This window comes from Hydractinia symbiolongicarpus, chromosome 8, assembly GCF_029227915.1.
Source record: "Hydractinia symbiolongicarpus strain clone_291-10 chromosome 8, HSymV2.1, whole genome shotgun sequence".
NCBI classification, from domain to species: domain Eukaryota; kingdom Metazoa; phylum Cnidaria; class Hydrozoa; order Anthoathecata; family Hydractiniidae; genus Hydractinia; species Hydractinia symbiolongicarpus.
Window position 1 is genome coordinate 2,965,688 of NC_079882.1, and position 288,358 is coordinate 3,254,045.

Below are 288,358 nucleotides of genomic sequence, written 5' to 3' on the forward strand. Positions count from 1 at the left end.
TCCCTCCAATAGTTTTTCTAACAGCTACGAACAAAAAAAGTCCATATACATTTTTATCATTTTTGTCATAAGGTTTTAGTTTTAAAAATATTGAAAGTTCAAAATCACATTAAACTGCTTCCTATGAACAGCAAAAAAAACATATGATACACACAAGTATTTTTCTGAAATATCGTTTTTATTTGTGTATGGATAGTTATTCAACTCTACTGCTTGTTTCAATATCTCTCTTTTGATAGATGTATGGATAGGTGTCCCACATTCCTTCATTTTTACTGCGTCGAATAAAGTATTCCGTGAATTGAGCTGTTAGAACATCTAAGGTTGGCGTGCTAAATATTTTAATTCGCGCGAAGGGTAAGATCAAAAAATGCGTTTTTTAAATGATGCATGTATATTGATAAAATCTCTATTTTTATAAGGTATGGATGGATCTCTCATTTGATTGGTTGTTTACTGAGTAGAACTAATTTTGTATACACAGGTCTGCTAGGACATGCTTGTTTTTCCGCCTGAAGGTATTTTGCAAAATATCCTTTTAATATTGTATGGTGGTATGGATCGGTCTCCCTTGTTCCTGCTTCTTACTGAGTGCAATAAAGTCTTCCCGTAAATTTACATGCTAGGACATCTGATATTATCGCGCGTGATTGTTATCGGAGTGGAATGAAGTGTTTTTAGACATATCTGGTAGGGTCTTCTTCTTGATTGCTTCTTTGTGGTGTAGAATAAAGTTTCGCTTTTGATTCGCTCACTAGCTAAATCTCCTTTTTAGTAGTGTATGGATGGATATCTAACATTATATTCAGCGTGAAAGGCAACTTCCAAAATTCTCATTTCAAATGATGTATGGATAGGTCTAACACTCGCCTGTTTTCTGAGTGGAATAAAGTCTTTTCTCGAATTGGCCGACCAAGAGATTTAATACTTCACCTTTCGCGATAGCGTTTTTATCAGATATCTTTTAGATTGTATGTCAGGATCTTTTGCTCCCTTGCCTGTTTACAAAGTAGAAGAAAGGCTTTTTTATTCGCTTGCTAGAACATTGAACATTTCATTTGGTGCGAGCTTCTTCCTACAAGGTGCGAGAGAGCTTTAACAAAATCTTTGATGTATGCACATGCAATGATATACGCACGCGCGTGCTACTCGCCCTTTCGATTTTTGAGTAGAAAAAAGTGATCGTTGGACCGTTTTTTATTCTGTTCTTTTTTTTATATTGCGTAAGATTATTCCCCAAAATACTTTTTTAATGATGAATTGATAGGTTTCGCTACTTGTCTAATTGTTTTTTAATCAGAATAAGATTTGCCTTGTTTAGCTTCACAAAACATTCAATATCGTATATATTGCGGGAATGGTTTCCTAAATTTTGTTTTCAGTATTGTATGTGTAGGTGTGGATGTGCCAGGCTAATTGCCTAAATATTTACCCTAATAGGACATCTTTCCCAATTACTTAATTCAATTCGCTTGCTTGTGTACTGACTAGAATAAAGTTCCCCTTGCTTTTTTGTTTCCGAACAAACTCGTTAAAATTTAGAACAGTTGTACACATTTCATGTGATAAAAAAAGACCTTAAATGTTAATCGAGATATTTAGTAGGCCTTTGCGTTTTAATTCTTAGTATTTAACCAGAATTTTAAAATTTGTTTAACGATGAATTTCACGTTGCAAAAATTAAATGCGTACGGTACGGTATGGATGGATGCGTTGTTTTATGAATGACGAGCATATGCCATAACCCATTGGGTAATTAATTACTCTGCAAGTAATAAAAGAGACACAGTTACATTAATACATGCAGCCATGCTGCCGAGCATGGTGATACATACTAACTTTCTGCAGCCCTTCCCTGGCCTCTTCCCAGCTGAACTTGTGTTATGTTATATAAGTACAACGTCGTCCGTAGCGAGGTTATAATAATACAACCTCGTCCCTGGCTATAATCGCTGTTGCGATGTCAGAAAAATACAACTAGTAGCTTTTTAAACGTCCTGGCTATTTACGTTACACTTTAATAAGGGACATTAAATTAACGTGAATTTTTAAAAAAATCTGGCTAAAAAGCGAAAATAGCCGAAAACCAGTTGGCTGCAACAAAGTTTTCAGATAGGTGGCTACACCCTTTACTTTAAAAAAAAATTTGGCGAAAGTCTAAAGTTTGTTAATTCAAGGAGACAACAGTTTCAACAAACCTGTAATACTTAGCTACGGTTTTTAACTCACAATTAATTTTGTAACAACAAGCTTTATGATGTGTTTTTATTTGAAGTGACATTGAATTTCGTGAATTCCAAGTAAATTAAGTCTATTGTTGCAAGACTATGAAAGTTATTGGTTCGAATCCAATCCATCTTTAAAAGGTGGTAGTTCAAATTAAAGAACAACAGGGTGTGCAGTAATTAGTTTCATACTGCAACAATAATCCAAATCAATTCAAAATTTGTAATTCATTCAGTAATACACTTATTCTATCTTTTTGTGTGCAAAATTGCGGTGTAATAGAATAAACTACATTAATCTCCGGTATTTTAATTATTTTTAATTGCCATTGATCATAAGAACCGCCGTACGCTTTGTTACCCAGTCTTTTGTAACCACATCATCAAGTTCTATCCAAGCCAGTACCGGTAAGTAACGATATGGAAGAGATTCTTATTTATCTTTTGCTGCTTTTTTAAAATGGAAACAAATCAGAAATTTAAGCTCTTCGAATTTTTCTACCGTGATTAATCAAAAGTTAAGGCTCTTTACATTGCTTTTTAATGGTTCGACAACGAAGATTTGAGCAGCCAGATTTGAATAGTAAAGTTGTTGGGTTTTGACAAGGTTTAAAATGTTCTCCTTATGACATTTTTGACTTCTAAGGGCTTTGTTTTTACAACATACTCACTATAAAAAACGGACAATATATCGATAATGTAGAATTGATATTATGTCCATATGCACTGCAATGAACGGGCTTCTAAATATTGACATATTGACCATATGTATGAAAAATGGATATATTGATGATTTTTTCAGGAAATCTGAGAATCCATATAATATAGAGACCTGGTGACTATGTCAGGACGGAGTGCATCGCTGCTGCGTCTATCCGCTGCACTGCAGGGCGCTCCGCGGTTTACGGACTACTGCATCCTTGTTCCCCATCCTCTTCCCTGTTTCAAACAAGGAAATATAACACTAAGATTTATTTATTAACGTCATCATCAGGTATCTACAAACTTGAGAAGCCGCCACTTACACTAGGCTGAGTCTGTAGCCAGGATACCCAGCTCAACCTTCCATAACATTTCATATCATACTTTATGACTAGCCTAGTTATTTAAGCTTTCTTTGATAGAGAAAGAAAAAATTGATCGTAAAGGCGGTTTGAAGGGAAAACGCTGGGTCTCCTGGCTAAATTTGTGGCTAGACAGACTCGTTTTTTCACAGAACTGTGCGTTTCTCTGCACAATAGTCGTTTAGGGGACGTAGGTAATGTTTATTTACAGGTAATCAAGATTCTAATATGAGAGTGGAAAACAATAAACTGCCGTCATTAGCTAGGAGGGGGAGAGGTGGGGGTGGCTTTTGGAGATGGCCAGTCAGTTAGGCGCGTACAAGAGTTATCTTACCTTCTTTCTTGCCTCCAGCGGTGAGTTAGGGGGCCACCAATCCATACTGTGTATTTTACCGTGGTCACTCACAAACAGAGTTGTTTGCCATGGTATAGACAACCGCAAAAAACTAAATTGTTTAAAAAGGATAACTACCATAACACAAGAACTCACAGTATAGTACTAAATTTGCACAAAGTAAAAGGCTAAGAGTATAAAATATCAATTGTTTAATAACATTCTATGAAGTATTCTATAATGGAAAATCATTTGAGACTTACGTAATCAGCATGAGATAGTTTGTTGGGAAAGGTTGCTGAATATTGTTCCATTATTTAAAAAAATGACCGCTGAGCGAATGTAAATTGGAGGTGGTTGTTTATCTACACTAGGTACACTAGGTAACTTGTGAGTGAAGTGCAGAGCAAGTATATTTCGAGCTAAAAATGGTTCCTTCCTGATCAATATAGTAAATTTCAAAAGGAATAATTGAAACAAGAACGTATTGAAATTTCAATAAACACATTGAAAATGTGTATGTACTCTTCAAAAAACAATCACACAATGGTTCCATGGCGAAAATCTATTTCATGAAATTTAAATTCACTTTTCGAAAGTGTTCTTCAATTCAATTCAATCAAAGTTTCTATGATTAAAGTAGGTAAGATATATTCAACATCTGAATATATCTTCTTGTTTCATGCAAAAGATCTAGAGTGGATCTCAACAAAGAATTATCCTGCTAGCAAAATGGAAAAGTTGCTCCGTGAAAAACTTGAAAATAACAACAGCAAGCGAAAAGGACAACGACACCTTATTTCATGGGCAGAAGCAATGCATATAAGGACAAACAAGAAACAAAGAAGGCAGATAATAAAAGAAGGATTGAATTACATAGTATGTAAATCTGTGGAGACGTTGATAAAGACTTCATGAAATGTTATAACACCATTGCGGGGACATTGGTGTACCTCGTGTTGAGGAGAAGTCTGGCGAAGACAGTGATTTTGATTTCCCGTGGATGGAAAATACAGAGATTGATGGTAAGTAGAATTGTTGTTACATTTCTTGACACTTCATATATCATGATTTTACACTCATTGTGAAAACATTCGGGTTGAGGTACTGTAGGGTTTAAAAAATAGTGGCGACAACGAAAATGAGTTGTTGAAAAGATGCGAAGAAGAAGTCGGCATACTCAAAAAAGAAATGTCTAGCTACTGGCTTTTTTACAGTATAATTGGAAAATGAGATAGATGTCAATAGCTTCAACTTTTATGCGAATGAGGTATGCTGAATGCTTCTTTTGCCTAATTGTGCTAGTTTATATTTATATTTTTTTTTTTTTGGTTTTGTCAAATGTTCAGGATTCTTCTTTATTGTGTGCTTCTGATTGGGATATCTTAACAACAGCGCTTGCAGTTTTAAAACTTAGGATTAGATATGGTTTCTCAAATGCTTTTCTATGACATTTTTTTATATTTCAGTGCTTACCAATGGCGAAAAGGTTAATCCTGAAGAGAGGCATGTTTCCCTGTCCGGCTCAGACAGTGACCCGGAATAATGTAGCTGTTATCGTCTGTATTTATTATTTGAACTACCATAGCTCTTTTCCGGGATTACATATTTTTTCAAGATTTCGTATCGTATCCGAAATCTTGTTTAAACGGGCTTTTTCCTCCTTCGTTTTCCTTCTTATCCTTCTCACTCATTTCACACAGTATGTTCTATTGTTTGTAATCTCTTTAATAATAGCCGTCGTCTGTCTGTCTGTGTGTCCGCGAAAGCCGTGTCCCGTAACGGAAACACGAATTTTTAAAATGCGCATCAATACCAAATGCGATATATTTCTGTCCACTTTGTTGCAACGGGTTAATTTGAAGGACGGACGACCCCGTGGATTTTTCCACGGGCTAACGACTAGTCTCTATAATAATAGCCGTCGTCTGTCTGTCTCTGCGCGGACCCCCCGCTGAGTTAGAAAATGATGTTGCGGAAACACGAATATCAAATGCGATATATTTTTATCCACTTTGCTGCGACAGGTAAATATAAAGGACGGGCGACAAATGAACGACTAGTCAATTTATATTATTAACTTGTGTCAAGTCATTAAAGTATGTTTCTGAACTATAAAGGGAATGAAATAAATTGAATTTGTTCCGAAATCTTTTAGCCTGCAAGGACTTTTTATTCTACTTTAATCAAGAAGAGAAAAACTAATAGCTCTATACTATATTTCAACTATTTGTAGAATATATATTTTTCCCTTTTTAACAAGTAGTTAATTGCTTCTTAGAATAATACAAGACGTATAATATACGTAAAACTAGCACACCTCATACGTGACACTGTATTATACATACTCATTTGTGGAAATAAATTGAAATCAATCACAATGGGCTATCAAACGGAAAGTGAATGTCTCAATATCATTCCCTATGTAATATATTAAAAAGGATGACCACAAGCTTGATCATATTATTTTTGAAGTAATCATATAAAAAACTTCCTATATTAACAAAAAGCAATTCATAAAGAAGTATCTTTTTGTGAAACATTCTGTGATGCCACGGATGCTAATTGTTTTGACTTTCGTAGTGCATGAGCATATTTTTAGAAAGTAGCTTTTAGTCTGTGAAATACACAAACACCACTAGATTTCATCAAGACTTTACAACTATAAACTACAATCGTTCAATATATATTAACAATTGTTTCACAAAAAACGGATTCTTCTATATTCGAAAGCATAACAGATTAATCCTTAGCAAAGACGGCGTGATACATATTTGCCGAAAACTTTGTTCCGGTATACGTTAACAAGTTTTAATGTTGTGAAATAAAAAAAGGTTTCTTTCAACCAAGAGATAATCGGCATATACAAAAGTATTCAGGTCTTAATTCATCGAAACAAGACAAGTAGAGTTCGTATATGTGACAATACCTTAGACACATTTCATTTTCCGGCCAAAATTAAGCGAAACGAGAGAAACATGGAGCGCTTAATTGATAATGGCATAGACAAGTGCCGACTTCGGTGATTTTTGGTCTAAAATTTCGTTTTATATTGTCAAAATTGAACGAAACAAGAGAAACATGGAGCGTTTAACTGATATTATCATAGACAAGCGCCAAATTCGGTAACTTTTGTTCTGAAATTTTATATTCCGGCCAAAATTGAATGTCAAAAAGTATTATCTAAAAGGTTATGAAAGGCCCAATTCACCAAAACAACTGAACCTGTTATGTATAGATTGCTTCTAGAAACATGACCATTTTCCTGAATTTTTATCAATGGCCTAGCTCACCAAAACAAGTAATTCTATTATGTACGGATTGCTTCTAGAAACAGGATCTTTTTCCTGAATGTTTATCAATGGCTCAATTTACCGAAATAACCGCATCTGTGATATATGGATTGCTTCTAGAAATAGGAGCTTTTTCCTGAATGCTTAACAATGGCCCAATCCACCGAAACAACTGAATCTGAGATGTATGGATTGCTTCTAAAACAGGAGCTTTTTTCTAAATTTTTATCAAGGAAACGGAAACAATAATACTGATCACTCGCCTTTACTAATGGTATTTGGAACATACATTGCTTGTGATGTATTCTGTTAGACTCAAACAAACTGATCATGTCTCGTTGGGTAAGCGCAGTAAAACACAAGATGTGAAATTGAAAATGAATATTTAGGCGTGTCTGCTAAATTTGTTTCTTTGTCTCTGATATTATGATGACCACTGGCAAATCGGCCATCATGGCTTGTTTATCTACCAACTACAATTGATGTACTGATAAGAATCTTTTGTGGGAAGATGTCCAGATAATTTTTCGTTTGTATATAGTGCGAGACCATCATGGCGATGGTAGTCACTTGAACGCCGTTTTCCCCAGTTCAATTTAACTGAAAAGTTAGAATATTTTTTGAAACTATTTGTATGAAGCTTAACTGCTGTAAACCCCTGCGCTTCTTAACAGGCTACTACACTCTACTACAAGCTACTACACTCTACTACAACCTACTACACTCTACTACAAGCTACTACGCTCTACTACAGGCTACTACACTCTACTACAGAGAAATACGCTATACTACAGAGAAATACGCTCTATTACAGAGAAATACGCTCTACTACACTCTACTACAAGCTACTACACTCTACTACAAGCTACTACACGCTACTACACTCTACTACAAGCTACTACAGGCTACTACACTCTACTACAGAGAAATACGCTTTACTACAGAGAAATACATTCTACTACATTCTACTACAGAGAAATACGCTCTACTACGCTCTACTACACGCTACTACACTCTACTACAGAGAAATACGCTTTACTACAGAGAAATACATTCTACTACGCTCTACTACGCGCTACTACACTCTACTACAGGCTACTACAGGCTACTACACTCTACTACAGAGAAATACGCTTTACTACAGAGAAATACATTCTACTACGCTCTAATACACGCTACTACGCTCTACTACACGCTACTACACTCTACTACAGAGAAATACGCTATACTACAGAGAAATACGCTCTATTACAGAGAAATACGCTCTACTACACTCTACTACAAGCTACTACACTCTACTACAAGCTACTACACGCTACTACACTCTACTACAAGCTACTACAGGCTACTACACTCTACTACAGAGAAATACGCTTTACTACAGAGAAATACATTCTACTACGCTCTACTACGCGCTACTACACTCTACTACAGGCTACTACAGGCTACTACACTCTACTACAAGCTACTACATGCTACTACACTCTACTACAGAGAAATACGCTTTACTACAGAGAAATACATTCTACTACGCTCTACTACAAGCTACTACACTCTACTACAAGCTACTACACGCTACTACACTCTACTACAAGCTACTACAGGCTACTACACTCTACTACAGAGAAATACGCTTTACTACAGAGAAATACATTCTACTACGCTCTAATACACGCTACTACGCTCTACTACACGCTACTACACTCTACTACAGAGAAATACGCTTTACTACAGAGAAATACATTCTACTACGCTCTACTACACGCTACTACACTCTACTACAGGCTACTACACGCTACTACACTCTACTACAAGCTACTACATGCTACTACACTCTACTACAGAGAAATACGCTTTACTACAGAGAAATACATTCTACTACGCTCTACTACACGCTACTACACTCTACTACAGAGAAATACGCTTTACTACAGAGAAATACATTCTACTACGCTCTACTACGCGCTACTACACTCTACTACAGGCTACTACAGGCTACTACACTCTACTACAGAGAAATACGCTTTACTACAGAGAAATACATTCTACTACGCTCTAATACACGCTACTACGCTCTACTACACGCTACTACACGCTACTACACTCTACTACAAGCTACTACACGCTACTACACTCTACTACAAGCTACTACATGCTACTACACTCTACTACAGAGAAATACGCTTTACTACAGAGAAATACATTCTACTACGCTCTACTACACGCTACTACACTCTACTACAAGCTACTACATGCTACTACACTCTACTACAGAGAAATACGCTTTACTACAGAGAAATACATTCTACTACGCTCTACTACACGCTACTACACTCTACTACAGAGAAATACGCTTTACTACAGAGAAATACATTCTACTACGCTCTACTACAGGCTACTACACTCTACTACAAGCTACTACAGGCTACTACACTCTACTACAGAGAAATACGCTTTACTACAGAGAAATACATTCTACTACGCTCTACTACACGCTACTACGCTCTACTACACACTACTACACTCTACTACAGAGAAATACGCTTTACTACAGAGAAATACATTCTACTACGCTCTACTACACGCTACTACACTCTACTACAAGCTACTACAGGCTACTACACTCTACTACAGAGAAATACGTTTTACTACAGAGAAATACATTCTACTACGCTCTACTACACGCTACTACGCTCTACTACACACTACTACACTCTACTACAGAGAAATACGCTTTACTACAGAGAAATACATTCTACTACGCTCTACTACACGCTACTACACTCTACTACAAGCTACTACAGGCTACTACACTCTACTACAGAGAAATACGCTTTACTACAGAGAAATACATTCTACTACGCTCTACTACACGCTACTACACTCTACTACAAGCTACTACAGGCTTACTACACTCTACTACAGAGAAATACGCTTTACTACAGAGAAATACATTCTACTACGCTCTACTACACGCTACTACACTCTACTACAAGCTACTACAGGCTACTACACTCTACTACAGAGAAATACGCTTTACTACAGAGAAATACATTCTACTACGCTCTACTACACGCTACTACGCTCTACTACACGCTACTACACTCTACTACAGAGAAATACGCTTTACTACAGAGAAATACATTCTACTACGCTCTACTACACGCTACTACACTCTACTACAAGCTACTACAGGCTACTACACTCTACTACAGAGAAATACGCTTTGCTACAGAGAAATACATTCTACTACGCTCTACTACACGCTACTACGCTCTACTACACGCTACTACACTCTACTACAGAGAAATACGCTTTACTACAGAGAAATACATTCTACTACGCTCTACTACGCGCTACTACACTCTACTACAGGCTACTACAGGCTACTACACTCTACTACAAGCTACTACATGCTACTACACTCTACTACAGAGAAATACGCTTTACTACAGAGAAATACATTCTACTACGCTATACTACACGCTACTACACTCTACTACAAGCTACTACATGCTACTACACTCTACTACAGAGAAATACGCTTTACTACAGAGAAATACATTCTACTACGCTCTACTACAGGCTACTACACTCTACTACAAGCTACTACAGGCTACTACACTCTACTACAGAGAAATACGCTTTACTACAGAGAAATACATTCTACTACGTTCTACTACACGCTACTACGCTCTACTACACGCTACTACACTCTACTACAGAGAAATACGCTTTACTACAGAGAAATACATTCTACTACGCTCTACTACACGCTACTACACTCTACTACAGGCTACTACAGGCTACTACACTCTACTACAGAGAAATACGCTTTACTACAGAGAAATACATTCTACTACGCTCTACTACACGCTACTACGCTCTACTACACGCTACTACACTCTACTACAGAGAAATACGCTTTACTACAGAGAAATACATTCTACTACGCTCTACTACACGCTACTAAACTCTACTACAAGCTACTACAGGCTACTACACTCTACTACAGAGAAATACGCTTTACTACAGAGAAATACATTCTACTACGCTCTACTACACGCTACTACGCTCTACTACACGCTACTACACTCTACTACAGAGAAATACGCTTTACCACAGAGAAATACATTCTACTACGCGCTACTACACGCTACTACACTCTACTACAGGCTACTACAGGCTACTACACTCTACTACAGATAAATACGCTTTACTACAGAGAAATACATTCTACAACGCTCTACTACAGGCTACTACACTTGTGCTTTATGGAGAATAGCACATCATTATCTCCACAAGGCTTGGGAAGGTACATAGGTCTAACACATGTTGAATACTATATCTCCTTTATATTCAGGAAGTAATACGTGGACGACTTACCGTAAACATGCAGAATAAAATGGTGTGTTTTTTACATGGGACGATGCGCACATGCAACAGACTAGATAGATAGATAGATAGTCCTTGACCTCCTGCCAAGTCTTTCTCGGTCTACTTCTGGGTTTTGCCCCAGGAACTATCAAATCTCGACACTTTCTTACCCAATTATACTCCTCCATTCTTCCAAGTGTCCAAACAGACGCAGATCTAGCGATTTTTTTCGATGTCAGAGCGTTAAAAATATGAAAAACCCAAAAAACAATACTTGGGATCTGGGCATGTTCTGCGCCATCTTAAGAAGCTTTTATATACTACTAAAGCCAGTTTTACTTACACTAATCTAATTTGTTTTCCCCATCACAAGGTCAAGACACAAGGGAAAATATCAAGCCATATCAAGGTTAAGTTTTATTCAAGTCTTGGTAATACTTCTTTCTCCTAAAAAATTTTCTAGAACATTTTGATTGGCAGAGTTAAGTTTATTCGGCATCTTTCTCTTAGTTGTAGCTAAAAGTATAAAACATATTTTCGAATGTTTCAAGCGTTTGCTGCATTTTCTGTACAGAAATACAAAATCAGCAATCAAAAAACAGGAAAAATGATAATAAAAAATATTAAATAAGATATTTGATATTAGAAAAATGATATTACATTAGTCCCGGTAATCCGCTATTACATTGTTTTTTAAACCAATCACTTTGATTTCGCGAAAATTTGAACCAATGAAGATATTTTAAAATCATAAATTTTTTTAATCGACATGTGAGGCAAATGTAAACATTTTTTGATAACTAAAGTCTTAAAAAAGCTTATAAAGGTAACAAAAACAATATGGACTATGGAATTTTTTTTTAGCTTGATGCCTACTTAATATAAACATTTTGCAACTTTTTGCTAACAAAATATTATAAATTTTGGGGTTATAAGGTTATAGTTTATAAGTATATACAGCACCGGAAAAAGGTTGTTTATCATATCGAGCGTGCAACGTGCGCGGACTACCTCGATACGCAATGTACTGCGTTTATAATAATAAGAAACAATTAAAATAAATTGTCTAACTAACGAAGCTCTTCTATCGCCGTTCTTAGTTCTTAAATTTTTAAAATGTGATCTAAAAAAGAAAAATTAACGCTACTTGTATACCCTAGATTGTTATGCATAAGTTAAAAAAATATAACACAAAGGAATTATAATTATATTTAAACATCCGTGATCATTGTTGAATACACTCTTATTTTTAAGATAGTTCTATTATAAAAAAGTGTTAATGGCCTCGATAGCTTCGAGAATGATATCGAGACAGATGCATCGTGAAGCCCTCTCGATACAATTTGAAAGTAAAAAAACCGTCTATCACGGATCGAGAATACCGTTGCAATACGCGAAGCGCAATGTTAAACAACCTTTTTCCAGTACTGTATTTATACCTATCGCTCTTTCCTGATCTCATCAAAAATTTTAAAAAGGGAAAAATGATGAGTTTAGTATACTAGACTATAGTTATAAGATAAACAAAAAATGTAGCAAACCTGAAACCACATATATAGCTACATTCGCCGCAAAATTGACTGAAAACTGCTCTTCTCAGTCCAATATTTAGCACGTATTGGTTAGCTAAGATTATAAACAAAACATTCTAGCCATAGCAACAAATAAGGAGAAATCTATTATAACAACAAAAAAAGATTAACAAAAACAACTCACCTTAAGCAATCCTTGTTTGTTTTTATAAGGACATGGAAATACAGTACAGTCTGAATGTAATCTACCACGGACGCGAAACTCGCATGAATAGTTACACAGAACAATAACATTGTGATAGCTTTTGTTTTTTTAAGAAAATAATTGCCTCCTTGATAAACAATGACCCCACGCAATCAATTGTTTAATCACTATAGGTTGCAAGATCAATTTTAGCGATCTATTTTGCACGAACTCTTTTGAAATTTTTAATTGCAGTAATTAAGCGTTTTTTTTTAAATTGCATTTTAAAAGTTTAGAAACGAAAAGCGGCGATAGAAATGTTTTTTTAAATTGCATTTTAAAAGTTTAAAAACAAAAAGCGGCAATAGAAATGTTTTTTTAGATCGCATTTTAAAAGTTTAAAATCGAAAAGCGGCGATGGAAATGTTTTTTTAGATCGCTTTTTAAAAGTTTAAAATCGAAAAGCGGCGATAGAAATGTTTTTTTAATCGCATTTTAAAAGTTTAAGAACGAATAGCGGCGATAGAAATGTTTTTTTAGATCGCATTTTAAAAGTTTAAAATCGAAAAGGGGCGATAGAAATGTTTTTTTTTTAATCGCATTTTAAAAGTTTAAAAACGAATAGCGGCGATAGAAATGTTTTTTAGATCGCATTTTAAAAGTTTAAAATGAAAAGCAGCATTTAATAGTTGTGAACAATGTTTCTCATATGTTTCTTAAATTAAACGCGCTGGAATCTTTTTAAGTAATTAACAATACACTAACAATACATTCTCGCGCAATGTATTATAAAACTTCGCGAAAGATTTTTATTATTTAATTACTTCACGCTAATACTTAAGGGAATAGCCTATAAGTACATCAACATCCATTTCTTCGCGAGCGCATTGTTTTTTAACATGCAAATATAAACTCGCATAACCCTCAAGGGATTTAATTATAACAAAAGACAAACGACTGACGTCCTCCACACGAAGGTGTGATATTAGCGTGTACGCACTAGATTACATTCAGACTGTACTGTAGTACTCTGCAGGTTATTTACTTTGGATTAAACAAAAATCAACTTGGTTTTGTAGCATGTTAGCAGATGGTAACATAGCTTTAGATCTAGCAACTCAGCATATATTTCATATATCTCAGGGTTCGAATTATAAAATTAAAGTTGGTCGCAAAAATTTTAGCGCTCTATAACGAAGTAAACCATCTAGATGTGGCCTGGGAACACTGTAGATAAATTACCATTAGCTTGTTCATTAGTAGCTGCTTGTTTTTCGATGAGAATATGTTTTTTTTTGGACCTGTGAGCTTTACTTTTTCCTGCATTATTATTTTTTATGTTGGAGACAAGTAGAGGACGTTTAAACTTGTGAACTCCAAACACGAGGACTGAGCGTCTGAGCTACAGACTCTCAGTTTTAACTTTCTTGTCTCTAATAGCCGGAATAATGTTGCAAAAAGGAAGTAAGTTTATATTTATGGCATGATGTAAGAAAATATTCAAAATGTAATTATTGTTTCAGAGTTTCTTGCCAGTTTTTGTAAACATTACAACGCAATATATGTATATATGATATATGTACTGATTAAAGTTGTTTTCACAAAAAATATGTTTGTTTTAAATATGAGTATTTTAGTAAAATGATCAGCGATATTTTAAATCTTCCTTTAAGATAAAAATTAAGATAGTACAGTAAAGTTTATTTTTATGTTTTTAATTGCTTTTGTTTACAAATTCTATAGACTTCGCGCCGAAAGTGTTCTCAACATTGTCACACGTAGGTTATTGTTATTTATACAATAACTTTCCCTGATCTTTTCAATTTCTCACAGTGTAATTATTTTCTCTAAAACACAATAGTCTATTATGGAAGTAATTTCAATTTTTTCCCCTTCTTCGCTAACTCTCAGACTCTAAAATCTGTTCTGACTAGATTCATCGTTCGAGTTTTGCATTAGAAAAGGGAGTTATTAAAAGCAACTCAATGATATGCAAATATATCTTTACACTTAATTTTTAGGTTGGAATTGGTCAAAACTTTAGCCCACACATCCAAATATTTTCCTTCGCTTGAAGGTTTTACTCGATTTTTAATGATATCCAACAAAAAATGTTTTTAACCCTGCAACCATACTTTTTCAGCAAGTTTTCCCAAAAAACACTTAGTTGGTGCACTGCTTCAACTGGAGAAATAAAATACCACCGACTAAATAAAGTACCACCGACTTAGGCAGGTTTTAGAATAGATTTTTTAAAGACTTCACAAACTCTTGCAATTCACGTAAACGCTTCAAGCTTTTTAATAAAGATAATATAGTTTAACAAGAAATTTTCGTCAATAATGTACGTTGAAATAAATCTGTTATTGCCAGGTCAAATATATGGTTAAAGCAATGGACAATAAGAAGCCATGGAGATTGTTCCCATAAAAGAACACAGAGAACCCTGTGTAAACTCATGTTTACGGATGCACCATCTACATTGAACCCATACAATTTATTGTAAAAATGTTCGACTCCAATCCTGTTAAAAGAGATTTAAATGATTTCTTTAAGGCCAACTGCTGTTGTATGTTTTGGAGTTTTAATGCTCAAGAATTTAACTTTTGGGTGACCATCAATATCCGGAAATAATATGTATTCTAACTCCTCTTCTATAACTGCTATATATCTGTGCTACCATTTGTTAACAAGCTAAAATAATTAGCTTTAGAAAGTCTTTCAACAAAGTCTTGTTTCATCAAGTCTCCTACAACATCCACAAAATTTGTTGCTGCACGGTCATTAAGGTAAGTTTAAAACTCCTTCACCCCATTCTTAAATTGTAAGTTTAGAAGGTATTTATAATCGATGAACAGTTTTACTAAAAAGTAGGCTGTGTCGAAACATATTTTCAAAACCTCTTTTTCTTTGTCTGCCATTTTCAATAGACCCTGGCCAATAGGAGTTTCGTTAAGAAATTGCTCATTATAACTGGTTGCTCTCAATTCGGCATTTTTTCCACTGCTTTCAGATGTAAGTCACTAGATAAATGCTTTTTAACAGAATCTTTTTTCACTAACGTAGAGCCTATTAAAAGAACACCTAAATCTACAAAAAGCATTTAACATGACTATACATAAGAAAATGATCAAATAAATAAGTTATTTTAAACTACAGCCAACACTATAAAGCTATAATTTACCTTCTACCCAGGTTGCTGTGAAACTTCGCAATTTTTTTTACACAGAACACAACATTTTTTTCACTTTACCTCCACTAAAATCTCTTTCTAAAAAGCAATTTAATTCAGTCTGCGATTTATTTACTGTTTTTAACGAGGCTGTAAATTCAGACATTTTTCTGAGCTAAAAATAAGAACACTGGTTTTCTGTTAAAAACACTTTCGACTACCTGTTCTATTCTAATTTTATTTTTTTCTTTGTGCATGCAATTTTGACTTTATAATTTTGTCTAAACAACGGTTTTATGATAAATTAACATGTAAATATTTGATGCAATCATTCATAGTGAGCTTCGCTTGATAAATAAGGATTTAATAACAATTTCTTATAACAAAAACGGCTTTTCCGAAGTAACTGTTATGAAACTTGGTCAATTCCTCACCGAAGAACATATTACAGTAATACCTAGAAACAACCTGGACAGGGTTTGTGTGCTATAAAGTATAGTCTTACGGTCAAACCCTTATGGAGAAACATTACATGGTTATACCTAGAAATAACATTGACAGGGTTTGTGTGTTACGGAGTATATGGTTACAGCCTGACATCGGTTGATTAAATTAGCGTTGTGAGGTATGTAGATAAGGCGAAGCAACCTAAGAAGTACATTTTCGTTCCCAGGTTTCTATGTATAATTTGAAAGCACTGGGATTTATTTCTGAAATTAATTCTCGTGCGCCACAACGTAATATTTGGCTTATTTTTTTACTATGTCGCATAATAGGATTGACATAGTCCAGATCCGCGCCTGACCAACTACATTTTCTTATCTGGATAACATCTGTAATGCTAGGGATACCTAGCCATTTTCTTAGCACACCTGAACTCTTTCTCTCAGACTGGCGTTACACGTTTCCCTAACCATTGTTATTTATTTTTCTCTAAACAATCAAGATCTTCCTGCTTTACTGTCCACGTCTCACTACTACTGTACAACATAACACTTTTTACACAACCCTCATATGACCTTTTTTAACACAATTGACAAGACTCTGCTGGTCAATAAAGGGAGTAACTCTCTAAACTTTTTACAAGCAGAACCTATGCTGCAATTAACACTTCTTTCAGCACCCCCTTCACTACCCTTCACTAACATATCACCTAAGTAACAGAAGTTCTCAACTATCTCTAACAAGCCACTGTGCATGCAGCTCTTAACCTATACCCAATAGTATAGCCAATGCTTTCAAGTTTGTCAAAAAATTGATATACTACTAACCCCCTTTTCTGCAAACTCCACAAGGCCACTTTCCAACTACAAGGTAACATTTAGCTTCAATGCTACTTCATCATTAGACTTTGATGCATTCACTTTTAACCTTTTCTCCTCTAGTCCTTTCTTCCACTTCTCAAACTTTTCAACTAATTTGTTTATCAACTCCCCTATGAGAACCAAATCATCTGCATACAATACTCTCATGGACAACCTGTTCTGAACTCTATCGACAGCACTTCTAAGGCTAAAACAAACAATAAAGGACTAAGTACAGAACCCTAATATACACCAACATTTACACTAAGTGAATCGGTAATCCTTGATAATTATTAAAACCACTAACCTTTTATCTTTGATAAGTCTTTCTAAAATTCTTTCTTTCTCAGTAATCTTTTGTTTCGATCCACTATGATAACTAACAGCTTCTTTTGCTTTCTAATATTCTTCCTTGCTCAACTTTTCTACCAATACTCATATATGATCTTTCTGATGTAAACCAACACCTTTTCTGCTATATTTACGGGGTCAGTGATTTGTCTTGCTCCTTGTTCTATATGACATTAAATCATGTTAACATTTAATATACCCCATCCTGTTAATTCATGCTTTATATATTTTTGTGTATATATATATATATATATATATATATATATATATATATATATATATATATATATATATATATATATATATATATATATATATATATATATATATATATATATATATATATATAATAGATGGTGGGCTTGGCTAGAAAGTTTTTAATGAACTGAGAATAGATGACTTACAAACAGACACTGGTCCTAATATATTGTTAATGTTTTGTGATGCAAAGCCTAAAAAATGATAGTGTGAAATCAATGGTACATGAAGATGCTAACATAGTTTTGGTACCAAAGGAAGATCACAACAATGCTAATTGTCTTGCTGCAAAGCAAGAAGAGTTGCTTAAACTTGAATCCTTTAAAAATAAAGTATGTACCAGACAAAAACCAGGAAACAATATTGACAACATGGGTTATTTTGATAAAAGGTGATGCAGTATGAGCTCAATTTGTTGGCAGAGGATATGAAGTAAATTGTTAAGAAACAGACTCCAACTGTTAGCAAGGGTGGTTTGCAAAACTTCTCAGTCATGGAAGATACAGGCAACTGACATAAAATCACTATTTTTTCAAGGGAAGAAAGTTAGCTAGAATAATCTATGTGAAGCCACCAGCAGAAGCTGAGGCTGCTAATGGTTTTGTCTGAAAACTTTGTATGGTTCAAATGATGCTGAAGGCGGTTTTACAACAGTGTATGTAAAGAATTGTTACAATCTCACTGCGATTAATCCAATTTTTTTGATGGTGAATTACATTGTATTTTTGCTTGCTAACTCGATGATTTTTGCATGCTAATTCTATTGTTTTTCAAGGGTGTATAATGGTCTGTTTAAAGGAATAATTCAATGGTTGAAAATTCAAAGAAAATGTCTTTACTGACATTCATTTTGAAATAGATCAAATTTAGTGTGAAGTAATGTTACCGCAAAATCAATTATGTGGATAACAATAAAAATGTATGTATCCTTAGGGATTGCTGCAAAAGAAAGAAGAACTACCTGACACCAAATATACCCAAATATGTTTCATTGTTGGATGTCTCAACTGGAATGCCCAAGGAACACCACCTAATGCCACCTATGCTAATATCCACCACCATATGGTGTGGTGGATTTTAGCAAAGAATTTACATGTTCAAGATCTTATTCAAAAACATAAAACATATGCAAACTGACACAAGGACCATGCACAATATTTTGCCAATGTCTGCAATGTATGTTTGCTTATGCAAACAATCATTGCTGGGTATTGTCATGGCAAGCTAATAAAATCAAACATATTGTTCCATCAGCAGCTAAAGGCATTGGAAGATGTTGCTTGAAATATTTGGACAACAGACCAGGGTGACCACTCCTCCTTAAATTCCTTAAATAACCTTAGAAAAAGAAAATCTCCTTAAAAGTACTTGAATATACTTAGAAAAATTGAAATTTTAGCTATTCTCCTTAATGTCCTTACTTTTGTTCTCATTTTATTAGTGGTCACCCTGCAGACAGCATTGATGTATTGTAAAGATAAAGGCTTTTTATCTTATGTTTTGGACTTTCATATCCTTTGTTTCGTTGATTTACACCACAACAGTTCACAAGAATGCCTTATTTAAAAAAACATTAAAAACACCTGCCTTTAACAATTTCAATTTCTAATTTTTTTTTAAATCTGTAGAAAATATAAAATGCCATCTTCAAGAAGAAAACCTGTAGATGAAGCAAGAAATCGACTAAATGAAAAGCTGACAGATATACGTAACAAAACTCAGCAGTTACATGATGTGATCAATAACATTTCAAAAGATGTAAGTATCATTTTACTTCCTGTGAGTTTAAGTTGAGTCTTTTGGTGTTAAGGTTTTATTTGCTTGTTTTTGCTTATTAACAATCTGGGACAGAAATACTGAGACAAAGGCAGTCTTTGTTAACAATTTTCCTCTTTTTTTTAATACAATCTTTTTTATAGCATTGAAGTTACAGTTTGTGTAATTTAAAAATTAGAAATATCTTTATTGCCATGTTTGTTGTAAAATCACCAAAACACGATTGTATGGAACCATGCTTTATATTGTTTCAAACTCATGAAAACAAGGCTTGTTTAAAACCATCAAAATAAATCGTATTATTGTATCGTATACAGGCCTCAATAGTTCAATCAATCAATAGTTTTTACAGTATAAAATGAGAAGATTAGTACAACTGCGAACATTATCACATAGGCACGCAACCTTACTTCACCTTTGCAGTCTCCATGCTCTCTATAATACAATCTTACAGAACATTGAACAGCTAAATGACAACACTAAATGATTTTTAAATTTTGAAATGGTACTTAATATCCTTTTTATTTATTTTGTTAAGGCTATAGTCAATGCTGAGAGAGTTTTAAAAGAATCCAGTAAAAGCAAATTTTTGCACAAGTATGCAAAAGTCAGCCAAGAATTGGAATCATGTTTGAATCACTTACTTCTTCTTTCGGATGCTGCAGCCTCCATCGAGGAAGAATCTGATAATGAAGATGGTATCATTATTTGTTTGATGTTTGTATATAATCAACTTCAATCTGCAGCCTTTTTATATCTTTTTTTTTATTATTTTTTAAAAAGTTGCCAATGTAATATTGCCAATGTAATATGTTATTTGCCTGTCTGCTTTGCTTTGTTAAAACATTGGCCCTGATGTCAGCAGTTGCCATTGTGTATATAACTGAGTCAAAAATACTTATATTCAAAAATGCCTAATTGTCATTATGTCATGTTATACCTTTAGTTAGATAAGATTAATAGCAGATTGTGTCCTAGCATTTCTAAACTTTTTGATATTGATTTTGTAGCCCCAGCATAAAGCCTACCTTGCGATTTTTGTTGTTATTAATCATATTTTACCATATTTAGAATCTGGCAATGATGATAAAGAAACAGACAAAGATTTAGATTCTGAAAGTAGGTTTTACTTAAGTAAATTTTCATTAATATTAGTTTAAAATTGATTATTTTAATCAACTTGAGCGTCTACGGTGGTAGATGTATAGTATTTTAAGAAATAATCAACAACATTAAATTAATCTGTCATTATGTCATCTTTAATAAGGTTGTGTCAGTGCAGCACTCAGTGTATCAACTGTACATGAAACCGAACCGTGCAAAAGTAAAGAGTCAACTATCATTGAAGGTAACTTGCCTGAGTCATCAAGTATAATCATTTGTTTTATGTTCTATGAGCTCAAGAAATAATATTAAAAATACCATATTGTTACAAGAAGGGCTAAATGGTTTGTAACTGTGAAAATTATGACCATTAAAAAAAGAAAGAAAAAAACATACAATTCTCATTGCGGGAAACCAGAAAACTGGAGATGCCTTATAACAATGTACCTACTATTAATTTTTTTAAACCTTATCAACATTATTTAAGAATATATCTACGATCTTGTGGGTTAATTGAAAACATGGAGTACCCCAATTAGGGTAGTATTTGGGGTATTGGTTGGAGTAGCTTATTTTGATATTCAAAGGATATATTTTATTAATATACATTATTTTATTACATATACATTAATATACAATATGTATTCAATTTTACTCCAAACAACGACTCTTAGTTCACTTAACATACCTAATTTAGAGTTTCACTTTTACCTTCAGTGTACAACGCGTAGCTCTGCCATATATAAAATTTACATAATAATTTGCAGACCAGGTATCTTTGAAAAACTGAACCACTGTGTGAAGTTGACCACTTTATAGGTGAGTTCAAACTTATTCCTTGTAGTTGCACAAATAACCCCCCATTTATTTTAGCAAGCATTCGTCGCATTTGATTATTGTAAAGACAATTTCATAAGAAGAAAAATTGACATTAGAACCTTGACAGGAAAAAGCCTTCTTTCCAAGTTATTCACATTTGAAAATTTTAATCATTGACAAGAGAACATTATAACCGGAAGATTTGCTGTGAGAACCTTGCATGGGGGAAGCCTTTTTTTGTTTACATATGAAATTATCGTTAATAGAAACCATTCAGTCCGAATCTACTGGGTTGGTTTCCATCAGCGGCAAAGGTGAGCACATAATTATCTAGTCTGTAAAATAAAACTACCACCCCAAGCACACATTTTGGGTACCCCATGTTTTCAATTGACCCCAAATTTTGTTTGATTATTAACTGAAATAAAAATAGAGTTTGCAAAAATAACTTTTGATAGTTTAATAAAATAATGCACCCTCTACATGCATTTTCTTTTTTTACATCAGGACAATTATTTTTCCTATTGCAGCAAAAGAAAACAGGGCATAACTATTCCAGTTAAATATAATTTGGTTTTTTGTCTTTGCCTAACTTGGTTTTTAAAATAAAATGTTAAATTGGCAAGTTAATTTATGCAGTTTTTTATTGAAATCATTTTTTATTTTTTTTTGCTGTAAAGTGATCATCTTTAATGATTTTTTAGGCTCTCCTTTAATACAACGCCAGGAATCACAAGAAAGTCTTTTTTCTTCAGGTCAGATTTTTAAATATTATTTCCATATCCATTTTCGTTCAGCGGAATATACATACCAAAATACTAATTAACATGGAAATGAGAAGTTATTACTTGCAATTTTTGCAAAATTAATTTGCAGTAATATGGGATAACAGCATGTATCTACTAAATATTGGCCATTGTAATGGTTTGTTTATTGTTCATGTTAAATAAGCTAGGTATTAGCTAGCTTTAAATATGATGATATGAGTAGCTAGCTGGCTGGCTGACTGACTGACTTGTTTCAAACAAACAATAAATTTCAAGCTGTTTACCAAAATTGGTGACGTTGCTGATGTATATCCTGTTTCCCCAGTTATTGAGTGTATTTTATTTTTTGAACAACTTCTCTAAAAATAACATTAGCCAGGCTTAAGGGTAGTTTACTGCTTCAATATATTGTATGCAATGTTATACAATTAATTGTAGTAACTAGTGTACAATTGTGTACAGTTATACACAAGAAGGATTATGACTAGTGATTATGACTATATACAAGAAGGATATAAATAATTCACACATTTACCAATAACTTGTTTGGTAAAAATTTATTTAAAATTCCATAATACAAGAAATATGATATCCTTATTCTTAAATTTTGTATTCAGAGATTTACCATCTTGATATTTTTTCAGACAAATAAAATTTTACAGTGATTTTGCTTGGTCAAAATTATGTTTTTCCTTGGGAGGATCACTTCACATAGCAATTTAAGAATTGTTCCTTGAAAAAAAAAGGGTTACGGAGTTCTAACATACTCTAAGATAAATTAATTTCTGTAAAAGTTTGTCCACAAAATGTTTGTCATGTCGAACTTCAACATTAATCAGAGAAAACAATGTTAAGTTTTTTCGAGGTCAAAACATTTTGGTTTTATATTTTCATGAGTCGGCACTATGAAAGAATTCAATGGAGATTATTTTCTGTGAAAAAAACAATTTGAACAATTCTGCAAGACGATATTGTAAGCAACTAATGTTGAAAATGCTTTGTTATTTACTCATGCTGTGAAGCTCTAGCTACATGTGAAAATGTGATAAGAAAATTTAGCTTTTTCTTTATTCTTGAGGTTAAAATCTCTTTACTGTCTCTTCCCCTTTTCCCTAAAGTTAATGTTACTTATTTCTAGTAATCCAGGCTTTTGGAGAACTTCTGTTAGCATCAGCCAAGTATATTCAATATTCCACGTTGATTTTGGGGAAAGGGAGAGTTCAAAATGAAAATCAATATGTTTTTCCAGCTGGCTACTTGCTGTTTTGCTTAGTAGTTATGCTGGCTGGCTACCAGCTAGCTTATTTTATTTTTTCAAACTGATCAGAGTAATATCAAGTGCCACTGAGCGTTTGTACACTCTACATTAAATTTTATATCTAAATTTACTAGAAAAACATTATTCTAAAAACATGGTTAGGTTTTAGGTTTAGCTGACTAACTAATACTAAATGAATAACTCCTAAAATCTGCAATATTTTAACTTCCACTACCAATACACTCTGTATAACTTCTATTTTGTTAAACTGCCAGTTAAAATCTGTAAAATTTGCTCATAACTAATCTTGTTTTTATGTTATTATGCATTTTTGCATGCATATTTCGCTGAACAAAATGGACATGGAAATAAGGTCTATTGGATGAATGTATGCTTGAAGTTAAGAATTTTTATTTTTGAATTAAACACTGCTTTACCACAACAAAGAGGAAATATGTAATGCAAATCTTCTCTAGTTTCGATGACAACAACTCCAGAAAATTCCACTCCCTTTGAGTATCCTATCCTGTCAAAAGGTATAAGAAACTTTTAAGATTTTCTGTGGTAGTACAACAAGCATGCACTTAATTCTTGTATCACTTTTTCTGTTCATCAGATGTTATTGTTCAATCGTTTAAATGGGAATCAGATTTTGTTTATCCTGTGCTTGTAACAAATTTTCAATCACCTTGGGAGTTCTATGTTCAACTAGTTGACTCAGAAAATGATATTATGGAGCAGCTCTGGTAAGTCAGTGGCCAATTTCTCCATGATTATTAGTGTAATGGAATATGAAAAAACATATTTACAAGTTTTGTAACTTGAGCATACAATCTTTTGTTTAAAAGTATGAAGGGTAAATAAATAAACGTAAAACTCAAACACTTTATACATCAGATAACATAAGCAGGGTTCATTTTATAAACCTGTCTTCAGTGTCGCCTTTCAGCCATTAAAACCTTACAATATAAGTATTAAGATTTAAAGTAGGATTTTTTAAGGTTTTTGCGTTCCCATACAATTTTGGACGAGATTAAAGATAACCCTGCAGCCATAATCAACTATTTAAAACAAATAAATCTCATTAGCCAAAAACGATTTTAACCCTTATTAAAATTCAAAGTTCAACCAAAAATACACATAATTTCACCTCCCTATAACAGCTGGCCGTCCAGGGGCTTAGAGGGATTGGGGTCACTGGTAGCCCCCTCCTATGTAATCATAAACATGAACACATTTATTTTATGATAATCTTTTATGATGACACCTTTGCAGGTCATTTTAATTTTAATATACTAATAAAATATATGTTAATTAAAAGAATTAAAAGGGGAATGCACTACAGTAGACCCACATTTAAAGGTTAGGTTAATATATATTCTGTCTATAATTTTGCCACATTTCTGACCGTATATATGAGCTGTATATTTAGCATGAAGTTTATGAAGGAAGCTACCAAAGGCTATAAAGGTGGTATTGGTGAAATACCTTCAGTTGGTTTGTTTTGTTGTGCTAAGTCACCTGTTGATGAAGCGTGGTATAGAGCAAAGATTGTAGAAGTTTTACATGATCTAAGTAAGTTGCTTGTATATTAGACAAAGTGTTGTATAACTTTGGTTTAGAAGATTTTACAACCTGTTTGTTGGTCAGTTCTCTTTGTTTCCATAACATTTATCATTCAATTATTATTATTTTTACCTTTTTTTAGGTACACGCAATACCAGCAATTTTATCAAGGTGCATTTCATCGATGAAGGTTATGACACATTTGTTAGTTTGTCTGCGATAAGACCATTGGAAAAAAAGTATTCAAATTTGCCTAGTCAGTCTGTTAAATGTATCCTGGGTGGACTACAGCCTTTGTCAGCATTAGGAGAGACAAAGTCTTTAAGCTTCAGTAAGTGTTTTAGTTATGTCAATAGTCTGTTTATTATATGGTTTGCATTATTTGTTTTCTCTTTTTTATTTTTACGTTTTTGACATTTCTATATGACAATAAATACATAGCACTTTTTTCTACCATCTAACAAGAGCTTAAAAAACGATACCTCATTCTCATTATACACTTCGATTTTCCAACTTTTTTATTACTTTTTTGTTTGTTTTGTCCTGTGATACATGATATTTATCTAATACTTAACCATTTTGATAAATTTCTTTTGTGGAAATCTATTACATTTATTTGTGCACAAAAGCATGTATTTCTTTCCATTTCTTTCTATCATCTTTTGTTTTGTTTTCTGAATAGGTGAATGTAACAAAATGTGGTTAGCAGAAACCAACAATTGGTTTAAACATATTATTTCCACGAACAGTATATTTGCAGCATACTTCTACTATCCACCCAAAGCTTCATACGATCCTCCACACAATCTTTCAAAAGATGTACTGGTATGCGATTTATACATACACAATGCTGACGCTAATTTAAAATGGCGGAATCTTAGTTACAATCGACCGCCGATAGAACTTCATGTAGGATTTAAAATGATTTTAAATTTTTTGGCTGCTTATTGTCCATTTTTCAACTCAGAATTAACCAGAAAAAAATCTCAACGTGCTTTACAACTGGCTAGAGATGAAAAAGGTATGTTTCTGTTTTTAAACGTACCTATACAATGTTACAACTTATTTGTTCGTTTAAATATATATGTCATTTTTGTTCTTTTATTTTAAAATATTCCTACATATTTGCTTTGTTTTTTCATAGAGAACAAATTTGTCTCAGAAAAAGAGCCACTTGAATTGGCAAAAGTTGCCAATGCACCAATTATTAAAAAAGAACCTATGTCACCTTTACAACAAGCAGTTTCTTCAAATGGACCGGATGTAAGAATGAAGACTGCAAACAAAACTACAGTAAAAACTAAAGGACTGCTTTTTAAGGACACACAAAAGAAAGAGGAAAGACCATGTAAAAAAGAAACAGCCTTATTAGAAGAAAGACCCCCTAAGGAAGAAAAATCACCGAAGAAAGAAAGGCCACCCAGAGGAAAAACATCACCCAGAGATAAAAGTTTACCTAAAGAAAAAAGACTACTCAAAAAAGAAAGATCGCCTAGAGAGAAAACACCACCCAAGGAAAAAGAAAAGCCACCAGGAGTTTCACCTAAAAATGGAGAAAAACTATTTAGAGAGGAAACTTCATTAAGAAATTTGCCTGTAAAATCTGAAAATTATTCATCAGGAGAAGTAAAAACCAAAACAAACGAAGTTAAATGTTTACACAGTGAAAATCAAGCAACTGGAAGTGACACTAGAGATAATTATGACGCAAATACAAAATTTACTGATCCAATAAACCAAAAGAAAGATGATGCTATTAAAAAGACCTATGATTTTGGTGTTTCATTTCAAGAAACAGAGTTCGTTATCAATGATCCAGAAGGTTTTGCTAAAATTTTGATATCTGAGGTGGTGGATCCTGGTCTATTTTACATTCATCTCATCCAACCAGAAGTTGTTTTACTGGATAAAATGATGAACGAATTAAATATGTTCTATGACAAGAAAGGTAAGCAGCATTTGTAGCTGCGCAACAACTCTACCATTATGTGTTCCTATGATATTTATAGGTGTAGTTCCACTCACAATCTAATATAAATGGCCTCAAGGTAATCTGAGTGTTCTCACTACCCTTAAAAAAAATTTGGCAAAAAAATTAGTCAGCAAAAATAAAAAGTTGGCAAAAATATGAGTCAATTGAATTTAATAATTTTTTCCAACTAAATTTTTGAATTTAGTCACAAATAAAGAATAATTGCATAAAACTGATGTAAATTAGCAACAAGGAAGAAAAAACGCAAAAAGGTGATCGGAAGAAAAGTTAGGTCGGAAAGAAAATGTCGGCAAAATAGTTTGGTTGGTAATAAAAAAGTCGGCAAAAATTTTAGTTGGAAAAAAATATTAGTCACCTAGTCAAAATTTAGTCACTTTTTACTGACTTTTTTTTACCGATAAGGTATACAACAACTCTACCATTATGTGTGCTCATGGTTTTTAAAGGTGTAGTTACTACTCAGGATGTAATTTGAGTGTTCTCAAGTTAGGCATTCTGGGTTTTATGAGTAACAAGGTAAAAGGATTTGACCGTTTTTCTTTAAATGTGCCTTAATCACTTAATATCTGTCATATGACATAACTATTAGTACAAAATATAGTGCTTTAACAGCCAGCGTGTAAACATTTTTGCAATAAAGATTTCACGCAGAGAATGATTTTGAATTGGTGAAATAGTTTTATTGTTTTTCTTTAGTGAGAGGTACTTTATTATGATGTACAACTTATGATATAGGTTGTAGACCCTAGCTTCATTAGGAAAGACTGGCTACACACATATATAGCTGGTATTTTATATTTGTTTTTCAAGGGCTTTTTTACTGACATTGCAAAGTTAAGATTATAGTATTTCCAGCTTTAATGATGTACAACAGTGGCTCGTTAGAAATAGTTGAGAACTTCTGTTACTTAAGTGATATGTTGGGTATTAAATGGGGTGTTGGAAAAAGTGTTACTTGCAGAATAGGTGCAGCTTGAAAAAAGTTCAGAGATTTAGTTACTTTGCTGACTAGCAGAGTCTTGTCAATTAAGGTGAAAGGTAGGTTGTATGAGGCATGTGTAAGAAGTGTTAAGTTGTACGGTATTGAGACATAGGCAGTGAAGCAGGAAGATCTTGATAATATAAGAATGGTTAATGAATGTGTAACGCTAGGCTGAGAGGCAGGAGTTCAGATGAGAAGAAGCAGACTAAATATCCGTAGCATTGAAGATGTTATCCGGATAAGAAGATTAAGTTGGTTGGGACACTTGGTAAGAATGAAGGAGGATAATTGGGTAAGAAAGTGTAAAGGCTTGATAAATCCCAGAGGGATACTGACAAAGGTTATTAGTATACTCCGTTCAACCCATGCTAGCATAGAAAACGGACGCTAAGCCAAGAATGATGATGATGACTGCTTTTAAAATTTTCACAAGTTAATGTTACACATTTTTGCAAGAAATTTGATGATGTTTCTAAATTTTTAAAATGTAAAGAGTGGTTAAAGTTCCACACAAATCTTTTCTATTTTTACACCATCATAAGAATTCACTTCAGTTTTTAGTTTCATGGCAGATCTTGCCCCTGTCCATTTTTTCATAACAATTCTTTTTTAATTTTTTTTTTTGTGGTTATGCATTGTATTGTGCATAACCATGGTAATTAACGAATTTTTACAATCCATACCTGCTAGAGACTTGGATACTCGACTACATCCCTTAAATCTCTGATTATCTGTCACAACTTGTATTAACTTGCATGACAACTTTATATTATCAAGTGAATAATCCTACAAAGTTTTAGCATGTGGCTACCGCTATTTTTTTTAGCCATAATTTGCAAATTTAGGAAAATTATTTAGGGTTCTATTTCAGCCGCAATCTTGAATGCAATTGTTGTCTGGTTTGAGAAAGATTAAGACACGTGTGTGTCATACAATGTTTTTACTCATAACTAACTATGTACAGGTTGGTTCACGTATATATATATATATACAAGTTGTCTCGCTTACCCAATATACAATAATACAACACAATGCTTTTCACAATTTCCTACAATGTTTAAACACATGATGTATTTCTCACAATTTTATTAGCTGGAAAAAGTTATTTTTCAGGAAAATTCTAAATTCATTAAAAATTTCCAGATAATGCTGTTATTTTAATGCGTATGTCCATGTTGGGAAATTTTTCTTGTCGGGGAACTGTTTCAACAAGTAAAGATTAGCCTTAACGTAGTTGTTGCTATGCGGTAAACGAAGTGCAAATTTGGGCATGAAAATTTTGGTCATCAGGTCTATTCCCCTAAAATTGTAACAAATTTGAACTATTCTGAACCTGATATTGCCAAAATACTCAAAGCTTCAGTAAAAAATGAGGCAAAAAATATGTTGCTATCTTTCAGACTACTATAGGAGTTGATGTATACATCTTTTTAGAAGCATCATTAAGAGAAGCATGCAGTGATGTCACTTACAGTGTGGGTATGTGTGTTGTGGCGAGGTTTTCGGTAGACAACCGATGGTATAGAGGGATCATTGTTTCAACAAATCCTGACAAACACATTGAATATAACGTGTTGCATGTTGATTTTGGAAGTAGCGAGTGGGTAACCGTTGAGAAACTGTTACCAGTTTACAAAGTATTTTGTGAATTGCCCATGGAAACAATACCATGCTGTTTGGCAGATGTTGAGCCTCTTTTAGGTAAGTAAAAGAGAGCTTGTTTGTATACAAAACTATCATTATTGCAATGATAATACACACGAGCTAAAATGTGTTATGAATATTCCACAAAGCATATAGAAAGATTCTAAAGAAACAAAATGCAAGAAGAAAAAGATCAATTTATATTCCTTCTGAGCTGGTTTTCAATTCACTGTCACACAAATTACCACCCTAACTTTTTTTGTCATTTTCACAAATAAAAGTAAGCTCTGAAAATAAGCTTTTTATAGTCCACCCAAATAAAATTTCTTTAAAAATGTTTCTATTTTAAAACAATTTTACAAATTTAGGTGGGATAATGATAGATGGTGGGTGGGCTATTAGAAAGAAACAGATGTGGGGACAAACCCAGATGAGCACTCGGGTTTAAAAGCGAGAGACTCAAAAGTTACCTGTGCACCATTAAGAATATAAATTACTCTGACAGGGTGACATTAGATTCAGATAATCTAATTAAAAAAAGACAACTTTTTCTGTTGTAGACACAATGTTTGATTAAAACCCAAAATCTACTTGATATTCTTTAAAATAGCAATAACCTTTTATTAGGCATCACCCGCACCCTGACTGTCAACGCACCAAGGATACACCTAGGAGGAATTATTTTTAAACTTTGAAAGGTATTTCCAGGCAAATATTTGTGGGAGTAAAAACTGAGTAATTGCCATGCTAAATTATGAGAAATGTTTCGAAAAGGTAGCAGTGGAAAAATAAAAATAATTCGCGTACAAGATTATAGATGTAATAAGAAACACTCGCCACGTAAAAATGACTCAATTACTGTATGATTTTACTCTGCACAAGTGTTTTGGTTTTTCCTCAATTGGATCTAGAGGATTGGTCTGTTTATTATTTAGTTACTACGCAACAACCTATCGTTCGCGCAGCTGGTGATGAAAGCGAGGATGACATGCTTCTCGATGACGTCAAGCCTTTACATTCAAAATGGAGTGAACGTTCCATAGGCAAACTGAAGATTCTTGCGCAAAACCAGCTTCCTTTAATGGCTTCACTGAAGACTGAGTGTAAAAACTCTGATGGTTTGTACGAGATTTACTTGTACGACACAATGTTTGATAAAGATGAGTTTATAAACCAGGCATTGGTTGATGAAGGCCTTGTTTATTCAAAGGAATTCGACAAGACAGGTGTGTAAAAGTTAGTATTTTCATTATCAGTAATTTACGCTATGTGTTATTATTATATGACATGACTTGCACCTAAACAGATATAGTCAGGAAGATATAAGCAGTCAACAGGCATTTGTATGAATTCTATATCTTTTGATAGTTTTTTGATGGATGTTATAAGTAAGCTTTGATATTTATGAATTAATTTTTGGTGGAGATAAAGATCATTAAACTTATTATTGTGTAAAGTAAATCGATTGTTAAAACTGGTTTCCATTAAAATCAGTTATCGTTGTGCAAGAGTTGTAGAGTATTTATTGAGTATTTGTTGTGCAGTATCTCTTGTGCGGTTTTGTTGTACAACATGTGTTTCCAACTGTTGCTCAACAATGTTAATTGTGTGTTTGATGTGTGATCCAGTAGGAGAGTTACAGCCACCTTTCATAACAAATCAGACGGTGCTCATTTTTAGAAAAAGAGCATGCATGCTTTAAGTCTGTTACAAATACCCAAATCTTTAGAGAGATTCCTTGCTGTATAAAATATGGTGCTAATAATTTAACATTTTACTCAAGACAAGAAAATTTCTACATAGCTGTAATATCGTCTTTATTATAATAATTTACACACTTTTTTAAAATCATATTCAGTTCCGTCCGTACGACTATCCGAACTAGAGCTAGAGAATGAAGCGACAGAAATTGGTGAGTAATTTTTTTAATTGTTTTATTTTGTTTACATTTGTTTTATGTTTGAAAAATTAACGTGTTACAAAAAAGGTAATAAACTTTACAACAATCAAAAAAATATTTCATTTTTTATATGGTTAGGTGAATGTCGATATCATTTATTCTTTTAAGATGCGCTGTCACAATGGGATCCGATGAAAGAACAGTACCTGTCAAAGAGAAATGCTTACTCAGTAAACATTGATGATCCTAGTGTCGCCATGTTGGGATACGGTACTAATTTTTCTTTTAACCTCCATGTTGTAAGATTGAAATAAATAGTTTGAGTAAGTAGTAAGGATACCAAGTTTTTTTCATCAGATACTCTGAAATTTGACTTTAATAAATCTCGTGATGGATGGTAACTTTATACTCTCAGTCTTGTTGTGCATTTCACTTTTTATTGCGTCCAGTGCTTAAAAAATTGATTATTAGTATAAAGAGATCAATGTCAAAATGGTAATCTTCTCTACTAGCGTTCTAATAAAACATATTTAAAAAAAATAATTTTCTGAGGAAACTACTTCAGGAAACCTCTTATTTACACTTTTCATTTGATACTTGACTTTGAAGAGCTTAATTCTTGGTTATTGAAATGGAAATAAGAACTGGTCAATTTCTGGTCCAATATCTTTCGCTTGACTGATTTTTAGTTTGAATTAGCCTTACCTCATGTAATCAGTGACATTTTTACACGCTTTTTTTAGTAGAATTTACAGCTTCTGTTTTTATCTTTGTTTTCTTATTTAGTTGATAATCGAAAGGAGAGATGTTTTACCTTTTTCCGTCGAGGATATTGTTATCGTGGAGAAGATTGTCGCTACTTGCATGTTGATCCAAGTAAGAATGTTTTTTCAAACAACTTAAAATATTCCTTACTATGATGATATTATAACATGTTAAATACAGAAAATAAGGTCATTGCGCTTTAGTAAGCTCTCTCTGGTTAAAAATCCTCACAGAAATCATGTACCCGTTGGGCGATATGGCGATTTAAAATTTCTGATCAAACTGAATTTATTCTATAGTGCTGTATCTTACAAATTTTTGCTAAGCGAATAAAACGTTTCCGGTTAAAATGCCCTTGGAGATAAACTCATAAAGAAGTTAAAATTTATTATTAAAAAAAAACACGAACATGCGTCAAACAAAATTTGGTTGTTATTTTCCAGACGACCCAGTAGCGAACAGAGTCGAAGTATACTGTGATGACAGTGTAACAGAACTTCCAGAAATTGGAGACTGGGTTCCAATCACTGTAACAGCGTTATTTGACCCAACTCACTTTTGGGTAAATTTTCCCTACGGATTGAGCGTATTTTCACTTGGAGCCTGTAAGTTTTTCTCTTAGTAATTATGCTTCCTTGTCGTACCCAGTGTACAGTAATTAAAATTCTCCTTGTTTTTCAGCATAAAATCTCAAACCTATAATTTATAAAAGAGTACGAACCCTTTTTAACAAGTGGATTTGGTGGAGTCTACTGACAATAGTTAACCTCACCCCAATATATTTTACAATTATGTATTATTTTAAAAAATATTGATACTCACACTTTCTTTTTTTGTTGTTGTTATTTTGTTGTCATATTTGTTTCAGCTGCGAGGACGCGCCATAACACTGATGATGACAATGATTTGGAAAGGCTGGTAGACAAAATGAAGTAAGAATGCATTCCTGTACATTACTTTATAAGCTCCCTCAAGAATAAAGACACCTGTTAAAAAGAGAGATTGATGGCAGTGCTAATAGAATAATAATGACAATAATAATAACAACAACAACAGCAGCAGCAGCAGCAGCAAAGTATCCTAGCTAAGTCAGCCACATGTAGCGCATTTACGTTTGACCATTTTATTTAAATAGGAGTATAAAAGTCTTCATAAAAAGCAGTTCTCACAAGTTCTTTCACCCTTCTACTTTTTCCAGATTTGTGTGTTTGTTTTCAGTGACCACTATTCACGCACAAGTAAAGACCATACAACAGATTTAACAATACTCGCTGAGGGAGAATTGGTAGCTGCCAGGTATCAGGATGATAACAGATGGTACAGAGCTCGAGTTATCAGTACAGCTGAGGATCTTACCCAGGTAAATCAACTTCGGATAGTTTTTTTTTCTTTCATGGTGAAGTGGGATTAACTGCAGCCTTTCTATTTTAATTTACTTTGCGTCGGCAAAAAATTAACTACTGTGTCGGCAAACTTAAACTAGGCTGTGCCTGAGGGCTCCACCGATAAAAACGGACTGAAACAAGATATAAACCCTTACCACCAATCTTACTATCTTAGTTTTAAGTTTTAAGTTATTTGTTGCACTTTTTATCAAGAGTTGAAATTGGATTTCTCTTTTCAAATATTTGTGCAGAAATAAGGTTTAAAAACAAGTGTATTTCTGTAGCCACTCAGCACGTTATCGGTGTTCAAGCACCCATTTAAAGTCATTTTATTTACAGTTACGCTCCAAAAATGAAAAAAATATGCTACGTTGAATGAATAAGTACATTGGCGCATATTAAATAATGGTGAATAAACTCTCCGTTGTTTTCAATCGGTAGCGATTCTTCTCTCCTACGCTGGACATCGGATTTCTTCTTTGTATCGAAAGCAATCAGATAAGAAAGTAGTCCTGTAAACATCGTAAGGTAGCAACTCTTGAAAATATATTTGAACAGTTTTTACTCCCAGTGTTTCGCGGGGACCAATTTAAGGAAATGTGGAAATTGTTTCGGGTCTCGCGATTTTACTGAACATGCTGTTTATGGAACAGGAAACGCGATTACCTTGTCCCGTAAAACTGAAAAGAAAAAAGGTTTTAGCTCTTGTTTGCCATTGCGACAGTCGTTTTTTAGTATCATGCTACATTAAAGCTACAAAGTAATATCGAATAGTTGATCTTCCATTAATGTTTTGATTTGTGTCTGCAGGTGATACGTCTTTTTTTGATAGCTTTCTGGCCTCTGCATGCTAGAATCTTTTTTCCATATTGTTTTTACATTAAAAAACAAACAGGTAGCATTTTAATAGCACATTGGTATCGCAAGATGTTGGATTTATTTTTAAGCTTTTCTTTTCGCCCATCTTAACGCCGGCACTTATTTCCCCAAGGCGAAATTTTGCCTTACCGCCATTAAGGGCCTTATTTAACGCGTTCGTTCGTTCGTTCGTTCGTTCGTTCGTTCGTTCGTTCGTTCGTTCGTTCGTTCGTTCGTTCGTTCGTTCGTTCGTTCGTTCGTTCGTTCTACTATTATGTGTACATTTTCTCAGGTGTTCTACATCGATTATGGTAACACTGATGTAGTATCAGAAGAGAACGTGAGGAAACTACTGCCGGACTTTCTTCATCTTCCACAGCAGGCTGTGGAGTGTTTTCTTAATGCAACGGAATTCGAGCCACTCGTGAAAGAAGACCAACTCAAATATGACAATTTGAGGTGAGTAGATAAACTTGAATTTGTAGATTTTTTTGTTCAAGAAAAAAATAATTGGGTAACAGCTTTATTAGTCACGTGGTTTAGACGCTTGAGAGATCCAAATACCGTTAAATATGTTTCCTATTATTGGTAACTTTAAGCCAATAGTCTGGTTTTTATTCTAGAAATAAATTTCGTGACCTTACAGCAGATAAAGTTTTGGTGGCGCATGTTATCAACAGGTCTGTTTGTTTGTTTTGTTTGTTTGTTTGTTTATTTCTTAGTATCAAAAAAAATTCTATCTTATATGATTTGGCTCCATGTAATGTGGTCGCATAAGTAACTAATTTATTTATATTACTGTCATTTGATGTGCTTTTATGTCAGATGTAGTTGAAGAGAGTCTTGACTGCCAACATATTGGTTTATGCCTACAACACGACTAACATATTAACAAGAGAAAGATGTTAGCCAATTTGTATGATCATGCTCAAAATAATTGGCCGAAATTGTTTGTGTTTGATCATCTCTTGACCATGTTGACCAATTTATCAACTTTACTTCAAACAATAAGCATTTATAAAGTAGTTTACTGTGATTTTCTTGCCTGTAATATTATTGGTTGATGATGGCGGCAAACTTCACCAACATGTTGGTGTAATTTTGGCTAAAATATAGGCCAATATCTTAATCACATGACCTATCACTAGTCCTTTAAAGGTTAGCGTAGTGTATGGTTTGTTATTACTGACGTCTTATATATACGAATATGTGTTGAATAAAGATTGTCGCTTAACATATTGTGACGTTTAAAATCCATATATTAATTTAGATTCATGTTCTATTTTTAGAACGATAAGTAAAAGCATGCTGATCGAACTGTACGACACATCTATTGAACCAAATGCACACATCAATAGTATTGTTCGAGATTGGGATGGTATTATACATAAAAAAGAAACGAAACATGAATATAATCAAACTGGAAAGATAGTAAAGAAAAACTTGATGCAGTACATTCCTGGATAGAACGACTCGTCGTTTGCATGTATTAGTCAGAACTTACTAAAACAAGTCATAATGTATTTTTGTGTTTTGTTGAGTTGTATTTGGATTATATAGGCCATTTTTTTAAGTGAGAGACGGATAGTACATATATATATTTTTGTATAATAGTCTTTTTATAAATAGAGTTGTATTTAGTTTTACAAAAACGATATTACAAAGACGGAATATTTTTTATTTGCTGGATTTGTCTTGAATTTGCATGTCTTGAAAAATGTTCTGTTGTTGAAATTTATCATTTGATGGTATTCAGTCATGCTCAAAAAGTTTGAAATGCTGTCGCTGTAATATATATGGCATATATGGGCTTGCTGCCAAAATAATCCAAATTCGTCTGCCTGACCATGCTATAAGAAAAAGTCCAGGTTACACAAAACTTCATGTATTTATCAAAGAAAATGGAAGACGTTCGTTTATGGGCTAGCTTTGATGGGAAATGATTTGGTTGTTAGTTGCTTGATTAATCTTTGAATTTGAAAATTAAAAGCAAGCTCTTGGTTTTAATATCAATACTCTTTCCCAATGAATTGTTGTCTACACCGCCTGGCGTCAGACGCGATAACGCTTGCATCTTCCGTGTGCCAGATTGCTGGTGCTATTATTGAAGAGCTAAGTGTAGAACTTTTCTCACATGTTACTGAAGGGATGTATGGTTAAAAACACAGTAACACACAAGCTTAGCAAAGTCAGGACGTCAAGTATGAACTTATAAATTTCCAGGGGCAAAACCTGCAAAAGGTGCAATATTGACCAGTAGTTCCTAAGGATTTTCACTTCTGTTTCCTCATAGTTGGTAAGCTGCAAAATCCATAGGGTTTATAAACATAAGGTGCTCAATCGACCGAGCTCTCAATCTTCGAATAGATGGAAGTACTTTTTTAGTTTTATGACTAAGCTCTCTTCCTTTTTTGTGACAAGATGTTGACCTGGATGCAATAAAATGTAAAACCCGGAAAAGGGGCCGCTGTTCTCGACCCCTGTACCTAGCAGAGTACTTTTTACTCCCGCGGCAGAAATTGTCACATGGCTTTGTTTTGAGTTTATGTATTTTTCGTTGTAGCTGACTAGCTAGCTAGCTGGTCTAGAAACGTTTTTTCTTCTATCCAAACGAAGAGATATTTATCTGATTTATGTTACATTGTCGTAGTTTTTATGAAAGTCAAAAGGGAAATATCCTTAGCTATCTTCTATCTCTAAAAAAAGCTTATTCGTTGGCGTTGGTTTGGCTGCTGAGCAGATATTCGTAAGAAAATTTGATTTTTTCTGTTGTTATTATTTCCGGCCGAGCAGACCTCACAAATAGCTACTTGATTTATTCTTTCATTTTTAATTTCAATGTCATATACGTGTAGGAAAAAAATTGGTTTCTAGTAACATTATACTTAACAAATTATGTTATATATTGTCTAATCAAACAGCTCTGAATGATAACTGGTTATGTTCTGTCCTGATTGTAAGCGCCATCTCATTTCAAAATGCGCTGAACAGCCTGCTTGCAAACAGGATAGACCATCTGTGTAAGTAGTTCAATGGAGAAAACCCATCCAGCTGTACATCCTGTTTAAAACGCTCTTCAGTGATGTTTGTTTAGCAGTACATTTAGGCACAGTGCTCTGCCATCCTGGTTATAATGTTTTAAACATTTAAACAGTCACAGAATTTCTTTTAAAATTGTTGTCTTGTATATACATGAATAATTATCAAGTTAAAAAACACTGGTTGGGAACTGTACCAGATCGTTGCTCAACAATATACAAGCTCCTTGCATGATCAATATTAAGGAAGATAAAGTTTTTATGTTTGCCCATAAGAAGATGAAAAAATCCTTATATACTAAAAAACTTTTTAGCAAGTTTCCACCTCTTTCATTTCCTTTCATTTCATTTGACTTTCATTCAAAATTTTTAGACATTGCAAATTCAGAAATAACTCTTGTTGTTTTTTCACCAATCAGCAAGACTGTTGGTTGCCATTTTGCTGTTTATTTACCAAAGCATCAGATCATGAAAACATCATTATATAAACTTTTTCAAAAAAAAAATGTTCGCAAAGTAAACCTAAATATTTAATGTAAACACCTTAAAAAATCTTTACGATAGAACAAAAAAATCTTTATATACTCTATTTTCAGTGCCGCTCTGTCTACGACAATTAAAAACTTGCCCGATTTTTAGGCAAGTTTGTAATTGTAAGTAATAGCAATATTGGGAGTTTTCCTGATAAATTATTATATATATAAATATTTAAAATTACTGTGATGCCATTTTATTTTTATTTTTGTGTATTTTACAGACCAAACAGATTGAAACAGTAAATAGGCTGATTGTTTTGTAACTCTTTAGTGTGTGTCTTTCATAATTTTAGTCACTTATCAGTCATATCATCATCATTCTTAGCTTAACATCCGTTTTCCATGCTCAGTGTTATTAAATTAATGTGATTTTATGTGCTGTAAATTTAGTTAGAATAGTCAAGATGTAAGTTCATTGGTACTTTGCCAGAAGGTGAAATTTTGTCCTGTATTTTTTTAAATTATTAGTGCAGGCATAATTGTAGTGAATGGCCACATTAAGATTTCGGATGCAGTGTTGTATTTTGCAGACCAAAATATGCAAAAACCAACTTCATGTCCATGAACCCTGTGCATATGCCATAAATATTTTTTTTTCAATCTGATATTACCAAAAATGTCTATTTTTACATTTAAAAGATTATTAATGTTAGAAGTCCTCTCTTAATGATTTATCAGTGATACAAGTTTTTTTAATAAAGTGAAAATCGTAGTTGTGAGGAGGGTGAGTGCATGGAGTTGGTTTTTCCATTTTCTAGTCTCAAAATTCAACATTACCACCTAACTAAGCTCTTAACTATTGCACATCTTTTTAGAAGGGTCTACAAACAATATATATGATGTAAATTATCTTGTAAGGTGATCATTTCCTATATTTACTTCCTATATGAATTTCAAACCATGTAAAAATATAACGTACCGATTTTTACTTTTTTTTCCAATAAAGAACTACTTTGTATGAAAATTAATGAACATTGAAAGTGGCCATGGTTTGACTCGCCTGTTTATGCTGCCTACCTCTGTAAATATTAATTTTCATACAAGTGAACAGAGTGAAGGCAAATATAAAGTAAATTGGGATGGTATACACTGGATAAATTTTAAGTAAGCTTCAGTGTTGCCAAGCAATTTTCTAGGTGTTAGTTTAACTAACTGAATGACAATGTGTTTTTTTTCTTTAACAGCTTCCATACTTTTCCACACTTCAGCCAGCATATCAACATATATGCATATTACAAAATATTTGTGATTTTGACTTAAATATTCAATAAGAACTTAGGATATATATGTACCAGCCTCCTATATAGAAAAAGAGGAATTTTAGGAATTTTTGCAGAAAAATACCTGGAAATTAGGGAGTTAATGTTGAGTGGGCACTCTCTTATCAGCTTTGCATACTTTTAAATGTCTGCTGAATAGATTTAAACTATTTAAAGCACAGGTTTATTACAGTACTCTAGAAAGACTGACACACAGGTTTACCTTTCTAAACTGCTATGCAGACTTCTATTTTATTTTATTATATATACACTAAAAAATGTTTAACCAAGCCCTACACATATTTTTTTTATAAGAAACTAGTGAAAGGCCCTCAGTAATCAATGTTTCCTATTTTTTTATGTTTTCAATACTGAAAGTTTTTTTATTGGGTTTCTAATACTTAATTTTAATTAATTTTAAATTAATTCAAATCGAACTTCGATTGTTCGAAATGACATTTATCACGTTAAAAGAACAGCAAAAAATGTTTTTTAAAAAGTTTGCAATAATATCCGTATATTTCTTAATTTTTTATAGCTAAAAAAGTTCAGTACTGAAAGTTTCTTACTTATTTTGATGCTTCAGCATCTGATTTCTTATAATAAAAAAAACGTGTAAAAGTCTTGCATCCTAATAATAAAATCCTTTTACTGTAGTAACTTTAAGGTTGAATTATTAACACAGAAAATCAAAGTAATTTGGTCATTTTGTCGTTAACTTTTATACTGGGATTAATTTTGCTACTTTAAAGAGATATAGAAATCTATAAAAATCAAAAAATTGAATAAAAAAACCCAAAACATACCCCTCTTTTTGGCTACATCCCTGTCACTCTTGACCATTCTATTTTATCTTGAAATAGTTTCTTAGGAGTGTGGCAATATTTTACTACGTTTAATCGGTGTTGATGTGTTCTTGGAGGACTTCGTTGTTGCTTCACTATAGCAGAGAAGTTAAAGTTTTACCTTTTTTCTTGCTCTTTGATATCTATAGATAAGTTACTATGTATCTGATTTGTTTTTTCACTTCAAGAAAGGATTCAACAAACCGTGAACGCTGTAAAAAAAATAGTTTATCTGTCTTATATTTTTTAGTTTCATTGGTATAGAAACCGTCATGGCGAGTATGAATTCTTCTAGTAGCCAGTCGCAGTCGCAATCTCAATCACAACAGTCATCAAGTTCTTCAAGTGGACATAGTGCGGACAGTCTTTCTACAGTTCCTATTGATCACGATGACACTGATTATCAAAATTTGGATGACGACCTTGATATAGTTGAAGGTTCTAGTTGGGGTATCCTTACTGCTGTTAACGGTCTTTATCAAACAATGGAACTAAAAGAGGATATACCGTATAAGGTAGGTCGAGCCCCTAGCTGTCAATACTGTATTTTAGAAGAACAAGGTTTCGACAAAGAGGATGAGCTTAAAGAGTTGTATAAAAAAATTTCGAAAGTCCATTTCATAATATATAAAGAAAAAGATGACCAGTCTGAAGTTGGCTTCACTGTGTATATTAAAGATACGAGCACTAATGGTATCTTCGTTAATGGCGAACATGTGAAAGGGGCTTCGAGACCTTTGTTAAATTGTTCGAAAATAGCCATAGCAATGCCGGATAACGAGGCTTTTATTTTTATAAATGTGCAGGTTCAAAATCAGGAGTTCCGCCAGTTACCGCGCGATTTTAACAAGAAATATGTGTTAGAAAACGTGAGGCTGGGCGAGGGTGCGACCGGTGTAGTAAAACGAGGCCACGTAAAAACAAGGGATCAGACAAAAGTTGCTGTTAAAATTATCAGAAAGGGAAAATCCTTAAGCGTTGTCAGAGACTTGACGTACGAGGCAAGTCTAATGCAACAAATAAATCACCCCAATGTCGTTAAAGTAAAGGACGTATTCGACACCGACCACGCTGTGTATATTGTGCTTGAGTGCGTGAATGGAGGAGAGTTATTTGATTACGTAAAGCAAAATGGTGCAGTCCCGGAAGACAAATCCAGAATTTGGTTTTTGGAATTACTGGAAGCCGTAGATTATTTGCACAGTAAAAACATTATACATCGAGATTTGAAACCTGAAAATGTTCTTTTGACATCAAAGGATTCCGATGCAAAATTAAAAATAACAGATTTTGGGTTGAGTCGAATGGTGGCTGAGCAATCCTTGCTAAAAACACTTGTTGGAACTTCGTTTTATCTTGCTCCTGAAATTGTTGCACCTACTTCTAGGGGATACACCAGTGCTGTAGATTTATGGTCACTGGGCTGCATTTTGTTTATCATGTTAGCAGGCTATCCTCCGTTCAGTGATGAGGGTGAAATTCCCCTTAATGATCTCATACGCACAGGTAACTACACCTTTCACGAAGAAAAATGGCGTGGAATTTCTGAAAACGCCAAGAAACTTGTTAAGTCTTTGTTAACAGTGAATGTTGCAGACAGAATTACGTTAAGTGCCGCCCTGAGCCACCCTTGGTTTACTGCTCGTAGCGAGCCCTTGCCAGCTGCAAAGCGAATGAAGAAAAGCGAGGAATGAGTACTGAGTGTGCGTTGTGCGATACGGCGTGTTTTTATATCTATATTATACGCTTAATATTTTCATATTTTGACTTTAAACGTTTTTTTAAAGACCTTAAACGAGTGCGCAATGTTCTACGGTGAAAATTATGACCGTAAAAAATATTAGCTCCATTCATTTGCAGTGCATTTATACTTTAATTAGATTTTATTGTATTTATTGACATAGTTATATGATAGTATCACTTTTCTTTCTGTAATTGGAAAAATTTAGACCATTTGGCTAAATTTGTTAGTGTTGTCGGACTGCAGCCTACCTAACTCAATTTATTTCACGTCGGCAAAAAATTACCGACATGACACGTCGTTTGCCTGTTTTACGTCAGCAAACATGTGTTTCACGCCGGCGATTTCCATTTTTGTAATCGCACGCTTTCATACACAGCCAACAGTTAAAGTAAGGTAGAAAATGAGAGCAAAACCTTTGGAAAATCAAATTACATCCAATAAAAGAAAAAGCATGCGTACAAAAATTTGCCGACGCGAATCAAAATTTTTTTTTAACACGTCAACAATTGCCTGCGAATTAGAAAGGCTGGATTTTAAACTTTTTTGTTACTCCAAGTACAGTCGACGTTCGATATTTGAACTCTCGGGACATACCAAATAGTTATCGTGCGTCGAAGGCTTTTAAAGTTCGGGATAGCGAAATACCCGTACTTTTTAACGTTCTTGATTAAATTGTTTAGCCGAAAACGGAGAAAGACAATGTTTTTTTCAGCCAATGTTTTTACCACGAGCTTGCGCTTGGTAGCAATTTTTGAAATAAGGAGGATTCCAAATATCCCAAATTGTAAACGTTCGAAAGTCTTTTTTACGCATCAATCGAACCTTTTATGTTTTCGTTCGAAAAATAAGAGAAAAGTTCGAAATAAACTGAGAGGAGCGGAAAAATAGTTCGACAAAGCGAAAATTTGAGAGAACAGAGTTGGTGATATTGAACGTAATTTTGCCTACAACAGACTTTTGAAGATATCGAGCGTCGACTGTATTCGTTTTCTTCAAAAATAATTGGCAATGATATCTGTACACGTTCACAGATTCTTCAATAAAAAAAACATGACAGGATGATCGCTCCTCTTTAAAATCCCTAGTCAAAAATCCTCAAAATATTTTAGTGAAGGAAAAAAAAATATAAAAATAAGATCGAAATATGAAAAAATATTTTTTACTTCTTTATCATCATTTATTTTTGCGGAAAGAAATTTATGGATTTTCCATCAGTTATGAATTGTCACGATAATCTCTTGTTGGCTAAATTCTATGTCATAATTATGTTTTGACACCTCGTTTTGCAGGTGAAACACCTTTAAAATGAGGCTCATTTTGTCACAGTTTATGTGCATAAATAGTACATGTCAAACACAAACTTCCCGGCTTTGCTTTTTGAGTTCCCCAATTTTACGAGATGACTTTTTTCACTGATTTAGGATAAGTCACACCACAACATGACTATCGAAGAATGTAGTAAATTTGTAGCGATATTTTTTTGCGTTTATTTCATATTTAAGACTATTGCACATTTACAAATTTTGCATATTACGCCTTCTATATAAACCGGTATTGTACATTTACGGCTTGTATTTATACGATTATCGTATACTTACGGCTTGTATTACATCGTTATTGTATATTTACGGCTTGTATTACACCGTTATAGTATACTTTGCATATTTTCGGTTAATGCATATTTTAGCACATTTCTCAAACATTTTGTATTTTTCTCTCGGATAAATGCACTTTATACTTTCAATTATTTTTTTTGTTTAAGATAAGATAAAATCCTACCATTTTTTAAAATAATTTTTTTATTCTTTTTTAAACGATTACATTTTTTAATGAAAACCCCTGGCAGGCTAAAAGATTTCGGATTCTTGTTCGCGTGTAATTTTGTTCCCTATACCTTTCAAGTTCGCCAGTAGCCTGTTATGTACTGAACTTCTACAATTTTTCTACACAGGACTTATATTAAGAGCAGTTTTTAAGAACTGAATTATATCAGTCCTGTATAAACATTAATAATACTAATAATAATAATAATAATTTTGATTTTGCGTCGATTGATGTATAATACATTGTTAAATATATGAATTTTAAAAAGGGCTGCCCCTATAAAGTCATCAATATCTAATTTAGAGTTTTTTAGGCCCGGTAAGCACTTTTTCCCTAGCCGATCAAGTGCTATTGTAAATAACGTTATTTTGATATTGTTGATTGTTTGCCCACTTTATTGCCAACTTCAAAGTGCCCAGTCTTCCTTAACTGCGAAACATCATACATAGAAACAAAATGCTTGATCGGTTTGCGCCGCGCTTTAGATAGATAACTTGAGATAATTTCTATGGCAGAATCACTAAAATTAAAAGACAGTGCCGTAACCGCCGGAGGGGCAGAGGGGCACAGCCCCCCGCCAATAATTTTTCTACTAAAAAAAAGAGAAAGAAAGAAAGATTTAGTGCCATTTCTCCAAAAGTTAGATAACCCAAGAAAACTACTTTTGTTTGAAGTTACAACAGTGGAAAAACTGTCAGTTATGCCTGCTTTAAATGCTGTTAGCGAACAATGTTTTTCATCTTTAAACCGCATAAAAACTTACCTTCGAGCTGCAACCACTGATACACGGATGAATAATCATATGGTGTTACATTTTTACAAATCATACAGTGATAATATGAAGTAGCAAACAAATTTATTAGAAAGAGAGAAAGTCGTTAAGGCATATGTGGATCCTTCCCATAGATCATTATTTTAAAAATCACTTGTTTGTTTTTTAAGGGGACTGGCAGCACATTTTAAAAAGTCCAATTGCGATGAAAATTTTCTAAGAATTGCCAGCACCCTTAAAAAACAAGTAGTCAACATTACTTGTTTGGCACTCGTCCTCTTGATTGCTGACGACGACAAAAAAGGAATTGGAATTACTGGCTGAAGACAAAAAGTTGATGAGAATGACCTATGAATCTTGCTTTCATCGAACCATACATAACACCAAAAGAATCAGGTGTAATGGAACTCATCAAACAATCTTAGCGGCTCAAAGATTAGTGCTCACCATTCGGTTCCTTGCGACAGGAGAAACTTATAAGTCTTTAAGTTTCCAATTCAGAGTATCTGAAAGAACATTATCTTAAATTGTTGATGAGGTTACTAAAGCGATCACAGAGTGCATTGGAAAAGAGTATATCAAGATACCTTCAAGTGTAGATGATTGGAAGAAGATATCTGAGAAGTTTGCATCAAGGTGGAACTTTCCCAATTGCATTAAAAATTTAATAAATGTTGGCCATCATTTTTTGAGATTTTTTTTCTTCTTGCATGTTGGCGCCTAACGCAAACCGGACAACATTGATGGCCAACATGTTGGTGAGTCGATGTTGGTCAAAATGTTGGCCGGTTTATTTTAATGGAATTTTTATCTAAATTTTGATGCCAATTAAACAATGCAGCTTTTCTAAATTACAAAAATATGGAAACATTTATCGTGATTTTTACCATTGAAGCATGAGATCGTTGACGTCTGAAAGGGCATTTTCCGTCAATCTAGCAATGTGAAATTTAGCCACTCTACAAAGCGAAATTCATATATGTAATTTTTCTATGAGGCCCTTCCAATATTAAAATTGTGGTTGCGGCACTGAAAGAAACGATTTTTTTCAGGAACGTTTGATGGTCAACAGTGTCAAAGAATTTGATTAGTCAATAAGAACTTATCTCGTTACTATTTAAAACTTTTTGTATCTAACTTTTAACAGCATTGTAGTTGTAGAACGAACATTGCGGAAACCAGACTGTGTGAAGAAAATCGCTTAAAGTAAAAAAAATAACTTATGTATCAGCTTGATCAGGATGATAGAGAAGGCATTTAGCTTTTCTATACCTATATATGTTTGTTTGTTCCTTTTTTCTGTCATTAAATCATTGACGTCATGGAACTTGCGCAGCATCATGAACGAGCCTCTTGTACGCGGAAATAGTACTCGATCGTCCGTACGGTTTGGATGTTACGTTGAACTTGTGTAAATTTATTCAGAACACCTTTAATTTTAAGAGTATGTTCGATGTTTTAATTTTAATTTTTTTATTTTTGCCGCGTTTTATTTTCACCCTAAGCGCTTGTGCCTGAAAAAATGACCGTACAACAAGACTTATAAGCCTGCGTATAGCGTACACGTCAAGAACAAGATATGGAGAAAGGAAGTTAAACAGGATGGTTATTTCCAAACCAATTCGCTATTCCCAAGGGAAAAGATGCCGTCATCCGTCAAATTTTGCGCAAATTTTCATTACTACTTCGATCATGTTGCATGCTCCTAAAAATGTAGAACAATTAACGCGCAAGTATGGACACCCAAAAAACTGTCCCAACGCGAAATACAAATGAACATGATAAGCAATTAATAAACCACATCAAATTCCTTAAGTAATATGTTAAACATACATAAAAAACGGTTAAAAATATATCATATTTGTCATTCGTGAATATTACTAATATATGTAAAAACATTTGACGATGACACAAAAAACTGTATCGTGCATTAAAAAAACTCAGTAAAAACTGTTGTTGAAACAAGCTATACAAAAATAAACGAATCATCGTCAAAATATACGCCAATGGGATAAACGTATTCAATCATATAGTACATATGTCGAACACAAAAAATGTATAGTTTAAAATATTTTTGTGAGTAATTTGATCCAGTTTCAGTGTGAATGAAAAAAAACGGAAAAAAAATGAGAAAAAAAAACACTAAGAAAAATCTGCGGCACACACAAGACACTCGTAAATATATTAAGCATTCGAATGGTAGCAATGAAACTATTATCATTTTTTTACTAATATCGTATAATTTTACAATTTTCTTTCCCAAGATAACTACCTATTAACACCACTCAAAGAAACATTAATTATAACCCACTGTTGACTATTTATATATTTTCATTTTTCTTCAACACTCTACGCCAAAACATAATTTGCCCACGTCAGCAAGAAAATATAACTTCAAAATGGCCAAGCTGATTATCGAAATTGATCGAGATGATATAATCGTCTTCGTCAGCAAACCGTTCGATTAGTTGATCGTCCATGTTGACTAATATACTAAAAGAAAATTGGTTTTTAAATATGTAAGATTTGTGAGAAATGTAAGATTTGTGTATTTTTTCGAATACGGTGTTCTATGTGTTTTTGGATTGAAATTTACTGAATAACATCGGGAACACAAGAAATCGCGATTTTGCGACAAGCACTTGCTGTAGTTTCCAAACGAAATCATCATGCAAGAACGAGTGTTAAATCGTTTACCCTTTTTTCGTTTTTTTAAAAACATGTTTTATCATATCAACTGGTAAGCCATATTTTGTAGATACCTAAACAGATAAGCGCAGCATAAAGTTACAATCTATCAAATCGCTATCAAAATACTTGTTTGTCGATGGGACTATTACGGATATTAATTTCTCGAGCATTAAATAATTCGCATTAACCAACAGATTTTCAATACAACACTCACCGACTCCTTAAGTTCTTCTAAAGTTAGATTATCTAACATAAGAGCATTATAAGCTTTTTCTTCCTCCTTCCTTACGTATATCGTCACAGCTGAAAAAAATGTGATTATTTTATTACAGACGTATTAAACACTTCCCTTCTCCATGCCATTCTGTTTTAAGTTATATGAAAGTCGGCGCATCCCACGCATTACCTGGTTCTATTCTTTGTAGTACTCTAGCTGTTTTATATTTCGGATAGACATCTAAATGTTCCAAATCTTCCTACAAATACATCAGTAAATAACATTTACACACACAAAAAAGAAGCGGCAGTTCTCTCTTAGAAATATAAAACATTCTAAAATGTCGATCGTCGTACACTCAATTGTCTACACTTTGTTTTGAAATCGCCAAGAAGAACAGAGAAATAAAGGTTTTAACCTTTGCATTGGACAAAGCTGTGTTAAATCCTCGCTTGTTTTCTCTTTCCCTAAAAAGAATCACCAATCGGAAGCTATAAAAATCACGTTTTGAAACACTTCGTATTAATTGTATCATTCACACACATATGTTATAGAAAACTTTACAAAAAAGATGAGTTTCGGTAATTCCTTTATAGCATTTCAGTATTGACTGAAACATCAAAAAAATTGGCGCCCAAACTTAAGACGTATACATTTTCTACCGTAATTAATCTAATTTAACGCTGCTTCTAATTAACGCGGACGGACAAAAATGGCCAAAAGTTTGTAATTTATTGCTACTAATTATTAACGCGGGTCGAAAATTTGGCGTGTTTTATTTTCCTCTAATTTAACACGATCGTATTTTTTTTTTTAAAAAAAACAAGCAGTGGTTTAGATTAAATGAACATATATATTTCGATATATTATGATACTGAGATCAAGCAAAGGGATCATCATTTTCGTCTTCGTCCATGTCAAGCTCGTCCTGTGCTTTTTCCATACATTTTTGGTAAAATGCTCCATTGCGAATCAGGCTTTAACATGTTTGATACAAAAAGAAGCCAAAATAATCATAAACACAGGAAAAGAGTTTCTTACCTCCTGCACAAATAACATCATCCATTTCGCTTTCATCCACAGGTTTCAGAAAACTTGAAATCTTCACTTGTTTGAGTGACACACTTGTAGCAGGCCGTTTATTAAAATAATTTTGAATCTTAGTTTGTGAAGCCATTTTCACGTGTCTCTTGCTTTGAAAAGCTGATGAGAATGAATAGCGAGAAAAAAAAAAAAATTACAACATTCGAAACATGTGAAAAATCCAGACATTCGAAACAGAAAAACATTTGAATCGAAGCATAAAAATTCATTTACATTCGAAACACAACATTCATCGTTACACAACATGGAAAGCTTGTCAAAGATTTGCTTCATAGAACTTCTGCTAAATGCAAACGATCTATCCATTATGATAGAAAAAGAATTCTCTACGGAGTGTTGTGTGAGAGGCCATCATGTATACCAGAGTGAATGGGAAGCGAAAGTGGACAGCGAGCTAACAGTCTGCCATAAAACACGACCTGGTGCACTTGTCGAAGATAGGTACGCAATGGCGTTGAAATACAGCGGTGTAACTGTGGGGCACGTACCAAAGTTCTTGTTAAAAATTACGTACATTTACATAATAATGGTGGTAAGCTTTTAGTGAGAATAACTGGGAAAACGAAATTTTCAAAAGACCTTCCTCAAGGAGGAATGGAGCTCCCAGCCTTGTACATATTCAAGTCGACGAATTCAGGATGCATTCAAAATTAACAGGCCTTGTTGAGAAAGCTCTTAATGAGTACAAAGATGCCAGGGAACGTGCAACGAAGGGAAACAAGAACAACAAGAAATAGCTTTGTAAAAAAATTATTTTGAAAAAAAAAAAATGAACGAAAATTTTCAAAAAAATGTTTCTTATTTTGAGCGGATTAGTTTATTTGCCTCTAATTATTAACGCAGGTTGACCGTGCTCAAAAGTTTGTAATTTATCGCTTCTAATTTTTTTCGCAGGGGCGGTTAAAATAATTATTTTTACCGGCGCGTTAAATTAGAATAATTACGGTAAGTGACGCATACATTTTCTACGTGACGAATACATTTTCTATGTGACGCATACATTTTCTAACTGGTGTATACATTTTTTAAGTAACGTATACATTTTCTAAGTAACGTATACATTTTTCTAACTAACGTATACTTTTCTAACTAACGTATACTTTTCTAACTAGCGTATGCACTTTCTAACTAGCGTATACACTTTCTAACTGACGTATACATTTTCTAAGTAACGTATACATTTTCTAAGTAACGTATACAATTTCTACGTAACGTATACATTTTCTAACTAGCGTATACACTTTCTAACTGACGTATTCATTTTCTAACTAACGTACACATTTTATGCAGTATTGATAGAAGACTTCGAATCCTAATTAAATGAGTTACCTCAAAAGGTAAACCTTATAAGGGCTTTTAGAATAAGACCCATCAAGAAAAGAAGATATAAATAAATAAAATAGTTCCTACTTCATTTGAACTAACAAGTTCGTGGAGCCTGGTGAAGAAGAGGCTGAAGAGCTTTCATTTGACTTCTAGACGATAACAATCACGTGCTAACGTTTACGTGTATATTGGTCGCAGTCGTCAAAAATGTTACATCACTCATTAGTAGACACCATCATCAACAAAATGTTACCTGTTTTTCTTTACTGGGCACAAATATAACAGGTTTAGCGTCCATGGGAGGTGTTGAGTAAAGCACAGTGACTTTGTTAGCCATTTGAAATGTTGTGTTCCCATCTTGCCCATTCTCTGTGTAGTAGGAAGATAAAGTTAATGTATACAGAAACAAATTCTGCGTAGGAAGGCGAGAAAGTTTATCTATGCAGAAACGGCATATGAGCAAGCCGAGGCCTAAGACCCTTTGGTGAGACCAGGAACTAACAGTTGTTTTTACAAATTAATTTTAATTTTTTTTATTTCACAATTATTATATAAGAGCATGCAACAGGCACTTGGAAAATAGTTTTAGCACTCAGGTGTTAAAAAAGTTGTGAAAGAGTAGTAATTATTGACAGAGGCTTCTTAATTATGCTAAAGTATGCAGCAGACTGGAGGGAAAAACTTGTAGCCGTTATCACGAAAGATAAAGTGGTCAACACTCTTTTGAAGACACAAATTGAAAATTGCACGCCTAATATTTGTGAAAAACATTCCTCTTATAGGAAAAAATTGTTTAAAGTTAGAGCGACCAATTTTAGATGAAAAAGGAATAAGCATAAAAATGATAACTTTTCTTCTCTTTTTCTATAGATGAAAAGAGAAAAAGAATGGTACCTAGTTCGATACCACACCTCAATTTAACACACAAAAGTTCGCCTGCAACTAGGTAAAACATAGTTAATATGTACGTATATCACAGTCTCAATTTGTGAGCTGAGTTGTAACCTGAAAGGTGTTGGAGCAACTTGTGATAAAGCATCGCCACATCGTAAGTTGTTTAGAATGCATTCCGCAATGACGAGTGATAAAGACGAAACCCGAACGTTAATAACACATGTAGAACTGCACAGGTTTAGAGCTCAACAGTCAGCAATGTTCTCACTAATTTTGTTCCACCAGAGGCAGCTGGAACAGCTAAATTCTGTCAAATGGCAGATGTTTTTTCGACATCGAATATAAGAAACACAGAAGAGCTTGATAAAAAACGAAAACAATTTCTACTTCCTTTCTCGACAGCTAATGATGATAGACTTATCTGCTTACGTAAAATGTTTCTCCAATATTTTTAAAACTGGGTCTAGTCAATTGAGAATCACCAAGAAAATTTTACTAGAAATGCAAAAGTATGTTTATACTATGGCAGACGTATGAGGGCATCAAGATCACCGTCAACTCTGCCATTGAATTAATTCTTTTTTGCTTTAAAACAACATGTCTTATGTGCTCACAGAACGATTCTGTCAAGACCCATTGAAGAATATTGGACGTCAGTGATTAATGGGAGCAAGAAAGCACAACCCGACCATGCACGATTTTGAATAACACTGTTAGATATCAGAAAGTGTTTCGTCCAATAATTCGTGGTAACGTTGCTAACAATTCTCTGGTTGAATTCAGTGATGAACCCCTACTATGTAGAAAAAACAGAAGGCTCGTGATTAAGCAACAAAATGACATTAACCCGGCTATTTTATAGCCACATTTAGCCACATTATTTTGAAAAAATCTATGCACAATTCTGTTTTTTATGGGCCCATCGATTTTTTTTGCATCACCATCAAAAAACTTTTAAAACATCTTTCATAAAACTAAAAGGATTTTTGACATCAGGAAGGTTGTTAATCTTAAAGGCTTTATATTGGTTCAACACTACCTCAGAGTAACACTCGTCTTTGATTTATGTAGCTAGGGATTTAAGATACGTTTTGAAATACTGTGGATGCAATATCTCCTCTGCCGTACACTTCTGTGGTTTCTTTATTTGTTGTATCGGCAACTACATCTATGTTGTGTTTGGCTCGTGTGTCTGGACAATCTTCTTTGGGGGAATACACAAACTTAATCACAAAATTCAAAACTGAAACCAGTATTTTGAACTTCAGGTGCATCATCATCATCACCAACATGATCATAACCCACTCGAATATTGTCGAAATTCTGTAACACATCAACAATAATTGCCGCTAATAAACCATTAATGTCATCTTCGAAGAGAAAATACCCTTGCGCCATTTTAAAAATTTCCGTGCATGTTTAACGCTTATATCATCACTTCGAACCAACTATAACTAACTCATACAACAACCAAACTGATTCATAACTTAACAACTTGTTTACTACACCTCAAAAGTGACACAACTGCATTCGGCACGATCATTAATACAGACACAGGAAAGGATAAAGGTGTGGCCTAATGTTATCATCTCTGTGAATAATTTTTATTACACTTTTTTTCGACATCAAGATAATACATTTTGGTCTGTTACTATCAAAGTGAAAATAATATATGTAGGGTCTCGGGTCTTACCTCCAGGTTCCCAGGTCCTGGGTCTTGGGTCTCCACTCTCGTGTCTCACCACAGGGTTTCGGTTCTCGGTTTGCTCATATGCCATGCAGAAACATATTAACATAATTATAACATAAAGAAAGAATTTTTTAACACACACCTGAGTTTTTCATTTGTTTTTCCATTCTTTTTCCAACTAATTTAGATTCATCCTTGTTTTTTCTTTCTGCTCCCTGAGGAAAATAATTGCAAAATGTAACAGCACTTAGCTAGCCTTAATATGTAAGCTACCACAACAAAATTTGACAAGGTAATTCACACAATCTTTCTGTTACTATCAAGATTCAATGTTATATGCATTTTATTACCACCAATCCTTCAATGGGCTGAGCATTGTATAGGATAGTCTTCGTTGCTGCTTCAGTTAAACAGACCGTGCCTAATTGGCAATATGAAATTTTTAAATCTCTTCTAAGTTCAATGCACGCCTTCATGCGGCTTATTACTCTCGTTTAATGTAATTTGTATGTAACATCTATGTTTCCTTATGAATGAGAAAATTTTAATAGGGCCAATAACTAGATAGAAATCATTTTGAACGTAACTCGATTTACAAATTAGAAATAAGCAACTTTGTAGATAAAACCTTAGTTAGAATTTTGCAGTGATTTAATTTTTTGATATTAAAGTAGATGGAATACAGTGGATGATGCAGATTTGTGAAACTTTAAGGTAATTCGTATGAATTATCAGCAGTCGGTACATTTTGTTTCCTCTTGATCAGATAATTAAAAACAGATTTTAAAAAAGTTCACCTTGTGTTACGCTACTCTATGTTGTGAAAACTTATTTCGTATGTTATTATGCTCGTGTTGTGGAAAGTTATTTTGTCCTTTATGATGCTCTATGTTATGAAAAGTTATTTCGTCTGTTATAATGCTCATGCTGTGAAAACTTATTTCTTCTGTTATAATGCTGATGCTGTGAAAACTTATTTTGTCCTTTATGATGCTCATGTTGTGAAAACTTATTTCGTCTGTTATGATGCTCTATGTTTTGAAAATTTATTTCGTCTGTTATAATGCTGATGCTGTGAAAAGTTATTTCGTCTGTTATGATGCTCATGCTGTGAAAATTTATTTTGTCCTTTATGATGGTCATGTTGTGAAAAGTTATTTCGTCTGTTATAATGCTCATGCTGTGAAAATTTATTTCATCTGTTATAATGCTGATGCTGTGAAAATTTATTTCGTCTGTTATGATGCTGATGCTGTGAAAAGTTATTTTGTCCTTTATGATGCTCATGCTGTGAAAATTTATTTCGTCTGTTATGATGCTGATGCTGTGAAAAGTTATTTCGTCTGTTATGATGCTCATGCTGTGAAAATTTATTTCGTCTGTTATAATGCTCATGTTGTGAAAAGTTTTTTCGTATGTTATTATGCTCGTGCTGTGAAAATTTATTTCGTCTGTTATGATGCTGATGCTGTGAAAATTTATTTTGTCCTTTATGATGCTCATGCTGTGAAAATTTATTTCGTCTGTTATAATGCTCATGTTGTGAAAAGTTTTTCGTATGTTATTATGCTCGTGCTGTGAAAATTTATTTTGTCCTTTATGATGCTCTATGTTGTGAAAATTTATTTCGTCTGTTATAATGCTCATGCTGTGAAAATTTATTTCATCTGTTATAATGCTCATGCTGTGAAAATCTACTTTGTCCTTTATGATGCTCATGTTGTGAAAAGTTATTTTGTCTGTTATAATGCTGATGCTGTGAAAATTTATTTCGTATGTTATGATGCTGATGCTGTGAAAAGTTATTTCGTCTGTTATGATGCTCATACTGTGAAAATTTATTTCATCCGTTATGATGCTCTATGTTGTGAAAATTTATTTCGTCTGTTATGATGCTGATGCTGTGAAAAGTTATTTTGTCCATTATGATGCTCTATGTTGTGAAAATTTATTTCGTCTGTTATGATGCTGATGCTGTGAAAAGTTATTTCGTCTGTTATGATGCTCATGCTGTGAAAAGTTATTTTGTCCATTATGATGCTCTATGTTATGAAAAGTTATTTTTTCTGTCATAATGCTCATGTTGTGAAAATTTATTTCATCTGTTATAATGCTCATGCTGTGAAAATCTACTTTGTCCTTTATGATGCTCATGTTGTGAAAAGTTATTTTGTCTGTTATAATGCTGATGCTGTGAAAATTTATTTCGTATGTTATGATGCTGATGCTGTGAAAAGTTATTTCGTCTGTTATGATGCTCATACTGTGAAAATTTATTTCATCCGTTATGATGCTCATGTTGTGAAAATTTATTTCGTCTGTTATGATGCTGATGCTGTGAAAAGTAATTTTGTCCATTATGATGCTCTATGTTGTGAAAATTTATTTCGTCTGTTATGATGCTGATGCTGTGAAAAGTTATTTCGTCTGTTATGATGCTCATGCTGTGAAAAGTTATTTTGTCCATTATGATGCTCTATGTTATGAAAAGTTATTTTTTCTGTCATAATGCTCATGTTGTGAAAATTTATTTCGTCCGTTATAATGCTCATGCTGTGAAAATTTATTTTGTCCTTTTTGATGCTCATGCTGTGAAAAGTTATTTTGTCTGTTATAATGCTCATGCTGTGAAAAGTTATTTTGTCCTTTATTTTTTCTTTTATGATGCTCATGGTGTGGAAAGTTTTTAAATACCACAGGCACTAATGCTTCTGTTCGTTACACGTTTATTATCGCAACTTTGCTTCAGCAAAAGTGCCATAATTGCACAAATTATGCAAATAACAAATTTACCGTCACAGTTTTGTGAAAGTCTAGAAGTAGATTGTTGAATGAGGACCGGCATTAAACCATTTGGTGAAACGAAAATAATAATGTGATTGTTTTGGGTATGTTGGATATGTTGCAAGATTGTTGTGCAATTTTATCTGTTATTTTCCAGTTTTCAACTCTTAAAACCTTATCCAAGGTTCATTTAGATAATTTAATTATACTTTTCTTTATAGTCAGTGATTATATTTTAAATAAATATAACATTGGTATCACGGCTAAATATATTGCCATAGTAACTGAGTTGCCTTGCAATTTGATGAGATATATTATCTCTGGATTATAGAATCAGATAACGCCTAAGTTTTCAAATTCAATGCAGGTGTATAAAAAAATCTTATGGATCATAACAATGTGTGCTGAATGCGAAAAAATAATATCTACAAATCCTCCATTGTTAATTTCATCTTCCTGTGCAAATTAATGAACAGTTGTACCTAGTTTTTTTCTATGGTAAACCTTCCTATGATAAACTTTTAAAGCAGATCTAGATTACTTTTTTTAAACTTTATAGAGGATAGCTAAAATAGAAAGTTTCCTCGTTGCAAAGCAAGTTTTAGCTTTTACGATACAACTGCTAAGCAGGTAAATCTTGCTGCAATTACCCGTTAAACAATGTTATTCAGATCGATAATATTACCTTATCCCGAAATACTTTAATCTGACAAAAGCCTCGATGGACGGGATCAGCGTTCCTATCTAAGTCTTCATATGTGTCGACTTGAAGGTGTAAGGGAATGCCCTGCAAGAATCAAATGACTAACGTTAGTTTACAAGTTTGATAAATTACTTCTGAAGGTTATTTTTTTAAAGTAGAGAGAAAAAAAATCAAAAGATTACCTTTACGCCTTTTTGTGCAGAAAAATCTGTACTTAAGCAATTTATACGAAACGACACCTAGTAAGAAATAATCAAATAAAAAACACATATATAAATAACTTATGATAGTTCGTTACAGAGTCAATTTTAATTCAGGTGTCATCTGGCCATAGCAGGATAACTTCAAGCGTTTTAAAAGTTCTTACAAAACTAACAACACCTACCTTTGCTCTGACATTTGGATTCCATGTGAAAGCAAGAGCGTTGCAGCCAACTTCTTCAATTCTTTCATCAACACTTTGACAGGCTTTTACGTCGATATCGAAAGCTCTTTGATTGGGATTAGGCTGTTGGTTATACCAATACCTCCAGTGTGCCAGTTCTGTACTGGGATCCTTCTGATGGCCAAACACCAAGTGCATAATCGACTACAACATAAAAACAGCTTCTTTTGCATGAAACAGTAAATAAGAATACAAAATTTAGCAAGCGACTTCTAACACTTTTGTTATTGTTTTTCATTAGATAAAGATGTTAGTACAAAAGAAAAAAGGATACCTTTACTTTCTGTAATTTGTTATAAGGTTTTCCTTCAAAACTTAAAAAATAAAATTGACCTAAAAAACAAGAAATCAGAAATAAAATAATTTTAAATAATCAACTTCCAACATCACCATCAGACTAACGTCATTGACAAATTTCTGCCAACCTTTATTGACATATGTAAGTGAGTCTTCTCCCTTCTTTTGTACAACAGATGTTTGTGCTTCCAGTATAAACACGTACCTAGTGTGAAAACATAAATTCAGACTCCTTGTATATCCTTCAGATACAAATTTAAGAATAATGTCAATAGAGCTTACTTTTCGTTGTCAAAAACTGGGCGTTGAAAAGGTGTAAACACAGAGCTCTTTTGGTCTCTCTAAAATTGCAAAAATTCTAAATTTAGGCTTTTATTCCAATCATATTACAAATTTTATGTACAGAATTTGAAAGGTCAAACGGCCGACATACATCTTACCAAGCATGTAAATATATTAATTGTAAATTATGACAATGTAGCAGTAATGTTATTATGTCAATATACCGTACCTGTGATTCGTAAGTCGATGTATTGCATGATTGACAAGAAAGTCTAAAAAATAAGAATGATAAACAAAATATAAAGTATTTGGATAATTATCAACTTCATAATTACTGTAAAATTTAAAACTTAATGAAGATAACTTTGTTTTTGTACGGATAAAATTTTTGCGCAGATTATTATTTTATGCACACGCATAATTAAGCTAATACTGATGCGCATTCCTTAGATTTTCGCACATATGCAAAAAAACATTACTAAAGGTAGAGAACAAAATTGCTGATAATGCATTTTCAACTTATATAAATCACATGGGTGCAAAATCTGAGCAGAAAAAAGAGGGCATGTAAAAATGTGCTATACTGCACACCACGCTTATAAGAGGAACACATAACCAACCCGATGTTAACATGTGTTAGAAAACTATTAAATGCATTTAACTACAGAAGAAAAATAGATGTGCAGTTACAGGCAGGTAATACAATACATCCTTAGTTATCCTTAGCTATTGACCTAAAATTATCCTTAGTTTTTGACCTAAAAATGAAACTCAATGGAAAAAATAGAAAGAAATGCTGAGTATTGGTGAATCATGTCAAAAGCTGACCTGTATTTCAGCAAAGTGGAGACCGTGTAGTGACATAACACTTAAAAATTGTCTTTGACGATTATTCTGGTCACCATTACACATCCTTTGAATAAAGGACGCCGCATAGAAGTTGTGCAGTAACTGGCTAATTTTACAATTTAGAAAATACAGTCTGAAAGCAATTTGCACAATATAGTTTCTATCTTTTTATTAACGAAATGAACTGAATTAACAAAGGAAAAGCAGAACTCACAATTTATCACCTCTGTTAACCAATGGAATGGACGCTGAGTGAGGTCTTTTCGCCAGATTTGTTGCCTGCAAAAGACAAGCAAGGATTAAACCAAAACATAAGTAATTACTTTTAGTAAAAAACGAAAAAAACTCAATTCTAATACTGAAAAAAAAGTAAATGAAATTTCTTTTACCTCATTTGCTTGACCAATAAAAAATGAAAATGACGTTTTTCCACTTTCAGGAAAACTAAATAAATATTTTGTTGGATTATATGCATTTAAAAACAACAAGTTTTGGCTACTTTTCAGTTTTCTGTACATGTAATTGTACAAAACAGATTCAATAATTTTGGACAGTCCTCATTGTCCCCTGCATTTGCTCTAGTATTTCATTTGTAGCAACGATGTTAAAAATAATATAAAAGACCTTTAAACACTTCCACATTAACTTTTCGCAAAGGCAAATGACTCTTAGTTCAAAACATTTTTAGGTTACTGTATTTCCTTCAATGATAAGACGCCAGGATAACACTTAATTGAGGAGAGGGGTAATTTGAGAAAGTATTTATCAAATAATAAAAATATGAAGGTACTGTTACCCGAATTACACACAGAGAAAAAACACTACTACCTGAAACTTCAATCTTAAAAAAAATAGAAAGTTTTTAAATTGACCCAGGCATAATATCGGCTTTAAACTTTCATTCAGGGTAGCCATTATATTCTACAACCAAATCCGAGGTTTTTCTAACAGGTTTTTTATTATCCTAGGCGATTTTTGTGAGTAAAGCCAAAAAAAAAACAAAAAAATAAAACAAGTGGTTTAAATGTTAACCTTCTCCCCTAAGTAAGGTCTGATAACTTATTACAGCATATTTACAGGTTCGTTTGTGCAAGCTATAGGTGAAAATATTAGCCTAGATATATTCCAAATATTTTTGGCTAATCCTGAGGCTAATTCAGTAAAAAATGTACAAATTTCTAATTCTCAGTGATGCGAAACTGTATAACTAATAGACACTTCCCATACTTAATTTATGCTAAACATTTCACAGCATGAAAAAGGAGACTTATAAGAGAAGGACTTTACAAACAAAAGTTAAAGTTTTATCGGATAAAAAACTGAAAAATATTGGGACAAGAATAAGCAAAAAACGACAACACAAAAATGCATATACATACGTAAGCATTTTTTTATTCATATTTGTTATTCAACTACTATTTAACTACATTATACACATTTTTGTGTCTATTAGGCTAGGGTTAGTATGTAGTAATAGTATATAATGTTAAGTAAGTCTGCAATCACGAGTGACATGAAGAATAAATTTTCTTTAGTAATTTTTTTTCTTAGCAACATTTTTTCAATCTTTATTCTGCAATCATACATTCCAAACGCATGACCTTCACTTACTTAAAGTCAGTACAAAATGATTCCTCAGCTCATTTTCAGTAGACATGTTAAAAGAAGAGCTCTCCAAAGTTGGTTGAACCCATCAAACTGACTGGGTACTGTGAAGAAATAATACGTTGCAATAATGCATTGAGTTGCTTTTAGACCAATTACTAGCTTTGAGATACACAGGATTTTCACATTGGCAAATATTCTATAGGCAAGCGCCAAGTGGCCAAAGTCTATATCCGTCCCTGCATAGGTGTCTTTCATGTGCATAATTTTTATATACAATCAAAAAATGGGTCACTTTTCTTCTTAATAAATCAAAGCACTTTTCTTCCAAAGTGAGAAACACTTCTTTTCTTCAAAAAATTCCCAGACCAAATTCTGCTCTGGAATATTGATTAAGCTGGGTTTTGATAACTCCCGTTTTTGAATAAATGACTGACGACCTTGTGCGCATTTTTTTTGCTTTTTAATGTAGAGATGACAGCGAATATCCCTGGAGATGAGGGTGAAAGATATACCGGTTCCGGGCCATGTAAAAAAATCAAGTGTTCATAGTAATTAAGAACTCTCCAAAAATGTGATGGGTAGTGGACCATAAACCTTAGATAAAAATACATTGTGGTATTCTGGTAAAAGCATTCCTTTATCTTTTTAAATACACACTTTCTTAATAAGAATACAAAATTCTAACCTGCCTGGTCAATATCCTTATTTTTCTATTTTTCTAAACAAAAGACCTTATTGTCTTAAGCTAAAATCTCAGCCTGATATTTTATAAAGCACATTCTTTATAAAAATAAAGCATGTTGTAGTTTGCTTGATGGACACTACCATTTTGAGAAGTCTGACCATAATTTTGAGGACTCCGGAAAGCCATTTTTTTAACATTTATTGTCTATTGATAAATAAAATTGACTAATCTGCTACTGATTAATTTGATTGAATTGATTTGTGATATTATTTTATTCATGCACATGCACTGGAACCTGCTACAATATAAAGCTGTTGGTGAGTTGAGCACATGTTAGCCAAGTATACTTCTTGCAAAAAGTGAAGAAAAAAAAACAGAGACCATGGGTGTAAAATTGCAGACTAGATTTTTAAACTTAGTTGTGAAAAGAAAGTTTTGGACCATGTGCAGAAAAGAAGTGTCAAAATGCAGAAGAGAATTGTGAGAATACACAAGAAAATTGTTTTAGTCATAGAAAAGATGTGCTTTTAAAGTAAAAGAGAACTAAGCCATACAGAATATGGTGCCACTATTTATAAGTTCTGCTGTGGCATCATCTGATTTTTTTTACCAATTTCATGGTTTTCAAGTTTTTATACTATAATTTGTGAATTTTCTCAGGAAGATATTTGAACTCATATTTTCCTTGCAATTAAAAAAGCTTTTTTCAAACTGCTGGATCGAAAATAAACTTAATATAATATATAATATTAATGCTAAACTTGACACAGAATGGTCTTACTACATATGTAATCATCATCATCATCACTCTCGGCGTAACATCCCTTTTCCATGCTAGCATGGGTTGGACAGGGTATATTAATGATAATATAAAGTATAATATGAAGTATAGTATTATATGAAGTAAAAATAATTATTATCCCATGTTAAGTGCTCAATTGAGATAATCCAAAGTAGAAAAACTTAAATATATACCTGTGTCTCATTTCCATAACTGGACTCTCATTGCTCTAGATAACAAAATTTAGAAACGTGAACAAAAATTTGCAAGTATGTATTTTTCCTTAGACTTATAAGAAAATAAAAATATTAAAAGTAAACAGAATTTATGTTACCTCCTGATTGGGAATATCAATACTATCACTTTGAATGTAATCTTTATCTTCATTGCTGAAAAAGCACAGGAAACATAATTATATAAAATACATGTACTGCATTAACGATTCTGGTATACCAGTATATCTAACCTTGTAGATGATAGTATAGGCGATGGTGGATCTTGTCTTGTTTCTTCAGTCATGCCGTAGTAGTCATACAGGAAACTGACTGGGTTGTGAGAGGAATCTTCTGTGTTATTCATGTGGCTGAACAATGTGGATGCGCTCATTAATTCTGAATTTGAAAAATATGCTTTCCATCCTTTTTCATCTCTATCACGAATGAAAGAAGGTGTTAAATATAAAGTGTTTTCTTCTGGTGATGAATCTGTGCTTGATAAGGAGCCTGACTTCACGGACATAATAGCAATGCCCCAATAGTACCTGACTTCAAGCCACCCCCATCATTCTTTATACTACAAAATAAGAAAAATCTGTGAGAACCAAAATACTTTTTAAAAACTACACAAACATCTCATTCCAACATTTCTTAAAAACAACATAAACAATATATAAACATGATTTTATTAAGTTCGTATAATAACAAAATATTTTCCATTCAAAATTATTATTATTTTAATAAATAACAATTTCACATATAAAATTTTCACACCAATGAGCAAAAATTATATTTCTTTTTAGTCACTAATGCATGCTTAAATTATTTAAATGTTATCATAGTAAAAATTAAAACATCAAATTTCTAAAAATAATACAATGCTTCATTCATAAAATAGAGTGACAGCAAAAACTTTTGCATCAGTATTGCAAACAAACTGCTTAGGAATATAATTTTATTTCTCTAAAAACCTACATAAACTATGTGGTAAATTGCTGACATATAAAAAGAGCAATATTTGTACGATTCTTAAGGGTAGAGCAAATTTTATCTCCTGAATATGACTTATACTTTTCATTACTAACAATTGATAGGTTTAAACATTTTTTTTGCGTGGTTTCAATACACTATTACATCATTTTCAGACACTTTTTAGGAATTGACAATACTTTATTATTTACAATGACCTCCAATTCTTACACGTCTAGAGATCGAATTTGTAGGAAACAAAATAATTTTTACATTATTAAAGGATCCTGAAATGCTAAATGATGTTGCATTTATAGAGCTAAAAATCTGTTTAAGAGGACTTTAAAAGCTCTATATATTCTCTAGATATTCACTTTTCAAGATGTTCAGCTTTATTTTATGCTACATAAACTACAACAGCATATTAATGGAATATGTCAGTAATCAGTAATTGAACTCTATAATTATGTTCTTGATGTTTTTTATGAAATTTTATTAGGAAAGATATAAAATAGATTTAAATTAGGATATCAATGGTCACACTCAAAAAAGAAAATCTGCAAAAAATACACTTTGCAAAAAATGGATTCGAAGTAGTGTAAAGAAACGTAATCATTTTAGAGTGGAAAAAATTTTAAAAATGGTAATTTTCGACATAAAAATATTGATACTTAAATGTTCTTTTAATTTGTCTGCTCAATTCTTCTATGATATACACAATCAAATTTGAATTTATTTTAATCAAAAGCTCTAACGTTGCTATATTTCATTCTAAAATGACGAGAAAAAGTCCCTGCGAAGCTCCAAAGTTGGCGTATTTCATTCTAAAATGACGAGAAAACGTCCCTTCGAAGCTTCAAAGTTGCCGTATTTCATTCTAACATGACGAGAAAATGTCCCTGCGAAACTTCAAAGTTCCCATATTTCATTCTAAAATGACGAGAAAAACGTCCCTTCGAAGCTTCAAAGTTGCCGTATTTCATTCTAATATGACGAGAAAATGTCCCTGCAAAGCTTCAAAGTTGCCGTATTTCTTTCTAAAATGACGAGAAAAACGTCCCTGCGAAGCTTCAAAGTTGCCGATTTCTTTCTAAGATGACGAGAAAACGTACCTATGAAATCATTGAGCCAATTAAAAACCTATTAAAAACAAACTTCTAAAATTGATTAATTGTTCTATTCAATTTATTCAACCACTCACTTGATACACATAACATTTCTAAAAATACGAAATTCTATTTTTAAAATTAGAATTTCGTATATATGTTCTATCTTTAAAAATAGAATTTCGTATTTTTTATTTTCAAAAAATACGAAATTCGTATTTTGTATTTTAAAAAATAGAATTTCGTATTTTCAAAAATACGAAAATTCATATTTTTCAAAAATATAAAATATGAATTTCGTATTTTTAAAAATACGCGTATTTTAAATTATACGAAATTTTTAAATACGGAAAGATAAGTGGTCAATTTTTTTACAGAGCATCACATTTTACTGATCACTTTTCTACCATATTTAGATTTCACTTTGTTACTAACTTCTGTGGTGTATCTATTAGTGGTGTTTAAAGTTACAAAGCTGGTTCTCATCAATACATGTAATGTTTCCTAACTTCTATTTAGCTTAATTATTATTTCTAGAAAATCTTTTTTGGAAAAACATGCTCAAGTGTGGCAACCAATTTTTCAAATTAAGTGAAATTTATAGATTTTTTTTGTTTTTAGGGCTTTGTACCCCTATTAGTCTATTTTTATACTGAAATAATTGTGTTAGTATAGGTGTGTTCAGTAAGTGTCTATGCGAGCATTAGTTTCTATGTTATGATGCCTCATTGTATTGTTATATTGTGTTACTTTTCAATTGTTTATTAGATTATCCATTCTGTTTTATATGTTTGTAAGGAGCGTAGTTGTTTAGTTACTGTTTGTAGTGTGTAGTGTGTAGATGTATGTTAGCAAGCAACTTTTTAAGCATGATGTGAATAGGTAAGTTTTAATTTTATATTTATATGTCATTTTATTTTATGTTCCTTGGGGCACTTGGAAAGAATGGAGGGGGATAATTGGGTAAGAAAGTGTACAGACTTGATAGATCCTGGGGCAAAGCCCAGAGGCAGACCGAGAAAGACTTGGCAGGAGGTTATAAGGACAAACTTGATACAAAGGAAGTTGAGTTTAGATCTAACACAGTCTAGATCAGATTGGAAGATGGTTATTAATATACCACGTCCAACCCATGCTAGCATGGACGTTAAGTCGATGATGATGATGATGATGATGATGATGATGATGATGATGATGATGATGATGATGATGATGATGATGATGATGATGATGATGATGATGATGATGATGATGATGATGATGATGATGATGATGATGATGATGATGATGATGATGATGATGATGATGATGATGATGATGATGATGATGATGATGATGATGATGATGATGATGATGATGATGATGATGATGATGATGATGATGATGATGATGATGATGATGATGATGATGATGATGATGATGATGATGATGATGATGATGATGATGATGATGATGATGATGATGATGATGATGATGATGATGATGATGATGATGATGATGATGATGATGATGATGATGATGATGATGATGATGATGATGATGATGATGATGATGATGATGATGATGATGATGATGATGATGATGATGATGATGACCTAACTGTGGTACAAATCACGATTTAAAAGATTGTACAGATTATTTTAATATTAGATACAAGAAGGCTGTTTCTTCAGAAACATCATCTATGATCCTGTTGCTATGAAGAAACAACTAAAAATCATTCAGCTAAAACAAGATGGATTTGTAAAAATGTACAACATGTGTGGAGAAACCCATCCTACCAGTCTCTATGGCTATAAAAAAAGATCAAGAAAAAGGATGATGCAAAAGTTATCAGTCTTTGTGTAACTCCTATTAATTTATAGCATCAATTAGTTGTAGAAGGAACAAAAAATGTCTTTAAAAACTATGTATAAAAGAAAAATGAGGAAAGTCTGTTTGTTGAAAAACTTGTAGTTTCATCAGTGCACAGTAAAAATTGTTCAGTGTGTAGACTTGTATGATGGAAGGTTAAAAGAAGATGAAAATATATCATTTGGCTTATTAATAGGAGGTATTGTCTAACAGCATTAGAGCCTGTGAAAGCCACGAGTCAATCCGACCTTCATCGTCACAGAGAATATTGCGAGAAGAGTACCCACCCATGCAAGTTAATTATAACCAGAACATGGGAGAGGTTAGGTGTCCTGTACCTTAATACAGCTTTCGGACGAATGTTCTCTTGATGTAATACCAAAGGAAAAACATGTTGAATAAAGTTTAAAAAATCTTTTTAAAAGGGGAAAGAGAAATCAAAAATGTCTAGAAATAATGCTAAAAACATATAGCGAATCTGCCAACACATTATCGCGTTCACCGTTGTTTCAACTATACAGCTTAAATAACATATAACGTTTAAACGAATAACGTTTATAACGAATATTTGCAAGTGTGAATCACACTTGCAAATAGTGTGAATCACACTTCAAATAGTGTGAATCACACTTGCAAATATTCACATCGCACTTGTAAATTTTGTTTACAAGTGCGATTTTTTGCACACCATAGCACTTTTAATTTTTTTAGCGGGTGCTTTTTGTATAGCTCTGGCATAGTTTTATTCAAGAAATGGCCTGCTATACTAGAATTTGCACAGGGTCTGTGCTCAAACAAAAAATAAGAAAAAAATAATATTCAAAAGAATATCTGTTATAATCAAAACTTGTTTCAGCTTGTTGTTCTTACCTGTTTGGATAAAAAGGAATGCTTTCTATTATTCTTATTGCAAAAAGGTAAAGCACGAGGGGATTTTATAATTAAAAATTAAAATTAGTTGTTATAATTTACTCTTGTTATTTTGCTTCAGAATTTTTTTAATGGGTTTAGTGTCAACATGTTTAAGGTGCCTTTTCTGCCATCCATGAGATGATATCAAACTGGGTTTAATCCACAAAAATAACACAAAATGGCAGCTTTCAATAAAAACACAACTAAATGTTGCTTTATAGTTGCTTTATCATTTTAAATTTTATTTAATTAATGTTAAACTACTAATTCTCAACATTGTATAAACAGGATAAGATGAACTGTTTTTAACGTGGGAGGTAAGCTTTAGCGTTATCTATACCATCATAACAATAACAATATAGCCATTCTCTCAGTTAAGGTTAAGCAAGGCCTTTACAGAGTCAGAAAGTTTATTAATAAAATAGAATCCAAAATAGAACCAGTTGATGGGCAACCATTTTCTGATTAAAACGTTAAAATGGAAAAAAATCATCAGCAACCTGTTTAAAGAAACGTGCATTTAAAAAGAAAGCCGGAGAGAGAGAAAATTATGTACACATATTAAGCAGACTTCATGAAAAATCTGACTGGCGAAAGATATGCTGTGGAAGTAGACGATTTAAACAAGGAGGGTCATATCTTCCACATCATGGCTTCGTTTCCCAAACAAACTTTGTGTTGTGTTCCATTGTGGTGCAACTTATCATGGTATATCATTAAAATGAAAGTTTTTTTTAGGGTCCTGGCCTGACAAATTAATTAGTTAACCAGTGTTTTGACAGGATTTCGACAGGAGAAAATAGCAATCATTGGACATAATGAAGCCATGTTTTAAAAAGTGAAAGTTCCTGTGTTAAGCATCAGAACTTTTTAAAATATCTATGGTGGTCCAATAGAGGTCTATCCTTTCCCTTAAAAGAATTTAGTAGGAGAGTTGATTTGTTTAGTGGTAAGTCAAATTGTTCTAATTATGCTCTATATACTTGAAACTGCTATCGATTTTGAGAGTGAATATGGAGTGAATATAGTCCAGTCCTGATGTTGTCACCACATTAAAGTTGCTAATAAATGTTGTTAGTATTTGTGCAACTGGTGGATTTGGACTTACCAAATTGTTTTCTAATTCAAAAGGCTTTTTTTATACTGATCCTGTGGTTAAAAAGTGTTTTCTCCTAAACCTATTGTATCATTCTGCAGTGTGAGAAATATTTATACTTGTCTTGTTTAGAGTTAAATGTACCATTTGGAGAGAGAGAAGGGCTATAAAAGCTGTGGAGAATCTCCTGTTATAAAATTTGTAACAACATGTTTTTTACTGATTTCTTTTGCTGATAATAGAACAGGTGATATATTTTATATCAACCACTCATTTGATTGTAATTCTAAATGTGTTGTTTATGTTATCACTTGTAGAATTTGTAAAAGTCAGTACACAGGACAAACCACAGAGTGGTGTCGCTTCAGATGGAATAACTATATGGCTTGTATGTCTGAAAGATGTCTGTGGTGGAGCATCTCCAAGCGTATCTCTGCACACACATTTTTTAAGTGGAGGTAATTCAGGTATTAAAGCAATGAATTGGTGAAATTATATAGGTTGATTACTAAAACTGATGGAGCTTCAACATTGGGAAAAAAGCAGTTTTGGATGTCTAAACTTAAGACTCTTCATCTGAACGGACTTAACAGAAGGATTGTGTTTAATTTAAGATAATTTGTTGTTACAGTGATTTATTTTTATTATAAGTTATTTTGTATCCTTTTAATTTAAAAATTTTTAAAATTTTAAGAGACAATAAGTGTACATATATAGCTAGCCATATTTAAGACTTATATGCAAACTTACATACGAATCATTTCGCACAATGCAGGAATTTGCCAATTGCTTAGTAAAAAAGGGTGCAATAATATAGATGTGTGTATGCTTTCTTGGGCAAATTTACCCCAGCAGTGCAGCAGAAAACAAGAATTTGAGCATCATCTAGCTAGCCCTATCTACATCTTTTCTTTCATCCAGCTAGCCATAAACAAAACAACAACAAAATACTGTATTTAAAACCATTAACAGCACTAATTGGTATATAGAACGATATTCACTTACACTATAAGCTAGTTATATCTTATAAACCACCTCGAACCAGCAAATCAAGGTCAGCAACAATCAAACATTCTGGGAAACAAAGTAGCCATTATGGTCAGTGCGAACGGAACCGAGATGAAAAAGGAATTCTTGGAGGTGTGAAGCGCACTCTAGGTCAAACCCTGAAAGATTAAACTTTCTCCCACAAAAATAAATTACTCAAAAAAAACACAATAAAGCAAAAATATTAGTGAGTATTAGTGAGGTGTACCTTTTTTCACATGCAACTAAACCAATAGTAATAATGAAGAGGGTTGTGTACTAAATTGCCCAGCTGTCGACCTAGTCAGAAAAACTATATGGACAAAATTTGAATGCGTTGAGAATCACAACAAAAGCTGAGAGGAATTCTTTTGCTTATTGATATTGTTTTCAGAAAAAAAGTCTGTTTAATCACGTGTGCATACAGGAGTCAAACTTGGAAGAAATTTCGCTTATAGTTAAAAAATTCGCGCATTTCGGATTTGTTCGCTGTTTTCTGCTATCAGATTGTACTACTAGGAAGGATAAAATATCATTTTTTATGCGCAGCAAAGTCACTCTTCTGTCACTACGGATAACGAAACGATGTTTGCCCCGCCTTCCTCCTCCAGAATCGTAAGCTGTTACAACATCAAGTTTATAAAGAAACACAAAGCATGTCTTTTTTAACTAACAATCTCTTTAATTGCCGTTTTGTATTTTATAAGCATATATACATGATACCATTGATTATAGTACTAAAACGATAAAAATCCTGAAAATCCGTTTTCACGTTGAAGACATTGTGTGCTGTAGTGCAAAACAAGAGCACTTTGTACTTAACTGCTGATTGTAAATCACTAATTTAAAGGTATAATCAGTGCTTGGAGGAAAGAAAGGTACACTTCTTTTCCTTTCCTCCAAACTCAGAGTTTATTGGAGGTTGGGAACAGTAGAGCACATGCTTTTATAAGAAGATGCAATCAGAAAAAAAAAGTTAAGAATATGCTCATCTTGAAATTTTGCTTCAATAACTATGAACGTTTGATTCTTCTTTTTGTTGAACTAATCAAAAACCCGTAAAAAAATTCACTTAGCAGGTCTGTCTTTGAATTTTGAAGACGCCAGCAGCGTTTTTTCCTTAAATATTTGTTTACTCGATGTATCTATTGTGTACAGAAAATGTGTAGAGGATGTTGTGCTTTTGACTAATTGTTACTACAGAACTATATTGGGGTTTAAAGGCTTTTTAATAACGTCATCAACCCGTTTATTCCGAAAAGGATTAAGGCACCCAGGTTTGGAAAAATTACCCAATTTGGTCCCAGGTTGTCCCTAGTTAACCACGCGATAAAAAACGACTGACGTCACCACGTTTTCAATCTATTTTGGCTCAATGTTATAACTGCTACTGCTATGCAATGGCTTTACCTATCTTTTTGAACGCATTAACGCTGTCTGTCTGTCTGTCTGTCTGTCTGTCTGTCTGTCTGTCTGCCTGTCTGTCTGTCTGTCTGTCTGTCTGCTTAAAGTACAACACCTTTGGGTGATTTTTACACCAGTTTGCATTCTCAGTTCTTTCAATCGTAACTGTACTAAGAATATATCAGTATGATTTTTCCCAAAAGTTAAAATTATTTATGTTGAAACGAAAAAACACTGTTTTTATAAAAAAAACGTGAATCAAAGCAGCAGCAGATCAAATAGTTGGTTAGTATTACTTTCTCCAAATATTTTTTTCGGGCAGGGTATAAACAGAAAAAAAGAAAATATATTATTAATAGTTAAAATTATTAGGAACAGCATTTAAAAAATCAAATCAATACAGAAATTGGATAAAATCATCTTCGAATCTACTTAAGTAAATATTTATTTAAAAAAATATTACGCAATACATTAAAAACATACCCCATAACAAAAATAGTGCAAAATGGCATGCCAGTCCCCCCCCCCCCCCCCCCTCCGAAAACCCCTGAAAAGATGGTTAGAAAAGACATTAAACAAGATTACGTCAGAAGAACAGCATGAAACTTAAACTTTAATAGCCAACGTGACATTGCATCACAATGTATGCTGTACGTGTCGAGAGACTGACTGGCCTGACTTGACTTGAGAACTTCGAACAATCCTTTCTCAAAAACTTGTATACAAAAACAATTTACAAAATACATTGACGTTGTTACTAGTCAAAAACATTTACTATGTATGATGTCATATAAATTACAATACTGCACACGTACACACTTAGTAGAAAAATGAAAGAAAAAAGCGAATAAAATAAATAATCTTAACAAAAAATATATGTATAGAAGTAATAACAATGTAAATAATAAAACTATAAATTTTTTCTGCACATTTCTTTAAAAAAATGTTTACGCATGCGCTGCATAAAACGCTGGGTTGATGATAAAATTAGGACGGTTAAAAATAGATTTGATGTGCACAGTGCAAAATAATCTCACATGCTTCAAAACAAAACAACCTACGTTATGAAGTTACTATACAAAAATCAGTGAAATTCGAATACACCACTGTATTGTGTGTTTATATATCATGACGTCATTTCCAATCTTTTAGGCCTCAAACACACTTCAAAAAAATTTACGCAGAACGGCTACTGCATAGCAACAAACATATCATTTGGCACACATACATTTGTCAACAGAAAAGCATAATGTCAACAAAATTTACACACAAAAAAAAAATAAAAAAATATCCAACAATAAAAAAGTAAGTTTCATTTTAAACATGAACAACAATCATTTAAATGTTTTAATTCCAATACGGAATAAGATATAAAATATATTCACTTTACTCGTCTTCTTCCGTACGTTTTTGTAAATCTTTGATTAGCTTTTTGATGTCACGTTCGAGCTGTCTTGTATTTTCGGGATCCAGTGGGTCAGCTTCTGTTGCACAGTCATCATCCGAGTTGAATGACGTTTCCGTCAAGCCGTCCAATCGATCATCAAAATCACTCGCATCGTCTTCGTAATTATTACCAGCGTACGGTTTTTTGTATGGACGAGTGACGTTCGTAATGTCTGACACCGTCTCCCCTTCGAGCATGTCGTGAAAGTAGGAAGTGTTCGGTTCGTTCTCGTCAGACAATAACGAATATCTATTATTGAATTCCCTTGAAGAAAGATCTGGAGGTAGACGAGGCAATGTAGATGGAGACTGGTTTCCATATTTTAAGGATTGCCTTGATAACCTCAACGCAGGAAGCTCGGGCATGTCGTTTTCACATTCAGAGAAGCCAGGTAAAGAGGATCGTCTGCTGGCAGGTCGTTCTGGTATTTGAGGAATGTCAACATATTCATATTCGCCTTCTGGATAATAATGGTCGTTTTTTGTCAGGCCGATACGACTTCCTTCTCTTGACATTTTACTGTTTATCACATCTTCAGGAACCTAAAAAAGATATAGAACCTAGTAAAGTGGAATCGAATTAATAACAATTATTAAATCATTATCTATCTCTAGTACTAGTATCAACAAATTTTATCCCCATAGCTCATCCCTCATGAGTACGTGACTTGAGATTTGTTTTTTGTTACAACTTGCATGTCGTATCATTTTTGCGGTATACACGTGACAAAGTGTCATCATGTTTACATCACGTTACAGTTAAGCATCACAAAAAAGAGAGAAACCACTTCACATTGTTTAAAACAATCAAGTAGGGGTGGTTGGGGTTGCCTGGCCAGAAGGCATCGAGTCCTATAGGTGCAAGTACCTCTGAGTAGTCCCAGTGATATCGCATATCTTCCTCTTCCTCATCATCTGAGTTATACTCCACGCTCCTCCTAGCCAGATTAAATTTCATCTTTATCATACCATCGTTTGGGGATGAAGTACCAGAGAATGTCACTGAAGGGTCGTACATAGCAGCAGATGCTTGATCATTATCATTTTCTTCATAGTATGCGGGAGGTGCAGGAAAGCCTCTAGGTGGAGGGTTGGGCGGAAAAAGTTCTGCCAGCTCATAATCTTCCCTTTGGTAGCGATTAAGCGGATACTTCCTTTCCGGCGCCCCTTCTCTCGGTGTAGCATATGATCGCTTGCGTTTTTTGCAGCAACAGATCATGATGGCAATAACAATAATCAAAATTAGCACTCCTGCTACGCCTACAATGATAAAAATCAAGGGAAGTTCTTCTTTGTTTTTGCGCACAGCATTCGCACAGTCTGCGTCAGAACTACCAGTTGTGCAGTTACAGTAATGTGACCCCCACGTATTGATGCAAGTGCCACCGTTTTTGCAGGTATCAGGGCGTAAACATTCGTTGTTATCTTGTTCGCAATTGGATCCACCAAACCCTTTCTTGCAAATACATCGGGAACCATCCCTTAGCTCGTAACACTTTCCATTATTTTCACACTTGACGTGGCTGCAGTAATCCCCGGCGGAACATCTTAAGCCCTTTTTACCAGGGGGACATTCGCATTTGTAATTGTTATACATTTTGATGCATTTTCCTCCGTTATAACAAGGATTCGGCGAGCATGGATTGTTATTAATGTCACAGTTTTCCCCAGAAAATCCTGATTTACAGTCACATTTGTAGGTGTTCGAATTTACGACGATGCAACGGCCATTGTTTAAACACGGCTTTGATGAGCAGGACTGCAAGTCGATATGACATTGTGCACCTGTGAAACCTTGCTTACACGTGCACTTATAGGAAATTTGGCCGTCAACTTCTTCATATGTGCAGATACCATTGTTTTTGCACGGTCGGTCGGCACACGTCAATTTCGATTTGCATGTCGAACCTAGAAAATCAGTGAATTCTAATTTTACGATTTACCAACACATTTTTTGTCTATTTTAAAGGAAAACAAGGAAATTAAAACGTACCAAAGTGGCCGGGTAAACAGACGCATTTATAAGATGTGAAGGTGTTGATACAGTCACTAAATGTTGGACAATTGCTAAGTGAACACTTGCCGGAATCTTTACATCCATATTTGACATTTCGCGTCTCAATCGTTTCCGCAATGTCATTACTACCACTGAACGCCAGCAATTTTTTATTCAATTTTAATTCTTTCATACAACCCTTAAATCCAGAGAAGGGGGTTCCTGAAAAAATAAGAGATAAGATGAATAAAACCTTAAGGAACAATCACACTGGAAGAAGACAAGATTCGTTTAGCAGTGGACAAACTCACCATCTTTCGAAACACCTGCGCCGAACACAACTGAATTACCATTGATGTTAATTTTCGCACTGTTTCCAGGAGCACGACCACTAGCCATGTACATGTTTTGATCTAAGGTTACCGCGACGTAATTTCCCGACCGTTCCACTTTCACGACATGCCAGTTTCCGTCACTCACTTCCTTCTCTGTGATACCTATCGAGCCAACTCCACTTCCAAAATCGAAACGTGCTTGGAGGTAACCCAGTTCAATCTAAGAGTTTTTAAACACGTTGATACAAGTTCATTAGACATATATTTTCTTCTCAAAAGCGACACAGCGTAAAGCATTATATATTATTTTCCTATAAATTATTACAAAATTTTCGTTCGTAAACAGAGCTAAAGAATTCAACGCAAACGTAAGAGAAAGCTAGAACAAAAAACCCTAGAAATAGAAGGCTTTACTTGATTTTTAATCACAACAAACTATTATATCAAACCTAAGTTGTTAGCCAGTGAAAGGTTCTCAACCGTCAGACACAACTCGTGTATCGTTATTTTCTGCATTCTTAGCATGATTTGGCAACCGTTCCAAGCAAAAAGTGACTAATTTTATACAGAAAGAATAAGCAACCAAACAACGTTGCCAAACAATTTTAAGGAAAAGTTACTGAAGGGATCCTGAAACGATATTGAGCGCGGTTTAGAAAGAATCAATTCTTTCTTAAAAAAGGAAAGTGATCCAAAAATTACCTCCACAATGAAGAAGTCTCTTCCATAAGCGTAAAATAAGATGTTTGTTTTACTTTCCGTTCGAAAACTCATTGAGAGTGAACTGAATAATTCGTCGAAATCTCTGCGGAGTCCATAGCTAACATAGGACGCCCCGTTTAGCGTCACGCTACTGCTGGCAGCTAAAACGTGGAGATAAAAGTTATATAGTATAACAAAAATGGGTATGCAACAGAAAAATAGTAAGAAAAACGTACGGGTGGTGCATTTATCAAAATCAAGACATTCACATCTAAAAGATGTGCCACTTTGGATACACTTCTCCCATACTTTGCACGGGTTTGGGAGACACAAATCCTTTGAGATGCACTCTGTGCCAATAGCTAAAAAACGAATTAATGCAAGTTATTGAAACCGTCATTGAAGGATTAACGTTCCTAAAACATTGGTGACTGCTGGCTTTCTGGCAAAACATTGGAACAAAGAAAAGAAGAGTCATCACCTTCACTCCAGTCACTACAGTAACACTTTTCGTCCCGCTGGAAAGACATGTAACCACTTGGAGTGTACAATGAGATGATCTCCTCCTTAGGTGTCAATGTTACGGCGCATGTCTGTGAGGTCGGACAGGTCTTCGCAGAACATTCAGCCTCAGATACGTAAATGTTGATAGCAATGTCATCAAAACGAGCTTTGCTGTTTATCATGTAGTCCTTCAGCTCTTTTGGATCCATGTAACTCTACAACAGAAGAATAGAAATGCTTACCTCCTGGGCTAAAACCGTAAAGAAGTATAAGCGTAATTCAGGGGAATTGAAGTAAAAAAACATTCAATTAAAGATCACACATTTGAAAGCAACAAAAGACACTAGTCTTACCAAATCTGATGGATTTTGCACGGCGACAGCAAGTAAGGTTTTTGCAGTCGAGCTTCGTTTAATGCGAGCTGACTTGGCTTCTATATTTTGAATGGACCAAATGAAAACATTCTCGATATTGCGTCCAGAAATGGCAGCCATAGCTTCCACGAATTGTATCATTTTATTTTGAATAAAGGTGCGTGCATCAATATTGGTCAGCGATACTTGCAGACTTTTCACATATACTTCTTGCACCAGCTCGTGGACGACAATTTTAAACAAGCTAGAGTCTGAGTACTTCCCATCAGACACTTCAATTGAGAGAGAGTACGATCCTCGCTCTGGTTTACCCTCAATTACGCCGGTCATTTGTTGTACGGAGAAATAACTTTCAGTGTTTCCGGCCGTTATTTTGTATTGGTGAATGTCGTTCCGGTCTTTGTCAAAAACACGAATATCTCCGATCTTTGTTACCCCGTACGGTTTTGACACAATGACGAAAAATATTTTCGGGTCTTGTATGACAGGCGCGTAGTAGCTTTCTTCGACGACAAACACTTTTACTTTAGATTCGCTGTAACGTTTCGGAGTACCTAAATAAAACAATACGTTAAACACAATAATAAAAAAAATATAAAATAAATTAACAGAAGTTTTTAAAAGAACTTTTACCAGAGTCAGTAACTCGAATAAGAAGATCGTATTCCGACTTTTCTTTAATGTTAAACAACTTCTTCGACTTTATTACACAGTTAATTCCGTTCTCGGTGCCAACTTCGAAGATGCTACTATCTCCATGTAACAGCATGCAATAAAACGGGGCAGCATTCGCAGCAGAATCTCTATCAGTTACGCTTAACTTAAGGAGAGTAGAACCAGGTAGTTTTCCCTCGTGAATGATCAGACTGGTGTTGTAGTCACTGATAACCGGTGCATTGTCATTCAGATCAGTAATGTTAATCGTTACTTCAACCTTAGACGACAATTTTGGCGTTCCATTATCCTCAGCCGTAACGTAAAACTCGTAACTATTACGAATTTCATGATCGATCGACCCATTTACGACGAGCACCCCTGTTTCAGCATCAATTGCGAACGGTACGACATGCTTACTCATCAAGCTGTAGATCACGCGGGAATTTTCTTTTGAACCGTCGGCATCTGTGGCAAACGCCTGTAGCACAAATGTACCGGGCCTGACGTTTTCATCGATTGGTTTAAAGTAAGATTTTTCCAGAAAGACAGGCGTAAAATCGTTTGCATCTGTAACAGCCACTTCAACATTTACCAGCGAAGAAAGAGAGGGAATTTGCTTAAACCAAGCTTTCACCCTGAACGAGTACTTTATCTTTTGCTCATAATCCAATGGCTTTTGAAGCTGAAAAAAGAAAGCAAACAAATTCTGGATGATCGTAAAGACTTAACATTCCCATACCCGCTTTCTTTTATAGGATCATGCTTTATGAGAATATCAGGCTAGCGTTTTAGGTCAAAAACAATGGGTCTTTTGTGTAGAACAATAGAGAAATAATAATAGTGACCAGCCTAGTTAGAATTTTGATATTCTTATCAGAAAGAGCGTGGATAACTACTTTTCTGTAGCTATATAAACTCGCTACAGATGCTCCTAATTTTTTATATTTTTCTTTAAAACATATTAACAATTAATGCAAAAAAGGGTACTTTGTATCTATAGTAAAATAAAAGATTGGTAAATATCGGTTACCGTTCTACTTAATTGTGTTCATAGAGAAAAAAAGGAGCAACTTCCCTGCATTTCCATTTCTGTCAAAAAGTCCAGTACAAGTTTATTTTTAGCATGTTCTTAAGTGTTGGCTTAAAAAAACGAATGCGGGTGAGTGTCAAAAAATTAACGGAAAGATTCGCAATAGACACAAAGATAGCTTTCACGAGTAGATGTGATAAAGCAATAAGACAAATTTTCACCTGCAATAAGTTATTCTTCAACGTGAACATGCCACCGTGGTCATTAAGCAGTTTCATCATGACAGTTTGGTCTTTCAAGCTATCAGCAACCTTAACTGCGATAGTACCCACATTGGTGAGAACTGGCGAGTTCTCCTTTATCACAAAGAGATATCCTAATTCTTCAAACTGCGGAGGAGTGTCTGTACTGGTGAGGACGACAATTTCCAAGTTAGTTACGGCTGACAGACTGGGCTGGCCTAGGTCGGTGGCTTTCACTATTAGAGAGTGTTTTGCTTGATTTTTTTGGTTTATCAGATCCGGCTTGGAGAGAGAGACGATACCATATGCACCAACTGAAAATATGTCGTCTTTGTTGTTCTGCATGGTGTACTTCAGTTGACGATTGTGCAAACTGTCTCGATCGAAAGCTAAAACCTGACCAACCAAAAATAAAAGTAAATTTAGTTTAAGATGTAAAAAAAAGGCTGTTACTGCGTCAACTTGTGTGGGTCAATCCATGTCAAATCACCCAATTCTATTTAAAATTAAGAATCGTAGCCCCAGGTTAACCCAAGCCATGTCAGGGATATTGGCGAGAGGGCACGCTGTGTGGGCAGTTGGATGTTGCAGGGATTTGTCTGGTAGAGCGTGGACCCTAATTGAGTTTGGGTAGCTCAAAATGAGCATTGAATACCATGTCCTCTCCTGGAAATAATACACAGGATAAATCCCTCGATATTCATCATGCTAGCCATGTAAAATATGCACATCTCTATCGATCTCAGAGGACCAAGAGACCATGGATAATTCATGGAGGGCCAGCCTAATGCAACAAGCTGCGTTATCAAATAAAACATACCTGGGTCAGTACCATTGATTGTGTTGACTTCTCTCTAACGGTTGTACTGTACGACTGCTGTTCGAATACTGGCGCATTGTCGTTCTCATCTAGTACACTTATAAAAACATCAGACGTGCAAATATGACCTGCTTTGTCCGCTACAGCTACTTTAAAATCATGCCGGTCATTCGTTTCCCGGTCTAACGATTCGACTGCGTTTAGCAGGCCTAAAAATAAATTATTAAGCATAAACTTATAACATTATCAAAATTAAAACATGAACAACAACAACAACAAAAACAACAACAACCACAACAACAACAACAACAAACACAAGAGCAGCAGCAGAAGCAGCACGTACCCGTTGTTTTATTGATTTGGAATTTTCCAACACCGTCACCTTGGATGAGATACTTTAAAGAATCGCTAGGATCTGCATCGCTAGCTTTAATGCGCAAAAGTGGAGTGCTTACATTTTGATTTTCCCTCACATATATTTTGTAGTAGGAATTCTCACAAAACGGCGGGTTGTTATTGACATCCACAGTTTTGACACTTACAACTGCATTGGTCGTGTGTACTCCATCGTAGGCGACTACAGTAAACTTGTAATGCGACAATAACAATTTACGCAAAACATTGATTTGGCCAGTCTTAACGTTGATGGAGAAGGATACATTGGAAGTGTCTGACAGTATAAAGTAATGTATAGTTGGATTAACGTCAGGATCAGTTGTGCTAACACTCCCAATAGGCTGACCAATGAGTGCATCTTCTTTGACTTCAAAAAGGTATGATGGCGAAGAGAACTTCGGGGGGCTGTCGTTCACATCGACAAGGTGGACTCGAACTGTTGCATCAGCTGATTCACCATTACTGTTTGTAGCCTTCACCTTCAATTCATAGAACGCTTTTGCTTCTCGATCTAAGGGTTGATTTATCTTAATCCAGCCGCTGTCCTTGTTCAAAGCAAACAAACTTCTTTCAGAAGAAGTGATGGTGTATTTGATGTCACTTTTTGTGTCTGCATTGCTATCTCGAGCTAAAACTTGCAGAATTCTTTTTCGTACGGGCGTATTTTCCGCAATTTGAATTTCATATCGACTGCTTTCAAACCAAGGTTTTTGATTTCGTACGTTATTGACACGAACGTACACGAAACAGGTTGCACGATGATTCTCGGTATCAGTCGTCGCTCGTACCATCAGTTTATGCATCTTTATCTTCTCGTAGTCAAGTTGTTTTCGCAGTTTGATTTTACCGCTATTAGCATTAATTTTAAAATACTCATTAGCTTTGGTAAATGGTAAATTTCCATCTACTAAGCTATATCTTACAGTCCTGTTAAGGTCCTTGATATTCACTTGCACAGCAATAATAGATTTCTTCGTTTCATCTTGCTCGTTTATGCTGACGTGATAAGAGTCGTTAGTAAAAGCAAGCAATTTATAGTTCCATCTTTTGACGACAATTTTTACATTGGTGTGTTTTGACTGTTGCACAGGATAGCCATTGTCAGAAGCTCGTACAGAAAACTGGTACATGGCACCTTTTGGAGAACCGGCTAGTGAAACCAACCCTGTTTTTTCATCAACAACAATTGGAGTAGTTTTCTCTCTAAGTAAGAATATAAAAAATGCAGTATTTATAAGTAGTTCCAATGTTCTTGGTAAAAATTACGAACACAGTCAACAGTATTACTGACGATATGGCTTTAATATTGATTACAGGCCGAACAAAGGTTATGCCTAATCATAGAGGCCGCGGGCATTTTGTGCACTCAGGCATGAGTCAAAAAACCATATCACCACACACACATATCAAGTAAAAGATGCTTTGATGTGTCTGTTGAGTAGATGCTACAATTCTGTTTGATCTACAAAACATTTTATATAAAAACAAGAAGCCCTGCGGCTTGAAGATTTTCCACCATTAACCTTAAAGATTTTAAAATTTGAAGTAGACCTTGAAAATGGAGAATTGTGGGGTAAACAAATCATTGAGTATTCTCAATTATTATTGTAACCAATCTGCGATGTTAAAATACAACTCAGTAAAAAAGTCCACTTACTCTCCTAACCCATGCGGCATATAGTTTAACTCTGCATTGCTACCTTCATCTGCATCATGCGCAACGACGTGTAGTAAAGAATCAGCTGAAATTTGTGACGTCAAAACATTTGCCTCATAGAAGGGATATTCAAATACAGGTACATTGTCATTTTCATCTTTGACTTTCACAATCAATTCACATAAGGAAAATCTTCCACCTTCATCCGTTGCACGTATAGGTAAGTCATATCGACCTTTTTGCTCGCGGTCAAAAGTTAAACCATTGGTGAACACATAACCATTTTCATCAACTGAAAAATACTTTTTTGCATTTAAAGAATCTATTTGATATGTTATTTTTCCAAATTTCCCTTTATCTTTGTCTGCAGCACCTAGGGAAAAGATTTTTTGCTTCTTCCTGCTGTCCGTCTCATCGACGAAAGCATATTCTTTTTTGCAAAACACTGGTTTGTTGTCATTCATTGCACTGACCCTAATTTCTACAGATGCAAACGCTGCATACTTTGAGTCACTGACACTAACTTTCAATTCAATAACTGATTCAGGAGTCGGCTTTTTACGGAGATACAAAACACCAGACTTTGATTCTATTCCTACGACTAGTGATGGTGCGGTCAATTGGTAAGTTAATTCACTACTGACGTCAGCATCTAAGCCGCGCACCACTCCAACGAATTGTTTTTCTTTGCCGGAGTAAACATCAACGAAAAATTTATAATTTGATTGCAAAAAAACAGGGTGGTTGTCATTTACATCAGCTACGTAAACACTGACAGTGGTGAAGCTAGACTTTGCTGGTACACCTTGATCTGTTGCAGTGATGTAAAGCAAATGTGAAGCTTCACGCTCAGAGTCAAGCATTGATGTCAATGTTATTTTACCACTAGTTGCGTCGATGGAAAACTTCTCCAGAGATTTATCCCTTTGAGCAGAAAGTGAGTAAGTGACTTTTGCATTGGAACCAACATCTGCATCAACTGCTTTAACCTGCAGGACCATGTGACCTAGAAATGAATATCACTGTGAAGAACTTGCTTTTTCATATGTGTAAAAGAGAAACAGAGAATAAAAACAGAAGCAGCAGCAAGAACAAAAACAAGATCTTAACCTATTACAGAATCTTCTAAAATGGTAGCAAAGTAAGCTGTTTGCACAAACATTGGAGTGTTGTCGTTTGTGTCAACGACAGTAACGTCACATTCAGCTTCAGACCAAGAACCTGTCAAACTGTCAATAGCCTTCACAGCCAAACGGTAACATGCGTCACGCGTATAATTAAGCTGACCAGAAACAGAAAGGTTTCCTACAGATAAAAAAATATACGTTAAGAGATACAAAAGAGATATTAATCTTTGCTAAACATGTGATTAGCCTATACCTGAGGTGAAGCCCAAATTAAAAACTTCGTATTCATCTCCCCCCACAATTTGATAATACACTTGACGCTGATTGTGTCCTCTAGCCTCAATTTGTATGACATGCTCAGCTGGTTGTGCATCCTCTGACACAAGGGCATTATAGTTGTTGGTAAACATTGGTTGGTCCTCGTTTATAATTTGAAGTTCTACAGTACAAACTGAAGTTAGAACGAGACTGCCATTGTCAGAAGCTCTAATTGTCAGGTAATATTTGGGGTTGTGACTTTTGAGAAACTTCTTTTTAAGGAATATGGCACCAGTTTCTGAATTGCATTCAAAATATTCTTGATTACCGGAAGCAATTTCGTATCTAAATTCAAAGAATATATACTGACTCCAAAAACAGAAGCATGTGAAAGAAACTCCAAAGTTTGCATCTAACATAAAATTTCAGAGTATGGAAAGAATTAAGTGAATGATTGAACGTATAAATAAAAAAGAAATTTGCAGATTACCAAAAACATGCGATCGTATAAAGAACTACAAATGTGTACACCCCACTATGAAAAAAACATACCTAATTCTCCCATTCTCATCCATGTCTGCATCAGTAGCAACAACAGAAATCAATTTTGTGCCTTTCAAAGTATCGACATCTATGGCTTTGTAATATTTGCTTCTTGAAAACACAGGTGGGTTGTCATTTTTGTCAGTAATGGTTACATTGACTGTAGTTCTTGCCACAATGCTTGGATGCAGCGGTTTACATACTTCCACATAAATAAGAAAATATTCTTTACTCTCGCGATCGAATATAGCTTCCGGTTTTGTTTTTAAAACACCAGACTTCTTCCCAATAGTAAATAAACTATTTGGGTTAAGTATTTGAAATTGCAAAGCTTCGCCAGCACTGTATCCGACAGGATTTACTGCTTTAACAGTGGTCTCAACGTTGGTGTTCTCTGGGATACTTGCCAATGTCGTTCCATAAACAAAATAAAAATTTGGATTGTGCTGGTAAGTACTTAATTGAAATCGCATGACATCTCTATTGCTAAATACGCCATCACTAACCGAAACCTGCGCAGTGATAACTTCTCGATTTTTTAAATAAGATGGCTCCTTCACAAATACCACTCCTAAAGAGTAATGAGCTACTTGTTAGATGTGTACAGTTCTATAAGAATTGTGTTAAAGAAAAAACAATTTCAGTGTTACCTGTTAGTGGTTGAATGTCAAATGCATCACTTTCCAAACTGTATACCAATTGTGATTTACTCAACATGTCACTATCCTTTGCTATCACAGTCGCAACTATGGTTCCATTATATACAGGCCTTAAAATGGAAATTGTGTTAATCCTATGAAACTCTGGCATTTTATCATTGATGTTGGTTAGATGCACTGTGACTGGTACAATTTTTGAGTTTGCAGGAAAACCTTGGTCTGATGCTTTTACATGGAAATTAAATGAATGAGGATGTCTTTCATAATCAAGTACCTGAAAGACATTAGAAAAAGTTAGTGCATCAAAGACAATAATAATGAGAAAGCTTAATGCCTTCTCTTGCATAGACAAAAAAAATGCACAAATATAATAATATAAAATTGTGCAAAATAATGGTATGTTTAAATTTAAAACTAAATTAATCCAATTAATTTTTTTTAGAAAAACAAACGCTAGAGTGGAAATCCAGAACAACAGTCAATAAAAAATGCAGCAAAAAAAGAAAATATAAAAATGTCGACTGTAAACTTACCATATTGGAAAGGATTTCACCAGTATCTTTATTTATGTGAAAATAAATTCTGACTGTTTCTTCAACAAAAGAGTATTTTACAAGTCCATTGTCTCCCACATCAACATCTGTAGCTCTAACTACCAAAGCTTCGTTATTAATAGTCATGATTTTAGAGTAACTTTTTTGGCCTTCTTTTATTGTACCGTTGTAACTGACATCTAAAAAGACTGGCTTGTTGTCGTTCATATCAACAATAGTCACAAACACTTCAGTTGAAGAGATGATTTCTCCATGCAATATGCCATGCACCATAAAAGAGCAGTTTCTGATTTTTTCGGCATCAAACACAGACTAAAAAAATACCAAATCATAAAATTAGTAACAGTAAAAACTTTCTCAAATATTTCTGATTTAGTCAGAAAAAAATAAGTGATAGAGGCTAACACGTCAAAAAAGAACATTTTTGTGTAGCTTTGATCACACTTTTGAAAGCAGTAATTGTGAACAGATTTTGGCAAACCTAGTGTAACCTCTCTATACCAGGTACCATCAAGACCATAAAAGTGTTCGATATAGAAAGGTGACCATCACATAGAGGTTCTTCTGAAACTGTGTTCTGGCGAATTTGCCATTCAATTCGCTTCGTGAAAATCCTATTTAGAGGTATCCGCTATAGAGAGGTGTCTGCTACAGAGAGGTTCCTGCTAAAAAGAAGTATCTGGTATAAAATATCTGCTATGTAAAGGTTATGTGTTGATAAATGTTCGAAATAAACCAGACCAAAAAGGGTTAATTCCATGTATCTTCAAACTTAAAATTTAAAAAGCATACCAAGCTAAGATTCAACTTAAAGTTGCTTGAGCGTCAATGATTTTACTCCAAGAAATAGAAAATATAATTAGGAAAAGGTTTTTATGCTAAAATAAAGAAACAAGAGAAAAATGTTTGTTTTTGACATATTTCAATACACAGTAAGGTGATTTATCACTTATTTCCTGCAAAAAAGCACCTCCAATAAAAATCCACTCTGTTATTTCCAAGTGCAACCAACTTATCAATGTGAAAATTGGAAGGGTAATATTCTTGACAGTACTTTATCAGTTTTTCAATCAATTAGTTACTTGAATAAACGCTTTCTCTGAATGTTCACTTAATATTAAATCTTCATTAGAGTAGAAATAAAATTCCAGAAACTATTTAGGAGCACTGTGCGATTAAAGAATTTGTGAGAAGGAGAAATGATTTTACAAAAACATTGTTTCAGGAATATGTTGTTGATACAATTAAATCAACAAGTAAAAAAAGGCACTTACTGCAGTTAAGATGGTACCAGTAAAAGGATCGATCCAAAAATCAATATAGCAGGAATCACCAAGACTTTGAATTTCATAATTTACCAATGAAACATTTATATTAATCTTTTGACTGACTAACGAACCAACACGGACATTCTCACTAACATACACATCATAATAGGGTTGCTTAAATTGCAAACTTTGCAAATCAGCAATGACATTTATCTAAAAAGGCATGTGTATGTAAAATATTCTATTCTTATCCTTAGTAAACAACTTTTCTTTAATGAAAGCAAACAAGTAAGATTTAAACATTGATGCAATACAAACAAACAAAATATTCAGTTTTAAAAACATACCTTCACTTTGGTGTAGGAAGAAAATGATGGTTTTCCATTATCTTTTACAGCTACATTCAAAACAAACTTATTTTCAAGCAAGTTTGTCAAATTATTCTTTACATAAAGCACACCACTTTTTGGATTAATTCCAAAATGGTCAGACACATCAGATAGACTGTATGATAAATCAGCATTTAATCCTAAACACAAATATAGTCCATAATTCCAAATTCCTGACACAATATCAAATATGGATTAAACATGTGGGAAGGGGTACAATTTCTAATTTTGTTGTTATAAACAGAGTGTTGTGCTGCAATGCTATGACAATCATAACCTCTACATTAAGCACAAAAGACCAGTAGTTTAGGCATGGAAGTCACGAAACCACAAGTCAGACATTAGCGGTGAAAACACACATACCACTATCCTTGTCGGTAGCATAAACTGCCATAATTGATGAGCCAACACTCGTTGAGTCCAACACAGAAACTGTGTATAATGCTTCAGTAAAATTAGGTGCATGATCATTCATATCCTCAATTACAATTTTGACGCAATATGTTGCATTTTCTTTCTCTGATCCAGCTACCACTGTCATAATATGTTCTTCTTGTTCTTCTCGATCAAAAGTTATGCCAGGTTTAACAGATATTATACCATTTTTAGATACAGCAAATGGCGAATTCTTTTCAACATCATTAATTAAAATATAACTAAAACCCTCATCCATTCCATCAGGGTCAGTAACTATAAGAAATGTTTACATTTCTCAAATGTTTTGTTGTGACAGAAGGTATGATGCAAATAGAACTTTGTGTTTAAAAAACACAATATATTTACAAAAATAGGAAATGGTACGAGGTTTTGTAAAGAATGAGCTCTACGAAAGTGCCAAAAAGCAACAAAAATGTTTCTCAAGAAAAACCATAAAAGAAACTTTATACAGTATTTGTCATTTGATTATTTTTTGTGTTTGTAGTCAGTTTTAACTTTAGGTGTGCCTGTTTTTCTTGTAGTAGTATTTTTACATAAAACAGGCCTTGCAAAAAAGAAATACTTAAAAAAAGATAAAACCACTATCCATCCCTGTAAAAGCAAATCTTGTCAACACTAGGTAATTAATTAATTTGAAATAGACCTGACCTTTTATGGTTATAAGGCTTTTTTCAGACTTTGTATTTTCGTATATTCTGGCCTCGAAGCAGGGTTGTGAAACTGTCAACAAATTGTCGTTTAAATTTTCAACATGAATATTTATTTCTGTTGTTGCAAAAACAAGACCATCGAAGGCTAGCACCTTTAGTGAATGAACTGATTTCCATTCGTAATCTAACGGCTTCGTGACAGTCAATGTGGAACTTCCTGAAACAAATAAATAAAATACAAATAAAATATAAATAATAAACAAAATAAACACATTTACATGAATACAATTATTCCAAACTGAAAGTTTGTGAAACACTTGTTGTTAAGCAAAACAACATAGAAAACACCTGCCTGGTAAAATAGCAAAGTTAAGCCATTCGTTTCCAGATATAATGTAAAAGAAAACTGGTCCAGACGAATTTTTGTTGACTTCTTGGGTAAGAACAACAACAGGAACATTGATAACATTTTCTTTCATCTTTAAGAGGTAGCTAAAAACATGTTCTACAGAGTCAGACTATTTTAGTCACTACCTTATGTCAAATACTACAAACATGCTGTGTCACTTTAACATTTAAACACAGAAATCAGGGATGCAGTGGACATTTAAATATTTGCAAAATGGTTGTTTCCTACTATCTATTTCCTTTTGCGAAAAAATAATAAAACACATCACTATTTCTTAACAATTTTTTAAATATAGATGGAAGAGTATGCTACCTTGCAGCATGTAATATTTGACAAAGTTGCAATGGTTTTTCAAAATTTAAATCAAGAGAATATTATATACATACTTTGGCTTTTTAAATGACAGATTTGTTGGTGCTAAAGGTCTTGAGACGAACTGTACAGAGTAGCCTATACTAGCAGTTTGGTTAGCAGAATTTCTTGCTTGAACATTGAAATATTCAAAGTCCCCAACACTGAAGTCTTGATTAGTCTTTACAACAGCAGTCTTGGAGTCTATTGTGAATTTTGTTGAGAACAATATCTCATAACGTAATTTATTGTCTTTCAATTTGTTTTCATCTAGAGCTAATGACTGAAAAAGAAAAGGTGGATGCAAACTGCCTTTTGTCTCGAAAACATTCACAATGATCATTGACTCAGTAAATTGTGGTGGTTTTAAATTCTTGTTATAAACATTTATTTGTACATATCCATGGGATATTAAAGTTGAGTTTAGTTTGCTGGAGACAGTCACATTAAGCTTGTACAAGCCTACATTTATTTTTTGCTGCGAATAAATGGTTCCAGTGTTATCAATTTTAAAGTATTTATTATCATTTCCTGCATATATGGAATATTTTAAACCATCACTAATAAAACCTTGTTTTCCATCTGAAGCAAATAATTGCACAACACGACGATTTTTCTCTTCAGATTGGTCTAAGGCAATGTGGTACACACTTGGACTGAAAAATGGTTTTCTTTCCTTAGAAGATTTAATTTTGATGAGGACATGAGTATTTGTGTAAATATTCTGTCTGACATACGCTTGCACTGTCAACCAATAAAATGGTTTGGTAAACTCATTGTTTGCAACATATATGTTTCCAAATGATTTTGCAACTGAAAACATACCAATGCCACTGCCATCTACCAGTTCATATTTTATTTGATCTGTAGCTTTCGTGCCAGTCAGTGTTGCAAATAATTTTGCCACTAGTGCTCCTTTATCAACATCTTCAGGTAACGATATAATTCTTAATTCACTGTCAGTAAATTTGGGTTTTGTTGTTCCATAAGTATCCACAATAATCTTGTATACATGACATAAAATAAATGAACTACCAATGTGAACTTTAACTTGCATACTGAAAACAAAACCTTTGTCTTTTTGGGATAACACTTTTTTCAACATAATCAAACCTGTCACACTGTCTAATTGAAAGTAGTCATGAAAGTGAGTTAGTTTTGAATTTTGTAGGATTGAATATGTCACATTATCCAGGTTGCCAAAACCAGTGTTATAACCAAATACCCTTCCTACAATGACCCCAACAGGGCTGTTTATTGGCACTTCAATTTGTTGCTTGTCTGCTAAACACAATGGATGGCCTTTAGTTTTTCCATTAATTACCAAATGCACAATGGCATACCCACATAATTGATTATCTTGTGATTTATCAGATGCTTTGATTTCAAATATATATTCTGGGTACCACAATTTATCAGTAGATGTCAGAAGGTGTAAAACTCCTGATTTTTCATCAATGCTGATGATTTTGGATGGATTCATAAGTGAATATTTCACCTCTCCATTAGATCCTAAATCTGGATCTGTAGCAGAAACTTTAATTGCACCTTTCACATCAAGCAAGTTTTCAAATTTATAATATCCGCTATTGGTAAATACAGGAGCATTATCATTTACATCAAGAATAGTAACATGAACATTTAAAATGGCAGATTGGTTGTAAATATTGGTAGCTTTTATTTTCAAATTATAAAAGTATTCTATTTCTCGATCCAATTGATCATATACATACAGAGTTCCATTAAACAAATCAATTTGAAATTGTCCATTATTACCACTTACTATGGTATACATAATCAGGCCATAACAATTAATGTTGGAATTTACAGCTTCGTAGTGCCCAAGTATGGTATTTAATGGTGCATCCTCTGGTAATATTATGGATGTTTGTTTTAATGTTTGTTTTGAAAATTTGATGAGACCATAAGGTTGGCATGATTTAGTTGGCTCTCTAGTTGCTACTACCTCTGTTTTTTTCTTTTGAAGCAATGTTCTGACACGGTCGTATTCATTACTGTCCAAGCATTTAATTGAAGACTCTGACTTCAAATCAATGACAACCATGCTTTCGTCAGAAGAATGCACACCATCATATGCTACAAGTCGGAGGACTACTCTGGATTGGTGTTCTTGAACTTTATTCACATCTGCAATTTTTAATGTCCCAGTGGTAGCATTTAGTGTGTAGAGTGTGCTTTTAGTCAGCAATCTAAACACCAACTTATCATATATGTCTTCATCAACTGCATTAAACTTAATGATATATGTAGATAAAGTATTGTAGGACAGAGTAATGTTACATTGGGTTTGTTTTATGACAGGTCTATGGGTGTTCACTGGTTTGATTTCAATGGTAACACTTGTTTCGCTTTCTCTTCGAAGTTGAGTTCCCCAATCAACAGCTTTCACATGCAAAACTATGATATGTCCCATGGAAATGAGATCAATGTTTTGTTGCACTTTAATTGTGTCACCATCAATGTAAAATGGCAATTTGTTCTTGTTAGCTAAAACAAAACTGACTTTTCCATTATCTCCACTATCCCTGTCAGATGCATGTAGTTTTGTAACGATTGAGCCAATTGAAAGATCTTCATCAATTCGAACATACAAATCCTGTTTAGTAAACTGTGGGGAATTGTCGTTAGCATCTTGCACATGTAAATTTATGGTAGCATTGAAAACAACAATATTCTTATACTTTCCAACTGCTGACAACTTGTAAATATGTCTGTTCTCATAGTCTATCTTGCTAGAATCTTTGATTGAAATAAAACCATTAATTTTATTTAAAACAAATATATTGCTATAAGTGTCCCCAATGAAAAAATAAGTTAAATCATGTTTCTTATCTTTAATACTACCTATTATTGTCGAAGTTGGCGCAAGCTCATTAAATGAGAAATCAAATTTTTTCTTTAGTTGAAATAGTGGCTTAAATGATGGTTGTGGTTTCTCTGGTTTCACTGGTAATAGATTTCGGTATGGATCAATATGTTTACTTCCTTGCAGCACATTAATCTTTACCAATACTGAAGCGGAAAATTGAGAATTAACAGAATAAGCATCCACCTTAAATTTGTAAAAGTTTTTTGATTTGGCACTAACAATTTTTGATAATAAGATTCTACCATCCACAGTGATACTAAACTCACTGACCAGTGAAACATACTTTGCAGACATTGCAAAAATAACCTGTCGTATATCTTCATCCACAACAAGCTTTCCTAGTACACTACCAACAAATAAATTGTCTTTGATATCAATTATGGTGTTTGAACTATTTAAAAATACCGGTGCAGACAAATTGGCTACCGTTTGTATTTTTAAAAGTGTCTCGTCAATAAGAACACCATCAATTTTATTTTTTGCTGTTAATCTTATGCGATTATTACTCTTGTCAACTTTCTTCTTTGCTTTTATGTATGCAAAATAAAAATCTTCTACTCTTTCCGTAGTCACTTCATATGTGCCAGTGTCGTTTATGTAGAATTGTAATTGTGGCTTATAATTATGTATAAAAATTCCAATTTTAAGATTAGACGATAAGTAGCCACTTGAACTTACTGTGCAGTTGTAAAAGCGGTGAACTCCGCTGGTAAATCTAAGTCTATCTGATATACCAAGTTCTTCTCGTGCATATCTATCACTAAGTGTAAATGGTATTAACAGTAGAAGTATCAGAAGGTGAAAAGAAAATTCCATGTTGTTTCTGTATTCAATTTTACACATCCTGAAAGAAAAATAATTATATTGAGCATCATATAATTTGACAATTTTTTAATTGATTTAGCAATAATTTATGCCCATGTTTTATAAATTCTTCTTCTACCAGCATGCACACATTAAAGAAATTAACACACAATAAAAATTTCAAATTCTTAAAATAAAGGTAGGAGGTCAAAAGTTTTAAAACTTTTTTTATTTTTTTCATTAAGAACTTAAATATCACATTATCCTCACAAAAATTGTGGATATTTTCTGAGGGGGGGAGGCTTTCATGGTATTTCCATAAATTTTAAGCTTTAAAACGCCATTTCGTTCCTTTTACAATATATTATACGATGAGATCCGCTTTTTCTTATTTTTTTTTGCTTGTGCAATACCACTGTTTTGTTGCTTAAAAAAATAGTACTGCTTTTTACTGTCATGTTCATGGAAAATTACAGTGAAAAATAAATATAATTATTAGTTAACCATTATTCTTTTTTCTCTGCCAAACATACAATAAAAATTCCATTTTAGGTGCATCCAAAACACTTACATAGAATCACCTAAATCTTCAAACATTATAATTTTTAGGCAAGCATTTTCTCCCAGATAGACCCATCCAAAAATTGATAATTAATGTATACTAGTCGATAAAGCCCACAGAGTAATCCACTTAGGTAGAAGGGCAATGGAAAAATAGGTTGTTTTAGATTTTTTGCTGATATTAGCAGTACAAATACAAAATAAATAAATTGAGAAACTTGTTTCTATGTTTCCTTCATTGTGTAGAGCTTACACTGCTGATCAAGAAAATGTATATGATCGTGTGGTTTTGATGAGTGTTTAGGGTTTAAAAATTTGATGATGTCAGCAATGACTTGTCAAAATTAAATTTTTTTTTAGAGATTTGTATACATGTTGCTTCATCGTATAGATCTTGAAACGCTGATCAAGACAATGTATAGGATCATGTACTTTTGACAAATGGTTGCAGATATAAGGGTTTAAAGGTTTTTTGATGACGTCATCAACCTGCCCATCCCAGAACGTATTTGGGGACCCAGGTTTGGGAAATTACTGAAATTGGTCCTAGGTGGTCCTAGTTACCCACGCAATAAAAAATCATTGACATCACCACCCCGTTTTCAAGTTACTTGGCCTCAAAGTTTTAGGCGCACTGTAATGGCTTCACTAATCTTAATTAACTTTCCTTTGACGTCAATACTATTTTAACGTTAAAGTTTGGTAAATTACAGAACAATTTTAAAGGCGACGTTTTATAGAATTTGTTAAAGAAAATTGTGAAGAATATAATCCACTTTGCAAAAGTGACAGACAGACACACAGAACTGGCGTATTATTATATAGATATCCTACACATTGGTAAATTCATTTCACAGGTGTTATCGACTAGTTAATAATAATGGCTCTCAGAATGTAAGAATGAAAAAGATTCTGTTCAAAAACAGTGTGACATAATAATGTGGCCCTCAGAAATAGCCCTCGAAAAAGCCTTCATACATCAGGGTATAACTTTTAACCCCTTATAGCAATCAAAATGGTATTTTAAATGTAAACAAATAACATTGGTGGAGAATCATTATAACATAGCTACATACCAACAATTAAACTTTGTAACTACTTGTGACACAAAAATGCTAAAAACGTAAACATTGAAACTCGTCTAAAGCTAGCTAGCTAGCTACTATAAAAACTAATTATTGCTTTGGTCAAAGCCTTTTAAAATTTCCTCTAGCTAGCTAGAGATATATAGCTACCAGCTAGCTATATATAGCTATGCATTTTTATTTTTATAATACAGAAAATGAGTGACTGTGAACTGTGAAGAGATAGCCAGCTAAAATCTGTTGAGGTCCAAGGCAATTGCCACAGGAACTGAAACAGTCACTTGCAGGCCACACAAAGGGAAACGCAGCTACATTGCTCATATTTGCATTTGTGGTGGCAAATAAAATATTTGAAAAAACAAACAAATTTTAAACAGATCATGTAGCTATATAGCTATATATAGGAAAACTTTGAACAATGCCATATATAGTTACAGTTAAAAAGAGGAAAATTGGCAAACAAATGACTTATGTCATCACAAACTAGTGCTAAATTCAGCTTTATTTTCATACTTGATTTGATGTTCTTTTTCCTTCAATCAATTAATCAATCATGTCTGCCATTATAGTTTAAATGAGAGGACCAAACCAATAACAAGCCGTTTTAAAAAAAATCTCGTCCGTATCTTTCTTTACCGCCTTCTTTTATATTACCGCCCTCATTACCGGTTTGAAAAAATAATTCGCCTCTTCCCTCCTCCCTGTCATCAAGTTTAGTACCCATTTTCTCCAATACTTCACTGCATAGCAAGTGTGAGCAGGATCTTACAATCATTTTTTTTAAAAATATTGCGTTTTATTGCAGCACAGAACAGAAATCTTTTTGTGTCTTTATGATTTTTTACGCATCATATAATACTGTGATCTTTTTCTTGCTGAATTTCTTCTGTTGAAAATAATAATAATAATCCGTATTGAAGAGAAGCTACTTTGCGCATACATACATCCTCTGGCAATGAGAGGAATTCGATTGGCGGTCTCCAGAACTGGAAGCCGCAGATGAACCCACAACACAACAACACAACACGGATTATAATCGCCCGTCATGATCGGAGCTCAACCTCGTTCCCAGGGGCTCTTTTTCACTTTTTTTATGGCTGAGCCATAAAAAAGTGAAAAAGAGCCCTGGGAACGAGGTTGGATCGGAGCTCTGATCGGGGTACAAAGTTAAGTAATTTTTACTTAACTTTGTACTTTAACAACTATAACAGCTGCGAACTATTAAATTAGTTTATATTTTTGTTAGATGGAGAAGTGTGATTAACACCGTATCAGTGTTATACAAAAAAATTCTCACTTTAAAAGCAACTGAATCTGCTTTTAGTGCTAAAAATTCTTGAAAAAAATAAGCGACCTCGAGTGCTGGGCTAAACTGTAATTTAAAAAAGCACAATTTTTTAGAATATTAAATCCTATTAATCCTATTAAAAAACGTTGTTTCTACAGCTTTAAAACTTTTCTATTCTCTTGACGACAACACACCAGCCTTTTTGAAATTATAAAACACCTTATTATTACTTTTTATTATTATTACTGAAATTATTTACCCAGGATAGCATCTTCAGTTCCTATTGGTACTGCTATCAACGAGGTTCCTGCGAAGGGGGTGCTAGCGCATTTAAAGCTCCCATTTTAGCTACGAAGGTTGTTCAAGCACAGCAATCGCTCAACTAGACAACTGCCTAGGATATCAATCCTATTCTCATGCTGAACGCTAAACAGAAAGGATAGATTCACACTTTTATAGTCTCTGGCATGACTCGGCCAGGATTTGAACCCAAGACCTCCCGCACTGGAAGCGAACGCTCTACCACAAGGCTATCGGTCGAGTTTTATTTTCCAAAAAGTCCACAAAATAAACTTCAAATCTGAATTGTTGTAACAATCCAACAACGCAAACGTTTGTACAACTAAACTCTCTGTGTCTATTGCGGAGCTAAGCCATTTTTTGATGTAAATAGTGCGGGTGTGTATAAAATTTCGCCACTTCCCTTGTATATAGGTGAAATTTCGATTTAAATACCAACTTGTAAGCGATGAGACTCAGCCATTCAAACTAAAACCGCGTTTTTTGTGCACGCAGGTGAATAACAAAGGGCAGTGAAAAAGTGGTAAGCGCAATCCATTGGATAAAAATAGCTCGTGACGATCTCATTTAACCAAGATAGTTTTCACAGATCGCAAGGGAGATCTCCAAAATTAGCGAGGCAAAACAGAAAGAGAGGACTTTCTAAAATGGCAGACGTTTTTTCGTTAACGGAAAATTGACAATTCAAGAGTTTGCTTTCATCACACAAATCTAATTGCTTCATGTGGTATTGTTAAGAATCGACAAGACGACTCAATTTTAATAGATGCGAAAATACCGATGTCAGTACGGAAAAGAATGATAACGAAAATATTAGAGTCAATGAAAAAAGCGAATTTAGATGCACATCATGTAACGTGCAAATATTTGACACTTATCGTGGTATGAATCAGTATTTACGAACTTGCCTTTTAAAGATTAATAAAAATATCGAGGTTCATTTAACCTTCTAGCGAAAACACGAGCGAGAACATGAGCGAATTTTGGCACGATTTTGTCGGAATGGAAAGGTTGGAAATTTTTTCGCAACAGAATCAGATGCAGCGTACGAAAGAATTGTGTTTTGGAGAAAAAACATGTTCATTCTACAGACTGGCGCAGCTGGGAGGAATATATATGCGAAATAACAGAACTTACAAATGCTTGGTTCAACAATCCTAACTTTCTATTATGGCAATAAAAGCGATTCGTGCGATACCGAACTTACTCCTTCAGAAGCTAAATAAATCATTGAAAACGCGAGATCATATCAGAGCGTCGCTACGAAGATTTGATCTTTGGAAAAAGGGAGAAATGATGAGTGAAAGGAGAAATGATGGGTAGACTGTGTACTACTAATGGTCACAAGAACATTTCTCAGATTTCGAAAGAATTTTCTACTGTTATGGAGAAAAAGGGTTGTCAACGAAGCATTAAAATTATTGACAAACAACTTGTCAAATAGTATTCCACCTCCCGATCAACGGACATTGAATTTATTGCATCAAAAACAACGCCCAAGTAACTGTCGAATTAATTATAATGACAGGTGACGTTCCAGAAGTCCATCCTATATTCTTTGAAGGATTGACAAGGACATAATTAAACAAGCTGCGATTAGAACTAAAGCTGGATTTGGGCCTCCTGGTATGGTTGGCGTCGAATCTTTGCATGAAACAAAGTTCGGAATATCAGTGTTGATTTTCGTAGGGAGTTGCTTGTGTGATTAAGAAATTGTGTACAGAAAAGGTTGAATTGGACGGAAATGGTAATCATGTCGTTTGATACCGTCAGGCAAAAATCGAGTACTCAGACCTTAAGGAGAATAGCTAGAAAAGTGGTTGTGAGGATTCTCAATGAGGATGTACGTGAATCAGCAGGAAGGTTGGAGTTGTGTGCACGTCAGGAAGGTGGTTGTGAAGCAGCTGTTTATGGAGTGTACGATATATTTGAAGATTATTGTACGGAAGCGGTGTTACTTGTTGACACTTGCAACTCGAGAAATTGTAAGGTTTCATCACACAACATTTAGTACCTATGTCCAATGTTGCATACTTTCATTTACAATTGCTACAGCGTCCCAGCTCGTTTGTTCATTATTGTGAGAAAAGAAATTAATCGAAAGAAGGAACTACACTGTGGCACACAACGGCGATGGTTTCTTATGCACTAGGAATTGTCCCTTATTGAATACATTGATTGGATAAGAGAATGGAGCACAAATGGTGACGTTTGTGGATGATTTGACTGATTCGGGAAGGTTGGGACAGTTAACGTTCCCGAATCAGTCAAATCATCCACAAACGCCACCATTTGTGCTCCAAATTGTGGTGATTGAGATTAATAAAAGTGGTGCAAAGTATGGATACCATCCAAAACCTACTAAAATCAACTCATTGTGAAAGAAAAATATTTGGACTGATTTACCACCCACCCAAATTTTAGCTCATCAGGTACAGTCCAACAGACATGTCCGACTACCAGTCGTGGATAATTTCGGACCTTAGTAAAAAGGTTGGGAAATTTGACAGCATGAATTTTTGGTGAAACAAGGATTTTAATGTCAAAAACTTTCGCCAGAAGAAAATTTTATCGTTTCAAAAAAGCGTACTGCAATTTGCACAGTTAAGAATCAACAATAATAATCCATAAATATAGATGAAATTAAATTTCTACAAGTTGCTTAAAAATTTAATTTCGCGACTTTACAACAAAAATACGAACCCGCAAGCTTTTGTAAGTGTTTCTGACTCCAAGTTTGCAAAATGGATTTACAGATATGCACAAACTTCATCATTTATTTATTCTTAATTCTTTTCCGTACGTGGAAATGTTTTTTAAACCATAAATGCTTTAAAGTCTCCCCAACGAATGCCCTCAGAAAAATTGAAAATTTCAATAAACTCCCAGTCTGTAAAAAATGATTCCTTCTTCATTTTCTTTTCATTCACGCAATTGTCACACCAAGACAATTTCTTACTCCCCTGTACCCCTACGTACGCTTTTGAAATAACTCTCTTTCCATGCGAACATATTTTGTAGGTCCCTTTAAAGTATATTTTTAAAATTTAGTGAAACTGTGGCGATATTCGCGTTCCCAAAATTATCAGGGGTCTCCCTGGATCGTAATGACACGTAAACGAACTCACATTAATTTTTTAAACTATTGAGTTCCATAATCTGTTAATTGTTAATCATGTGAATTGACGTGAGGTACAAACTAGGGGAATATGGAAACTACCATTTGATATTTTTTATAGAAATTTATTAAATAAAACTGAATTTAAATTTGTTCTATCTCGTCAAACACTTTGCAATGAGTTCTTCCTCATCATCGGACCATGACGACGTTTGTTTCTTCACAAAATTGGTGGCAAGTCGTGGTTGGCCCGGCGCAATATATGCTTTTGTAGTGGACTGTTCTTCAAACATCTGCAAGTTTGACCGACGCGTTGGATAGCCTGTTGTTTTGACAACCGATCGACGAAACGAATTGTCGTTGTTCTCATGAGTCGCTATATCAGTTTGTCTTTTTTGTCTGGAGCTTTGAGAGGCCTTCGCATTCAAGCTCCAGAAAATATCATTATCATCAAGTGTTCCAACGTCGAATGTTTTACCTCGCTGCATGTTTGATGCATGTGATCTGTTTGATGTTAGATCTTTTTGATTGAACGGTTTCATATTTTTGGATGGTTTTATTGGTGTATTCAAGTTCAGAAAATCGTCGCCACTTTCTCCGCTATCGTCGTCACACGGAGAGGAATTTTTACGACGGCCGTAACTCACTGTACTCTTTTTAAATGACGAAGCGTTTTGATTGGATGTTTTCAGAGTTTTTGTAGATCTGATTGGTGTGCCGATGTTTAAAAAATTTTCATCGCTTTCCTCGTCGCCCTCAGATGCAGGAATGTTTCGCCGCCGCCCAAAGCCAACAATACCTGCTTCCCGCTCGTTTGATGTTAATGCTTTCTGATTAGTTAATTTGACATTCCCGAACGATTTCATTGGTGCATTCATGATCGAAGAATTGCCGCTTTCTTCCTTTGCGTTCTTCCTTTTATAACACTGTTGTGGTTGTTTTGATTCTAAATAACCATCTCTTACATCACCTACTGTGTCCTCATAGTGCTCAGTCATCCAGATCGGTTTTCTTGCCTTCTTTAAAGCATCAGACGTTTGTTTAGTCTCTTTCTGGGCTATCATTATACTAGCTTCATTGCACTTTTTGGATCGATTATTGTTTTCTTCAGAATATTCAGCATTGTCTCTTTGCTTTCTAAAATAAAAGTAACTTCTAGTAATAAATTTTACTAATTGCACGAATTGTGTACATGCTAGTAAAAAATAAACACACTGGTAAAAATACTCCGGTTCTTAGCATAAAACATACCTATTTGATTCCACAAAATCAAGTTTTTGTTTGAAATTAGCAATTTCTCTTTCCATTCTTCTGATATTCATTTGAAGTTCATCTTTCTGTTCTTTTAAATTGCGAATAACGTTTTCATTTTTCTGTTTTACTGAATTCATATCTTTGATTTTCAAGTTCAACAGATCAATTTCTTCCCGCCTGCTACCACCACACTGATCAAGTTCAGCTTGCAAGTCCGTAATTTTTTTTTTATACTTGGATTCACTCATCTCTCGTGATAAATCACATTCCTTCACACTTTCCTTAAGTTTTTCCATCTCGTTCTCTAGTCTAGTATTTTCCAACTGCAAACTTTCAAATTCTTTTTCTCGCATTTTAAACAATTCTTCCTTTTTTTCTATTTTCTCCGAACTTTTTGTTTCATTGATAACAACCTTCGTGTTATTGCCATCTACCTTTTCCATATTTTCATCTGTGATGTTTCTTACTGGTTCCCTTTTCTCTTTCAGTAACAGAATCTCTTTTTGCATCTCTTCCATTTCTTTTTGCAGTGATGTAATGTGTGATTCAGCAACAGTAGTTTGATCTTTACGTTTCTTTGTATTATCTATTCTTGCGGCGCCGTTGGTGGAATCATCTTTTTCCTTGCATTCGCGAAGCAGAAGAATTTGTTGGTGCAAATGGTTCAAATCCTCCTTCAACTGTTCAACTTGAAAATCTTCCTTTTGTTTTTTATGCTCATCCTTATCAACATGCACTTGCAGATTGATAATGTGCTTATCTGAGATAGCTACATTTCCAGCGTCTGTCTCGTTTTTTTCTGCCATTATCCTTTCTCGCAGCCCTTTTATTACCTCTTTACACTTCAGCAATTCTTTTCTCATAATGTGGTATTTCCTTTTGACATCTTGAAAATATTGATGCTCTTCTTCCATTTCCATCAACCTTTCTTCTAATCTCTTGTTTTTAATCTTAATCCAATGACAACATTGCTTTGAGCTGTTCTGTAAAGTTACAGAAGCTCTTCTGTAATGCTCGATATCGTTGTTAAGCAAATTTATGCAGTGCTCAGAATCTCGTTTTTGATCTTCTAATCTTTCAATTTTGCGTTGTAACGATTCCATCTCATATGTCAGTTCCTCAATCTTGATCTTTAAAGTGGCCTGCTTTTCTGTTTCTACATCAGTTTCTTTCAATCTCTGTTCCAACTTTCTGATGGTTTCGGCTAACTTGGTGTTCTCCTCTCGACAAACAACATTATTTGCTTTTAGAATCTCATTTTCTTTTGCTACGTTTGCATTTTGTTCGTTTGACCTTGACAAACTTTTTAACAGTATGTCTTCATTATTCACTTTTTCTTGCCTCTGGATTTCGCGGTATTTAAACGCTGTGCTTAATTTGTCGATTGATTCTCCTTCGTGTTTAATGTTATTCCATGCCATTCGACGTTCGGCATCTTCGATTGCTAAATCTCCCAACGTCTCAAATAATCGACTTTGCGACTCTTGTAGCCGTGTAAGTAGGGCGTTGGCAGCTGGAGCAACGGGCGGTAACCTCTCACGCATCGCCACCATTGTATTAGTCGAGGCATGAAAAACGTGTTTCTCAACTCGCATGTCTTTCTTGAGTTGTTCTAACATTTCCTGATCTTTTTTAACCTTATCCATCAATACTCTGACTTCCTCGTGAATATTTTCGTTATTTATCATTTCTTTCTGTTTCTCCTTCAAAGAGATAATCTCTTTATTTAAATTCCTCACATTTTCCGCTAACCTATCTTTCTCTTCTGAGCGTTCTTTTTGAAGACCATATAGCTTTACGTTTAAATTTTGGTTTTCCATTTTCAAATCCTCGTGGATTATATGGCTGTCATGCAATTTCAAGCGGATGTTATCCAATTCCTCCGACAATCTGTGAAGCTCAGCTGAACTCGTTTGTTCTTCCAATTTTCCTTTCTCTTCCAATGCCTGTATTTTGTTTTCTTTCTTTGCATTCTCTATTTTTAACTCGCTCAATTTAAAAGAAGATGTTTGGACTTCTTTTTCCAACAATTCTGTTTTACATTTCATCTGACTGAATCTCTTTTCATACTCAATCACCGTGTTAAGATTGTGGGTTTCAGCTTCACTAATTTGAACTTCTAATTTTTTGTTCCTTAGCGTTAAAGATTCCACACCAACAATTGAATCGTCAAGTTGTTTTTTAAGATTATCCATATGCACCACCTTGGTTTGAACATCAGATTTGCAGTCACGTAACTGACTATCTAATTTCTCTGCTCGCATCTGACTTTTACTATATTTCCTATCTAGCGCAGCTATGGATAATTTATACTGGTTCAAATCATGCTCCAGCCTTCCAATCCGATATTTCTGTTCTTCAATCTTCTCTTCATTTGCTTTAATCACTGCATGCTTATCTTCTATGTTGTTAATCAACCCATTAACACAAGAAACTGCTTCTAAGTGTTCAATTTCTTCTATCCTCTGTAAGTATTTGTTGTTGCTTTTGAATTTTTCTTTTGGTTCGTATATCTCTAAATTCATTTTATGATACTTGCCTCCTTGTGTAGTGGCAGGCTGCAAAACCAATTTCTTCTGAGGTAGACGTCCATCTAATTGTGTTGTGCTGCTGCTTCCTTTATCTTCTTGTGATGCAGTCAGCCCCTAGTAAAATATTCGCTTAGTAAACAACTATACTTCTAAGGCGTATCAACAATACATAAGAATTGCCATACTTACCATTTCTGACTTCCGACCATTCTGCGCTCGTGTCATATTGAATAAATTTTTACATATATATCTTCATTCTTTAAAATGAATATTGAAAATAAATTTGATCCATCGTGCAAGACATGATATCAAAACTTTTCAAATATACTGAAAAAGTTATTTGACGTCAAATATATCTACAAGTTAACTGTGACGTAAATTACGTAATGTTGTTAATCAAACAGTGCAGCCCAATATATTACGATTATGTCACTTATGTTAAATAAAGATGCGATTAATATATTAAAAATTCCCCGATTCTATTTTTTAGAGGGCGGGGTAACAGCTTCTAGGTGTATACTTGTGTAGAAAGGTCCTTAATTTATGTTTATAATTGCCATTCGGCTTAAGTATTTAGAAAATCGCAAGAACAAAACGAGTGGGTTTAGCTACTACGAAGGAGGACAACAGCCGGATTTAAGACACAGTAACAGTAAGCCGGTAAAGATTATCTTTTTGCTATAGGACGGCTTTTTGCATAGGTCATCTGTAGGCGAGTTAAATTAAAGAAAAATTCAAAAAAATATAAAGAAGAAAGTGATGCAACAAAACGACTTACCTAGTAATCACATACAAATTATTCATTCAGGTTTTCTTTTGAATCAATGAATGAAACATCACAATTACACGCGCCCGGATATTTGCAACCGTTTCGAAGGATTGTAAAATCAAGGAATGAGTTTAACTTGGAAGACCATTTGGATCCAAACTCCGGATAAATTTACTGTCACCGGAACCGTTTAAACCAATTGCGTCGTTCAAATAAAGACACGCGGGTGATAATCACGATTTTAGCAAATATAAGTCGATCAAAGATAGCTACTTTTAAAGAAAGATGCACGCATTTTCTTTGCGGCTGGCTGTAAATTGAAACACAAAGAAAATGCAGGTTTTGTGTGCAAAGTTATACGTAGGCTAACTTTGCTAACCGCGCTACGAGACAAAGTTAATCTACGAGTATCTAGTGTTCCAATCGAACTTTTGCTAGGTCGTGTATTTTTTAGAGTTATAGTATTCCTCTTAACTCGTACTTTTAAGTATTCAAAGCTTAAAATCTACAGAGCTACGACTCGATGTGCAAAAAGTGCTTCGACAAGTTTTTTAAAGTACGGAAACAATTTGGCATAACAACTATCCTTACCTGTGTTCGCAATAAAAATTCTGTCGCTTTAGCGGATCCTCAGGCAAAAATATAAAAAGTCTTGTAATGTAAAGTAGGTTTAACTTTTAAATTTTTCAATGTACAAAAATTAATTTTTCTAAATGGTCGAAACGAGTTAGTGCTAGGTTCTAAATGGTCGAAACGAGTTAGTTCTAGGTTCTAAATGGTCGAAACGAGTTAGTGCTGGCTTTTAAATGGTCGAAGCGAGTTAGTGCTAGCTTTTAAATGGTCGAAAAGAGTTAATGCTGGCTTTTAAATGGTGGAAACGAGTTAGTGCTGGCTTTTAAATGGTCGAAACGAGTTAGTGCTATGTTTTAAATGGTCGAAGCGAGTTAATGCTAGCTTTTAAATGGTCGAAACGAGTTAGTGCTAGGTTCTAAATGGTCGAAACGAGTTAGTGCTAGGTTTTAAATTGACGAAATGACTTAATGCTTGGTTCGTGCAGGCAAAACTGCCCAAGATTTAATCACAATATCATGCTGCAGGCTAAGCAGAAATGGCATGACTCGATTGGAGCTTAAATCAACGACCTTCCGCAAAGGAAGCGAACGCTCTACCATATGGTTTACCAATGGATAAAATTCAGAGCTCTAGACGAAATTTTGGACGCCTTTCTGCAATCAGTTTTATTTCTTGAAAAGCATATCGTACGTAATAGTTTGTGCAACATGCTATATAATTTTGCACCCAAACATTTATGTTTGTTGAACTGATGCTGCAGAGCCTAAAAAGTCAGTCTTTTTAAAATATTTTGAAACGTTTCGATCTTCCTAATGAAATCACGATGTCACATTGAAAGTACAGTCAAGCCTGCGATAACATCACCCGTATAAGACGGTCATCTGTCTTGACGACCAAATGTGGTTTCCCCCAATGTATTTTTTGGTCATTTGCTACTCTATAAGACAATCAGCTGATAAACGCAAATAGCAACCGCTATTTTTCATCCCTAGGCAAGATAATAAACCTGTGGAACAAGCTGCAGAAATAAACCATCCTCCACATCCACTCTTTTACCGCCAATAAAAGGGGAAAAAGCATTTGTATTTACGTCACAGTGTTTCAAATACTTGAAGATCGCAGCGCTTGTTTAATTTCTTGCATTCCATAAATTCAGGGAAGACAAAAAAAATGTCTTAGACGGCCACGTTAGCGGACAGTCTTAAGGCGATGTTACACAAGATCCAATTATTCAAATTCGATTTGTTGATGTATATTGATCATTAAAATAAAATCGAAACTTTTGCAGGTGATACACGAGAACAGTTTTTTAAATTTCTTTTTCGATGAACTCGCTGCTGTTACAGTTAATATTCCAGCAACTACGAATTTAAGAAAACGTCGAAAATGTGGCTGCAGAAAAGATCTTATTTAGGTGTGTGTTATACGTTATTAAAATATCGAAGAGAAACAAAAAGCACAAGGGACAACTATTGGCTGGTTTCAATTTTGCTTGCTATTTTTGTTATGCTTCGCTTCGCAACCTTTTTTCGACCGCCTGAAAGCAGTCACACAAGCGATGGAGGGACTGAAATCTCGACTTGCTGCAAAACGTCTACCATTTTTGAAATGATTGGCGAAGAATGACAGTGTTAATTAACTCCATAAAAAAACGCATTAACACCATCAACTCACGCATACGCTTGGTCCGACGGAACGCTGAAAGAAAAAAAACATATTTGCCGAACCCGCGAAATGTAAAATAAGGCTTTATTCGCGAAAATTTGCAACCGCGAAAGTTAAAACTTGTCAGGTAGACAATTCTTACGAAGTTTCGCGGAAAAAAACTTTTGCGAATTTTGGGAGTTTGAATATTTCGCACTAGAAAAATCTCGCATACATTTAGAATTTCGTGCACAGTCCGCTGGCGGTCGCTTACCCACGTGTTTTACACTGCACTAATTGCGCCCCACCGAAGGGGCGCACATTTAGTGGACCGCGGGTATATAGTGTTTGTGTTGTGTATGGCAAAAAAAATTTCCACTCTTTACTTCGCGGGGGAACTTCGGCTCGAACATCCAACCTAGGTTTGATATAACACAACCTGTGTGTTTGGTACCATCAAGACAAAAATAACACTGATCGAGCAAAACTTATCTTGTCTCGGTTTCTTTGTTGTCTCTGAAGATTTGACTGCCATAAAAAATATTAATCGAGATTCTTTTGTTATGTTAATTTAAAGCTTTGTAATATTGTCTCGTTTAATATGCTTAAATGTCACTGCAGCCCACGTGAATTTATCTTCAAGAAAAGGTTTGTTTTTCTTTGTCCAAGTTGTTTCGAAACTTGTTAACAGTAAGTAGAAGGATTACTTATATTTTATATGAAATTAAACTCAGAACGGTTTATGGCGTTGATCCAAAGGCCGCAATTTATAAATGCATCACAATTTAAAGTCAATCAAGAACAGAACATTCCGTGTATGGCCATGACTAAAACTGCTTGCATTTTATTGGTCTTCCCTTCCCGATGGTCTGGCTTGTCGTAATAGCTTTAATGATGTAGCTAGGGAGCTAAATACTTATTTTTAAATTCTTGCATTTTATAAGTTAATAGTCGTAAAACTACTCTCACTTGTACTACAGCTATCAAGCTAGAACTGCACAAAATAGTGCTTTCATTAGAGTCCCTTTTTTCAGAAGCAACAAAAAACTTTTATCCTGCCCTGTGTAATTTTATCAACGAGGGTGCTGATAAGCCACATACACCGTAAAAAGTATAGGCGTTTTGGGTGAGTAAAATAACTTCTAAAGGAACCTTTGTGAGGCTGCTATCATGTATTCTTGCGGTCAGAATGTTCTCCTTCGTTGCTATCCGATGGAGAACAAAGTGGACTTTTCACGGTCAAACCTTCAAAGTAGCAACCTTACTTAAACAGAATTTACAAGTAAAACGTCGTTAAAATGTCGCAAAATGGCAAAAATTAAGCAGTATCTAAAACATATTAAAGATTTGACTAAAAAAAAAAGAATTCCTTGAAAAATCCAGTATTGTATTTATGAAGATTTCACCACAAAAACATTAATTACGGCATTTGTACCCCATTTCATAATGGCTGCCCGTGATTGGTTGACACGAATCCGACCGCAAGAATATATATAAAAAGATATTTGTTGAATCATGAAAAAATATTGTTGTTCATTGCACGGAACAGTCAAGTTGAACTGATAAATTAACCAATAACATAACATAGTTAGCCCTTGCAGTACAACTAGACGCTACCCACAGTATGTTACAGGTTTCTTTGTTTTCTTCCCTTTTTTATGTTTTTTCTTGAGATTATAAATGATGTTGTTGATTTATCAAATCTGACAAATTTATTAATGAGTGTCTACCCTTTTTTGTATCAACTTGTTCAATTCAATTCGAAAACAATGACCAATCAATTTCCTCGATAATAAACAATCAAATTTGTAAAATTCAATAAATCGATTTCAACAAAATAAGTCCTGTATTGTCCACAGGTTTGAAAATCTTGTATCGCCTGCTTAATATTATACTTGTTTAACAATGATATCAAAGCCAGCTTGACTAAATTTATATATATATTTTTATTTATATAGTATACCTTTTGTGTATCACATGGCATTGATTTGTATCTTTTTAATAAATTCTAACTTTAAATCAGATAAGTAGACAATAATTAAACAACCTAGAATTAATTCAGTTCTGGTAAAATTGTATTCTTCTTTCTCAATTTTAAATATACTTTCTTTTTCAGATCATTTGTTATGAAACCATGCACCATCAGCAGTTTCGAAAAATCTTCAACGAGAGAAATTTTTAAGGATTTTATTGGTAACTTAACAGAGTATATAATAATTCATTGAAATTAAAATTGTTCAGAAGTTATTATATATATTCGAATCGTGAAGTTCATACATAGCAATCCTGCATCCTGGAATTTTCGAGATCAGTTATAAAAAAATCCAGTTAAAGTTTTAACTATTGTTTTAGAATATATACTATATATATGTAAAAAAAAAATTATTTTTTATTTATCAAGTTGTATTTTACGCAATAATAATTGAGAATTAGGATACTTATGATGTGTTTATATACCCCATTGTTCTCCGTTTTAAAGTCTACTTCAAATTTCAGAATCTTTTAGGCTAATGACGGAAATCTTTAAGTCGCAGGGCTTCTTATTTAAAAATTTTCCCCTGGGCAATAAGCTTATTCACAAGCCTCTATGCAATTCCGTACTGCATTTCTATCATATTCGTCATATTTGGCGGAAAATGTTTCAGCAGAATAGCTTTCAGACACAATTTGTTATTACAGCACAAGAATTTTTGGAGATTTGATAAGTCAAAAATGTATGCGTAAGTCTTTTGAACGAATTTTAACCAAAAATCAAAAGCAATGATTACGTGAAATTACACAACAAGAAGGCTAGAGGCGTTTAAAGTGTACATATATTTAATCAAGATCTAACTTTATAGATAGAGCCTTAGCCAAATGTGAAAATAACGAAAATAATAAGTTCTAACACTGCAGTTTTTATAGATTTCAAACGTCCACCATTTTAATTTTAAATCCCGTTCTAAATTTGAATGTTTGAAATCGTTATTAGTAATTCGGGGCGCATTAGTGGTAACTATGGCTAGTTTCTAGTTTTGTCAGACTTTTCTCCCGCAGGAATTAGACTTTAAAAAGATGTCCTATAGCTAGGTAGAATCAAAGGTGATTTTCCAGAGACAAGTTAGATACCTCGCCGAAAATGTATAGATCTCGTTTGCTTTGTCGTTGAGAATTTTTGAACATGGCGGCAAAGTTGGAACACCAGCTGCACATGTTTTCTCATTTTTCATTTTTTTATTATTTTTAACCAGTGTTGTTTTATGTGTGATTGATATAAAGGGTTGCGAAGCGTGAACAGATCTCCTATGTTTGCAAGCAAAAAATTGTAAGTTATCTTAACCAGGCCAATAAAGGAGGGCAGCCATTTTTTTGCTACTGCACACACACAACCATCTCAACTCTTAGGGGCTGTTTATATGGAAGCGGGCTGGCTCGGTTGGCTGGGCTGGCTTGGCTGGGCCGGATCTCGCTACTATCAAGAAGCACAATCAAAAATAAAAATTTGTTCTTATGACAACTAAGCCAAGATTTCGATACTTTTTCCCAATTGAAAATATCTTACTTTATGAGGAGCTAAGCCAATAAAAACTGCTGAGGAAAGTTATAAAGTTTTATCATGTGAGCAGAGGAGAATAAAATAATATTGAAAGTTTATTATTTTTGCGTGTTTTGTGATGGCTCCTCAAATTACATTTATAGATAAACAGTCTGTGCTTTAAGGAGAGAAAAAGAAGAATGGAAACTCAGTTTTGTAATGATATTACTTTTACTTTCTTAGGTAAAAAACTAATTCTCTTATTTTTCTTTATATAGCTATAGCTAACAAAAATTTCCAACAAACTTCGAAACCTGCTTTTTACTTCTCTCTACATTACAATAAAACCATGTCTTTTATATTTTAGATAATAGTTTTAGTAAAGACAAATTTTTTAACAAAAATTGTAAAGAACCTTAAATATGCTCGCCAGTAAAGATATGTTTAAAACTGCCTTTTTTATACCCTTTCCTTCTTTTGTTTAACTTTTTTTGTCTGCCTTTTTTTTATCCAAAAAGTTTTAGCGATCCTTACCACTTTGGCGGTAACCGAAAAAGTTCAGCTTAGATTTATTTAAAATGTGAATTGTACAAGTGGAATTTCAAAGGCAAAAAAAATCATTGCATAAGGCGACTCCAATTTAATTAGTTGTTCTACGGGCCCGACCGACCCTAATTTTCACAAAAACAAAAAATAATAACATCAAGCAAAAAAGTTTTAAAGAAAAAAACATGAAAAAAAGCCAAACATTTTTTCATCCCATCTCGTGAAAATATAATATAATCAATAACGTTACTTTAGGATCATCATTGGTAAGGCCACTGGAAGTTGATTCTTTGTTCATGGTAATTTGTTGCGATAAAACTAAAATGTGCGGTGCACTAATCTTGTAATTACAAAAATAGTTAGGAACCATCTCAAAATGTTTGTACGTAGTTCGTATAATTCGTATCAAAAACTTTGTATCAATTTATTAAATCTTTCGTATCATTTAATTTTTGATACAAACTTTTTCATATCATCAAAGTTACAAGTTCGTATAAAGTTTGTATCTTTTAAAATAAACTTCGTATGTAGTTCGTATCATTTTTAAAGAAGTTTGTATAATAATTTGCTAATATGAAGTTCGTTTATTATAATTGGACTATTATCTATAGTCTTTATTTTGAATTTTTTTCAACAATTATAAAGTTCATTTTGTTATACGAACTTCGTTTATTTTAATTGGATTTATAATCTAAAATCTTTAGGGATCGTCTCCATGGCATAGAAAGTGAAAAGATTGCCATAGGTCGTTTAAAAATCATGAAAACGGCATCGTAGAAGCCAAGAGATCGCCGTAGATCGTTTAAAAATCAAACAGGATTGTAGAAAACGAAAAAATCGCCTTAGATCTTTTAAAAATCATGAAAACGGGATCGTAGAAAATGAAAAGATCGCCGTAGTTTGTGTAGATTGAACCTATGAATATGCAATTTTGCTAGTCTTTTTAAAGTCAACCTTGTATATTTTACTTCTTTTATTTCTGGTTTTGTGTAAAGTTCGTATCATTTCTTTTTGTATTTTAAAAGAATTCCTTTAATTCTTTTGTTTCTGGTTTCGTATTTAAATAATTATGCGCAATTACGCCGGTACTTCTGAAGTTCGTTTCAAGATTGTATAGCAATTTACTTCGTTAAAAGTTCGTATAATTTAATTTTGCATTATAAAAAAACTTTGTTTAAGTTCGTATCATATATTAAAAAAGTTCGTATAAACTTTGTTTACATTTTTTATTTTAAACAAAGCACTTTGTATGACATTCGTTTAACAAAACGAAGTACTTTGTAGCGTTCGTATAATTATACGAAAAAAACATACAAACATTTTGAGACAATCCCTTACGTGATTATGTAATATATATAAAATTAGCTACGTTCGCTAAAATAGTTATAATACAATTGAAAAACAAGACAAATTATTGTCGTAACACCCTCCATCGTTATGATTAATATATGTTTAAAATTACGCTAGCTAAACTGTAATACATACAGCAAGAGTTTGGTCGATACCATTTAGGAAAAATAATTAAAACAAGATAGAATACGCTTGTCGTAACACCCTCCTCTGTTATGAATTTAAAAAAAATGATTTTAACGCTGAATATTCTCAACTAAACAACCATAGTCTGAAAAAGAAATTGCACTTAAATTTAGATTTTCCTATAAAACCAAGCAAAAAATATTAAAAGAACACTAAAATTGTTTGTTTTATTATTTTAAGTAGGAGAAGAATAATTACTGTATAATTTTTAAAACAGCACAAGTATAACTTGCTGTATTTAAAACAATTCAAGTATATTCTGTACAACTTTTAAAACAGCACAAGAATAATTCTTGCTACATAACTTTTAAAAACAAGTATTCTTATCTTTTCCCCTTGAGAACTAGTTACATATTTTTTAGTGACACAAATTATTATTATTCAAAAGTATTATGCGAAAATACATAGAAAAATTGTTGAAAAAATTTATTCTCAATAAAATTATTTTTATTTTGCTGACCGACCAACCGTAAGTTACTATCGACTTCGCCTGTCATCATCATCATCATTCTTGGCTTAACGTCTGTTTTCCATGCTAGCATGGGTTGGACGGGGTATATTAATGACCCTCTTCCAATCTGATCCAGACTGAGTTAGATCTAAACTCAACTTCCTCTGTATCAAGTGTGTCCTTATAACCTCCTGCCAAGTCTTTCCTGGTCTGCCTCTGGGCTTTGCCCCAGGAACTATCAAGTCTCTACACTTTCTTACCCAATTATGCCCCTCCATTCTTTCCAAGTGCTCCAGCCAATTCAATCTTCTTATCTGGATAACATCTTTAATTCTACGGATACTTAGCCTGCTTCTTAGCTATCTGAACACTTTCTGTCTCTCAGACTGGCGTTACACATCCACCTAACCATTCCCATATCATTCCTTTCTAAATGGTCAAAATCTTTCTGCTTCACTGCCCATGTCTCACTACCGTACAACATAACACTTCTTACACAGGCCTCATACAACCTACCTTTTAACTCAATTGACAAGACTCTGCTAGGCAACAAAGGAAGTAACTCTCTGAACTTTTTCCAAGCAGAACCTATCCTGCAAGTAACACTTCTTCCAACACCCCCTTCACTGCCCACCATATCACCTAAGTAACAGAAGTTCTCAACTATTTCTAACAAGCCACTGTTGTACATCATTGAAGCTGGAAGTACTTCATTCTCTATAATCTCACCTTTGCAACGCTTGCATACAAACTGGATGTCAGCTCTTAACGTTTCACCAATACTACTGCACTTCTTATGTACCCAATGCTTGCAAGTCTGACAAAAAATTGAGTTACTACCAACCCCTTTCTTGCAAACTCCACAAGGCCACTTTCCAATTACAAGGTCACACTTGGTTGCAATGCTACTAATAATGACTTTAGACTGTGTTCACCTTTAGCCCTTTCTCTTCCAGTCCTTTCTTCCACTTCTCAAACTTTTTAACTAATTCTTCCATCGACTCTGCTATGAGAACCAAATCATTTCATCCATTGACAGCGCTTCTAAGACTAGAACAAACAAAAAAGGACTAAGTACAGAACCCTGATGTACACCAACACTTACACTAAATTCATCACTAAGTGAATCGTTAATCCTGACACGACTTCTAGCATTGCTGTACATAGACTGTACCATCGTAACTAGCCACCCATCCACACCTAATTTTCTCATAGCCCACCAAATAAATTTACCTCTCTATCAAAAGCTTTCTCTAAATCTACAAAGGCGAAATAGAGATTCTTTCTCTTTCCTAAATACTTTTCCTGAAGCTGTCTGAGTAAAAATATTGCATCTGTAGTGCCTGTAATGATTAACACTTCTGATAGTTTAGCATTTTACTGACTTTCTGAATCAAAAATGCTTGTCCAGCCAAACTGTAAAAAAGCTCTTCTTTTTTGTGCATTGCTGTCGTTTCCTACACTTTGCAGACTTTTCCGTGAGGGAAGTAGCAAACCAAGTTATTGCTTATCTTCCATACTTTTTATAAGCTCATATTCAGTATGTGTTACAAATATTAAGAAACAAAACAAAACGAAACAACTGCATGATATAAAAAACCTCTTTGTAAACAAATAAAATCCTGCAGCTCAACTAGGTCAGTGAAAATATGATTCCTGAGTTGCATCACAAGCCCTACCGGGAAGAAGTTTATTTACATTCAGAAAACAAGATGCTGACTGAGACGAAGATTATTTTTTTGATTATATTTTTGCTACTTGGGATGTAAGTGTCTTGGTTGTTTATTTTAAATATATGTTGACCAAGGTGGATTCAAGTTTTAACCAATCTGACCTAAAACATCCAATTTGGTACAGTTAAATCTACGAAGATACTTTAGTTGTCCGAACTAAAGAGAAAACAATCTCTGATTAAGAAGCACATGTGTGACAAGAGCAAAAACCTTAGTATCTCTAGCTAAGGAGATCTGATATGCCTGGCTCGATGCCTTGATAACAGATTTTCAAATAAACCAACATTTTTGTTTTTGTTTTGTTTTAAAATTTTGATTGGACCGGAAACGAGCATTAAAAAAGATCAGGTGTGGTAATGTTGCATCAATTTTGAATACTGCTTAAGCTTGTAAAAGACTGTTTGAGAAGCTTGAAAATTACCATATTTTGTTTTAAAATAGTGAGAAAACAACCCTACAAAGCTTAAAAATCACCATAATTTTTTCTGAAATCACGAAAATATTTCCTTTTTAAGTAATGAGAAAAATTCCTATTGTAGCTAAGATTATACCCTATTTTGCTGTGAAAAGCTGAGAGAACGACCTACAGAAATTAAAAATAGCTGTTTTTGGGTTTAAATTTCTAGTCCTGAATTTTGATGGAACTTGTCCTTTGTATGTTCCCCATGCCAAAACAATAGCATCTCTACAGGGTAAAGAAATTTTGTTCCTACATTTGCTTCTTCAAAATTAATTTTTAGCATTGCACGCGCTAAATTATAAAGGCATGAAATTTATAGCGCAGATACCTAAAATCCCACGACATGGCCTGGCACGTGGAAAAACCCACTTGATTAGGAAAGCAAATGATTAGAGGTTGTATTGATGATTTCATCAGCCTGTTTATATATACAATTATGTTTAGTGTTTTTCCAGTGTTGTATGCGATTAAGAATAAATAAACTATTAAATAATTGTTGCCTGAAATTTTTGTTATCTCTCACAGTCTACAGACTAATTTTTAAAATTAATTCTTGTTGTATGTATGTATATACCAAGATGATCGTAAAAATATTGTTGCATCATGAACAAAACAGAATGTCTACTATTTAGAAATAATAAAGAAGAGGATATTTTGTCATAGCTGGAACACTTGTTAATGCCTACTATACTTGCTATGAAATAATGAATAAGGAGAAGATTCAACAGCTTGTCGCCAAGGCAAAGGAAGCTGCACGTAATGGAGAATTACTCGAGTCACTTAAACTGTTTCAAGAAGCTTACGCAATGCATCCTTCTGAAAAACTACAAACACGTATTAAGAAATTGCAGGTATAGTTAACATGTTACAGTTGTTATTTTGTTCTTTTATTGATAACATTAGGGAGTAATGTAGCTAAAATTTTTGGTTTAATTTACTATGTATGTTTTAATTTACTAGTTTTCCATGGTTATTTTAAGGAATTTATTGACAACATGGAATCTGAAAGTGATGAGGAGGACGAGAATACAGATATGATTGATATTGGCCATCAATTTTACCTTCACCACAGCATTGCTAACAAGCTCTATGACTATCAAAGAAATGGTGTTTTGTGGTTCTGGAAACTTTTTAAAAAGAAACAAGGTGGCATACTAGGAGATGATATGGGGTATGGTACTATATAACATGTAAATTTCGCATTCTAACTGTTTATGGTTTTTGGTATTATTTTGAAATATTGAAACTTATGAGTGTTTGGTAGAAGTTAGTAGAAAAGTTAATCCTTGCATGTTGGATGTAGCCAGCAATGCACGCACTTTGCAACATTAACAGACATAAGAAGGTATTAGTATGTTGGATCTAGTCAGCAGTGCACCCATGCTGTAACAGTATCACACAGAAAAGTGTGTTGGTAAGATGGATGTAGCTAGCAGTACACCCGCATTGCAACAGTAACACAGAAAGAATGTATTAGTTTGTTGGATATTGCTAGCTGCAGTGGGTACAGATAACAAAGTTGGCTTTCATGTTTACCCTGTCTCATAGAGCCTATAATTTTTTTATTTTTAACACTCAATGTGTTAAATCGGGTTGAGGATACTACAACAATAAATCATACTCACTATTTAAATCGAAAATTGGAAGCATTCTGATTGGTTTCATGAAAAAGCAAGAGATGTATTGCGGAGACTCTAGGGCCCAGTTGTTGGCAAAACCAAGATTGAAAAAAATTTTTCCTAACAAAATTTTTTTGCATGAGATCGCATCAGAAAGGGCCTGTGGACAATAATAATAAGTAATGGTGACAATTTGAACCAGGAGATTCTTATATTTCAGTTTTTGAAAAAAAAGTTTGAGAATATGCAGCGTCAGGTGAAACCTCGCAAATTGTACAATCTGCATGCTCTGGTTGGTTAAGAATATCAATGTTACTCTATATCCATCATGATAAAACACTCTTTCTGTGTAGTAGTGTTACAAATTAAGTGTAAAATATCTTGATTGTTAATCTATTTGATTTTAATGGCAAGATTATAGAAGTCATTGTACTGTAACATACTGACTAATGTGAGCTAAAAAATTTCTTTCTCCTGCATATAGGTAACTGCTGACCACCTGGGGGCTAAAATAGGCCAATTTTCCTAAAATGGAGTCCTTTGGAGTCAAATCCTAACCATCAAAATGGTATCATTCTAAACCCTATTTGATCAGCATTTTCAGATTCCTCCAATAAAACAAGTAGAGATATATTTATAAGGAAAATTTCTGCATAGGCAGACAAACATGTTTACATCGTGAACAGCTGTTTTATCATTTCTATTTAAAACATTCTTTCTGCAGCAAATAAATTGAACCTATTAAGTAGTAACTGGATTCATTAACTGTGTGTAAATGCTTGTTTATGTCAAGAATGTTTATCATATTCATCTAAATTTTGTTGGATAAGGGATGATCTACACACCAAACTATAATTCATTGAGTTTTTGTAAAATAGAAACTACTTAAAATTATTTTTCATCCACACCCTTCACACAGGCATATGTGTCAATCCAAATACTTCATGTGTGAGTAGTTGTGATTTAGGGCTTTACAATATACTTAAATACTACATTTTTTTAATTTTGATATTCAAGGGAGATGGTTACCAAAATTTAAACATCAGATTAGCATTTTTGATTTGATTTTTTAAAAATCCTTAGTACACCTGTTCTGTTCAGAGCAGACATATCTGACCCTATGCAGTTTTTCAACTCATTGTTTGTTACTTATTTTTTAGTCTTGGTAAAACTATTCAGGTGATTGCATTCTTAGCAGGGATGTACGATGCAGACCTGATTAAGCATGTCATCATAGTAGCACCACTGGCAATTCTTGTCAACTGGGAAAAAGAATTTAAAAAATGGTATTTATCAAATTTTAGTATCAATCTTAATGCTTTTTAATTAGATTGAAAAAAAATTATACTGTTTCGATTAAATCGTTTGACCACTAATGTTTAGTGTGTTTACATTTTAGGGCAGGTGGTATAAGGGTAAAGCCTTTTCATGGAAACAATAAAAAACAAAGATTAAACAATCTGCATAAAATTCAGAGAACAGAGGGAGTCTTGATCACAACTTATGGTAAGAAATATTTTATTATTGTAATGTTTTCTGCTGAAGAACAGAAATTGTTAAAGGAGTGATCCTACGAAAAATCAAAAAAAATAATTTCATCTTATTTTATCGGAAATGTTTTATTTATTATTATAAAAAACTTTTTTTAAAAAAAAAAATTCTTTTTTTTCTCCAATTCGGCCCTTTTTTACAATCCTGTTTAAATAGCTGTGATGTCATAGTTGGCAAATGGATTTTTTGTGTGTTAAGACAATTCAGCAAATAGAATGATATTCTGGAGAATCCAAGATCGCAATTTCATAATTAAAAATATTTTTTTATTTTATTTTCTATAATTATAATCACATATTATGTATTATATATTTTTTGTTTATTCTTTCGATTAAGGGACACCATCCCCCTCAGGGAAAACTTGTCTTATTTTTAAACGACACACGATGGTATAACTCAGCGATTGCCTTTTCCAAGTCGTTAGAAAACGAACCAAATGAATTGCTTGTAAGCAGCAAACCGAAAAGATTTGTTTGTAGGCAGGGGTTGCAGAAATTCCCCTCCTGTCTTGTGTAAGCATATTAAAACGTTATGTAAGATAACTTTTACTAAAAATTCCTAGAAAAACAACGGATATTTTTACAATACATATCATTATTATTTCATATTTTAACAATAATTTTCAGTAGCCTAATCATTTTTAAAAAAATTATGTTTAAGCACATATGCCTTGGAATTGTTTGTCTGTTATTGCATCCACTTCCGTGCAACAAAGACAATCAATCTCCCTAAATGATTCTTACCTTGATGAGGTAACTTGAAGGCTTCACCAGTCTCTAATATTATTGTATTGGTTACTGAAAGATAACAACAGAATTAACACATATCACAATATCAACATTGCCACCAGTAACACAATTTTAAAGCCAACACAAGTAGAATATCAAATTGAATGCTGCAACTGTTTGTCACAGTCAACATGACAAACAAATTAAAATCATCAAAAAACACAACGGTAATCACTACAATTATTGTAGAGATATTTTGGATGTCTCCAGAATCTCAAGCAACTTGTTTGGAGACGCTCCATGTTTTGTCAACAGTCGGCTAATTAGTGTTTTCCTTCAACCCACTTGACAGTAATCTCATCTTGTTCCACCATCTGCCTTAATCTGGCTATATCAACTCGCAGTCTCAAATCCTTTGTGACATTTGTCGTTTTCAAGGTTTCAAATAATGGCTTGTTGTCGATAATACAAGTGATCTTTGGAACCTTCGTCAACTTGCAGATTTGCTGTATGACATTGGCCAAATAAAAACTAGCATCAACTCTTTCACTCAGAGCACATGTTTCCAAAGCAATTGGGCTTTTGGTTACCCTTTGTAGTTTCTTTGATTGCCAGCAGATTGGTATAACTTCGCTTAGGTGTTTCACAAATATGATGAATGCACCTTGTGATGATCCACACTTCAAACTGGCATGAGTTGCATCTGTGTAGCAAATAATTTCACAATTTTTCATATTTGCATTTTTGACAATGGTTATTGCAACATGCTTGCTCTTAATTTTTCAAATGATCTTGTTAGCATCTTTCAAATTTTGAACTGTAGGTTCCTTGCCATAATTGGATGTTGACAACTATCATAAGCCACATCAGGGCGGGTTTGTCCGGCCACCCAAGCATCTTGCCCACTCAACGATCTCAGCATGGTCCTTTCCTTGCTAGTCAATTTACGTTTATTGTTAACATCATTTTCAATATAAACAGTTATCAAAGACTCTATATAGCTCACTTGATTAATCTTAATTTTGCTTTTAAATTGATCCACATCTAATCCTAGATAATTAGGTTGAGCTTGATTCGTACTGATTTTGAACGTTTCGAAAAGTTTAGCAATAACATCTTTGTGGAAAGCTGGACTACCACCATTCACAAAGTCATCAACATGGCAAACAAGAATTCCAGTGATTTGCTTGCCTCTATACCAGTAAAACACAGCAGGGTCGTAGTTACACATTTCACCACCAAGTTTCAACATTTCACTTCTTACTTGTTTGTACCATGCTCTAGATGCATCGTTTAACCCATACAAACATCTCTTTAGTTTTCACACTGTTTCCAATGACAATGTGTCTTTTGGTGGTTGTAGAAACAGTTCTCTTTCAATAGCATCTTCCTGAAGAAAAGCTGCAGTGATATCAAGTGAATTGATCTGCCAATCATTGCTAACTATGATAGCCATCAAGTCGAAGACTTTGTTTGCCACAAGTTGGAGAATCTGTTCTCAACGATTGTGAATTTTCTTCAAAGCCCCTAGCCACCAATCTAGCTTTCAAAACCCTTTTTTCACCTTTAAACTTCTCAGTTATGACCCATTTGCTTGATACAGTTGTTTGACCAGTGTCTGAAACTTCTTCGAAGACATTATTTTCTTTTAAATTCTGCAATTCTCTCTCCTTCACATCAACTACTTCCTGTGAAAACATATCGACATCACACATATAGACGGGGAATTCCGGATTTTCCAGCTCGACCCATTTGGACACATCATTCCAATTGATGCTTTTTGGCTTTCTATCACCATCATTAGACACATTAACCCAATTTTTATAAGTGCCACTTCTTTTGAGTTGTGCTGAGAGAACTCTTGCACGATACCATCTTCCATTTAGATTGCATTTGATGTATGATTTTGCTTTTGTTTTCGATTCAACTTTCTTGGATTCTGTAGATGGTCTTCCGAAAATGTCACTTGTACAACCACTACCTTTGTCTTCTTCAGTTTCATTATTTATGAGCATCCCTGTTTTCCTCAACTTCATTTTCACTTGTGCCAGAATCTTCTTGGTCATTTTCGTCTACATTTCTAGCTTGTTCTTGATGACATTGCTCTGCATCTTCAGAATCACCATAAACATCTATCACATTCTTACCAGCCGTGTCATCATCATCATCATCATCATTATCACAATCATTTACTCTGTCGTTCATATCATACAACTTATTCAAATGGTCTTCCTTCCTCTTGACATGATCTGACTTTAATTCACTAACTTTATAATTTTGACTATGTTTTATCAACTGACAGGGATGCACTCGGTAAAAGTTACCACCATGTCTGACAAGCACCATTTGACCATCTTGTCCCAAAACCACACCTGGACCTTTCAAACTCTTGGTGTTTTTTGCTCTTGTAGAAGACTTTTTTCCCATTTAAATACGTCTCATCAGAATATGTTCTAACATTATGTCTCAGCGCTCTTTTAATTCTCTCACTGCATCTGCTTAAATAAAATTCTCCCTTGCCTTATGCAGAGCAGATAGATTTTTTCTCACTATTTCACTTGACGTAGTTGGCTCCAATGCTGGTAAATGATCTGTCAGAATAGTGGGTATGTTCACATTATGGCCAAATACCAATTGGTTTGGGCTGTAGCCACCATGTTTCTGTAAAGAATTCTTTGCGCAGAGGGCCCATGCTAGTGCTACGTCTGGTTCACACTTCGTATCTTCAATTGTCTTGAACATCGTCTCTACCAGAATTTTGTTATGTCTTTCCACAATACCATTGCTGAAACAAGTTTGAGTAGCTTATCTTTGCCAGCATGAGCGAATTGGTGGTGCAGTTTCATAGCGTTCTTCATTTTCTCTGTCTTCTAATATTTTTCAAATTTTCTCCATGTAGAATGATTTTTGTTCCTTTTTGAGCATCAAGATCACAATGTGTTAGTGGAGGACAATAGTGTCCTGTTGTGGTACATATTAAGTCAATTCTTTCCTTCCCAATAAAGGCCAAGTCACTGGTAAAATCTAACTTCATACTGAGAGACTTCATGGTACTACGACTAATCAGTAGTGGTATTTCAATCTCTTCTATGTCAACAGACAATTTATACTTCTTGCTACCTAGAATAACTGGTATTATTAGATTTCTTGTAGCTTTCACTTCCTTTTCATCACCAAATCTATATATAGAATCAGTACTATTTGAAACTACAGCATTTTTATCTGATTCAGAGAGAGTCGCAAGATATTCATCCATCCATTTCTCCCCAGCCACTGTCTTTATACAGCCAGAATCCAAGACACCTCTACCAAAGGATTCTCCGACACAAGACTATTGCCTTTGGTCTGGAGAGGCTGCAAAAAGGGTTATATGGATCTCATTTACATCTTGTTTTTTTTCTGTGGATTTATTGTTTCGTGACCTGAAACCTCTTTGCTCTTGATTTCTATGAAGACATTTGTTAGCAAAATGTCTTGTTGAGTCACATTCATGGCACCTCATGAGTTTCCCATCCTTATCAATAGGATTCATTCTTGAACGTGTATTCCTTGACAAGCTGTCCTTGGTATCAGCATGAAGATTTCCATATAAGCATTCCTGTTTCACAGGAAGAGCTCCCAAATGTGCAGCGTCTTCTGCTGTGTTCAGTTCTCCAAATATCTTCATGATTGTGTCCTTCATATTCTTTTACTTGAGTTCTGCACAAGTTGTACGAGCCAGTTTTTCATTTTCTTCAGACGTATTCGCAGCTGTGAGAAGAAAATATGCCCTGACAGCTTCAGGCAATGCCATATCATATTTGGATATCTTATTGTAGAGCTTCTCAAATTGCACAATATAATCAGGAAATTTGTCTCCACTATTCCTCTTATAGTCATAAAACTCTAAATGCTCTTGTGCTTTCATCTTTCAAATATATTGAATCTAGATTAGATATAATCTTGTCCAAATCATCATCTGATCCAACTTCTACAGGTGTCAGGTTGCGTACTGCCTCCGTGCCTGACCAGTCAGTGACAGGTATAAAGCTGGACCTTGCTTTTTCTTTGGTAGTTCTGTAAACATCTGCCACATCTCCAAGTAGTTTTTCCAACTGCTATAGTCATCATCCTCTTTAAACGCTGGTGGAGCCTTTAATGTTGTTGTTGCCATTGTTCACAAACCACTTCACCAATTGGTTTGCACACACACGTGTCAACAAATAGCCAACAAAAGGGAAAGTTATCTCTCTTACCTTAAGGAACACATCCGACTGTGAGCCCTCAATTGCTTTCTTTCAACTCAAATGTCACTCTCACAATGATCACAAATACCAGGCCAGTTGATCTGTACCTTTCAACTCTGCTACCATTGTTAAATGATTCTTACCTTGATGAGGTAACTTGAAGGCTTCACCAGTCTCTAATAGTCTCTATTGTATTGGTTACTGAAAGATAACAACAGAATTAACATAAATTGCAGTATCAACAGTTTTAGCATTGCAGTTGTCGCACTTGCACCATTCGTTTCTCCCAACACGAAAACATTCCCATTGTTTTACTAAAAATATCGTTTCTCTCTCAGTTTTAATGTTTTTATTATCTTCTTATTTAGTGGTTTCGAATTAAAAAAGTCGCATCCCTGTGCCTTTAAAAAGCTCATTAAAGCTGTCCATACTATCATCACCGTCCTCATCTCCAAAATTGTTTTCTTCAATAATATCATACTCTAATTTTACAGCTATTTGAAATTAGAAATGCACAGAAAAGAAAATTTATTATATGGAAAAAAAACCAAAAGTCGTTAAAAGATAGATTAGAAAAACTTGCTGGCTATAACAACCTTCCGACCATTAGAAATCATGAAGCTTGCAGAACTACAAGCAATGAAACCATTCCTGCCGAATCAAACAACGTAACTTGTATTGTGGGAGATAGCATGTTAAAGCATGTCTCACACTGGAAAATTAACAACAAATTGACATCAAAGCAAAAAATAATTGTCAAGTCATTTTCTGGTGCAAAAACGGCGCACATGGTAAATTATTTGAAACCAACGCTGGACAAAGTTAATCCTGATCATTTAATTATTCATATTGGAACGAACGATTTACCGTCTAACGAAACTCCTAAAAATATTGCTTCAAAAATTGTAAATATGACAACTGAAGTTATTATGGGAAAAAACATGATTGTTTCAGTTTCTGAAATAATAACGAGGGATGATAAATTGAAAATGAAGGCGGGTTATGTAAACAGTTTTTTACGTGAATTATGTATTAAACGAAACATTGGCTTTATACAGCATAACAACATCACGTGTAATCATCTCAATGCCAGTAAGCTTCATTTAAACAAACAAGGGACAAAATAATCTAATTAAAAACCTCACCGTACATTTAGAAAAATACTGACAAGCCGAGCATGGATCCAACGTTTCGTCAGAACAACAAATTATAGTGGCTGACGATTGCGCGCTATTAAACATAAAAAATTGCACCCCACAAAATTATTGATCGGACATCTAAATATAAATTCACTCAGAAGCAAAGTACTATCCTTACAGGAGGTTGTCAAGGATCATTTGGACATTCTGCTGATATCCCTATCGAAACTTGATCAATCGTTTACCGTTGCTTCAATTGCCTTAAATGGTTTCAAACGTCCCTATTGAAGAGACCGAAACAAAAATGGCGGGGGATTGGTTTTGTATGTTAATTGCGAAATAATTAGTAATGCTATAAAACTCCCTTCTTTACCTGAAGATATCAAAATAGTTGGGATCGAAGTTATCCTTCGTGCACAAAAATGGCTCGTACTGGGCATTTACAAACCACCCAATCAACGCTGCGATTATTTTCTTGAAAACCTTGGTAAAGTCCTAGATTCGTTTCATTACGAAAATTGTATAATAATGGGCGACTTCAATAGCCACGAATCCGAATTATCAATCTTAAAAACTCATTATAATCTTTCAAACTTAATTGATTCACCAACTTGTTACAAGAACCCTGCGAACCCATCCTGTATTGATCATATATGGGTTTCTGACAAGAAAAGGTTCACAAATAGCTGTGCAATAGAGACAGGACTGTCCGATTGGCACAAACTCACTGTGACTGTTATAAAAGCGGAGATGCCAAAAAAGAAACCCCGCATTATAAAGTACAGGTCTATAAAAAACTTCAATAAATCCGAATTCCAAAAAGACCTTACTAAGTCAATGGAGTTACAGGAAGTGAATTTCGCAAACCTCGATACAGCTTTTAAGAACGTAATTGAAAAACATATGCCAGTGAAGCAAAAGATGGTTAGAAACAATCATGCACCATTTATTACGAAGAGAGTACGCAAAGAAATTATGATGAGAAGTAGAAAAAGAAACGTATATAATTCGAATCCAACTGCTGAAAATTGGAACTTTTTTCGAATTCAAAGGAATAAGTGTGCAAAGATTGTCAGAGATGCAAGAAAGAATTATTACAGAAAACTTGACGTGTCGAAAGTTCGAGACAACAAAGCATTTTGGAAAATCGTGAAACCAAATTTCTCCGAGAAAGCAATCAAGGAAAATATAACTTCGTTAGTCGAAGATGATGCTGTTTTACGAAATAAAATACAGTAGCCAACATGCTCTTTTAAATCTAATGTGCTCTCTTCAAAAAAAGTTAGACTCTAAAAAGTGTGTTGCTGCCTTGCTCATGGATCTAAGCAAGGCTTTTGACTGTATTAACCACAAGCTACTTATTGCTAAGCTTCATGCTTATGGATTTTCTTCTAGTGCATTATCTTTTATTTGTAGCTATTTAAAGCAGCGCTTTCAGAGAGTAGGTATTGATGGGGTTTTTGGTTGTTGGAAGGAAATTTTTTCTGGTATACCACAGGGGTCAATTTTGGGGCCGTTACTGTTTAACATATTTTTAAATGATTTTCTTTTTCAATATGACGTGAATATGCCGCCCTGCTCTGATATTCTAGTGTGTAACTATGCTGACGATAATACGTTTTGTGCATCAGCTGAAACTTTTCACGAAGTAAAATATATGTTAGAACAACTTTTTAGGTCAGCAGCTTTATGGTTTTCCGATAATGGCTTGCAATTAAACGCAAGCAAATGCGATTTTATAATATTCGGAAAGCCAGAAAGTCCACAAATCTGGCATTTAAATTTAAATGGAGCAATTTTATCTGCATCCAAATGTGTAAAGCTTCTTGGTATTAAATTTGACAGTCAACTTACTTTTGCAGATCATATAAACACACTGTGCAAAAGAGCTAGCTGTAAATCTAATGCCCTGAAGAGAATTTCCTGGATTGTTGATAATAAACAGAAAAGTTTATTATATGCAACAGCATCTGAGTTCAATTATTGTCCTTTAGTCTGGGGATTTAATAGCAGGAAATCTATTTCAAAGGTGGATAGAGTTTTAAAAAGGGCAAGGTCTCAGTCTAAAGTGGAATCCATTTCTTCTACGAAAAGAATTCATATGCAACATTGTAGACAATTACTAAAAGAGGTCTACAAGACGAAATGGAAATTGAATCCTTCCTACATGGAAGGTGTGTTTCAGTTTAGAAATGATACTGGATATAATTTAAGGTCATCAAGTGCTTTAGTTAGACCTAGAATAAAATCTTCAAAATATGGGCTGCAAACATTTGAATATATAGCCTCCCAATTATGGAATTCTCTTCCTGATGAAATCAAATCTGCAGAGTCTTTGGTTAAATTCTGTAGAGTTATGGGCGAATTTTCTTCTTTCCAATGCAAATGTCGGATCTGTGCAGAATACATAATTAATTTAGGAATTATTTAATTTTTCGTTTAAACAGTCGATTTTAATTAGTCTTAATAGACTAACCATCTTCTCCAGTAGAGTCTTTCATGTTTTTCAGCCAAAAAGCTTCCGGATTGATTCTACTAGAGAAATGGTATTTTATTATTATATATTATTAGTTTTTTTATTAGTATATTTTATTAGTATATTTTAAATCTTTTGTACATTATCGACTATAAATAAAGCAATCTAATCTAATCTAATAAAGCAATCTAATTCATCTTCGCTGTTCGACATCTTGCTTAATAAAAAGACGATTTTTGCGCATTTATTAAAAGTTCAATAAACAATTTTTCGAAAAAAGAATAAAAACTTTATATTAATTGAATAGTGGAGAATCCAAAAAACAAATAAAAAAATTCGAAAATTTCATGGGACCACTCCTTTAAGAATGAGTATGAGTATACTTATTATGCTCTTCACAAACTTTTTATCGTAAGAAAATCTACTGAGCTGGTCTATTGAAAAACACTATGCTTTGAACTTTACCAACAGTATCCTGTAAGATTTTTTAGTGTGTCATCTATTGCAGGTATGGTTGTATCAAATATTGACTCTCTTAGTGTTGACGAAAATGGAGATCCTTTTCGCTGGGTATGTCAAATGTGTTTGTTTGTTTTTTTAATTTCCAAATGTTTCAAAAATGGTTTCAAATTGCCAAAGTTTTTTAAATTTTCACTGTATGACAACGATAAACAATTCTGCCTCTAAGTAAAAGTAGTGACTTTCTTCTTACAAAAAAGGTATTGCTTTATTTAGAAAAAAGAAAACAAATTTGTCATAGGAGTGTCCATACCCTTCCAAGAAACAATTAGTCTACTTTAGTATGTTTTTGGCCTTATTTAAAACATTGTAAAGAAATTGTAAATATTCTTTTGATTACATTCATGACATTTTACACAAAGAAAAGATTTATGTAAAAAAAATTGTTTAAATTTAAAATGTAAAGTTGTATGTAGCTTAGCCTTTTTTGACCTTCAGTTTTAGGGAATGGAACAATATAAATTTTTATGTTTATAATCCTTTAAAGAAATTTAAAAAAAAATTGTGATTGTCATTATTTTTGCCGACGTCATTAACACCATGGTCAAAAAGTTGACTATGATTTTGTTTACTTCCGTTTGTTGTTAGCAGATGAGAACCAAGGTTTATCTATATTCCAGAAAGGAAGTGCTGCATCTTTTTTTTTTTATTACAAGGAGCCTGTGATATGTCTTAAATGGGTGACGTTATTAACAAGATTTCGTTTGTAAAGTTTTACTTTAAAAATTGGCTCCTAGTGTATTCAACCATCAATGCAATAGTTGCATCTAACTGTAACACACTAACCAACTGGTTAGTGTGTTACAGTTAGATGCAACACAGATAGATTGCAACAGAACTGATGTGTGAATATTTCATATTTACTATTACATGCTTTCTAAAACAACACAAATATTTGACTGAGACTAAGTTGCTAACTTTTGTCTTTTTCAGTCTCAGACTGGTGATTTTGTCCCGCCTTTATATGAAAAAAATTTTTTTGGATGCTGTTTTCTTTTAATTGTAATATGCATTTATGTAAAAATTTATGTAAAAAAATTATTTTTCGCTAAAAAAACTTTACATTTAGTCTCTCAGGGCATCTTTTTCAGGAGAGGCGTGCGCCTTGGCACACACCTAAATCGTTTCGGGTGTGTGATTAAAACGTCCGTCACATTTCCAGCTTGGTCAGACATTTCCATATCTCGTTTCGAACTTTCGTCGGTTAAAACGTCCGATAGATTTCCGTCTAGGTCGGAGACTTTTAAATCTCAGAATTATTGAATAGTCCTGGTCCTTTAAATCCACAAGCAAGCCTATTCATAGCCAACCTGACCATCCTACCTAATTCACCGACTCCTGACTTAGTTAAAAAACTACGTAGACATAAATCTCTTTTGCCCGCCCCCTTCGTCGTTGGTAACCAGGTCTTACATAACAAATCCAGCCTTGCGGTTCTTAACTAATGCAGATGTGAACGCCGACGGGGCACGGATGACGCAAGTCTGCAAAACTGCACTTACAGGTGGAACAGACAATTTATCATGGATTTAATTGTAGGTAATTTCTTCATTTGACGAAACATTTGGAAACCATAGCTGGTCCAAATTTAATGGATTATTTTCTTTATGCCGCAACTGTTATTCAAACAATTTTAAAAACGAAATCCACATGCGGTATAATTTTTTTTCTGTATAAATTTTATGTACCTGACGTGTACCTTAGAAAGAGATTTTATTTATTAGTTTTATTTTAACCACATGGATAAAGATTTTATTTAATTTGAAAACGAAGCATATTTTTTCCTATTTGCTTGTGATGACCTGAAAAATAAACATTAAATACTATTTCGGGCATGTAGAAATGAAAGTTAAGATTGAGAGAGTTGCTACACCAGTAGACGCTCGATCATCGTGTATGGGGTTCACCTATAAAAACGTCCCCCACTTTTTTACTGCAAAATAAATGCTCAACAAAGATTAACCTTAATGTCCGTATCTCACACATTTTATAAATTGGCGAATGAACTGTTGCATGATGGGTGGAAAATAATCACACCAAATATCTTTTCAGTTTCACTTAATAGACCAATCAATTCTTGAGAAAAACGTTTACACTTATCTCAAAATGTTAATATTTACGCGAGCAATAGAATGCTCAGATAACGAGCATTTACGCGAGCACTATGAGGGCGTGAGCAATTGCTCGCGACTCATGGCAAGGCCTGAATAGAGAAATATGAATAACTAGTCGTTAGCCCGTGAAAAATTCACGGGTTCGCCCGTCCTTTTTTATACCGCATTGCATGCTTTTCACTATTGCGCAGCTAAGCTACCATTTTGCGTGACAGACAGACAGGCGTATACGGGTATTTTAATATAGATTACCAGTCCTGTTTAAATTTTAAAATTCCTTTAAAAAAGGTGTGTATATTATTGTGGACATCATATTTTTTAACCTTTCTTAAAAAAATATATTTTCAAAAATGTTACTGGTTATCATCATCATCATCATCGTCATTAGTAGGTAAAATTTCAGAATTTCTTACCCCCAAGGATGAGTAATAATATGAATAGGCAAACTGAGATTATTGTCTGTTTTTAAGTTATTCGTAAAAATGTTTTCCCCCCCGTTATTTACGGACCTAGAGGTCACGATAGTAGTAGCTCTGATTGAACAAAATTATCATTTACATGAGGATACAGTGTTATCTAAATACAAATCTCAAATGTTTCTAATTTTAAGATTTTTGGAAACCACAAAATATTGCCTTAAAATCACCCTAAATATAAAGCTTTTTTTTACTTTTTAGGACTATCTCATTTTGGATGAGGGTCACAAAATTAAAAATGCAACCAAGACAAGCAAGTGTGTTAGATCTATCCCTTCAAAATTGCATTACATTTTAACTGGAACACCTGTGCAAAATAATCTTAGTGTAAGTGTATCAGTAGGCATTAAAATTTATTTTTAATATTTGATATTACAATATTAAATAATATTGCAACATCTTTGTAAAAACTGTCTCAACAAAACCACTGTGGTGGTGTGTTCATAAATAAGAGACACTATTTTGGAAAATGTTGCACTTCTGTTAATTAAGTAATACTTTTTTGGAATAGTTCGTAATAGTTAGCTTTTGATTTCTCCAGCCCTAAAATGACAATAGTTTTGTCCTGGAATTAAGGTTATAAATTTCTGTGGTCAATACGAAAAAGGCAAAGCATAGTATGCATTAATGTCTAGCTTTCAGTGTGTTAATACAAATTCTTATGTGGGTTTTTTGTAACTCAAATTTTTATTCACATTTTCTTTTACTCTACATTGTGCACAATTCCACAGACTTAGTTCTGCAGTCTTTTTTTTTCTATAAACAATTTTTTTCTTATATTATGTAATGTTTGTCATTTACTTTTCGTTATTTTACAGGAACTTTGGTCACTTTTTGATTTTACCCAGCAAGGAAGGTTACTTGGAACTAAGAAAACTTTTGATACTGAATTTCAACGACCCATTGTTAGGGTGAGTGAATTAAAGATATGTACTTCGAATTTTAGTGTTAATTTGAATAATTTTTTATCATAGTTTAACATTTGATGGGTGTAGTTGTCGAAATATAGGCTAGCATAAACTTGTTTATTGATGATATAATAATTGGATAAAAAATAGTTTAACTTAATTTAGTAAAAGGTTGCTTTAAGGATCAACCTAAATATGTTGACAAACAGAGAAAAAGTCGAGGATATTTTGATTTGCTTGTTTTCATTTCACAAACCTGTAATAAAATGTTATTCAAGAATGCTCTTCTTTTTCAGGCAAGAGAAAAAGATGCGACTGGATATGAGCAAGAAGTAGGAAACAAAATTGCAGAAAGCTTAAGATTACTCATACAGCCTTACTTCTTGAGACGCACTAAAGCTGAAGTTTTTTCGAACACAAACAATGACAATTCAAATAAGGAGAATGGTGCAAATCAACAAGATGGCAAATCTAATAATGATGAAAACAGTAGCACTATGCAATCAAAATCGTAAGTTCCATTCCCACCTATCCCCCTATTTTGTGCCAATTATGTTTTAGAATTGTTCTTGAATTATTTTTCTTTTAGTATTCCCGAACTCAAAGCTAAAAAAAACGATTTAATCATTTGGGTTTATTTGTCTGACTTACAACTGAAACTGTATCAAGGTTTTGTTCGATCAGAAAGAGTAAAACAGGTATGCAATATGACTTCATTTAACAATTTGAATTTTGACAGGACAAGAAAAATGTCGACGATAATCAGGAGAGGCTGAACATTTTATTAGAATCTGCTTTTTCATTCTTTTTTAGGCTTTGATGACTACAAGTAGAAATCCACTGGCAGAATTGAATTTGTTAAAAAAGATATCTGACCATCCACGGTTGCAGTCAACACTTTCTAAATTTTTAACAAGTTCAGAGGAACATGAAACCAGGTCAGTATATTCATTCTTCTACCCTATAATTTTAAGATTACCATTTTAATTTCATTACTGATATGTTTTTTTTTTCACTTCTGTTTAAAATTACTCCATTAGCTTATGATAAACGTACAGAGAATTTTGTAAAACCAGACTGGTACGCATACTAGTAGTAGAGAAATGATAATAAGACAAATAAATGTGTAATCCATGTGTTTCAGGCTGGCTTGTGGCATAGAGATCGATGATGCTGATGTAGATACAGAGAGCACAATTGAAGAGCCTGCACATGCACCACCTGTGGAAAAATTAATCGAAGATTCAGGAAAAATGGTGTTTTTAGTGTATCTAATGAAAAATTTAAAGGATGAAAATCATAGAACTGTTATTTTTAGCCAATCACGTAAAATGCTTGACATCATACAGAAAGTGTTGTTGAGTTTTGTAAGTTCTTTTTCTTATTTGATGTATTTTACTAAATGAGGTTTAAGCTACCTACATTTTCGTTTTAACAATTTGATGGATTGAAATAAACTAATCGCCAATAAAACAGGAATTTTTGGAAACCCTAGCATGCAATGTCAGTATGTTATTCCCAATCGGGGAAATACATAATTTTGAAAATATTCTTCTTTTTAAAATGCTACTTTAAATAGATAACACAACTTGTTAGGATTATGCCTGAGATTTAAAATGTTGGATTGTGTTTTTAAAAAGATTTATTTGCCTGGAGGAAGTTGAAAAGGAAATCGAACAGCTGAAGACTGGTTCGGTTTAAATTTCACTGCTATGATTTATTTGATGTTATTTCCGAAATTTAGGATCATAAGATATTAAGAGTTGATGGCACTATTTCAAATCCAATGGACAGAGAGAAAATTATACAAAAATTCCAACACGACTTTTCCTACAACGTGATGCTTATGACTACACAGGTATTTTGTGATATTTTATTTAAGTATGCTGATATTTAAGTTTTATTAAATTCCTCTTTATTTATCGCCAATTGACTTCATTAGCTAAAAACTAGTAACGACTTTTTCACCCCTTTGACATTGAAATATCTGTAATGTTTGAAAAAAAAATTTCCTAATTTTTTTTCAGGGAGCAGGGATATTCGTTATGAAAATCAGTAAGTTATAAGAATAAAAGTGGTAAAAATGATTTAATATGCTTCGGAAATGTGTGTGTGCTATGACAATTTATAGAAAACAAAAATGTTTTACGTTAATTCTAATAGATTTGTTTCTCTAAAAGCATTTTATAACAAATTCACTTTTGAACTTTATATTTTTATGCACAAATAAATGACAGTACCCATGGTTACACCTCACGTAGGACACCAATTCACCCAGCAATACTTATAGAAACAATATAATGTAGCTATGCTTAAATGTTTTATGAAATGTAACTATAGGTAGCTGAAAGACGCTTCCTAAAATTAAAAGGTATTTTAACCTTCGTTTAAGTGGGAAGTATAACATAATACCTAGATAATCACATTTCGGGCTTATACCACCAACATCCTCCGGTCATAACATTTGCAGATATTTTAAAAAACAGAATATAATTAATAACACCGGATACAGTATATACACTAACAATCATCGAAATGGTTTTATAAAGTTTCTAACTAGTTTTGTAGACAATGCTGGTGCAAAATATAAAATCCAAACTAGCAAGCTAAACACGACAAAGGAATTTAAACCAGCAACTTTAATAATCCTGATAACGTTCGGTTTACTTGACATTTTAGAAATAATGAAAGTAAACAAACATATTTATCTAAACTAACCTCGTTTTCATGTTAGTGTGTATATTTTAACTGTGTATTTTGTAGGATGAAAATGGATATTAAAATAAACTTATATGAAAGATACTGCACGTACCTACTACTACTACTACGTTTGTGTGACGTTCAAGCATAAGCACTGAGACAAAAACACATTTTGTTCACATGGAAATCTCCCACTGCTTTGAAATTTTACTTCAGTTAATTTGATGGCCTCGAAAACCTATATCCCTAAAAACACAAAAAATATTAAGTACAGATAAAAATATATTAAAAATTTAAAAATTCATGAAAAATCATATTCTGAAGGTCAGCCTATCTGTGCTGCGAGTTAAAGTATTTTTTACGGAAAACATTCAAATGTTCTTCATGACGTTATATTTCAATTTTATTTGTATCTAGGTTGGTAGCGTTGGCTTAACCCTTACTGGCGCAGATAGACTTGTCATATGTAAGTATAGTGTTGAATTTAATCTGCATAACAATTAAATTGCAACTAAGTTCAGTCTTGTCTCTACTACCACCTTAGTTGATCCAAGTTGGAATCCAGGAACAGATGCACAAGCCGTGGACAGGTTGTTGTTTATTTATTAACCTTATGAGAAAGTTACAACAACAATGAAACACCTGAGTTACTAGGCTTTTCTTTAACAAGACTCGATGTCTTTTTTATTCTTGCTCAAAACTTCTTTATATTTTTATGGGAATTAGGGTTTATTTGGCCCTAACTTTGCTTTGTCCCACATTTAATGTTTGTTTTATTTCAGAGTATATCGACTGGGTCAAACGAAAAATGTGATAATATATCGTTTAATCACTTGTGGATCAGTGGAGGAGAAGATCTACAGAAAACAAATTTTTAAGAATGCACTGATGAAGCAAACAACTGGCGCTTCTAACAACCCGTACAGGTACATTGTCTGAGTTACAGACGCATTGTCTGATTTACAGGTGCATTGTATGACTCACAGTTATATTGTGTGACTTACAAGTGCATTGTCTGACTTACAGGTTCATTGTCTGACTTACAGGTGCATTGTATGACTCACAGTTATATTGTGTGACTTACAAGTGCATTGTCTGACTTACAGGTTCATTGTCTGACTTACAGGTGCATTGTATGAGTTACAGGTACATTGTATGACTCACAGTTATATTGTGTGACTTACAAGTGCATTGTCTGACTTACAGGTTCATTGTCTGACTTACAGGTGCATTGTATGAGTTACAGGTACATTGTATGACTCACAGTTATATTGTGTGACTTACAAGTGCATTGTCTGACTTACAGGTTCATTGTCTGACTTACAGGTGCATTGTATGAGTTACAGGTACATTGTATGACTCACAGTTATATTGTGTGACTTACAAGTGCATTGTCTGACTTACAGGTTCATTGTCTGACTTGCAATTTATTGCATTCTCTGCCAACAGAATCAGTCGGGTTGTAAAGTCCTCAATTGTATTCACATTACCCCTTTAACCACTAAATGCTTGCTACTTAGCTGCCATAAGATTTCAGGAGATGGCAACCCCAACTTTGTTTTAACAGTAAAGAAATGCATTCTTACATGTAAAAATAGTTGATTAATTCTGTCAATTTGGACATATAGTCTAAATTGACAGAATTCTTTTATCAAAACCTTTATTTAGGGACATGAATTTTGAGGAGTGCTGAGGAGTTAACGGAGTTGTTATCAATTTCTTAAGTGACGTCAAAAACTCTTTATACTAATTCCGCAATATTTTTTATCACTTCTAGATATTTTACTAACCACGAGTTACGTGAATTGTTTGTTTTGGACGATCCGAGAGAGTCGACCACACAACAGCAACTTAAACAAATGCACAAACACCAAAGCGAGAATGACGAGTCGTTCCTGAAACACTTAAAATATTTGGAAAACAAAAAATGTAAGACAGTATTAGGGTTGGCTCACAAATCAAAAAATGTACGACATTTTTTGGTTCTTTTCTTCTTTTCTCTGAAATTTTCTGAAATCACAAGCACTTAATCATGTGCTTCAATGAAGCTTGTAGACAAAAAATCTGTCCAAAGTCTGATACACCGTATAAATCCTAAATTTTTCATGTGTTTTTTGCAATTTGTAAGTCCTTCGTTTTTTAAAGAAAGCATTTTGACCTCTCTGTATTGCATGCAACAGCAATAGTTTCAGCATAGCAAAACGTGACTTAGTAATCCTAGAAGTGACTTTACCTATTGAGATTACGTATGGTGTGATGTGTTTGTTCTACTTGTAGGTATTTTCTTGTTCAGCACTATACACCTGCAACACAACGAAAGCTCTGTTTTTTTAATATTTTTGTTGTGTTTACTTCTCCTGTGTATGTAGGTATTTACGGTGTGAGCCATCATGATCAGTTGTTTACTCAAGAAGCAGTTGATGATAAAAATGATGAATTTGATGACGAAATTATTCAAGCGCAGGTATTTTTTTTTGACTTTAAAATGCCAAAAAATCTCCAACTTTGAGCGACTGTACCTGAGCACTAATTAAATTTAATAAAGAAAAGCTAACCAAGTTAATTTTTTTCTTTGTGATTCTTTACCCTCTCGTATAATAAACACGAGAAGACATACTCTAAGCGTTAATAATTGCGTTAATTTTTACAAAGTAGCCATTCCTACGGATTTAACTTGAGCTCATTTCGCCAATTTCTGCAAAATTTGGAACTTAGTCACGCGGAAAATTAACCCCCTTTACATAATATCTTCTTTGCGTTCACGCCATTCTTTTTTTATTGAGTCATTAGAATTACAGCCATTTCCAATATTTCAATAACTTTATATCGTGGTTTTTTTCGTTGTCTCAACGTGTTGTTTCTCTATTGCTTATTAAATGTTTGTAAACTTAAAGACTTGTAATCCTTTTACGAGTACAAGATATTGAGATTAGTAACGTTTGGTAACAGGGGTACTGTTGAGGTTGATAATAATAATAATAATATCAAATGATAGGTAAACAGGAATGCTTGTATTGGTCCTGATAAAAAAACAACGTTTATTGATAAAAATTGTAGTTTTTTGGTTCGTGATTTCTTGTGAAAATTGACATTCCTGGCTGTACAAAACTTTTAGACTGTTTGGGTAGGGTTTCTCATCATTATTCTTAACATCTTGAAAATTAAACCTTGTATAGACTTAAACAAGTCGAGAAGCAAGGAATGGAAAGCCTATAAAATATAAAATCACGGAATGTTTGAACATAGTTAAGATGGAATTACCAGTTTTTAGTAAGATGTTTCTTTCTTGTGTTAGGTACTTCTTGCCAATCAAAGGTTGACTCAAGAAAGAAATTGTGATGGGACGTTTTCCAGAACTAAGAAACAACAAAAAAGCAGCAGTGACGTAAGAAAATATTTTGTAATCAATTTTAAACTGGCATTGTTAACCCTTTTATGCCAGCATTTTTTGTAATTCCTTAGAAATGTTTTTTGATTTCTCCTGCAAATGGCTTCTTTGCAAGTACTTTTTAAAAAGGGCGTTTCTTTATAGAGATCAGAAACTTCTGCATCATCAAACACTTCCTCGCTTCATAAGACAACAAACTCGGCACATCATCAAAGGTTTGACTCTTCTTCTTCTTCTTCTTGTTATTGTTTCTCCCTTTCGTTTTTACATTTATCGTATTTTTTATATGACTGTGCTCAACAACTACTTTGGAGAATAAATAGTGCGATGTCAAAAAACTGTTCAACAAAATTTGTTTTAGTGCGATTTTCAAAAGCTTTGATGGAATCATGTCTTTTTTACTTTACTTTTTTTTAGCTGTACTGAAGTCAGCAGTGATCTATCCAACGAAGAGGTTCACCAATCAAAAAGCAATGATGCCACTGTGGATTGCTCAACTCGATCAGTGTTGAGCCAATCAGAGAGTCGCGAAGGATCTGATAAATTAGCTGATGAATTAAATATTTTAAAGATTTCAGACAACGCGTCGTCTTCAACGTAATTTTTTTTCTTTTTGTAAACACTTTTAAAGATTTTTTTTATTGAGGCGAAATGTTCACAAATTTCACTATTAAATTATCTTTTTGCATATATAAGGTGGGCATAAACTATAAATAAAGCATATGGTTAGGAAAATTTATTAAAATGTCAGGAAGGGTGTTTAAAATTTTATCTGTTCAAAAGTTTTTTGAGGTAAAGTATGAAATCTTTTTTGCATCGTCTAATGTCTTTTTATTGTTGCTTTTTTCAATTTTTTAACGTATACGCTCATTGAAAATGCATTTTGCATGTGTATTATGAAGTTTCATGCTGTTTTTTTTCATCGGTTTAGAAACGTGGAAAACATTTCAGAGGAAAGTGCAGTAGTACCAGAAATCGAGAAAAAGAGCACTGCCAATTCGAGTGTTCAAAGCATATCTTGTGACATTGTTTCGAATGACCATAAAAATAGCAACCTGTTTAATGCTTCATGTTTTGACGCTGAGGAGAGTGATTGTGAATCAAATAACAATCATAGCGAAAATAATGTGAACAACTTGAATTCAACGACTAACACTTACGAACGCGAGATTCGAACTGGTTTTAACGCCTCCGGTAAATTAGACAAAGATAATAAAAATCAAAACGAAAGTATATGCGAGGTTGCTGACACTGCTTGTAGTCCTCTTAAAAATCATAACATTACACCAAAAGTTGTTAGGGATCTTGGAAAGCTTTACAGGACTCCTCCCGTTAGTCCGTTCTACTCAAGCATAGATCCACACGGTAAAGTTTCCAATGAGGGGGATCGAATCGACGAGAGAAGCTCAAGCACACCAGTTCTTAACCTTCTTTACTCACGATCGAATGATGTCTCATTTAAAAGAACAGGGGGGGTGGAGAAAGCAGAGAAAGATGGTGATTTGAAGAGTGAACTGTCAGAAGACGAGCGGGATACTTCCGATTTTTATGATCAACCTTCCGTTGAGAACAGAGATGAAGTGGATAATTTTCCCGATACTTTTGGAGAGAGTTATATTGAAGAGGATGCCGGGAAAGATGACATGAATTATGATGCTGTTGTTGAATACGAGAAAATTGATAGTGTAACACAAAGATTAAACAAATCAAACGACATTGACGGTCAAGTTAGTTCGTGTGAATTTGAAGCAGACGAACATCAGAAAGTTTCAAGTAGAAAAGACTTGAGCAATAATGACGGATGTTCAGGTGTTTCTTCACCTTTGATATACTCACCAAGAAATGGTAATATAGCTTCAACTCATCATCAAACATCGGATCGTACTGCAAAGTGCGAGAGCTTGTATGAAGCTAATGATGTAGCATGCAGTCCTATTCCTTCTATTAACAACTTGGAAAACGTTCTGTCTGATCAAGACAAGAAAGATTTTAATGTGGAGACTAGCAGTTATGAAGCTATGGACATGGCATGCAGTCCTATGCCTTCTAATAATGACTTGAAAAATGTTCACTCTGATCAAGAAGAGAAAGATGTCAATGTGGATACAAGCAGTTATGACATGGCATGCAGTCCTATTCGTTATGATAACAGCCTGAAAAGTGTTCCATTTTATCGAAGGGAAAAAGATTTAAGTTTAGACGTTACTAAAGAAGATAATTTAGTTTGTAAAGGGAAAGATAATTCTGATAATCAAGACATTTTGGTAGAGAAAGAGATGGAAAATGTTTCAGAAGACGTGGCAAAGACCGAAAATGTGGGTAGCTTGCACCTTTTATATGACGAGATGCCTGAAAGTGGAAATATGGTTGATGTTAATAAGCCGTATAAATATGTCGTTGAAGAAGAATCTATCACAGAGCAACCGACGAAATCGACTTCGGATTTAAAAGTCGACGACAATCCTGAAGTTCATACTGAAGACGAAACTATGGGAAGCACTTTTGACTTTGAATTATTCAAAATAAAAAATGCTTCAAAAGACACTGATAATACACCCTATGATCCAGACCGTTCCGCTGAGACACAGCCTTTAGAGTCTGAAAGTCAGGAACTATATTCAAACGATAAGCCTGTTGTACTTCCTATAGATCGAAAAACAATGTATAAACATCCTATAAACAATTCGGTTGATTCGTGCCAGTTAGCTGACACTATACCAATTGAAAGAGATGCAGAATTTTATCAGAATTATCAGAAAGGCACTAAGAAGGACAACGAAGCTCACACAATTGACGTCAATCAGCCGTCTGATGCCGACAGTGTTCAGGAAAGTCAAAGAATGTTTTCCAGTGTTGAAAGTTCTTTTGATTTCTTTCGACACGAAAAACATATGAATAAAGAGAATGATACGGTTAATGAGAAAAACCGAAGTGTTACCGGAGAATCCTATAGGAAAGAATTTCTACATGAAGGGAACGTCACAAATCAAACCTCAACCCATTCTGTTGTGTTATCCGACGACGAAACAGACGTATCGTCAAGTGATGAAAAAGACAGCGATTTGGTAACGTCGGTTAATGATGCAATAGCCGATAAAGAAGTTCTACCTGGTCGAGATGACGGTGAGTACCTATGTTTGCTATCCGTGTTTCTGATTTTTATTTAGCTACCCGTGTTTGTTATTTTTATTTTGACCACAAGGAAATGCATTCGAATTACTTGAGGTTTTAAATCAAGCGGGTTTTCTTCTTAAGACAGAAGATTTTGTTCGTTTTTAATAATTGTTTCACTTACGATGTTTGAATTGCATAATTTCTACTGCAGGATGTCCATGAATGTCAAGTAAAAAATAATCAGTTAATATTGAGTGGACACCTTATACTGTATTGAAAAATACGTTGTCTCATTTAATAGCCTTCACTTCAATGTTGTGAATTCTTTAAAAAACTTAAAAATGCATAGACCTTTGGCTGCAAAATCAAAAACGTTATTATTATTTGTATATACTTGGCTTGGAAGGACTTTTTAAGATTTTGAACCGCCAATCGAGTAATTATGAATGCAAAATTAGCTGCTTCTAATTTCAGTGTTATAATTTTTTAATCCAATTAAAACATTAATAGTTAGTGAAGGTAATAGAAGCAGTGTAGTTGAGCTAAGCCAAAACGGAGTTATGTAGGAGGTTATGGTTTTCTACAACGTTACTGAAATATGGTTTTGTTTAAACACAAAGCCTTCTGGGACTGACCATGAATGATTTAATATTTACAGCAAGACGTACTTATTAAACGAAGGTTTCCCTTTAGATTCGCACCGACTTGAGAAAGTAAGAATGTTGAAGTCGCTGTTTGAAGAGAATATGGGGAAAATAAATCTTGATGAACATGTGCTGATTAAAATTGGGGAATTGTTGAAAGAACTGGATATATAGACAATTTTTTATTTATTTTCTTTAACACTTTTTCCTTACTTTTTCGTTCCTGTCTGTGATAAACACAAATGACTTCCCAATGTTTACAAAGGTTTGAGGATTTTTGTGCGCGCGCATTTTATTATTTAAATTTATACAGATTTTTGGATTTATTTGACTAAGTGCGCATGTCTATTGTTTTCAACGTAAAATTACAACATTACGTACAGTGAGGATTCTGTCACGACGGTTATCCGAAGAAAGTTTACAAAATTTTACATTAAGTTCACTACCATGAAGTGGGAGTTAGATCTTAAGTTGAAAGCGTTTTATTAATATAATTTTGTTGTTGTTGTTTTTGTTGTTGGAAGTTTAGTTTGCTATCTATAAAGAAATATATTTGTAATTTTATGCTTTTTGTAGAAAACATCGTGTTTATTTATTTTTGACTATTCTTCCATTTTCAAATTTTATTCGATTTTCTTACTTAATCATGAAAAAGAAATAAATTGAGTACATGAAGATTAAGAGACGACGCAAATGCATCGAACTTTGATCCAGCATCAGGTAAATTTCCCATGTTGGATGAACTGTTGAATAAATTTGCGAGCTTTCAAAATTAATAAAAAAGGACGACGTTCTCAATAAACTATTCCCCTAACATTTTTATTGAGAGTGGAAGTGTGGTGGAGTGAAACCATCGGGATTTATCCAATATTAAAAAAATCGAAAATAACAATCGTTGGATAAAATGTAACCTCGGTGGTTAGATGCATTTGCGCCGACTTTAAGGAGCCTTTAAAATTGTGAAGGTACTTTTTTCCGTCATTCAAAGCTACCCTCCTGCTGTAAGCGTAACTTTTAAAACAGGAATAGTCATCTTGAACTATTTATGTTGTTTTTATAAACAATTTTTGCGCTATGTCAGTATGGCAAATTTTAATATGAATTGAATGTTATTACTTTTTGCAAGATTTCGCGGTTTATACAATTTGGTTCGTTATTTCAAGATGTTCACTATATTCGGGGTTTGTTATATTGAGAGTCCACTGTACCTAAAGAGAAATGATCTTTTTAAGAGGACCTTGATTCGCTCGTACAGCTTCGTATCAAAATATTGTCTAATTTATATTGCCAAATTTCGGTTTTTATTGCAAAAGTTTATTTCTGCGAAATATTGAAATTCTCGAAACCACCAAAATATCTCAAAAGATTTAACCATGAAAGTTAATTCCAAAATTTCGCGGTAATTTTGTTACTACAGAGGTTTCTTCCCTTGTATATGATGACAGAAGAATTTTTTCTGATATTCGGACAGGTGATACCTTATGTGTAAGGAATTTTGAATGAAAACGAAATTCGCATCAACGGGAAAAACGAAACATTTACTTATTGATGCAAGCACCTTGTCGCCTAATTAATTTTTAAGGCTAGCAAACCAAGAATCAATTTTATAAATGCTATAGCAAAACTAAAGGATTTAAAAATCAATCGTTCTGCTGGTTTCGTGTGGGAAAAAACTAAGTTGCGAAGGAACCAGGGAGCGAACACTCATTCATGCAGGAAAGTAGTTTAGATGTATGATAAAAAGATCGCAGTTCTTATCGACTCGATGTCCCAAAAGTGTTTTATTCCAAAATAGTTGAATTTTTGTGATTATTTTTGTACCTCAAATCTACAAGTTTTTTTAACCTAGTGTTTAGAAATAGAAAAGCGATCTATTTACCTTTGTTCCTTTTGATAATCGATAATGTTGGCGTTCGCATGCAACTTATATGAAATAAACATTTGAATTAGCGAGGTCGTGTTCCTTTTCACGTGGTGGTTACAGCCAATGATTAGGGAATGTTGCCACTTCACCTGAATGTCTGTCTCGAGAAAGTTTTTGACTGGATTTCATCAGACTTTTCCTTCGATCTTTACAGCAGGAGCACACCAAGTTATTACCTTTAACAGAAATTATTTCAGAAATTTAACACTCACTTCTTACAATATGGTATTGGATTTAGAGCTTTTTCGCGCTGACAAGGGTGGATGTCCTGAGAAAATAAGAGAAAATCAAAGCAAAAGGTTTAAAGATGTTACTCTTGTTGACAAAGTTGTTGACACAGATACAAAATGGAGAAAACGTGAGATTTTATTAGTTGTTTGACAGTCATTGAAAACCTTATCTTAAAGCCTAGCTATATACCTCCTGCCAAGAAACAAGTTGAATTCATTAAAAAGCTTAAAAAGTTGTTTATGATTTTTTTTTGGAAAAGTCTTGATAGCTATATTTTATGGGTTAATTAAAAACATAGACCAGATTCTAGATACTATAGACAAAATTCTTGCTGTGTTAAATCTGTTTGCCTTAGTTATCGTGGTTATTATCATCGGTACTATCAATTGTCTCTTTGTCTCTCAACAACACTTAGGCCACCATAAAAAATATGTTATGTTCGTGTCCTGACTTATGGACTGAGTTTATGAGTTGGTCAAGGGATGCCAATTGATGTTTAGAGATAATTTCTAGGGTTTTTTGTTGGCATCTGGCCAATTATTAATATTACGAGGTGCCGATAAGGCACATAAACTGTCTCACCACCCAAAAACGCATTCATTTAAAAAATTAAAAAGCACTTTTCAGTAATAACGCAGAGTAACACAAAGTAGGAAGAGCACAGATTTTATGTCAACACTTTCACTTCGTCACTTTTACCGACTGATAGCCTTGTGGTAGAGCGTTCGCTTTCAGTGCGGGAGGTCTTGGGTTCAAACTCTGGCCGAGTCATGCCAGAGACTATAAAAGTGTGAATCTATCCTTTCTGCTTAGCGTTCAGCATGAGAATAGGATTGATATCTTAGGCGGTTGTCTAGTTGAGCGATTGCTGTGCTTTCACGACTTTCGTAGCTCAAATGGGAGCTTTAAATGCGCTAGGACCCCCTTCGCAGGACCCTCGTTGATAGCAGTACCAATAGGAACTGAAGAGGCTATCCTGAGTAAATAATAGTAATAATAATTAAGTCTGTCAACAAAAGCTGTGTAAGCCGAAAGTCTTTTTTAGGGGCAAGAGTGTTTATTAATGATGCAGCATGGGGCTTTTACTCCAATATTCCTGTACACAAGTTTAATAAAACTCCTTATGGGAGACTGCAAACTGTATCACAAACAATCTTAATAAGCTATGGTGATGCCTCCCATGGCTACGGCCAATGGTATACCAATTCCGGATAGCATGCCACCAATGCCAACACCAGAAGTAATGACACTTACGGCCAGCAGACCATGATCGGTGTATCTAACCCACATACCGTGCATTTTAAACTTTTTTTAAAAATAATTAAAAGTATACAGTAGAATTCTACAGTGAGGAGAATGGGGGTAACTTGTTAATGATGTAATTAATTTATGTTCAAACGTAGGACCCTTAAAGCTCCAAAACTTCTCTTCAAAACAAATTTTTTTTTATCTATGACATACTCTTTGTCAGAATAGGATGTAATTTATAATTTAACGTTTATAAAGATGTAATAAGTTTGACATGCTAAATTTGTTGATCCAGTGCCTTACACTCCCAAATAAATAGATAAATCTACATAAATTTTTCCTCAAACTTGTGCAATAAAGTAGAGAGTTGTACTTGCACATGCGTGGACTCCCTTGTTGTCCCAGGTTGTTACGTACAGGTATTTTCTGTTTATCAATATTTTAGGTTTTTTTAAGGTAGGGTGACCACACACAAAACTGTTATGTCATTGTATGGTCCTATTTCAAACCAGTCATAAAGTAATCAATATGGGTTCAGGTATAAGTAGTTTGTTTGTCAACTAAAAACTGATTGTGCTAACCACATCTCTGCTAACCCCTGACTTAGATTTTTTTGCATTTCATTGAAGTACTTATTAACAATTTGACCTACCTGCTGTGATAGCATTTTTTTCTTTTAGTGAGATTTCAAGCTGATAATTGGAATAAGTTAAAAAATCTATGTAGTAAAACCATTGGGTTAAAGATGAAGGTAAATCCTCTACATGTGTTTATGTAAAGTTGCTAGCATTTAACAGCCGATGGATTGTGTCAATAATTTGAAACACCTACAACCCCCCAAAATTTTTTTTTATAAATAATTGTCTTCTAAAATGGCATATTGCTGGCTTGGTATTGGTGCTAAATTTTGTTATATGTTTGTTTCATTTAGAGCAAAGAACCAGTTGGGAATGATGATACTTTGCCAGATGGTTTTGAGAGCACAGATAAATTACAAGAGCTTAATCCTGAAATTTTACAGGTAATCTTGGTATTATAAAAAGTTTCACTCATGTTGTTATGCTTTAAATAATAGTGAAAATATCACAAAAAACAAGATTAGTCTTTTATTACCAAAAGGGTAGAAAAACGTCTGAAATATTTGGACCCTTCACCCCTTCTAAATAGGCACACAGGCCCAGCAGATAATTTTTGTTGGTGAAAAAAGTTTAGTATCTGGAGGACCTTGGATTGGTGGTGGGGAGCAAGAAAATTTTGCAAAAGTTCTCAAAACTGGCTAAAATTTACTCCAAATTCCTCAATTTCTTGTGTGTAATCAAAGGTAATGTTTTTAAGTAAAAAAAAAAAAAAAAAACGATAAAATGTTATACAAGGTAAAGAAATCTATACTGCATGCATCTTTTAATTAACACAGAATATTTTCACGTGCGCACAGCATGTTGTGCTATTTGACCCAAAGAAGCGAAAAAATTAGAAAATGTCACTTCTCAGCAAAGAGTGACTCAAGCCTAGGCACACCTGGTTTGTTGTAGTTCAATAGATTTAATAAGCACACTTCCTGGATTATGCACATTAACATATCTGTTTCAATTAATGTTCTTGCCATCACAGACTGATATATTATTTTCAATATTCTTGAATTGCATCTTCTATCTTGTGATAATAATTAACTATCCTAAAATAGTCTTACGCATTGTTTTTTGTTGTCATAGAAACTTACAGTAACACAAATAAAAAAGATTCGAACATTAATAGATGCTAATATGCAACAATGTGAAACAGAGAGACAAGAGTGTGAAAAAATTAGACATTCCAGTCTGTTTGAAATTGGGAATTGGCTGCACGAGAGTGTTGTCGTCAGTAATGATGAGGTGAGTCACAGTTAATTCTGAGATGATAAAAAAACTAAAAAATCTTGGTTGTGTTGTAACCATGGCAACATTAGGGCATTTTATATTTACACAAATAAGTACAACGCATTACAACTGATGTTTTTTACATGCAATTTGGATTTTTTATTGTTTAGGACGAAAATGAGATATGTCGTGTGGTTGGTGATTGCAGCACACGCAAAAAGTATTCCCATGTTGATTTACTTCACATGATCGATGGTGTGGATTACGAACGGGGAGCAAGTGTGGCTGGCAATAGAGGCTATTTTTTGAAGGTAAAAATATAAGTTCGCGTTACATTAACTTGTTCTATAATTATATCTTGACAGACATTAAACCGTGCACAAGTAAAACTTCTTCGCACCGTATGTGTATAATACGTATGCAATAAAGATTTATGATAACTGTTTTAAGTAATTTAGTCAACAAAAAATTTAATTTTTGCGAATGTAGATATGTTTGGCTCTTAACTCCGGACAATATTATGTTTTCACAGAAAAAATGGATACAAATCTTCTTAAGAGGAATATATAATGACAACAGGAGTTTTTTATTCGATGGATATACTTGTGTTTTCTAGGGCCCAGGTGTTTTATTACAACAAGCGCTGGTGAATCTGGCTGTCAGTAAACTTACGGCTAACGGGTTTACGCCTCTTTACACGCCGTTCTTCATGAGAAAAGAAGTTATGCAAGAAGTAGCCCAACTTAGTCAGTTTGACGAGGAGCTGTACAAGGTTGGTCTAATTCTTTATTGAGAGTATTGTTGTGCAGAAATCATCAAAATTAAATTTACGATTTATGAACAATTACGCGTGGTAAAACAACAAATTAGAGACATTAGTTGTGTCGAGGTCTCTGTCGTATTGCATCGCAAAAAATATCGGACTTTTGATGATGACTAAAGATGAGTTTGCATATCTCTTTTTAACTCTAACATAATTCTAACATTACTTCTACCTCAGGATCCCTTTAAATTAAAAAAAGTGTAATGACAGTGTTTACATTTAAGGTGGTTGGTAAAGGTAGCGAAAAAGAGGATGACCAGTCTGTAGAAGAGAAGTATCTGATAGCCACCAGTGAACAACCAATCGCTGCGTTCCACCGTGGAGAATGGATGGACACACATGAGCTTCCCAAGAAGTACTGCGGTATCTCCACGTGTTTCAGGCAAGAAGTCGGATCGCACGGTCGAGATACGCGGGGTATTTTTCGCGTCCATCAATTTGAAAAGGTTTGTAATTTTAGAAGTTGGGTCGTACGGTCGAGATATGCGCTATATTCTTCGCGTCCATCAATTTGAAAAAAAAAAGTTGTAGTTTTGTGTTGGCATCAATAGTACCTGGAAAATGTTCTTGCTTAGAAAGATTGAGAATTTCTATTCGATTCCAATCTTTTGATAGGTTGAGCAGTTTGTGATATGTTCACCACATGATAATGAGTCCTGGAAAATGTTGGAAATCATGACCAAAAACGCCGAAGAATTCTATCAGGCGTTGAATATTCCGTATCGTATCGTTGGCATTGTGTCAGGTAAACATTTTCGAATGAGTTTATATACTACATTGTTTTTTAAAAAAGTCGAAAATTAAGGAATCGCTTAAAAAAATGGCCAAAATTTTAAACAATAGCTACACAATTGAGTTGGAGAGAATGTTAGTATAAATGGTTACTTTTGTAAATAAAAAATTCACCTGTATGAGCTAACCACTCCATGTACACAATGTCTAAAAAATTTTTAGGGCATTTTTTCGTAAACAATGTTTGGTAAAAAATGCGAGAATTGTTTAAAAAGTGTAGGGAAGACTTAAAAACCTTGGAAAAGTATGAATGTTTAACATTCGCTACGATTGTACCTACACCTTTCCTAGTGTTTGTGCTCATAATGAACTTTGAAATACGGAGAAAATTATAACAAAAACGTTTAAAAGAAATGGCAGACATCAGTGTAGGTGAACTTGCAAGACAGACAGAAAAGTGTGAAATGCGAGTTAGGTATTTTTATATTTTTTTCAAAGATTGCTTTACATTGATCACTTACATTAATGATTAAAATCTCTTACCTTGGTCACACGCATTAATGATTACAATGTGTTATCTTGCTCACACGCATAGTTTTTCGATTCTTTTACCTTGATCATCCACAACAATTAAAATCTTTGACCTTGTTGACAAGTGTAAACGATTACAATGTCTTATCTTGGTCACACGCATAGTCCTTTGAATCTTTTACCTCGATCACGCACCATAATGATTAGAATCTTTGACCCTGTTCACTAGCATAAATAATTTGAATATCTCACCTTAGGAGCCCTGAACAATGCTGCTGCGAAGAAGTTGGATTTGGAAGCTTGGTTTCCTGGCAGTGGAGCATTTAGAGAACTCTGTTCCTGTTCCAATTGTACAGACTATCAAGCTAGGCGTCTTCTTGTGAGGTTTGGACAGACAAAGAAAATGAATGATAAGGTTTGCTTTTGTCTGTATATTTTATTTGGCCTGCTTCAAAGGAATTATTTCTATTATTGCTCGTTTGGGTTTTTTTAACAGGCTGAGTTCTGTCATATGCTGAACGCTACTATGTGTGCGACAACACGTGTCATATGTTGCATTCTTGAGAACAATCAGTGCGAGGAGGGCGTGGTAGTTCCAGAGCTCCTTCGACCTTTTATGGGAAATCTTGAATTAATAAAATTTGTAAAACCTGCCCCAATCGAGGAACAGAAAGATGCGAAAGGAAAAGGAAAAGGAAAGAAGAAGAACAAGGACGCAAAAGAAGAAGTGACGGAAAAGCTTGAAAAAATGGATGTTAAAAGTTGAAAAATTTTAACGATTTTTGTCCATGTCAAATTTTAGTGTGTTTTGAGAATTGACGACAATATTTACTTGTTGTAGAAATAGACAAAATATAATTTATCTATAAAAATGACTGGCGTTTTGATCTATTAAATTGCTGCAGACGTGATCTACTTTGTTGCATCAAATTTTCTCGCTTTTGTGGTCGGGTCCTCAAAACCGTCAAATTTAAATGCTTAGAACAATGAATCTTAGCTAATGTTTTTAAATCAATCGCAAAAAAATAAAAATAAAATAAGTTCGCTGATAACGGTGTTTCAAACCTAAATGGCTATCCTGTTTAGTGAGGAAATTGATGACAAAGCCTAAAATGTTGCCGAATTCACAGACGAATGATTTTCTGTTAGCAAAGGATTCCCTACGAAAAAGAGACTTGGTGAATTTGTACCAACCTGTGTTTATATTGTTTTCAACAAAACGTTTTCGAAGGTAGAGGTTATTCTTTTATTTTTGAGTTATACCGCAACTCAGAAATAAAAGAAAAAACATTGTCATATTTTCTTTTGGTGTAATTTCGCTATCTCGAAATCGCGCTATCTCGATCTTTTTGTATTTTCTTTAGAATGTTATAACTAATTTCCGCGCATGTTTTTTTTGTCAAAGGCGCGAAATTTGATCTCGCGAAAATTGCTACGTGAGTTTAAAAGTTAATTTTTTTTCAAAAGTAATTCATATAACGCCATGGTTATTTAAAAACATTGATGAAAACGCTAGATTAATGTTAGATAATGCGATATAAAAATTGAATATGTAACCTTCGCAGTTCCATGGCTTTCTTGTGTTTTGTACTTCGTGCTTAATATTGTAAACTTCGTGTAACCATGGTAACATAATTATTGTATTAACATAGGAATTTTTTTATTTTACACTAATAAATGAAAATATCAATGGATTCGCATATTATTAATAATTGAATATGTTTTATGATTCATGAAGACCATATGGAAGAAATCGGTTAACGAGAAGAAAACGACGTAAATGCAAGTTAATAGGTTAACACTGTTATTAAAAAATAATCCAGACATTTTGTTATCTTGATTCAACAACAATTTCAAATGAATCCTGGAGGATATCCACCACAAAATTATCCGCCACCACCGCAAAATTATCCGCCACCACCTGACTATTCTCAACCACCACCACTTAGTCCATACCCTCAACATGGACAGCAACCACAGCAGCAAACGTATGGTTACCAACCACAACAGCCTGGCTACCCAATACATCCAGCATATAACCAACAAATGCCACCGCCCCAACAGCCTACACATCAAACGATCATAGTACATCAACCGGCAGCACAAACAGTACATACCACTGATAATTCAAGAGGTCGAGGTAAAAATAATACAGAAGCTGCTTGCTGTGCAGGTATGTGTGCTGGTTTAGCTTGTTGTTGTTTTTTGGATGCATGTGAAGATTGTGATGGTTGTGATGGCTTCGACGATTAAGAACTTGTTTTTGCTTTTATGTTTCATAAACTTTAAATGAAATCGAAAAATATCTGGAGAAAAGTTTGCGTTTTAAAATTCTATGACATTTACAATTGCAGAAAAGGATGACAAAGGCTTTTGATAGAATTCAGAAGGTGTCGCTTTCGGATAGTGTCTTTATGGATGAAACTTTGATGGTTTTGGTTTATCGAAAGAAGATAATAAGTTAAATCAATTTTAAAAAGATTTTTGTATATATGTCACTTGTAAAACTAAATTTTTATTTAAAAAAATTGAAACGTATGACTTTACATTTTTCTATTTTACAAATCACCAATAATTATTGTCATTGTTGACACGCGGTCGTTGCCGTCGTGATTTGTCGTTGTTGTTGTTGTCGTTGTTATTTTTGTTATTTTTACTACTGTTATTGTTATAAGAATGTGTTCGATGAGTCACGTGTTGCTCCTATGGCGATCGTTTCCGCCTTGTGGATTGATAAGTATCTGTCTTCCAATTCGTGTAGGGGAAACCTTTGACATTCTTAATTGGAGGATGGAGTTTTCTGACTTGACACCTGCTTAATTTTGCGCATGATATTTTAATGTTATCTGTTGATTTCTTTTTACAAAATAAGAATAGTGAAATGTAGGAAGAAGTAGGTAACCTTTCTACGATTCGATTTAAGGGTTTTACAGGGAGCCTGTTGCCTTGTTTAGGTTTTCTCTCAATACGAAATTAAAAAATAACAAGCCCTGGGAATAAAGTAGTAACTTTCCTTCTGTTGGGTTAATGGAATTTGACAGGTAAATTTGTTATGTGTTACATGCCAAAACTTTTACAGTCAAATAATTATGAAAATATTGGAATTACGGAGATTTGAATTAGGGAGACAACTGTCATTTCCTTCTAAGGTTTTCAACGCACACGATTTTGTTATAAGACCGACGCAAATCGATCCAACACTTCATCCAACATCCCATTTTTGTGATGTTAGATGAAATTTTTAACTTCCTTGAAACAACGAGGCTTTGTAGACTTTCCAATTACAAACACTGTTTTCTTCGCCCGAAACAGTTTTGAAAGTTACACTATGCCTTCGCTTCCATTTGTCTAGCCAGTCTGACAATGAGTCCGTTGACAAGGATATAGTTCAACTAAACCTCCTTTGGTTCAAGCGTGCATTTTTGAACAAAAAAACCCAGCTTCATCAAGATTTTTATTGTCACTCTTCTTTTATTTTTGTTTTGTGCAAATTTACTTGGCCTTGGCAGTGTATCACTTTGTAATCCCGCCGCACTTTGTTCTCTCATCGCACCTTGTAATCCATTTTTCCGTACTTCGTAATCCTACCTTCTCACAAGAATTATTAATGTTTGGGAAAATTGCCCTAACCGATTTACCTGAAACAGTAGCGTTGTGTCCACTTCTAGGTTTTCGAATATCCTTTAAGCTCAGTTCTGCCTGTAATTTTGAAGCTTTTAAGTGCTAAAGCATTATCTCCCAATAAAACGTAAGGTACAACATCTCCATTTAGTAGTAAGTCGCTGTTTGGAAGATTTACAGACCCTTTTTCGATAGCTGCATGTAAGGTACCTTTATTCAACACTCCACGCAGACATCGATCTGATATCCGGGATCCGCAATCGCTGGTGAAATTATCGAGAGGGTATGCTTATAATTATAATAACATGATTCACCATTTTTCGGCTTTCTGATTGTGATATGTTTGCCATAAATGGCATCCAAAGCGTGAGATAGAAATCTCTAACCTTTCCTTAGCTCAACGAGGCTTTTAATAAGCAATAGAACCAACTGCTCAACGATTGCTTTGCAACATTCCTTTATAATTTTTGCGACCGCGTTCAACTAAATTTGAAATTGAAAGCTACGGGATTGAAATTATTCTCCGATCGCCATGTATCGTAAATTGAGGGCAAGTCCTTCATCCCCTAAATTGGCAAGTGACTTCCATTGATTAATCATGGTTGTATCAGATGTAAAATTTGGCTTAAAATATATTAGTCTTCATTTTTCAGCTCTCTTATGATGTTGGTAAAATAACAGCCTCTTCTTTGACCACGAGTCTGTTTTGTATCATCTAAGTGAACTAACAGCCAGAGATGAAGCTCCATACTCCAACATTACATCTAACATAAAAGAAAAATGGTGGATGGAGTGTTAGATTGGTTTACGCTAGCCCTAAGAATAGTGTATTTTCATTTCAACATAACATCAAATATTCTTATCTTTTGGTCAAAAATCATCTTGATATAATCTTGTACTCTTTCTTAGCACAAGGTTGTAAGATGTTCCTTAAGTAGAAAACTAAGCGGACAACTAAATTTTGTGACGAAAATATTTAAATGAAACCTGAGACAAAGAAAGACATTTTATATCAAGATTGTGAGAGAAAAAAAGGCGAAGTTTGGATAATATATCTTTTTATTTATTTGCATATATATAACATCTAGGTGTTTGTGTTTTCTAGAACATATATACAATAAAATTGACTAAAAGAACAGAAGGACAATGCATAAAAGTTTGTCATGAAAATATGACGTCATTTAATAAATATGTGATTCAATAATTTAATATTTAATTTTTAGAAAGGAATAAAAAAAGTATATAGGATTGTAAAACTGAGATAATATTTGCAAGCACACTTTGACTCGTTTATTCCACTTCTCGGGGTAAACAAGACCTACTGACTTACCCCTAATGTGCACTACAGTCAGTATTGTTAAAGCGTCATTTGCCCTCGGCGAACTTATTGTCATAAGCAGACTCAACTCAAATATTAAATAAAAGCTTCCGGTTGTCAAGTCCGAAGACAGACGATTCGGCAACCTCGTTGCCAGCAATAAAAAGATAATTACGAGCATGTATAAGTATAAAATAATCAAGAAAAGAACAGGAAGAATTTTATTGAGTTTCATATGACGCTTAAAACGCGACGTCTGAAGATTTCTCCGAGATAACGGATGTAATAAAATGCCAGCCAAAACGCTGATGTTATCATTTAAAATACGATTGAATATGTTTGGGTGCACTTAAACTTGAACGGTGCGTTGCAAAAGAAATTCTCTCTTTTTTCGTCGCGTCAACATGATGCAAATTTTCAAATCGAGCATGAGACTGCATTGGTGGAGAATGTGTGCCACTTATGATTAATGCATTATCATTAATATCATTATCATATACGATTTTATTCCATTGATTCAACGAACGTTGCAGGAAACACTCCAGTTGCGCCAGTCCGAGTTGATTTTCCAGTAAACCACCCATCTAAGTGCTTTTTACTAACGTATATAACGTCACCAACGCGTAGAGACAATTCTTGCTCGTGATTGGCGGGATAAGTTGCAATGGCGCGAAATCTAAAAAAAAAAAATTCAATTTAAATATGCGAATACAGGATTAAAAAGAAGAGCGTATTATGCATATTGGCTTGCCAATATGCATCATACGCAAATTATTTTAAATGTTTTTTAGATGCCCGGTCAAAATAACTTGTAAGTTTGAAAAATCTACATCAATTTTTCAAAACTGACTTACTTCTCGTTCATAGTGAGAGCATTTGTTTCAATAGCAGGTGATGGCGTATAGGGTGGTGGCGGCTCGGCGGGTAGCATTGGACTTGGTCGTGACAGACGGTGATGAGCAGGTGCAGGCATAGATGAACTAAAAAAAAGCAAATTTACTTAAAAAACACAGCTCTCGTTTAGAATGTTTTCAGTTAAATAAGGAAGTTTACTTACTGGTAATATGAAGGTGGTGTTTGTGGAGAGGAGGGCGGTTGTGGAACAGTTGGCGTTTGAGGGCGTTTTAATTTACTTTTTTTCAATTTCTTAAAAAGTCCTGATACCTATACGCAAAAAAATTCAATGTTATAAAGGGTAAATAAAAAAAATTAAATTATAAAAAAACTGGCCAAAAATAATAAAAAACCTACCCCGCTACTTTTCCTCCTTGGTACAGGAAACGACACCCTCTCTGTAACTTCATGACTGCTGAATGGAAATGTAAAACAAGTTTCACCACCGCCTTGAACTAACGGTGATGATGGATTTGAACCATAGCCAATAACGTTTCTTGAAGGATTAGAAGCTATATTTCGAAGCATCTGAGATGTGACTTGGCTAAATAGAAAATCAATAATCGGTAAATAAATATTTAACATACTATCTTAAGGCAATATATCAGAAGCTGCGATTTGATCGAAGAAACATACCTTGTTAGTTTCACGTAATTTCCAGGAAAAACACCAGCTTGTCTCGAGCGAGTGTGAACTCCCTTAAACCAACCATCGAGATGTTTCTCAATAACACAGTATTGCTCTCCTGGTATCAGAGCTAGCTCGTCATCTTGCGAAGGCGAATATGTAAACAGAGCCGTGTAACTGTAACAAAAAAAAGCTTAATGCAAACTTTCTCGATCGAAGAATAAACACAGCGTATAAATTTGAAATCCGCAAGTCAACTCGGTATTCCGTGTGTTCATGCTTGCAAATCGAAGTAATTTAAATTCATTAGGTTAAAATTAATGAAAAATTTTCCTTGCCTTAAATATTAAGAATAATTCACACGATTGTCATAAGCTGAGACTACAAAGTAGAAATCCAAATTAGCATTGAAAAAACCCACAGAAAAATTGAACTCAAAAGTAGAATTTTTGCTTAGGTTGTATAAATGGTAATTTTTTACCTTGCACCTGGCTCCAAAGGTGATGGTGTATTACTTGAAGGACATGTTGAAAATGTAAGAGAAACGTCGGGTCGGCTCGACGTTTGTGTCGTTGTTGACGGCGCTGTAGTAGTTAGTTCTTCGTCGGAAGTTCTTAAAGCACGATTTAGCAAAACTGAAGTTGCTAGAGAACGTTCTTGCACGGATGATTCAGAAGCTCGACGCCCTTGTGATTGTGTCCGCAGTCTTTCTCTTGATTGATCAAATTCATCGCTTAGGTTCAAGGCTCTGCGCGATTGCCTTCGTTGCTCGTTCGGATTTTCGATGTGAATAGTGTGTCTTTTGGCTTGTTCTGTCGTACATGCTGATTCTGACAAAACTGCGGATGTCTCCGTGGTTGACGTCTCTGCGGTTGACGTCTCTACGGTTGACGTCTCTACGGTTGACGTTTCTGGGGTTGCTTCCAAAGTAGATGAAGACGCAGCTAAGGATGTCGATAAAACAGTAGTTGACAACAGCGCTCCTCCTGTGGCAACAGATTGAGGGTTATTCATTTTTATCCAGGGTGAAGGTTGTTGTTTAGCTCTCCCTTGTCGAAGCTTTCTTCTCGATTTTCGTTTTCTTTTTTCTTCAGTGTCTTCATCGGAGCTGCTACCACTTCCGCTGCTACTGGTTTCGGCACTCATTATTTCTTTAGCGGCTTTATTAAGCTACAATATGCAAAAAATACAATTTCGTCAGACTGTCCACGGAACAAAAATAACACAAATTTAAAGAAACTATTTTAAACTCACCCTCATAAAGTTAACAGGAAATATTCCGTACTGCCCGCCAAGTATTCCTTCTAACCAATTCGCGTCAACTTTTTTAATTACACCAATCATATCCCCCTAAAAGAAGATAGACAGTAATTGCCATATTTGCCGTCTCCAAGAAAAATACATATACAAAATTCCTTTAACTCTTTACGAAAACGTGCAATTATATAATGGGAAAGTTGCATTTTAGCAGTTTAGTATAACAATTTACTGACGTCACAAAAATTACATATATCAATATTGAGAAATGTTAGACCTTATATTCTAATTACAAAAGAAAAGAAATACTTTGAAATATGACAAACATTCCTAAAATAATAAAATGTGTTGGTTGAAACACATTTTTGTCACGTGTAGATTTCAAAAGATCACATTTTCTTATTCCACGTCTGCTCAACTTAGCCTTTTAGTTTAATAACAATAAATTAATTCAGGAAATACGTCCTGACATCGAGTATCACAGCACAAAGGGACCACAAAATAAGTTTACACCACAAAAAACAAAAATAAAATAATCATAATTAACTTCTGGCAGGATCCCACATTACATCATTATCACAAAAAAATATCTTTACGGTTATAATCAGGAAATAAATCGGTTTCAGTGGTTATAAAGTATTACAAAAACCATCTATTACTCCTCCTTTGATAGATTAGTAAGGACAACTCACCTCCTTAAATGAAATTAGTTCTTCCTCTTTGCTCCCATAAGAATACACTGCTTTTGCAAATGGGGCTTTATTTGTGTCGTCATCAATTTTCGGGAGAGGGACTAAAATCTAAAGCAAAATGAATTAAAAGGTAAACAACATATGCAGAAAACAAAACTGGCAAAATTCTGTAAATTTAAACGAAAAGCATACCTCAACAAACGTTTTTGGTATTAAACCCCTTTTCCCCTTTAATATTCCTTCCATCCAATTATCATCAACCTCATGCAGCAAGGTAATCATGTCACCCTTTGAAAATTGCAAATCTCTAAAACCGACGAAGATTATTAGCTTTTTATATTTACTAAAAATAAGAGAAATTGAACTAAACAAGAGTTTTTTAAGGAAAGCCTTACCCATCTTCACTTGAAATAAAATTGTACAATCCTCTAGCTGATGGTTGGTTTAACAGAGCTTCACATTTATCCTATAAATAGAATTTACATCATTATAACGTGCAAAAGTAAGTTGTCACAATTTTTTACGTGCATAATAAGGATAGGAAATTTTACTAATTTAATTCAGGGGATGCAACTACCAAGATATAATTGGCGTTTTCCTATTCTGTAGCCATCCCTGCAATTATATGTGCATCAACAATTCAAATTTTGAATACCCATTCTTTTATAAATGTGGGGATAACCTTTTAAGGCAAAAAGTATTTTCAAACTAAAAAAAATAAAATACAAAAATACAAAATTTATCTCAATCCTAAGAAGCATGTGACAAATATATCCTGACATTGTTTTTGATTAATGTAGAAAACAATTAACCTTTGAATTAGCAAAGAAAAAAGACATTATGAAACTATTATAAAGGTGAGCCAATGCTAAAAATGCAGGTATCTTGTGATTTTTGGCATTAACAACACCCAAAGAATAATAATGCATGTTCATTTTTAGTAATTAATCAAGAAGGCCTCTCCTTCCTGTCAAAAAAATTGATAACAATTCCAGTTAATAGATACAAATTTTAGTTGATGTAGCAGCAGCCATGACTATTAAATATAGACTACAAAAAATAACTTTGCACCAAATTGGATGGTGTTTGTATAAATTAGTTTTTGATCTGTAAATCAGCCTTTTCTATTGTTGTTGTGAATCTTTACAATTTTTTTATATATAAACACTTTTTAATTTATCTTTTTGTTGTGAGAGGGTTGTGTTATCACTTATTAAAAAGAAGATGTTTACAATAAAAAAATATAACTACAGAAATGTTTTATGAAAAAATCCTTTTTAATGATCAAATTTTAAAAACATTTAATGATAATAGAAAGGAAAACAGATGGGCCATGTGACTCATATTTTCATCCTTATTTTTTAACAAGCTAAAAAAACATTTATTTGCAAAAAGGCTTTAAAACTTTACCCAGTTATATACAAGCTGAAATACTTATTTAATACAACATGTTTAATGGAGTATAGAGATTTAAAATTAATAAAAAAAAAATCAGCAATATTTGTTGAGAAAAGAATCTTTGTCTATTAAAAAAGCAAATTAAATAAATGCAATTATAGATTAGGAATCATCCTTTAAACTAGGTTTTTTTATTAATAACTTAAAAACACCATCTCTGTGGTCCTCAAGTAAATAACACTGAAATAAAAAAAAATTATTATGCATAACATATCAATGGACTAAATAACCTTTGCTATCAAGTTTATTGCCCTGAGTGATCAGTGCAATTTCTTTCTCAACCATTAGATTATTGAGATCGTAATTTAGTTCTAGCCAGAGCGAAATTACCTCATTAATTTTTAATAGCACAGGTATTTGCGTCAAAACATTGTTGAGATATTGTGGCTCTCAAACATGCACAAATAAAGATTGTAGATAAAGATTTCAAAATTTATTTTTTCAATGTCAAAATAAAAAAAGTCTGATATTTGTACAAAAAGCTGCTTTTTTGTTTTTTGTCATGATACTTTAACACCAGATATAGAAATATTATTTATTTAATATTTATCATGTCATGTGATAAACACAGGAGGTAACAAACGACATCATTAAACTTAGTTAGGGACAATGTCAATGTAGCAAGCTATATCGCTAGCTACATATATATCAAATTAACAGATTGAAAAGTTCTCCTGAACACTATAACACAGAATCAAGTTTAAGGTTATACCTTCACTGATAATCTTTTAGAATTATGTCGAGATCGTACTTGTTCAGTAACACTATTTCTGTTGCTTCCACCACCATTCGATGTTAAGGAATCTGTGCTCAATCTTTTATTTTTAAGTCCTTCTAGTATTCGTATTAACAAAACATTTCTTGGCAAGTCATTTATAGAAGTATCTTGAAAACTAGATCGACATTCTGGGCATTGCAAGTGTCCTTTATTTTCCAAAACTATTCCCAAACATTTTAAACAAAACGTATGTTGACATGGTAGAACTCGGCTGCGTTCATCTAACAGTTCCAAACAAACTGAGCATTCTAAATAGTCTTCAATTTTTGAAGTATCCATTATATAATTATATGTATATAAATGTTAAATTCCATATGCATAAAAAGCAAAATATTATTTTAGTTTAATGTTTTCGCCTGTCCTTCTTGACGTGTTTGAAGTCTTTCAAAGCCAGCGCTGTTAAATACTACCCATACGTCGGGTCAAGTTTTAAATGTAAACATTACAGCTTCATTAAATAATGGTCACACGCGCTTAAAAAAAGAAAATAATCACATCATACAAATTGTATTTGGGAATAGTTCACGGCTATTAAGCCATTGTTCTTTTTAATAATGGTAAAAATGGTTATTTATTGATTGGTTAATTGGCGCGAAGAGTGAGAAAGGTTTGAAAAGTGGATGGTTGTTTCTATTTTTACTTATTCTCCTTTAGAAAAAAGACCGCTTTTGACAACTTGCGTGAAAAAATTAAAATGGATATAAAATGCAAAAATCTTCATCGACTTTTTTAGCTAGTTTACGTAAACGTCACGAAATGCATTTTGATGGACCTTCGCCTTTAAAAAAAGTTGCTTTGAAAACACGGCGAAGGGGAACCGTAAATAAGAAATATAAAATGGAAATGTGGAATATATTCAACCTTTTTCTTTAAGTAAATATTTGACAAGAAAAAAAATACGAAAGATTTATATTTAGCACCATTGCTGGCATTTGAAAACAATAAAAATAACAAACGTGAGGAAGAGACTTTCTAATTCTTTTCAGTGTGGTTGAGTCAGAAAATAAATGTTTGCCCAAAAATAACAGTGCATGTACTAAAAAAGATGTTTTCTTTTATTCATGTAAATCCTTCCCATCTTTTTGTGGCTATGACGTAGTTACGTATTATCTGTGAAAAATATTGACTTTTCCCTTCTTTTAATCGGATGTATAAATGGTTAGACTTCTCAACACAGCTTTCCCTTGGAGATCTTAAGCAGAGAAAAGAGTCCTCAAACAAAAGTAAGATTTGGTTATTTCGAACTGGAACACCACCGTTCCCAGGGATTATTTCCTGTCATGTTAAGAAGGTAAAAATCCGTAGAAACGAAGGTGAAACTGAAAGAAACTTGCTAAATCCTTATCAAACACGCGATTTTACTTATCAATCGAATAAAGACAAAGTTTTCCAGCCGTTAAACATTTACTTCTTTTTCTTTTTTCTATGTATGCTTTTAAAGCAAACCCTGGTGTGAGTAACAGGACGCCAGGAGCGTAAAGTACACGACTAAAATTAGCACGTGTTACGCTTGAGGTACTGTATCCCAGAAAAAAGTATGATAAAAATAACCCCGTAGCGAGCCGTTAAAATAACTTCCAGCCTACATTAACACTCGAGTACTTGAACTTTGTGATATTATCTGCTTAAAAGAATAAACATAACGAAATGGCATTTGATAAATATGATGGGAAACTTAAATCTAAAAAAGATGAATTTCAAAGTTTTATTACCAAATATCCGTGCGAAAATGTTTTCTAAATTTAACTAATTAGCGCATTACCTTGTTCGATTAATGCTCCTTATATTTAATCTCCGCCCCGTCGATTAACAGCGGAATGTGATAAGAACTGTTTGTAATCATCGAGACAACACGGCCTCTATTTTTGTTGGTTGACACAGACATAACAGTATTTTAAATCTTTTAACTGATACTTAACAGACCCTTAGTATATATTTTTCATCCTATTACATTTCATGATGTTACATGAATATTTAAACTATATTATGACAGGAGTATTAACGAACAAAAATCGTGAGTCTCCCAAAAACTGATTCACAAAAGGGTTTTTGTGTTATCATATTTTCTAATCTGATTATGACCACACGCTTTTCAGTCGTCTGTGTTGAAAGTTCTTAAACATAAGTAAATTTATATTAATTGAATTCAGCTTATGAGGGAAACTACGTTTAACTTTTTTTGTTGTTGAAAATTCGTTGCTATTATTGTGTTGTGTTACCTTTCTATAACACAAAAATCATTTTTATGGATTTTAGGGTCCGTTGTCATAACTTTGTTTACGTTCGTAATAATAAATAATATTTGTCGTGTGGAGAACTGGGTACGAGAAAAATATAGGCAGACATTTTTAGTTGACTATCAAAACATATGATGGGTGACTATTAAGTGTTATGATGCATTTGTGGTCTATAAGTAGTAAAAATATCCACAATAAACAATCTTCGATATTAATAGGCGGCTTAATGAATGATCATTCCGCGTCATGCCAAAGTTAAAAATTAATTACAGTAGTTGATCGCTCATACCACAAATTGTACACAAGCTGGCCATCTAATGAGAACTTTTTAATTAATATTAACTTATAGAGAGGCCAGGTTTTTTGATCTCCGGTCTCTTTCTATGTGGAAAATAACACATTACATATGGTTAAAGTTATGCGCCATTAGCTTAATATAATTATTCTCATGTAACGAACGCATGACGAATTTTCTTAACCATGCTTAATCGAGTTATAAAAGTATGTTTAGAGAGGTCACAAAATGCGACTATACTTTCACCCTTATTAACGTCAAGTGTTGATGTGACTGGCAGAAACACAACATGGGTGTACGTAGTGCTAACATCGCAGGAGGGTGATATGAAAACTACTAAAATATTTTTGTTAGGGCGGATAATATTTAAGTAAAAAAATCACTTTTCTTAAAAACGACCCAACCCTTTTTCGCCACATAATGATTGCAGCATAATTAAAACCATCAAACATGTGAGAAGTAAATTGAGGTTAATTCGTATAACTATTTGACTGCTTCTAACTTCAGTCAATGTTTATTTTATTTTTTAACTATTTTTTATTTCTGATCAAATTTTCATTTACGTTTGCATATACATTAAATATTTAAGCATCTCAGCAGGAAGAGAAAGTGAGACTGGGAGTACCACACAATGTTGAAAAATGAAGTCCGAGCTTACAAGTGGGTCGGGGTGGGGTTGGTACTCCGTAATAACGTCTCAGGGGCCACAAACCCCGGGGACGAGGTTGGTGCAGGGTGTATCATTATCCTAAAATAACATTTATTTATGCACTTTTAAAGCGAGAAAAAGTGTCCAAAGGATTAGGATTTAAGCAAATATTTTATATTGTCTTGAGTGGAACCCAAACTCAAAGTGAATAAAACTTTTATGTATTTAAGACCACCAACAACTCAAAGTCATGAGGCAACAAAGATGGCCGACTTCTAAATCCTTTATTATCAACAAAGCTGACGCAATGGCATGGTTTTATCATCAACTTTTTTAAAAAGGTCTTATCGTTTTTAATTAGTACTTATTACACAGTTTGTGGCAATCACGTGTCACTCACAGAAATTACTAATCCACTAATTAACTGAACAGCAAACACGAGGAAACGAAATTTAGCAATATTTTAAATAGTAAAAATATTCTTATATCCTGGCATCTAATATCATTCAAATTGTCTTGTTCCGAATACGTTTAATTCTAACAGTTATATTTTACGTCAAGTCATTATTTTCCTTCCTCGGGGAAATATATTATATCTATCAGGCTTCAATGGCGCTAGCTCTTGCTACATACACGTAGGATTAATTTTCATAAAAATATCCTGCTTTTTGTCTGCTTTATGTAAATGAAAAATATATCAATTATGTGTGACGGTTACATGAACTAATGGTATGAAGACGCGACTTTCGGAATTTCATCAATGTTACAGGAACAAAATATCCGAAACCCAGTCGCTATTAGTTAACATGTTCCGTATCAACCTTGTTCCCAGGGAACTTTTTCTCTGTGAGGAACTTAACTATTCTGATGAACAAGAGACTTTGAGAATGAGAATGGTTCGTTATGCGCCTTATGATGCAATTATTTTCACGATGTTTGGTGGCAGTAACGGTAGTAGTAAACAGATGTTTCGTAACGTGCATAATTTCATCTGGCGCCGGCCTAATTTTCTTTGTCTGCCGAATTTCTTCTTTTCCGCTCTTAACAATACCCCATAGGTTACATCAAGACATATCAGTTTTGCTAAAAAAGTGAAATCATAACCTTTCCCCCTCAATATTTCTCTATTTAAAACTAGGTAGGGAATTTCTGTAATAGTATTTAAGCTATGGTACCAAGGCTAAAAACATATTTATCTAGTAAAAATAAAAAAAGCGAAATTTTAAACCAGGGAACATTTTTTTGCTGACCCAAAATTTGGACACTTTTCCTGTTTTTCTTCGATATGTGTACTCACACATGAATGTACATAGTTAATGCATATTTTACGCCAGAAAAAATAAAAACAAACAGATTATATACCAGGCTTGAAGAAAATCTGTTTTGATTTTAATCTGATAAAAAAACCACAGAGAGGGATGTTTTACAAGGAGTGGTCTTCCGTCATCTCAAACGTCGTCGCAACACCGACATGTCTGACATTGCGTTTAAACGACGTAATATAACCTATTGTTTTAAACCTCAGCCGTTGCCTGTTTATGCGCCTGTCAATTATTTCAATAAAAGGTGTTGATCATTGACAATTTGCTTTCATAGTGATCGATCAAAACAAAAACTGTGATCTAAAGACGAAAACACGTCTTGACATCTTAATCAAACTCTTTGTGAGGCATAAAATTTAGTACAACTTGTGTGAACTTTAAAAAGTAGAACGATACAGTAATTCTTTAATTCTCATATTATTCTTTATTATTATTCTTTCTTTAATTCTCATATTATTCGAGAAAAATTCAAATATTGAAATTGTTCACATTTACAGGTTTCATTGCATGTAGTAATGTCTAACCTAAAAAACTTGAGGTCTGATTTTGTCCTAGGTAAATCTTGAATTGAATAAGTGAGAAACACTTTATCATGCTCGACATTAGCTGATATCATATAACCACTCTAAATGTTTTCACGATTAAAACCATGACGATTCTGCTACGAGAATCTACTTGTTATTTCAAGGTATACTTGGAAACAGTGGTGCGAATCTCTTGAACAAGTCAAGGGCTTTCACATAACTGTTTTAAAATGTGTTCTGTTTCTGCATGCAAGGAGATAGCGTGCGTGTAAAAGTTTTATTTAGCTTGAAACAACGCTGCAATTGTGAGAAAAAAATTAAGTCAAATTTGAGAGGTCGTCATGTCATTATGGAAACTAATTTTTTCCCAGTGGTCTATGAGACAGCCATAATTTCAATAATTGTTCAGTTCTTATTTGACCAATTCAAAAGTAATCAGTTTTCTTAATGAACATTAGAATATAAGTTACTACATAGATTAAGATTACAGAATATACAAAAATAGTAACGCTCTTTTCAATGGAAACTATATAATAATGTATATTTTTGGTTTTGCACAATCATTCAATTCTTTATCACAAGGGTCTTGTAAGCAACTTTATAAGCAACCAAAAACAACAAAAAACGAAGCAACTGGCAAACAAAAGCCCAGCTTATAGGGGGTAAATAAAAAAGGAGAACTTTTAGAAGCTCAAAAACATCTTAATAGCACAACAGCTAGCAAGAAAACACAGAATTCGGTTTTTCCAAAAGATGCACATTTCCTTGAATTGAAAACCCAATTTGTAAGAACGTTGAGGAGGTTGGTGTTGAACAAATGTGTGCGTCTGGAATTACTGACAAATAATTATTTTAATAAGTGTATGTTTTTTTAAGATAACGTCAATATCTTTCATACATCTTCCAAGCTTAAAAAATAATCTTCAGCAGCGTAAATTTGACCGTATTTTTTAAAAAAACACAAAATGGCATTTGAGGCTAAAAAAGAGTTAAAAAGATATATAAAGATATATAAAGATATATAAAGATATATAAAGATATATAAAGATATATAAAGATATATAAAGATATATAAAGATATATAAAGATATATAAAGATATATAAAGATATATAAAGATATATAAAGATATATAAAGATATATAAAGATATATAAAGATATATAAAGATATATCAAATTAAGAGTCAGCTAAAATTTGCTGCTGACAAAAAAGCGTGCATTTTATTTTTTAATATAAAAAGGATAACAATTTTATTACTTGCACGTGACTGCTGACAATAGATTGAGATGTTGATCTGCTCCACCTACTGCGCTTCTTTTATCAACTGTTGTTTACTGCTGGTTGCTAATTCCTGTTTTTTATTCACTTGCTGTAAACAAAATTCTCCAATTTTTTCGGCATACATTTTTCATTTAAAAACAAACACTTACTTCAATTTATCAATTTTCTCTAGAGCTTACTGTTTTAAAATAAAAAGTTGTGGAAACTGGATATCAGGTTTCCATCTTTAACTTTATTTTTATCTCGATTTTTAAAAATTTTTGCAACTTTGTCCTTAGGTCAATTTATGTTTATTTATCATTTTTAAAAGATATTGGACGATTAGGATCAGTGGATTAAAAGCTAACAAAAGTAATTTGAAAAGCAGTTGTTTGAGTTTGTGGTTAAGCATTATGAAAAAATAAATTGCATTGATTGTAAAACGCAAACAAAAAAAAAACGTGTAGAAAACCAAAATGGGAACCCAAATCCTAAAATATCGGACATAAAAGCTTAATAAATATAGATAAACACATCAGGTTGTTATAAGTACAATATTGCGCTGCAATACATCTAAGACTGACACTAATGCTAGAAACAGCTACTTTTTGGTAGTACAAAGCAAGAAATATACAGTTAACAAAAAGATCAATTTTAACATCCTTTATAAAGCTTAACATCTTTGATTTTTTTTAAGGCCTGTTCATACGGTTTAAACTGGTTTGGCTAATATTTATCAAACGAATATCAATTTACAGGATAGAACATTTGCATTTTTGGTTTTAGAATGTATTCTGTATGTTGGATTGGGTTGAACTGTTCATAGCGTAGCTGAAGACGACATAACAAAAAAACTTGGTCCAAATTTTTATTTCAGTCATGTCACAAACTTCATCATGAGAAGCAGAACACTATTATGAATTTAAAAAAACTCATTTTTAATCCTAGAGTCTTTTAAGATAAACCTAGTTTTGAGGTTTTATCTCCAAGAGCTCTGGGGACGAGGATGTAAAAAGACGACACAAGAAAAAACATAAAACAGGATAAAACCATGAATGCATAAAAATGCCGTTATAAATAGATAAATTATATGGTAATTATAAATATAGGATGTTAATAAAAAACAAGTGTGAAAAACAAATAATAATATATGTTATATGCAAACGATAGTGTCCGAGAAAATATTTCGTCATGATCATAATCAAGTTATATGCGTATAATATTTCGTCATAATCAAGTTGTGTACGTAGTGACAACATTGAGAAGGTCGCAGTAATTAATGCAATTAAGATTTTGAGGGTACTGGAAATCGAACAATCAAGTCGGGACAGAACAAATACGTTGTCGTGAAATCGAAATTAGCACTCCAATCATTTTTTGTTAACAAAAACTCTTTACGTAACAAGTTTATACGAACAATCTTAAAAGTAATAAATTTGCGATTCAAACAAAAAGACTTCGCCAAAAAAATTCGCTCCATTAAAAGTTTCGGCATTTTCAAATTTTCGTTACTGATTTAAAGGTACCTAAAAACTTAATAGTTAAAAAGCTAACGTTATTAAAAAAATGTGAAATATAAATAAAGTATGCGAACATTTAGAGATTACCAGAAATACAATTTTTAAGAAGTCCAAAAAAACTTTTTAATAAAGGCAAAATTTCTTCAAATGTTAATTTTTGCAATAATTGCGTGAGTCGATTCAAGGTTAAACTTCTTTCGTTGTCAAGAAGAAATCTTACATTTTTTTCGAACTTTATATTTCACAACAGGGACTAATCAGTTTGGAATTATCTTGATATGCTTATCGTCGTGTGACAATGCTTACGTCATCAAAATTCAAATGACGGATCGGCCTTATTGAAAAACAAAAGCCTTTGATTTCGACTTTCATAAAAACGAATCAGCATGCTTTTTTGTTAACTGCGTCACACGAAAACAAGGTATTTTTTTAATTTTTGGACTAATTATGACCTAAAACAATAACAGGGTGACAAAAAATCCAATTTTAGCGTTACCGTCGTTTGCAGTATGCATTTTTGTTTACTATACCAAATTTGTTGAACATTAATCAAATTTGAGAACCTATCCAGGACACATGCTACAAGAAGATTGGCGCTACGGACGAGGCATATTGTGAAAGTGAAGCCGAAAAAATGATCCTGTCATGTTCGCAAAATTTTGTTTTAATTAGGCACTCTCCTTCGGGTTGTGTTTTATAAAAATCTAAAGATGATATTTCGCATCAGTAAGTTGCAGAATGTTTTTGCTTTTTTATAAATATAAACAAAATAGAATACCACTTAATCCAAAGGTTTGAACAAAATAGAGGAAGTATGCAGGGATTTAATATAAAAAGGATGACGATCTTATTACTTGCACGTGACTGGTGACAAAAGATTGAGCTGTTGATCTGTTGCACCTACCGCGCTTCTTTTATCAACTGTTGTATACTGCTCGTTGCTAATTCTTTGATTCTTTTATTCACTCGTTAAAAACAATTTTTTTTTATTTTGTTGGGATACTCTTTCATTTGAAAAAAGGTATGTCGCATTCACCAACTTCGTCTTCAAGATTCACTGCTAAATATGAAAAAAGGTGTGGAAAAGACTCTGGACACGAAGTTGCTACCTTTAACGTATTTTCAACTCTAACTAAAATTGGAAAGATTTATGCAACTTTATTGTCAGTCAGGTGATTTTGTATTTATTATGCAATCACGGGATTAACGTGCAAGGTTCTTATTAGGCCGCAAAAGGCCATATTACAACCTTTAGAGGCCTGTGCAAGTAGTTGACGGTGTTCTAAGGTCAAGGAAAACGACTTAGGACGTCGTAGTCCATTAAAGGTGGAAGGGCTAGACCGATGATAACTTGCCTGGGCGTGTGGAACCACGTGACTTATTCAGATGTTAAAAAGTCCTTGATCTTGTCTTCGGTGAATAATTATTGAAAGTGATTAAATGATTGAAATAGTAGATAAAAGCTGACGAAGTTCTATTTATAAAAAGATTTTTGTGAGAATTTATATCATTTTTCTTCATTATGTTCTGATAAGGAAAGTGTAAAATAGGTTGCAGAGGATGATGAGCACAAATAGAAGTGGAACAATATCATCTTTTGTTACCAGTGTTAAACGTGGCTATACAAAAAAAAATAAATAAATAAAAATAGAAAAGAATCAATTCGGTGATGAAAAAATATATTACATTGATTGTTACAACTGAAATAAATGAATCATGCAGAAAAACAAAATCGTAAATTGACATCGTATAAATTAGTAAATAAATAAATAAATAAATGTTCTTTAAATTAAAAAAAAACGATCCCTAGTCTAGTCACCAGGTCCCTTGTATTTATTTGCAGGTACAAAATTTGTTTAAAAATTAGGTTCAAGTTTAAAGTGAGGTACTTTAAAGTGAGGCGCTGATTTTTTGAGGTCAGCTAGCCTTATTTACTGAGCTGAGATGCCGAAAAAGAATAAAATTTATCGATTGGGCTGAAATTTTAAAATGTGTACTGCGTTCAGCCCAGGTAGTCTCGATAAAGATTGCTTCGCTCATAATAAACGATTGTTTTCACAGAGTTAAAACAATAGCAAGATCTTGGCTAAGCGAGGCAGTTTTGGTTACAAAACCAGTTCACCTCATTGTAAACTGGGTAACCAAATTTATTACATGCGTTGGCTTGTAATAGATCCGTCCTCTAGGATGGAGAGTACATACTTGTTTAAAGGATAAAATACAAATAAGCAGATAATATGCAGTGTCCCAGTCAATAAGTGTAAGGAGTAAAACTTAATGTTACATTAGTTTTCCTTAAAATATTGTTTGGTAAAAGTTTTTATTAAAGATGGCAGAGAGTTTTAACTAAAGACGCCGATAATGTCGGCGAAAATATTTGTCATAATGATAACCAAGTACGTAGTGACAACATTGAGAAAGTCGCAGTAATTAATGCAATTAAGATTTTCAGCGTAAACTCGAGTTCCGTTGATGTCGTCATGGAAAATATCAAATCTGAGTCTACGTCAGCGTTTATAATAAGGGTACTGGGAATCGAACAATCAAGTGGGGACAGAACAAATACGTTGCTGTGAAAACGAAATTAGCACTTTGCAACTATTCTTTGTTAACAAAACGCTTTACGTAACATGTTTATACAAAAATGTATTAAATTTGCGATTGAAACTAAAAAAAAGGAAGGCTTAGCAGCTTTAACAATCATACTGTTCCTAAAACTTATCCAACATACTATTAACGTTTAGCAAAACACCTTAAAAACTAATCACAAGATTTTTGCATACTTTAGTTAGACGTTTAAATATTTTACTATTTTTTCTTTTATTTAACCAAATTACGAATATTTGTTCATACGATTAATTGAATGTCTATTCACGTTCTTTTTTGATAAATATGTTTTTTATTAGCAACGTTTCACCCATCGCTAGTACGCCGCCATTTTTAAATATTTGTGTCATGATTATCTGCCTCTTCCTGGCCACATCTGCTTAAAATAAAATCTACCTTACATTTTATCTTCAATATTGTACGTACGGCCAATCATCACAAGTATGAAATCGCGGGTAACAAAATTTTACATTTTTCTTCGCAAAACGAATAAAAACCTTATAGTCAGATAGCTAATGACACAAAACATGTAGCTTAAGTATAAAATGTGCGGACATTTAAAGATTGCCAGAAATACAATCTTTAACAGGTCTAAAAAACTTAATAATAGTTTAAGGTACAGTATTTGCAAAAGTTATTTCTGCAAAAAGTGATTTCCATAAGTCGATTTAGGTCAAAGTATTTTCGTGACGTCCTGAATTCGAATTGTTGCCGATTGCGTCATATATCCTCCGTGAAGACGCTTCTTTTATGTTCAATTTTGTAGCGTGTATGCTCTATGAAAGAGTAAAGGCATCTTTTCTTCCCTTCTCTATAATAATAGCCGCATTTTGTCTGTTTGTGCGCAACATGACATCCACAGCATGTAAAGCTTCTGTGATCTTGCCGCAAAGTTTTATTTTATTTTTTTATAATTTATAACTCTGTTGTATTGTTTGTAATACTTATAAAGAATAGTTATGATTAGGATTTTTAAAAAAATAAATATGTTATTAAAAACTCCGTACGTGATCTATTTCTTTAATGTGTACGACCTGAAGTTATAGCGACGGCAGCATACATGGTGGACGTTTTAACGTTGGGATGGTCATTTTGTAGATTGTTTCTAAGCTTTTTGTTTTCTAAAAGCTTTGTATTTTTTTGCATCTTTCTACCCATATATAAATCTTTAACAAACCAATTATAATCAATTCAGAAGAAACGTCACCTGAAGCCAGTTAGTCACTCTCGTCCCCAGGGTTTATTTTATTTGTCGTCCTCTCTTATATCTTGGAGCAAGCTTATATCAAAAAGAAAAATAAACCTGAGGACGAGGGTTGCCAGTTAGTTAGCTAGCTAGCTATAACTAGCCTTATATATTCCTACCCTTAAAGTTTTTATTTAATTTGTTATAAGAACGTTTTATGTTTGTCAACATTACTTAATTTTGTGTTGAAGTTGGGCTATCTAGCTAGCTTTTTAGCTACGTTTTCCTGAAAAGTGAAAGTAACCAAATGGAGTTAACTACAACAAAATTCTTAATCAATCATTCTTATGCCAAATGCAGTTGTGTAGCTGCAACTTTTACTGTGATATGAACTTTAGTGAGATAACAGGGTTTGGTTTCAGGCTATTTTAACGAAAAATATTCCGCAAAATCAAAATGCCGAGTGATTGTTTTAGCCAGACGGGCTCTTCCCTGTGTTTTTATTTGAATTGACTTTCCCATAATTAATGGAATAATAATCTTTACATATAGAAACGAGAACGAGAATTGGAAGGATAGATTAGTGGTACACTTTTTTTTTATAAAAAAATTCCAAACTGAGATTATAGTACTACTTTGAAACTGCTAACTCGCAAAATATTGAGAAAATTTGAAATGTAAAGTGATAGTTGACAGGGATCTTTGTAAGAAGTGTTTTTGAAGTAAAAAACAGGCGTCTGACTCCATTCATTTTCTGAAAATCTCCTTTCAAAGTTAAGAAACATTCAGGATGAATTCGAAAGTATGTTTTTGATATAAAAGAGGACTGTATACATGTATTAAACTATGATTTGAATTTTAAAATCGAACGATGTTAAATTTTTAGAAGCATTTCCAAAATGTAATCATGTATCATTCTAAAAACAGGTTTTTGGCGAGCATGCGTATTAGTAGATTTGGAATACTTGTAACCATAAGGTTTTCTTGAACAGGTTATTACACATACAAGCCACATCGATGTAAGCACTCCACACAGATGTGCGACATGCTGTACATCTACGATTAATTTTTGAACTTTCACGATAACTTTTTCCATCAAAAAAAGCAAAGGATTATTTTTGCCATGACAGGCTAAATAGAGGTTGTGAGCTGACATTGAACATTGGGAAGACTTTATCTCTGTAAGCACTTCACTAGATTTAGACACATTGCATACATGCACTAAGGCGCTGGTAATTTTTTTAACTTTTTTAGGATCTTACTCACGAACAGGGTTAGAAGATTTCTCAGCCTGCCTCTGTGTTTAAGACTTCTTATAGACTTAGACCCTGTTAGATAAACTTTTGTAAAATACATTTCTTTGATAAATTTCTTCTTTGTTAAAATTTGAATATCTGCCATTTAAAGATAATAGCGTTTAAAGGAAGGCAAACTCCATAACAAAAAAACTGAAATTAAACTAACCAAGAATTATGGAAACAGGCGTACCAACTTAAATGGAGAATTTTTCATTGGTATTTTTGAGCTACTACACATCTGGACTTGAAAAATAGACTTTCAGTCTGAACAGGTTGCATTGTGATATTTTGCAGACCGGAATATGTGAAAACCAACTGCACCCCCACTGGATAAGCGAAACTTGATCTATTTTAATCAGAAAAATTTGTTATAATTTTATTTGGCAAATGTATCAGTGTGTTAGATCAGTGTCTTAGAAATCAAAACAGTATAGAAAAGTATATATACCAACCCAAGTCAACTTTCAAGTTATTATAGATCTTCAAATTTAAAAGAAACGTGTATTTTATGGAAGTCACTAATACTTAAACAACAGCTATGGGGGCTGGACGGTTTGTAATAGTTTTTCTTTTACGAATTTTATTACATTCACCTAGACAATATAAGACGATATATTACAGGTGTTAGCTGCTAAACAAGAAAAAACAAAATAGACAGGCTAAGATATTTTAAAATCCATACCCTAAAGTGTATCTGAGATGTTGTTACATTCTATGACCCGAAATGAATAGTATAACCTTTTCATGAAAATCAAGGACAAAGGTTTTCAACTTGGTAGTAGACAAAGCAATTTTAAAGAGGCTGTACACCATGTAAAGTTTGGTTTAATATCTATCATGACATAAAAGGACGTACATAAAAGCCCATAAAAGCAGTATAAATTGATGAGAAAAATATATACATACTTTTTTCTGCCAAATTTGAAAAGTTCAATTCTCATGTGATACTAGGACTTGCTAACTTTGCCAACAATTAGTTCTTATAAAATTTTAGTTGTTATAAAAAATATTTCTTGAAAAAATTAATTCCCGCTTTTGGTCCTACTTTTTACATAACAAAATTGGCGCACATATGTACAAAAATCTGGAAACCTTTGTAAACTATCTGAAACTTTTCGTAAATAAAAATTTTTTTTAAACATTTTAGCTCATCACAAATTTTTAAATTACTGATTATCCATGGAACAAGACTTCATCAATGATATCAATCAGAAAAGCTATTGGCCTATATATTTTACAAACTACATTTGGAATTAAATTATGGCCAATAATTCCACTAAGGATTTTGTTGATGACAGAAAAGTAATCCAGTTCCTTTTTAATTTTCTTAAGGTTGGCTTTTATGACTTAAAGAAGTTAAATTTTTATAGCGAGGTCAGACTTGTCGATTGCAATTTTTGAAAAACTGTTCCGAATTTTTTGATTTCACCTTTGAGATTAATAATCTCTTTTAAACCAATTAAAACGCTTTTTTAGCATATTTAATGTGTATACATTTTATGTGTATACATATGTGTATACAATATACATTTTCTTGATCACTGCTTTAAGCTTTACACAATAGAGGCAACGTGAAAACAAAGTTTGAATTATTTTTGTGTGTGAATGGATTGCTGACGTCATCAACGTTCAAATGACCCTTCTTTTTCATTTTTATCCTGTCTCAGTGGATTTTTCCACGGGCTTTATCGACTAGTCTTATATAATAATACGCCAGTTCCGTGTGTCAGTCTGTCACTTTTGCAAAGTGGATTATATTCTTCACAATTTTTTGGGTTTTGACGGACCATTGCTGACGCCAGCAACATTTTTAAAACCTTATATGTGCTTAAGCGTTTGTCGAAAATATATGATCCTCTACATTATTTTGATCAGCGGTTCAACCTCTACATTTTACAGGCAACGAATAAACTAAATTTCGCCGGTTTTTTGTACCTGCACTGCTCACGTCAGCAAAAAATCTAAAACAACCTATTTTTTTATTGTGCTTCTGCCTAAGTGGATTTCTCCACGGGTCTTCATCGACTAATCTCTTTAATAATAGCCGTTTTCTGTCTGTCTGTCCGCGAAAGACGCGTCCTGTTACGGAAACACGAAAGGCGATATATAAAGGACGGGCGACCCCGTGGATTTTTGCACTAGTCTAGATTATAATACCCATATACGTTTGTCTGTCCGTCTGTCGCGCAAAATAGTAGCTTAGCCATGGGCAACCGACTAGTAATAATACAACATGGCATAGATATAGCAATATTTTAAAAATAAATTGGTTAAAAGATTTTATAATAGCTTCTTGCATAAGCTATTATAAAAAAATTCATGAAATGAAATCGCAAACTATATTTAGTTCTTAAGGAAAAAAAACCTTCTTAATGGAGTTGACTCGCACATTTGACGTACAGACTTCAGATCGGTTATATGGTTATCAAATGTTTGATACATCTGTGAAGAAATATCAAAATCACTATAACACCATCTGATCTTAATTAAAGTAGATGCAACGTAAAATGTGTTAGGTTCTGAAACACTTCACCCTGTTCAGGTGTTAAATAAATTTAGCTCTCTCAATGATTTGAATCAGCAGTAGCTAGAAAGTTTTGTTCCAACAGAGTCAACTTGCATTCCTTCCTTCGTCATTACCAAACGTTTTGAGGCATCTTCAGGGTGCATGTTACATATCTTTTCTGCAATAAATTTTCTTGAGTGGTAATCTAAGGCATTAAAAAGCAATTTCATAATCAGTTTCTAGGTTCTCGAGTAACTTCTTACAACACAAAAATAAATTTCCTACCTGGAACTGGACAGTCCTTAAAGAATTCGTCTTCTTTCGATAATCCTATATGAAACATTTATGTCAAAGAAATATCTGGGAAGAGTAGAAAAATGAGAAATAAATATAACTTTCCTTGCGTTTGGCAATTTGTTGGAGGACTTGTAGTTCGCAAGAACCTGAAATAAACAAGTACGTATAACGAAAATTGATATTTAAGAGCTGTTTATGTCGAAGTGGTATGGTAAATCAGCTAAACCACTCGCCTGGATGATTTTTAAAATTGTGTTTATACGCCAGGACCAATCCCCGTAGTCGGGTGATACTGGTACTATATTGGTATCTCTCTTTGTTTGTCCCAAAATGTTCTTTTTTATGCAAAGTATACTTTAATATTTCTGGCGCTACTTAACAGTTGTTTTAAGAAGGACCTTTTTTCCAATCCTTCAAGGAATATTATGTAGCTACTAGCCGTTAACCCGTGGAAAAATCCACGGAGTCGCTCGTCCTTTGTATATCATATTTCGTGGTTCTGTAACAGGACGCGGTTTTCGCGGACAGACAGACAAAATACGGCTATTATTAAAGAGACTAGCCGTTAGTCCGTGGAAAAATACACGAGTTCGCCCTTCCTTTAAATTTACCCGTCGTCACAAAGTGGATACAAATATATCGCATTTGATATTCGTGTTTCCGTAACATCATTTTCTAACTCAGCGGGGGGTCAGCGCAGAGACAGACAGACAGACGGAATACGGCTATTATAATAGAGATGTAGCTATGTAGCTATGTAGCTATGAACTATTTACTATAACCGCTTCACAAGGACTTACGACAAAAGCCTCATAAGTTAAAACAGAAACAAAAATAATGTGTTCTTACTGGGAGCCTTTGTTTTCAAGTTTAACGATTCTCTGTCCGGCAATGAAGTTATTGTAAAGTTGTAGGTAAACCCGAGGCGTGCGTACACATTATACTTGATCTTTGTTTTCTAAACAAATTTCGAGTATTAATGCCCAGTATATGCTGTTGAGATCGGACCGTGCGTAGGTTTTAATGGCTACCTTTGACCAAATATTTGACATTTGCCTCGATATCATTTTGTAGTTGTAAGTAATATCCTCAACGGCCTAAATACAATGGCATTTAGCTATTAAAGTTTATTAAAACAATGAAATTTAGAAAAATATACTTAAAACGAAAATCTGTAATCTTGGTTCTAGCAAACACAACTAACCATGCGTTTCGATGTCTGAGAGGCTAACTATTATAACCAAACCTTTCTTTTTACTCATCACATACATGGCTTCGAATGTGCCGAAATAACCTTTGCATTCTGGGAAATACTGGCTACAATTTTTTAACAGTTCAATATCTTCTGCAAGTAATGTTTTCCCTATGAGAAAAGAAAATTAAAATGAAAGTTCGTGACAACTAAACAGCGCAAATCGTTACTATCCACCACCTAAGTACCTTTATTTGCATAGTTCTTTATATAAGATTCTCTTTGGCAATGACTTGGAATCTCTAAAAAGAACAAAAAGATTATTGCTCTACTATTGATCATTTCATATGATTCTAAGCAGCCATTCTTTACCTGCTGATAAGCTATCGCTTAAAGATTTTATTTCGACGTTGTATATAACAAAATAAAAGTTAAAAATTACTCAAAGATTTATAAATTTTAGCCATTAAAATTGCACAATTTTGCACTTACCTTAACTAATCACTAAATCTGTAAGTTAAAGAATAAATTTGATTTAAAAATACTAAAATTTCAAAAATATAATACGTTTTATGAATGAAGTTTAATATAGGCATTAAAACTACTTCCCGCATTAAAAACTCAGGGTTAGTATTTAGGTTTAGCTACTTTTAGAGTACCTCAATTGTTGACATCAAGTTTAAATTAAACTTTTAATGATCTGTTTTCACAATTGTTATTACATTTATAATTTGACTTCGTCATTATGATGAAAAATAAAATTATTTTACTCCATTATTTTAAACTACACGGATGTTTTCTTTTTAAGGTTTATGAACGAGCTGATCCCTTTTACAAAAACTTCAAGCATTCACTAAAATATTGTGAAAACGAAATTGCAGATGCGTATGTTAGACAACAACTTGTAGGCCATTAATTATATGATGTAAGAAGGATGAATCTGGTCCATGTTTGAGGTGACGGTGCAACTCCCAAAAACTGTGTGCAAGATTTATGTACAAAATATTTCTAAATATGCTATCAAATTATACGATATACATTTTAACACTACAATGTATCACTTACTTCTTTTAGAGAATGAAACGTTCTTTTCTTTTTCTTTCTAAAGTTGCTATTACCCATCGTTCTCATACAACTATTTATATGGACAACGTAAAAGGAAGTTCAGTTCAAAAAAAGCTGCATTCTTTTTGCTGATGTTGAATAACGTGCTTAAAAGAAAAACAATTTAATCCACGTTATTGTTGTACCACACCTTAAAGGGGGATTTTCACGAAGCGAATTGAACAGCAAATTCGACGGCGAATTGTATGTGAGCATGCGCAGTTTTGTTTGTTTTGATTTGCGCAAAACTGCGCATGCTCAGATACAATTCGCCGTCGAATTCGCCGTTCAATTCGCTTCGTAAAAATCCCCCTTAAAACGTGTTAGAAATTAAAAGTTCGTGATATTGAGAAACAGGAATTCCCTCATTAAATAAACAAACGGCGAGGCTGTTTACTTAGTGAGGGAATTCCTGTTTCTAGCTTTGTTATCTGTTGTTACATACGTGAGTTGATTTACAGCGACCGCTCATGTGATGCTACTAATCCTAATTTTGCTATGCCGAAATAGATGTACTTAGGAATTATGCAGTTGAAACCATGAGTATTGGTGTTCAAACATTGAGCAGAGAGACATGAAAGTTTAATGTGTGTGTTTTAAAATCTTCAGAACTTTTCCTTTAGACACCAAAGTTACACTTAGACTGATAAACGCCTAAATCTATATTTTGATTTTACTTGTTTATTCATGTTTTTATGTCGCCCATAACTGGTTTTTATGGCTATTGAAATTATCAGAACACATTGCATATTGAAACTATTTATCGCAAACCTGTCATTTTAAAGTGTATACTTTACTTTTTCAAGATATACCAAGTTCGTTCTCTTGTTTGTTTTTATCCTTCTGAAAAGATTTTTTTTGTGAACAGATAAAAACGTTATCGTTATATATAATGTTTTTTGTATTTAAAATCTAACCGATTTTTCCAATTTTTTCTTAGCAACTCCAGGCTAAAATGAAAATTGAAGTTGCTTATATAAAAAAGAAGTTGACAGTTGGAAATCATAAACTGACCACGAGTTATAATACTAACGATTCTCTTTGCTTACAAAGCCTGTTTGAAAATTAACTTGGTATTTCAAAGCAGTTCACTTAACAGATGCTATAATTGTTTTTGACTCAGCTACAATGTTACACACGTTTACAAAAGAATTCCACTTGGTTGATCCTGATTCTCTATCTCCTCAACTCATAAACAGCCAAAGATGATTTGGATCATTGCCTGTCAATGTCGAAATGCACGCTAGAATAAACTCGCTTGTTCATGACGTGATAATGACGTGATAATGACGTGATAATCTATATTATTTAATGACAATGATTTAAAAGAATTTTTATAATTATTTCCCCGAGTTATAACTAAAAATGATGCAATAATAAAGTGGATATTTGAAGAAAAACATTGTTTTTTCTGCCCTTCTAGGTAGTTATGCCGTTTGGATTTTAAAGTTACTAGTACGGTAGACACCAGTGCGACCGCCGGACAACTTTTTCTTTGTTTAAAAAGACTTAGTTAATATTAGTTAATATGTAAAATAAATAGCAAACTACGTGCGTGGTTGAACTTGCTTCACTGTGTTACTTGCGCCGAAAGAGACTACAAACTAAAACTGGAGAACTCGTCCCTACGTAGTGACTGGTGGAGATACTCAAACATACATGTTTGTGTTAGTGGAAATGATCTTCCTCACCCAAAGAGAACTGTTATTTTTGCCTCGCGACAACAATAGATAAAATAGCACCAAAGCTGTGCACCAAAGCTGTGCACCAAAGTTCAACTCCATAAAATAAAGCCTGAATAATTTTGGGAAAATATCAATAAACAGTAACATATTGTTTAATCTAAGAACCAGAAAATTTGTTATACTGTGAAAACGAGTTTTTTCTAAACTTAAACAAACATTAATAATTATTGTAATTATTGCTTGCAGACCCAAGAGAAAGCCATTTTCTGAATGAAAAAAAGATTGACCCATACAATAAACGAAAATATAGCTACTGTAGGAAGTGTTTAAGAGAGATATGAATGAAAAAAGCGTGTCTGCTAATGCCGGTTTACATGAGAAATGTGGAGGTGTTCTTGTTTTACAAATAAACATGTCTTGAAGATGTAAAAAGAACTTTAATATTCATGATTTTCTTACGTTTTTGTATGACATATAATTTGATGACTTGCACAGGACAGAGCTTAGATTTTTCTCTTTTATCCTGACAAAAGAAATAGAAACTTAACTGCCACAATAGCCAAGCTGGGATTAAGGATATATAAAAATAAATAACAAACAAGAAACAAAAGGAAGAAAGAGGAAAAAGGATACCATGATTAAAAATTCATCAAAATATGAATTTAGGCGATTGTCAATTTTATTCACGTAACTTGGCGTCCTATGAAATGAAAAATAAAGAAAACAAAAATCCTATTACAGCATTCAATGATTTGCTTTACGCGTTTACTACAGTAGCTTTCTTGTTGTTATTGTATATTAATACCCTTTTAACAGGTTTGCTTTCTACCACTTGAGATCTCACTGTCAAGCGTTCCAGAAATTTTACTCACATATGCAGGAACAAATCCAAAATTGCCCTGAAATGCATTATTGTTCCGAAACGTACCAAATACGCTCTCTGGTTAAGATTTATACTAAACATTTTTGTACATTCTGCTGAAAATATTTCCTTTGGAAAATAATAAAAAGATCCTTTAGAATCTATACATGTCAATACATAAGAATAATAAGTAAACTTATTAATATGATAAATGTAAAATACAAAGAGCTTTTTTATCTAAAAATCATTTTTTTTCCTCTATACAACAAATCATATGTTAGACTTAAATTTGCGTACGAAAGCTCAGCGTCAATTACCGTTGTATTAAATTGTCTGTTACGAAAGTTTAGAATATAAATATAACATTTGACATTGTGGTACAACTTAACAGGGCGTTGTTGGAGGATGTTTTTCTTAAAATAATTATGTGACAGGAGTCACGTTTATAAAGTTTACATCTGGTATATTGACAAGAAAATGTACTTGTGTTTCATGTGCGAAACCTAATGATGTAAATCAAGAAAATAATACTATTATGATGTAAATCGAAAATCAATTTTAGAAATAACATTATCCCTGTTAACAGTAAATATTTAAAAATCTGGCAATTAATTTGAACAATATCTAAAATTTTGCAGGTTTTGTTCATGTGTATTTCACGAGTTGTTTTTTAATTAATAAACTTTAAAATGCGAGCTGTTAATTTTTTTTAACTAACTTTGACAAAATGTATAAAGGACCCACTTTTTTTGTAACAGGAATAAATCTTCCTACATCTTTTCTTGATATGAAAAACAAAAGTCATAAAGTTTCTGGCTTGGACTCATCTGGACTATTACGGTGCCACTCCCCTCCCCCCGAAAATAGGGTGGGTTGTGTAAGCATAAGAAAACTTGTTTAAAACCAGGTAAAGTGGATTTTAAAATGCTGTTCTTTTTAACTTGTTTAATAAGCATAAGAGCATTTGTTTAGAATATAAATAAAACATTTGAGAATTTAGTAAAACATAACAAGGGCGTTTTTTAAAGGTTATTTTTGGAAGGATTACAACGTGGAAGTTACAAAAAATGGTTTCTTATTTCACAAGTTACTACTGAGACATCGGTTTACTTTCTTGATCAACACTGTCCTTGGCCAAGTTATTTAGTTTGCTCACAACTTTTCCTTTGCGGCAGGATTTGTTTACATCCTGTTTTTATTTATATGAGAAATTAATGATTTGAAGCAGCAACAACCAATATTAACTTCCAACTTTCTTTTTATGTCTGTCCAAACTCAACAGATTCCAGTTACAAGTTACAAGTTGCGTGTTTCCACCAGTTAGTTGCGAGTTAGCTGCGAGATGGCTGCGAGTTGTCTCCTTTGGTACTTCATAGCAAGAGATGAAAGTTGCGAAAACATTTTAGGAATTGAGAGAATTTCTCAATCTATTTTACAAGTTGCTTTTAAATCGTGTCCTGCAATTTTAAGCAGCGATTTGCAAGAGTTGTTAGCATTAAGATTTCAATTCTTCTTTACAGAAACCAAAAATATCTAAAGATTTTGTTAATAGTAGTTCAAAAGTGACCCGAGTTAAATTATCATTCCTTAAACTAGTGTTCTAGAATGAAATATAACTCACAAATCGTCGATTTAACAAAGGCACTACTCTTAATGAACATTTTAAACTACAAACACACTTTCGCCAAACTTTTTTTTGACGAAACCATGTTGCTTTGTTCCGTTTACCCCAGACTTCTAATTCCCTTTGCTTCCCTATTTGCTATCAACTAATTTTAGTTTGGTTCCAACCTTGGAGAAAATGCTAAATGTTAATGATGTTAGATTTTTCAATGTAAGCTGCTTCAAAACAACGCTTGAGATTTATGTAGGAATTTTTTCTTTTCAACATTTTGAAGAAGCTTCCGTGAACACGAAAAAGAAAATACTCTTTTTTAAAAGGTGAACCATGTGGTAGGTTTTATAAAAAATTTTGTTGTTGTTGTTGTTGTTGTTATATGTTTTTGAATACAAAAACTTTGATTACACCTTGAATCGTAACATGTTTAGACTATACAACGATACTGTCTAACGTAATCACCTAAAAATTTAACAAACGGTTGATGATCCAATTGATGCTAATCTGTCAAATCATATTGGAACAATAACCAGTTAGAGGGCGTTGACACAGATCAGAAGAATTAATATGACAGGGTAGGTATAATAAATGAAAACAAAGTGTTGAGAATTTTTAAAAAGGGATTACGAATTGAGACAGAAAATAAAACCATGGAGAAAAATAGAAAATAAAAAGTGGAAGGGATTTAAAATGAATAAAACAACATATCGCTATATAAAAACTTTAGATTATTAATTATTATTCTCTTGGTGTTAAGTACTAACGTTAAGTAGCGTTATAATTTTTTTTGGAAAACGTAACAAGGGTGTTTTGTAAATATAATTTTATGCTTAGGCTCAAGTAGCTCGACTCAAACTCTTTGTTTTTATCCTTATTAGAGAAAAAAGCCGGCATTTTTTCTTCAGAGAACATGTAATGTTTTGTAAAAATTGCTTTAAAATGTTCAAATACACAAATTGTTATTTCACCGTAACACTTTCTTCAAAGTAATTAGTTTCTAGTTTCTATAATAGCATTCTTTACAGAAATAAAATGTTTTAAAATCCCAGTGATGAAAAGTGATTATATAAAAGAGAGAGACATGTATCAAAATCGTTTGCAATAGAAAAGTTTCGTTCAAGTATGGAAAAAATAACTCGAGTGAACAATCTCATCGATCAATCACAATTTCGTCCAAGACATGACGATCAAAAAAAAGCTGTTAGAATGAATAAAGGAGTAACGTTAGCAGGGAAGATAGTTGTAGACCTCATTGAACAACATCACGTCAACAGCTTAAAAATCATTAACACTAGAATTAAAGATATACAAAACGAACTATTTGACGAAAAAATAAGACAGCGTTCGTATAGAAATTCTTCAGATTTATCTACTGGTAAAGAAGTCATAACAGACGATATCTCTTGCAACAAAATAGATAAAAGCAAAGCAGCAACGGTGAGCACAAAAGTGGCTGCAGAACTAGAAAAACAAAGACTGTTATTAATAGTTGGTCGTATCAAAGCAAAAGATTTTTATTCTTGTGTATCCACAAAGCAACTGTAGCTATTATCCATGACTTGCCGTCCTTTTACAAGCCAACACCTAAGAATGGGCATTTATAAACCAACACAAAAGAATGGACATGCAGCTTATACCTGTTTTATTTTATACCCAACTGATATTTGTTTGTTGACTTTTGAATTAAGTTTGTGTGTTTTCAGAAATAAACTGCATTTTTAGACGTTAAAAGGTGGAAGATATAAATTATTCGATAGACAGATATAATAATATATTTCTAAAAATATCTTCATATGTCCATATAGCTGTCCATATTTTTTAAAACTTACTCATGATCATTTCTTCACCCCATGGCACTTAAATGTAATAGGAGAGAAACGATGACAAAAATCGTTGTTCGTGCAATCTTGGGGATCATCAAAAACAATTTTATTTTTTGAGAGTTTAAAGTTGAGGTTTTATCATAAGCACAATAAAATCTGTAGAGCTGCAAAAACAAACGCTGGCATTAGTTTTCACTCGAGATTTAAGCTGTTTATAAAACAAAATATAGTCTTATTATTTGTATTTACATGAAAAGTGTAATTTAGTAGGACTAATCAGATATAAGATATATTTTGCAAAGCAAACTATTATAAAAAACCGTATAATGAGAGCATCTATCCAACCATTGACGTGGTAATAAAAGTTAGGTCCGGCGCACCAGAGGAAACTATAAACCTAAATAAAAGAATTCTCCCGTCATGTTTTATGTCACATAAAACATGACGGGAGAATTCGTTCATTTTTAGGCTTACGGAGATGGCTTTGTACCGGACAGCAAATATATATTGCGACTAATTCCAGAATACTACGTCAACAAAAAAGGTGTTTTTCAAAGAAATAAAACATAACAAGTCATTGAAAAACTTATAAGACATCGTTTGAGTTGTCATGTCTATATTTGGAAAATCTGCATTGAAGGTATTTCAACAAGATCCACGTAGAGTGATAACAGTCAGTATTTTGCCGCCAGAAATTTAAATACTAAAACGTGTTCACTATAAATGATACGTTTTTTTATTGTGTGAATAAGTATTTCTTGCATCGCTGTGTCGTGCATTCTTGCCGCCTGTGTACATGAAGTAAGGAAGTTTACTTGGATGGAGGTCATTGCTATAATTATAGGTGCGATTATAATGACAAAGCCCCTGGTTTTTAAATTGCCTCACAGACAGACAGAGAGTTTTACAGCTACTATAGTTTTGTTATTCCAAAGTTCGTTTGATTTTACGAAAATACCTGTATAATATTGATGTTAATGAACAAACAAAAATAAAAATATAAAAATTTAATTCAAACTAATTAGGTTTATTACTTATAGTTTATGTCCCTTCAACTCGCAAAAGGAAAAGCATGCCTGCAAAGCAAAATTTGGGACGTGCATCTAACCAGAGAAGGTAGCAAGATAAAGGGGATGAAAGTATAACAATCGAAAGGTGCGCAGGCATTCACAAACGTCATATACTTAAATAACTACAATGTAAGTGAAGTAGATACAGACAAATTGAACAGGACATAAAATGTCTAATAACTCCTCAAGAAGAAGAACAATTCACGCACTTTCGTACCAACCAAAAATTATAGACATCAAATCGCCACCATCAGAAATTTAGATCAAAAAAGAATCTCACTCCAAACTTGAATAGAATATTCAAAATACTGTTTCCAATGACCCTTGGATCTTGTGGATATTCCTATAACATCTTTAAATTAGGGTAGCTAAATAAGAAGCTTATTCTATTGGCCCTCTTTATCATTGCCTGCTCAAATTTTTAAATAAAGTCCTGAATTGATCAGGCCAATTAGGCGCAACCCTCCTAAGAACCACCGCACTTTAGTGTTTACTGTCTATCGAAACCTTCGTTTTTTTAAATAAGTCTGAAGAACTCTATGGTATTACTATCACTCTACATTTGCAATATACAAATTTTTCGCCAAATGATATTTTCACTGGAGTTTTTGCGCATGTTCGTCGTTTCCTATCAAGGACTTTCAAAGCTTCTGAAATGAATGATATTAATTTTAAATTCCCCTTCTCTTTGGTAACTACTTTGAAATAGCTAGATAAGCAACAAACCTAACAAAATCGAAGTTCACAGTTTTTTGCCAGCTTATATTTCTTTTCTCTAACTAAGATTTGTTTTAAAGTAATCCTAAAACAATGTTTCGTCGAAATAGAATTTTGCTGTAGTAAGCTAGAACACCACTATTTTTTTTCTAAAGCTAAAAAAACACCTCACATACAGTTTTTTAACCTGGTTTGGGTTTTCTTTTTTATCTTTGACTTTCCTCAAGGTTCTTCTAAAATTTAAACAAAGAACTTGACCTCGCAGCGAGAATGCACTGCTATTAAACCGAAACAAACATTGAGTGTAAAGACATAGCAAAACAATATTCGCAAGTCATTGGAACTGACTTCGTGTTATAAATCACGAATAACCTCAATCTTTTTATATGACAACGAAAGGCTAAACAAAAAACAAATCATTGTGGACTGTGTCCATCATAGACGTTCTACCTATATGAGAACACACGTAACCAAATTGAATTCATCAACAAACAATTTTTCTCCATCACAGATTGTTAGCGTGACGAGAAAAGTATTTACTTTTCATTTCAGAACTTTTTGTTCTCATATTTGGTGTTAACTTAGGTTTAATTTCTTTATATTTGCTGTTAAAATGTTGGATGTATTCGCTCCGTCTTTGAGTACCACCCATCTCGTCGTGTCCATTCAGAAAGGTCATTTATATGTGCATGCTTAATAATAAAGTATCGCTATTATTTAGTATCAGTTTCCTGTACGAGCTTTTTAATTAACAAATGTTTCAAACTTTTATTAGGAATCCAGTCTCTATCTTTTCCAATTCAAATCATCTGGAGTGTCTGAATTCATAATCTTCGTCAAATTCATCATTATCAATATCATATGCAAACCAAGAAAGTTACACACTCGCAGCTTGGTCGCCATCTTGAAATATTTAAATGTGTGAGAAGCACAATACAACACTGCGTAATTGTAAGAAGAATTATTGGATTGATGTTCTACTATTCTTTGCAAAATTTGTGAGACTGCCTCCTTTTCTCTTAATGTTAAAGTGATGATGTACGAACATGGTTGGGATATACAAACTTGGTGCGTTTCATAACCGACTTTAAATAGGGGAAGGAGGAGAAGGAATCACTCAATTCCGTTATCCAAGTATATAATATATATACATATAATATATATTATCCAAAATAATGACCATAATAAGCCTGTTAGAATCGTTATTAATAAACATTTTGGTTGGCACTAAATAAAGTGATTGGATTTATTATATAATTACTGCTCAATACAACTACAAATGCATTGGAGCTTCACATTTACGGTACTTTTACGGTACTTTTAAGGTACTTTTACGGTACTATTATTCCGTAGCCAAATATTAGCTGTCATTTTAATCAAACGATGTTTTAAAAACGTGAGAAAAAAATGCAGAATATGGTGATTTAATGGCAAATCATTACTAACGTGACAAAGGCGAGAATATTTGTTGGTAAATGTGAAATATTTGAACAGTGGAATCTTCCTAAAGAAGATACCATCGGTGCAAAAAAAATTTGCTCACTTCATCTCTATGTCCGCTTTATATAGATTTTGTCGAAAATATAGTTTTACACAGAATTTTGACCGAAAAAGGTTTTTTCAAGCTCTTTACAAGGATTGTAAATTAAGAGGCTATATATTTAGACATAAAGCATATTCATAACAAAAATAAACTATAAATAATTTTAAAAGTATTCTTTGATTGACGACTTTTTTCGATTTTTCAGTTAAAAGGATTTTAATTTTTGCTTATAATTGTTGACAATAATGTAATAAAATGTAAGAATATTGATGAATATTTTTTGTCCTCATTCTATTTTTATAATTACCGCTTTATGAGGAGCATTTATAGTTATGAAATTTAATTTGGTTCACAAAAGATTGTCTAGATAGTTTAGCCTAAGATCTATCCATTCCAAGTACCACTGGCTGTCTTATAGAGCTTTTTTTGGACGATATCTGCTTTAGCAAGATTTACTGTATCTTCATATTCATTGTCAGTTGTAACATTATAAACTGTTAATAGTATCATTGAGAACCGCGACACTATGGTCATATTGTATCATAAAATTTGCACGTTGGAGCGACGATGAAACTTGATGAATAGTTAGTGGTGATGTGTTAAACTTTTTAGTTCAGTAACATGAAAACTTCAGCTGCTTTTCCTGTCGTTATTTTCGGTTTTTTTGCTGAAGCGAAAACAACGGAAAAATCTCAGTCCCACCCTTGTACTGTGTTTTTTGCAGTTTTCTAACGCAACGTTGTGTTAATGATATATAAAATTTTACCTGCAATTTCTAATTGAAATTTTATGTAAAAAATAAGATTTAAAATCTGAATAACGCATTGAAAAACACAGAAAATTTCTTTATCTGTTTGTTGTTTTCTTCGTTGTATAATTGATGTTTTCCGTTTGTTTTTGTTTTTTTTACAAAGAGGAAAAAAGTGATAAAAAATTGGTTCGGGTAGGTTCAACATTTTTATTTTGGCTTATCAGAAATTCGATACGTTAATAAAACAATATTTTTTTTTATCTCAGCCAACTCCCCTGCCATAGCAACTCTAAGTGACGCGAGTCTGTCGGAAGTCTAAATGACGTCCAACGTCGACACATTTAGTTAAGATTTCTTAAAAACAACTTTTTTGGACTTTAATATCAAAAATAGCTACGTCAAACATCTTCTGCAGAAAGATTTGTGTCGTCCCAAATTTCTCTACAAGAAATACACTTCTCCTTTCTCTACATCGAATTTGTGAAAACAATACGTTCTCTTTAAAGAAAAAACATCTCAATGTGAATCATGGACAGTTATAATTCCCATTACGTCAACAACTTTGACTCTATTTTGTGTTATTGATCCTTGTATTGACTTTTCATGATCAAATTATTTACAAGATAAACTAAGATAAGCTTGAAACCGAGGCGTTGTAAATACTGTCAAGGCGTTATAGATTGTGCAATATCATTTTTCCTCTTTAAACAACTAAAAAACATTCTTGGACATTGTGCCAGTTTTGAAAGAATTAATAAATCCAGATTTAGCATGGACACCCGTGGCTAATGTTGTTTATTCTTGCCACACCTGAGCAAATAATTAGGGATCGTGTTGCCAGATTTGATTTGGGGAATAAGATAGGTTACGAAAGTTAAAAATGTCGCTTATCGCTGTCGAAGAAAACATTTCACCTAAAAAACGCTCTGAGATCCAACTTCTTTTTTACATTGACATATACCTTTTTTTAAAAAATATGATCATTATCTAGCAAAAAAGTGAGGCGGCGACGCCCCTTCGCCTCTGTGGCGACGCACCGCAACCCATTAAAATTAGTTAATTTCGCTGCCACGATTGCATTTGTAAAACATGAAAACGTGAATTGTCCTGTAAAATTTTAATGAAAAAAATTAAAGGCGTTCATATATGCATGTTTAGTTATCGATTATTAAGATTTTTAATTCAGTAGTAAAATAAATTTTGACAATCTTTCTGTTTGAGTATCACTTTTATTTTTGTTGCCTTTTTGAATTAAAAAAACAAGGTGCTCTGCTAAACCACTTTTCTCATTTCAAAGAGTTATTAAATTTACGCGTCAATAAGCAACCCTAAAATCTGCCGGTGGGCTTTTTGGAATAAAAGTAAAGAGTGGTGTTTCACATATATACACAACATATTGAATTTCACTTAAAACGTAGCAACATTATAAATCAAATTTTCTCAACAAATAACAAAAATGAGTCATTCTATTTCATATTTTTCTTATTTTTATTGATTTTTGATTTGAGTTCTTTTTTAAGTATCGCAAAACAATTTCATGCGAAAGAGGAAAGCAACTTAAAACTCAGTTATTCGAAAGATTCATTATACAAATATTATTCACTTTGTTATGCCACAGCTAACAGAATAGCAGACATATATAAGTACAACTTCCTTGTTCGTTTTCTATAAAAAGAGATTGTAAATCTTATCGAAATTTATACTATCATTCATGTTTTGAAAGAAGTTTCAATAAGAAATTATTCAAGAGAAAGGTAAATGCATCATTTCTTTGTTAATTCTACCATATACTTTTGTTATGCTCGCATTGTCTTCAAAATGTGTTTTTTTAATGTTATTACAACAGCCATTTCAGCATCTTCTTGCTTCTTTACAGATGAAAAATCTTCCACAAATGTCAAATTATTTGACAACAGCTTGTGTAATATTAATTAGCTTAACACTTTGTTGCAGCAGAAGTGTGGAAAGAAAGGTAATTTAATTATACACTCCATGTTATTAAACCTGATGTTTCATCTTTGCTTTGAAATCAGTACTTCTCCTGCTTTAGGTTGATAACGTTGGAAAGAAAGCGATAAACTTGATGCCAGGTAAAAATTAAACTAGCCAGGAAATATGGAAACAGGCGTATCAACTTAAATGGAGAATTTTTCATTGGTATTTTTGAGCTGCTACATATCTGGACTTGAAAAATAGTTTTCACTCTGAACAGGTTGCATTGTGATATTTTGCAGACCGGAATATGTGAAAACCAACTGCACCCCTACTGGATAAGCGAACCTTGATCTATTTTAATCAAAAAAATTTGTTATAATTTTGTTTGGCAAATGTATCAGTGTCTTAGAAAATGGCTATTTCCATCAAAACAGTATATAAAAGTATATATCATATTTTGGAGGATTCTTTCCTCCAAGATCATAACAAACTCAAGTCAATTTTCAAGTTATTATAGAAAGAAACGTGTATTTTATGGAAATCACTAATACTTAAATAACAGCTATGGGGCTGGACGGTTTGTAATAGTTTTTCTTTTACGAATTTTATTACATTCACCTAGACAATATAAGACGATATATTACAGGTGTTAGCTGCTAAACAGGAAAAAAACAAAATAGACAGGCTAAGATATTTTAAAATCCATACCCTAAAGTGTATCTGAGATGTTGTTACATTCTATGACCCGAAATGAATAGTATAACCTTTTCATGAAAATCAAGGACAAAGGTTTTCAACTTGGTAGTAGACAAAGCAATTTTAAAGAGGCTGTACACCATGTAAAGTTTGGTTTAATATCTATCAGGACATAAAAGGACGTACATAAAAGCCCATAAAAGCAGTATAAATTGATGAGAAAAACATATACATACTTTTTTCTGCCAAATTTGAAAAGTTCAATTCTCATGTGATACTAGGACTTGCTAACTTTGCCAATAATTAGTTCTTATAAAATTTTAGTTGTTATAAAAAATATTTCTTGAAAAAATTAATTCCCGCTTTTGGTCCTACTTTTTACATAACAAAATTGGCGCACATATGTACAAAAATCTGGAAACCTTTGTAAACTATCTGAAACTTTTCGTAAATAAAAATTAAAAAAAATTTTTTAAACATTTTAGGTCATCAGAAATTTTTAAATTACTGATTATCCATTGAGCAAGACTTCATCAATGATATCAATCAGAAAAGCTATTGGTCTATATATATTACAAACTACATTTGGAATTAAATTATGGCCAATAATTTCACTAAGGATTTTGTTGATGACAGAAAAGTAATCCAGTTCCTTTTTAATTTTTTTAAGGTTGGCTTTTATAAATTAAAGAAGTTAAATTTTTATAGCGAGGTCAGACTTGTCGATTGCAATTTTTGAAAAACTGTTTCGAATTTTTTGATTTCACCTTTGAGATTAATAATCTCTTTTAAACCAATCAAGACGCTTTTTTAGCATATTTAATGTGTACAACAAAATTTGGGTTTGAAAAAAAGCAGAATTTAGCGAATATTCATGAGAGGATGGATTTATTATTAAATCGCAACAAAAGAAGGCTAAATATAACTGCAGCAGGCAAGCTTACAATCGTCTCCACGCTTTGATTATGCCTAAATGGACATGTTGTTGCCTTGTATTTTCATTTAAATCAAAATTCCGGAAAAGTTGTGCATTTATCTATATAATAATACGCCTTGTTTTTCTCTGTTATCCTGCCTACGTGGATTTTTCCACGGGTCTTATCGACTAGTCTATACAATAACACGCTAAGTGTGTCTCTGTCTGTAACAGGCAAAGATATACTTCTTTTCCTTTGATGTAGCCGAAAAATGCATCTCTAATATGTTAAAATTTCTGACATTACGGCGCTACGAAAATAACACTACTTTAACGTCAATATCCCAATTTGTTAATGAAGCCATTACAGTGCACCTAAAACTTTGAGGCCAAATAACTTGGAAACGAGGTGGTGACGTCAATGATTCTCACCGCGTGGGTAACTAGGGACCGTCTGAGACCAATTTGGGTAAGTTTTCTAAGCCTGGGTCCCAAATCCGTTTCGAAAGGGATGGGTTGATGACGTCATCAAAAAACCTTCAAACCCTAATATCTCTGCAACGGTTTTTCAAAAGTACATGATCCTATATATTTTCTTGATCCGTGTTTTAAGATCTATACGATGAAAGCAACAGGTATATAAATTTCTAAAATAAACTTTTTTTGTGCTTCGACTGCTCTTTGCTGACGTTAGCAAAAATTTAAAACCCGTAGATCGCCTTACCCGTTCATCAAAAGCACATGATTATATACATTTTCTTGATCACTGCTTTAAGCTTTACACAATAGAGACAACGTGAAAACAAAGTTTGAATTATTCTTTTTGTGTGTGAATGGATTGCTAACGTCATCAACGTTCAAATGACCCTTCTTTTTCATTTTTATCCTGTCTCAGTGGATTTTTCCACGGGCTTTATCGACTAGTCTTATATAATAATACGCCAGTTCTGTGTGTCTGTCTGTCACTTTTGCAAAGTGGATTATATTCTTCACAATTTTTTGGGTTTTGACGGACCATTGCTGACGCCAGCAACATTTTTAAAACCTTATATGTGCTTAAGCGTTTGTCGAAAATATATGATCCTCTACATTATTTTGATCAGCGGTTCAACCTCTACATTTTACAGGCAACGAATAAACTAAATTTCGCCGGTTTTTTGTACCTGCACTGCTCACGTCAGCAAAAAATCTAAAACAACCTATTTTTTTATTGTGCTTCTGCCTAAGTGGATTTCTCCACGGGTCTTCATCGACTAATCTCTTTAATATTAGCCGTTTTCTGTCTGTCTGTCCGCGAAAGACGCGTCCTGTTACGGAAACACGAAAGGCGATATATAAAGGACGGGCGACCCCGTAGATTTTTGCACTAGTCTAGATTATAATACCCATATACGTTTGTCTGTCCGTCTGTCGCACAAAATAGTAGCTTAGCCATGGGCAACCGACTAGTAATAATACAACATTGCATAGATATAGCAATATTTTAAAAATAAATTGGTTAAAAGATTTTATAATAGCTTCTTGAATAAACTATTATAAAAAAATTCATGAAATGAAATCCGGAAAATAAACAACGCAAACTATATTTCAGACTTCAGATCGGTTATATGGTGATCAAATGTTTGTTACATCTGTGAATAAATATCAAAATCACTATAACACCATCTGATCTTAATTAAATTAGATGCAACGTAAAATGGGTTAGGTTCTAAAACACTTCACCCTGTTCAGATGTTAAATAAATTTAGCTGTCTCAATGATATGAATCAGCAGTAGCTAGAAAGTTTTGTTCCAACAGAGTCAACTTGCATTCCTTCTCAACCAACTAATTCGTCATTACCAAACGTTTTGAGGCATCTTCAGGGTGCATGTTACATATCTTTTCTGCAATAAATTTTCTTGAGTGGTAATGTAAGGCATTAAAAAGCAATTTCATAATCAGTTTCTACGTTCTCGAGTAACTTCTTACAACACAAAAATAAATTTCCTACTTTGAACTGGACAGCCCTTAAAGAATTCGTCTTCTTTCGATAATCCTATATGAAACATTTATGTTAAATAAATATCTGGGATGAGTAGAAAAATGAGAAATAAATATAACTTTCCTTGCGTTTAGCAGTTTGTTCGAGGACTTGTAGTTCGCAAGAACCTGAAATAAACAAGTACGTCTAACAAAAATTGATATTTAAGAGCTCTTTATGTCGAAGTGGTATGGTAAATCAGCTAAACCACTCGCCTGGATGATTTTTAAAATTGTGTTTATACGCAAGGACCAATCCCCGTAGTCGGGTGATGCTGGTACTATATTGGTATCTCTCTTTTTTTGTGCCAAAATGTTCTTTTTTATGCAAAATATACTTTAATATTTCTGGCGCTACTTAACAATTGTTTCAAGAAGGACCTTTTTTCCAATCCTTCAAGGAATATTATGTAGCTACTAGCCTTTAACCCGTGGAAAAATCCACGGAGTCGCTCGTTCTTTATATATCGTATTTCGTGGTTCTGTAACAGGACGCGGTTTTCGCGGACAGACAGACAAAATACGGCTATTATTAAAGAGACTAGCCGTTAGCCCGTGGAAAAATCCACGAGTTCGCCCGTCCTTTAAATTTACCCGTCGCAACAAAGTGGATACAAATATATCGCATTTGATATTCGTGTTTCCGTAACATCATTTTCTAACTCAGCGGGGGGTCCGCGCAGAGACAAACAGACAGACGGAATACGACTATTATAATAGAGATGTAGCTATGTAGCTATGAACTATTTACTATAACCGCTTCACAAGGACTTACGACAAAAGCCTCATAAGTTAAAACAGAAACAAAAATAATGTGTTCTTACTGGGAGCCTTTGTTTTCAAGTTTAACGATTCTCTGTCTGGCAATGAAGTTTTTGTAAAGTTGTACGGAAACCCGAGGCGTGCGTACCCATTATACTTGATCTTTGTTTTCTAAACAAATTTCGAGTATTAATGCCCAATATATGCTGTTGAGATCGGACCGTGCGTAGGTTTTAATGGCTACCTTTGACCTAATGTTTGACATTTGCCTCGATATCATTTTGTAGTTGTAAGTAATATCCCCAACAGCCTAAATACAATGGCATTTAGCCATTAAAGTTTATTAAAACAATGAAATTTAAAAAAATATACGTAAAACGAAAATCTGTAATCTTGGTTCTAGCAAACACAACTAACCATGTGTTTCGCTGTCTGAGAGGCTAACTATTATAACCAAACCTTTCTTTTTACTCATTACATACATGGCTTCGAATGTGCCGAAATAACTTTTGCATTCTGGGAAATACTGGCTACAATTTTTTAACAGTTCAATATCTTCTGCAAGAAATGTTTTCCCTATGAGAAAAGAAAATTAAAATGAAAGTTCGTGACAACTAAAAAGCGCAAATCGTTACTATCTTTCACCTAAGTACCTTTATTTGCATAGTTCTTTATATAAGATTCTCTTTCGCAATAGCTTGGAATCTCTAAAAAGAACAAAAAGATTTTTGATCCTTTTATTGATCATTTTCTATGATTCTAAGCAGCCATTCCTTACCTGCTGATAAGCTATCACTTAAAGATTTTATTTCGACGTTGTATATAACAAAATAAAAGTTAAAAATTACTCAAAGATTTATAGATTTTAGCCATTAAAATTGCACAATTTTGCACTTACCTTAGCTAATCACTAAATCTGTAAGTTAAAGAATAAATTTGATTTAAAAATACTAAATTTCAAAAATATAATACGTTTTATGAGTGAAGTTTAATATAGGCATTAAAACTACTTCCCGCATTAAAAACTCAGGGTTAGTATTTAGGTTTAGCTACTTTTAGAGTACCTCAATTGTTAACATCAAGTTTAAATTAAACTTTTAATGATCTATTTTCACAATTTTTTTTACATTTATAATTTGACTTCGTCATTATGATGAAAAATAAGATTATTTTACTCCATTATTTTAAACTACATGGTAGTTTTCTTTTTAAGGTTTATGAACGAGCTGATCCCTTTTACAAAGACTTCAAGCATTCACTAAAATATTGTGAAAACGAAACTGCAGATGCGTATGTTAGACAACAACTTGTAGGCCATTAATTATATGATGTAAGAAGGATGAATCTGCTCCATGTTTGAGGTGACGATGCAAGTCCCAAAAACTGTGTGCAAAATTTATGTACAAAATATTTCTAAATATGGTATCAAATAATACAACTCCTACGATATACATTTTTACACTACAATGTATCACTTACTTCTTTTAGAGAATAAAACATTCTTTTCTTTTTTTTCTAAAGTTGCTATTACCCATCGTTCTCATACAACTATTTATATGGACAAGGAAGTTCAGTTCAAAAATAGCTGCATTCCTTTTTGCTGATGTTGAATAACGTGCTTAAAGAAAAACAATTTAATGCAAGTTATTGATGTACCACACCCTAAAACGTGTTAGAAATTAAAGATTCGTAATGTTGAGAAACAGGAATTCCCTCACTAAATAAACAAACGGCGAGGCTGTTTACTTAGTGAGGGAATTCCTGTTTCTAGCTTTGTTATCTGTTGTTACATACGTGAGTTGATTTAAAGCGACCGCTCATGTGATGCTACTAATCCTAATTTTGCTATGCGGAAATAGATGTACTTAGAAATTATGCAGTTGAAACCATGAGTATTGGTGTTCAAGCATAGAGTAGAAAGATGGAAGTTTAATGTGTGTTTTAAAATCTTTAAAACTTTTTCTTTAGACACCAAAACGCCTAAATCTATATTTTGATTTCTTGTTTATTCATGTTTTTATGCTCTATTTCTGTTATGTCGCCCATAACTGGTTTTTATGGCTATTAAAATTATCAGAACACATTGCATATTGAAACTATTCATCACAAACTTGTCATTTTAAAGTGTATAGTTTACTTTTCCAAGATATACCAAGTTTGTTCTCTTGTTTGTTATCGTTATATTTAAAGTTTTTTGTACTTAAAATCTAACCGACTTTTCCAATTTTTTTTAGCAACTCCAGGCTAAAATGAATATTGAAGTTGCTTATATAAAAAACGTGTATTATCATTATTAACGTTGCCTTATAAAATGTGTAAACAAACATCCAAACTTTTCCATATCCTAATTAAACTTTTCAAAAAAATATTTCAAAAGAAGTTGACAGTTGCAAATCATAAACTGACCACGAGTTATAATACTAACGATTCTCTTTGCTTACAAAGCCTGTTTGGAAATTAACTTGGTATTTCAAAGCAGTTCACTTAACAGATGCTATAATTGTTTTTGACTCAGCTACAATGTTACACACGTTTACAAAAGAATTCCACTTGGTTGATCCTGATTCTCTATCTCCTCAACTCATAAACAGCCAAAGATGATTTGGATCATTGCCTGTCAATGCTGTAATACAGGCTAGAATAAACTCGCTTGTTCATGACGTGATAATGACGTGATAATCTATATTATTTAATGACAATGATTTAAAAGAATTTTTATATTTATTTCCCCGAGTTATAACTAAAAATGATGCAATAATAAAGTGGATATTTGAAGAAAAACATTGTTTTTTCTGCCCTTTTAGGTAGTTATGCCGTTTGGATTCTAAAGTTACTAGTACGGTAGACACCAGTGCGACCGCCGGACAACTTTTTCTTTGTTTAAAAAGACTTAGTTAATATTAGTTAATATGTGAAATAAATAGCAAAGTACGTGCGTGGTTGAACTTGCTTCACTGTGTTACTTGGGCCGAAAGAGACTACAAACTAAAACTGGAGAACTCGTCCCTACATAGTGACTGGTGGAGATACTCAAACATACATGTTTGTGTTAGTGAAAATGATCTTCCTCACCCAAAGAGAACTGTTATTTTTGCCTCGCGACAACAATAGATAAAATAGCACCAAAGCTGCGCACCAAAGTTCAACTCCATAAAATAAAGCCTAAATAATTTTTGGAAAATATCAATTAACAGTATCATATTGTTTAATCTAATACTACGTCAACAAAAAAAGGTGTTTTTCAAAAAAAATAAAAGATAACAAGTCACGGAAAATGTGACATATAAGACATCGTGTGAGTTGTCATGTCTATATTTAGGAAAATCTGCTTTGAAGGTATTTTAACAAGATCCACGTACAGTGATAACACTTCGTCAGTATTTTGCCGCCAGAAATTTAAATACTAAAACGTGTTAACTATAAATGGTACGGTTTTTTTTGTGTGTGGATATTTATAAATATTTCTTGCATCGCTGTGTCGTGCATTCTTGCCGCCTGTGTACATGAAGTAAGGAAGTTTACTTGGATGGAGGTCATTACTATAATTATAGGTGCGATTATAATGACAAAGCCCCTGGTTTTTAAATTGCCTCACAGACAGACAGAGAGTTTTACAGCTACTATAGTTTTGTTATTCCAAAGTTCGTTTGGTTTTACGAAAATACCTGTATAATATTGATGTGAATGAACAAACAAAAATAATAATATAAAAATGTAACTCAAACTAATTAGGTTTATTACTTATAGTTTATGTCCCTTCAACTCGCAAAAGGAAAAGCATGCTTGCAAACCAAAATTTGGGACGTGCATCTAACCAGAGAAGGTAGCAAGATAAAGGGGATGAAAGTATAACAATCGAAAGGTGCGCAGGCATTCACAAACGTCATATACTTAAATAACTACAATGTAAGTCAAGTAGATACAGACAAGGTGACCGGGACATAAAATGTCTAATGTCTCCTCAAGAAGAAGAACCATTCACGCACTTTCGTACCAACCAAAAATTATAGACATCAAATCGCCACCATCAGAAATTTAGATCAAAAAAGAATCTCACTCCAAACTTGAATAGAATATTCAAAATACTGTTTCCATTGACCCTTGGATCTTGTGGATATTCCTATAACATCTTTAAATTAGGGTAGCTAAATAAGAAGCTTATTCTATTGGCCCTCTTTATCATTGCCTGCTCAAATTTTTAAATAAAGTCCTGAATTGATCAGGCCAATTAGGCGCAACCCTCCTAAGAACCACCGCACTTTAGTGTTTACTGTCTATCGAAACCTTCGTTTTTTTAAATAAGTCTGAAGAACTCTATGGTATTACTATCACTCTACATTTGCAATATACAAATTTTTCGCCAAATGATATTTTCACTGGAGTTTTTGCGCATGTTCGTCGTTTCCTATCAAGGACTTTCAAAGCTTCTGAAATGAATGATATTAATTTTAAATTCCCCTTCTCTTTGGTAACTACTTTGAAATAGCTAGATAAGCAACAAACCTAACAAAATCGAAGTTCACAGTTTTTTGCCAGCTTATATTTCTTTTCTCTAACTAAGATTTGTTTTAAAGTAATCCTAAAACAATGTTTCGTCGAAATAGAATTTTGCTGTAGTAAGCTAGAACACCACTATTTTTTTTCTAAAGCTAAAAAAACACCTCACATACAGTTTTTTAACCTGGTTTGGGTTTTCTTTTTTATCTTTGACTTTCCTCAAGGTTCTTCTAAAATTTAAACAAAGAACTTGACCTCGCAGCGAGAATGCACTGCTATTAAACCGAAACAAACATTGAGTGTAAAGACATAGCAAAACAATATTCGCAAGTCATTGGAACTGACTTCGTGTTATAAATCACGAATAACCTCAATCTTTTTATATGACAACGAAAGGCTAAACAAAAAACAAATCATTGTGGACTGTGTCCATCATAGACGTTCTACCTATATGAGAACACACGTAACCAAATTGAATTCATCAACAAACAATTTTTCTCCATCACAGATTGTTAGCGTGACGAGAAAAGTATTTACTTTTCATTTCAGAACTTTTTGTTCTCATATTTGGTGTTAACTTAGGTTTAATTTCTTTATATTTGCTGTTAAAATGTTGGATGTATTCGCTCCGTCTTTGAGTACCACCCATCTCGTCGTGTCCATTCAGAAAGGTCATTTATATGTGCATGCTTAATAATAAAGTATCGCTATTATTTAGTATCAGTTTCCTGTACGAGCTTTTTAATTAACAAATGTTTCAAACTTTTATTAGGAATCCAGTCTCTATCTTTTCCAATTCAAATCATCTGGAGTGTCTGAATTCATAATCTTCGTCAAATTCATCATTATCAATATCATATGCAAACCAAGAAAGTTACACACCCGCAGCTTGGTCGCCATCTTGAAATATTTAAATGTGTGAGAAGCACAATACAACACTGCGTAATTGTAAGAAGAATTATTGGATTGATGTTCTACTATTATTTGCAAAATTTGTGAGACTGCCTCCTTTTCTCTTAATGTTAAAGTGATGATGTACGAACATGGTTGGGATATACAAACTTGGTGCGTTTCATAACCGACTTTAAATAGGGGAAGGAGGAGAAGGAATCACTCAATTCCGTTATCCAAGTATATAATATATATACATATAATATATATTATCCAAAATAATGACCATAATAAGCCTGTTAGAATCGTTATTAATAAACATTTTGGTTGGCACTAAATAAAGTGATTGGATTTATTATATAATTACTGCTCAATACAACTACAAATGCATTGGAGCTTCACATTTACGGTACTTTTACGGTACTTTTAAGGTACTTTTACGGTACTATTATTCCGTAGCCAAATATTAGCTGTCATTTTAATCAAACGCTGTTTTAAAAACGTGAGAAAAAAATGCAGAATATGGTGATTTAATGGCAAATCATTACTAACGTGACAAAGGCGAGAATATTTGTTGGTAAATGTGAAATATTTGAACAGTGGAATCTTCCTAAAGAAGATACCATCGGTGCAAAAAAAATTTGCTCACTTCATCTCTATGTCCGCTTTATATAGATTTTGTCGAAAATATAGTTTTACACAGAATTTTGACCGAAAAAGGTTTTTTCAAGCTCTTTACAAGGATTGTAAATTAAGAGGCTATATATTTAGACATAAAGCATATTCATAACAAAAATAAACTATAAATAATTTTAAAAGTATTCTTTGATTGACGACTTTTTTCGATTTTTCAGTTAAAAGGATTTTAATTTTTGCTTATAATTGTTGACAATAATGTAATAAAATGTAAGAATATTGATGAATATTTTTTGTCCTCATTCTATTTTTATAATTACCGCTTTATGAGGAGCATTTATAGTTATGAAATTTAATTTGGTTCACAAAAGATTGTCTAGATAGTTTAGCCTAAGATCTATCCATTCCAAGTACCACTGGCTGTCTTATAGAGCTTTTTTTGGACGATATCTGCTTTAGCAAGATTTACTGTATCTTCATATTCATTGTCAGTTGTAACATTATAAACTGTTAATAGTATCATTGAGAACCGCGACACTATGGTCATATTGTATCATAAAATTTGCACGTTGGAGCGACGATGAAACTTGATGAATAGTTAGTGGTGATGTGTTAAACTTTTTAGTTCAGTAACATGAAAACTTCAGCTGCTTTTCCTGTCGTTATTTTCGGTTTTTTTGCTGAAGCGAAAACAACGGAAAAATCTCAGTCCCACCCTTGTACTGTGTTTTTTGCAGTTTTCTAACGCAACGTTGTGTTAATGATATATAAAATTTTACCTGCAATTTCTAATTGAAATTTTATGTAAAAAATAAGATTTAAAATCTGAATAACGCATTGAAAAACACAGAAAATTTCTTTATCTGTTTGTTGTTTTCTTCGTTGTATAATTGATGTTTTCCGTTTGTTTTTGTTTTTTTTACAAAGAGGAAAAAAGTGATAAAAAATTGGTTCGGGTAGGTTCAACATTTTTATTTTGGCTTATCAGAAATTCGATACGTTAATAAAACAATATTTTTTTTTATCTCAGCCAACTCCCCTGCCATAGCAACTCTAAGTGACGCGAGTCTGTCGGAAGTCTAAATGACGTCCAACGTCGACACATTTAGTTAAGATTTCTTAAAAACAACTTTTTTGGACTTTAATATCAAAAATAGCTACGTCAAACATCTTCTGCAGAAAGATTTGTGTCGTCCCAAATTTCTCTACAAGAAATACACTTCTCCTTTCTCTACATCGAATTTGTGAAAACAATACGTTCTCTTTAAAGAAAAAACATCTCAATGTGAATCATGGACAGTTATAATTCCCATTACGTCAACAACTTTGACTCTATTTTGTGTTATTGATCCTTGTATTGACTTTTCATGATCAAATTATTTACAAGATAAACTAAGATAAGCTTGAAACCGAGGCGTTGTAAATACTGTCAAGGCGTTATAGATTGTGCAATATCATTTTTCCTCTTTAAACAACTAAAAAACATTCTTGGACATTGTGCCAGTTTTGAAAGAATTAATAAATCCAGATTTAGCATGGACACCCGTGGCTAATGTTGTTTATTCTTGCCACACCTGAGCAAATAATTAGGGATCGTGTTGCCAGATTTGATTTGGGGAATAAGATAGGTTACGAAAGTTAAAAATGTCGCTTATCGCTGTCGAAGAAAACATTTCACCTAAAAAACGCTCTGAGATCCAACTTCTTTTTTACATTGACATATACCTTTTTTTAAAAAATATGATCATTATCTAGCAAAAAAGTGAGGCGGCGACGCCCCTTCGCCTCTGTGGCGACGCACCGCAACCCATTAAAATTAGTTAATTTCGCTGCCACGATTGCATTTGTAAAACATGAAAACGTGAATTGTCCTGTAAAATTTTAATGAAAAAAATTAAAGGCGTTCATATATGCATGTTTAGTTATCGATTATTAAGATTTTTAATTCAGTAGTAAAATAAATTTTGACAATCTTTCTGTTTGAGTATCACTTTTATTTTTGTTGCCTTTTTGAATTAAAAAAACAAGGTGCTCTGCTAAACCACTTTTCTCATTTCAAAGAGTTATTAAATTTACGCGTCAATAAGCAACCCTAAAATCTGCCGGTGGGCTTTTTGGAATAAAAGTAAAGAGTGGTGTTTCACATATATACACAACATATTGAATTTCACTTAAAACGTAGCAACATTATAAATCAAATTTTCTCAACAAATAACAAAAATGAGTCATTCTATTTCATATTTTTCTTATTTTTATTGATTTTTGATTTGAGTTCTTTTTTAAGTATCGCAAAACAATTTCATGCGAAAGAGGAAAGCAACTTAAAACTCAGTTATTCGAAAGATTCATTATACAAATATTATTCACTTTGTTATGCCACAGCTAACAGAATAGCAGACATATATAAGTACAACTTCCTTGTTCGTTTTCTATAAAAAGAGATTGTAAATCTTATCGAAATTTATACTATCATTCATGTTTTGAAAGAAGTTTCAATAAGAAATTATTCAAGAGAAAGGTAAATGCATCATTTCTTTGTTAATTCTACCATATACTTTTGTTATGCTCGCATTGTCTTCAAAATGTGTTTTTTTAATGTTATTACAACAGCCATTTCAGCATCTTCTTGCTTCTTTACAGATGAAAAATCTTCCACAAATGTCAAATTATTTGACAACAGCTTGTGTAATATTAATTAGCTTAACACTTTGTTGCAGCAGAAGTGTGGAAAGAAAGGTAATTTAATTATACACTCCATGTTATTAAACCTGATGTTTCATCTTTGCTTTGAAATCAGTACTTCTCCTGCTTTAGGTTGATAACGTTGGAAAGAAAGCGATAAACTTGATGCCAGGTAAAAATTACCTGTTTTCGACGTGTGTACATTGAAATATTCTCCTCAACTAGATTTCTTTTCCTTTTTAGTTATTAGAACTATTTATGAAAAAATAATTTCTATGATAACTATTGTTTCGCTATTTTCCCAATGAATGACCTTCTAACATGATCCTAGTGCACTGTGAAAGTCTAACAGTACAAGCTACAGAAGTTAACTAATGCAATCGCGTTTTCAGCATTTAAGATTTCAATTCCATCTGTGCCAAGAGTACTCTTAAGTTGGTGGTAAAGAAATTGAGGTATAACACACGACCCCGCAGCAAACACAGCAAACAACTGAACTATCACTAAGCAGATAATCGTCTGTAGATAAACTTTTGCCTGCTTGCTTATTAGAGTTATTTTTAGTATTGTTTTTCCTAGATACTCCAATTGATTGTTACCGTGAAACACTTTTTCAAGATTACGTTAGCACAGGTACAGTAATATAGATACATAAATTTAGATACATCAATGTAGATACATAAATGTAGAACATAGATGTAGGCAAATTTTATTTACTGAAAACACAACAGTTCAAAAACAATTATCATTTTTAGCATTTAAATACCCAAATTAATCAATCAATCCGAAATCTTTTTTACAGGCAAAAAGTTGCAACAAAAAGATATAGAACGTATGCGAAACTGCAGCAAATATTTTCCTGAATGCAAGGGTTACCTTGGAACTTTAAGCGCCACATATTTCATTAACGAAACTGTTGGTGGTTTAATGATATTATTTGAACTGCTTGAAAGTGAACGACAAGGTAACTTAATTTTTTGATACACACTATTGCAATGTTGTTAACATAATTATTTTCTGAGCAACACCTCTAAAAAACATGTCTTGGATACCCATCTTACTGACATTTTAACAGTTTAAAAGCTTAAAGTAAACGAGAACAAAACGTTTCGCCTACTTTATCCCGTTATTATGAAGGTCTGGAAAATTCAGGAATGCGGACATGCTGACGTCAGCAATAATAAGATAATACTTTTTAAATTGCGTGTGGGTTATCCTTGAATTTCTTGAGTCATTTATTGACATAAGAGTTGACTAAGTTTCAAACTAACACAGCTTCCACTAAAATGCATCTTTAGTTTATAAAGTAGGAGCACAGGTTTTTAAGAGTAAAAAATTAGGACACATTGACACTCCATTTCTAAAGTTTTATATGTAAAAAAATATTTTTCATTCTTTTAGAATGTTTAGGATATTACTTGGAAATAAAGAATGACATTGAATTAAAAACGGAATATTTTAACGTGAGCAACACGGTAAGTGATAAAAAATTTTAATATAACTGATGTTTATTCCTATTGCGTTGATTATCTTTTATAAATTTTTATTTTAGGGACACTTTCAAAAAATCATTTATGTTTATCTGGGAGTAACTTATAACTTCAGAGTAGTATCGATACCGGATGGAGAATCTTTAACATTGATAACTTCTGCACCTAGTAATGTTGAGATACATTTGCTTGTTTATCATCCAATAATGTTTTAGGTCTTGAATTAACATAAGATTGAAACACAAGATTGAATGTTTTCATTTTTTTAAGTAAAAACAAAAGAAATGATTTAAAAAGCTACAAAATAATTTTTGAAAATGAAGCAAATTAGAAAATAATTAGAACTATCATTTATTTGAAATATTTTTTTATATTTTAAAAAAAAAATAATGAGAAACCAAATAAGAACATTTTAGAACTAAAAATATTTTAAATACAGACCAAAATTAAGAAGCGTTTACGACTAGACGCTTTACGTGTAGGTCAACTAAAAATTGAAACAATTAATGGAGCAGCTTTCTACTTAGTCGCTAGTTGATGATTGCATTTTATTACACACGTTCTTTTATTTTTTCATTTTATATTTCAGGTGAATGCCAGTTGCAAGTCATTGGACATATTTCCAGAAGTAAGAATATTATTTTAAAAAAAAAACACATATCCGCATTATGCTAATTATTTTACTATATTTTAATGCTCTTCAAGTTTCTAAAGTACTTGTTATCTAGCTCGTAGAGACAAGATATTGATAAGGAGCTGAGATGTCTATTCACTGTTAATATTATTATAGGAATACAAGATGAGGATAATTTTTTTAAGAATTGCGATCTACCAAGTAAGTAAAATTTGTTACTGCTACGAAATTAAGATAAATCCTGTATCTCACAACGAGTTACCTATCATGTTTAGGTTACTCTGCGAGAAAAGGTGTAGCAGAAAAGATTTGCAAACAGCACCCTATCAATGTAGCCAAACGGTGGCAAACGACCAAACATCGGTTGGTGCAGGAAAAGTGTAAATTTGTTTTGTTGCCAAATAACGTCGTACAAAGAGTACAGCCTTACTTTGGAAAGTAAACACATCGACCGTGTTGAAACTGAGTTTAAATCGAAATGACAGTAAGCGTATAAATATGTTACCAGAATGCGTTTTATTTGAAGCTCTACCTTATCTTGAAAAGTATATACACTGACTGTGTTGGCATTAAATTTTATGAGATATTCAACAAACATTTTTGTGAAAAGTTTGTGGAGGGTGGAAAGGTATAAGAAGGTATAAAGGTATAATAAGGTATAAGAAACGCCCGATTTAATGATAGTTACTTTCTTTTATAGCAAATAAAGTTTTGAAACAGCGAGATCAATGGAATAAAAAACAAAAGATTAAATTTCGCCTTATACCTCGCACATACAAATTTGCAGTTAAATATATAACACCATTAGTCTTAAATTAAATCTTATTTTTATTTCATTTTCACGAATAAGAACTTAATAAAGAATTAAGATGACGTCACTTTGTGGTTCTTGACAATATTTTGTTTTAAAATTCTGTTTAATATAATTTTATTTACTATGTAAATATTAAATGGTTATATTTAGTTATCAAATTCGTATTGCATATTGCTTTAAATTCGATGTTTTATCAATATTTTGTTTTATCTTCAAATTTATCATAAGTTTATATAAAATTTTTCCAACCAAATAAGAAGGAAAACGATTATTCAGTTTGAAAAAAAAATTTATGATACAAACTTTTCCCAATTGCATTGTTTACGTACATATGTCGCGGGTACCTAATAATTATATACAATAATTATAAGCAAGGAAGCAACTTCGTCCTCAGGGCATTTTCTTTCAACTTTGCCTTCAGAGCAAGACAAGACACTAAGGTGGAAAATAGAGAACTTACAGCTATAATATAAGACTATTTATGGTGTAAACCATTGTTCCAAAAGTGTTTCTTAGTTAGAATTGTTTCAAAAAGGTATAACTATATAATATGACGGGTTGCATTAAGTAATGCAAGTAGTCTTAACTTTTCTGTTAAGATGAGTAAGATTAGACAGGTGAAATATAGGTGAAGTGCAACACATAAAAGCCAGCAAAATGGATCTTTAAAACACACTAATTATTATAATCTGGAGACAATTTTGCGTAAACTTCGTCATTTTATGACGTCAGCAATGATAATTATGTATCAGAAATTCATTTGAGAATTATGTTCAAGCTTCGATCCTTTTGTGTGAAGTTTCAAATGTCTACCAAAGTGATGTATAGGTGTGTAGAAGTATTGACGTTTAAAGGTTTTTCGATGAGAACTGTGTCTAAACGGGTAGTTGACATAGTTTTGTTGAATAAGGCGAATTTTGGTCTTGCGTGGTCCCTTTACCTGTAAAATTGGATAAATGAACTTTGACAAATCAAATTGGGTGGACCTGTTATAGAAGTCCATACATAACTACTTGTATGGACAAACTTCAAAATTTGCCACATTTGTCTCACTATATTTTATAATGAATTTTTGGTCGTCTTCGTGGCTCCCTGGAAAACGACACAACAGTCCTAGGAATAAATGTTTCACATTTTCTGGCATGTAAAATGTAAAATTTAAATTGTATAAATTTAATTGAACAGTGACAAACATATATTTAGTAAAACTGAGTGTTTGCGGGACTGACCTGAAAGTATGAGTGTTGTAACATGTTACCAAACATCTATAAATGCCATATTTTAACCTTGTACCAAGTTTAATGACATGAACTTTGTAACCTTTATTTATCGTTAAAATTAGAAAATTTCTTACAAATATTACGTCATTTTCGATGCTAATGACGTGATTAAATTTTTTTCTCTATGAAATATTTTTTTCTCCAGTAGATAGTCTACCAAGAATTAAGGTCGTATCGTCAGTAATACTTGAGAAATTCATATTTATTACAAAATTGGGAAAATGACCAAATCTTGGATCGAAAGAATGACTGAGTTAGTAAGAGATTCTAAGCTAGAAAACATATGGAACATGGAGAAATTGGGACTTTTTTAAGCTTCTTCCTTATAAGGGCTTGATAGAAAAGGCTAAATCTAAGGTGGCAAAAAAAAGGTGGCAAAAAGGTAAAATCCGTCTTACAGTTGCTTTTTTCGTAAATGCTGATGGGTAAAAAGTAGAAGACCCTGTAATAATTTGGAAAAGTAAAAAACCACGTTGTTTCAGAAACTTAAAAGGTCGTGACCTTAGTCGACCTTTAGGTGTTTATTATCTCGCGAACAAAAAAGCTTGGATGAATAGTGAAATAATGACAGATGTATTAAAAAGACTCGACTGTAAAATGAAAATGCAAATTCGAAATGTTTTTTTTCTTCTCGACAATGCTACTAACCACCAATAATCAATTGAGAAAAATTTGTCGAATATAAAGTTAATGTGTCTTTCTAAAAACGCAACGTCCAGATTACAATTTTTAAATGCTGGAATAATAAGAACCTTATAGTTAAAATACCGTAAGTAGCTCATCAGGTACGTAATCTCGACAGTGGATGATAATAAGCTTACAAAAAGTTCCATGTAAAGCCATAAAGCATTGTTTTGATAAATTGCGGCTTTTCTACCCATGACTACGTAGCTATGCGACAAGATATTGATAAAGAGTTTGAAAAGTTATTCAATAAACTGTCAGAGAGTTATTCTTTTGATCAATATGTTGGGGTAGATAATACTTTAGCAGCATCAAAAGAAGTCGACGTAAGTGAAGTTGAGTGGCGGGAAAAATAGGGAAACGAGTGTAGCAGACCCTAGGGTGTCCCCTATTCAGAGATTTTACTGTATTTGCAAACACAATCAACTTTTAAGTTTTGAATTTATTATTGCTGTTTTTTATAGGAGAGTAATGAGATTTTTGTAAAGAAAATTATGTCCATTCTGACTTTTTTTTCGATGATATTTTTAACTGCATATTGATCAGCTTGAGTTAGGTTAAAAATTTTGACACCTCACTTCAAAAGCAAAATCTAAATTTTTATCGACCGGATAAGGTATTTGGTTCCAAACCTGGAACCAATTTTATAAGACCTTGAACTATTTTAATCAGAAGAATTTGTTTTAATTTTTTTAGCAAATGTATCTTTGTCAAAATTGATATTTTGTCCAAATTGGAGTATCACTGTCCCAGAAAATGGTTATATCCACTAACTATGTTTATAATGGAATTTTGGAAACCAAATTTCATTAAATAGATCTAAAAAAGTATACATCATACAAATTTTCAAGTCAATTTTTAAGTTTTACCAAAGCTATTGTGAAATCACTAATACTGAAACAACGGCTATGGAGGATAAACAGTTTGAAATAGTTTTTCTTTTTTGAATTTTAGTACATTTACAACCTAAGACAATATATTAAAGTGGTTATCTGCTAAACAGAAAAAACGAAATAGACTGGTTGTAGTATTTTAAAGGCCATATACTAAAGTGTGTCCGAGATGTTATTACATTATATGACCCAACATGAGTAGTATAATACAGGGATTTCTTGGTGTAGTGTGACACTGAAGGGACGGCGTATAAAGTGCCAACGGGCCATGAATCCGGGACTACTTATACTTAAGTGAAATAACTTAACATACTTGCAGAAAAGTCTAAATACAAACAGATTCTAGGTAAGAACTTTATTTGATAACGTCATTTGGATCAAAAATGACGTCACACATACCTAGAATTAGACATTTTCCCAATATTGCAATAAATTTGAATTTTCCAGGTATTACTGACAAGACGGCCTTTTAATTCTTGGTAGACTTACCCACGTGATAAAAAAATTATTTCGTTTGTCAAAATGAATTTTAACTTTACCAATAAGTAAAGGTTACAAAACCTGTTTTTCCTGAAAAACAAAATGCATTATTTAATACAACAGTCATTGATGTTTATGTCATTAAACTTGGTACAAGGTTAGAATATGGCATTCATAGATGTTTGAGGTAAGGAAAATACTATGACTTGACTGGGACTAGAAATAACGTCATTTAGGTAGAACGGTATTTCCTTCAAATTTGCTCTGAATTGTAGCCCTATGACCCATGGATCTCCTTAGCAACATCACTTATCTAATTTTACAGGTGAAGGGAATCAAAGCTAAAACAGAATTCTCAATTTAATTTTTGATATAAAATTATCATAGCTGACGTCATAAAATGACACAACAAACACGAAAATATATCTCCAAATTATAATAAGTGTAATTACATTGTGTTGGGTTTATGTGCTCTATTTTACGTGCATTTCACCTGTATTATCTTACCCCTCTTATCGGAAATTTGGGACGAAATGCATTATTTAATACAACAGTCATATTATGTAGTCATACCTTTTTAAAACGATGTTTGTAACATAGAAACACTTTTTAAACTATGATTTACACCATAACTATCATTTCTTCATGTCCTCACTTTGACACCTTAATCTCTTAAGTCTTCCCCTGAATTAAGTTAAAGGCAAAGGTGAAAGAAAATGCCCTGGGGACGAAGTTGGTACCAGCGACATTTGTACGTAAGCAATGAAAGCAGAAAGTGTTTCTATCAGAAATTTTTATTTTAAACTAAATAATTGTTTTTCTTTTTATTTGGTTCTTAGATGGAAAATTTTAAAATAAACTTATGGTAAATTCGAAGATAAAACAAAATATTGATGAAACATCGAATTGAAAGAAAGTTGTACATGCAATATGCAATACGGATTTGGTAACTAAATATAACCAACTAATATTGTGGAGGAAGAGAACTTTCTAACTCCATGCTAATATTTACACAGTAAATAAAATTATATTACTTTATTAAATTATGTTTCTATTAAGCTAAACAAGTTATAAAGTGACGTCATCTTACTTTTTTATTAACTTCTTATTCGTGAAAATGAAATAAAAATAAGATTTAATTTAAGACTAATGCTGTAATATATTTAACTGCAAATTTGTATGTGTGAGATATAAGGCGAAATTTAATCTTTTGTTTTTTTTGATTGATCTCGCTTCAGAAAGAACAAAAACCGTTTCAAAACTTTATTTGCATTAAAAGAAAGAAGCAAATATGACAACGGGCGTTTCTTATACCTTTGCACCCTTCACAAACTTTACACAAGGGCGTTTGCTGATTTTCTCATAAAATTTAGTTCAGATAAGGGTAGAAGTAAATAGAACTCAGTTTCAACACGGTCGATGTGCTTACTTTCCAAAGTAAGGCTGTACTTTGTGTACGACGTTATTTGGCAACAAAACGAATTTACACTTTTCCTGCACCAACCGATGTTTGGTCGTTTGCCACCGTTTGGCTACATTGATAGGGTGCTGTTTGCAAATCTTTTCTGCTACACCTTTTCTCGCAGAGTAACCTAAACATGATAGGTAAGTCGTAGTGAGATACAGGATTTATCTTAATTTCGTAGCAGTAACAAATTTTACTTACTTGGTAGATCGCAATTCTTAAAAAAATTATCCTCATCTTGTATTCCTATAATAATATTAACAGTGAATAGATATCTCAGCTCCTTATCAATATCTCGTCTCTACGAGCTAGATAACAAGTACTTTAGAAACTTGAAGAGCATTAAAATATAATAAAATAATTAGCATAATGCGGATATGTGTTTTTTTTTTTAAATAATATTCTTACTTCTGGAAATATGTCCAATGACTTGCAACTGACATTCACCTGAAATATGAAATGAATGAAGAAACACGTTTAATAGAAACACAATACTAGTGACCAAGTAAAAAACTGCTCGCTTCTTACTTGCTTCATTCTTTAGTTGACCTACACCTTCTTTCTTATAAGAAACTTGGTCAAGAGTCTAGTTCTAAAAGTTTCTTAATTTTGGTCTGGCTATATTTAAAATGTTGTTATTTCTAGTTAGGTGTTAATTCCAGACCTAAACAACATGGATGACAAACAAACAAATGTATCTCAACATTACTTGGTGCGGAAGTTGTCAATGTTAAAGATTCTCCATCCGGTATCGATACTACTCTGAAGTTATAAGTTACTCCCAGATAAACATAAATGATTTTTTGGAACTGTCCCTAAAATAAAAATTTATAAAAGATAATCAACGCAATAGGAATAAACATCAGTTATATTAAAATTTTTTATCACTTACCGTGTTGCTCACGTTAAAATATTCCGTTTTTAATTCAATGTCATTCTTTATTTCCAAGTAATATCCTAAACATTCTAAAAGAATGAAAAATATTTTTTTACATATAAAACTTTAGAAATGGAGTGTCAATGTGTCCTAATTTTTGACTCTTAAAAACCTGTGCTCCTACTTTATAAACTAAAGATGCATTTTAGTGGAAGCTGTGTTAGTTCAAAACTTGGTCAACTTTTATGTCAATAAATGACTCAAGAAACTCAAGGATAACCCACACGCAATTTAAAAGGGTATTATCTTATTTTGTTCTCGTTTACTTTAAGCTTTTAAACAGCTAAATTATCAGTAAGAAGGGTGTGTCAGACGCGCTTCTTAGAGATGTTTCTCCAAAAATAGTCATGTTAACAACATTGCAATAGTGTGTATCAAAAAATTAAGTTACCTTGTCGTTCACTTTCAAGCAGTTCAAATAATATCATTAAACCACCAACAGTTTCGTTAATGAAATATGTGGCGCTTAAAGTTCCAAGGTAACCCTTGCATTCAGGAAAATATTTGCTGCAACTTTGCATACGTTCTATATCTTTTTGTTGCAACTTTTTGCCTGTAAAAAAGATTTCGGATTGATTGATTAATTTGGGACAGTTTAATCCTAAAATAAAAACAACAACTGTTTTTTTTTCAGCAATTATAATTTAATGAATTCTATATAGGTTTGCCTTTTCTTAGTTAATTAGCAAATATTTCTTGGGTTTAAGGCAATAAATAACAAATTAAATTTGTCAGAGCATCTTCAGATCACAACTAAAAACGTCTTTCAACATGCATGTACAAAATGTCAAAAGATCAAGAAAGTTTTTGACATTTTTCACATTTTGCTAATTAATTATAATTTGCCTATCTGCATTTATACATTTACATTGATGTATTTACATTTATGTATTTACATTTATGTATCTACATTTATATATCTACATTTATGTATCTACATTGATGTATCTATATTGATGTATCTATATTGATGTATCTACATTTATGTATCTACATTTATGTATCTACATTTATGTATCTACATCTATGTATCTACATTGATGTATCTACATTGAGGTATCTACATTTATGTATCTACATTTATGTATCTACATTTATGCATCTACATTTATGCATCTACATTTACGTATCTACATTGATGTATCTACATTGATGTATCTATATTGATGTATCTACATTACTGTACCTGTGCTAACGTAATCTTGAAAAAGTGTTTTACGGTAACAATCAATTGGAGTATCTAGGAAAAACAATACTAAAAATAACTCTAATAAGCAAGCAGGTAAAAGTTTATCTACAGACGATTATCTGCTTAGTGATAGTTCATTTGTTTGCTGTGTTTGCTGCGGGGTCGAGTTTTATACCTCAATTTCTTTACCAGCAACTTAAGAGTACTCTTGGCACAGATGGAATTGAAATCTTAAATGCTGAAAACACGATTGCATTAGTTAACTTCTGTAGCTAGTACTTTTAGACTTTCACAATGCACTAGGATCTTTTTAGAAGGTCATTCATTGGTAAAATAGCGAAACAATAGTTATCATAGGAATTATTATTTCATAAATAGTTCTAATAACTAAAAAGGATAAGAAATCTAGTTGAGGAGAATATTTCAGTGTACATACGTCAAAAACAGGTAATTAATACCTTGCATCAAATTTATCGCTTTCTTTCCAACGTTATCAACCTAAAGCAGGAGAAGTACTGATTTCAAAGCAAAGATGAAACATCAGGTTTAATAACATGGAGTGTATAATTAAATTACCTTTCTTTCCACACTTCTGCTGCAACAAAGTGTTAAGCTAATTGATATTACACAAGCTGTTGTCAAATAATTTAACATTTGTGGAAAATTTTTCATCTGAAAAGAAGCAAGAAGATGCTGAAATGACTGTTGTAATAACCTTAAAAAAACACATTTTGAAGACAATGCGAGCATAGCAAAAGTATATGGTAGAATTAACAAAGAAATGATCATTTACCTTTCTCTTTAATAATTTCTTATTGAAACTTCTTTCAAAACATGAATGACAGTATGAATTTCGATAGGATTTACATTCTCTTCTTATAGAAAACGAACAAGGAAGTTGTGCTTATATATGTCTGCTATTCTGTTAGCTGTGCCATAACAAAGTGAATAATATTTGTATAATGAATCTTTCGAATAATTGAGTTTTAAGTTGCTTTCCTCTTTCGCATGAAATTGTTTTGCAATACTTAAAAAAGGAACTCAAATCAAAAATCAATAAAAATAAGAAAAATATGAAATAGAATGACTCATTTTTGTTATTTGTTAAGAAAATTTGATTGCTACGTTTTAAGTGAAATTCAATATGTTGTGTATGTATGTGAAACACCACTCTTTGGAACTTCAAATCCAAAGTCTGCATCAGCAGACTTTAGGGTTGCTTAATGACGCGCAAATTCGATAACTTTTTAAAATAAGATAAAGTGGTTTGGCAGAGCACACCTTGTTCTTTTAAATAGAATACACAAAAGACTGAAACTCTAACAGAAAGCAGATAGCATAGTCAAACCAAATTGACATTCCCATATTTAGAAAATTGTCAAAATTTATTTTGATGTCTTGACTTTAAGGTCGTATCAAACATCATTGAATTGGTGTGTGTATAAATTTTTTAACTTAATCCGGCAAGGGAAAATGCTGTTTGGATGGTAATAATGTTACCCTTAAAATCTTCTTAATTTTCCACTTGTACTAATAAGTCTTCAAGCAGAGTTAAATTAAGACAAAATTAAAGAGCCCTGTTGTAACAAGTTGTTTGTTTGCTGTATGAGCAACATTTTTTAACTTTCGTAGCCTATCTTATCCCCAAGATCAAATCTCGCAGCACGATTCCTGATTATTTGCTCAGGTGTGGCGAGAAATAACACATTAACCACAGCTGTCCATGCTAATTTTCGATTTATTGACTTTTTCAAAACTGGCACAATGTCCAGAAATGTTTTTATAGTTGTCTAAAGAGGAGAAAGGATATGGCACAATGCATGACGCTTTGACGGTATTTACAACGTGTCTGTTTTCAAATTTTTTCTTAGTTTATCATGTAAATATTTTGATCATGAAAAGTCAATAAATGGATCAGGTGTTGACGTAACGGATTGTGTAACTGTCCACGATTCACATTGGGATGTCTTTTCTTTACAGAGGACGTATTGTGTTTACAGATTCGATATAGAGAAAGGAGTAGTGTATTTCTTTTAGAAAAATCTGTCTGCAGAAGACGTTTGATGTAATTCTGATATTGAAATCCAAATAATTTGTCTTTAACAAATCTTGATTAGCTGAATGTGTCGTCATTTAGGTTTCGGACAGACTTGCGTCGTTTAGTCTTTGAACAGACTGGTGTTATTTAGACGTCGCACAGACTCGCGTTGGTTAGACTCGCGTCGTTTAGAGTTACGGTGGGGGAGCTGCCTAAGTTAGAGAAAATATTGTGTTATTAATGTATCAAATTTTTGATAAACCGATAAACCTACCCGGAACAATGTTTTATCACTTTTTTTCTCTTTGTAAAAAGACAAAAACAAATGAAAAACAACAAACAACACGAATTTTTTCTGTTGTTAGAAATGTGTTATTCAAAATTTATTTCTTATTTTTTACATAAAATTCCAATAAGGAATTGCACGTAGAATTGTGACCTATAAGTCATTAACAAAACGTTGCGTTAGAAAACTGCGGTACAAGAATGTTATCGCTTCAGCGGAAAAACAAAAAACAACGACAGGAAAAGCAGCTTAAGTTTCCATGTTATTGAAGTAAGAAGTTTAAAACATCACCACTAACTATTCATCAAGTTTCATCGTCGTTCCAACGTGCAACTTTTATGATACAATATGACCAAAGTGTCGCAGTACTCGATGTTGTTAACCGTCTGGATTTTTCAAGGGGGCAATACAGGGTTTTAGGCATTCCTGATTGGCTTAGTGCACTTGACGACGGGCCGATATTTTGCGGTATTGCCCGTCGTCAAGAAAGATGGTAGCTTAAAATGTAAACAAGCACGAAAAACAAGTTTAAAGAAGCATTGGAAATGATTATATATCTAACTCCTACAATACATTTATGGATAAAAACCTAACTTAGTCATTGCACCGACCTCGCAAGCTTGGTCGGCACTTAGACCTCGGGCGATATTTTGCAGTACAGCCCAGGGTAATCGGTTATTATTGTATTAATACTATCAACACTTTATAATGTGACAACTAAACAGTAAATGTAAAGATATCTTGAAATCCTGCTAAAGCAGACATCGTCCAAAGAGGAAAGCCCAATCAGACAGACAGTAATACTTGCAATGGATACATTCTAGGCTAAACTTTCTAGACAAACAACCCAATGAAATTTTATAACTATAAATGCTCCCCATTAACGGAAATTATAAAAATAGAATGACGACAAACAAATATTCATCAATGCGATAGCAAAGATGTATTGTCAACAATTACAAGCGGAAATAAAAATCCTTTTAATTGAAGAATTGAAAACAGTTGTTAATCAAAAAATACTTTCATATCTTACATGGCTTATTTTTGTTATGGATATGCTTTATGCCCAAATATATTCCCTCCTAATTTGCAATCCTCGTAAAGTAAAGTTTAAGAAAACCTTTTTCGGTCAAAATTCTGTGTAAAACTATAATAAGCGGCCAAATTATTTTTGAACTGATGGTATCCGCTTTAGGGAGATTCCACTGTACAAATACTCCATATTTAAAAAAAAAAAATTCTCGCCTTTGTCACGTTAGTAATGATTCACCATTAAATCACCATATTCTGCACTTTTTTCTCATGTTTTTAGTATAGTGTTTGATTAAAATGACTGCTACAATATTTGGCTATGAAAAGTAAAGCAACAGTGCTTTATAAAAAGTCATTTAATGTTAGAAGTACCGTAAAAGTACCGTAAAAACAATATGTTTATGATTGTCACAGATTTAGCATGGTCAATATTTTGGATCTATTATGTATATAATATGTATTTGGACAATGGAATTGGGTAATTCCTTCTTCTCCTCCTTCCCCTATTTAAAGTCGGTTATGAAACGCACCAAGTTTGTGTATCCCAACCATGTTCGTACATCAGTCACGTTAACATTAAGAGAAAAGAAGGCAGTTTCACAAATTTTGCGAAGAATGGTAGAACATCAATCCAATAATTCTTCTTACAATTACGCAGTGTTGTAATGTGCTTCTCGCACTTTTGAATATTTCAAGATGGCGACCAAGCTGCGGGTGCGTGACTTTCTTGGTTTGCATATGATATTGATGATGATGAATTTGACGAAGATTATAAAATTCAGACACTCCAGATGATTTTGAATTGGAAAAGATAGAGACTGGATTCCTAATAAAAGTTTTAAACATTTGTTAATTAAAAAGTTCGTACAGGAAACTGATACTAAATAACAGCGATACTTTATTATTAAGCATGCACATATAAATGACCTTTCTGAATGGACACGACGAGATGGGTGGTACTCAAAGACGGAGCGAATACATCCAACATTTTAACAACAAATATAAAGAAATTAAACCTAAGTTAACACCAAATATGAGAACAAAAAGTTCTGAAATGAAAAGCAAACACTCTTTTCGTCACGCTAGCAATCTGTGATGGAGAAAAATTGTTTGTTGTTGAATTGAATTTGGTTACGTGTGTTCTGATATATACACAGTCCACAATGATTTGTTCTTGTTTAGCCTTTCGTCATCATAGAAAAAGATTGAGCTTTTTCGTGATGTATATCACGAAGTCAGATCTAATGACTTGCGAATATTGTTCCCTATGTCTTTTTACTCAATGTTTGTTTCGGTTAACTAGCAGTGCATTTTTTTGCTACGAAGTCAGGTTCTTTTGTTCAATTTTTAAGAGAACCTTGGAGGAGCTTAAAGATAAAAATAGAAAACCTAAACTAGCTTAAAAACTGCATGAAAGGTGTATCTTTTAGCTTTAGAAAAAGAAATAGCTTACTACAGCAAACTTCTGTTTCGACGGAAAATTGTTTAAGGATGAAAATATGCACCCTGCACAGAAACTCTTGTTTATGAAAAGTTATTTGTGAACAATCAATTTTGATAGATTCGTTACTCAGCTAGCTATTTCAAAAGAGTAACCAAAGAGAAAGGTAAATTAATATTAATACTTTTTATTTCAGAAGCTTTGTGAAAAAAACGACAAGCATTCACAAAGAAAGGCAGTGCAAACATCTTTTTTTAAAAATTTGTATATTGCAATTGAAAGTGATAGTAACACCATAGACTTAGTATATAGTTACGAGAGTTTTGATAAACAGTATACACTAAAGTCCGGTGGTTCTTAGGAGGGTTGCGCCTAATTTGTCTGATCAATTCACGACTTTATTTAATATATATATATTCTTATATATTTTTTTATAAGTGATCCAAAGTGACATAAAACGAGAAGGGAGATTTTTTTTGGTATTCCAGAAGATTTATTTTTAGAAATTTCCTCTGGTGTGTTGGACTTAACCTTTATTACCAGCGTTTGTTACGAATATCAAGACTATGTTTTGCTTTATAAGCAGCATAAACGTCATGAGAAAACTAATGCCAGCGTTTGTTTCTCCAGTTCTGCAGCTTCTATTGTGCTTGCAGTAAAACCTCATATTGTTTTCAGTGTCATGGAGCGAATAAATAATCATGAACAAGTCTTAAGTATATGGACAGCTAAATGGACATATGATTTTCTTTTAGAAAAATGTTATTATCATAGCCGTCTATCGAATAATTCATAATATTCCAACCTTAAACGTCAAAAACGCAGTTTATTTCTGTAACACACACAAATGTAACTCCAAATTTCACAATTAAATTGGATATAAAATTTTTTCGTCAAATAGTTCGTTTTGTATATCTTTAATTCTAGTGTTAATGATTTTTAAGCTGTTGACGTGATGTTGTTCAATGAGGTCTACAACTATCTTCCCTGCCAACGTTACTCCTTTATTCATTCTAACAGCTTTTTTTTGATCGTCATGTCTTGAAAGAAATTGTGATTGATCGATGAGATTGTTCACACGAGTTATTTTTTCCATACGTGAACGAAACTAACACAACCGCTTCCTCTGTCTTTTCTATTGCAAACGATTTTGATACATGTCTCTCTCTTTTATATAATCAATTTTTATCACTGGGATTTTAAAACATTTTATTTCTGTAAAGAATGGTAATATAGAAACTAGAAACTAATTACTTTGAAGAAAGTGTTACAGTGAAATACCAATTTGTGTATTTGAACATTTTAAAGCAATTTTACAAAAAAATTACATGTTCTCTGAAAAAAAAATGCCGGCTTTTTTCTCTAATAAGGATAAAAACAAAAAGTTTGAGTCGAGTTACTTAAGTTTTTTATACAGCGATATGTTATATTACACATTTTAAATCTCTTCCACTTTTTGTGTTCTATTTCTCCCCATGGTTTCATTTCCTGTCTCAATTCGTAATCCTTTTCTTTAGTTCTTCAACTCTTCCTTTACATTTATTCTCCCTACCCAGTCATATTTATTGTTGTGATTTGTGTCAACGTCCTCTAACTGGTTATTATTTAACTGTAATTCGACAGATTAGCATCAATAGGATCATCAACGTTTTGTTAAAATTTTAAAATACTCTAAGTAAATACGGTAGGTAGTATTGTTGCATGGTGAAAACCTGTTACGGTAAAAGGTGTAATCGCAGTTAACCCGAAGATTTGTGGCAACTTGTAACTGGTAACCGGAATCTGTTGACTTTATAACTTACTTTGTCTTATAGAGTTAAAAATAAATTTTGATTGAGATTTAAAAAAATAAAATCTTCTTTCCGAGTGATGGTCTTGTATAATGTCGACTTTAGCTAATAACGGATTTTAAAAAAAATTGGAAGTTAATAATGTTTGTTGCTGCTTCAAATCATTAATTTGAAAATGAGCAAAAACAGGATGTAAACAAATCCTGCCGCAAAGGAAAAGTTGTGAGCAAACTAAATAACTTGGCCAAGAACAGTGTTGATCAAGAAAGTAAACCGATGTCTCAGTAGTAACTGGGAAATAAGAAACCATTTTTTGTAACTTTCACGTTGTAATCCTTCCAAAAATAACAACCTTTAAAAAACGCCCTTGTTATGTTTTACCAAATTCTCAAATGTTTTATTTATATTCTAAACAAATGCTCTTATGCTTATTAAACAAGTTAAAAAGAACAGCATTTTAAAATCCACTTTACCTGGTTTTAAACAAGTTTTCTTATGCTTACACAACCCACCCTATTTTCGGGGGGAGGGGAGTGGTACCGTAATAGTCCAGATAAGGTACAAGCCAGAAACTTTATGACTTTTGTTTTTCATATCAAGAAAAGATTAGAAATATTTATTTCAAATTAATTTATTTTAAATGAAAGTGGGTCCTTTATACATTTTTTCGAAGTATATTTCTTTCTTGGCATTATAAAACTTGCCTGATTTAAATATACCTCTGTTATGTCATTGACATGGTAGAGGTAATTCGGGCAAATATGATTTGTATGGGAAAATGATAAATTGATACAAAAGATTGTCAAATCGCATTTTCATACTGTTTACTTACTGTTCTACATTAAGCTAAGCGTGTCATTTAGGGTCAGAGGTTTTCTAACCGAAATGAAAAATTGGGAAGATTCAATTAACCTAATTAAGGTGATGACATTACCACATAAGATTTATAAATATACAAAACTCATAAAATATTTTTTAAGGACATTTTTTATAGATTTTTGCTACACTTGTAAAATACACAGCTATAGAAGTTCCCTACTTGCAAAGTTATTATAACTCCAATCTCTTGCGTGGAAATAGAAAAAATCTTATAAGCCGAGAATTTAAAATGCAACTCGTAAGGAAAAACTTGTAAATTGGATCTCGTAACTTATCCAGTCAACAACAACAAAATTTTACATATTGCTCAAATTAGTGACGGATTTTTAAATATTTGCTGTTGGTTACATCTACTTTGATAACTTTAAAAAAAACACGTTAACAGGCATAATGTTATTTTTAAAATTGATTCTTGATTTACATCATTAGGTTTTGCACAGGAAACACAAGTACACAATTTCTTGTCATTATTCCAGATGTAAACTTTATGAGCGTGACGTCCTGTCACATAATTATTTTAAGAAAAACATCCTCCAACAACGCCCTGTTAAGTTGTACCACAATGTCAAATGTTATATTTATATTCTAAACTTTCGTCACAGACAATTTAATATAATGGTGTAATACGGGTAATTGACGCTAAGCTTTCGTACGCAAATTTAAGTCTAACATTTGATTTGTTGTATAGAGGAAAAAAATTGATTTTTAAATAAAAAAGCTCTTTGTATTTTACATTTTTCATATTAATAAGTTTACTTATTGTTCTTATGTATTGACATGTATAGATTCTAAAGGATCTTTTTATTTTTTTCCAAAGAAAATATTTTCAGCAGAATGTACAAAAATGTTTTAGTATAAACGATAATGCATTTTAGGAGAATGGCAATATATTACGTGTTTTGAGCAACAGTGGTTTTAAAGTTTAATAATCCATCATCCATCCAGGTTCGAGGGTAGTATAATACTTCCCTCATTAAAAACTCAGTGTTAATATTTAGGTTTACTTTTAGAGTACCTTAATTGTTGACATCAAGTTCAAATCTTTGGTGATCTGTTTTCACAATTGTTATTACATTTATAACTTTACTTTGTCATTATGATAAAAAAAAAAAAAATTTTTTTACTCCATTATTTCTAACTACACGGATGCTTATTTCTTAAGGTGATCCCTTTTACAAAAAATTCAAACATTCACTAACATAGCTATTTAGCAAACGTTTTTTGCCGTTTTTCAAAGTTAACAAAATGATAAACAGGTCAATTGCAAGCCGGCCGCTAAAGCGATATTTGTAGGAGCTGCGTATGTTACGTGTCCAACGTTAAAAATGTTTTAAAAGACTCAAACCACAACACGTAAGGGTCATTAAATATATGATGTAAAAAGGATAATTCTACCCCATGGATGAGGTGACGATGCAAGTCCCAAAAACCGTGTGTAAAAATGCAAGATTAATATACAAAGTATTCACTAATTTTCTATAGTATATAATATTATAGGTCTCCAAAAAAAATGTAATGCATAGAAATTAATTTTAAGCGTAACTTGGAGTTTTTAGAAACTTGAATTCAGAAAAGAGTATCAAATTAAATAAAGCTCCTCTCATTTGAGATTTATTGATTTAGAAAATTCCCACTCGTGATTGTTCGAATTATATGTTCATTTTCTAAATGTTATCAGGCTGTGAACAAATGTACCATTATATTTTAAATACAAAAAATGTTAAAAATAACGATAACGTTTCTATCTGTTTACAACATAAAACTTTTTTGAAGAATAAAAACAAATGTTTTAATATGTAATATAGCGAGAGAACAAACTTGGTATGTCTTGGAATGGTAAAGTATATGTTTTAAAATGACAAGTTTGCGATAAATAGTTTCAATATGCGATGAAAGATGGAGGATTCAGTGAAATCAATTGAGACACACATCCCATAATATGATGTCAAGCAATATCCTTTAAAGATTTAGGATGCGAATGTCTTCTCATAGTTTTAATAGCAAACAAACCACAAGTTATGGGCGGCATAACAAAAATAAAACATAAAAAGCATGAATAAACAAGAAATCAAAATATAGATTTAGACGTTTTAGTGTCTAAAGAAAAAGTATTAAAGATAATAAAACACACATTAAGCTTCCATGTCTCTCTACTCTATGTTTGAACGCCAATACTCATGGTTTCAATTGCATAATTTATAATCACATCTTTTTTGACATGCAAAATTAGGATTAGTAGCATCACATGAGCGGTCGCTTTAAATCAACTCACGTATGTAACAACAGATAACAAAGCTAGAAACAGGAATCCCTCACTGAATAAACAGAGTCGCCGTTTGTTTTTTTTAGTGAGGGAATTCCTGTTTCTCAACATCACGAACCTTCAATTTCTAACACGTTTTAGGGTGTGGTACAACAATAACTTGGATTAAGTGGTTTTTCTTTTAAGCACGTTATTCAACATCAGCAAGGAATGCAGCTATTTTTGAACTGAACTTCCTTTTACGTTGTCCATATAAATAGTTGTATGAGAACGATGGGTAATAGCAACTTTAGAAAAAAAAAAGAAAAGAATGTTTTATTCTCTAAAAGAAGTAAGTGATACATTGTAGTGTAAAAATGTATATCGTATAATTTGATACCATATTTAGAAATATTTTGTACATAAATTTTGCACACAGTTTTTGGGGCTTGCACCGTCACCTCAAACATGGACCAGATTCATACTTCTTACATCATATAATTAATGGCCCCTACAAGTTGTTGTCTAACATACGCATCTGCAGTTTCGTTTTCACAATATTTTAGTGAATGCTTGAAGTTTTTGTAGAAGGGAGCAGCTAGTTTATAAAACTTAAAAAGAAAACATCCGTGTAGTTTAAAATAATGGAGTAAAATAATTTTATTTTTCTTTATGATGACAATGACAAAAAACAGATTACAAAAAGTTTGATTTTAACTTGATGTCAACATTTGAGTTACTCTAAAAGTAAAGCTACCTGAATTTAATCCTGAGTTTATAATGCGGGAAGTATTTTTTATGTAATAACTATAATGTTCCAATTCATCAAGCCTGAGTTAAACTTATATAATATCTGTTGCTCATAAAACGTATTATATATTTGAAATTTTAATATTTTTAAATCAAAATTTATTCTTTACTTACAGATTTAGAGATTAGCGATAGTGTTAGTAAATTATGTAATTCTTTTATAGGAATACTGCTTTCCAAATCATGCATCTTCTTTTTCTCCTCTTTGTTAGTTGTCTGGCAGCATGCGTGGGAAAAAATATGAAAGTAAGTGCAAAAATTGTGCAATTTTATTGGCTAAAATCTATAAATCTTTAAGTAATTTTTAACTTTTATTTTGTTATATACAATGTCGAAATAAAATCTTTAAGTGATAGCTTATCAGCAGGTAAGTATTGGCTGCTTAGAATCATAGGAAATGATCAATAAAAGGATCAAAAATTTCTGTTCGTTTTAGAGATTCCAAGTCATTGCCAAAGAGAATCTTATATAAAGAACTATGCAAATAAAGGTACTTAGGTGAAGGATAGTAACGATTTGCGCTTTTTAGTTGTCACGAATTTTCATTTTAAATTTTTTTTTTCTCATAGGGAAAACATTACTTGCAGAAGATATTGAACTGTTAAAAAATTGTACCCAGTGTTTCCTAGAATGCAAAGGTTATTTCGGCACATTCGAAGCCATGTATGTGATGAGTAAAAAGAAAGGTTTGATTATAATAGTTAGCCTCTCAGACAGCGTAACACATGGTTAGTTGTATTTGCTAGAACCAAGATTACAGATTTTCGTTTTAAATAATCTTTTAAATTTCATTATCACTTTGAGTAAACTTTAGTAGCTGAATACCGGTATATTTAGGATGCTTGGGATATTACTTACAAGTTCAAAATGATATCGAGTCAAATGTCAAATATTTCGACTTTTACAGCAAGGTGAGCAATTGAACCTACGCACGGTCCGATCTCAATAGCATATACTGGATATTATTACTCAAAATTTGTTTAGAAAACAAAGATCAAGCGTAATGTGTACGCACGCCTCGGGTTTACCTACAACTTTACAATAATTTCATTGCAAGATGGAGAATCGTCAAACTTAAAAGCAAAAGCTCCCAGTAAGAACACATTATTTTTGTTTTTAGCTACTGGTACTACATATTCTTCGTGGGATTGGGAAAAAAATCTTCTTAAAACAGTTGTAAGTAGCACAAGAAATGTTAAAGTATATTTTACCACCCGACTACGGGGATTGATCCTTGCGTATAAGCACAATTTAAAAATCCTCCAGGCGAGTGATCCAGCTGATTTACTATTCCACTTCGATATGAACAGCTCCTAAATATCATCAATCATTTCTGTGAGACATACTTGTTTATTTCAGGTTCTTGCGAGCTACAAGTTCTCGAAAGAATTGCTAAACGTATGGAAAATTACATTTATTTCTCATTTTTCTACTCATCCCAGATATTTCACAGACATAAATGTTTCATATAGGATTATCGAAAGAAAACGAATTCTTTAAGGGCTGTCCAGTTCAAAGTAGGAAATTTATTTTTGTGTTGTAAGAAGTTACTCGATAACGTAGAAAATGATTATGAAATTGATTTTTAATGCCTTAGATTACCCTTCAAGAAAAGTTACTGCAGAAAAGATATGTAATATGCACCCTGAAGATGCTTTAAAACGTGTGGTAATGACGTAATGTTGGTTGAGAAGAAATGCAAGTTGACTCTGTTGGAACAAAACTTTCTAGCTACTGCTGATTCATATCATTGAGACAGCTTAATTTATTTAACAACTGAACAGGGTGAAGTGTTTCAGAACCTAACACATTTTACGTTGCATCTAATTTAATTAAGATCAGATGGTGTTATAGTGATTTTGATATTTCTTCACAGATGTATCAAACATTTGATAACCATATAACCGATCTGAAGTCTGTACGTCAATTGGCGAATCAACTCCATTAAGAAGGTTTTCTCTCTTTTTAAGAACTAAATAAAGTTTGCGTTGTTTACCTCCTGGATTTTTTTTCATGAAATTTTTATAATAGCTTCTTGCATTACATCTTTTAACCAATTCGTGTGCTTTTAACATACTGCTATTTCTATACCACGTTGTATTATTATAAATGCGGTCATAATTTCCTTTTGCAAATTAGAAGCGGTTTGGTTTTTTTAAAAATCGCAATCGGGAAATTTGACCACGCTAAAAACATTCAATTTGTTCATATTATAAAAGCCTGTCTTAAAAATTTAGGATGAAACTGAGATACCTTTCTGTCATCAAGACAATCCTACGTGGAAATATCGGTCATAAATTAATTGGGTTAGACATTGAACCACGCGTGTGTCATATTTATGGATGTCAAGAGAAGTATTCTCCTTCTTTTCTCTTATAGTTTTTGTCTTAGATTTGCATTGAATTCTAAAAATTTTAAAGTTAATACATTTTTCTGAGTTAGTGAAGAAGAAAAACGTCTTCGATAGTTTGCAATAAAAGATCTGGCATTACGAACACGTGGTGTGCGTAATTAAGAGAACCTAATGTAAGCATGTTTCGAATATTGGGAGAAAAAAAAAATTACCAAAAGAAGAAGTTGGGCAAACGTAAAAGGACATTCATATTAATTTCGCTTTAATTTTTGCTGCCAAATTTAAAAAAAAACAATGCCATAACAAGATTTATCCGTTGTTGATACAAAAAAGCTGCGACAACTATCCATCTAAAAAATGAGAATCGCTCAAAAAAATCACGAATTTTTAAATAAAAAACAAACAGCGCGCTTTTTTAAAAAGTGTGGCAAATGCTGATTAAAATACTAATATCAGCGAAAGAAATAGTTGCGAAAGTGGAAGAGGAAGTTTAGGATCCGCCAAAACAAGAAACAGGCACAGTAAGATCTAAAGTAAGCCTTTAAACTATAGAATAGCAAAACACGAAAGGACGATTTACAAAAGTCCGAAGAACAGGCAAGAGACATGTTAATAGAGTTAAAGAGATAAGAATGCATCGAAATCCGTATTATTGAATGAAACCTTGCGACGGACCACCATCTCGATGTTACGGACTACCAAAAATTCATAAATAGGGATGTCCAATTCGACCAATAGTCTTATGGCTTCTATCTTCGGCAAATTTACAGCCATAGCAAGAACCCAAAAGAATTTTCGAAATACATCAGAAAAATAAACATATACATTTGTGTTTCTCTATGGGACAACCAATGTTTCCATAAAGGACACCTTGAACATTGTTAAAGACCTTTTGTTGAACTTGTTTTGACAAAAGCATGTATCTGTTTAACAGCAACTTCTACACTCAAACAGACGAAGTTACCATGGGTGGTTCTGCATCATCAGTAGGTGCAGAAATACATATGCAAGCACCGGAGACAACAGCATTTAGTCAGATTCCAAAGGTTTGTAAAAGATTCGTTAACGACGTATTCGCCATAATCAAAAGATCCCATCTAAAAGAGTTCATAAACAGATCAACGGCCTCCAGCGAGAACTCAAATGCACTATTGTACTTAAACACGACCTATAAAATACGACAAACAAAATAAAAAACTTGTTAGATATATCTAAAAAGTTAAAAATTGTTAATTTTTGACTTTTTCTTTTTCCCTATTTTTTGTCAAACGACAATTGTCGTACGTTAAGAATGCCAAGCAGAAAGTTTTGTCATTTTTAAACCGCAACCGTAACTCAACTCGTGAACATGACATGAAAATTTTTTAGCCTTCTGATAAACTAATCTTAAATAAATACCTCATTTTCCATATCTACTTGGCCGTAGAGTAAAAGATGGGCGTTTTTTTTAAACGAGGCACGTGTATTTTATTTTTGACGCACGAAATTAAAAGAAGATAGGTTGTTTACAACTTTTAAAACTTTGTTACTGAGATTGTACTTTCTTCCAAATAAAAATGGATTGATAGAACGGGATAGTGCAAGTTTTGTTGATCCTTTAAGTACTGATATTAAAGAAGGTACAGTGACAGAAAATGAAAAATGTTCGTTTTAAACGATGCTATGCATAGCTAGGTAGCTTAATAGTTACATGAAGGCATTATTTGTAATTAATTGATGTTGGCAAAATTAGGATTCCTTTTTCTTTTTAATTTGTAAAGAGAGACTAGAAAATATTACCCTTTATCTAATAAAAGCTTTAGAGAGCTGAATATAATCAAAAATAACAGATAAAAATATTTTTAAAATCCTCCTGGTGTGGACATAATTGAGAGGCAATATAAACCTCTACCAGTCAACAGTTCACACTGATTCGGGTTGACAAAGTTGAATTCTCCAGTATGAAAGAACTAACTGGCTAAAAATATTTTTCGTTAGTAGGAAGTGATTAGCTAATTTTAAAGGGATATTATTCCCATTCATTCTCTCACACAACTTAAGCTAGCTACTGACACATATGACTACGCTAGTTCAAGTACTTAACTGACAAATCTGGAGATGTGCACAGTTACAGCTAGCCACAAAATGAAACGTGATTTAAATCTAACCTTGATATTAGATGTTTCTACCATATTAGCTTAAAATAACCTGTTTTAACACTAAAACAAATTTAGAAAACCGTATCTGAAAAAAACTATCAACTTAACTGTCCTAAATAATTCCTAATTCGACTTGAATATGAAACAGGGCACTGCTTCACTGCGAGCGAGCACCTGTTTGTTTACAAAATGCTTAACACTTGCCTCTTTTAAAAAAGTACAGCCTGATTTTCATTTAATACATATGGGAATCGGTGCATTAAATTTGTTGAAAACAAGTCTCGTAGTGAATAAAAACAACAAATGTGTATACATAACTTAAATAATTTCTAATATAAAATATTATCGAAATAACATAGAAATACAAATGGAACTTACAAAAAGGACTGGACTTTTAAAACAATGTGGTTTTGTCACGGGAAAATTTCTAAAGAATTAAGAAAACTTATCCAATCACGGTTTAAAAAAAGATTGAAAGATTTTATTGCCATTACCAAAAAATCTTCTCGATAGGGCGATTAGTGATCAGGAGATTGGTTAATAAGACAACGATTGGTCTGCGTTCTGTTGTACCAAATTTTTCGAAATGAAAACAACTATATGAACAATAAAATATCCAGAAGATTTAATTTAGGAACCCATCATACTGTTTCTTCAGATAATGGAGAAGAGTCTCTTTCTGTCTTCACTTCAACATTGTCACTCTCCTCCATGGGTTTTCTGTTTTTGTTTCTGTCATAAATTACAGTCAAATAATCGGCCAAGAGTTCGCTAAGTTTATCACAAGTTACGCTTAATTGTTCGTACGATCCGAGTAAAGCGAAAACTCCCGACCGAGATTTCAGTATACTTCGCGCATACACGGATAATATCGTTTCAATTTCCTCGTCCGGTCGTATTTCGTACGTAGACAGCGATGGATGTCGTTGTCGGTACGCTCGTAATGTCGTTATGGCTTCATCGAAATGTCTGTTTGCGACAGCATCAGAAACGAGGTCTGCAGTTTCTCGAAAACTTATGACTGGTCCGGGAGATGAGTCATCGTGGTTATTGGTCGACTTTTGGGACGCCATGAGTTCACTACGTATACTCACCAAGTCAACTGTAACATCAGTTATCTAGTGGAACAAAAGCATGGTTACCAGACACGAAATAAAAATATAATCTTCAAAAACCACTTTCAACATTTCAAGGAAATATATAAAATAGTTTGGGTTAAAAAAACAACTAGCCAGCATTGGCTGCAAAACAGACTGCACTTGTCATCCTCTTCACGACGATAAATATTTATTGGAATGTTTCACGCAGCCAAAAAATAATGATCCGTAAATTGCATATTGGAAGCAACATTCGCTATGTAAAAAGTTATTTATTCCGTATTAGAAATTATAAAAAATAGGAAGAGCACTAGGCGGAGTACCAATGAAAAGAATTAAGAAAAATATTTTATCCAGGAAAACGATAAAGATTTTGTTCAGAAAGATACGAAATAGCTTAACACTAACCTGGGAAGAAATTTGAACAGCAGAGACAATTTTTTCCACGTATGCTAAATAAATTTCTAAACACATCACATACTGCATATGCAGACGATATAAACATGTGCAAAAATCCATTACTGTTTGATCATCTTGTTTCGTTTTCCCGACGTCAAATAATTCCGACAATTCTTCTTCCGACGAAAACTCGTGCTTCGTCGCTTGTATTAAATCTAAATGTTCTTGCGCCTGTTCTTTCTTTTCATGCAAGCCTTGCAAGCCGACATTCAGCTTCAACACCGTCAAACGATGTTTTAAAAGAAGTTTACCCGTCGAAAAAACAGCACGGTCAACAAATATATACGGCAGTCGTAGTTCATTCTCTAACGACTCTTCGATAGTACCTAGTTTCGATAGAACGCCAGAAATATCAGATATCGGATAATTGATTAAAATTTGGCTAGCTTCTCGAGTTAGTCTCAAAAGCCATATACTCCATGATTTCAACACAAGCGGAAAACACGGCAGCGAATCTATCGCTTCCTCTACCGACGGATGACTAATGAATGACGACATTAACTTCGTCCAACGGTCTGGAATTTCATCATAACTGAGAACAGCAAAGTCTGGTTGATGTTGAAACTGAGTTACCGCTGTACTAACACTTTCCAACCCGGAGCTTGAATCAAAACTAAAAAACATTTTATTAAATTATTATACAATAAACGCATCCGTTTAAGCACTAAAATTTAAGACTAGCATCACAAAAATCTTCGAAAAATGTACCTGCTTTGAGATGTCGGAGTTGAAGTACCAGCAGTTTCATCAGTGTTTAATTTGCTCTTGCTACTCTTCGGTACGGTAATCGGACTGCTTGGTGTTGCGGGACGTTTGTTAGGAGTCTCGGGGTCATTCTCCGGTGATGAGGGACGAGGGGTCGGTGGTTTTGCGTCTGTTGTATCAAGTGGTAAACTAGGTGGACTGTCAACTATGTCACTTTCTTCTTCTTTCAACGATCGAAGAGACGACTCTGTCAGAGATCTTTGTAAGCTCTATAAAAAAAATTTCTTAAAAGGTTTAACAAAAAATGTATAACAAAATAAAAATAGAAAAGAAAAAATATTTACGTCAGGATCATCTTCGTCGGCACTAATGTCGGCGCTGGCGTCGTCGTCTTTTGTTGACGTCACTTGATCAGATTCACTCCCGCATGGTGATATGTGACCATTCTCGACAAATTCTTCATCGTGTAATTCTGTCGTGGATGTCCATCCAAAGCTACCAATTTCAACGTCTTTGTCCAATTCGTCATCAAGAAAATCGAAATCTGTGAAAATCTTCGTTAGCTACAAAAAATATAAACATTTGAAGAAATCTGAAGGGAGGAAACAACTGGTCTCCCTGATCATATTAAATAATTTCACGGTTGCGCTTACTTGTTGCCCCGAGAACTCTCCTTCGCCTTTTTCTCCTGATTGCTCATCACCTGACGTGTCTTCAGAAGATAGCGCGCGTTCACCCTCCAGTTCACTGGATGAGCTAAATATCACTGACAAACTTTGTTTTAAGCCTCCTTTGTGGCCACATAGAGGAAGCAACTGAACGAGTCTTTCTCTTGTTCGACGCTATAACAAGAAACAAAACAAAAGATTGAGGATTTATAAAATCTCGAGTCACTGGACAGATTTTAGTTGGTACTGACCTGGGAACTATGCGGCTTTCTCCAACATGGCGCAGACGCAGATGATGTCCCATTTTCATATTCGTCTTTACCGTCGTGACTATACTTTGCACCAATCACAGGCGTGTTCGCAACGTTGTAAGAAAACTCTAAAGTTTTGCCAGGTAATTCTTTCTTAAACATTTGCGATGTTAGCGACCATGAACTATCTCCCAGTGTGAGACTACTACCCCAGGGAAGCTTAGGCGCGAGTGTAAGTAAAGAACCAATCGAACCTCTTGGCTGTACTAATTGTGATGACGTAATGCCTACGTTGCTTGAAGTAATTTGATGTATATGTGAGGCATTGGAGACGACTAATTTCAAAATGTTCAAAGAATCTTTCCACAAGTTAACATCCTAGAACGAAATGTTTTGGTTTGTACAACAAGTTATAGGTGACACGTTAAGAGGAGAAATTTTAGCTACAAAATATCTGACCATACGCCGAATCAAATCCACACCAAAATAAATAAAAAAAAATTAATCAAGTTTTTCATTAAATCATCTCTTATTTTTTTTCTATTGCTTTTGCCTAATATTTATACAGGGTGAAAACAGAATATTGATACTTAAATAATAATATTTAATATTTAAATCTGGTGGTGAAAATTGTAAGCAGTACAAATCAAACAATCCTTACTGTTACCGTATAAGTTCTATTAAACGCATATGTTCATACAAAAAAGTGTAGCAAAATAATCCCCAGTCCTCTAACGTAACAACAAAAAGCATACCTTGACATGTGATGTGATAATTCGCAGTAGGTGACCATGAAATTGCTTCAAACCTGGTGCTGATGCATCAGAATACTTGAGTATGGCACATATAATATTCAGAACAGCTTGTTGGAAAGTGTGAGGACCTTGTTCTAAAATCTAAAAGAAATCGGACGTGTCAGAATGAGGAGATATGCAATCTACTTTCAGCTGCAAAGTTTAAGTCATGGCCACACATGATGACAATCTTCGGCAATTTCTTAAAATCTTGATTTTACAAAGGAGCACTGGTATTACACGCCTATCACACTCACACTAACCAATGAGATTAACTATCCCTCTCTACTTTCAGTTACTAAAAACAAAATTTGAATGAGAAACGGACATACCTCGACTAAGAGAGCTAGAAGTTGGGCACTAAGTTGTGGGAAAGCATCAATGATATTTTTGCACACAACTTCGATCCAAGTTTGAACACTTTTTGAGTATTCTTTATCGCGGTACATGGTAAATATCAAACCTAAATCGTGGAGATTGCCATTGCTTCCACAAGCCTGTAAATAGTAAATTTATGTACATTACTGGGAAACTTTCACATACCTTAAAATAGATTAAACACTGACCGGAGTCTTCCCTACCTGCAAAATATTTGTAGCAGCTTTTTTACAAAACTCGTCGGGTTCTTCAAATCCAAGAATTAGACGAGGCAGGATAGCGATAACGTTCATGGACAAACCTGTACATAAACGTTATAAAACAATGTCGTTAAAATCGTAAAAATGTTAAGTCAACAACAACCTATACAGAGAGGAGTTAAAAAGCACAGTGTCTTTTAAAGCTACCAATTGATCTACGAAAGTCGTGCAAGCAGAACAATCACTCAACTAGACAACCGCCCAAGATTTCAATCCTATTCTCATGCTGAACGTTAAGCAGAAAGGGATAGTTTCACACTTTTATATTCTCTGGCATGACTCGGCCGGGATTTGAACCAAAGACCTTCCGCACTGGAAGCGAACGCTCTACCACAAGGCTACCAGTCGGTTGCAACTTGTGGTGTTTACACAGATTACCTTACGTTCTTACCTGAAGAAGGCGTTGGATCGATGACAGTGACAGATGTTAGGATTGTTAACTGTGATAGCAGCCCAAGTGTTTGCTCAGCAGTACCTGATGATGTTAAGCCCTGTGGATGGATAATTAGAAAGTATATTATTCTCCCCACACAGAAAAAAATAAGGGGTTGGGTGCCACAAAAACATAAATATTTTTGGACAGAAAAAATTTCTTCCCGCAAAAAAATCCTTTATTTAGTTAGCTTATTGCAAATAAAAACAAAAACAAAATAAAATAAAAAAAATACGGAATTTAACAAAGCAAAATAATTTTTTAAAAAATCTAGGACTACCCAAGGATCACCAGGATTTAAGGACTTGGCAGAACACAAACACACTTGTAGGGGTTTTTATACCTTGAAAATGATGTTGTGCTAAAACAAAAGAAGATTGAAATGTAAAAAATAACAGCTTTGTGAAGTTCATACCTTGAGAAGCAGGCTTTGTACACCAGGAAAGTTGTTCCAATTTAACTTATTTAAAACCCTTTCCACACGATCAATTCCAGCAGAAGTTCTGAGATTCAAAGTGTGAAGAATCTAGTAATAAAATAAAAATCACAAGCCTTACATAAGAGGTATAGAACAAAAAAAAATTCTGAGTATCATGACAAAGATACCTTATTACACGAAAATAACGTCATCATTAATTGACGCAGCGCAAGGATAACAGAGCCGCGAAAGACTAACTTTACTGGTCACGTGACCATGAAAACGAATGTAGAAGCAATGGGTATTTTGTACGAAAAAATTCGGAATTTCGACAGAACTAAAACCACACATTAAATTTAAAATGTCAGACAACAAATTGTTCCCGAATTCATGAGTGCAAAGAAATGCGTAAATTTATTACAGTTGTGAGAAATCATGTTTAGAAGAAGACCGCCATTTACTATCATCTTTTTTCGGCAATATTAACGTGACCGAGAATAGCACGTGAAAATTGAATACAATGATCTAAAAATAGTTGCGTTTTATATTAACCCTAAACGAGACTATTTGAGTTAAAACAGAAAAAGTTATCAATAAATAAACTTTCTCATAGAATCCCTCAAAAAAATACAATGAGAAAATATTGGAAATATAATGTCTATCTTAAAAAACAATATATAAGTAATCACATAACAATTTGTTATTTTTTTATGAGCGATTTATGTTCTAAAAGCATTGAAACTAGAACATGGATGCGAGCATCGAATTTTATGATTCAAGGTTTTATGTTTGGGTTGTGTTTTTTTTCAATATCTCATCAACAGCAGTCTGTTTCCACACTTACCTTGTCTAATAATTTAATAGCCAATAGAAACTCATGTTCGTAATCCGATTCAAGTAAGGAGACACCAATCCAAAATAATCGAGCTAACATATCGTAAGGACTTTCCGGTTGTTGTAAGTCAGTTAAATCTTTCGCAGAAGTCGATGCTGAAGGTAGGGAAGGAGGGTTGGAAGATTGTGAGGGGAGAGTCATCTCGCTACCATACCTAAAGACAGGTTATTATGTTGTAACCGGAAGTAGTCATCTACATTTCAACATTAAAAATAGCCTTGAACTGTTTGGAGTGCTTTCTTGACGCGCACTTTCTACATTTTTACTGGCCTAACTTACTATTCGAGAAACGTTTTGCAGCCTAGATTGGATTTCGTGAAAGCCATTAAAATTAAAAAATTTACAGTTCATTTTGTAGCTTCTTCAGGATAGCTGCAATAAAACCTATTTCGACTTGGATGCGAAACTTCGACTTAGCTCTACTTCACTTAAGATGCGTACAAAAAAATAAATTGAAGGTATCAACGATGATTCTCAGACCGGATTTTTTATGTCGTCATTTGAAGAAAACAACAATATGGATATTTTTACGACGAAATGTGCTCTACATATATTTTAGGCGCAGATTTTAAGGGCTTGTTTAAGAACGGTTATAATATAACGGTTATAATAACACCAAAACAAAACATAGCAAGTCACACAAAAACACTTTTTAACTAATTTGAATACCTACAGTTTTGTTTATCGTTTCCAGCGAGGAATATTTTTCAACACAAAACTTAATATTCCATTTTTTTTGTGAGTGATTTAAAAGATTAGCATGAATAAACATCTTCAATCTTTTTAATTTAAAAATATTGCGTTTATAACGAAAGACAATAAAACTGAATTTTTTATTCTCTTTTTCAAAAAAGGAAAAGTGGAGAACGCACAAACAACAGAGTGAGTAAGATTTCCCATTGTGTTCTCTTTATTATTTTAATGCGAGTTATTAACAAAAGCACGAAATTCAGCTGTTTGCACGAGGATTTAGACGGTGGAGAATTAATAAAAGTGATAATTCTCCTAATGACGTGTAAAAAGTAAATAAATAAAAAACGAAAACCCGAAGCAGCTGAAGAAGACTAATTTCATTTTTTTTAATTTTTAACTATACAAGGTTGACCTTAACCTCCAAATCGTCGTCAGCGAAAAATATGGTCACATTTACCGAAATTATTGTTAAAAATTATTGTATAACATTAGGAAATTAGGAAAACTACTGAAAATATTTGTTTTTAGTGACTCAAGACGCATTATTTTGTTCTTTTGACAAAATAAGTCAAGAAAGACCCCATTTACATTTGTTTACTGCGAGTTTTGACATCATTATCAAAGTAAGTGTGGGATATCCTTCAACATCAACATTCTATTTTTGTATCCATACGTTTCTAATACCTTAGGCTCCTCTAAACTAACATTTCATCATTGTAAGCACGTATTTTCTTAAACAAAAACATGCGACGTTTTCATACTCACCGACGCCGATCTTTTTTCTTTCCGTCACTTGACGACCTCATTCGATGTCCTCTCAAGTCAATATCAATGCTTTGCGAGCGCATGTGCTGGTTATCGCTGAAGTTAAGGTCGTACACCTGCTGCTCGACTTCCATGTCACCTTCGTTATGTATATCCTGCAAGCTACCACTCCGTTTTGTGGCTGCTTCATCAACAATAACCTTCTCCAGCACAGACTTCGGTCGCTCTTTAAAAGCATAATCAACTTCAGACAAAAAAGTCATCAAAATTTCCATGAAATATCCCTAAAGAAGGTTTTAAATAGTCTCGTCAAGCACTTGTCAATTTCATAGTCGTCAACGTGTCATTGTCATGGTCACTGTCATGTTCATTGACAATCGTTGTCAACGGAGTAGTTTAATGATTCGAATTAGAATTAAGCGAAAGTAATTACTGGCTACATTAATAGTATGAAACTTTTATTTTTATTTAACTATTTAATTTAGGACTCTTTTAATCTCTCAAGTCCACATGGAGATAATTTAAAAAACACTCACTAAAATTATAATCTTATTTATGTAAACACAATTGTAACGATAGAAACGGAGTTTGACATCAAGTGATAGATATAGCGGGAATAATGATGTTGTTAAAACTCACAACCCGGATATCATGCGATACTTCATATATATATATATATATATATATATATATATATATATAAACCTTTTTTATAAGCAACACAAAATTTTAGCTTAGAGTAAATCTTGCTTTTCTTTTGTTGTTTGTTGACTATTTACTCGAGAAGATCACATTTACATTTTTTAACTTTTGTTTTTTAATTACTTTTTCTGTATGGAACTTATTTAAACACAAAATAATTCTGCACATATTTTGTTGCTTTTTAATTCCTGATCTTCTCCTCTTTTTTATTTATCTCATGAGGATGGGCTGTAGTTTACAAGCCGCATCGTTTAAGAATTTGACCTCCATGTTGTTTATAAAAAAAGGTAGTATGGCCGACATCATTTTTATAACAGTAAAGCTCACACCTACCCATGACAAACGATATTAAACGATAGTGAACGAAAAATTTTTAACGATGTGCTATAGAAAAACTAGGAATAAAACTGTTCATGTTCTTCACAAAATACGTTAGTAATTAATAATGGTAAAAACAACTCACTTGCACGTCGTCACTGTTGTCGGCGACAGACTCGACTAAACGTTGTAGAATATCCGACAACATAGGCCACGACAATGGAACTTTCAGCGATCGAAAGATTTGAAAAGAGCGTCCTGCATAATGACGAGAAGAGCAAGATGTCGCCCAATGCAGTGCTTCCCTTCCCCAACGACCAGGTAACAAGGCGTGTGGTAGCGCATCATCGAACAGCGACATTATTATTTGAAGGAATGATTCCAGCTGGTCTGCACTTTTGATCGTTCCATTACGAGGAGTAATGTCTTCGAAAGCCCATAGAGGCTTGCAATCACTATCAAATAAAAAAAATTAATTTCAATTTAGAGTCGTATCTAATAACATTTTCGTCACTGAAGAATTCATAATGGATTAAAAATCTCCCAGCAATTATTGTACCTCTTAGCCAAGTATTCAATGACTTCCCTTGCGCGTTCATCTATGCTTAATCCTCTCTCTTCCAGCTCTGGCCCATCTACATCCGCTTGAGCGATAAGATTACCCCTGTAAAATAAATTGTGTGCGTGGAACTATCGAACAAATGTGTTTCAACAAAACTCAGCTTAGTTTCTGGTAATTCTGGTTCATGAATCGCACCCAGATGCGGAGCGGGATTGCGTTGCTTAAACAATTATACAACACGAAGTGAAACAAATAACCACGTCAATAAAAAAAAATAAAAAAATCTTACTCCTCTTCCTTTCCCAGGGAATCCTCTTCGCTATTCCCTCCATCGTCGTTGTTTACAGTTGTACTTCGTACACTGGCTGTACGATTTAAGGCTGTACACGATACTGTTTGAAAATCCATTAGAGCTTTTGCGATGGTAGACCGATCTCCATCGCAGACCAAAACCACCAGTAGGTTGATGATAAGACGTTTGCAGTTTTCATGTACAAGAGGCTTGGCATGGTCTAAACCTGTATGTTGAAAATAAAAACAGTTTGATTTATTAAGACTAAAAACTCGTTAACCAACGATGCGGAGGAGAACTAAACATTGTATAAACGTCAGTTTTTACAGTTTAAACTTCACCACACTCAGATAAATAACGCATGTCACCCTCAATTAAATTGCGCGCAGAAAGCACGGTTGGATGGCTACAACTAAAACACACTATTTGCAAGAATAAGTTTCGAATTCCACAAAATCTCTTGGATTGGTAAAAAATAAATCGACAATATTTTCCCCACCTAAAAAGCTGACATGAAGTAACAAAGGCAAATACTGTATCCACGAAATGTCTCGCCTATCTGAAACAATTTCAGCCAGAAGCATCAGTGAAAAATTGCACCTAAACCAAAATTAAACTTGTAAATGGCGCGTGAAAATTGTAAAATAATGGTTTTTAGTCAATACTGACCATTTCTCTTTTACTTCAGTTATATCACATACCTACTTTATTTCAACATTAACAGAAAATCATTTTATTGCTTTAAATTTTAAGTTTCATATTAGCAGGGGCGAAAATTATTGCGTCGGAAACTTTTTATAAATTATCATTAGTTAACAGCAAAATTTGGAGTCGAATTTATATATGTTTATAGAACTTTTCGGTGCAATATTTTTCGCCTTGTGAAGTTTGATCAAGATTCATTTACGATTTCATTTAAATCAATCATTATAAATCCAGAAAATTCAGTTATATAAAATTAAATACAAATAAATCAGAAAATTACACTACACTTACCTGTATAACTGAGCAGGGGGTGTGGTCACTGGAAAAACTTGAATAATTGGTGCAAAATATAGCAGTTCATATGGCATAGGCAGAGGTAAACCGACCCCCTGCATTTGTTGTGCTTTTATTGCCCACTGAAGCATCCATAATTCTGACGAGCCAGTCTCGTTTTTCTTTTGTTCGATCTGTTCGGCTTTTTGACTTGCTTTCGCTGACTCCAACACTAAAACAACGTTAAATAAGTTTAGTATTTTAGCAAACAAAACAATTTTTCGACGAGTGTGGTGTGTGTTGTTTTACCCTAAACGTTTGTCCCGTTACACTTAATAAAACATTTTATATTTTGTTATGTCTGCAGGAAAAAAGACATTCTAAACCTGTTGACAGACTGGAAGAGAAAGGTTTTTAAAAAATATGTTCCGTTTTGTTCTTAAAGTAAAAATCCACTAATATAAATTTCGCTTAATTAAGCTATGCAATGCTTATTGCTATCAAATGCCTAAAAAATATCCAGTGAAACGTGTTACGTTAAAAATTTGTATCGAAAAACGGTTACCAGTTTCAGCAAAAGCTTTCGCGGAACCACAGGAGGAGCGTTCAACACTTGTTCGGCTGTTCAATCCAAGCGCTGGAGATTCGCTGCGATTATCTGTTTCGCTATCTGCAGCTACGTGTTTTATTGGCGACACTTCCTCAGAAGCTGATCGGTTTGTAGGAGGCGACTGGCATTTGTTTAAATTTTTAAAGTAGGGTGGAGAGTCAAGACGATCCCAAAAATTGGTCACGATATCAGTCAGCTAAAATAAATAAAAAATCAAGTAAAGCAATAGATAGAAAATTTAAGAAAGAAAGTGGATTAACTTTGATGAGCTTCCAGGTCAACTTATTTAAATATGAAACATTCGACTACTGTATTAAGTTTGAACATAAACTGCATCAAGCCTACACAAATAAACATGATCCAACTCACTTTTAACTCTTCAGTAAGTTCAATTATCGCCATCTCTGTTTTCGCCCTTGCGATAAAAACAGCGACCTTCTTCGCCTGAACGAAACCGAAAAAAGAAGAATTACAAACAAATCGTACCAAGACAAACATTTAAAATGATGGTAGCGAGATTTGATTAAAGTGTTTCATTGTTTTTTAATTTCAATAGTGATTTTTTGCAACTTGAGGTTAATGTCAATTTCTCTAGAATATTCCACTCACGTGTATTAAAACTGTTGTTCCACACAGACCAGCCATCACAATAAGATAGTCTAAAATGTGAGAGACATTTCTTTCCCAGCGTGAACATAAAGCTGACCAACATTCTTCAATCTCCTTGCTGTAATATTCTTCATACTATAAAATAAAACATTAAAACTAAGTAAAGACGACGACGACGATGACAATAACAACGACAACAACAAAAACGACAATATCAACGACGACAAAGACAACATCGACAACAAAGACAACACCAACGACAACAACAACAACAATAACAACAAAGACAACACCAACAACGACAACAACGAAAACGACAATATCAACGACGACAAAGACAACATCGACAACAAAGACAACACCAACGACAACACCAACGACAATAACAACGACGACAACAACGAAAACGACAACATCAACGACGACAAGGAGAACATCGACAACAACTACAACACAAACGACAACAACAACGACAATAACAACGACGACGACAAAAACGACAACAACAACGACGACAACAACGAAAACGACAACATCAACGACAACAAGGACACCATCGACAACAACAACTACAACGATGAGAACAACAGCTACGATTTGTTATCGAAAGACAACAATATCACTGTAAAATTGAAAAAATATGTAAAAATGTTGCTTAAGCGGAATATTTTAATTAAAACTACAGAAAGTCAAAATAAAAAGGGTAAAAAACCTCTTTACAAATACACCTTTTGTAGAAAAAGTAAATAGATACATAAGTACTGCAGATTGCAAAAATTACCTTGGCAGTAAGATAAAACAGATTATTTAAAACAAGCTGCGACGCCATTACGGAACCCCATCCTTCACCGTGTAAGGAGACGGGTTTCAATTGCCGACTGTTCTCAGGTATGTTATAATCATCCAGCTCAAATTCTGCAGCATTTGGTGTGTTACCCTCAGAAATATCAACTAATTCGACGTTCTTTAACCATGGAACTAAATATTGCAGCAGACACCGCTGACCCACCATGGTGGCGCTTTCAAATCTTAACGTCATTTCTAGAAAAAAGAAAACACAACCTTATGCTAGTCTGCTATTAAACAAGCAGCCATACAAACCCATCTACACACACACGCTACCTGACAACAAGGCTAACGTCAATTCTGGATGGGTAAACGCAAGCTGCATAGAGAACGCCTGGTTTCCATATGCATATGCAGCAGTTGCTGATCTGAAGGGTACCATGTAACCAAAAAACCTCCTATAAAAAAGATAAAATAAAGTTAATAAAGCTAAAGGTGAGTATAAACATAATTTAACATTCAAAGAAAATTACAAATAGAAACATGCTTGTGCGCAAGACTTATTTCCGCAAGATCAAAAAATGCATTTTGCAAAAAAAGTCATACTGAGAGATATTTAACAGTTTTTTTGCAAATAGACGATTTAAATTTTTTACAACAAATCATTTTCGCCAACCTACTGGTACTGATTTTAGGCCTATTCATTGAAATAAGGATCATATCACATGGATAGGCCATTTTCTTTATTAACTATAAAAATGAATGGCACAGATTTTAAAAAATTGAGTTATAAGAACTGTTTTAAAAAAAGTGTTCAGTAATTTATTAAAAAAAATGAGAAAACAATCCTCAATTTTGAGGTTTCGCGAGCATCACTTTTGGCAAATAACTCATTTCTACTAATTTTGCGAAGATTTATTTTCCAGAATTCACCTTTTCCAGAATTTTTGGTCAAACAAATTTTCATAAATATGAATGAATTTCGCTTAATTAACGAAATTAATCAACTTCAGGCATTCAAAAAGATTTCAAATGCCAAAATTTATTCTGATTTTCGTAATTTTTGTTCGTGTAAAGTAGGCCTAAAAACAGTGTCAACACAAACCTGTCTAATATGCAAATAAGTTGTGCTGCTTTCTCACGAATTTCAGGACTAGGATCACCAGTTTTAAACAACACCACACATAACAATGGGATCAACTGGCATGCGTATGGTCTGAAAGATAAAAATATTTATTTATTAAAATATTCACCTCGTACACATTTGATCTATTACACAGATGTAAAATTCTAATGTAGAAATGATGGCAATAGAATTAGTAATGTTATCGTTTAGACAGTCAATCTAAATAAATACCTTTTACTGAACACATTAGCAAGTGCCAGAAAGCAACCATTTGAAATTCCTCTATCTCCAGTGTAACATCGATCCACGACAAAGTTTAACAAAGCTGGTATACTTTCATTGTTTTCCAACAAAAGCTCAACAGTTTCCTGACCTAATTTATTTACTTTCACATTGGTTGACACAAGCATTGTATCAAGCAGTTTATACAGGTAACCGTTGGATACGGTTAGCGCTTTCTGATCGAACACTTGACCACAACACAACAAAGCACACATCGCTTCCAAAGCAGACAGTTCCAGTTCCACGCTATGGTGGCCTGATTTCGTGCTTGTTCCCATACTGTTCACATTGAAGTGACCGCACCAGCTTGCTAACAGCAAAAATAAATGATGCCTACCCTGATTTCGAAGTAAGGTGCCTTGCATCACAGTGGGTATACTTTTGATCATTTTGTGTAAAAACTTGGAGAAGTACAAACGAAGTTGCATCAACGCAGCATCCTCTTTCTCGTTCTCTGATTCCAGTATAGTTCTCATCCCTTCGATGTATTCTCCAAGACATACCAAAATGTTGTTATTGTCTGCTTGAGCAAGACTGTGTCGAAAACACCCTTGTTCGGCATTCGCCGCGAATATTCTCGCAACTTGCAATCGTAACAGATCTCGCTTGCGTTTTTTTCGTACACCTTCCGCTTTTCGGTCCAAAACTTCTCGCATTAACGGTTGTAGTTCTTCGATTAACTGCGAATGTGCCAGGGCATTCGTTTTTCCAAGTCCAGTCACAGCTGCTTCTCTGATCTCGTAACTTTCACTTCGAATCAGCATAATGGCAATTCGAAATACGTCAGATAAGCGAGGAAAATCTGGCGATAATTTATTCACTTCTGTTTTGATTTCGGCATCATTGACAACCGGTAAAAGAGTGTTCGTTTGAGGCGACAGTACACTTGTCGGAGGTGTACAACATAAAAAGATGAGATAGTTCCTCCATAAACACAAATCTGAAATGTTAGCTTGTGTGCGCGGAGCTTTAAAGGAAATGATAGTTCGACTTTTAATAGAATCGAAATCGGCACTCGGATCAATTAGAGAATAGATGGTAAACAACCGATTGTTTATGTGGGGCCACGTAAATTGAAAGCTGCAACTACAATGGCGAACATGTGAGAAGATCTTATCTAGGAAACCTGCAAGACAATGAGACCACAGGTCTCTGCTTATGCAATTCGAAATGTTGTCTTTCTGCTTCTCGGCCAACAGGGCTGATTTTTCAGCCAGCAAATAAAGGTCCATTTGCGGTGACAACCCTAAGGACGATTTGTCTGAGCCTGACACATAAACAAGTGCTCTCTCAATTACTAAGGCTGCGTTATCTTCGATAACATCAATAGCTCTTTCCTCCTTTCCATCAGGATAAAGCGTTTTGTATAGCAGTCGTAGTTCCTTTAATAAGGTGAGAGCCAGCTTTCTGTGCATTGCTTTTATACTGCACAACATCGCCAGTGCGAATCCTTCAACAGCATGTAAAGTATGCACAGAATGTACTTCCTTATTATCAGCAGTTTTAGAACAGTGCATCGACATTTCAAGGTATTTATCAGTAACTGGGGCAACCGGTTGTACCACTGCATTTCTCCACTGAATCAACATTTGTGCCAGCATTCTAATAGCGTTCTCGATGATATTAGGAAACACATCCTGCACTTCTTTCAACGAGAAGTCAATATATCCATCAACGATGTCTTTTCTGTACTCAGGAAAATCAACAATAAGTCCCTGTAGCGCTGCAAAGGCTAAGTTACGCAGTTCTTCGTCAACATGTAACGTTAGCCTGGAAACTAACTCCACCAGCTCGTTCTTACTCATACCATCTGGTATACACTTTGGTATGGCAGCAACACAAGTTCGAAACAAATCTATCTTTGATTTTCTTTCTCCCGTTATCATATCATTAGCTTCTTTGTTTACCATTTGAGGATTAATCAGAGTCATAGATTTACCCACTTGAGTGTCTAGTGTCTTTAAAATGTTATCCAACGCCCTCCGTACACTGGTATAATAAGTCACCACACCAATATTTCGAGCAGCTTCTTCTGTTAATTTAGTGAAGGTCTTTTTCACTTTCAGTGTATTCCCTGAAGGTAGTTGACCAATTGTACTGGGCATTGGAGGTGAACCTTCTTTTCTTTGTAAATTATCAGCAATAACAAGAAATGCTCTCAATCCAATATTCATTCTTTCAGGATTCAACTGTCTCACGCTTTTGCCAACATTTAATAAATCAAAGATAATATCTTGCATAGCAAAATCAAGCTTCTCCTAAAATGCACAAGGAAAATTTTAGTCAAAGTAGAGAACTTGAAAATGAATATGTTATGTCTAATACTATCCCAAAAAGTCTCTACCTGAGCAATAAATTGAATTATCTTTACAAATATTGTCAGAGGGATGTTTCGAGGTATTATCGATCTGGAATTCTTTGGAAACAAGGTATCGACAATACTTCTCAGGCGACTAAAGAATTTTTAGAAAAAAATTTTCAAATACATTAGGTTGTACAAAATGCTGCAAAAAAAATTTAATGGATTCCATGGACACACTTACTTGCTTGTTAGGCTGTGAGATTCACATTTTATTCGGATGATATAAACCCTTAAAAACAACAACAACAATAGCTCTAAGAATTGAATTATTAGAGACAGGTAAAATAAAATGTTGAAGAATAAAAACAAATAAAAAAGTAGAAAATATTTTACAACAAATAAATTCCAAACATTTTTTTCTTTTTTACATCAGTTTATTTTAGCTAAAGGTATTGCTTAGAAATTCTCTCATCTCCACTGGCTTTATTATATTTGTCCTTGAAATATTGAAAGCACATTAACAAATTAAAGAAAAATGATAAAATAATCCAAAATATTGAAAAAAGTATTTTTTTGGAAAAAAAATGATAACGTTAGCTAAAATACGGACGTCAACATGAATTTTTTGATGTCAAATCACTTTTCCATCTTGGTTACTGTGACAAGTTTCATATTCACAGCATTTTTTCTTTCCTGAATTCTCTGATCATAGAAAAATGACCACAATTTTATCTTGTGTACTAAATTTTACCATAATAAGCGGTACAAACATTCCATTGCCATTCTTTGCATCTTAACATCGCGAGACTAAAACATAAGAGGTTAGATTAAAATCAACATAAGAAATCATGTTACTCTCTATTCACACATACTATACTTAAAACAATGAAATTTATACCATCCTGTTACTGGCCTAAGTTAAAGACAGGTTTCATGAACAAAGCTTTGAAAACTAGTTAATCGTAAACCATCACATAGAAATATTTTTTACCTTTATAGAATTTAAGCACATGTTTAAAAACCCTCCCCAGTTAGTCAAGAAGAACTGCTTTTGGCTGATACACAATAAAGCTGTAACCAATGGATACATAGCCTAAACAAAAAAGACAGTTTATTATACACAAACTTAGCCTGTATTGTACTTAAGACAGATTTATCTTACTATGGATTTTATAACTAAAATCGGAAAAATTAAAAGCTGAAAACATCCAGGCTAAACACTAAAAAAGACACTCACCATGCTGTGTTTCGCTTTCTTCGACATATCAAATACTTCTTTATATAAAAGGTCGACAAACTTTTTAACAGCTGGTATACTGTACTCTCTTTTTGCTGTGGCTGCCACTGGGATCAGAATTTCCACAAACAAGCTTGCAAATGCATACTTGACCTTGACCTTGTCCTTGTCAGTGCTTTTTTCATAAAATAACCCAGCACATTCCTAAAAGAAAAAGTTGAAGAAGTTATACCATGACACCTAGTAAATTCTGCACAAAGCTATCGAAGCAGATAACATGAAAACCATAATAGCCAAGAAATTAGGATTTTAGAATATTCATAACATTTCATTGAAATAGCGGTTTTGCTGTGCTATAAAACAACTGTATTCGGAACAGACTTACCTGAAGAAATAGAAACGATTCTTCCACCTCATCAACAGGATAAAGCTATAAGAGACATGTATAAATAAAAAACAAAATCATAAAAAACCCTTTAAACATCGGGTTTACATTTTTTTTAATGCTTCTGTTTATTTGCAATGTTTTTGTCAGCCGAAAAACTGATTGTACCTTTATACGTATGTACTTTAAGCCAACAATGATATTTAACAAAACTTGTGTGTTCCCCACATTCTCCTTGTACTCTTGCATAAACCTTTTTCGAATTGACTGAAATCTGGTTTGTGCAAGAACACCAATCACTTCAGCATATAACGCAGTAATTATTGTCTGGTTAGCTGTAACAGGAGAAGTAGTGTTTGGAAGGTTTTCTTTGAAATGTTTAAATGCAAGATTTTCAATGTATTGGATTAGTGAGTCATCAACAGGATGAACAGAAAGCTGTAAAAAAAAGTGGTTAGTTCTTCAAAAATCTAAGATGAAAATATAATCACATCACAAGCAACCAACCAGTTGGAAACAAAATTGCTTAGTAAATGTGAATAAAATTGGGTACCTGTTTTAAAACTTCAATAAGCACCAGACAAAAGATAAATTCCACTGCCAACTAAAAATAACAAGCATTTTTATCAAGCACATATCACAGATATTTATGTAAAACAAAGCAAAACATGAAATATATTAGTCACTGACTACTCAAATTATATTAAGTAATCACAAATGATTACCAAATTTTGTATTTGTTTATCATGGCCCTTCACAAGTGTTGTGAAGTATAAAAAAAGTTCTTGCATAAATATCTATGTGCACTAGTAATCCAGGAATTCATGAAAATATATGTAACTAATAAACTATATGTATATTTACATCACGTCTCTCCCACAAAAAGTCTTTTTCTCGAAATGAAGCTCTTGACCCTGGTCGTGGAGATTCCGAACCACTAAATCAAATATTAAAATAGGATGTATTCATTCCTTTTACAAAAACTTGTTGTAAGGAAAAATTTGTATATAGTTGAACTATAACTCGGTATTACATTAGTTGGACTTTAAGAAGATTTATTTAAATGCTTGGTCAGTCAAAGCCAAAAAGAACAGCCCATGAAAACGTTAAAATTAGGATGAAATAAATGAGACCATACCTCTTAATTCTGCTAGGGCTTTTTTGTCCTCCATCATCTGCTCTACTCTAGATTTAACACAAACAATGTTTTTTAATAAAATGATGAAAGTGACTTAGTTGCACATGTCCTACTGGAGTTATCAAGTTTATTATATATTTTAATTTTTAAATGCTGATTCAACCAATTCTAAAATAAAATAAAATGTAATAATCATTTAAACAACTTGAGCTTGTCATTTGTTTTTACCTATCAAATGCTCCATCTAAGGAAGGGGGGCTATTGGAAGGAGTGTTAATTCAAGGGGGGGCATTAAATAAATACTTTTGTTTTAGGGGAGGGCGTGTTATTAAAATTACTATTTCAACTCAAGTAAAAGTTTACCTGTCTCTCATACCACATAAACAAAGTCTTCAAGAGAGATGATAAACAGTGCTCAGCAACAGAGCTTAGAGAGCTCAAAAGCTAGAAGATGAAAAGAGTTGGGTTAGATACTATGATGGAAAATATAACCCTATCACTAAACTTTTTAATGATAAAATATAACTAATAACTCAAGTTAAACCTGGTCAAATTGGGGATCTTCTCCACGTTGTAGTGACTTTGACAAAGGTCGTTCCTACAAAAAAAATTTTAAAGGAATTATAATTATTAAAGGTTTTTACGCAAAAATTACAGCTTTAATTTCTCAACAAATGCTACACTAAAATATTCTTGTGAGCCACGATAGATATGGGTGGTTATTTTTTTTTTTTTTTTCAAAAAACGTAATGCTTAGCAGATTTTTTAAAAAACACATGTAAATCAAAACACCTCCTTGCAATTTCTAGTTGTTAAGTTATGGGCTTAATGATATTGACGTGAAGGATGTTGTCCTAATACTCACCAGTTTTATAAAGTTCTCAATTTTTGTCTGCGATGTATCAACAAAGTCATTGATCAAACACATCAGTGCAATTTCACCTGGATTCTCAGGTAAAGAAGGCACAACTGGGCTAACACTGTTTTGCGAAGTATATCCCTCATCTTCTTCACTAAAAGTGTTATTAGTCCCAGACTCAGGTTCCAGGGGGAATGTTGTTCTGGGTATTTCTGCAATAGGACTTTGTAATTGATCATAAATTCGTCTGATTTCAAATGCAGAAGACTTTCTGGACAGAAGCTGTCTTTGATGGGGCTGTGGATTTTCTGGAGGTGTTTTATTTGGACTGGCAGTAGTATACCTACCAGGACTACCAAGCCTGTCTGGTGCACTGACTTTGCGTTTTCTTCTCAGGGACATGATCACAAATTGATTTTTTATATATTTTTATTTACTCATTCTTGGAGAATTGCAAAAACAAACAATATAGAAGTGAACTTAAAATTAATAAATAAAAAATAAACTTTGAAAGAAATAGAAAGAAAAGACACCTTTCACGAGAGATTCTAGATAGATGTATGAATTAAAATACCAGTTAAAAATTGAAAAAAAAAACATTTAACATTTAACTAAAAAGGAGCATTTGGTATCTGAAATTGCCAATTTATATTTATTCTTTTTAAGTCACTAAACTTAAAGACTCTTAGAAGTTGTGTTGTATCATTTAATAACCAATGCATTTCACCCTTATCCTTGGTACGTTGACCAAATACAACGCAGAAAAGCATGAAGAGTATGTGTAACCATCAGTTAATTTACTTTAGAGGCTACAACTGTAATTTTTAAAAGTATCCTTCTTTGGACAATAGGATCGTGTACTGTTTATTAATAATTGAGGTATATAATTAGTTAATTAAGTAAATAAAACAATCTTTTATATTCACTTGAATCTGTGCTCTTTTATAAATTTATCATTCTGTATCCCAGCAATTTTTATTTCTTTTGTCCTGATCGGAAATAGATTTGGCTGTATTTCAGTAATTCTTTTTGAGCAAATAAAGAAAAACACATGCAAAGAAACCATCCTTTAAAACGACACATGGTATCTCTGGACAAGATTATGAACAAGTTCATATATTCGAATCTGGTAACAATTGCCATAAAAGATCATTAACATTCATGTTAAAATAAAGAGTTTTTTTTTCCAGTACGATAAAGCAACTACTATTATTTAAACTTTATCATTTGTGTGTTTTTATAAAGATTAGATCACTGATATTAAAAGCATGACAGTATCAGATGGTCGTTTGATGCTTAATTACTTACACATTATTATCACATTATACCTCAATAAAAACAAAGTGGTATTCAAATTTTTCAGTTTGGGAGACATTAAAATTCTACTGTTCCCTTAGACATCCATCATTACCTTATTACCTCAGATTCACTTTGAACTGAATTTTCTTGTAAACCTCTTATGCAGATCACTTGTAAACATTCTACTTTCAAACATCTAACCATCACTAAAACACACTAACAACATTTAATTGGAAAAGAGTTAACGTGTATTACTTTTTAAGGATTTAATATTAATGCCATAGATAAGCAGACCAGTAACATTAACTCATATTTACAGAGCACTTTAAAATCCTTGCTTAATACTCAACACAAAACATGTCCCTTTCTTATGATAAGAAAAAGCTTTATATATAATAAAATTGTGTATAGTGTAAACAAGATAGGCACATTGTGCGTCACTTAAGCTATGTAAGCTTAATATCACTTTCACATAATTTTATTTACATTAGCTTACATTGTTTATTTTAATTCTTTTCTAACCTATTGACTCATCAATGTTGATATACATAACAATAACAATCTCTGCAAAATATTATTTATATAATATGAACTATCAATGTTTTGCTAAACCAGTTGCATATCAGTTGAGTCAAAATCAGATGATAGATGATACTATGCTATTATAGCCAGTAAAACATCCTACAATCAAGCAAATGGGAAAACAAAATGTAATGGACAAATTTCTAAACTAACGCAACAAAATAAACTATAACAGTGTCGATGTTAAGTGCTGTAACTTTGCCTCTGCACTACTTTATAACTTAGGATATAACAGTTCCTCTGCCTTAAAACCTGTCATGGCATACAATGAAATGTATGCCATGACACAGGGTGGATTATTTTAAATTTGCCCTTATTTGGGGGACAGGATATTTCAAAATTTAATAGGGGAAATAAAAAATAAAAAGCGGGTAGGTGAAAGTGACATTACACTGTCTGTTATTACACGATGCATATCTCTATCATGTAATAAATGGCATATATTTCAAATTAAAACCAAAACTTTAATTTTAACTCCACCAAACTACTCGTAGCTCTCTACAGTTCTTTTTCCTTTCATTAATATGCAATTTTGCTAAGTTCAATTTCAAAAAATTTCCACATAATGTCTAAACTAGAAGAAATTCTATCTGAAATAACTCTAAAGTTCTTGTTGCATATTGCATAGCCCAGCCTATGGAAAAAAAAATATGTAATACAAAAATGACTGACTCAAAACAAAAGTACTCACACCATTACAGTTTCCAAAAGTTGGTATAAACAATTTAACACAAACAGAAGAAAAAAATTTTAAACCCAATCATAATCTAAAAACTTTTAAAATCTTCTTCAATTTTTATTTACAATGTAAACTAATTATGTTCTTTCATTTCAGATAGGTGTCACATTTTTTTTTGTTAGTTTTCATATAACCACGCTACTAGAAAAAGAGACTTCCGATTTTTGTTCAGTAAATAGAGACCCTTACCCACAGTGTATTAGTCTTTCAGAGAACTGCAGACGTGCTGCAAATAAAACCATAAAATTATCAAATCCAATGCAAAAGATTGTGTAGTTAATGAACTCCTTAAAATCAAAATGTGTATTGACAATATCCACCACATGTATGCTTCAGAGTAAGAAAAAACATAAATTTGCATTTGATATGTGAGATATTTATGCACAGAAGAAAACATAAGGTTTGTACTTAAAGGACATGAACTCAGGATGTTTCCAACTGTTTCAAAAAATCAATTTATAGCCAGAGATAACAAATACAACAATATAGAGAAATAAAAAAAAACTAAACAAACTAAACAAAAGATAAATAATCATTCATCAAAATTATTAAAAAGTAGTTAGGAATTATCACTTAGTAAACTTTCTTCGTTTAAAAATGCGATAAAAACTATCTAACCTAATGGTTTTGATTTCATTCTACTTAAGATTATTTCAATACATTACAGATATTACGTGAAACTATACTTTTACTAATAAAAAACAATCAAAACATCTTATTAACTGCATAACCCATCTTTCTTTTTAAACATATACCTTGCTTTAAACATTATGCTTTTAAAGCTACATAAAAGGTGTTCAGAATTTAAGCACAATAGGTTCATAAATTCAAGTATTGTTCTTAAGTTTTACAGCTCCACATTTCACATAATGTAAATAAAGTGTTAAAAAAATATCTTGTAAACCAATAAAAACTTAGTTTTACTTCTCATCTCAATACAACGTGTCCTAACTAAACACTTATTCGTGTAAATTAGATAATTTGTCATGTAATAACATGGTTTGCCTAAATTTAAAAATAACAATGATGTCATGATTTGCTAACATGCACAGCCGGAAAATCCTACGAATAACTTAAACAACTACACAAGTGTTATTTTGAAAGAAATTAAGTGAACAGTTGGTTAAAGCTAGAGAAATAATTCCTTGAAAACAAATAAGTAAAAATCATGTGATTCTTCACACAAGAACGAAACAAAATTTATTTGCTCAAAAAAAATAGAATGGCTTATTTGAAAAGTAATTTTTATGTTCATGTTGTGGTCCAGGTGAGTGACGTAGAAGTAGATCATATTCTTATTTGTTTCAGATAGCCTACATAATGTTACAGACAATACCTTTCCCTAATGTTTGAAAGAAATTTGAAGGGAGGCGATTTCATTAAAGTAGCATAGCTTAATTTGTACATTAAAAGCAAATTGTGTTACAAATGCCACTGTTATTCACCAAACAGTAGCATCAAAAAATATCAGTTAATCCAACACAAATTGAAAATATTGACACTTCTATCTAGCAAACAATTACATGGTAAAAGCACATACACCTGGTTCCCACATGGCATGAAAAAAAGCAGAGAATAGAACATATATACTGCCCACACAAAGGTTTGCAACATATATCCCAACCCTTAAATGCGATTTACAAAGTGTTACGTTGCAAAAAGTGTTATGGTAGCAAAATCAAACATCTTGCATACTGTTTGAAAATAAAAACATGTCCACCCAGAGATTTTAGGTTTTTGTAAGTATTAAATAACCAGGAATAACTAGGGAGGTAGAAGGCCCTGCTGGAACGATTACCTAAAATATAATTACAAAAAAATATATATTTTTTTTACTTACAAATGACTCCTTCATTAATCTGTCAATCTTTTTTTCGGCCAAATGAGTAAATTCACTAAACAATGTTTGCAGTACATATTCTCCAGGATTAATTTCTTCCACACTTTTTAACAAAGGGAGATCAAACTGAGTGCTTGTAGCAGCTAACTGACCCCGTTGCCATGGCAACATCGAGGCAGATTGTAGTGTATCTGATGATCCAGATGAAGAACGGTGTACTGAATTGAAAGGTAAGAAAAATATGGTATTATTTCTCTACTAGTAGTTATCAGGTCCGGGAAATATTCCACTTAAGCAGATTAGAATCTATCGTTTAGACATTGAACAAGGTCCGAAATAACAGATAGGTTAATTTATTTTGCCATACAGTTACTTGCTAGTTCTAAAATGAGTACTTTTGCTAAGTTTGGGAGAATTGGCATTAAAGATAAAAGTGCAATGAATTTTAATATTGTTGATGGTAAATTAATTGCCTCCGATGCAATAGTTTCCAAGGTTTATAATTACAGAACTGGTTGTATTTGGTATTTCCAATCCCACATGGACTAGTGTATTATTATAAAGACTAAAATTTAGTCCTGAATCTACTTGAAGATTACTTAAATTAGAGAAAAAAAAACTACCCAAAATAAGATTTCAAAAGGCAATGAAATTTTTTGTGTTACATGGAGTTTTTTATATTAGCATTGCGCAAACGACACATGTGCGACAACTTTTGAACATGGGGGTTAACTTTTTATATAATACAAAATAGCCTTGTATGGATATGCAATAGTTTCATTTTGAGTAATTGCATTTACATGAACATATTAAGAGAATATGAAATTTTGTTTCAATCATATTTGACTGAGATAAAATCAATCGAAATGAAATGAAATAAGTTTTATTTCCCCAAAAATCAAAGAAACTGGACATTACTCTTTAAATGCAAAAGTGGAGGCAAATATTTTTTTTTTCAGAAGTAACATTAATAGGACATCTTTTGGTTAAAAAAATGTTTACTGGTAAACTCCTTGTTCATGTGACCAAGTTTTTTCTAGTTATCATAAAATACATGTGACGTTTTTTAGGAAAAATGACCATATCGTAATTTGTATTTTTTAAAATATATAGGAAATTGACACCATGGCATAACAAAGATTATTAAAATCACTTCACGTACAATTTAATGCCAGATAGCCAGATAAAATCAAGAAATCAAGTAAGCATGCTTCAATTAAGACAAAATTAGTAACCAGTTTTCTCCAATAGAAAATATGGGGAATTGTTCTAAAAATTATTTTGTATGCATCAGTTTATAATATCACCAAAACAAACAGCAGACTTGAGATGGAAATGTTTCTAGGTATAAAATAATAAGAGAATTCTGAATACAAAAATTATACCTGTTAGATTATTTATACTACTCAGCTCAGCATCTTCTAAAGAATCGCCACCACTATTCTCAGCCATATTAATTTAACCTAAAATTTGAAATCGATGTGGAAATTTTGAATGTTCAGCTCAATACAGGCTAATGGCAGACATACATTTATATATGCATTAAAATGTTGGATTATGTCAGGACTTTCAAAATATTTCCATATTTTCCCTGATGGTTACCAATAAAAAGATTATTCCCAACATTTTAGGAAAGAACAAAATAAGTAGAGTAAAAACTAGAAATCAGGTAATTTTTGTCACAATTTTAGTACACTTCTTTTTATAAGCAATCACAATGTAAAGAGTGTCGCATTTGTTCTTACATAAAGTTAATTACTAAGGGGTTGCTAATGCTATTCATGGGTATTAGGAATAAAATACAGACCAGATATGAAGGAGAAAGATATTCACAGGGTTGACATTTATATTGTTCAAAAAGTTTTTTATACCTCAGATTTCTTTTAGTTAAATGTTACTATGTTTAAATAACACTTTGTTTCAGTGACATTATTAATATTATTAAAATTATTACACTACTAACATTTTCTGGTTTAGAGTTTAAGCTTCCTTAATTGAAAAAACAGTGTGTACCAATGTCCAGAGGAGAAATTTTATTACTAGAAAGATTTGACCATTTCTTAAATTAAAGTTAAAAATATACAAATGAAACTACTAATTTTTATAGCCCACCTGTACCAAACAAAGGGATAAATAATGTACAAAAAGCCCATAAGTCATTAAAATTACGAGTAATTTCTTTTTATTGTCAAATTTAAAATTATTTAACCAAAGTAAAACACAAAATTGCCAGGCACATTCTGACCCTAATATCAGTGAAGTATGCAGAATGTAATTGCTATTGTTTGACTCTCCAAAATTTCGATCCCAAGAAAATCAAGTAGTATAAATTAAATTGTGTTCTGTAACTATTTCCTTTGCAAAAAAGTATTTGCTGCAAAAAGTATATCTGCTCTAATGTTTTTTTTACACCAGTAGTAAATTGAATGGTAGACCTTTTGTATGGCTGCAATCTAGTGACTTGTGATCTTAAAACAACAATATAATGATAAGCTATAATTTTATTTTCTTCTCAACAAATCAAGAAAGAAACTTAAATGAATAGCCAAGAAAGGTTGAGCTGAGAAATTATTGCTACAAGAAACATGTTTTCCAAAGGGATCTAGCAGAAAATTTATGGTTGCAGGTCCGGCAATCAAGAGACATCAAATCTACTCTATTAAGCAAACAATATGACCAAAAAATCTCTGAATACATTATTGAATATGCTAAACAAAGACAGAAAAACTAATTTTTTTATTAAAAATTATACATATTTAATTATGGCGAATATATCAACCACACTACCTTCTATTGCTTAATTCGTTTCTTTAAAACTTTTCTGCAAATCAAATATAACAACCTAAGAAAAATGTTAGAACAGAACTTATAGGTCTTAGCAAATTTATTATTTTTAGTGTACTGTGAATTTAATTAAAATGTACTCATTAAACTACGCAACTGTTTTTTAAAGCTCTGAGAGAAAACTAATAAATGAACACCATACTTTATGCCCATACAGCACTTCAAAATAAGACCTTAAGTTGTACATCCTTAATCTTCTAAAGCTCAACCCAGACACCAAACAGTTGTAAATTGCTAAGAAACAATTCAAAGACTGTTTTTATTTTATTATAACTCACTGTCAGTTTTTTAATTAGTTCATTTAAAATCCTTACTGACGGATAAGCACAACAGTAAAGTTTGTAAATCAAAACAAACATGCATAGCCAACGTTTCAATAAAAAAGTTTTTAACAAATCATTTTATATTTTTAAATTTTTTTTCCTTCTAAAGATTTTCAGTCAAACTACATACAGCAGTAACCCAAAAAAATCAAACGACTTTACCAACGTTATATCTAATTTTAGTGTAAAATTATAAAATATTTTAAAATGAACATAATCTCTTGTGGCACCTGTGTTTTTTTGTTATTTAGATCACTTATATACTCATAAAACATTAATACACTTCTTCTTTTTACAAAGGCTTTGTTGATGGGAATACTAACTTCTGACTGTCCCTACTCTTGGTAAATAGCAGATAATTATTTATGCACTGGATGTTAGAAATGAACATAAAAAGTCATACTTCACAGTCCCACAAGTAAAGATGGACATTGTTTTTTGTAGATTAAAAGAAAGCGTTTAAACATTTTGGTGTGGAATTTTAATTTAAATCACAATTATCTATATAATAATACGCTTGTGTGAGTAACCATGTGAGTCCACGACACGCAAAGTACGGGTCACTTTCTTACGACGTGGCGTTACGCTAAAGTTTACTAAGTTAAAAAAACGCAAATCAGGGGGTTACTAATTAAATGTTTTATTCTCTTTTCTTATTACCTTATAAGATAAAACTGTTTTTCTTTATTTTATTAAAGCTAATTTTTATTTTATTTTTTAATGTTTTTATTTGTTTTTTTGTTTTAAAAGCCCCGTTGGTCATTATAGATAGAATAATTTAATTTTACCCCTGGTTTACAATGTACGTGCCGTATCTAACGGAAACAAGTTGTTTATCAACTGAAAAAGGAAACCGAAGCAAAGAAGGTTGTCTTTTTTAAAGTAATCCTGAAAAAAGTTTTTCAAACAATGTTTACTCAGTATAAGGTTAGCTTAAACCTCATTTTTTTGTTCTGGGACCGAGGTTGCTTCCTTTTATAAAAACTTTATCGAATTCGAATATGAATGTAATTCGAATCTAAAATGTAAAAGAAGAAACTGTTGTTGTCGAACGAAGTTGGAGTTGTATGTTAGAAATACTTTTTTTAAAATAATAAAAAATGTATGATGATAAAACATTACAAAGAGAATTGATTGAAAATGTATCAAATAATTGTAATCCAATTTATGAAGCGAAGTTTAGTAGTCGAAGTAAAAAACTGATTGAACTTAAATCCAGAGAACGCTAGCAAGCTAACTACTGAGAAAGCGGAAGAAAGCAGGTAGGTGTGTTGTTTGTGTGTTATTATTAAGTAGAGAAATCAATTTCGGTGTATAACGATTTTTTAGCTGTTTCTTTCAGAGATAAATTTTTCCTTAAATATTGAGTTTGTTGTTGTGTCTTGCGCCAAAAAATATTGTCTTTAAGCACTTATTTTGTAAGAATATACTCTGAAGCAGGCCTATCAATAAGGGGAGAGCAATTGCTCTTGCTCACGCAAAGACTCGCCCAATTCTGAGAAATGAGAAACTAGCTGAGCCATGAATTGCTCCCCCAATCCCAAAAATAGTTTTTCTGGCTGAGCAATATCAATTCGTCTCACATGGAAATCAATGTTTCTTTTTCTTATTATTTACAGTAAAAAAGAACAAAAATAGATAAAAAAAGATAAAATAAAATAGATAAAAAGACTTTGTGTTTTTAAACTTATTCTATTTATTCAGATTGCTCGCCCAGTTTTAATTATTGTAACCTTGGGGGAGCGATTTATTGCTCTGGTGTTATTTTCTTATCAATAGGCCTGCTGAAGAATGGGTCAGAAGTTTAGAATATCCTAAGAATATGTCTAAACTTGATAGTTTGTTTTAAATAGGAACATTTGTATGACGCACAAAATTGATTAGAAATTTACTTTTTTTATGTATATCAAACGAACTGAACTTTTCTGTGTCCAAGCAATGTAGTAGAAATTGCCATTAGCTAGCTATAGCAACTTATAACATGCTTTATTTTATTAAGGCATTATATATTTCCAGGTCATTTCAACAGTGTAAAACAGTGTTGATGTCATTAAAAAAAAACTAGACTTAAAAGCCTTAAATCAATCTTTATAACAGTTACGTTACGATCGTTTGAAATATATTCGATTCTTAAATTCGAAAACGCTGCATTGTTATCTTCTTTGATTTTATGCGTAATTTTACTATAAGTTTGTGTCTGTTTGTTTAATATTTTTGATTGAAATATTTCGGAAGATATACAACATATTAAATGATTCAAGTTTTTATATTTCTCTTTTATGTGTTTTCAACTATTAATTTCTTATATTTTGAGTATAACTTTAAAGATTTGCCGTTGGCAATAGACTAAACAGCTGATTTTGTATGACTTTGAAAAATGTTGGACTTTTTTAAATGTTTTTTTATCCTTTTTCCCCTGGTGTATTTCTGGAATGGCAAAGCAAGTACATAGTTTTAGCGTATTTCGCTTTGGTTGTTACGCCTTTGATTTTTTTGGACATTTTCCATTTTTATTTCATAATTTTTTCTTATTATTTTTTTGTTGCACATACTTATATTTTTAGACGTTTTGTTTCAGCGGTTATAAACATAGAATATTGCAGATTGTGAGCAACCTCGGTCCCAGGGCTTTTTTTTCTTTTTGCCATCAAAAGAGACAAAGAGCCCGGTGTTAACCTACTGTTCGTGTTTAGACAGTATAACTAATTACAATAGTTTTGGATGGGGTTTTTGTTCTGTTTGGTGCAGATCTGATACCTTGGTACAACGTTGCGTTGCTGTTGTGTTTAATGATTGTTGTGTTAAACCCAAGTCAGAGCTACAACGATTATCAGGTTAGTCACATATTTCGCCTTTTAACACTGGTAGCAGAGGGTGTACTAACCTTTTAAAGATGGCACACTACAAAGCCCCACCGACACTTGGTGATAACACTAATATGTGTTATGAGAACTGGAAAAAAGAAGTACAGATATGGCAATTATTTACTTCGTTGGAGAAGAAGAAGCAGGCACCTGCTATTTTTTTGACTTTGACTGGTCAAGCTTGAGAAGCAATTTTAGAGATGGAACTTGAAGTGTTAAGTTCTGATGATGGTGTTAAGAAACTCGTGAAGAAGTTAGACTCCTTGTATCTTAAGGACTCGCACCATTAAGCTTATGAAGCATAGAAAAGTTTGAAAAATTTTGTAGACCTTTATCAATGATAATGAATGATTATGTTATTGAGTTTGAAAGACTATACAACAAGCTCAAGAATTACGATATGGAATTACCTGAAGGAGTTTTAGCTTATCGTTTCATTAACAGTTCAAATATTTCAGAAAGTCATAAGCAGCTTATTAGAGCAACTTTAACAGAACTAAAATACACCAAAGCCAAAGAGCAGCTAAAAAAGATTTTTAGTGATCCTTCAAATTTTATGACTGGTCAAGGTAGTGATGATATCAAAATCGAGAAGACTGAAGACATTTACTATGGAGCTACGTACAGACAAAATAAAACTCAAAGTCGATCTAGAGACAACAGAAGAACATATACCCGAAAATTTGCAGATGGGAATAGAAAATTGAACCCATTAGATAGAAATGGTGAGCCTAGTAGATGTGCTATCTGTGGATCAGTTTTTCACTGGGCAAAGTCATGCTCAGATACACGTCAGGGACAGGAAAACAAAACAAAACAAGCACCAGATGAAGTTCAGGTAACCCTTATTGAAGAATGCATGACAAATCTTGTTGGAGAAACTTTAAGCATGGTGATACTTGACTCTGGGTGAACCAAAACAGTTTGTGGCGAAGATTGGTTTCAATGTTATCTGAACACATTGAATGATGGAGTGTTAAAGTCTGTGATTGAAAGAAAAAGTGCAACAATATTCAAGTTTGGAAGTGGTAAACATGTGACATCTGTTAAAAATGTCACCTTACCTACAATAATTGCTGGACGAAGCGTGGTGTTATATGTATTTTTTTACAACAGAAAACACCACTGCAAAAGAAGGCTGCTGCAGTCAAACTTTATCGACAGTTCAGTCATCCTAATAGTTCAAGACTAAAACAGTTGCTGATAGATGCAAATATTAATGATGTTGAGATCTTTAATCATCTTGATGAGCTTGAGCATTTCTGCCAAATTTGTTTGAAATTCAAAAAGCCAAAGCCAACCCCGATTGTAGGTTTTCCAATGGCAAAACGATTCAATGAAACAGTAGCATTAGATCTGAAAAAATGGTCAGATTCGCCAAAGGTTTGGTTTTGGCATTTAGTTGACCATTTTACTCGCTACAGTACTTCGTGCGTCATCAAAACAAAAAGGAAAGAAGAAATAATCAAACGAATCTTTCAAATATGGATTTCCATATTTGGTTCTGCTGAAAAATTTCTTATTGATAACGGCGGAGAATTTGCAAATGAGGATTTTGTATCGATGTGTGAAAGTGCCAACATCAGAATATGCACAACAGCTGCAGAAAGCCCTTGAAGCAATGGTTTGGTGGAAAGTCATAATGCTATTCTTGGTTATAATGTTAGCAAGATGATGGAGGATAAAGTTACAGTCGATTTAGACATGGCACTAGCCTGGTCAGTGAGTGCCAAAAATTCCCTGAAAAATGTCAATGGCTACAGTCAGAATCAACTTGTTTTTGGATTCAACCCAAATCTTCCGAACTGCGATAATGCGAAGTTACCAGCTTTAGAAGGAAAGACTTCCAGTGAGATTGTTGCAACAAATCTAAATGCTATGAACGCTGCACGAAAGACATTCATACAAAGTGAATCAGCAGAAAAGGTTAGAAGAGCATTAAGGCATCAAACAAGAACGTCAGGTGATGATAGATTTGAAACTGGGGACAAGGTATTTTACAAAAGAAACACAAGCAATGCTTGGAAAGGCCCAGGTAGTGTCATAGGACAGGATGACAAACAGGTTTTAATAAAACATGGCAGTTCGTATGTCCGTGTGCACCCTTGTCGTATCCAAAGAGACACAGGCTTTTCTCTGATTGATGCTACTCCCATAGAAAGTTGCAGAAATAAACCAATAACATCTTTAACCGACACCGATAATCCTGTGAATGAAGAAGTAGTAGGTGATGGAGATAGTGATGACAGTGCTGAAAATTCTGATATTGATTTGCAGAACTTCCAAAGTGATGAACCAGAAAGAAGGGATGCCATTAGAAAGGAGAGACAAGTTGCATCAGATGAAATTAATGATATAAATAATCTAACCAATAGCATAAGTCGACTTTCCTTAGATGTAACAAACAGTGACACACAAGACCAAAAGTGGTTTGATGGTTCCGTTAAACCCAAAGCTAAGTCATTTGTAAAGTATAAGTTCAAGGACTGTGATACAGTTAAAGATGTGGAAATTATATCAAAAGGTGGTAAAGCAACTGGAAAATATAAATCCTATTTGAATATACAAGATGTAGATAGTAATTCATTGTCATGTGTTGATTGGGAGGAAATTGAAAGTTGGCAGCCAATAAACACAGAAGAGGCACTTCTTTCGCAAGTAAAATTTGCAGATTCAGACGTCTTGAATGCTAAAATTGACGAAAAGGTTTATGAAAATGTTGAAAACCATGGACAAAAGGCATTGTCTGTGAGATGGGTTGTGACTGAGAAAATACTGAATGGGAAGAAAAAGATGAAAGCCAGATTAGTTGCACGGGGCTTCGAGGAGATAGATAATGACATTTTAAAAGACTCCCCAACTTGCTCGAAGGAAAGCTTGCGTTTGATACTCACCCTCATTGCTTACAATAATTGGAGGTGCAGTTCTATTGATATCAAATCTGCATTTTTACAAGGAAAGGAAATTGAAAGAACTGTTTACCTAAAACCTCCAAAAGAAGCTGATAATGGAAATTCTTTGTGGAAGCTTAAGAAATGCATTTATGGTTTGGTGGATGCTTCTCGCTGTTGGTATTTGCGTGTAAAAGAAGAGCTCATAAATCTTAATGTCTCGGTGAGCAAGAGTGATCCTGCAATATTTTACTGGCATCATGGTCAACAATTATCAGGAGTAATGGCCACACATGTTGATGATTTTTGTTGGGGCGGGAATGAGGATTTCATCGAAAATGTTATAGAACCTTTACAGAGAGTGTTTCTTGTTGGATCTGAATGTTCAACTGTATTTCCTTATCTTGGATTAAGCTTGAACCAGCACAGTGATTTTACCATTCAAATCAACCAAAATGCATATGTTGAGGAAATTGAACCTATTGAAATAGAAAAAGAAAGAATGGGAAAGAAGAATTATCCACTGAATGAAAATGAGATCAGGGAATTCAGAGCTTTAATAGGACGGCTGTGCTGGTTAAGTAGACAGACCAGACCCGATATCAAGTCTGTGAATTAGGAGCATCAGTAAAGGAAGCCACAATAGATGATTTATTGAAAGGCAACAAAGTTCTGGGAAAAGCCAAAAACGAAAATGTTATTTTACAGTTTAAAGGTACTATGAAAAATTTGACTCTTAAAGTCTACAATGACGCATCCTTTGCAAACCTTAGAAACGGAGGATCTCAAGGCGAATATATAATATTTCTGAAAAACGACTGTGAAAATCTATCACCCATTATGTGGCAGTCAAAACGCCTGCAAAGAGTAGTAAAGAGTACAATGGCTGCAGAAACTCTGATTCAAGTTGAAGCTGCAGAAGCAGCATTCTGGTTATCAAATTTACTGACTGAAGTATGTGGTCGTAATGTTTTAAATTCCATTATATGTTACACAGACAGTCGACAACTATTTGAAGCAGTTCATTCGATCAAATCTGTTGTGGATAAGCGACTACGGATAGATTTGTCTATACTTAAAGAAATGATTGACAGAGGAGAAATAACAGATGTAAAGTGGATTGATAGCAAAAAACTAATTGCAAATTGTCTGACGAAAAGAGGAGCATCTGCTGAGGGACTATTGAGAACCCTTCAGCGTGGTGGGCTCCATTAATCTCAAGTTAAATAGTGTACATAAAGATTGAAGAAAAGTGGGGAAGATTGTTAACCTACTGTTCGTGTTTAGACAGTATAACTAATTACAATAGTGTTGGATGGGGTTTTTGTTCTGTTTGGTGCAGATCTGATACCTTGATACAACGTTGCAATGCTGTTGTGTTTAATGATTGTTATGTTAAAACCAAGTCAGAGCTACAACGATTATCAGGTTAGTCACATATTTCGCCTTTTAACACCCAGGGTCGAGGTTGAAATGTGAGTTTTGAAAATTCAAATTACTGAGTTCTATGTTTTTATTTGGCACTCCTCAAAAGGACTCAATGAGAGATTCAGTGGATTCTTCCACGGAATTCGACTAGTTCTTAATAATTCTTGTGCTAAATGGAGTTAGGTAGGTACAACTTTTATAACTGTTATGAAAACTTATATAAAAAAATAAACTGGACAGGATAACGACATGGGGTTTCTTGAACTTTTTTAACTGAAGTTGCGATAAGGTTTTCTGGAAAATGGTATTACGCCCTATACTGGGTTTACTGACACGGTTTACCTGAAAAAACTCAGCCTGGTGATAACAACGGCTGTTGTTAGCTTTTTTAAGCTGAAGTTGCGATAAGGTTTTTTTGCAAGGGATATTACGCCTATACATGTGTGACATGGTTAACCTGTACTGAATGTTTAACCCAGTGTCACAATTGTTATTAAACTTTCACAGGAACTTTTCCTGCAAAATAAAGCAATGTTGCATGATTGTTTTTGCTATGACAGGGTCACAAAAAATTGTAAACTGTGTTTTTATTTCAGCTAAAGTTGCAGTGAAGTAAAATTTAAAAAAAAATATTATGCCAGAAACACTATAACCTTGGCACACAAGGTTATAGTGTTTCCTTGCTCGATTTGCAACGCACTTTATACCTGTACTGAAGCGCTCCAACTGATTGTGTGAAAATCAGTTGTTTACTTTTAGAAAAAAACATCGTTTAAAATTGTTTGTCATAACCAATCTCTATAATAATAGCTATTGTCTGTATGTTCAAATTCTTGAAGCTACAAATAACAATTTTGATATAGTTTTATCAGCTTTGCTGTGACAAGAAAACTCCTGTGGATGTTTGATTGTCCAAAAGTTATCACATGCAGCTGCATTTCATTGCCAATTCGTATTTTTACTTACCCTGTGTCATTTATTTATTTTGGGGAGTAGTGGGAGGGGTTAAATTTGTCTCTTTTAGCCCTGACAGCCAGAATAATGTTTAAAGGGAACACAAAGTATAAAATTAGGAGACCTGGGACGAGCAAAGGAGTGTCATTTTGGCAAAAAAATTCATGTTATCAATTCACCTTTATAATATCTATGCATTAATAAAGTTTAAATACACATCCCTTATCAGGTCTAAAATTACTGATAACATAAAATGTCAAATTTGCTAATGCTTAAATATGTCATCATAATTTATGCAGCATAATAAATCCGAAATTCTTTAAATGTGAATATCTCAAGAACAAAAAGAACATTTTAAAAAATTTAAAAAGACTTGTTAACCAACTTTTTAAGCTCTATAATAAGTCCAACAACATTTTATAGCTTGGGTTCCCTTTAAGTAAAAATAAAGTCACTTTATTTTGAACTTTTTTGTAAAAGAAGTCTTCACTTGGGCATTGTCAAACTGATATTGAAATGTTTTATTTTGTTCTCTGTTAATAGGACGACATTCCATTTTTTGTATAGGAAAATCAAAGGCTATATAGCTTTCAATCAAAGTTTGCTTCTAAAAAGAAAATAATCTAAACACAAGCCTTCTTAATATTTACGTTTTAAAAAACATTAACAAAAAAAGTTTCTTTCAGGGAAACAGACAGCATTAAACCAGCCAAACAGGTTCAAGATCTTTTTATGAAATAAATTTAAAAGACATGTGTTCGATGCATATACTATACTTCTGTATCTTGGGGGTATGCTATTTTATATCATCATCATCATCATCATCATTCTCGGCTTAACGATGGGGACAATTCATATGGGTTTTATAGCCAACATACACCCATATATGCTTCTAGCCACTTGATCCCAGATGAAGCTATTAGAAACATAATAACATAGTTTGACGCTTGCTGTTTTGCACAGGAACTTGTCTTTAAGATAGAGATTAAACTTATACATGCATGTTTTAAAAGTAGCATACACCAGATGATTTGGTTCTCATAGCAGAGTCGATGGAAGAACTACTTAAAAAGTTTGAGAAGTTGAAGAAAGGACTATAAGAGAAAGGGCTAAGGGTGAACACAGTAAAGTCTAAAGTCATGATAGTAGCATTACAGCCAAGTGTGACCTTGTAGTTAGAAAGTGGCCTTGTGGAGTTTGCAGGAAAGGGGTTGGTAGTAACTCAATTTTTTGTCAGACTTGCAAGCATTGGGTACATAAGAAATGCAGTAGTATTGGTAGAAGGTTAAGAGCTGACATTCAGTTTGTATGCAGGCGTTGCAAAGGTGAGATTATAGAGAATGAAGTATTTCCAGCTTCAATTATGTACAACAGTGGCTCGTTAGAGATAGTTGAGAACTTCTGTTACTTAGGTGATATGTTGGGCAGTGAAGGGGGTGTTGGAAGAAGTGTTACTTGCAGGATAGGTTCTGCTTGAAAAAAGTTCAGAGAGTTGTCAATTGAGTTGAAAGGTAGGTTGTATGAGGCCTGTGTAAGAAGTGTTATGTTGTACGGTAGTGAGACATGAGCAGTGAAGCAGGAAGATCTTGACCGTTTAGAAAGGAATGATATGAGAATGGTTAGGTGGATGTGTAACGCCAGTCTGAGAGACAGAAAGAGTTCAGATGAGCTAAGAAGCAGGCTATATCCGTAGAATTAAAGATGTTAACCAGATAAGAAGATTGAATTGGCTGGGGCACTTGGAAAGAATGGAGGGGGATAATTGGGTCAGAAAGGGTAGAGACTTGATAGTTCCTGGGGCAAAGCCCAGAGGCAGACCGATAAAAGACTTGGCAGGAGGTTATAAGGACAGACTTAATACAGAGGAAATTGAGTTTAGATTTAACACAGTCTATATCAGATTGGAAGAGGGTCATTAATATATCCCGTCCAACTCATGCTAGCATGGAAAACAGACGTTAAGCCGAGAATATGATGATGATGATGATGATGACCTGTCCATCTGTCTGTACAATAACAACATTGCCACTAAGACATCACAAGGCCCATCACAATGCGATGGCATGCAATTTCTCCCCCATTGTTTCAAAGCCTCAGAACTTATTTTTTTTCATTCAATCTTTCTTTGCTTCTTCGGCCTTACAATGAATAATGAGAACGCTATGTGTGATTTACACAATATATACGTATTTGTTCATTATTCAGTAAATGTGGAATAGAACATTTTAATTTATTGCTATCTTTGTAATTATTCATGAAAGCAAACTTTTATTATTATTAAAACTATAGATATATAACTTCTATATCTGTACAGTCTTGATCAGTAATTTCTCGTTTCATTTTGGCATTCAATACATTTCAACTAGAAGAATTGGTATTGAATGGTTGTAATCTATGTTCTAGTTGATTTCTAAATTATTATCAGTTTGGATACTCTATTCCTCCAGCTTTTCAACATGTTCACAGGGTATGAAAATTTGAACAAACCAGGCCAGCAAGTTTTTAAACTCAACTTATTGAAATATTGAAACTTACTTATAACTCCTCACCTTAGTTCATATATTGACCTTTCACAGTGCTGAATAAAGGTAAGGTTTTCATCTCTTAGTACTAAGCAATAGACATAAAATTTTAATTAATGCTTATGAAAACCCAATTTAACATGTGCGTAAAACATCTGGCTCATTTAACTTGAATGCAAATTTGGAGAAACTTGACATCATTATCAAAGTTTTTACCATTTTTTTAAGTTCTAAAAGTACGAAGCACCGAGTAAGGAGTTGTGACCACATTAGTAAACCAAAATCTAGAAACCCTGGTCAGAAGATTTAGAATATAAAATGAAAAGTATTTTTTTATTTATGAGTTTTAACATTTATCTATTAGACACCTGCATGCCAAATTTTTGGGTCACATACCTTTCAGGAGCTTTGATCTTGGCTATCACCTTGACCCTTAGAACTTTAAACTTATAATACAACTTTATTTCATCAAGAAAAATCAATTGGTATAATTTGACACGTGACTAATCCTATTTTGCGATTTTTTTGGATTTTACCCAAAAATCGAAAAAAACCCGGATTTTTGGGCAATTGTTGGCAACTTTTTATGCGATCTATGTAAAAACTGGAAAGTATTTTAAATATATAACTTTTATTCAGCTTGAGGAAACTTCAAACAGAATGTAAAAATTCGTACTACAGGCCTATCAATAAGGCGAGAGCAATAGCACTTGCTCATGCAAAGGCTCACCCAATTCTGAGAAATGAGAAACTAGCTTAGCTATTAATTGCTCCCCAAATTCCACAAAAAGTTAGTCTGTCTGAGCAATATCAATTCATCTCACATGAAAATCAATGTTATCTTTCTTATTATTTGCAGTAAAAATTAACCAAAATATATACAAAAAAGATGATAAAATAGAATATGTTCATATGTTCAAAAAACCCTGGACTAAATAGAGTTAATATATACTAATATAAACTTGGGAAAAGATGCAAGGTTGGTAAACACTAGCTTTTATTTAAAAAAGATGTTAAATAGCTAGTATGTGTATGACAAAAACGACTAGCTTAGAATATAGTCCAGGAGACTTTTTACACTTTAAAGCTACCACCTTTAAAATCACTATTTTATCCTTTTTAATGAAAAATTGCACTTTTTTCCATGACAGAAAAATGATTAAAGCAAAAACACCTTGCCATACTGTATAATCAGTAAATTTTTAAAACAAAATTCCAGGACTTTCTTAAAATAATTAACTAAAAATCCCAGGTTGGTATTGTGATTTTCACCGATGTTACAAACCAGTTGAAATAACAGCTGATTCGAAATATGTTATGTCTGTGTCCTAAGGTCCTTGCAAAAAATTTTTTCGATCAGCAAAAGAAAAGTATTTTTTAGGACCAAAAAACCACCTAGTGCCACAAGTCGTCCCTTTATATATTATAGGTGTATAAGACCCTGGCCATTTCTTGAATAAAACTATGCCAGAGCTACGAAAATCACACGCTAAAAAATTACAAGTGCTATGGTGTGCGAAAAATCGCACTCGTAAGCAAAATTTACAAGTGTGATGTGAATATTTGCAAGTGTGATTCACACTTAACTATTTTTTGTTTACCGCAACGTTATGTTATTTAAGCTGTATAGAAATGAATTTTGTAAAACGTATTAACCACAAGTGCAAGGTTGAAACGTTGGACGCGATGATGTGTTGGCAGATTCACTATATGTTTTTGGCATTAAATATATTTTTAGACATTTTTGATTTCTCTTTCCCCTTTTAAAAATATTTTTTTAACTTTATTCACCATTTTTTTTCTTTGGTATTACATTACAAAAACATTCGTCTGAAAGCTGTCATAAGGTACAGGACACCTAACCTCTCCCATGTTCTGGTTATAATTAACTTGCATGCGTGCGCACTCTTCTCGCAGTATTCTCTGTGACGATGAAGGTTGGACTGACTTGTGGCATGGTTCCAAATGGTCTTCCGTTCGGGTCTCAGTGTAATGCAACAAGAGTGTCAGCATGAAGGAAAGGGGCCGACTTTAATGTTCTCTATACTTTTTAAACAAATCAATCACAAAGAAATAAATGTTATGTAATCAGCGTAATAGCCTTTTTCATCACTCTATAATGTTTTAGGAAAAGAAAAAATTCACAAGTGCGATAAAAAGCACCCGTAAATCTTTTTACGAGTGTGCAGGCGAGTGCACGTGCGATCGCACTCGTCTCAAGAAATGGCCTGAAGACCACAGTGATAAGTTTAAGGACTACTAAAAATTGATTGGTGGCAGTTGTATTTGAAGCAAAGTAAAAGAATTGGCACCAGAATTTAGAGTTTTGATGATGCTTGTGGATCAGATTATATAATTGTTAATTTTTTCAAGTTTCTTCTTATTATATATAGACCAGCTCAGGTACTGTGACGCATACAATGACATATTTTCAATATTAATGGTAGCCTATAGAATCAGCAGTGAAGCTGTCCCACAGGACTTTTTCTCTCCTCACAAGATGCCAAGAGAAGTCACCAAGAACACCTCTCAATAACCTAAGGTAGGAATATACTGGTGAAACGTCTAGCAGCTTCAAATACTCTTTATAGCTAAACTACTAGCGAGCTATAGCTACACACATGCACATCCGTGTGAGATAAACTAATCGTACTTACATTGACAAAAAATTAACTGATCCATGGAAAGTAATTGTACGACTTAATCAAATTAATGCCTGCTTCATTTCTTTCGCTTCTCTGCTCTTGTTGCCTTTTTGTCAAAAAAAACAGACATCTAAAAATTCTTGTCCCGATGTCCCGGAATATTCTTGGTAGACCGTACAGCTACAAAAATGATGATTCAGCATAATTCTTTAACTAACTCTATTAGAACATCGAGACAAAAGGAGTGTGACGACATATCCTTATTATCAACGAAATATATCATACTGGGAAAAGGGATGTCCTTAATTTATCATGCATCAGCATAGTTTTATTCTGTATTTCAATTAGATACAACCATGTAACAGTGTTTTTCTACGCGAAGCCGCAGTTTAATCGAAGAGCCAGAAAAGGGTCGCTTGATGTCGAGTCGACCAAAAGTATCATCGATTTTTAATAAAGAAAACGAAGGTCAATCTCGGCCAAAAAACTATTTGGCAGATCTGTATGTCCAACCTTGTTCTGCAGGCCTGTGGCGTTTCTTAATATGAAAATCGCAAAAGTTTTTTTGTACCCTTTAGCTTAGTACACCAGTAAAGCGTGTTAAGCCTAATGCAACCTCGTTCCCAGGGCTCTTTATTTCTTATTTGGCGCTGTAAATATGCTAAAAAGAGACAACAGGTGCTGGGATCGTGGTTAAAGTACAAAAAGTCCCTGGTTGTAAGGTTTATCAAAAGTTATTTATTATTTATTTTTTAAAACTTCGCGATATACTACATTTTTAGTAGAATTAAATGTTAGAATTTTTCAAAACACCACTCACTGTATTTGCAAAAAGCTTTGTCATAGGATGACAGTATATGATGACAACATCTTGTCGATCAAAAACCCTTGTACTATGTGATGACCTTTCAAGTATCTTCAAAATCATTAGTAATGCAAACTATTTTTTTTTACCGATCGTTTACATTTTTGCATTCCCCCCTAAATATGGTTAAGGACGGGTTAACAATAAGTTTATGGTGCCCATTTCGAAATTATTTTGCGTTTGGATTATGCGTCAATGCCTTTGGGTACTAGGCATTCTCATTCCAGTGCCTGTTGTCACTTTTGCCCGAAGTCAGAAAAGATACAAGATGCCCTCGGGACGAGGTTGGGTACTAGGCTTTTAAAAGGTATTTTAAAAACTTATGTAACAGATGCGTCTTCGCTATTCTGCAATCATGGTAAGCATAAAGTCAATCTAGGGTCAACAATGCATCATAATTTAAGTTTTTTTTCTCATATTTTTCTATAATTACGGAGATTATATATTTCGAACGTATTGCTTTTGCATGATAAAAAACGCACTTTAAGGGAAATAATTTTAGCAAGAACTAATAATATTCGCGAGATTAAAACTCAGTTTATCTCAAAGCTCTGTGGACGAGAATGGGCAAGTCCTAATATTTTGCGAAATTTAAAATTCGCGAATATTGGCGATAAAAAGATTTGATAACATTTTGTTTCTCAAATTTTATGCGGGAGACATAAATTAAGACTGCTAGAGTTGAATATTATAAACCTCGAACCCAGGGCCTGTAGCGTTTTTTGATATGAAGATATGAAACGCGTATCATCTTCATATCAAAAAACGCTACAGGCCCTCGGCTGGAGGTTGGAATATTATCACGGAAATTAATTTTAGTGAATTTCGCGAAAAGTTAGTTTTCCAATAATTTTTGCGGCAACTAATTTTTGCGAAATTAACAAACACTACCTGCATTTTTGTTAGCTATTATTCACGTAATGACTTATGTGTCCATCATAGAAATTGATTAAAGCTCTTAACAGAACTTAAAACTAGAAGATTCCCATCAATTTTTAGGAGAGAAGAGAAGTTGAAAGAACAGACTAACTCTTTTTTTTTTGAAGCGAAAAAACTGTATTTTTAGGAGGAGAAAAATTTTTTAAGGGGTAAGGGCGAATTTTCTCTATAATAATAGCCGTATTTTGTCTGTCTCTCATCAACATACACGAAATAGCGCGTAATTTTAATACGGACGACCACATGGATTTTTGCACGGGTACCGACTAGTGTTTTAATATTATCGTGAGGTTAAGCATGCAACTACACTCTTTCGATTTTTTGTGTTCAATGCTTTCGCAAACTTTGTTATATTACCAGCAACTGCTCTGAATCCTTGCAATTGTAATAGACTAACGCAATACTCTCCCCATGGCAATTATAACGTGTAACAAACGAGATCTTACCTTTCATAATTACAAAGACAAGTTTGTTAACATAACTTTTACATGGTTTCTACGTCCTTCATTGAATCTAGAATCTAGCGATTGTAACTATTTGTTTACTCGTTTAAATTAACTTAGCAACAGTTTGAGTAACAGCTGTGAAGGTTTTATACAAAAATATGGCGCACAATCTTTGCTTTTTACGATTTTTTAGGACCGTAACAGGCGTAGTTGATAAAAACCATCCTTGATAAATAATTGACATAAACTGGTTAAAATGTCAAGCCGGAACATAAATCTCATGAAAAATAACAAAATATAAACACAAGGATGTATGGCAAGATTTTTTTTTTGTGAAACGTAACTACAGTACAGCAAGCATGTCTTGGGAAAAACTAAACAGATTCATACTAAAAACGTGGAAAAAAGGTACTTTTTTTTGTTTTCGGAATTATCTCAAGAAACGTTTTAATCCATACCTACAGGAAGTGCATATTAGAAGATATAGATAGATAAATAGTATTATATTTGCGGTTACACAACCGCCAATAGCTTATAAGGTATTGTCTAATCATTTAAGTCAGTTTGATAACTTGAGTTTCATCGCTCCACATATGTAACATGCTGGTTTGGAAATTCACTGATTTACGGATAATTTTTATCAACCTCGTCCCAATGCCTTTTTTAGAGTTTTTATGTTGGGTTGGCGTAAAAAGCCGGGAACGAGATTGACATTGTAGTAAAATCTAAGGGGAGAATTGTTACCCTATCATTGTTCAGGTAAAGGTTACGCTAAAACAAAAATGAACAGATATTTTCTCGTGCTCATTGACAAATTTAAGCATTAGAAAGTGATTTAGTGATGATGTTACACATTCGAACTTCGTATCCAGGGATTTTCAAGCCCATGATTTTTTTGACAGAATTAGGCCGTCCAGTTCACAGCTTTCAAACGAAAAAGATTCCAGGTTGTTTAATATTCCATAATTCAGTCTAATTATATACAATTTGGTTTCCATGGATCTTTCCTTATCACATAGACATTAGAAAAAATTGCGCTAACCAAGGGACCTTGGACACGAGGTAGACCATATGAGGTTTTAAAAAGTGGAGGTATGGAAACAAGGGTGTACAGATTTCCTGAACGCATTATAAACCTCGTGTTGATAAATTGCTGCGACGCATTGTCGGTTGACGTAAATACCTTAAACATTTCTTTTAGCGTGAAAGAGAATGAGCAAGCGATAGATTACAAAGATAAGCAATCTCCAATACTGTGTCTTAATTATTTACTTTAACTATCTCATTTGGACGATTAATTATCTTCCACCACAATAAAGGTGTTCAAATCAAGCACGAAACGCGTCATTTCTTTCACAGGAAGAAATGTGAAAAAGTTTTAGAAGAATTATGAATGATTGGTTTGTTTGGTAGAAAAAGTAATATTTATCATTTTAAAGGGTTTTATTTTGTTATATTTTTCAAAATGCTGGTAAATTGATTTTATTTTGATAATGGAGAAGTCATTTTTACTTTCCAACTGTGACAGTGGTTAGTATACAATTTATCTCTTCCACTGTTCTCCATATCTCCATTATTTGACGAGTGAACCGTGGATTTTTGGATTGGCAACAACTACTATAAGAAACATTTTTTGCGTTTACCTGTTGTAGGTTTTACATGGATTTTGATATGATGGTTAAATGATGGCTTTAAGTACTCTCCTTTCCTTAGGACATTCGTTAAAACCAGTGTTTATGCTTAATTTGAATCACTGCTTCTTGCAAGCTGTCTTCAACTGTGTATCATAATTAAATATTCTTATCTACTGCGTTATGTTGAAGAGTGTGTAGTTGATGTTTATACGCCTGGTTTCTATCTTTTCTAATCATTGTTTGAAAGTCCTTCATTGAAAAAAGAATAAAACCTGCCCAGGGAACGTTTTTGTTTTAATATCAGGAGCTGGCGAATTAACGTAGTGATAGCGTTCGAAAAAAGTCTCGCGTCATCAATAGTCGTTCTTGTTGCCAAAAGAAGTTAACGTCCAGTTTAAATTAACTCTAATTTACGATTTTTCCGAAAAAAATACTTTAGAAAAGTTTGCGAAAAATCTTTAGTCGAATGAGTTCAGTTAGCTATTTATCATTCTGCTTTTTAGATAATGATTCCGAAGCAGTGCAGCTAACACCAAAAGAAGATGAAAATGAGGAGAAAAAACGAGGATCGTGGGGAAATAAAGTGGAATTTATCCTAGCATCTATCGGAATAGCTGTTGGTTTAGGAAATATATGGAGGTTTCCTTACTTGTGTCAGAAAAACGGAGGAGGTAGAAAAAGAATCAATTTTAAATAAAATCTATTTTTGGGGATACTTATTTTGTAGCACAGATGTAGTCTAATTATTTCTTGTGCTATTCTTAAGGTAACATACTTTAATGCAAACTTCGTCACTGTTATTGCATCGTCATTGTCGGAATTATGATTCATAACATGTTTACTTTTTGGTATATCTTGAACTTCGACTTTTAGGTGCTTTCCTTATACCCTACTTCACGATGATGATCATAGAAGGAATTCCGCTCTTCTACATTGAGTACGCTGTTGGACAGCGTTTTAAAAGAAGTGCAATAGGATGTTGGAGCAGTATCCACCCCGCGCTGAAGGGTGTTGGTATTTCGTGTTTAGTGACTTCTATGTTTTTGTGCATTTATTACATCATAGTAATTGCATGGTGTTTTCACTATCTTTTTGCCTCGTTTTCCTCAAAGCTGCCATGGAGGCTGGAGAATTGTCCAGCGTAAGTCCACATTTCTTACTAAGGACATCGAGAACACGCCTAAATAGCTATATATTCGTGTTTAGTTTTCCTCTTTAAGAAATTAGTAATTCTTAAAAAAATTAGCTTATTCAGCTTCAACTCCTAGGTGTCTAAATATGTCTAAATAAAAAGTCTGTATTCTGTTCAAAATTTTTACCAAGTAGCTATTTCGTGTTAAGAATGCCTGAGAAATATACGATACGAGATATAGTCGACCAGAGTATGTACAACGGGCCATTTCCTGTGAATTTTACTCGTATATAAAAACGTATCAAACGTTATTTAAGAACAGACAACGCAACATATGCCGCAAAAAAAATTTTGCAACTAAATATGCTTCTATGTTTGACAAAACAGATAAAGATTACCATTTCATGTAGTGTTTTATTGTGATTATCCAAGCAATCTCGAAGATAAGGACAATATAAAATAAATATATTGATCGTATTTTAACCAGTATCTTGAAGAAATGACATTTTTTTCATTTTCGTTTGTAGATATAACGAGTACAAGAATTTGTCGGACAGTTGCCATAGTAATAAATCAGTAACGGACTGCTCTGCAATGAGGAACTTCTCCTCCTGTTGTGTACATGATCCTCAGTTACATTATTTCTACACAAAAGTATTACACGTCTCACCTTCTCTTGATGATGTTGGAGAAGGAGTGCAGTATAAACTGTTTGGCTGTCTTTTTGCTGCTTGGTTGATATGTTATATATGCATCGTGAAAGGGGTTCAATCCACAGGGAAGGTAGAGACGATTCTCGTTACGGCACACATGCTTGTTTTCTGATGCTAATTGGTTAAACTCGAATGATTTAGTTTTAAAATGTTCTCTTTGTTAATATTTTCTCTTGTAATGATATATTTAAGGTACTGATATTCAAATCTTTTGTAACATATCAAAGAAGTAGGAATGCAGATGCAGGACTTATAAATAGCGTGTTTTAAATGACACTCTTATTCATCTTAGGCTGCGTATTTCACAGCTACATTTCCATACCTTATATTGATTATCCTATTGGTATATGGGCTAACTCTGGAAGGAGCGGAAATTGGCTTGAAAGCTTTGTTTAAACCCGATGTAAGTTTTTATTTTAAACATACCAGCATTTTTCACACATAGTTGGCCTTCCACGCGATAAATCTAGAAGGAAAATATCCTTCCAGATTCTAGGTATAATTAATCGCTGTGAACTTTTCAATTTTCCACAAATCTCTAGTTGACAGTTTTGAACTTGTGATCTTTTTTTCAGTTCAAAAAGGTCTTGGAGCCGGAAATCTGGTTGGACGCAGCAGTTCAAATGTTTTTTACGTTGAGTTTGGGATTTGGTGCATTGATCTCTTTCGCTAGTTACATGCCTATAAAAAACAACTGCGTGAGAGATGCCTACACCGTTGTCTTGATCAATTGCGCTACTTCACTTTTCTCTGCAATAGTTGTTTTCTCTATATTGGGACATCGAGCATATCGGCTTGGTGGAGAAGTTGATAAGGTAAAAGCAAATTTTTACTGTTTTAAGTAATGGGTACGTACCCATTTATGCACAATTTATATGTGTTGTCATAGCTAATAGTCTTGCTCATGTGCTAAGAATAAGTAGTAGAGGTACTTTACACAATTGCTAGAACAGTACGATTTCACGATTATTTATCTCCATAATATTTATTTCCATTTTCCATCAAACATGATTGCAATTGTGCTTAATGATGGAAGCATCTAACTCAAAATAATCATGCAATAAACGTCATACGTGTCTGGAATATGTCAAGAAAATGTACTGATATAGTTTTGTTACTTCTAGATTGGTGGTGGACCTGGTCTTGTTTTTATAACCTTTTGCGACGCATTTCTTCAAATGCCTGTATCACCACTTTGGTCTATTCTGTTTTTCATCATGTTGATTCTGTTGGGCATTGGTTCAGAATTTGGTACACTTGAAGGTTTTATCACACCATTCTATGATATGAATTGGGTGAAAATTCCAAGAGAGATTTTCACAGGTATTTAAGCCAGATGTACGCAACCTCGTCTCCAGGGCGTCTTGTATCTTTTCTAACATCAAACGGCGATCTCGGGGCGGCGAGATCGCTGTCCCGGTTATAGAAAAGACACAACAGGTGCTGGGAACGAGATTGAGATCTACGGTTATTTCAGCTATTGCGCTCATTTAATTAAAACACATTTTGCATGCAAATGTAATGTTTATGAGGACTTAACCATGTGGCCATGTTCTACTGAGAATTGCAGTCAGCACGCTGTGATTCCTAGTCGTATGAACTGTGAGCCGAAAACAAACCTATCGTTTTTGTACTAATTTTTAAAGCAGAAAAAATAAATTAGCGTGACTTTAATTTAGCGATGAAATAAAAATTGAATCTTTTATTTCGCCTAATCTTCTACGCGCCAAAATTTCTAGGAATAAGGTGCACTATGTGGACGATGAATACCCAACACTCCGCTTAACCTTTTCCTGTAGAAGTGCAGCAAGATAAACTTTTTTTTTGCATGCCAATTTGTTTAGGTGTTGTTGCAGCCATCATGTTTTTGGTTGGGATAAGTTTTGTTTCGTCACCTGGATATTATCTCTTTCAACTTTTTGATGAATACTCTGTCTCATTTGGTTTAGTCGTCATAGCGTTTTTCCAAACAATAGCTATCTCGTGGGTGTATGGTACTGACAGGTGAGAAACTCTGCAACCTCATTTCTAGGGCTTTTTGTCGCTCATCAGCGCTGTGTTTTTCGCTGTCAAATATACAAAAACAAGAACAGGTGCTGGAAACGAGGTTGACAATTTTGTTATTCTTGCTTATGAACATGCACAGAAGAAACTTTTTCAAGTATACCTTTTCATCGTTAGTGACACCATTCGGAGACAAATACTCCAGAAGTTTCTCAGAAAAAAACCTGATTTAAACAAATACAATTCAACGCAATCGTCTGTTTACACTAACATCAGATACCCCAACCTTCCCGAAGTGCATTGCGAAAGTGGGACATGTAAAATAATGTCGCTAATAATAAAAGGGTCTATTGCCGACTTTAGAGTGCATTCACAAATATTTCTGAGATATATATATATAGGAAATCACTAGTACACAATTTTTAACTAGACTTGGAATATAGTTATGTGGTTAGGTCTAAAGTCCTTGATGGTACTAATTTTTGGTGACGTCAGCATGAGCCATTTTCTGAATTCGCAGATCGTTAAGCGACGGGGACATGCGGTAATATTTTCAGTCGATATTAACAAATTTATAGATATGCGAACTTGTGTCACCGGTGTAGGTTTTGTTGCTAGCAAACCGATTGATTTTGTATCTTGTTACTAGTAACAAAAAAAAACTTTGTTAAATAATTTGTTCGTGTCGCCACAAATTCAAGTCACCAATTTCGTATGCAGCCAATCAGAATGCAATAATGATGTGACGGAATGTTACATGTGGCACAGTTGTGGCGACACGATAATTTTTTTACTTACTTACTTTTGTTACTTCCGCTTGGAAACTGGTTTGGATTGCTTCGTATAATCGTAATCACAAGTAGCGCGTCAATAAAATTTTCTACAAGGCCTATGCGAATGCAAAAAATACCCAGGCTGCGGTCTGCAGTGGCCAGTTGGTACTGAGAAAAGAATCTCCGTTGTTTACTAAGCTATCAAATGACAAACCTTTAATAAAAACAAGAATACTGAATAGACAAAATGACTAAATATCTTTCATACCAATCGATGTTACTTAAAAATGTTCAGAAATGACTAAATATCTTTCATACCAATCGATGTTACTTAAAAATGTTCAGAAATGACTAAATATCTTTCATACCAATCGATGTTACTTAAAAATGTTCAGAAATGACTAAATATCTTTCATACCAATCGATGTTACTTAAAAATGTTCAGAAATGACTAAATATCTTTCATACCAATCGATGTTACTTAAAAATGTTCAGAAATGAATAAATACGGGTTTTTGCGTTATTTTCCGTCGCATATTTGTTCAGCTTTTCATGGATTTCATGGTAGTTTAGTTGATTTTTAAATTAGCGAGAACATTTTATTATTTTAGATTTGCTGATGATATTGAGTATATGACAGGAAAACGACCTTATCTGTTTTGGATGATTTGTTGGAAATATATCTCACCAGTAGCTATCTTTATAATTTTTGTTGCAAATTGTCATCAACAAATAACAAAGGGAGCAACATATATGGCTTACGTTGGATGTGCACAACAATTGGTATGTACTCCACATAATAACCCGACAACGAGTTTACATTGCCGTTCTTTTTTGAATTTTCACAAACTCTCAACAAATTTATGTCGAAACTTTCACCACCGCCATGCAAAAAGTACAGCCACTAAAAGTCTGCACAAAGGGAAATAATAAAATTAGTTGCAACCTTGTGTTAAGGAGGTTAGATTGAGCGCAGGGTTTGCAAAACCCGAACTAATAATTTTCGGGACGAACTGCGTGTAATGTAATACTTAGTTGCCTTAATAATCTTGTTTCAAACAAACGAGAAGTTTCAATCCATATCTTATGTTTTAAGTTATCCGAACTGCCAAGCACTTAGGAACTGAATAAATATCCATTGCGTTTGTTGAAGAAGTTCTCGTGTGAAAATTAAACACGCGAAAATAATACTCTGACTTTCAGGTACTTACCGTCAGACACGAGGGTTAATCCATGACGGACTTCATCGCAGTGCTAGGTCTATCTAGCAGGCACTACTTTAATGAAATACATTTAAAGTATTTTACTATTTAGATTTCATTTTCACCATTTGGAAGTGGCGTTGAAGGGTCAATAAAAAAAGTTTCACACAGTACGTGGGCGCAAATCTTTATTACAGTGATAATCCTGTCTGCAGTGAGCCCAATTTTTATATATTTAATCAAAGATTTAGTACAAAATCCAACAAAGTGGAGAGAGGGGTTTCGTAAGAAGTTTTGTACTTTGGCCGAATACCATCCCGATCCAAGCATAGTTGATCGAAGTCGAAGAAAATCACCAGAAGAGATTGAAATAGATATAAGGAAAAAACTTAATGAGGCTTGATCTTAGATTTACAAAAACGTCGCTACAAGATAAGCTCCTTCCTAACCTTGTTTGTTTCTGCTACCTCCTAGCTGTGAATTTGTTAAAATATCCCGAACTTTCTAAATATTTCGACCTTGGTGTAAACAATATAATTTCTCTCGCTTTTTGCCTTAGTTTGGGGCAGATTTGAAAAATAAAGACGTGCAAAATCCTTCCCTTCAACCTTGGTCTCAGTCCTTGTAGCTTTTATTCGTGTTTCGTTCTCATGTGTTAAATACAGACAGATTTTGAACCGAAGTTGTCTTCTCAAATCTATTACCTTTAGGAAAGAATTTTTTCCTGGAACATATATTTGTGATTGATAGTTTTTTTAAGCATCTGCAACTTAATTTTCCATGAAAAATAACTACTTTAAATTTGCATTTTGAATATAAAACAAGAAAAGTGTTGACAATATAGTGTCTTTATCAAGAATATAAAGTACATCACTGCACAAAATGATACGAATAACAATTGAAGAAAATATTTAAAGATTATCATTACTATTTTTTTATTTTTAATTCATTTTTTTATTTATTTTTGTGATCTGTTATGGAAAGTGCAGCTTCACGGAATTTTATTTTCCAAATAGGGTTGCTGAAGTAAGTTCTGCAGAAATATATTTTCGCAAAAATTTCTGCTCTGAATTTATTTTTTTAATAATAACAAACTCCACACATCTTTTTGATTAACAAGAAAAAATTGCAAAGATGATAATAATGATGTTGGAAGGATGAAAAACTTTTTATATAGTGTAGCCATAATAACTAAAATTATTTTATACGAAGCATTTTATTTATTATAAATTTTAATAATTAGCCCGTGGAAAAATCTACGGGTTCGCCCGTCGCAGCTAAGCTACCATTTTGCGTGACAGACAGACAGACGGACAGACGTATACGGGCATTATAATATAGACTAGTCGTTGCCGGTGGAAAAATCCACGGGTTCGCCCGTCCTTTGAATTTACCCGTGGCAACAAAGTGGATAAGAATATATCGCATTTGATATTCGTGTTTTCGTAACATCATTTTCTAACTTAGCGGGGGTCCGCGCAGAGACAGACAGACAACGGCTATTATTATAGAGATATAGAGTGTTGTAAGCAACGAATAAATGTAACGTAAACCAACACCCAAATTGTGTTGTCAATTAATATTTCTAGGAAGTATGATAAAAGTATTCTTGTCATACAAAAATGCTTTAGTGAAAAATGGCACTAGAGCAACAGTCATGAAGAAAAGTTCTGGTATTACAGCCTGTGACAGCACGTGAGATTAATCTCGATTCCAGTTTTTTATTTGATCGTAAGATCTAAATCTTACATATCCTCTTACCCGGGATATATTACTTTTGTAATAGCAGAGCATATGGCGCGCGATATGCTACTAAAATTATCACTTCAATAGAGGTATTTTTGAAAATGGGGCTGTATCTTTGAAACACTCTGTAAACACACTGTCTACAATTTGCTCGGCCTTGCCTCTGGATATGTTTTTCATGCAAAGTATACTTTCAACTGCTTTTCGTTTCACGCAAGTCTAGAGAAAAAAAGTGGTTATAAAATTTTCCCTTAGTAGCACAATTCTCAAAATTTCCCTGACTGTATAATCATGGAGGACATTATTTACCCTGACGTTTGCACAAAAACTGTTACATTGTGAGATACAGTTTTCCCTGATTTTCCAGCACGTGCTACCTTAAAGGAAAAAGGTTTAAGGGGAAGAAATTTCTGCTTTTAAGCCCATTTTAAAAGAAATCATTTATACATAAAAAATATAAGTTTCTCTTTGACTCGTCCCACTCTACTATTCACCTCGCTTAATTTATTTTATATACAATATCTCTGATTAATAATAACAATAGCAATTTAAATTTTAATTTCTTGTACATAAATTAAGTGAAACGATACCTGATAATGAGCTTTCACAGAGGTAGGTTTCTCTTTCCAAAATGAACAATCACCACTCAAATTTGCTGCGCGAATCTATAAGTAAATTAACTTCATCAACAACAAAACTCTGAAATGACTATATTGTGGGGATAAAAAGTTTTCTTTAAAACATCCTAGAAAATTAACTAATTGAGGATAGGCTTCACTGGTTATGCTGTTTGTGTTAATTATTATTTTGCTATTTATAACTTTCCCTTCCCTGTCGATAAAAAATCTGCAACCATTTTAACTCTGAAATGTTAACAAGCCGATCGAATTTCGGGAATCACAGTTTGCTTTTTTGTTCAGTTCTGTTTTTGAAGAGAAATTACACCTTTCAAAAAAGATTATGCTATCCACATCTTAACATCCTTACTTTCTTACCTCTGAACAAGCTAGATGTCTTAAATTATTCGTGTCATACTTCACACGACACACATCATATGCATGTACCAACTCGTGTGTCAGGATAGTGTTGTATTGTTCTTGAGATGACAAATTGTTTTCACACAGGATGACCTGGGAATGGAAAAAAATGTATCACTGACATAACAACGCTTTTTAATCACAACTCCTGGAACCTACTGTTGTAAATAGTTCAACAGTAATTTCAAATAAAATATTTAATAACTACAGTAATGCTTCTTTGATTTCCATCTGGTTGACCACTAAAGTTCAGTACTAACCTCTTTAGCATCTGGGTCGAAGCCACCAAACAGTTTTGAATCACATGGTTCGCATAATAGTCTTTTGTTTTCCAAACTAATTTCACTAGAACAGGATAGAATATGGTTATGCAGCTATTAACATTCAGTAAGGAAATTATCAAGCTTCAGATAAAAGGAACACAAAATTTTGGTCAGATTTAACCTTAAAACCTGTCTTCAATTATCCAGGTGGTAGGGTGGATTACCTGAAAACTTTAAGAGAGAAACTTTGCTAAGTGAATCAGGCAATATGAGGTCACAGTTATTAAATTTGTTAAACAGGTTAACCATGTATTTGTCAATAACAGAAATAACTTTATTACCCTGTTGGAGTAACTGATTTGAAATTTTCACAAATGTTTTTTTACTTTCATTTTTGACCAAAAATAGTCAAAATTTGGCGATAACAACTCTATGTTTAACATTAAATCGCAGGACCATAACAGAAATTTATGAGCTACAAACACAAAATAAACTCATGGTCGAATCTGCCTTTCTCTTTTCTGTAGGAATCTGGTTATAAAAAAACAATGCATACATCATACTAAAAATGCTAAGATAATTCATACCATCCAAGTGCTTTGAGCTGACTCAACATAAATTGAACTGGTCCAGCTGTAAATAGAATAGGAACTGTTGAAACTGCTGCATAGTTAGGTTACTATAAATTCTTGAATGAACACTCGATTACATTGCCCCTCCCCCTAAAAAAAATATCCACACAAATTTATCAAGAAAATTAATAAATGAAATTCCAAATAAACGCCAATGTTAGGAATTAAAAAAAATCCCAGTTGCTTGCCTAAGGGGTATCAGAAAAAGAAAAAAAAAACCTATAGATCTTCACTTCTCATATACAACAACCACTGACAATTTAAAGTTTACTTTTTTGCATACTACAATTTCTCAACTTTTAAAAAGGCCCTAGTAATTATTGTCCTGTCCTGTATACCTGTTATTAACAAATTAAATTAAATACATCAAAAAAATTCCCACTTACAAAATTTGCATGCCACATTAGCCTTTTTCATACAATTTATATGTTCTTGATTTTGATAAGAAGGCATGAATACGAAATCAAATTAGGGCCCCTTTAATTGTAACTTTCACAGCTGTTCTTTGTTAACTAAATATAATAGGAAATGATGTTTAAAAGTAGACACAATTTAAAAGTATACACAGGAAATTATATACAGAAAGTTATTTTTCCAGCAGTTACATTTAAATATCAGGTATGTCCTTGCAAAAGAGAAGAACAAGATTCAAGTAAATGTTAATTCTTCCCCTTTACAGTGATTCAAATGGTTGAATGAATGTTACCGTAGTCCTGTGTTAACCCCAGCATTGTGAGGGAAATAGGGGAGAAGGCACACTGGGCCTTTTGGATGTTGCAGCAAGTTGTCTGGCAAAGCGAGGACTCTAACACTCCCCATCTAAGCCATGACCCCTCCTGGAAATAATAGACATGGTATATTCCTCAATGTTTGTAAGGCATGCCATGTAAAATACGCATATCTTATCTTCTTATACTTACATAATCACATCGTTATTTCTAATTCAATTTCACATCAGCAATTTTTATATTTTAGTCTATGATGTTCCTTTTATGTGTTTCTTACTTCATTATACATGTTGCATGTTGTGTTGATTATTCTCAAAATTTTTGATAAATTTAGCCTCAAATATTTCTTTCGTTTTGGCTGTGATTTTAATATAAACAACATTTGCTATGCTTCTATGTATTTTTACTTTTATATATATACTAGTCAATAAGGCCCGTGAAAAAATCCACTTAGGCAGGATAACAGAAAAAAAACAACCGTCATTTAAATTTTGATGACGTCAGCAGAGACATGTCAGAACACAAAATTTTTCTTTTTATAAATGTGTTTGCCTGTTGCCTTCATTGTATAGATCTTGAAACGCTGATCAAGAAAATGTGTAGGATCGTGTACTTGTGACAAATGGATGCAGAGATATTAAGGTTTAAAGGTTTTTTATGACGTCATTAACCCGTCCATTCCGAAACGAATTTGGAGATCCAGATTTGGAAAACTTACCCAAATTGGTCCCAGGTAGTCCCTAGTTACCCACGCAAGAGATGATGTCAGTTATTTCCACCCATTTCCAAGTTTAGCCTTAAATTTAAAGGTGCAGTGCAATGGCTTCACTAATCTTAATATACTTTCCTTTGACGTCAATATTGCTCTAACGTCAAAGTTTGATAATTTACAGAACAAATTTATAGGCGATGTTTTATAGACTTTAACAAAGAAATTTTATCTACTTTGCAAAAGTCACAGACAGAAGCTCTGTATTATTATATAGATATAATATGTATATATAAGTTTCTTAAAGTTGGAGATTTTTTCAGCCTGCCAAAGTTTATTGAAAGTTTCTTAATATTTAGTTTTTTTTATAGACTGTTTTTTTCTTTGATAATTACATCATCACAATCCAAATTTCCACTTCAAACATAATCATTGCAGTAAATACACTTTAAAGAATTAAAAATAAGTAAAATGGTAAATTTATGCTTGAAAAGATTCTTTGACTCCTGCATTATTTGACTCCCATAACCCATAAAAACTGCTCTAATATTCAAAAGCATATAATGTAATATTCCATAGAAAACCTACATATCAACACAAAAATATATCAAGCAAATTTCTAGAGGGTCAAAATGTATTCTCGTATGAAATAGAAATTCTGATTTTTTAATTATAATTTAGACTCTGTTTCCATTATGACGATTTAGCATTGCAAAAATCAAGACGCTACAATCATTCAAATGGAAACTCTTTTGACTCATTTCGTTATACAATGGAATACACTGTTCAGAATAACTTTGTTTACAGGACTCACTCTTAGATTCCTTTTAATCGTGAAACGAAATAAATGAATAAAATAATATTAAATAAATAACTAGTAAATAATAAAAAAAATATTAAAACATAAAAAAACGTTCTCATGTTGAGAAAAGATCTCAGATTCTGCCATTTTAGAGAAAATGGCAGAATCTGAATGCAATGGCATGTGAAAGCCTAGTATTAAAATGGTACCTGCAACATTGAAACATACAAATATAAGAAAGACTCTTCTTCTCATTCTATGGTTTAGAAGAAAAAAATATGTACATACATTTCTTCAGTCAGATTGTTGAGAATCTTCATTGTCTAATTTCCAGCCTGTCATATTGTGTAGTTTTAGGAGGACTTTTGGTAGTTTAGCTTTAGTTAAATTTAGATACTTATAGTTTTTGTTTAATCAAAGCTCTTTTTGTGAGAGTTTGATGGTGAAACAAAAGTGTTTGCCTCAACTGGAATCCCACGTGACATTCCAACCAGTAGACAATTTCTCCTTGGTTAAGAAAAATTATGCAAGGTCTCCTGACTAGTTAAAAAGCAGGGAAGAGATGTAGTCCATCTGTGTTACAAACCTGTCAACAGTTACAGCACTTTAGCCCTGAAGATTTTTCAGTAGAAATATGATACCTTTAGCTTACAGGTAGTACTAACATCTTTAAAAGTTTTCCTAAGAAGCCAAGCTGGATTTTACTTACTTTTATACTGAAACAATCCTGAGAAAAGCAAGCGGAGCGAAATTATTGGAGCGCATTTGCCACGCAAAGTATACAACGGAACCGAAAAATTTCTGCAACAACATACTACAATCGTGGACTATTTATGGCAGTTTTTTAATCATTATCCAAATATGGACAAAACAGTCAAATAGTCAATACTCTGCAGCCGGTAGGCCGCAAAGTTGCTACTTTTGCACACAAGTATCCAGGCAGAGAGCGTTGAAAAGTTGCTAGTCACTTTCTTTAGCACGCCGCACACGGAGATAATTCACGTCGGGGACAACAAAGTCCCTGAAATTCGTGATTAATGGCCTTGCTGACGTCAGCAACAATTAGCACATTTTAAGAAATTCGTATTTACCAAATAACCTAAGATCCAGTCCTAAGTCCACTCTGAACATTAACAAGTTCAAGATGTGTGAATCTAATATAGAATGAACCTACGCAATTACTTTTGGTGGCGAACTTCGAAATTCGTTGTCTTGTCCCAACATATTGTGAGCCTTGGGAACGAGGTTGGCCTCTAAACTCTTCCCTTCTGATTGAAATAACCACTATATACAGGAGAATGAAGCTAGTGCCATTTAATTAAAAATAACTATGTATTTAAACTTGTGGTTGTAATTTGTCGCATTAACTTCTGGTGAAAACTTTTTTTACATTTTACATCACTTTTTACATTGCTGTAGCTCACTAAAGCCATATGTAAATTAAGTTATAACATTCTTCCTAATGTTAGTATCAGAAGGTTTAACGTCATTAGGGTATATCAATGTCATTAAATAAATGTTTATTTTATTAATGAAAAGACTCATACTGCAGTAGTCGCAACACTAGCATAAATTTGGATACATAATCCCAGCTACAAATAAAGAACGTTAATATGAAGAAATCATTTATGTGTAAGTTTGCTCCTGGTTTTTAAAAAATTAGCAGCATAACTTCGATTTGCATTTCTCTTTTTTTTTGATTCTGTTGAGTTATATTCTTGCATACATACATCCTGTTGATGCAAATGGTGACAAGACAGATAAGCCCAAGTGTTTTCTGCAGAAAAATACGATATTGCCCTAAAAGTTGTGTTTTTAAAATCGATTTTTGTAAATTTAGAACACGGAAATGCATGCAAATCAAAAGAATAGAATAGATAGATTTGGAATTACAAAAGTGTGAAAAATGAAATGTAATAAAACTTAGTAACGGAAACGTTGAATATGTAACAAACATTGAGAAAAATAACAACATTATTTTCTTCACATATTCTATTGAGCTTTTGGCTCTTCTAGAGCCATGATCACAACATTACAAAACTTTTCTGTCTAAAACAAGTTTATAAGGTTATTGACAATTCCCTTGCTGATAAATTATTTAAATAATATAAAGGTGCAGATGTAATCATACGATTAAGTACAGGCTTCTCTTTAAAAATAAAGAGGCTCTCCTTTATCTCAAGTAAATAATTGAGTGCATCAGATGACAAAACAGTAAAATTATTGCCGCCAGCCGTGTGTGACGACATAAGTAAGTGTTCGCTAACCGCAGATGGTTGTTGCGTAGCGACCCTCTTACCAGTGAGATGCGAAAATCCTAGATTTTCTGAAGATCTTATTTTCAAGTGCCGTATTGTCTTACCAATATAAGTAGCGTTGCAGCCATTACACGAAAATTTGTATACAACTCTTGAAAGAAAAGACCTAGGAAGTTTATCTTTGAAGCGAAACACAGGCGACAATCTTAATGATGACTTAAAACAACCTGTAATGAACAGCATTGTAGCTGTTTACGAAAAAGTTTCCTAAGGCGTGTTCTAGCTTATAAGGAAACTGTACCTAAGTAAGGCAAAACAATAAGAACCTTTTTCTTAGGAATATCGAAACAGTAGGCAGGAGCAGGAGGAACGTATAGCTTGTTAAGAAATCTTTCAACACATGTATCAACGAAAATAACAGGATAACCATTCTTAGATAGTGTATCCTTAAGAAACTTAACTTCGAGGTGAAATCTAGAAAAATCCGCAGTGAAACGGAAGCAGCGGAACATTAAAGAATATACCAAACTATATTTGTATGACAGCGGTATGAAGCAAGTAAAATTAGTATACACGCCACTAAAAGTGGGCTTTCTATAAAGAAGAATGAAATGTAAACAAACACGAAAAAGTTGCAAAACAGTAGTGAACATATCTACCACACTGTACTTTGAACAAAATTTAATTTCAACAAGCTAATGACAATGTTATAGGTTTATAGATGCATTCCTTGGTTTTCATTTTCAGCAGTAAGTTGTTTTAGCTCTGCCATCTAACATTTCTTTCTCGTAAAGATAGTGTTTCGAATAAAGCAGAAGGCATTAATTAACTCTCAATAATAATTTAAAACCTCAACGACATTTTTGTGACAAGAAATCCACAGGAAAATACCTCCCCCAGCAAACTCTAGCATTTTCTTCTTGTTACGAAAATACCAGAGTTAAAGAGTTTACCACTTAAATGTAAATGTCACGCAGGAATTTATCTATTTTAAAGGAAGAAACTTTTGCAGGCAAAAAGTTTCGCGAGATCAAAAAAGACTAACAAAAATTGCTTATTATTCACTTCATAAACTTAACAAAAAAACTAAAACAAAAACGGATTCTCTTAGAAAAACCAAACATGTTTCGATACACTCAGTGTGTGAACATAATTAAAAAAATATTTTGTGAGATAAGAGCAAATATTTTACAACTAGAGACACCTCGTGCATCCTTAGACAAAAAGAAGTAGTGTCATGGCGACATTTATCTCTCTTGCTCTCATTTATGCGGGAGAAGTAAAACGACACCAATCAAAGATAGGATATATAACACTTGAAATCAAAGTAAAAAATCGTAAGCATTGTATTAATAATCAATAAAATACATCGATATTGGTGTTCTGTTACCTGTTTAAGGTGTAACCTGATCAAAAAATATTTGAGGAGATTTTGACCATTAGTAAAAGACAAATTATTGTTGTTCAAATATACATTTCAATGTATTTTTAAATTTAAAACATGCGCGGGTTAATGATATTTAAGGTGGTTTACAAAGACAAAACCTCGCTTTAAAAATCGGTTTCAGTTAATCACTAGGTAATACTAATGCCGGCATCCACAGAAGAAATTGTAAAGCATGTGTGCTTCGCGTGGATTCCGAACTTAAACGGCAAAAAACTTGTTTAAGGATTATTTTATGGACATACTTGACTTGTGGATCGACAAAAGATGTACGGCAGCACTATTTCAACCTAAAAAGCACCAAATACCTAAGACCTTAAGTCTTAAGTCTAATTGACGAGGAGTAAACTCGGAGGATGCATCGTTAGGACAGCTTTCTGATTGGGTGCGGAACACCACATTTATTATTCATAACTGTCATAAATTGTCTGAGGAGTCCCTAAAGTATCACCCAGCTATTTCAAAGCATTAAACATCGACGGAGGGGCAAGAAAGCTGTCTAAAAATGCAAAAATGGTTGCTATGGGCGTTTCTATGCACTTATTATGCGGTTGGTTGGAAAAAGTGCCAGATTGCGCAATTAAAACCGAAATTTGTCATAAGCACTACTTGGCACTAAGATGAATTTGCTGTCAGAAAACAGTTAAAAGACAATTCTTGAAATTTAGACATTATTTGTTGGTAAACCACCTTAAGTAGAAAGTTGAGAAATCTACTTTTATGGTAGCCAGGTAAACTCTCCTCTTGCTATGCTTTATGTGTAGAAGAGAGGGAGATTTTTTGTTACTTTTAGAACAGTTTTTAGAAAAATTTTAAAATTCGAGGGTTTCGAGGGTTTTTGAGGAGGCGTAGCAACCTTGAGGACCTCAATTGTGTCAATTAACTTCAGACAATAATTAGTCAGAATTTAAGACTTTTAATTTTTTTTCAATCTTCTTGCAGTTATAACAGGGCGCCACAATGTACATATTTCCATATAAAGTTACTACAGTTATTTTGTATAAAAATTGGACAGAAATATTTCTTTTACAATGTGTACCCTCTATGATACAGAATATACACTTTGGACCGATTATAACATTCCGAGACTTTTTATCATTAATCAACGTCATGTCAAGCTTAACTACGAAGAAAACTTAAGTTTTTGGTTAAAGAGATTTTATTATTATATCACCAACAAAGTAGGAACGTTCTAGTAAACAAATAAATGTCGCAAATACGACATACGAGTGACGTAAGTAGATAGAGGTGTTCTTGTTTTGGCATGACGCATGAACGACGGGGGTAGAGAAAGGTACATTTATTTTCGATTACTCAATAATAAAACAAACCTCGGACCCAACCAGACCTTATTCTCCTCATAGAAAACTTAGAAGTCCTGGGAACGACGTTATTATAATACAAGGCTTTCGTTAGGGCAGGTGATATCATTGTTTCACAGGCTAGCCATACCACGTGTAGTAACGTATAATTTATAAACTGATTATACCCAATATGTTTTGTTGTCAAATACTTCTCAAGCACAAGTCAAATAATGTGTCGCTACGACGAATAGAAATTATTTCAAAAACCATGTAAATATGTATTTTGAAATCACTGATAATTTTGAAACAACAACTTTATGGTAAATATAATTTTGTTTAACATCCAGCTGGACAAACAGTGTAATAAATACACTTTGTTTTGGATCCGTTTCCCCTTCTATAAGAAGGCGTTGTCGTTGCTTTGCTTGCAATATTCATTTCCAATTTGTATTTGTATGACAAAGGTTCTATAACTTCATTCATAAAGAAGAAGAAGAAATTGAAGTAAAAGCAGAGAAGTATTTTCATTGAGAGAAAAACTTCAAAACGCATAAACGAACCAAGCAAATCATGGAAAAAGTCGTATTATTATTTCTTCTGTTTGGTGAGTCATGATATTTTCCATTGAAATCACTAACTGGGGGAATTTTTGAGTAATTCAAATGGATGCTAAACTACATTTAGTAAAAAAGGTCATTCAAACTTGTACATGGGTCGCGGTGGGGGATGAGGTGCTTTGGCACGCTGTTTTTCCTCTAGATAATTATTTCGCTTTTAATAAATTTTTTTAAAGTGAAAAAGAAACTGTTTAGCGTCTCAGAGAATTTTTAAAGTGGAAAAATTCTTTTTTGTCCAACCATACCCCTCTCTTGTCGTAATAACCTGCTCTACTGTATTTAATCCCACCCTTCCCACATAAATTAAAACCCATAATGATACGAATATTTTTATTTTTTAGGACTAACTTACGGTGAAAAAAAATGCGTACCTGCAATTAAGAGTGGCTGTGTACAGAAAATAGGAGAGAATGTTTTAGAAACTTTACTCGTTAGCTTTAGAGACGGATCAAGCGAAAGTATAGAGTGGACAAATTTTGACAAAAGCGTGCAAAGGTAAGTGTTAGAAAAAAACTCAAGCTAAAAGAAATTACATTGTTAGATTTGAGAAATTTATAAGCAAACACCTAGCCCTCAGAAACAACTCAGGTAGTCTGAAATTTCTAACACTGTTAAAAAAAAATTGGTTACCCTTTTACAACGGTTCTTCTTTAAAGTTTAAAATGAGCCCAGATGCCAAATATGCTTCCGGAAATCCAAAATATACACGATTTTGTCTTTTATCATTAAAGCTGCATACTGGCCGTCCGCTGAACATTAGTGAAGTTAGGTACCAAAAGAAATCAATTGAATATCTTAGGGCCGAAATCGCAATTAGTCGTTAGCAAACGAAGCTAAAATAAAAAAGGAGGTTGCTTATAACACGACAAAAACTTGGCTAAATGTCACCTTCGTACCCTTTGGATGATCGTCTTTTACAATGCTACAACTTCGTTGCCAGGTCAATTTGCCTTTGGCAAAGAGACATAGACGTAATAGCAGTTCAGGGACTAAGAGAAACTGAAGGATAACAATACGAACTTTTAACTACTGAGTACTATTTTTGTATCTTCCATAGTTTGATATGCAAATGTGCACAAAAAGCTGCAAAAGAAAACTACGAAGTGTTTGGCGTACAATACTATGGAGAATGTTGGGGTTCAAAGAAAAGTATGAGAAATATTGCAAGACATTTTAAGCCTTCTTCCACTTGTATTGATGGTTCCTACAAGCAATGTGATGAGAAAAGTGGTGGTAAATGCGTGGGAACACAGGATTCTACGTACATATATACGATAGGTAGGTTGGGAATTCTGTGACAAAGATTTCCTGCTTCTTCTGGTTTCGCCTGATTTTTAGTTCACACATAAACGAAAAATAAAATTGATGGCTTAACAGCTTGGGTTTTGTGAAGATCATATTAATTTCTTCCGTATTTAATAAATGTGGTGTAATGTGAGAGGGTGATATACAACCTCGTTCCCAGCGCCTGTCGTCTTTTCGCGATGTCAAAAAAGACAAGATGCCGAGGTTAGGTGATATAATGAGCATTAACAAAAATTAAATTTCGATATTATAGCATAAAGTCGAAACTACTAGGTAGTCTTTCCTACCGTCTGTTTTTCTCACTTTTTCAAATAATCCTGTTGTTAGTACTGACTAGGTAGATAGATTCTCTTCGGTAAAGAATAGGTGATGAAACAAATTTTTGTTTATTTTCAGTTCTTGCCATATAACGAATAAAACGCTTTTTTAGGTGCGACAGATAAAATTGACGGTGGGTATAGTGATTGGACAACATGGTCCACCTGCTCGGCAACATGCGGCAAAGGATACCAAGATCGATATCGTTTGTGTAACGATCCATCACCGAAAAATGGCGGTGAAAGTTGTGAAGAGAATGGCGAACCGGAGCAAGTTCGAAAGTGTGAAATAGCTCGTTGTGGACGTAAGATTTTTTTATATAAATAAAAATACACATTCTCATCCACCCTCATTCCCAGGGATTTTTACTATAACAAGAGAAAAGGCAAAAACCTCTGGAAACGAAAGTGGTTCTCATCATATCAGAACTTTAGCTTCGTTTTCATAACGTGGTGTATAATTTATATCTTACAAATGTTAAACCTTCTAAGTTAGATAATTTCATCCCCAATTTTCTGCTGAATACAATTTGAAAAATTTTTGTAAATATTTGTAGATTTGGTCTGTTCTTTTAGCTGCAGGGTACACGACTGCGACATGCTCGGCTACTGATACTACATACTACACCAAAGTTGCTACCGAAGTTGAATTGACTCCCTCAACACCTTTTTGTGCAGTGTTAGTAAATGCTCTCGTGCCTAGCAGTAAAAAATATACCGTCTCCGTTCAAGTGTACAGTAATGAGGAATACAGTCAAGCACGAATTGGATTAATGTTCAACGTAAAAGATTTGAAAAATTATGATTTTATATACCTCCAGTAAGTAGATCATAAAGTGACTTTAACCCTGTTTGCTAAACCTTTTCAATTTTTTTAGTATTTTGATATATTTTTGTAATGTTCAAAATTCTTAAGTGTAAAGTAAACATAAAACACTGAAGTGGGCATCTTGTGTAAACAATCAATCAGAAGTTTTTCAAGGTTTTTCTCAGGGAACAGATTTATATACTTAATATTTTTCAGGTCACCTGTTATTTTTTGTGGGTTTTAGGGTTATAAGGTCCAGCAAACACCCTGATTGAGTTTATAAGGAAAGAAGGAAGCAATCTTGGCCATATTTTTGCAAAAGTTGACTTTAAAATTAACTTTAAAATGAGATGTAAACAACAGACTGATGAACTCAAGTAAATCCATTCAACAAATTATTTGCTCAAAATTGGTGAAACTTTAAAAAACAGAGAATATAGTAGAAAAAA

The 288,358-nt window shown here is 33.3% G+C and overlaps 16 protein-coding genes and 4 long non-coding RNA genes across 30 annotated transcripts in view; 12 read left to right on the top strand and 8 right to left on the bottom strand.

Moving 5' to 3' along the window:
- Window positions 1-3,444: 3,444 nt before the first annotated feature.
- Window positions 3,445-5,414, top strand: LOC130653775 (uncharacterized). Its single transcript, XR_008984279.1, has 2 exons — window positions 3,445-4,893; window positions 5,093-5,414. It is a non-coding gene; the product is annotated as an uncharacterized LOC130653775 (long non-coding RNA).
- A 14,288-nt stretch (window positions 5,415-19,702) lies between these two features.
- Window positions 19,703-36,577, top strand: LOC130654621 (uncharacterized). 2 transcript variants are annotated; one of them, XM_057457233.1, is made up of 23 exons: window positions 19,703-19,852; window positions 20,409-20,568; window positions 20,942-20,989; window positions 21,138-21,218; window positions 22,060-22,107; window positions 22,498-22,548; window positions 24,295-24,354; window positions 24,435-24,564; window positions 25,251-25,393; window positions 25,527-25,715; window positions 26,067-26,405; window positions 26,529-27,332; window positions 29,794-30,060; window positions 30,939-31,229; window positions 31,862-31,915; window positions 32,072-32,173; window positions 32,690-32,779; window positions 33,112-33,273; window positions 33,537-33,600; window positions 33,887-34,028; window positions 35,204-35,370; window positions 35,535-35,591; window positions 36,201-36,577. In XM_057457233.1, the coding sequence occupies exons 1-23, from the start codon at window positions 19,733-19,735 to the stop codon at window positions 36,376-36,378; spliced, it is 3,747 nt and encodes a 1,248-aa protein (XP_057313216.1). In that variant the 5' UTR covers window positions 19,703-19,732; the 3' UTR covers window positions 36,379-36,577. The 2 variants fall into 2 exon arrangements, with proteins under 2 accessions (XP_057313216.1, XP_057313217.1); XM_057457234.1 differs by lacking the exon at window positions 22,060-22,107.
- An 856-nt stretch (window positions 36,578-37,433) lies between these two features.
- LOC130655047 (calcium/calmodulin-dependent protein kinase type 1-like) lies at window positions 37,434-44,077 on the top strand. The gene is made up of 2 exons (XM_057457745.1): window positions 37,434-37,657; window positions 40,840-44,077. Exons 1-2 carry the CDS (start codon window positions 37,545-37,547, stop codon window positions 42,281-42,283), a joined length of 1,557 nt encoding a protein of 518 aa, XP_057313728.1. The 5' UTR covers window positions 37,434-37,544; the 3' UTR covers window positions 42,284-44,077.
- Window positions 44,078-46,708: 2,631 nt separating this feature from the next.
- Window positions 46,709-68,593, bottom strand: LOC130654527 (grainyhead-like protein 2 homolog). Its single transcript, XM_057457135.1, has 21 exons — window positions 68,443-68,593; window positions 61,752-62,077; window positions 61,620-61,674; window positions 61,480-61,514; window positions 58,601-58,655; window positions 58,426-58,490; window positions 57,592-57,634; window positions 57,363-57,421; window positions 57,209-57,285; window positions 57,058-57,116; window positions 56,724-56,927; window positions 56,521-56,577; window positions 56,321-56,422; window positions 52,994-53,066; window positions 50,521-50,636; window positions 50,352-50,416; window positions 48,256-48,304; window positions 48,027-48,096; window positions 47,835-47,923; window positions 47,627-47,691; window positions 46,709-47,422 (listed from the first exon to the last, which is right to left on the bottom strand). Exons 2-21 carry the CDS (start codon window positions 62,021-62,023, stop codon window positions 47,305-47,307), a joined length of 1,728 nt encoding a protein of 575 aa, XP_057313118.1. The 5' UTR covers window positions 62,024-62,077; window positions 68,443-68,593; the 3' UTR covers window positions 46,709-47,304.
- Window positions 68,594-71,253: 2,660 nt separating this feature from the next.
- Window positions 71,254-90,424, bottom strand: LOC130655850 (protocadherin Fat 3-like). Its single transcript, XM_057458663.1, has 24 exons — window positions 86,708-90,424; window positions 86,261-86,404; window positions 85,911-86,125; window positions 85,188-85,514; window positions 84,783-84,964; window positions 84,442-84,648; window positions 83,147-83,479; window positions 82,605-82,887; window positions 81,964-82,525; window positions 81,407-81,756; window positions 81,137-81,331; window positions 80,027-81,032; window positions 78,317-79,572; window positions 77,974-78,182; window positions 77,133-77,549; window positions 75,858-76,563; window positions 75,204-75,778; window positions 74,828-75,065; window positions 74,583-74,708; window positions 74,347-74,507; window positions 73,621-73,864; window positions 73,307-73,531; window positions 72,182-73,221; window positions 71,254-71,856 (listed from the first exon to the last, which is right to left on the bottom strand). Exons 1-24 carry the CDS (start codon window positions 90,403-90,405, stop codon window positions 71,254-71,256), a joined length of 13,302 nt encoding a protein of 4,433 aa, XP_057314646.1. The 5' UTR covers window positions 90,406-90,424.
- A 6,377-nt stretch (window positions 90,425-96,801) lies between these two features.
- LOC130655861 (putative leucine-rich repeat-containing protein DDB_G0290503) lies at window positions 96,802-100,829 on the bottom strand. Its single transcript, XM_057458676.1, has 3 exons — window positions 100,693-100,829; window positions 97,970-100,617; window positions 96,802-97,855 (listed from the first exon to the last, which is right to left on the bottom strand). Exons 1-3 carry the CDS (start codon window positions 100,726-100,728, stop codon window positions 96,874-96,876), a joined length of 3,666 nt encoding a protein of 1,221 aa, XP_057314659.1. The 5' UTR covers window positions 100,729-100,829; the 3' UTR covers window positions 96,802-96,873.
- Window positions 100,830-103,796: 2,967 nt separating this feature from the next.
- On the top strand, window positions 103,797-105,926 carry LOC130655499 (uncharacterized). The gene is made up of 2 exons (XR_008984672.1): window positions 103,797-104,179; window positions 105,606-105,926. It is a non-coding gene; the product is annotated as an uncharacterized LOC130655499 (long non-coding RNA).
- A 6,412-nt stretch (window positions 105,927-112,338) lies between these two features.
- On the top strand, window positions 112,339-138,012 carry LOC130654209 (DNA excision repair protein ERCC-6-like). Its single transcript, XM_057456751.1, has 22 exons — window positions 112,339-112,580; window positions 112,710-112,900; window positions 114,509-114,634; window positions 114,748-114,854; window positions 123,977-124,038; window positions 126,779-126,904; window positions 127,396-127,488; window positions 127,782-127,996; window positions 128,075-128,183; window positions 128,299-128,423; window positions 128,630-128,852; window positions 129,230-129,343; window positions 130,603-130,651; window positions 130,730-130,775; window positions 130,968-131,111; window positions 131,963-132,114; window positions 132,555-132,649; window positions 133,481-133,570; window positions 133,718-133,788; window positions 133,991-134,170; window positions 134,505-136,696; window positions 137,381-138,012. The coding sequence occupies exons 1-22, from the start codon at window positions 112,434-112,436 to the stop codon at window positions 137,503-137,505; spliced, it is 4,782 nt and encodes a 1,593-aa protein (XP_057312734.1). The 5' UTR covers window positions 112,339-112,433; the 3' UTR covers window positions 137,506-138,012.
- A 1,253-nt stretch (window positions 138,013-139,265) lies between these two features.
- On the top strand, window positions 139,266-147,222 carry LOC130653641 (serine--tRNA ligase, cytoplasmic-like). The gene is made up of 10 exons (XM_057456166.1): window positions 139,266-139,613; window positions 141,415-141,485; window positions 141,666-141,755; window positions 142,447-142,605; window positions 142,761-142,901; window positions 143,207-143,362; window positions 143,638-143,859; window positions 144,029-144,158; window positions 144,934-145,091; window positions 145,173-147,222. Exons 1-10 carry the CDS (start codon window positions 139,349-139,351, stop codon window positions 145,440-145,442), a joined length of 1,662 nt encoding a protein of 553 aa, XP_057312149.1. The 5' UTR covers window positions 139,266-139,348; the 3' UTR covers window positions 145,443-147,222.
- A 2,116-nt stretch (window positions 147,223-149,338) lies between these two features.
- LOC130653640 (E3 ubiquitin-protein ligase SH3RF1-like) lies at window positions 149,339-155,732 on the bottom strand. Its single transcript, XM_057456165.1, has 11 exons — window positions 155,256-155,732; window positions 153,481-153,551; window positions 153,278-153,392; window positions 153,086-153,193; window positions 152,391-152,486; window positions 151,618-152,306; window positions 151,146-151,313; window positions 150,867-151,053; window positions 150,673-150,779; window positions 150,470-150,595; window positions 149,339-150,291 (listed from the first exon to the last, which is right to left on the bottom strand). Exons 1-11 carry the CDS (start codon window positions 155,598-155,600, stop codon window positions 150,120-150,122), a joined length of 2,184 nt encoding a protein of 727 aa, XP_057312148.1. The 5' UTR covers window positions 155,601-155,732; the 3' UTR covers window positions 149,339-150,119.
- Window positions 155,733-168,677: 12,945 nt separating this feature from the next.
- Window positions 168,678-173,429, bottom strand: LOC130653642 (uncharacterized). Of its 2 annotated transcripts, none has more exons than XR_008984255.1 (7): window positions 173,281-173,429; window positions 172,464-172,517; window positions 172,228-172,386; window positions 172,055-172,120; window positions 171,873-171,981; window positions 171,012-171,169; window positions 168,678-170,931 (listed from the first exon to the last, which is right to left on the bottom strand). It is a non-coding gene; the product is annotated as an uncharacterized LOC130653642 (long non-coding RNA). The 2 variants fall into 2 exon arrangements; XR_008984256.1 differs by having other exon boundaries at window positions 172,293-172,386; window positions 173,281-173,428.
- An 11,433-nt stretch (window positions 173,430-184,862) lies between these two features.
- LOC130655327 (uncharacterized) lies at window positions 184,863-185,903 on the top strand. Its single transcript, XR_008984627.1, has 3 exons — window positions 184,863-185,142; window positions 185,265-185,360; window positions 185,439-185,903. It is a non-coding gene; the product is annotated as an uncharacterized LOC130655327 (long non-coding RNA).
- Window positions 185,904-198,014: 12,111 nt separating this feature from the next.
- Window positions 198,015-202,564, top strand: LOC130654840 (uncharacterized). 3 transcript variants are annotated; one of them, XM_057457479.1, is made up of 11 exons: window positions 198,015-198,259; window positions 198,382-198,477; window positions 198,556-198,595; window positions 199,003-199,056; window positions 199,226-199,387; window positions 199,825-199,898; window positions 199,976-200,081; window positions 200,503-200,541; window positions 200,704-200,748; window positions 200,823-201,031; window positions 201,248-202,564. In XM_057457479.1, exons 2-10 carry the CDS (start codon window positions 198,382-198,384, stop codon window positions 200,987-200,989), a joined length of 783 nt encoding a protein of 260 aa, XP_057313462.1. In that variant the 5' UTR covers window positions 198,015-198,259; the 3' UTR covers window positions 200,990-201,031; window positions 201,248-202,564. The 3 variants fall into 3 exon arrangements, with proteins under 3 accessions (XP_057313462.1, XP_057313463.1, XP_057313461.1); XM_057457480.1 differs by lacking the exon at window positions 201,248-202,564 and having other exon boundaries at window positions 198,352-198,477; window positions 200,823-201,241; XM_057457478.1 differs by lacking the exon at window positions 201,248-202,564 and having other exon boundaries at window positions 198,016-198,259; window positions 200,823-201,241.
- A 3,024-nt stretch (window positions 202,565-205,588) lies between these two features.
- LOC130654839 (uncharacterized) lies at window positions 205,589-209,311 on the bottom strand. Of its 2 annotated transcripts, none has more exons than XM_057457476.1 (10): window positions 209,083-209,311; window positions 208,866-208,961; window positions 208,748-208,787; window positions 208,287-208,340; window positions 207,492-207,653; window positions 207,056-207,129; window positions 206,873-206,978; window positions 206,572-206,610; window positions 206,365-206,409; window positions 205,589-206,290 (listed from the first exon to the last, which is right to left on the bottom strand). In XM_057457476.1, exons 2-10 carry the CDS (start codon window positions 208,959-208,961, stop codon window positions 206,124-206,126), a joined length of 783 nt encoding a protein of 260 aa, XP_057313459.1. In that variant the 5' UTR covers window positions 209,083-209,311; the 3' UTR covers window positions 205,589-206,123. The 2 variants fall into 2 exon arrangements, with proteins under 2 accessions (XP_057313459.1, XP_057313460.1); XM_057457477.1 differs by having other exon boundaries at window positions 208,866-209,004.
- A 2,566-nt stretch (window positions 209,312-211,877) lies between these two features.
- Window positions 211,878-221,115, top strand: LOC130654841 (uncharacterized). Of its 2 annotated transcripts, none has more exons than XM_057457482.1 (9): window positions 211,878-213,252; window positions 218,972-219,053; window positions 219,244-219,297; window positions 219,377-219,493; window positions 219,645-219,718; window positions 219,792-219,900; window positions 220,167-220,205; window positions 220,280-220,324; window positions 220,405-221,115. In XM_057457482.1, exons 2-9 carry the CDS (start codon window positions 219,032-219,034, stop codon window positions 220,485-220,487), a joined length of 543 nt encoding a protein of 180 aa, XP_057313465.1. In that variant the 5' UTR covers window positions 211,878-213,252; window positions 218,972-219,031; the 3' UTR covers window positions 220,488-221,115. The 2 variants fall into 2 exon arrangements, with proteins under 2 accessions (XP_057313465.1, XP_057313464.1); XM_057457481.1 differs by lacking the exon at window positions 211,878-213,252 and adding an exon at window positions 216,968-218,349.
- A 2,727-nt stretch (window positions 221,116-223,842) lies between these two features.
- LOC130654280 (protein furry homolog-like) lies at window positions 223,843-264,398 on the bottom strand. The gene is made up of 40 exons (XM_057456832.1): window positions 264,244-264,398; window positions 249,146-249,223; window positions 247,761-247,978; window positions 242,986-243,039; window positions 242,805-242,885; window positions 242,442-242,488; window positions 242,168-242,240; window positions 241,857-241,907; window positions 241,472-241,741; window positions 241,304-241,348; window positions 240,919-241,122; window positions 240,673-240,774; window positions 240,433-240,488; window positions 239,923-239,970; window positions 239,724-239,832; window positions 237,329-239,637; window positions 237,077-237,187; window positions 236,308-236,429; window positions 235,967-236,226; window positions 235,186-235,320; window positions 234,946-235,020; window positions 234,532-234,772; window positions 233,985-234,198; window positions 233,488-233,588; window positions 232,986-233,214; window positions 232,694-232,798; window positions 232,280-232,589; window positions 231,115-231,398; window positions 229,606-229,810; window positions 228,759-228,869; window positions 228,302-228,401; window positions 227,854-227,951; window positions 227,605-227,769; window positions 227,234-227,374; window positions 226,479-226,856; window positions 226,213-226,401; window positions 225,904-226,122; window positions 225,563-225,828; window positions 224,804-225,467; window positions 223,843-224,416 (listed from the first exon to the last, which is right to left on the bottom strand). Exons 2-40 carry the CDS (start codon window positions 249,210-249,212, stop codon window positions 223,940-223,942), a joined length of 8,934 nt encoding a protein of 2,977 aa, XP_057312815.1. The 5' UTR covers window positions 249,213-249,223; window positions 264,244-264,398; the 3' UTR covers window positions 223,843-223,939.
- On the top strand, window positions 255,463-257,301 carry LOC130655883 (uncharacterized). Its single transcript, XM_057458697.1, has one exon. The coding sequence runs from the start codon at window positions 255,463-255,465 to the stop codon at window positions 257,299-257,301; it is 1,839 nt and encodes a 612-aa protein (XP_057314680.1).
- Window positions 264,399-266,734: 2,336 nt separating the features above from the next.
- On the top strand, window positions 266,735-275,001 carry LOC130654286 (sodium-dependent neutral amino acid transporter B(0)AT1-like). The gene is made up of 10 exons (XM_057456839.1): window positions 266,735-266,889; window positions 268,619-268,786; window positions 268,989-269,256; window positions 269,775-270,030; window positions 270,253-270,363; window positions 270,536-270,775; window positions 271,085-271,283; window positions 271,805-271,964; window positions 273,349-273,520; window positions 274,052-275,001. Exons 1-10 carry the CDS (start codon window positions 266,841-266,843, stop codon window positions 274,340-274,342), a joined length of 1,914 nt encoding a protein of 637 aa, XP_057312822.1. The 5' UTR covers window positions 266,735-266,840; the 3' UTR covers window positions 274,343-275,001.
- A 489-nt stretch (window positions 275,002-275,490) lies between these two features.
- Window positions 275,491-280,653, bottom strand: LOC130654296 (mitochondrial inner membrane protease ATP23 homolog). 4 transcript variants are annotated; one of them, XM_057456852.1, is made up of 7 exons: window positions 280,566-280,653; window positions 278,004-278,129; window positions 277,573-277,618; window positions 276,983-277,067; window positions 276,681-276,815; window positions 276,276-276,350; window positions 275,491-275,904 (listed from the first exon to the last, which is right to left on the bottom strand). In XM_057456852.1, the coding sequence occupies exons 2-7, from the start codon at window positions 278,068-278,070 to the stop codon at window positions 275,761-275,763; spliced, it is 552 nt and encodes a 183-aa protein (XP_057312835.1). In that variant the 5' UTR covers window positions 278,071-278,129; window positions 280,566-280,653; the 3' UTR covers window positions 275,491-275,760. The 4 variants fall into 4 exon arrangements, with proteins under 4 accessions (XP_057312835.1, XP_057312834.1, XP_057312837.1 ...); XM_057456853.1 differs by lacking the exon at window positions 280,566-280,653 and adding an exon at window positions 275,995-276,062 and having other exon boundaries at window positions 275,761-275,904; window positions 278,004-279,810; XM_057456851.1 differs by lacking the exon at window positions 280,566-280,653 and having other exon boundaries at window positions 278,004-279,797.
- Window positions 280,654-285,272: 4,619 nt separating this feature from the next.
- The window catches only part of LOC130654291 (uncharacterized), a 4,599-nt gene continuing 1,513 nt past the window's right edge, over window positions 285,273-288,358 (top strand). The window contains exons 1-5 of one of the 2 annotated variants that reach the window (XM_057456845.1): window positions 285,273-285,466; window positions 285,821-285,974; window positions 286,537-286,757; window positions 287,215-287,406; window positions 287,684-287,921. In XM_057456845.1, coding sequence (XP_057312828.1) covers window positions 285,433-285,466; window positions 285,821-285,974; window positions 286,537-286,757; window positions 287,215-287,406; window positions 287,684-287,921 — 839 coding nt within the window. In that variant the 5' untranslated portion in view covers window positions 285,273-285,432. Of the gene's footprint in view, window positions 285,467-285,820; window positions 285,975-286,536; window positions 286,758-287,214; window positions 287,407-287,677; window positions 287,922-288,358 lie in introns of both variants that reach the window. The other variant, XM_057456844.1, reaches the window with a different exon arrangement.

What these genes read in the sequence shown, in the direction of transcription:
- LOC130654621 (XM_057457233.1), top strand. Translation starts at nt 19,733, where the DNA reads ATGCCATCTTCAAGAAGAAAACCTGTAGATGAAGCAAGAAATCGACTA. An exon ending in GAATGAAGCGACAGAAATTG is followed by an intron (nt 31,916 to 32,071) that starts GTGAGTAATTTT and finishes TATTCTTTTAAG; the next exon opens with ATGCGCTGTCACAATGGGAT. An exon ending in CAGCTGAGGATCTTACCCAG is followed by an intron (nt 34,029 to 35,203) that starts GTAAATCAACTT and finishes ACATTTTCTCAG; the next exon opens with GTGTTCTACATCGATTATGG.
- LOC130655047 (XM_057457745.1), top strand. Translation starts at nt 37,545, where the DNA reads ATGTTACATTGTCGTAGTTTTTATGAAAGTCAAAAGGGAAATATCCTT. An exon ending in TGGCTGCTGAGCAGATATTC is followed by an intron (nt 37,658 to 40,839) that starts GTAAGAAAATTT and finishes TATATTTTTTAG; the next exon opens with TTTCATTGGTATAGAAACCG.
- LOC130654527 (XM_057457135.1), bottom strand. Translation starts at nt 62,023, where the DNA reads ATGTCCGTGAAGTCAGGCTCCTTATCAAGCACAGATTCATCACCAGAA. An exon ending in CCTATACTATCATCTACAAG is followed by an intron (nt 61,675 to 61,751) that starts GTTAGATATACT and finishes GTGCTTTTTCAG; the next exon opens with CAATGAAGATAAAGATTACA. An exon ending in AACTTGTTAGTTCAAATGAA is followed by an intron (nt 48,305 to 50,351) that starts GTAGGAACTATT and finishes GATTCTTTTTAG; the next exon opens with GGAAAGAGAAAACAAGCGAG.
- LOC130655850 (XM_057458663.1), bottom strand. Translation starts at nt 90,405, where the DNA reads ATGTGTAAAATTGAATACAGAAACAACATGGAATTTTCTTTTCACCTT. An exon ending in TTTTGATAAATGCACCACCC is followed by an intron (nt 74,508 to 74,582) that starts GTACGTTTTTCT and finishes TCCACGTTTTAG; the next exon opens with CTGCCAGCAGTAGCGTGACG. An exon ending in CTGTTTACCCGGCCACTTTG is followed by an intron (nt 73,222 to 73,306) that starts GTACGTTTTAAT and finishes CTGATTTTCTAG; the next exon opens with GTTCGACATGCAAATCGAAA.
- LOC130655861 (XM_057458676.1), bottom strand. Translation starts at nt 100,728, where the DNA reads ATGACACGAGCGCAGAATGGTCGGAAGTCAGAAATG. An exon ending in ATGGTCGGAAGTCAGAAATG is followed by an intron (nt 100,618 to 100,692) that starts GTAAGTATGGCA and finishes ATATTTTACTAG; the next exon opens with GGGCTGACTGCATCACAAGA. An exon ending in GATTTTGTGGAATCAAATAG is followed by an intron (nt 97,856 to 97,969) that starts GTATGTTTTATG and finishes CTTTTATTTTAG; the next exon opens with AAAGCAAAGAGACAATGCTG.
- LOC130654209 (XM_057456751.1), top strand. Translation starts at nt 112,434, where the DNA reads ATGAATAAGGAGAAGATTCAACAGCTTGTCGCCAAGGCAAAGGAAGCT. An exon ending in AGAAAGTGTTGTTGAGTTTT is followed by an intron (nt 128,853 to 129,229) that starts GTAAGTTCTTTT and finishes TCCGAAATTTAG; the next exon opens with GATCATAAGATATTAAGAGT. An exon ending in GACAACGCGTCGTCTTCAAC is followed by an intron (nt 134,171 to 134,504) that starts GTAATTTTTTTT and finishes TCATCGGTTTAG; the next exon opens with AAACGTGGAAAACATTTCAG.
- LOC130653641 (XM_057456166.1), top strand. Translation starts at nt 139,349, where the DNA reads ATGTCTGTCTCGAGAAAGTTTTTGACTGGATTTCATCAGACTTTTCCT. An exon ending in TTAATCCTGAAATTTTACAG is followed by an intron (nt 141,756 to 142,446) that starts GTAATCTTGGTA and finishes TTGTTGTCATAG; the next exon opens with AAACTTACAGTAACACAAAT. An exon ending in TTGTCGTCAGTAATGATGAG is followed by an intron (nt 142,606 to 142,760) that starts GTGAGTCACAGT and finishes TTTATTGTTTAG; the next exon opens with GACGAAAATGAGATATGTCG.
- LOC130653640 (XM_057456165.1), bottom strand. Translation starts at nt 155,600, where the DNA reads ATGGATACTTCAAAAATTGAAGACTATTTAGAATGCTCAGTTTGTTTG. An exon ending in AACTAATTTCATTTAAGGAG is followed by an intron (nt 152,487 to 153,085) that starts GTGAGTTGTCCT and finishes ATCTTCTTTTAG; the next exon opens with GGGGATATGATTGGTGTAAT. An exon ending in ACACCACCTTCATATTACCA is followed by an intron (nt 150,596 to 150,672) that starts GTAAGTAAACTT and finishes GCTTTTTTTTAG; the next exon opens with TTCATCTATGCCTGCACCTG.
- LOC130654840 (XM_057457479.1), top strand. Translation starts at nt 198,382, where the DNA reads ATGAAAAATCTTCCACAAATGTCAAATTATTTGACAACAGCTTGTGTA. An exon ending in AGCGATAAACTTGATGCCAG is followed by an intron (nt 198,596 to 199,002) that starts GTAAAAATTACC and finishes TGTTTTTCCTAG; the next exon opens with ATACTCCAATTGATTGTTAC. An exon ending in GCTTGAAAGTGAACGACAAG is followed by an intron (nt 199,388 to 199,824) that starts GTAACTTAATTT and finishes TCATTCTTTTAG; the next exon opens with AATGTTTAGGATATTACTTG.
- LOC130654839 (XM_057457476.1), bottom strand. Translation starts at nt 208,961, where the DNA reads ATGAAAAATTTTCCACAAATGTTAAATTATTTGACAACAGCTTGTGTA. An exon ending in AGCGATAAATTTGATGCAAG is followed by an intron (nt 208,341 to 208,747) that starts GTATTAATTACC and finishes TGTTTTTCCTAG; the next exon opens with ATACTCCAATTGATTGTTAC. An exon ending in CATTGGACATATTTCCAGAA is followed by an intron (nt 206,410 to 206,571) that starts GTAAGAATATTA and finishes ATATTATTATAG; the next exon opens with GAATACAAGATGAGGATAAT.
- LOC130654841 (XM_057457482.1), top strand. Translation starts at nt 219,032, where the DNA reads ATGCGTGGGAAAAAATATGAAA. An exon ending in TGTGATGAGTAAAAAGAAAG is followed by an intron (nt 219,494 to 219,644) that starts GTTTGATTATAA and finishes CGGTATATTTAG; the next exon opens with GATGCTTGGGATATTACTTA. An exon ending in TAAGGGCTGTCCAGTTCAAA is followed by an intron (nt 220,325 to 220,404) that starts GTAGGAAATTTA and finishes TTAATGCCTTAG; the next exon opens with ATTACCCTTCAAGAAAAGTT.
- LOC130654280 (XM_057456832.1), bottom strand. Translation starts at nt 249,212, where the DNA reads ATGGCTGAGAATAGTGGTGGCGATTCTTTAGAAGATGCTGAGCTGAGT. An exon ending in TGTTTTATCTTACTGCCAAG is followed by an intron (nt 235,321 to 235,966) that starts GTAATTTTTGCA and finishes TTTATTTTATAG; the next exon opens with TATGAAGAATATTACAGCAA. An exon ending in CCGACGAAGATGATCCTGAC is followed by an intron (nt 225,829 to 225,903) that starts GTAAATATTTTT and finishes TTTTTTTTATAG; the next exon opens with AGCTTACAAAGATCTCTGAC.
- LOC130655883 (XM_057458697.1), top strand. Translation starts at nt 255,463, where the DNA reads ATGATGGAGGATAAAGTTACAGTCGATTTAGACATGGCACTAGCCTGG.
- LOC130654286 (XM_057456839.1), top strand. Translation starts at nt 266,841, where the DNA reads ATGTCTTGGGAAAAACTAAACAGATTCATACTAAAAACGTGGAAAAAA. An exon ending in AGGCTGGAGAATTGTCCAGC is followed by an intron (nt 269,257 to 269,774) that starts GTAAGTCCACAT and finishes TTTCGTTTGTAG; the next exon opens with ATATAACGAGTACAAGAATT. An exon ending in TCCAAGAGAGATTTTCACAG is followed by an intron (nt 271,284 to 271,804) that starts GTATTTAAGCCA and finishes CAATTTGTTTAG; the next exon opens with GTGTTGTTGCAGCCATCATG.
- LOC130654296 (XM_057456852.1), bottom strand. Translation starts at nt 278,070, where the DNA reads ATGCCTTCTTATCAAAATCAAGAACATATAAATTGTATGAAAAAGGCT. An exon ending in TAATGTGGCATGCAAATTTT is followed by an intron (nt 277,619 to 278,003) that starts GTAAGTGGGAAT and finishes TTCTATTTACAG; the next exon opens with CTGGACCAGTTCAATTTATG. An exon ending in CAGCTCAAAGCACTTGGATG is followed by an intron (nt 277,068 to 277,572) that starts GTATGAATTATC and finishes ATCCTGTTCTAG; the next exon opens with TGAAATTAGTTTGGAAAACA.